Here is a 288,358-nt window from a genome sequence, read left to right as displayed (position 1 = left end):
ACGAAAACCAGGCCACCAAACGAGGACTGCGATTCCAAGAATTGCATTTACCGGATACCCTGCGGGTGCGGAGGATCATCTATCGGTGAAACTAAGAGGCCATTAAAAGTTCGCATTGCCGAGCATAAAAAACAGACACAACGAGGAGGAACCAGCGAATCCGGAATAGAAGAGCACGTTTGGACTTATCAACATAACATCAAATGGACTCAAGCTGAAATCATCCACAAGGAGGAACACTGATTTAGAAGAAACTTCAAAGAAGCAGCATTCAGCTTTTTGCTTAATGAAATTGTTTTTTTCAGCTAATCGTTTTATTTTTCACAGATTCTTTCAGGAATTTCAAATCAATTTATATCATATTAGTTTCATCAGTTCGGACTTCCATTGGAAGTCCGAACTGATGAAATGCACCACGAAACATTGTCAACCACCTTCAAACAAACTACACACAACTTCACGCCAATCAACCCAGTGGCAGTGTAATAGTGAAAAAGTATCTTTCGAATTTCGGAATCCCTCACCTCCAAAATTTCAAGACCCCTTTTGGTTTGATAATGATTCAAATTGCTCCTATTTAATTTCAATTATAGTTGTTCGTAACCTAATAACATTGAATTTAAAATTTTTTCAATGATTTTCTTTGAATTTGCAATTCTTTTTATGTTATTCCACATTAGGAGCTTGATATTATATTTTTCATAATCCACAAATGAAATCATTCGAAATGAGTACCAACATCGACCTGTTACAGCTAATATGATGGAAACAGATGATGAGGTCCTTTTGACTTCCGAAAATTAGTAATTATAGTTCTTGATATCTTCAAAACTCCATTGATGTCAAAATCATTGAAATCGGACGACCGAAAGTGAAAACCAGAAGTGACCTATTTTTGACAGATTCGAAATCTTCCCACCATAAGGAATCCAAATATATCAAATGTATCAGCGAATGTATTTATTTTTGCATGAAACGTAAAGATATGTCAAAAGTGGATAATCAAATTTTAATTTTTTTCTCAACATCTCAATGATTACACATATGCTTCTCATACGTATTTCAAAATTATTTCATCACACCTTATGCCTATTTGACATTTCGCCATGTCGTTCCTCCATTAATTTCAACATCCATACCCCTTCCATGTGCTTTACATCATAATCTGTCTGCGAAGATGTGAACTAGTGCCCTTCTTACAAGACGTTATCTTTGAGTTTCCTGTATGAATTATATACCCCTTCTCCTTTCATTTGATGAGCTGCATGTTGAGATCCAAACATTATTATCGATGATGCGACTCAGTTACAGTTACCTCGTTACCGTCGTCTTTATTTTTTTCTATGTCGATGAATTATACATAAATTCACTTTTCATTTTACGTGACGATCTGATCATTATTACTGAAGTGCCCTTTCGACATGTTGCGGCCATCTTTGTTTAATTTCTCGATACATTCTGCTTTCGTTTCCCTTTCATTCTGCATTTCTTCTCCTTTCATTTGACGTGCTGTACCTGACGATCCAACTATTATTAACGAAGATATGGCTCAGTGCCCTTTTGACATGTTGCGCCATGTCGATGAATTCCGCATTTCTTCTCCTTTCATTTGACATGCTATACGTGACGATTCGATCATTATTAGCGAATATACAACTCAGTGCCCTTCTGACAGTTGCGCAACCTTTTCTTTCTTCGTGATAACTCCTTCATTTTCACAAATCATCACTCATTTTCCACCACGCCACCACTTCCCACGCTGACAACGAAATATTCAAAATTTTAATGTTTCATCACTATTATTATTATTATCCAACCCTTATTTTGAAGTTCAATTTCATCTAATACAATCAACCAACTGATATTTGTTTCCTTCATTCTGATTGACTGACCGACAGCACTCTGTATCATAAGTTAGGCTGAGTATTCCACAACGTTTTGTTCAGGAGCATTGACTTTAGTAACCTCCCTGTGATGCTTCCTTGATTAGCGAAACGCGTTAAATGATAGATGACAGATGACTGTCATATTGAAACACGAAAAAACTGAAAACAAAACGGTAACGAATAAACGCACGCAAAATTTCGAAACGCACGCAAAACGGTCGAAACGCACGCAAAACGGTCGAAACGCACGCAAAACAGTCGAAACGCAAGCAAAATAGTCGAAACGCACGTAAAACGGTCGAAACGCACGTAAAACTGTCGAAACGCACGTAAAACGGTCGAAACGCACGTAAAACGGTTAAAACGTACGTAAAACAGTCGAAATGTACGCAAAACGGTCGAAAAGTATGCAAAACAACGTATTTGAATTGTCATTGTCGAATACTTTCCCATTGTCTCCACTATCAAACGTGAACTGCATAACACGTAACTCCTCGACTTTGGGTGCCATTTCCTTCTTCCCCTGATGATGCCAACTTGATTAACGAAGATACGACTTAGTGTCCTCATGACATAAATCTAATGAAATGAACTTAAATGTTCATGCCAGTTTCGAATATACCTACACGGTAGGTTCAATGGACTGACGCCTATCAGAAAACAACTACTCCCCTGGCTAATGCCACGAAGGACGTTGCATTATATTCGACAGGAACCAGTGCAGGAATCTTCACAGAAAATTTCCTGCATATGCAATTGGCAATACAACTGAAAGAGTCGACCAGCAATTTTGGAATGGGCACACTTGCAGACCGGTTTCGAGCCACTCATCTGAGTGGATAATGAGCCCGAAACCTACTGTGTAGGTATATTCGAAACTGGTGTGAACGTTTGAAATTAATTTCTTCAGAGTTGTTTACTGCCAGTCTTCAAGCATATCCCACTGACTGATAAGAAAATCTGACATATTGGAACGCTAAACTTCTATTAAACCGGCATCTTCGAACGGTAACTCCACAACACATAATTTCTCGACACTTTTGGGTGTCATCACCTCCTTCTCCTGATGATGCTAACTTGGTTAATAAAGATACGACTTAGTGTCCTTCTGACATGTTGGAACGCTAGACTCCTTTTGAACCGACATTTTGTTTTTTCTCAATGCATTTTAAAACGTATATATACATTGTATATATTGTATGTATGTATACATTGTATATACATTGATACCATGTTTTTTTCTGAAATGATGTATTTTGAGACACCCTGTACACATTGAATTGTTAATCTGTCATATTTTTTCCTGAATCTGATTCATTATTAATTATTACTGATGTATCATTTCCGCGCTTCTAATTTACAATTTTTTTCGAGTCGAGCCGTACCTGCTTTCCCTAGCGACGTATAACCTCGATACCATCTCCATCTTTCTTTGCATCAATTACGTCACACGTGGGCTCTGGAAGTCTATTCACACAGAATGGCCGTCTGACAGAGACGAGGCGCGGACACCTTTGTCCCGTCCGTGTGAACTGAGCCTGAGGTCCAAAAAAGTCCAGAATGAACCCGCTCAAATTTGCACGTGTTTTTTCATAAGGAATGACTTAAAACTCTTGCACTAAAGAACAATAACGAAGAAACAGTGTTTCAACGTTCGTTTCCCTCTTCTAATGAGGAACATCTAACAGAAAGGCAGTAAACCGTTTATGAAAGGGACCAGTATCAAAATTTCTTAGACCTAGGACATTTTAAGTGTGATTGAGAGAAAAGTCTGCATGATATAGAGTGAAATATTAATGTCGAATTAATTTGTGTCGATTTTCCTGGTAGAATAAAAAATAATACATTTTTTCGTATGGTATTCCCTTTTTATGTTGAAACCATTTATTGATGAACGTATTTTTCGTAGTGAAATCGTATTTCATCATACGGCTTGTGATCACCAAGTGATCATATTCAAGAGGAAGATATTCCGTTATGATAATAAATCTTCCTCTTGAAGATGATCACTTGGTGATCGAAACATGTGACGAGGTGTTAAAATAACGGTTTGATGTTGGGAAAAAACTCCAGTAATAGTCGTCTTTTGATAGTTTATCGATGGGTTACCGATTATTCTTCGTCTGAAAATACAGACTTTCAGCCGATAAATAATTCAGTATTCAAAATTTCAAAACGATTTACTTTAGATCGTTTACAGTATGACTTATTTGAAGTGTACTATCATTTTGTTATTTATGGTATTTCGCTAACAAAAGTTGACTTTAATAATCGATTTAACTTGAGAAAAAACAATGACCGCCTCCCATTTGTTATTTATCATCTCTACGCGTATTTGAGACGCATCAAAAACTTCACAAAAATATAGCGCGTTGGAAGTCATTTTGAACACTTCAACCGCTTCGAAAAAAACGCATTTTTTTAGTAGATGAACAAACTTGGTTCGAGCTCAAAATTCCATGTATTTCCTTATGGAGCTAAACTTTTTGCAATTTTTAGGTCAAACGGAAGTGGGGAAAACGTGTGACGAAATCGATGCAGGATGGATGGGTATCGGAGAGATTCAAAGAGCGTAAGCCCCCTTGGGACTCCAGCTCATCGCTCAGGCGATGTTGATATTTATAGTAGTTGTTCCGTCGAGACCGAAATTGACTCATTCATTATACTTGACCGCATTTTTTGTTCTACGTAGAATGTTAGGGAAATTGTGACGTCATTATCATGTAAAAGATAGCAAAAAATATACTTAGATTTGGGAAAGAATTGATGTTTCATATAAAGGCGTGTATGTGTGTGTAAGAGTGAGAGACACTTGTGACGTAACCGATGCAAAGAGAGATGGAGATGGTATCGAAGTTATACGTTGCTAGTGCTAGCAGGTGTTATCGGTTGTGAAATTAATCGTTGTTTATGGAGCAATGTAGCGTTGCCGGTTTCAAAATTGAGCATGAAGCGTTAGGAATACGACTCGATAAAAATTGGAAGCTCGAGACTGATATATTAATTATGATGAATAATGAACCAGATTTAAGAAAAAATATGTTACTTTAACACTTCAACGTGTGTTCCTCAATGTGTACAGGGTGTCTCGAAATACATAATTCCAGAATACAGGGCGTTTCAAAATACACCATTTGAGGAAAAAAACATGTCGGTTCAAAAGAAGTCTAGCGTTCCAACATGTCAGAAGGACACTAAGTTGTATCTTTGTTGACCAAGTAAGAATCATCAGAAGAAGGAGAGATGGCACTAGAGGTGTCGAGGAGTTACGTGTTGTGAAGTTAACGTGGGGGGCAATGGGGAAAGCGAAGTATTCGACGGCGGCATTCCAAAATACGTTGTTTTGCATACGTTTCGACCGTTTTACATGCGTTTCGACCGTTTTACATGCGTTTCGACCGTTTTACATGCGTTTCGACCGTTTTACATGCGTTTCAACCGTTTTACATGCGTTTCGACCGTTTTACATGCGTTTCGACCGTTTTACATGCGTTTCGACCGTTTTACATGCGTTTCGACCGTTTTACATGCGTTTCAACCGTTTTGCGTCCGTTTCGACCGTTTCACATGCGTGACTCCTGAACGGAACCTTGTGGAACACTCAGCTTAACTTCTGTTACAGAGTTGTGTCGGTTAGTCAATCAGAATGAAGGAATCAAATATCGGTCGGTTGATTGTGCTAGATGGAATTGAATTGGAGAATGAGGATCGAATAATAATAATAATAATAGTGATAAAACATTGAAACTTCGAAAGTGACGTAGTCAGCATGTGAGGTGGTAGCGTGGTAGAAAATGTGTGATGATTTGTTGAAATGAATGAGTTATTACAAAAAAATGGAGCAAATAATGATCGGATCGTGACGTATAGTATGTCAAATAAATGAAGAAGAAATGTAGAATGTATCGACAAAGAAAAAACAATCATTACGTGTCAGGAAGACACTAAGCCACATCTTCATTAATGATAGTTGAATCTCAACGTGCAGCATATCAATTGAAATGATAAGAAATGTAGAATTTATCAACGAGAGAAAGCAAAGATGGCGGAACATGTCATAAAGGCACTAGGTCACAATTTAGTTCATGATAGTTGAATCTTAACATGCCACACATCAAATGAAATAGAAACGAATGCAGAATGTATCGACAGAGAAAAAACAAATATGGCGCAATATGTTAGGAAGGCACTAAGAAACTTCTTCGTTAAGAATCTCAACATGCATCACATCAAATGAAAGTGAAACGAATGCAGAATTCATCGACAGAAAAAAAAACAAAGATGATGTAATAGTCAGAAAGGCACTAAGCCGTATTTTCGTTGATAAGAGTGTGTTCTCAACGTGCAGCACATCAAATGAAATGAAAACGAATGCAGAATTCATCGACAAAGAAATAACAAAGATGATGCCAGGTGGGCACTGAGCAGTATCTTCGCTAATAATAGTCGCATCGTACTGTGTAATAAATCGAATGAATGGAAAAGGAATGCATAAATAATTGACGAAGGAAAAACAAAGATGGCATGCAATATGTCAAAAGGGCAAGTCACATCTTCCTTAATAAAAGTCGCATCTCATGTGCAGCATATCAAATGAAAGGAGAAATGTTGAATTCATTAACAAAGAAAAACAAAGAGAGCCAAAAGCGCACTAAACCGTATCTTTCTTAATAATAGTCGGATCGTCACATACATTACGTCAAATGAAAGGGAAACGAATGCATAACTAATTGACAAAGAAGATACAAAGATGGCGCAACATTTCAGAAGTGTACTAATCCGCATCTTCGTTAATAATATTTGGATCGCCATGTATAGTACGTCACATGAAAGGGGAACAAATACAGAACTCATCGACAAAGAAGAAACAAAGATGGCGCAACATTTCAGAAGTGCACTAACCCACATCTTTGTTTATAACAGTCTGATTGATATGTACAGCACGTCAAAATAAAAGGAGAAACGAACGCAGAATGTATTGTATCATCAGAGAAAACACAAATGTGGTGCAACATACCAGAAGGGCACTAAGCCACATCTTCGTTAATGATTGTAGAATCTCAACGTGCAGCAAATCAAATGAAGGGGAAAGAAATGCAGAATCCACCGACAAAGAAAAAATCGAAGACGATGCCAAGAGGGCACTGAGTTGTTTCTTGGCTAATAATAGTCGCATCATCACATGTAGCACATCAAATGAAAGGGAATTCATGTGTTTGTTGACCTTCTCTATTCATACTCAGTGATGAAAAAATGAATTTTATTTTCTTTGTTTGATTTCAAAATACGTCATCACTTATACATCCTGCGTGGCGAAATTAGTTAGTTATATCAATCGAAAGAGATACCAGTAACAAGTGCACCGATATTCTATCTGAAAGTAAATGGTTTCAAGTTTCACTTTTTTCTCAGATGTATTTATTCAAATGTTATTCAATTAAAAGTTGGTGAGAGTTGTTGAATTATCATATGATTCCAAAAAATTTTCTCAATATATGTATATTGGACGATTTCAGTCAAATGTTTTTCATATCGTATTTTGTTTGAGAAAGTGTTCGTATACTTTGTAATTCAAAACATGAACTTTTTATTTTTGGTTTTACACAAATTGAATCCGAGTTCGGTCGTGAAGAGGAAGCCAATTAAAAAAAAAACAGATTTACCTGTAAAGACGCCGCAGAGGATATTGGCATCGTGAGATGCAAATTTGGTGAGGTGGTGTTCTTAGATTTAGGCGAGAAAGTGTAATTTTTGTCGTACCGAGTAACAGAGGAATGTTCCTCAGGAAAATACGCTGTTCTGTTGTCTCATTTGGATTTCTACGAAGTTGAGGTTAGTATTGTTTACCATTTTCCCTCCATTTGATATACAAAGAGTTTGTGGTTGTATACAATATTTTTTGTTCGACTCAAAAATTCTTATTCATAGATATGATACGTATAAAGAAGTGCTTTCATACAATATTCTTCCTTCGTTTAGTACATGCAGAATATGGTTTTAAATTTCTTGTTTTGAATGACAGTTGATTTTTATTTTGATTATAAGTGTAGCAATCAATTTATGAAAGACATTACTTCCACGTCTGAATATTATCTTCCTTTGGTGTAAGTTTGTATTGAAGATCGAATCTATTGCAGAACACTATATCAACGTGTGTAGTATCAGTTCAGAGTCATCTCAACAACTACATCCAAAATCGTCTTAGCAACCTTTCCAGAACAAACTTCAAATCTCAGCAGCTTCCACGATACATTAAACGTGTGGAGTATCAGTTCAGAGTCATCTTAACAACAGCAGACAAAACTATCTGAGCAACCTTTTCAGAACCAGTTTCAAATCTCATCAGTTCTTTTTTTCCAGTCTATAGTTGCACATTATGAAACTAGCAGTCATCGACATTCAGGGATTTGTTGTTGAGTAACAATTTCACCGCAAGGAGATTGTTCAAGATCGGTAATTAATGTAATACTTTTCTGCTTTTACCGCCGAAAGCATTCTTCTCTTTCAGCAAAGACGATAGAAAAGGCGTTGTGTTTGTGGAAAAAAACATTCATTGTTTGAAATATTCTTTAGGCTTCGTGGAATATCATCTACTAAATAGCATTCTCAAGGAATATCTACATGATGTTGATATCATTTATGTGCGTGATCATCAGAAGAAAGCCTTCCTGGATGACAGACTGCACTCATTCAGTATATACACAACCGTAGTGAATTTGCAAGACTTTGAAGATTCATGGTGGTGTGTCCCAAAATTGGAGACAAACACTCTGTTCTACATGGATCATTCCCAAGGAAATTCGTTCAGTTGCAGTCTCAATAACTTTAATATTTTATATAAATAACTTTATAATATACTATCAAAATGAATAAAATGCATGTCACACATATCTTTATTTGAAAATGAAAACTTATCTTATACAGGGAAAGTTTTCGAAAATATGCAATAACGAAAAATTATATACGAGGGTTTATAGTGATGAATAAACATAATGTTGAAAGATACAATGTTGGCAAAAAACAACTCACATATATAGGACATTTTGGATATAAAGAAGATGAGTTTGTCTGTCAATTCATATTCTGATTCGTTGGGTCGTTTTCACAAAAGCTGTATTTTATATCTTGAATTTTATTCAGGAAATTATTGTAGATGATTGATATTAGACATTCATTATCAATTACTACATTTAGAAATTCATTTCCTTATACAGACAAATATGTAAAAATCGTCATAAAATAATTCAAATTCATTCAAGTAAATACATGAATTGAAATATGTTTTAACCTCAACTTCGATATTTTGAAACAGAAACACGCAGTATTCACAATTCCATCTTTCATTATTTCAAGTTCATAGTCATCAAAATGAAACTATCTTCAAATAAAGTTGCATTAATGCACATCAATCATTTTGTCGTAGTACGCTGACCTTGAGCATATGAATGTTTATGGATATTGAGAGAGGTCAAGATCTTCAAGAGGTATTGAGAAATTCATTTGATGTTCATTAATCACTCTTCAGAAACAGTTCCAAAACTTTCAGAATACAATGAAAATAATTTTCTTCGTGACTATTCATTCGATATCGAATATCATTACCTCAAACTATATCGAAATCATAACACGTTTGCCGTTGATTTATCAATTTATCACTTCATGTCATAACATTTTGAAAGTGAGTTTCAGTTTGAAGAAGTAATAGCCCACACATGTTGGAAATTTTGTCATAGTGTGGTGCAATTTTTTCGTCAAACTTTGTGGTCATCAACCCCAGAAAATGAGAGATATACTGCAACAAGTCAGCAAAAAGCGGCATTTTGCTATAAAAAATGTTTAAATTTCTTCAGATTTTTCAAATATCTGTAACACCCTGTACACTTCGACGTCATGTTTTTTTCTTCAATGATGTATTTTGAGACTCCTTGTACACACTGAGGCATCGCACGTTGAAATGTGGAATTGTCATGTTTTTTTTTTCTCAAATAATGTATTTTGGCGCAGCCTGTACACTTCGACACTCTGTTTTGTTTTTCTTCATTGATGTATTTTGAGACACCTGGTACACATTGAGGGATCGCACGTAAAACGTTGAACTGTCATGTTTTTTTCTTGAATGCTTTATTTTTCCTACACACGTCATATTTGTTTGCGGCGTATTTTGAAACACCCTGTACACATTGAGGGACTGCACGTAAATCGTTGAACTGTCATGATTTTTTTCTCAAATGCTGTATTTTTCCCACACCAGTCATGTTTTTTTTCTTGACGTATTTTGAGACACCCTGTACACATTGAGGGACCGCTCGTTGAAGTGTTGAAATGTCATCTTTTTTTCCTTGAATGATGAATTTTGTCACACTTTTTACAAATTGGTGCCATGTTTCGAGATTTCTCATTAAATATGTATTCATTGTTTAATTTATTATAGAATTCCTCTCGCGATAGTAACTCGGTATGGGAACTCGATGATGGTAACTAACGTACTGTTTCAACAAAATGCATTGATCAATGAAATTCCAATTTAAAACAAATATTTCATAATTTTGACTTGGGCTTGTAGTACCGAACATTCCGTCTACTACTGCGACAGGTATGTAAACACTAATAAATAACATGTTTATGATTGAAAACACTTAAAGCTATCATTGGAAAACGTGAAAAAATTTATCAGTTGATGTCGTAAGTCATGTTTTGAATCTGACCATCGTTTTGGCCTGGAGATTCAAACACGAAGTGATAAATTGAAGAATCAGCCGCAAACGTGTTATGATGTCGATATATTTTGACACTGAATTACCATCCAAAAAACATTTTTATAATAAACTCAATGATTGTGAAATTGATGATGATGAAAAGTATGCTCATGCTCAACGTGTTTGGCATCAATTTAATATCTAAATTTTGGGTGAATACAGTGATTTATACATGCGAACCGATATATTGATTTTGGCATACGTTTTTGAAAATTTTCGCGAAATTGATTTGAAAACTTATGGGCTGGACCCTATGGGATATTATACTATGCCAGGGTACACGTGAGATTATGTGGGGGTGTAAATTGCAAATTTTGAAAGATGTCGATATGGTTTTGTTTGTGGAAAAAGGTATGAGAGGTGGAATTTCAGTTTGTTGTAATAGATATTCAGAAGGTAACAACAAGTATATGCCAGTATACGATCCAAAGAATCCATCCAAATTTATAATGTATTTCGATGTGAATAATTTATATAGATGGGCAATGTCAGAATGCCTACCATATGGAGGTTTTGAATGGTTAGATACGAACATTGATATCCCTAAAATTCCCGATGACAATCCTAAAGGTTATATTTTACAAGTTGATTTGGAGTACCCCGATGAGCTTCACGATTTATACAAAGATTTTCCATTTTGTCCCGAACATCGAACACCACCAAACTCAAAATGGAAAAAATTGATACCAACCCTTCATAACAAAACCGAATATACTTTACACAATAGAAATTTAAAACAGGCTCTCGACCATGGTTTGAAATTGACGAAAATCCATAAAGTGTTGAAATTCAAGCAGTCTGCATGGCTGCGACCCTACATCGAATTGAATACTCGTTTGAGGACTGCAGCCACTACGTCCTTTGAAAAAAATCAGTTCAAGTTGGCCAATAATGCGATCTTTGGAAAAACGATGGAAAACATCCGACTACATCGAATAGTGAAAATAGTGAAAACAGATTCATCAACTTGCGATATTCTACAACCAGAAAACATCATTTTCCACTGTATTTCAACAAATCATTTTTTTTATATATAATTCAAATATCACGTTTTTTGTAATTCAATTTTTTTTTTATTGTTGTATTTTGAAGGCAGCGGGATTTTGAATAAAGGAAAAAAATATTTTCTGTGTGTTTTATTACGCGGCGGCGAACCACCAGGCTTGTTGAGCGCCAAAAAAGTTAAATATCCAATTTTCTCATCTATTACATAAATCATATACTAGTTTTTGTTTATAATAAAATGAATATTCATGTAAAGCATTAACATACAGACTATCTGAAGATGAGGCCTGACAAAAACCTTCTATAATTTCTTTCAAAGTTAAATTAGTTTTATTTTCACGTAACTATGATTAAGTGATATGGAAAACACCTCGATAATATTCACAAAAGTTTATGGCATCCAGCAAAGCGATACGATTAGACAGCACCCACATATGAGTGTTCAAGACATCGTTGGATCATATTCATCTGCATACCCATCGATTTGTGAATCAAAGAAATTTTCCTTTACTTGTTGTAGAATATCAGTGAGACTTGCCCATTCATAAGTTGTTAAATTGATGGAACGAATAGAGAATTGTTGCACGGGCTAGTCTCTGGATGGACTTGGACCACATCAAATTTCATAAGATGATATAGGGAATGTCATCAATAGCAATTGGTGATCGTTTCGGGCAGCCATTTCGTACTGCTCCGTCTGTTAAACCCAGAGTTTCTATATAATCTTTTCCATCAAAAAATGAATGTTGCCACCTGATGTGTGTAGCAAACCTCCCTACTGCTGATGTTTCGGAATGCTTTCGCTTCCTTTGGAGCTGCGTCCAAACTTGTCGATAGTCATGATGGAAATGCAACACACACCAATAAGATTCTAATAATATGCGTTTTTTCGAAGCGACCAAGATATGGTCGTTTCAACGCATTGCATTTTTGTTGAATTTTCGATACGTTTTTTGTGACGAAAATTAATGTTTTATCGCATCAAATTTTTGACATTTATTTTGACGCGATTTTCGTGTCAATTTTGCATTATTTCTCGTAGCATGTTACAATGTAAATCATATGCACAAAAAACGTTTCATTCGTTGCGATTAAAGTGGCAGAAATGGTCGTTTTATCGCATCGAATTTTTGACATTTTTTTGGTGCGATTTTCATGTCAATTTTGCATTATTCATCGCATCGAATTTCTGGAATGAGATACATGTCATTTCGAATAATTTTTTACTGAATAATGTTGGCTTCTATGAGTTCATTGAATAAAGCTGTAATTTCATTGTCATGTGACGTATTTCCAGCATCTTTCGAAGCTATAAGCAGCTTTGATCTATTGCATAACTCATTTGGAACGTCCCAATACACATACTCGAAGGGCTTGTCATTATATATCCAACGATGAGTGTTGATGGCATTCGTTTGCAGAATACTGGAACCAACAACACGAATTTTCTGCTGGCCATCGCAGGCTACATAATCGAATATAAATATGTAATTTCGTTTAGCCGCCTCTGGACTCTGAATTTCTTCGTTATCTTGAAATGGAAAATAACCGAATCCTATGGTTTTTTTTAATATCTCTCGAAGCAGCTGATACTTGGGTTGATAGAGTGACTTTGAGTACACGTAGATATCTTCAAAATTGGCTCCCTTAGGATGAAATAATATTGAAGATGCTGTGTTGGTTTTTCCACATCCTGTTGGGCCGCATATGATGGTGCGATATGAATTGGGCAAAAACTTGCCGTGTTTATTATGATACTTGACACCATCATCCAAATAGTCCGAAATGTCTATGGGTAATGAACGACCTCCTTGTTCTGATCGATGGTTGGGAGATTCACTTCGAAATGTAACGTGCACATTGACGACATCTATCACTCCTAATGTTGACCTATCGCGGAGAAGGTGTCATCAATACGCTAATCAATAAGCTACCATTCGAATTACACTTGCTACAAGAACGTCTTGCACGAGGTGATCCCGGTATTAATGCATTAGACTCGGCTTGTAAACAGCACGACTTGGCATATTCGCGAAATACGTCTCTCGAAGCTCGAAGCTCTCGAAGAGAGCTTTACCTAAAGACGCGACACTTGGAGAGAGGGCAAGCGATCTCTTCGTCACCGGAGTGATGAAGTTCAAACGCAAATCAGGAATGGGAAGTGTAAAATCATTTCCACGCAGCACTTTGCAAAATGTAATGAAAAATTGGAAGCCTATGACGAATGACGTAAAGAAATCCGCGGCATCGGCTCTGAAGGCAACAAAAATGGCCGTCCACAAAGCTAGAGGAGGATACGCATGCCGACCGAGAGTTATTCCATTCGAAGCATAATTTGGAGGAATTCTACCACTCATACCCATATTTACAGGCCTTTCAGCTTTGGGTTCATTGGCAGGGGGAGCGAGCGCCATCGCAAAAACCGTGATAGATGCAAAAAATGCCAAAAAAAACTCGAAGAAGATCAGCGTCACAATAAAGCTTGGGTTCCGGTTTGTATCTACTCAAAACACCTCGGGGACTTGGTTTATTCCTAAAAAAAATCAACGACAACAATGCAACAAAGGACGAGGTCTTTATTTGAAAAAAAACTCCTTGTGGAACTACCCCATAGAGCATTATATGATTCGGAAATTTAAAAATGTGCCCATCAATTGGAAATACCGCATTTTTGTGGAGTCTTTATGCGTGATACGTTGCCAACTTGTAGTCCTCGGCTGCGAGAATGTGCTATTGTAAATTTGGATTCTCAATTGAATGCAGGCACTCGTTGGGTAGCTTACATTAAAAATGGCAATGCTGTACAATATTTTGATAGTTTCGGTAATCTCAAACCTCCAATGGAATATTGATACGATATTTTGGATGGGGTACAACAATTACATATAACAATGATCGACATCAAAACTTTGATCAGCGTAATTGCGGATATCTACAATTTCTACTTCATGATGCCTGCAAAAATGCCTATAGATGAATCTTTGCGTTGTTTAACCGATGCTCAACTGAAAACTCTATCGATTGATTTTTTGATATTGAAAGCTGAACCTTGGGAATTATTGGATGTCTATCATAAATTACCGAAGGACTGCCAACATCGATTCGCTTTGCAGATTCTTTTACCATGTTTCATCCATTAGTTCACAAAGAGAATGTTATTATTGTAGAAATAAATGATTTAAAATATTGTTGTTTCAATCATTATTTAAAATGTAGAAAATTTATCAGTCATGTCTATGATATTAACTCTAACGAGTCATTCTTCGACACTTTCCATCGATTACAATCCACCCATTCGAATGGATTCCGATTCAGAATACAGTTTAGCTTTGCTCAGTTTCCATTCATACAACAGTATACCAAACATTGAACACGAAATTCTATTATTACGAAAACGATGACAAAACAAAACAAAAAAGTATTGATATCCCTTCTGATTTGTTTGAAGGTGATTGACAATGTTTCGTGATGAGTTTCACTAGTTCGGACTTCCATTGTCTACTATATAAAATGATTTGAAATCCCTGAAACAAGTAAAACAAGTAAAACAAGTAAAACAAGTAAAAATATAGTAGACAATGGAAGTCCGAACTAGTGAAATCCCTTCTGATTCTAAAGAAATTGGTGATATTGAAGCTTTAGTCAGCAAATATATTTTACCTAAAACGTAGGCTAAAGAGTGGAATATTTTGTTTGAAACACTCTATTGATTTCCGACCTGCAAATAGATTGGCTCACATTTTGAGTTTTTTTTCGTCGACCCTTCTCAAGCCCAACTTGCATTACGCATTCGATCAACCTGTCGATATCATCAAAGTACGTACCATGAACATAGATAGCAACATTACGTTTGAAGCTTTCTACAACGACACACCGTCTCATACGATATACAAATGGGGGCGACAGCTGATTAACGGGAAAACAGATTCAAACTTATTACCAAACCCTCCCCGTCAGTGTTCGTCAAGTCCTTCAAACAGCGTCAACAACTGTCAACGAAGAATTCATTATTTTTGGAATCTCTTGGCAATCATGTTGTCCAATCAAGTGTTCAACATTTTCCGAAAACCACAAAATGATGAATCCATACGAAAAGTAGAACCCCGGAGCTACTATCCGTATGTCAAATCTTTTCGCAATAATGACGTCATTGAAATCAACATTAATCAATCCGATGCCTATGATGCTTTGTACGATAGCCTGCTATTCATCAGCGGAAAAGTTTAGAGGATGAAGGGAGATGGTCGGGTAACCTTTGTAAACAATGCTGGTGGTTTCATGTTTCAATCTGCTACCTATGAGCAGAATGGTAAAGAATTGGAAGCAGTTGGTGAAGTTGGAATTGTTAGTACTGCCAGAGGCTTCCTCACCTACCCCGATGAAGATATCAAATACTTGGCAATCTCAGGATGAACATACCCCAAGAGCTTCGGCATCATTCAAACAGCATCTTTAACGTTCAACCTACTCATACCCATTGAACATTTCTTGAATGTTTTCAATGATTATGTTTCCTATGGTAAACACACCATCCGATTAGTACGAGCTGGAGATGATTCAATTGATGATGTTTCAGAATAAATGAGACTGCTGATACAGTAGCATCAAAGACTGAAGTTGAGCTATAAATTGAAAATATCGAACTGAAAGTTGAACGAATATTCCCTCATGATCAAATCAAATTGCAACTTTTAAAAGCTATCCAAGTCGACACTCCTATTCTCATACTGTTCAGAAAATGGGAAGTCCATATGCTGCCTGCTCTCACACAAGGTGCAAAAATGAAATATGGGCCGTCAAGACTTCCTCGTTTCTCGAAAGCCCTCGCTATGTGATTGTATGCTTCCAAAACAACAATGATCCAACGCAATTCAACCATTCAAATATCACCAATATAACGTTAACTCTGAACGGTGAAAATCACCCCAAAGAAAATATGCATCTGAATTTTGGGAAAAATGATTTTTTGCAAGTATATTTTAACTACGCACAATTCGATCTCAGCTACAAAATGACGAATCAACACAACCCTCTCATCAATACCGCAGATTTTACACAAAAATCTCTCTTCGTCATCAATTGTTCCAGAAGAGAGGAAATCATCAAAAGTTCCAGTGTTGATATAAAACTTGAAATCTGAGGCATTCCCACAAAGTACACTAGCCTTCATCATTGTGCACGACACTGTCATCGAGCACCTCCCACTCAGCGAAAATATCAAGAAATGGAACTGAAGATGTGATTTTGCTTCAGTATCAATTGCAAAGTTAAAATGAGAATAGCTTCTGTAGATATTCAAGATTTCATCATAGAGCAGCAATTCCATCCTAAAGAGATATCCATTAGGATTGGAAATAAGTGTAGTAACTTTATATTGCTGCCAAACGAACCATTTTCCTGTTTGAGTAAAGAAGATCGTCGTCCGCCTGTTACCTGTTGCGAAACGTTCATGTATTGAGGTATTCCTCCGGCTTTGTGGAATATAATCAATTGGATACCATCCTCATGGAAAATCTACACGATATCGATATTGTTTATGTGCGAGGACATTAAAAACGTGACTATCTAATTTCGAAATTTCACGAGTTGGATATACCTACAAGCGTTGTGAATTTGGAGGAGTATGACAATACATCGTGGATGGTTCCCACATTCGGCAACAACAACGAAGGTGTCTTACACTGTATGCACCACATTCACAACCGAACAAATATAATTGCAGTCTCCGAAATGCAGATATTTTCTACAAATGGCTTTATAATATATTACCAAAATGAAAATGTAAAATAAATATTTAAAATGTTTCGTTCCTTTCTTTTAGCAAACTTCACCACCTGATAATGATAATGAAACCAAACCCGTTGCACGAAATTCCTTCATAACCTTCAATGCCGCGTGTTTTCGTCCTTCCACTCTCCCCTATTACCACCTAACATTTGCACAACCAAGTCAAATATAATTACAACATCCGAAATGCAGATATTCGATACTTTATAATCAACAACCTAAATGATGGAAAATCCATGCTACATACTTATAATTTTCGTGTTCTTTAGTAGAAATTGTGACCTTAGAATACCGACAACCCCCTGCCATCTTCAATAATAACAAAGTTAGCCTCCTATGCGATCAACACTTCTGCAAATGCTTAATTATGTTTCTTTACATCGAGAGGAATCCATTGATGTCGAAATTATCTAAATCTAACGACCGGAAGTGATCATTTTTTTTGTAGATTTGGAGTCTACACGATACTTCTTTTTCAATTTTTATAAACCGGAAGTGTTGATTTTTCGATGAATCGTACAGAATGTTGCACGCGCCATCTATGTTTTTTCTCCGTCATCTCCTGATGATCCCAACTTGGATGTTTTTTTCTTGCATGTTGGCAGCCATGTTTTTTCTTTAACGCTGTATATTCCACTCAATGTCCGCCACGCTGCACACCCTGTATACTTTAATGCCAGCCATGTTTTTTCTTCAACGCTGAACGCCATGTTTTTTTCTATAACGCTGCAAACACCTTGTATACTTTGACGTCGGCTGTGTTTTTTTTCTTAAATGATGTATTTTGAAACATCCTGTATACACATAGGGAAATCGCGCGTTGAAATATTACAGCTCCGTTAAACTGTCACGTCGTTTTTACTTAAATTATATATTTTGACGCACCCCTGTATACTCCACTCAATGCCCGTAACATTGCCGCCATATTTTGTTCTTCAATCCTGGCAGCCATATTTTTTTCTTTAACATCACACACACCTTGTATTAATATACAAGGTGTATATTAATATACAACAATTCGTTTACATATTATTCCAAGCACGCTCGAATCGTTATCTTTCAAACCGCGATAATGCTGCTCGATTATCTGCCGTACGCGTGACCAACTGAACAAACTGGTCACTTAACAAATTGTTACGCTCTCATTGGCTGGTGTAATAGAATCGACTTTGGTGATCTACTTCTTTCATTTATCGTACGACAAAACGATTAGGCGAAAAATCTCTTCAATTGTTTGTACAAAATGTGTACAAAAGGTGTGTGTGTACAAAAGGTCGCACGTTAAAACGTAGGACCCCGACACGAAAACGAAAAACCCAAAAGTCTTGCTATCGAGGTGTTCAATTTTTGTTTGGCAAAGCCTGAAGCGATGCCAATGGCAGGTTCTGCTCCTATAAAGCTGTTTGCAAACCCTCATTTGCAAGGAAGTCAACAGTCTTATTACCTTCCAGACCAGTATGGCCAGACAAGAGACAATCTGTTAAGTCTTCCTATCGAGGGGAGCTGTTTTTGGCAATTTATACGTTGCTCGGTAGAAGCCACGAGCTTCCAATACCGCTTAACTGTCCGATAAATTTTCAATCAATTGTGTATGAGGTTGGATTCTTCCAATCTCTTCGCATACAATTCAATAGCGTAAATTTCCGCTTGGAATACAGTTGATATCTCTGTCTTAGGTCTGCGACTGAATAAACCTGCAGCATTCCGCTCCATTATCTCTCATACTTACTTTTCATAACCCTCCCCACATTTGTTCTAATTCACAACACACTATCTTCCAAATAAACTCATATCAACCATGTTTTTTTTCGTTTTGGTTGATGTGTTTTGGAACAACACCCTGTATACCCGATTTTGTTTTCATAAGCGCGTCCGACTCGTACAAAACTAAATATGTTTTATCAGCTGAACAGGGATCATAATTCAAATGTAAAAGCAATTCGAAAAGCAATGACCAAAGCCATCACTATCAACAATTCGCAATTACTTTCAATATTTAATGGTGGTGTCGAGGCTAACGATCAAGTCTATCATACCAACGACCTGTGTTCAATTCTTCAACGAAAACTTTTTTTCATGACGTCATGAAACAAAAATGTGTTGGACGAAAAGATGGGCTGATGAAAGCGCGCCACGTGACTGGATGGTCTGTATCTTTGAGGGATACGCCTGGTCGTCTGTCTGCCTAAATTGTTTATGTCCACAGAAAATTCAAAAATCTCCCGCCACGATGTTCCTCAGAACATCGTGGCGGCATCTCAATGCAGAAGCCTGCGTTCTGATTAGCTGGCGAGCTGCGTGACAGGACACCACGTGACAATTTGGTGCACTCTGGTTGACTGAGTGGTCTGTCTGCCTTGTATGGCGAGCTGAGAGGCAACCTGACTGGTGTGATGACGTCTGTCTCGCTGAAACGACATAACTCCTACTTATTACGATAATCGTTTATAAAATATTCAATTTTCCTTTATATAGTTATAAGTTATCAATATGAGGCTATTTTCAATAAGGTATGCGAACCTGTGGTTTACTTACTCCATTTACAATCGCTTGATGCGTGTCGCTAGATCATTACATTTATACATTACGATAATAATTCATGAAATATCCAATTTTCCTTTATATAGTTGTAAGTTATCAATTTGAGGGAATTTTCAATAAGGTATGCGAACCTGTAGTTTACTTACTTGGACTCCATTCACAATCGCTTGAAATCCTGATCCACACAATCTATTGACTGCAAACGCTGGCTTCTCAATGGGGATTCCGCAATGCAATAATACGTGTCTTGGAAGTAAAATGCCATCTGGAGCTACTGACTGAAAGGAGATTTAATGTACCTTATGATTACTGAGAAGTGGAAATTAATGTATTGGATTGATATATTCCAGATTTTTTTGAATATTATGCGTAGGCTCCAATAAAAAAATGTTATGTCTGCGGATTTTTTTATTTTATCCAAATACACACAACTCAAAAATACTACTACTTACTAATTCAGAAATACTTTACTCTAAGTGATAGTTATTTTCTCATTCGTATACAGACATAGTAGGAAACTTCCTGGAGAAAGAAGAAAGCCATCTGTTTAAAATAAACTCTTTACAAAGACGTATAGATCATGCATAGAAGTCACTTTCAGACTCAAACAACGACCTAATCATACATGAACATTGAATACACGAAAAAAAAGTACTTTCGAACCAGCTATCTTCATATGAGCATTAAATTATAGGAAAATTACCTTTTCGTATTCAGTTTGTACATTTGTAATGGAATTGAATAGATATCATTCATAGGAACATTACTCATTAAAATATGTCATCGAGAGCAAATTTGTCACTTCTGAAAAATAATAAAGTTGTAATATTATGAATAAATGAATTTTTGTAATGTTATCCAGAAAAATGTCCTATTCAGAAACTCCGAAGTCCACCATTGAGGATGATAGTGACCCATATATCAGTGAAATGAATACGAAAAAGTGATTTTCTTATAATTCGATGTTCATATAAAGATAGCTGTTTTGAAAGTACTTTTTGCTAAAAATATTCAAAAGTTATTAAAAAAATGAAGGCCAATGAAACTAATGAAATTTTAGGCATATTAAAAATTAACAAAAATAAAAGTTTCTTGTCAGATAATCTACATTGGGCAAATGTAGACATTACAGAGGTTGAATTTGATAATTGTAACACATCAAGGATCATTCTTTAGATTTCAATATCCCGACGAAAAACTGTACTACTAGTCCACTACTTCTGAATATTTGTAAGACAATGTCGCTCGATAAAAACTTTCAACTTTATCTTATCCACATTGATGATCTTTAGCCTCTGCCAGTGATATATGTTTTCCTTTTTTAAATATATCTTACGAAAAAATAATACTAGATAAGAACTGACCTTTCAAACTGAGAAACATATTAGATTGAGATGCTTCAAAAAATGTATATAATTGAAATTAAAATAACTGATTGTTTGAGTTTCTCTAAGATTATATTTGATAGCTATTTCTGACATTGAAATGTCATCATTCTCAGAAGCGGCAGAAGTGAGTTTCAATTAATTTCATTCCCATTTTGAAAAAAAATTCGTGTTCTGAAAAATTCTAGAATTCTAGAAGATTTAATTTCCAAGTCGCTTTGAAGAACACAGAGTAAAATAAATTTCCCACTTGAAAAATACAATTATGGTTCTAGAGTCGATATGAACAAGCTTTGCCTAAACTTCGGTCCCAAGCGGGACAGGCATAAAGTATATGCTCTGCTGTTTCATCATTAATGAAGTAGTCGGATATGCGTCAAATAGCTCAAAGAAACGTTTTTTTTCTTTGAATCCCCACCTTAATGTTCCGTAATGTTTGAGACCGTGGATTCACTCATCCATAATTTCGGCTAGGATATTCTATATTGAACCTCTTTGCATTCGTACCAACTTTTCCAATTATGGATTTTGTTTCGTAATAATTTCCAACCCAAAGTTCTTTGTGATCGATTGTGTGTGTTTTTGTTTCAACTAATGTGAAAACGTTCTACTCCAGGACATCCGCTTTTCTTTTCTGAATGTCTCACTTTAGTAATAATATGGCATTTATTGGCTTGTTTCTGCAATGTCTTCTCTTCACTTCAGGTAATGTCTTCATAGCAGATTTGAACTGTAGTGCAGCTATCATTGCATCTCGTTTTCCTTAGAACTGACGATGGAGGCATGTACTCCTATCTGATCTAAACATTCTTCTGCGACTTGTGGGTGAGCCAAATTAAGCGTTGCCCACGATGACTACACATTAAAAGTTGCAGGTTTTAAGGTTTACTCTTTTATCTGTTAGCTTCTGATTATTCTCTAGTATTCAGTACACGTTACAATGGTGACGAAGTATTTTTTGGAGATCAATGTACGCTAAAGGGGCTATTTGAAAAAAGTTTCCCTAGGAAACAGACATTTCTGGAAATTTTAAAAGCATCACCCTAAAAAGGTACAGAGGGTGAGTATTCAAATAATTTGGGAACAATAGGAGTTCTTTCTTAATCATGTTTAAAATCAGACAGATATCATCATTGCTCATAATGTTATATGTTCATTGAATTTAGTGTTTAGTATTTTTATTTCGCTTTCCCTTCTGATTTTAGCATTTTTGAAAGGGTACACGAGAGGAATAACAGACGCATGCATATTTCACAGTCTGAAAATTCCCTCAAATGCCTAAATTATTTTTAAATAAACATGAATTACTTTTCCCGAAGTGCAAATGAATACAATTTATTTTTTATTTTTTTGTACATCAAAGGATATCAATAGGTACACGAGATTTGCTCAGAAAAGAGGATTTTAACAATAATTTATACTCAAAATGAAATACTGATACTTTTTGAAATAATTTATTGTGAATCTTGCACGGATGGCACTGGCATTAATAAAACATCATGTTGAACGGCAAAAAATGTCTTTTGATGCATAGAAAAGCGTTTCACACAAAATATCAAGAGTTTAGGAAAACTTCGTTCATGGAAAAAAATGTGTATGAATCCCAAGAAAAAAAGTGAATAACTTTAATGAAAACTCTTTACAAAGATATTCAGATCATATACAGAAGTTTGTTTAATAATCAGAATGGAAGCAAAAGTCCATCCGAAACAACTACTTTCAAACAAATTAACATTAAATCAAACAGAAATAATAAAAATAATAATAATAATTCATTCTTGGCTCACTGCGCTTGCTCAGGGCACATGATTCTCGGACCCAATGATCACTTACCCCATGGTGTGGGGAGTGGTCATTGGTTGATAATGTTGGCGCGCCCTCCCGAATGTATCGGAGCTCGGGGGATAGGGCCTGACCAGTGCACACTACGGTGAAAAAAAATAATAATAATTATTATAATAATAAATGGTCTTTATTTTTATCTTGACGGAGTTTAGCTTACGCTATTCTACCACTCAACCACGTTTTTATGTTTGAAAGTGATTGACAATATTTCATGATGAATTTCATAACTTCGGACTTCCATTGTCTGATATTATATAAAAAATTTGAAATCTCTAAAAGAACTAATAAAAAAGGAGAATTAAACAAGAATAGCTGAGAATAACAATTATATTGAGCAAAAAATCCCTGAAATAACAGTTGAATAAAATACAAGTAAAAATAGAAAAATTTAACAAAAAATAGAAAAATTTAAGAAAAAATGCAAAAATAAAAAAATTAAGAGATTCCAAGCCAAGTTACTTCACGACGTTTCGATTGTTAGTATCCACAAATGTCTTCTGGTTGACTGTTTTGAAGGTGATTGGTAATGTTTCATGATGAATTTCATTATTTCGGACTTCCATTATCTGATATTATATAAAATGATTTGAATCCTTCGGTTCATCACCCGAAGACGATTGTGGATACCAACAATCGAAACGTCGTGAAGTAATCTGACTTAAAATCTATTGATTTTTATATTTTTTATTTCTTGTTCAATTGTTCTAACACTATTATTTACTTTCAGGGTTTTTTGCTTAATATAATTGTTTTTTCCAGCTATTCATTTTCAATTCTTCTTTTTCATTAGTTCTTTCAGGGATTTCAAATTCTTTTATATGATATCAGATAATTGAAATCCGAACTAATGAAATTAACTTTTTTCTATTCCGTTTCAAATCCAAATGTTCCTTATAGAATTGAAACATATATTATCAGGAAAGTTTCACAACGTAATATATGAAAGAGTATTGATAAAATTTACAAAAATGTGTAAATCATGCATGGAAGTTATTTTCATATTCACTCATATCTGCTGGAAATATACCCTTTCAAGTTCAACAAGATTCCTAAGGTTGGGATCGAACCAAATAAGCGTATGAATGTCTTTACACATTGTGACATAAGTATAGATTCGTTCATTTCAGTAACATTAAGTCGTAATGTTATGTATGAAATGAGTGTTTCACATTGTGGGTAATGTTGTGCACAAAAGATGCTGATGACGTGATGAGATAAATGTCGCATTCCGAAAATACAGAGTCAGCAATCTGAAAAAATAAAAGATAAATCAATAGGGAATCTGCTGAAGTGCAGTAAAAGGGCAAACTGAAAAGTTCACCTTGAAAAGTTACTACGTAATATAAACTACTGGAAAGCCCAATTAGTCAGTAACTTGACGTAGGTACGCATAAATGTTATCTACAAATTGAAAAAAAATCAATTGAAAAAATTAAATATTGATACTTAGTTTTCTTAAGTGGTTAACGTTTCGGAAAACAATCCTTTTCCGTTTTCGAAACCTGCATTCACTATGGAAATCTCACTTCAAACTGTGATATTTCTAATTTCTTTTGACACAAGTCAGTAACTTTCCAGGTAAACTTTTCAGTTTGCCCGTTTACTATACTTCAGCAGATTCTCTGTTGATTTATTTCTTATCTGTTCCGATTGTGTAACATTATAAACCCAAAAAAACGGTATAAAATATTGAGTCCTCCACAAAAATGCCGATTAAAGGATGATAGTGATCTAAAATTAGTAGTGAAATCTGAAATGGAACATAACAACAATAAAAATAAAAAATAATTTCTGGTTTGAAAGCCATGGATTTTTGGAATTTCTTCCTGACGCGTCGCTGGAGTGAGTGGCTGGCTTCTTCAGAGGTTTATACATTCTTGATTACTATCCGATTGTTATCCAGAATGAGATATTATGAGATTTTAATCGGTTGAACTGTATTGGTGCATTTGATCGCTATAAAACTCTGTAAACGTTGGCTCAATTTATTCATCGCTTTCATGCAATGAAGAAAATAATCCGAAAGAAAAACTGCTCTCATACATGAACATTGCATCTGCGTGTTTTTGACGCGAGTTCCACTGTCTAAATTGGCGTCATCAGGAGATGATATATATATATATATATATATATATATATATATATATATATATATATATATATATATATATATATATATATATATATATATATATATATTAATCTCCATCTCTATAAAATCTATTTAAAATCTGATTTTCCGTCAAAGAGCTGTCGCATCCCTACGAACGACAACCCTCAGAAGTCGAAACTTGTGCGAGCTAAGGATTAACGAGGTCTCACCTTTACGTGTGATTTCTAACACGGGTTGGACGATAGCAAGTGAAAATCGATCATTCAGACTAGGGCTTGAACCACCGACCAACACGGCAGTCAATTCGAGTGAGTGAACAAAGCACCCGCGTCGAACCGCCTGGCCCCCGACCGAGCATCTATCTCTAACGGATAAGCTTACACTTTCACCTAATTTGTGCAGTTTTTTGGTAGTACAACCTCAAATCGAATAAAGTAAAAATGATATTTTCCTACATTGAATATTTTGATATGCTTTCTACCGGGAAACATTATATCAAATAAAGTATTTCAATAAATAAAGGTGGAAACATTGAAATAAGTCGTAACTTCATGTATGAAATTAATGTTTTTTCTTATAATATTATTCACATTTGATACTGAAGAGCTGATAAGATAAATGTCTACGAAACATCAGATGTCTACCAGTGAGGAATAATGTGTTCCATGTAAGTGAAATTTTAGCTCTTTCATTTAGTATATTGTGTAGGAATCCTGTGAATGATATCTGATTCAATTCCATAATGAATTTTTGGAATATAAACTGAGTAGAGAAAAATGTTTTGTATATAATTCACTGTTTATATAAAAGTATTTGTTTCGAAAGTATTTTTCTTTCGTGTAATTCAATGTTTATATGAAAGAAGTTGTTTCGAGTGGGTTTTTTTCCAGCTTGTGCTGAAAGTTAATTATTTGCTTGATCTATACACATTTGTATAGAGTTACTTTTTTGAAATTGATTGCTTTCTTCCTTTCTCTGAAATATTCCCATATTTTTTGTATCACGATGGAGAAGTAGAAAGCCAAAAACTTTTTTTTCCAGAAATCAACCTCTCCTAAAAATATAACCTTTTCAATTTAAACAAGAAAATAAACTGTTGAAATATAAAAATAAATGAGAAACCAAACAGCTCAATATATATTGTTCAGTTTTTTGGTTTTTCCAGATTTCCTAACAGCAGAAAGTTGTCATGTCATGCTTTGATTTATGGAAATATCGTTTCATAAACTATAAACATAGTTACGTGAAGTTTCAGGTTAGTCAACTGAACAGTATCCCTAAATCTTAATCGGAGCTCCATCACAACCCATTAATGAAAACCTCACTAAAATCATTTGAGCAGCACAGAGCACAGACAATAAAAAACAGACAAACGAACAACATTTCATTATCTCAAATCTCTTACGTAATTCTGTGCAAATATGTCACATAGCAGTTGCTTCATTGAGATCAGCGGAAACATTTTTTATATGACGTAATTGGCCGATACTTGATGAAAATCCATAACTAACGTATTCAAAAAATACTTTATTGTGAGATTTTCACTAAACAGTTATACAAAAACGGAACACGTGTTTCGCCATACAACGGCTTCTTCGGGCGTGTCTTTACTGAGTTATGTAAAGACACGTGTTTCGTTTTTATAAAACTGTTTCAACTGTATAGATAACAGTATAACTTTTTTTAATTTATCAAGTTATGAAGCCAGTTTCAATGCCTTGCGGTAGGTACAGCGTAAATAACTGCAAATCGACAATTTTTTCAAAGTATTTTCTAGTTGAAGGTTGAAGCTAAAAATAAATTTCCCCTGCTTTGAACCTATCAATTTCTTATTTTTTTTTAATTGTTCATGGGTGGGTTTGAAACTTTCATAAGTCTTATTTCTGAGTATTATCAAGAATTCAATATTGCCCTCGATATTAATTCAAATATTCATTTAGAATTTGTGATTTTTCATATTCAATGAATTCCTTTCATTTTTTTTTATTGTTTATGGACTGTTTGAAATGGGGCCTTTGTCACTCTTCATAGTTCTCGTGCCACACTTTGCTATTTTCATGTATCGACCTCCATAATTTCAAACGGTTTTCATTTATTTTACAGCTCTTCTCCAAGATATGTTGAGCGGCATCAGAATTTTATGGTTTTCCGCAATCGAATTTTTCCTACATGTCCTGTGAAAAAATAGCTTTCTTAGTTTTACCGCTGTATTTTTGTAATAAATCTCATTTCATATATCCACAGTTCATTTCATATATCCCCGACTTATCATTTTCCAACATTTCGTCTTTAAAGAGCAAGAAGTTTAGAAGGCTACTTTATTAACATTGATTTTCTTGAAAATTCGATCTCATCTATTAGTGTACCTATACTAATTAATATGATAGGACAATAATTCATTTCCGAAAAGACGAAGATTTTTCTCGGTAGGTATCATGTCCTTTTTTACTCAAGAGAAATGTAACAAGTCTATGGACATCAAAGTTTAGTCTTGTCATTTTGTGTTGTGGACGATGGTGTTTGCTGTCAGAAATATATCTCAATATCTGTTGTTGAGAGCTGAAACAAAGTATCAAAAATCGCAATTACAACGTCTACATATCAGATCTAAGATCGTGGAAAGTAATATAACTCTTTTTTTGCTCCTAATTCCAATCTGCTCATGAACAGATTAGCTATAAAAGGGGAGAGTAGGTTTCCTATCGCCCTGCCTGCACGCTGGTTGTAGAAATGGTTGTTGAACTGGATACAACTCTGTTCCTTGCAGTTTTTTGTTATTTGTGAGGAGTTTTTGATTACTTCTCCACTGAGACCATTGATCTCTCAAATATTCAATATTTTTTTGTTTAAATACACTTGGAAACAAAGTGTATCCATCAAAGATACTAAAATCTCTCCATGTCACACATTTCATAAGTACGGGAACGACGGTCGTCGCCATGGGGGGATGGGGGGAGCCTCACCCCTGCTTTTTCGACTTGGGAAAAGTTGGGAAATTTTGGGCCGTGAAGATATTAGTAAAAATAGTAAAAAAATTAATGAAAATTAGAAAAATAAAAAATATAGAAAATAAAAGGAGAGGTAATAAGAAAAGAACCAGGAAAAGGTTGGGATTTCCCAACATGCATAACTTGGAGATCCCATACTTTGAAATTTAATTTCTCCCAAGTAAGAGAACAGTCCTGAAGAGTTTACAAATTTTGAAGTGTCAGTTTTACAAAATTCCCAACTTTTCGCTGTTTTTTCGACTTGGAAAAGTTGTGAAATTTCGGGCCGTGAAAATAGAAAAAATAATAATAGAAAACAATAAGCACAATATTATTCAAGTTTTGTTTCCTTTCATTTGTATTGAATATTCCTATACATGATGGATATGGTGGAAGACTAAGGACCTTGGTCCTATGTAGAATATTTCCCATTTTTATTTTTATAGTTACCAAAATTTATTTTTGTTTGTGCATTTCCTAACGGGCATAAGCATTTAGCCAATCTTTGGATAACTAAGTAAGAAAATCAATATATAATAGTAGTAACTAATCCCTCGGCTTTCATTTTTTCGAAAATTGGGATATTTTGCTGGTGGGGTTGGGAAAATTTGGATTCCCTCCCCCCCCTGGTATTTCTTTTCACTACGGCCGTGACAGAAACTCATTGCGGAGGTAATTGGTCACACCGACATGCCAGATTTGTGAATTTTTATTAGACTGTATATTTTAGAAACTGTAGAATTAGAAACCTGTAAACTTCTGTAAAAAGTCGGTGCGATTAAATTTTTACATTTCTTGAAAGTGTTTTTCACTTCTGAAATGATCTTAGGTAATGAGTTTCCTATACATAGGGACCGTTCTCAATTAAATTATCAATGTCAATGTCAATGTCAATGTGTCTAATGTCACAATCTATTATCTTCGCTTCCATATAGGAAACGTTTTTCTATATCAATCATTTTATAATATTTGTTTCTTTCTTTTTTCACCCGAAATCATGGATGTGTTTCTGAAACTTTACCCTGGTGGGTATAAATAGAGACCAGTTTTTAAGAGAAATTGACGAACTTCATTTTCCGAAACCGTCAATTTTTCGAAGCATGTCAAGAAAAGTGTTGCAGTTCTGGTGTTTAGAACAGTGATTTCAACATTCAATACATTTTACATGACTATTATAATCTATACACGCACATATTCTCATATATGAATTTTTCCTGAAAATTACCCTTCCCCCCCCCCAAAATTCAGAACCCCCCTGCAAAATTCAGATCTGAATCTGCCCTTGGTTGGGATAAGATTAACAATGGGGTGCTATCGTTTTATGTATAGTATAGTATAGACAGTCAAACGCGTCGGACGTCTGTTTCGTAGTTCCTATACCTTCTGAGAAGAGTTTATGGCGTCATAACCGATGCCAGATGTGAAGTGTTGAATGCATAAAAGTGGCAAAGTGACTCTGTTTAAAATCACATTTGTTCATAAATTATCATCCAACAACCGCAAAAGATAGCAGATATTATCTATTTCCAATGATATTTTGCTGGAGGAAATAAAGAAAAACAGGCAAGAAATAAAACTGATTGAAGAAGCAGCGGAGATGAGATATAAATCCAGTTTAGAATCGCAAATAAAAACAAATAGATTTGAATAAAAACGTTTTCGGCTCAAAAATAATACAGTGATAACTGAAACATATTTCACCAGTGGCGTCTCAGATATAACATTTCATTAATTTCATTATTATTGTGTGAGATAAGCTAGGTCTCTTTATAAGTTGATAAGAAAAATGGCTAATTTTGGATGTTGCAAATCAAGACCAGTGCCTGCTTACCTAATTTGTGAAAACTGCCTCAGAGTATTTCACAAGTCATGTATTTTAAAACAAAAAGAGAACTTCAAATTCATCAAAGACTACATAATGAACTGCTGTGACAAACCTAGAGTACTTGAAGAAGAAATTAGTTTTCTAGAACAGACCATAGAAGAACTTACTGAGGAAGCAGAAGCAAAGAACAAGTTCATTGAAAAACAGAGTGAGGAGAAAAATATAATGATGGAAGAAGTACTAAAGGTAAAAAGTGAGCTGAATGAATTGATTAGAAATCAAGAAGAAATTATTGCAGAAGCCAAAGCTCACATAAAACATCTTGAAGGAACTATTTCTTCACTACAAAATAAATCGACTAAATCAGTTGATACTCAGACAAATGTGGTGGGAAAAAGTTCAATCGGCATCCAAGTAATTTTAGAAAAACATACTGCGACCTCCTCTACTCAAACACAAAACAAAAAAATTATGACTCAAGGAGACCAAACACATGACGTCAACAAAAATGCCGATAAAGAAGTGACAAAAAATTTTAAGGACAACTCAACAGATATAGAACAACAATTTAACGAATCATGCGATATACAGGAAGGAACACAAAACATGCATATGCATGAACTGAGAAATAACACTTATGGACAATCAACCGATGAAAAAGAGAAAACCGGGCAAAATACAAATGCTGAAACTGAAAGTATTTTAATTGAGGATCCAGAACAAAAAAATTCGGAAATGAGTTTACTTGAAGAAATGAACAATGTTAGTGCAGTAATACCTGGAGAAATAAATTCCTCCAAGAAAATACTAATACTAGGGGACGAATATGCTACAAACTTTTCTTGTGTCTTGAGGCATTCCACTGGCAGCAAATAGTCAATAAAAGCAATAGTAAAACACGATTATGAACTTTCGCATTTAACAGATAACTTCTTTGCTGACACTTTAAACTATGGCCAATAAGATTATTTTATAATTATATTCAATACTAATAATGTTAGTAATAATAAAAACGTGTACCTTGCTCTAAAACAAATTTTACCACTATACAAAATTACGAATATTTTACTCATTTCTGAACCTCATACACAAATAGACCAAATCATTATTAGAAAGCTGTTGAAGCAAGTGTTCAACTTCAGAAAACATAATTCCAGTATCTCTTCAAGATACTTAATTGATAACTTCGAAGGAAGTAAGTTTACTGTTCTTGAAAATGTAAAACAATTTTTAATTTTTACCAGAAGCAATATTTCTTTAAAAACTATCAATACTTGTAATGTGTAATGACTACTTTGACATCTCTCAGGTATGATGCAGAAGAGAAATCTAACGTTTATTCAAATTCAAATGATTTCATTGAACCTTCTTCTTTTTTAGAGAAACACATATCTCAAATAAAAAGTCTTTAGCTTTTCGCAATATAAATAAATCCAATCTACCTCATTCGTTGAGCTTGATATTATTGAATATTCAATCGGCCAGAAATAAGTATTCTGAATTGTATATTTTATCAGAAAGGTTGCATTTTCCTGGCATCACCCTAATAACGGAACATTGGTTGAATCCAAATGAAAACATGCATCTACCAAATTACAGTGTGGTATCTTTGTTTTGCAGAAATTCACCATACGGGGGAACTATTATTTTGGTTGAGAACTCTCTGTTCAACCAACTGAATTTTGTAAATATGACAAATATTTATTGGAAGAGTTATTCGAGTTCTCCATGTGCATTTGTGATGAATTAAAATTGTTTATACTTTGCATATATAGATCACCTTCGTCTGATCCAAATTTATTACTCAGTGGACTGGAACACATTCTGCATGAAATACCAACCACTGCAAATATTATATTGACAGGAGATCTGAATATGAATTATGAAGACATTAACTCAAAAGACACAATTTCCCTAGTGAGTCTTTTAGAGAGTTACAGTTTGAAGATGCATGTTAACTCATCCACTCACATTAAGCAATATTCAAAATCAACTATTGATTATGTATGTACTAACCTGAATACTGAATCTGTGTTTTGCGAGGTATTACCCTCAGGTTTGTCAGACCACGAAGTCTTCCACTTTAATGTTGAATTGGACTACAACAATGAAAATTGTTCGAAATTTAAATATGGAAGACTGTACTGTGCTACAAATTATAATAGGTTCTACGATTTGGGCCTTTCAATAGACTGGAATCAAATTCTACTATCTCAAGATCCATTTCTAGAATACTATAGCATGTTATTGTTCACATTCAATAATAGATTTCCAATACAAAAAATTAAAATAAAAAATAATTAAAAAAAATGGATAACAAAGGGAATAAGGGTGTCTGCAAGAAATTTTCGTTGCTTACAATACATTAGAACAGTGTTTCTCAAAGTGTGCGCCGCGGCGCTCTGGGGTGCCGTGGAACCTTTACTGGGGCGCCGTGGGCCACGGATGAGTCTCAAGGTACGTTTTACAACATAGATAACTGAGAGTAAAGGTAATACGTCGGTACCTATTAATAAAAATCATCTGAAAATATGATAATATCGGTAATTGCAAAATGTAATCCGTTCAGGCAGCCACCTACCTACTTTTATTAATTAAACATCTAGTGTAGTCTTTACGTTCGGGGCGTCGCGATAACCTTCAAAAAACATAAGGGAGCCGTGAATTCGAAAAGTTTGAGAAACACTGCATTAGAAAGTTCACATCGTCCGCATATTTTTTAAATTATTTCACCTGCTACCGCAGAATGTATAGGAACACCATAAAACTAGCTAAAACACTATTATACAACAGAATAAACAAAGCAAGCAATAAGTCAAGAGAAACATGGAAGATAATTAATGATCTCAGGGGAAAGGGTAGAAAGCAAAAATTGGACACTCCATTATTATCCACCGATTTCAATAACTATTTCTGCATGATAGGAGAAAAATTAACTGAAAATATTCACATTTCGTATGATCCACTTGATAATTCAATTGATATAGCAGATAATTTTATTCTATATTGAAATTGAATTGAAGGGAGTCTTTAGGGAGATAAAAAATAAACACACTTCAGGAATTGACGACATCTTGAATATTTTCGAAAATCTACCAGACGATGCTTTATCAGTACTAGTTGACATAATAAATATCTCATATAGAGGAATTTTTTCAAATTTTCTCAAAATGTCTATTGTTATTCCTCTCCATAAAGGTGGAGATATTGGCATCTCTTCTAACTTCCGACCTATCTCTTTAATAACAACACTTGCAAAGATTATAGAAAAACTAGTCAAGAGAAGACTAGTTGATTTTTTCGAGAGAAACCAGATATTAAACAAATGTCAGTTTGGATTCCAGAGTAGAAAAAACACTCATGATGCCATTTTTTCATTATTGTACAGTCTCTATAATGAAATAAATGATGGAGAGATTGCAGCTGCTGTGTTCTGTGACATATCGAAAGCGTTTGACTGTGTTAGCCATGATACACTGCACACGAAATACACTGATACACGGAAAATAAAATAGTATGGTATAAGAGGTGTAAGTCTCAATTGGTTTGAATCTTATTTATCTGAGCGTAGTCAAATTATTAAAACAACTAATTATTCTGAGGAAGGAAAAATAAACTGTGGAGTTCCACAAGGCTCATTCCTAGGACCACTATTATTTCTTTTGTATATAAATGATCTATTAAAGGAGAGTTTACACTATTCGCTGACGTCACTACTATTTTATGGCATGATCAAAATCCCTCCAAACTTGAAACAGTAATAAATCATGATATTAGCAATATAAAAAGATGGTGTGACGCAAATCTTCTCAGTTTTGATATCTCTAAAATGAGCGTACTTTGCTTCAAATGTTACATCAGCAATTTACAAATTGACAACATCTTTGTTGAGAATAAACCATCAACCAAATTTCTGGTACTATCCATTGACACTGATTTGGAATTTGAAGACCATATCAAGAGTCTCAAATCAAAGTTATCCTCAGGGTCTTACGCTGTGAGGCTGACATCTTATGAGTTGGGATTTGCTGCTGCCAAAGTAACATATCACTCTCTCATAGAATTTCATCTACGATATAAAATTCCTTTTTGGGGTGCTTGTACTCTGACAACATTGCAATCAATTTTAGTTATAGAGAAAAGAGCTGTAGGTTTTCTATGTAAAGCAAAACCACGAGATTCTTGCAGACCACTGTTTAAGGAAAACAAAATCCTCATTGTAATATATATTTTTATTATTGAAACTCATAACAAAACATCAAAATCGATTTTCAATTAACACAAACGCCACTCGACAAAGAAACGACTTTAATTTGACTTCCAAAATATTCCCTCATTAAAGACTCTATAATTTATCAGAGTACTATCAAGATACTTTTTGATTTGACTTGTGGCTGAGTCGTTTTATGTAATTAATATTGAATTCTTTCCAAATAAACTCTTATTGGCTATATTCGTGCAAGTGATGTATTGTGCTATGTAAATACTAATTGTTTTTGTTATTTTTTTGTTCTTTGTACATATGTTCAATAACTACCTGAAATTTTATTCAATTGTAGATAATTTCGTTGGTCAATTAAAATCCACGATGAAGTTCACACATTATGGAGACTCATCTGTAACCTTCGATCCTTTCTGGGATTTGTCACTCCCCATATCACAAAAAACTGGCCAATTTAATTTATCACAGTGCTTGGATTTCTTCACAAGAGAGGAAACTTTGGATGGACATGAAAAACCGACGTATTCAAGTTGCAAGGAAAGAAGAAAATGCACAAAGTCTCTATCGATCCATAAGTTTCCCGTATTTTAGTTATTCATTTTAAAAGATTTTTTCAAACAGAAAGATTTAGAGGCAAGTTAAATGTTGCCATCGAATTTCCTCTAGATGGATTAGACATGAACAATTATGCAGCAAAAAATGTGACTCCTTGTCGTTATAATCTAAATGCACTTTTGAATCACAGTGGATCTACCTACAGCGGACATTATACAGCATTCTGCAGACATCCTTATACTGGCACGTGGCACGAATACAATGATTCACACGTGTCACCAATTTCACCAAAATCGCTTTTGTGAGTGAAGATGCATACATCCTCTTTTATGAAAAGGATGAAACAAGTTCGCACCTTTGAGCGTTTGGAAATGTTATTTTTTTACTGTTGTTTTTGATGTTATAATGAATTAGTTATGTAAGATTTACGTTATATTATATTAACTAAGAAATATTGGTATCAAATTGTTTATGATGGGTATAGACAATGTAGGTATAAATACTCAGATTTCAATGTAATCTTGTTAGTTTTGGAAATGGTGTTATGATCGAAACTAGTCAACCTGCTAATGTACCTATATTATTTTATAGTGTACCTATAGTTTTCGAGAACATTACTGGAATAATTATAACTTGACAAGTAGCAATAGCTACTATGTGTGAATTTGTTTCTCGAATTATTTTAACAAAGCTTTGTCAATAAGATGTTAATCTTCAGACAATAAAGCATATTTTGATTTTGACTTTGTATGATTGCATAAGTACCAGTATGCAGTTGCTTATTGTTTCATACTTACTGGAAGGACATTCCCAATCACGACAGTGTCCACGAATTCAGGTTTCACATTGGCGGCTGCTAGAGCTGCCTTCGAGACAATCGTTTGAAGTTCAGTGATATGAGTTCTTGCTAATTTTCCACCAAAGGTACCAAATGGTGTCCGTTTTGCACCAACAATAAAAATACCTATAAAAGTATCAGTCACTGTAATTTCTAATCATAGTATATTGACAAAAGTTACCTTTAACCAGAGAAGTCATGATTATATACTAATGTGTGCTTTTTCAAATAGGCGCACACTTCGTTACTAGTTACAAAAATGTACCAAAACTCTGTTTGGTGAAAATATGAAAGATAAGCAAGTCTCAAAGTTCAAATGAACTGCGGATCGGAGGTTCGACAGAGAGATAAAGAATCTGAGTTGTTATATTTACTACTCCATGAGCGGCGCTTCTCGGGGTAACTGCTTGCAATACTGAGACAGATTAATGATATATTTTATTGGACACCTGAATGGTTTCATTAAGAACGTTTCACAGTTTATACAGTGTGTAACAACGAAAACTCAACAGAACCGTTTTTGAATATAAAAAGTAAGATTTTTAAAAAAAGCTCGAACACGTCGATTTTCAATTAAAGGGGGACACCTTTCAGACTAATCAGATTTTTTGTAGTACGCACCCCTTCGGAGAGGTGCGTCCGACGACCCTTGTTTAGATAGGGAAATTAGGTCGAGTGGCACCTTGTTTTAAAGGTATATCGAATACCTTTACAACTCTGTTGAAAGAACATTTTTGTAACGAATAGTTTTCGAGATAATTTGAAGTTAAAATTGCCATGTTGATAATACATTAGACAGACCACTCGGTAACTTGTAGGTATGACTAAATAAAAAAAAATCGAGCAGTTCTTCTTATCAGTTTTTTGTTAAATAAAATCCCTTTTTTGAAATCAATACCCACTCCTCTTCTTCCAGTTTTCATTAGTACATCGTTCGATTGTTTTGTTTAAACGGGTCGTGTATGGTTATTTGTTTAAAAATGCCTAACACTACTGCTGAAAGGGTTTCAGTTATTGCTTTATTTTTTGGCAACGACCAAAATGCTAATAGAACATCAATTTTATTTAACGAGCAAAACCCTGGTAAACACCTAAGCAGAAATCACGTTCTGGATTTGGTCACAAAATTCAGGGAGACAGGTTCGGTTTTAAATAAGAAAAGAAATGTTCAGAGACGAGTAGTGAATGACGATAATGCGATTGGAGTGATTGGTCAAGTCATCGCCATTCCCAGGTTAAGTAGGGGAGACCTAGGAGAGTTGTGACAGCTTTGTATCTAGACTATTAGACTATTACAAAACATCATTATAAATAGAGTAAATCAAACAAACATTTTCATTTTGAAAAATAGTATGAAATCATCTTTTATAACATTAAAAAAGAACATACAACATTTCTATATTAAGTAGTTATATCTTACAAGCAATCATGCCATAATTTCGAGATCAATCATAATATAAATCAGTCAAAAATCTTATTTCCATCTGATAAAGAATTATGGCAAATGTATTGCAGCTCGACCATCCTTTGCATTCTAGGCATTGGACCCACTGCTCATTTGATCTGCTGTTTGCATAGGCTACTAGGCAAACCAAGCAAACGTAATTATTGTTTTCTGTCTCTCCTTCGTCATCACCTGTTCCTTTCTGCTTTTTAATCCTCTTGGTTTTATTAGGTTTCTTCTTTTCTGCACTTGAGATATTCCTCTTCACATTTCTCGACTTCCTATCAGCTTCTATAGCAGCTATTTCGTCTTTAGTAGGTGTGTCAGTAAGCACAGTAGATTTGATTTTGCATCTTTTCGGTTGGCTGTGTTTTCTTGGCGGAGCTTTCGGCAAGGGCCTCACTGATTCTGGTTAAAATACATTAGAAACATTGGCAAGAGGAATATGGACTGTAGACGTGGACAATAGGTTCAATGGGTTTAGTATTCAGAACTGTGATATGGGCTGTAGACGTGGAGGCAAGAGGTTAATTGGTATAATTTACAACTGATGAATTTCTTGATGGCATAGTCTCATTTGTAGATGTACCTGGAATGATGGCTCTTGCTTCATCATTATCAACTGTTTCGATGTTGAGATTTGAAGTTGTGATGCTTTCCGCTGGATTGTCCACAATTTCTGAAACAGATTGCTCTAGTTCTGGGTTGGGACGATCAGTGACTTGACTTGGCAGCCAATCGGCTTCTCCAAATATGTCTGTGTTAACTGGCCACGTTCCAGTTGCAGCAAAACCAGCACTGATATTTCTTGCAGTGATTGCTACATTAAATGCAGACTTTGCAATTGATGGTATATCATATATGGTCATGACTTTGCCGGCATTGATTCGCATCCAATTATCACACGCTGTATTGATTGCCAAAAATAGCACGATCCATGGGCTATAGCTTGTGCGTACAATGTGGGGGAAATGTGAGTAAAATTATCCCATTTTCTCTACAAAACTCAATGTTTCTCAGTGATGTATGCGAAGCATGATTATCTAGAAACAACAGAACTCTGTGCTCTTTAGATGGTCTAACGTGATTTTCAAAATGTTCGAGGAAAACATAAAAATCATCCTCTTGCATCCAACCTGATCCGTTAGCTGTTCCGATTGAACCAGTTGGGCCGTCCCTAATAAAATCCTCTTGGAATCGTTTGCGGCGGAATACAAACATGGGTGGTATATAATTACCTATTGCATTCCCAGCTAAAGCCATTGTGACCAAAGTCCCCCTTTCTGCAGATGTCATAGCACTAACCCGTTTTTCTCCTCGTAGTGCTATTATTCTATCGGGCTTCTGGACGGTAGTTATTTCGGTTTCGTCGATATTCCAAATAGCTTTTGCATCAAGTTTATGCTTACTTGAGACGCCTGGGTAGTTATCAAAGAAAATGGCCACATTTGTCTTATTGAAACTGGTAGCGCGAGCCATGCTAGTGGGTTGTGGTAATCTTAAAGATAAATTGGGACGCCGTTTCATAAATAGCTTGAGCCACACTTCTCCAGCTTTTTTATTTTGCCTCCATGTCTCGGGAATTTTTTTATTATATTTTTCGGCTAACTGATATGCGATAACTCTAGTTTCTTTCGTAGTCAGCTCATATTTAGATGCTGCACACGTTAACAAATATCCACTTTATATATTCTCTTCCTCTACTGTAAATATTGTTGGACAGTTGTAACCCATATAAGGAGCCTCACCTACTGGGTTAGCTTGATAAACCTCTTTCTTCTTAATGTATCTGGACAAAGACATGTAGTTTATATTGTAAGAAGACGCAGCATCTCTTAGACTTCTACCTCTTAACTTAACCTCTTCATAAGCCAGGTCGTAGATTTCGACACTTACATTTCCTTTATCAGTCTTTCGTGTATAGTGATTAGGCATTCTGAAATCAAAAGTGGCCATTTAGCATGTGCCATCAAAACTAAGTCAGATAGGAGAGTTGTGACAGACTGTCACAACTGTCATATTTTCTAAATACGATGGAAACACAAAAGCCCAGCCTTATGCTTTGAGACTTGAATAATCATACTACTTATGTATTAAGACATGATATAATTTCAATCAAAATTTCGAGGAAAACTTACTTTTCTTTTTTTTTGCACACAACCGCTCCTCATGCGACGCCATTGGGTACTAAGTCAAGTAATGCATCTCTAAAGCAACAAAGCTGCGTTGTTGGCAACTAGCTAACTATTGTTGGTAAGGGGAAATCGCCTTTGTCACAACTCTCTTCTGTCACAACTCTCCTAGGTCTCCCCTACCAGAGGTTTATCAGGAATAGCCGGAATAAGCCATATGAGCGCATGGAGAATCCTTAGCACCACAAATTCCATCCTTACAAAATTAAACTTGTTCATGAACTCAATGAGTATGATTTTGACCGAAGACAGGAGTTTTGTGGGGGCATGAGTGAGAGATTAATTAAATCCCGTGCTGCTTTATAGCATCTGTTTTTCGGACAAAAGCTGATTTTACTTAAATGGTTGCGTGAACCGTCACAATTGCCGTTATTAGTCGGATGAAAACCCAAGACAATTCGCAGAAATACATACCCAACATCCCCAAAAGTTGAATGTCTGGGCCGGAATATTAGGCAATCACTATATAGGTCCATTTTTCATCGATGGAAATTTAACCGGTGATTCTTTTTTACAACTTCTTGAAGAGGCAATACAACCTCGTATAGTTGAAATAATTGAACAGGATCCAAGATGTCAAGATGAATGTATCCATTTTCAACAAGACGGTGCACCACCCCATTTTGCCCAGCAGGTTCGAAATTTTTTGAATAATCATTTTGAAGGACAATGGATTGGCAGAAGAGGTCCAATTAAATTGCCAGCACGATCATCAGATTTAACACCACTGGACTACTTTCTGTGGTGATATTTAAAGTCTAAAGTTTATGCTACATAGCCAGCCAATTTGGATGAATCACGTCGTAGAATTATTGATGAATGCCGAGCTATAACTCCTGAGATGTTGAATAATGTAAGAGAAAAATTCGAACAAATACTTTAATGTTGCATGGAGCAAAATGGCGCACATTTTAAACATTTACTCTAAATCTCCTATGTGAGTTACCCTTATTAGGTGTTACTTTTTTTGTGTGTGCTTTAAAAACAATTATTGGGATTTATTAACCCTAAAACAGTTTCTTAAACTTTTCTGTGTCATCAGCATTCAAGGAAATCAGCAGGTTGTATTCGTTGTGTAGGTAAGTTTTTAGTATGATTCACTTTTTTATTAGAAGCATAAAACGGCACACCAAAAGACAACCTTCATAAGGAGATGCCACTCAATTCACCTAAAATGTAAGGGTGGTAACCAACCCCATCCCCCAAAAAAATCTCCTCGTAATAAACAAATAATTCTTACTTTTTTACGAAATCAAATGGACACGTATTAGCAGGTTGTCATAAAAAGCAAAAATATTTTTTTTATGAAACTTCTGAACGTAAATTGTACCTTAAAAACAATTTGATTTATTTTAAAAAGAGTTGAACTCAATAAAAATACCTTTAAATCTTCAAATTATCTCGAAAACTAATTGTTACAAAAATTTTCTTTTGACAGTGATGCACCCCTCCGAGGGGGTGCATACTACAAAAAATCTGATTGGTCTGAAAGGTGTCCCTTTTAATTAGAAATCGACGTGTCCGAGCTTTTTTTAAAAATCTTACTTTTTATAACCAAAAACGGCTCTGTTAAGTTTTCGTTGTTACACACTGTATATTAAAATCCTTGAGAAATTTGCCATACTCGGTTACACCTTTCATAGTCATCTTCATTTTCATCAGGATGGAAATTTTTTCCCTTACCCTTTCAACTGAGATTCGTTAGGAGGACGAATGGTTCATAACGTAAGGTGTTTTGGTAGCAACATAAAAGTCAATGACCTCTATGCCTTGTGTATCCCTTCCTGACTAGGGTATTTCATGAACAAACTGTTCATTTCAACAGACGTCGTGGGGCCTTCAGTCAACCGAGCGACGGGGCCTTCTGAATCCAGTCATCTCATCTGCACTTTGCTCTTGATATAATCAATATGATTTGTCCAGGTGAGTCGGCGGTCTACCCAAAGACCTAGGTACTTGACTCGCGTTTGTCATTCGATCTTCCTGCCTGAAATCGTGACCCTTGTGTCTGGAGAAACTTTACGTCTCCCCAAGTCTATCGCCTGAGTTTTTTCTGGATTCACTCGAATCTTCCAGTCAAGGTACCAGCGTTCGAGGTCGTCCAATGCGCGTTGCATATAGACGACAGCCAACTCCCGACCCATGGAAGAAGCGAGGAGAGCCATATCATCGGCGTAAAGGGAAACCTTCACGTGATCGAACCTCGGTAGGTCGCTCTCGTAAATGCTGTACAGTAGTGGAGACAGCACAGCTCCCTGAGGCACTCCAGCTTCGATTTTCCTGACGGGAAACAGGGTTACTTCAACTCAGACCTGAAATGTCCTGCCTTTCAGATAGGACCTAATCCACCGGTTGTAAACTAAGATTAGTCTATGACGACCTCTTCTCAGTTGGAGCTCAACGCCCACGGCTTCCGTTGCACGTAACTGATCAGAGTCAATGCCCAATCGTATGTGAGGAAGATTACGTTTGACAAAAATGCCAACTCCGGCACGTCCAACGCGTTCTCTGTGGTAAAAACGGTAGTTTGGAATACCAAAAAGTTCATTGTGCAGGTGGGTTGCCTGCACCAGTGCAACATCGATGTTTTGTTGTATTAGCTCATTCCCGGGCGTGTGTCAGATGCTCCGGCAGGATGCTTTCCAGGTGTGGGTGTATTTCGGGGGGCATTTGCAGCTACTTTGGTCCTCCTGCGAACCCTGGGGAACTCAGGACAACCACGGTAGTTTGCAGTATGCACACCCTTGCAATTATTGCACTTGTGCGGATCTGCTCGTGGCTTCTTGCACTCACTTGGAAGGTGTCTGCTGGCAGTTCCGTTGGCTATGCCCGAACCGCTGACATCGGTGACACTGCCCTACCAGTGTTTTTTGGTGTTGGGGCTCAACCTTAACTTTAACGTTAAGGAGATCCCGGATGTCATAAATATGCTTCTGATTTTGGTTCACTTGAACCAAAACCAGGGGGAGCGGTGGATTTTCTCGCATCATCCTGGTGACGGATGATGGTTGGAAACCTTTTTCAACCAAGGCGTCCTCGATGTCAGCGGTCTCCAGATGTTCCGGGACTCCTCTGAAGACGGCTCTGATTTGCCTGTCTTCAGGTAAGGTATACGTGTGGTGGGGGATTTTTTTCCTCACCAGTAGTTTGGACATACTCCTGTAGTCCTCGACCGAAGAAGGCTGTACCTTGATGCCGTCAGCTATGTTTACTTTGGTGAAGTTCACCTTATGGAAGGCAGCCAGCTTTGTGAATTGAACCCACTTGTTCTTCTGGCGAACGACAATTGGGGGAGAGCGTGTTTTTCTGGTGCTTTGGGGCACCTCAGGACGCGGAGGGAGAGGGGAGCTAGTTCCCTGATCGTTGGGGGTTTCAACCTGATTTAGATTTTGGGATGGCTGTTTTGGGCTACCCTGTATAGTCGAAATCCATATTTCAGACCTATTGTCGTCAACCAACATTTCATTGTCACCTTCAACGGAAGACTCTGTTGTTGAGAGTTCTGACTTTGCAGTGTTGTTCTTGGCTTCGTCCCGGAGCTTTGACATCTTTTTGGGCTTGTTGCCGGTATTTTTGTGTACTGGAGCAACTGGTTCAGATGGAAGAGGAGGAAACTCTTCTGGGAGGCGACACTTTTTGTTGGCCGGTTCTTGAGGCTTGATCGTATTGTCGTCGTTATTTTTTTCAGACTGAGCAGAGAGGGTGGTGCCGACGGGAGTATCTCTGCAGGATATATTCCGTGATGGACGCTCGAGAAGCTCCTTGGCCCCTGGTAGAGGGCCAGAGGGCTCCCGAACTGCCGCCACGAGGCTGCCCCTTAGCAGCTCAGATAGACTCAGGCCCAGGCGATCAAGCAATAAACCCATGAAAGTAATTACTTCACCCCTATCCCTGGCCATCAGGCTGTCAAACACTTCCTCCATACTGCTGTCGAAAAACTCACACCCTTTGATATCCCAAGGGTAGGCGATGAACAGTTCCGTGAAAGTATAGTTTGAACGCACTCACCAGAAGTCCGGAGGGTCCTTGCGCACTACAAACAACGCACTCACTAATAGGAGATATGTAACTACTGGTGAATGGCTGATCCACCAGAAATAGTCGTATTTGTGGAAAAAACTTCGAAATTATCGCAGTGAAAAATATTCTGTATATCAGTTTGACAGCTAACGTCAGAATTGTTCAGTTGCACCTGTATTACATCGAATGTTTCAGTTGTCAATCAACAACATTGACATAATATCATATTTCAAAACTTATTTGACATCTGTCGAAGAAGTAAAGAAATAAATAATCAAAAAGGAATTACTGCCAATATATTAGAATTTTTCTGTCCATTTCTGAAGACGGAGACAGATTTTAGCCTCCGAAACGTTAAGATAAGTATTGTATTATTTCCTGATAGGCAAAATTGTTAATTACGACAAGTTACTGATAAATAAAAGATTTTTCTTTGTGAAAACTACTTTGATTTTTACGCAGTAACTTATCGGGGTAAACTAAAAAGTTTGCCCTTCTACACTTGTATAAAGTTCTTCATTATAATTTTTATATTTTTCAGATTGTGGAAGGTAACAAATACCCAAAAAAAAGTCGATTAAAACTGATTTTCCTTCACAAAAAAATGAATTTCGTTGAATATAAAGAAGATAATCCACTTTTTGCTTTGTTACGTTTCCTACTTTAAAGTTACAGGAGGACCAACTTTCATTAATACGACTTTGACTCGTTTTTATCTGTAATTCCTATTAAGGAAAAGAAGAAACACTCGATCTTCACAATTTTGATGTTGAGATGCATCATTGAAATCCCTACATTTATTATTTACAAACATCCATCTACTTTTGTATTGAGGTTGAATCCGATTTAGGGGCAAACTCACGTTTATAGGCTCTGCTATATACTTTTCTATTTGTCTGGTCTAAGTTCTGAAATTGGTGAAATATGGGTTTTCTTATATGACCTGTGTCTCATTGGGTGTGATGTCCTTAGGTGTTCAATGAAATTTTCCGTCAGGGATTCCAGAGAAATGAAACTAGTGGCTTCAGATACTCTGACTGGATTAATTTTATTGTCTTCACAAATGGATGGCTCTGAATTTTTATGGTAACAACTATTAAATTTGACTATCAGGCACATGTCAAATCTTGATGAAAACAAACGATTTCAATCAATAAAAATGTTTTTAAGATTATTACTTTTACAAACTTATTAAATTTTACCAGGCTGTCTCCACCGGCAGAAGCAAGCAATATTTTCCAGAACGAAATATGAAAGAAATGAGGAGTTTTCACATCCATACGGCCAACAAAGTTCTGAGAATTTGAAATCGAAGTTAATTTTTCGAAAGACTAACAATCGTTCTAGTATATAAGCAACCAGTCTTACAGACAAAGATAGTAAGGACAATCTGCCTTTCAGAACTATTAAACAATAGGGTTTCTATTCATTCACTGAATAATATTTGAAAGTAAACGAATAAGCAAATACTCCACCTTCAAGTAATACAGGGTCAGATCTATAGAATATTTTGAAAAGATTAAGCTTTCTCGAAACCAACAAATGAAACAAAAGTCTTAAATGTTATTTCTTGTCTGAAAAACCCTGAAAGTATGGACCTGTACAATATTAGCCATCAATAATCAAAATGGTTAGCGATAAGATGATTCAACTCATAGTACATTTGATAAATGTGTGTTTCTCGAAGGGTGAGACTCTAGATTTTTTGAAAACTTGTAGAGCTACACCGTTAAGCCTCGGATATGGTCCACCCCGTAACTTCAAAAACTAAATTGGTCCGATAAATAAGCCGATCACCGTTCGCTCACAGCTCGTGCGAGTGGAGAATTCGTTCCTTGAAAAGAAAAGTAAAAAAGCGAACAGCTGATCTTGGTTTTGATAAACAAGTTCTCTTCTGGTCGTGTGTATCGTACGGAAGCGCAGAAGGGCCACATATTTTTATTATTTGTTTCTTGGAAATTACGACTTTGAATCTCGAATTTTCGACTTTTATCTCGAAATTTCGACTTTAATCTCAAAATTTCGACTTTTATCTCGAAATTTCGACTTTAATCTTGTAATTTCGAAATTACGACTTCAAACACGAAATTTCGACTTTAATCTCGAAATTTCGACTTTAATCTCGAAATTTAAACTTTAATCTGGAAATTTCGACTTTAAACTTATAATTTCGACTTTAATCTCGTAATTCCAAAAGTATTACTTCAAACTCGAAATTAGAGTTTGATATAACAGTGATGAGTAGGTATTTGTAAAATATATTTCACTTTATTTTGATTAGTGATCATTAGTGTTAGCAGAGGTAAATGTGAGCAGTTAAAAGCAACGCGATGAGTTCCAGTGAAATAGTAAGTGATAATTTTCATGTGAGAATGTTTGTGGACAATTTAGTATGGAAGTATCATCTACAAGGAAGGTTGTGCATCTACTCATACCTCTTACAAAACTTTGGGGTAAAATGAGGGATTTATGGCTAACTTGATTAGGAGATTCAGATCGCGCAAGCAGTCTTTACAGTAAACTGTAATCGTAGACCACACAGGGTGTATTTGAATTTATATTTATTTCCAAATTCCACATTCATTTTCATATTGTACTTTTAGGATAACTTAAGAAGTGAGTTAATGAATTTTTTGTGTTTTAAGTGTTATTGACGAATTGACAGTATTAAATCAAAAGATAAATGTCTAAGTTCTGGTGAATTATTAGTTGAAGTTTCAATCCAAACAAAGTTTTGAAGAAATTTCGTGTAATTTCTTGATATTTCAACCCAAGAAATGTTTGCAGATGTTATTATATACTTGACACTGGTTGTTTATCGGAACGAATTCCGCAAAACTCCACTTTTACCGTCATACAGTCACCAATCAGCTACCGCGCATACAGCAGGAAATTCAAATCAGTAGATAAACAAAGAGACCACGAGCGCAAAATCCCATGTATTTTCTTATGGAGCTGAACTTTTTGCAATTTTGCGAATTTTCAGACTCCTGAACGGAACCTTGTGGAACAATCAGCCTGAATCGACAGAGAAAAAACAAAGATGGGGCAACAGGTCAGGAGGGGACTAAGCCACAATTTCGTTAATGATAGTTGGATCTCAACGAGCAGCATATCAAATGAAAGGGAAACGAATGCAGAATTCATCGACAGATAAAAAACAAATTTGAAGCAACATGTCAGAAGGGCACAAAGCCACATTTCCGTTAATAATTGTCGAATCGTCACGTACAGCACGTCAAATGAAAGGGAAAGAAAAGGCAAAATTCATCGACAGAAAAAAAAAAAGAAGCCACATCTTCATTAGTAATATTTGGATTTCAACGTGCAGCACATCAAATGAAAGGGAAACGAATACAGAATCTATCGACAGAGAAAAAACAAAGATGGCGCAACATGTCAGAAGGGCACTAAGTTGTATATTCGCTAATAATAATCACATCATCGCATGTAGCACATCAAATGAAAGGAAAAAAAATGCAGAATTCATCGACAAAGGGAAACAAAGACGATGGAAACAGGACACTACACCGCATCTTCGTTAGTAAGTAATGTTTGGATTTCAACGTGTAGTACATCAAATGAAAGGGTATGAAATTCATAAAGAGAACTCAAAGGTGACATCATGTCAAAAAGGCACTAGTTCACATCTTCGCAGACAGATTATGATGTAGAGCACGTGAAAAGGGCATGGATGTTGAAATTGATAAAGAAAACGTCATGCTGACATGTCAAATAGGCATAAGGTGTGATGAAATGATTTCGAAATTCGTATGAGAAGTATATGTAAAGTTGTAGAGATGTTGAGAAAAAAATATGAAAAGTTGATTATCCACCTTTGACATATTTTTACGTTTTATGCAAAAATAAACACATCCGGCAATGAAAAAATCATCATTTACTGAAACATACCATATATTTGGATTCCTCATGGAAAACACGTCACTTCCGATTTCCACTTCCGGTCATCCGATTTCAATGATTTTGACGAAAAGGAGGATATCTGTTTTCATATATAAATCCACATGACCTAAAGTCTGGCAATTGAAACTCTTCCACACATCCTGGGCTCGTTGATATAGTCTGTGGGGGCAGGGCTTATCTTCTGATTTGTTGTAGACGGCATCAAAGACGTATTCGAACAATTTCGTGCTAGCTGCCTTAGAACTCATAATCTGGACCCTGCCCACTACTACACGCTACCAGGTCTTACGTGGGATGCGATGCTCAAATATACCAAAGTTGAATTGGAACTACTCACAGATCCTGACATGTTTCTATTTGTTGAACGAGGTGGATTAAGTCAAGTTTGTTCGAAGAGAAGAGCTCATGCTAACAATAAATATTTGAACAATTATGACCCTTCAAATCCTGACACATACCTCATGTATTTCGACGTAAACAACCAGTATGGGTGAACGATGTCTCAGTATTTACTATATGATGGGTTTAAGTGGTGCGATACCAATATTGACGTTTCATCAATACTGAGTTGCGAAAAAGGGCTACGAATGAGTTTGATAAAAACTTCTTCAAGCTAATGAACAACGCAGTATTCGGGAAAACGATGGAAGACATTAGAGAAAGAGGCAACATAAAACTTCTCACCAAATGGGCTGGAAGCTACGGAGCCGAGGACTATATTTCTAAGCCAGAGTTCAAAAATTGCATGACATTCAATGAGAATTTGGTGGCAGTCGAACTGAGGAAACCAAATAAACCGATACAAGTAGGACAAGCAATCTTAGACTTGGCAAAGAATACCATATACGATTTCCATTATGGCTATATGCCATCGATTCGGAGATAATTGTGTAATTCTCTACACCGATACAGATAGCCTGATTTATGAAATATGCAATCAGAATCCTTCTGAAATCATACGTCGATAGTTCGGATTACCCGTCCAATAATCAGTTTAACGTTCCTTTGGTGAGTAAAAAGGTTCTCGTGATGATAAAAGATGAGAATAACGCAGTTCCGATAACTGATTACGTAGGCCTTAGATCGAAATTGTATTCAACTAGGGTGTTGGTGACGGAGGATGATCAATAAGAAGCGGCAGCAGTTGATAAATGATGGCTATGATGAAGATGAAATTAATCAAATCATATCATGCTTGGGAGCTACCAAGAAGACAAAGGGGGTCAAATCTTCTGTGGTGAAGAATAAAATTACTTTCGATGATTGGAAAATAATAATAATAATTGGAAAAATATGAGTGTCACCCCAAATATGATTCGATCCGATGAACATCAAGTACATTCCATCGCCCAATGCCCTCAACCCTGAAGATGATAAGCGTTATATAATTCCAGATTTACACAATACGCTTCCTTGGGGTCACTTTTCTATTCCTCATACATCGAATGCTATGAATATAGACGATTAGCCCATGATTATTAGTATATATGTATTTAACTGCAGTTCAGCTGAGAAAATATTCGTATATCATTTTTGAATGTTCAACTAACTATTTTATATTGTCAGTAAATTTGAGGTATATAGATTTAAAAAACTTTAATAGCAGCAAAATATGTTGATACTTGTAAAATGTTATTGTGAATATATTGATGGAATATATTGATATCAATAAATACGTTGTAGTATATTTTTTTGAATTTATGAATAATTTATGAAACATCCGCCTTTGCGGTTCAACTAACCCCTCACTCATAACTAACATGATGCTAATTACAGTCTACGAGCGATTTTCATCTACTCGAAAGGTAAAATATTGCTCCTTCACGTGGTGGCGCTATTACGAATCATTACGATTCAACCAAAGTAGACTGATTTCTCATTTTTACCAATATCCTAAGTGAATAATCTCTGTTCTTCACAGAAAAGGTTTTTTGATCAATTTAATTTCAAATGCTCGACTAAATAAAAATTTTCAATATCTGTGGACGGTTATTTCTTCAAACTGACACGTAATGAGATGAAAATGCGCTTATTTCTACACAATTTTTTATGACACGAAAAACATCAACGAGTGATGGAAATTCCTTTCCAAAAAGATTTATTTATTTACGAAATACAACTTTTAGCTCAAGAGAACGATGTTAACAGTGTGAATGCTAGTTACTGACTGACTTGAATAAAACAAATGAGCAAACAAGTAAATTCTGCAGAGTCAGGAAATAATGCTGAGTTTGCTTCTTCTCTGGTGGCGGCATGATATAATTCCTCCCTTCGCAGATTCAACTTCGGAGGGTTACTGAGGAAGTTGAACGGTTCGCAGTTCTATTTGCGCTTCCAAAGGTTCCTTGGACTTCGATCTGGTCCGTTGCACTCTTTGGTAGATGAAGTAAGCCATGATGACTACCAAAATACAGTATATGATGACAGTCCATGCACTGGGGGTAAATGGAATAAAGTCTGTTCTTAATAGAAGACGGTTTTCAATTATTCTCGACTTGATGTCGTGTAGCTCGTCTAATTCAATTTGGTCCAGATGAAGACTCAGGTTCAGTTTTGTTGCTGAAATTTGCTTGGGTATGTTTACTTCAGGAAATAAAATCGGCTCACTCTGCGTGGCTAAACGAATTTCATTGGAAATGACTTCTTGGAATGTCGTCAATTGGCAACCGTTTGGGATCTCGATTAAGAATGAGCCAATCAGTTTGGTAATTTCTTCTTGTTGATGGCATTTCATTTTAATGGTTTCTTCATTTGGTAGGAGGCCAATCCATTGGTTGGATTCTTCGAGACGTTTGAACATTGATTGGGTTAGGTGGATATCGATTTGCTGGCAGCTGGATGGATCCTTGATGTCTATAAGCTGGATTTCACAAGGGTTGGTTTTTTTGCTTCGAAGAGGTCAGCTTGTTCACAGATGTATAACTGTGGACGGATTTTCATGCAAGCCTCGCTCATGAATGCGTAGTACAATTCATTTTTTAGTAAATATTTATTTCACGGTACTATTGCCTCAAACTGACCTCCTGTATAAATAGAAGTTGAATAAAGATAGTAAAGGTTCAGTTCAGAGGAATAGGTTATTGGCACATGGAGAATATAGGTTATCTTGTTGTTGACTATGTAACAATCAATTTTAATTAATTTTTCAATCAAAGGTATATTTTCTAAACTAATTTCTATCGGTAATTGATTTTTCTTGAACTTAATTTCAAGAGACTCTAGTTCTCTTTTCAGTTCGTTAGTTTTCATTACACTTGAGTGCATGATTCAAATTCTTGCAAAGGATATCGAGTTTTCGATGTCTTGAAGAATTGATTCATTATATCTTGCTAAAGTATTTTGTGTGTTTATATTATTTGTCTCGCATTTTGATTTTGCTGCAGCTGTTTTATTAAATTTTCGTAACGTTCACCGTCATTTGCATCTAAGTTGCCGGTGACAGCTTTAAAATTGACCCTAAGCCATTTATTGAACCTCTTTTAGTTCTGCTTGGATGTGGTAGTATTTCAATAAGCATTTTCTTCAACAAATTTTTAAATTCTCAAATAGTTTGAGGTGTCTTTCGAATAATCTTGCATTATTTCAAATTAAATATTCTAGATTGTATGATTAAGTTTTCAATTTGTTAATTTCAGTTATTATCGGATTCAAATCATAATAATGAATAATCGAATGATAAAATTCTCGTACTTTTGCTGAGCCAAGTTTTACGGGAATCAAGCCAAGATTATTCTCAAGGTTTCGAAGTGTTATTGCTTCTTGGGTCGCGAGAACTCCGGGTAATCTGAAACGATAAACACATGTTTAGTTGTCGAAAGAGTCCATGCCAATCTTTGCTTGATGTGCAGTAGATAAAATTTTTCTGTCTTTATTAACTGATCTAATTTTGCTGGGTTTAGCGAATTTATTAGCATTCTTTTTCCGTACGTGAGTTTTAACAAATATCTTCTGTTTTCGTTTAAATATTTCTGGGGAATCTCTATTTTTATTCAGTTTGGAAATTGTTTGTTGTTTCTTTGAAATAAGGTCGGAATTTATTTTTGAATAAAGTAGTTTCGCACGTTCTTTGTGTTGTTCGACGTAGTCATTCAGAAATATTTGGTTTAGTTTCATGTCAAAAGGTTCGTTACTGGTTGTGTGACCATTGATAACATCAATAGGTTTCAATTTAATTACAGAATGAATGGAGTGATTGTAAGCTAGAATTGCATCATTTTCATTTTTATTGGTGTTTTCAAAAATCCTTTTGTATTGAGAAGGCGAAGATGCTCGGAAATGGTGGAATGAAATCTTTCAATGACTCCATTTGATTGAGGATGATTTGGGGAACAAAAGTGAACTTTAATCTTATGTAAAGCAAGTAGTTCCGTAACTACTGCATTTTTGAATTCAGTTCCGTTATCTAAAATTATTTGTTCAGGAATGCCATGGTATGAAAAGAAGTTAATTGAATTATTCGCAACTTCAGTACCTGAGACAGCGTCAAAAAAGTATGCTTGTGCATATTTTGAGAAACTGTCAATTATTGTAAGAAATTTGGATTTTTCAAAGGTTAAAACATCTATGTGAACAATTTCAAAAGGACCTACCGCAATGGGTGTGACATTCATCTGTGTTTTCACGGGGTTTCTATCATATTTACATCGTTGACACAACTCGCATTCGTTAATAAATGTTTGAATCGAGTTTTTCATATACGGCAGTAATATTTTTTTTTTATTCTTTGAAGTGTTTCATCGATGCCTCTGTGGTTTGATTTTTCTTCATGATAATTTCTGATTGTGTTTTCTATATTCCATTTTTTCGTGACATCTAGAAGTTTCTTATTACACTTTTTTGAATTTAAGTAAAGTACTTCTGAAATATTTGTGTAAGATCAATGAGAAAGGCTCATATAAATTAGGATCTTCGAAAAATAGGTGGTATTGATTATCTGGTACAATATATTCTTTAATAAATGTGACAGTTTCTTGTGCCAAATTATTTTCAGAAAGTTGAACATCAATTCTTCTCTTTTTCTCAAATAATATTGTGATCTTTGGTTTAGCTGGGGAGTGCAAAACTGATGAGATAACGATTTGATTTTGACCATAATTAACAGCGTAATTTACTATTGGGATATTAACGATTAGGTTTTCGCCCGCGTTGGAATGAACAGTATGATTATCGGTTTGTTCGGTTTCTTGAGTATGTTCTAGGGTGGTTTCATTGTCTATCCTTGTACTGTTTTCGTGAGTTTGTTCGATTTCGTTACTATTATTTAATAGGGGAATAGATAGTTCTTCGAATTGGTTTTCAGTGTTGGGTGCCTCTACGTTTACTACGATAGAGATGTTGTCATTGTATTGTAAAGGTTGACCAATTTCTAAGATATCTAAAGACGGTTGGTAGTCTGGGATATGTAGGTTAGTATTAATTGAAGTTTGAGGGTTAAAAGAAACAGATGGGCCTGCTAGACGCTCGGACTCCTGGAGTATGTCATCTAGCTCTTCCCAAAAAGTTCTTGTTTCTATGGTATGTACTTCAACACGTGACAAGGCGTCTGTGTTGGTATTGAGTTTGCCTTTTTTGTATATTATAGAGAAGTTAAACTCTTCTAGTTTGATTCTCCATCTCAGTAGTTTAGAGTTGGGATCCTTTAGTGAAAATAACCATTGTAGTGGTTTGTGGTCCGTTATGAAATTAAATTCACGTCCATACAGGTACGGCCTGAAATATTTTGTGGCCCATACAATGGCTAATAACTCTTTTCCAATGGCGGAGTAATTCTGCTCAGAATCATTTAGGGTTCTTGAGGCGTATACCACAGGTAAATCTATACCTATAGTTCCTTGTGACAAGACGGCACCTAGGGCTACATCAGAGGCGTCGGTTGTCAAGTTAAGAGGTTTTTGCTTGTTTCAAAACAGGAAATAAATTCATTGTTGTGTTCGATTTTAGCACCTTTTGTTAAGCATTTTGTGAAAGGTTTTGTGATTTTCGCGAAATTTTTAATGAAGCGACGGTAATATCCTGAGAAACCAAGGAAACCTTTGATCTGTTCGGTAGTTTTGGGAAGGGGAAAATGTTTTATAGCTCTAATTTTGTCTGGGTTAGGTTCAACACCATCAGGAGTTATTATATGACCTAAGTAGGCAACTTCCTTTCGTAGGAACTCAGATTTGTCAACTTTTATCTTGAAATCAGCATCTCTGAGCCTTTGGAATACGCATCTAAGTCGTTCCAGTGTTCTTGAAGTGAGGTGGAAAATACAATTATATCGTCAAGGTAGGCGAGACATTTTTCGTTTTGGATTCCTCGTAAAATATTATCTATTGCCCTCTCGAAAGTTGCTGGAGCATTCTTTAAACCAAATGGCATCTTGAGGAATTCGTAATGTCCATTTTCCGTGTTAAATGCCGTTTTTTTCCATGTCTTTTTCTTCCATTTCGATCTGGTGGAAACCGTTAGCCAGGTCTAATGTTGGAAATATTGACATTTCCCAACCTTGTCCAAGAGATCATGAATATTAGGAAGGGGATATTTATCGTCAATCGTTTTCTCGTTGAGCTTTCGATAATCGATAACTACCCTACACTTTTGTTGTCCTGAAGCGTCAGCCTTTTTGGGGACGACCCATATGGGTGACGACCATGGAGAATTACTTGATCTAATGATTTTTGAATCGAGCATTTTTTTATTTGATTCTCGATTTCCTGTTTATGAATAAACGGGTATCGATGAGATTTCGAATATATAGGTACTTCGTCTGTCGTTCGTATGTGATGTCTGATCTTGCTTGTGAAAGTCAAGGGAGTTCCTTCTTTATAGAATATATCAGAAAATTCTTCACAAATTTCAAGAATTTTTTATTTTTCTTCTTCGTTCATATGTTCGGTTCTTATCTTTGACAGGTCTGACTTTCGGTTGGTAGATATTTCAAAATTGTTTAAGACAATATTTTGGATTTCATTCCTATCAAATTTTTCGACTGAGAAAGGTTTCGAAAAATCTAACGTTACTGGTTTAACTGTGTTATTTAAAATGGTTGTTGAAGCAAAACTGTTTTTTGCTGTACTGAGGCATTGTTGTATTTGACAATTATGAATTTTATAATGAGGTATTACAATTTCGCCATTAGGAATAGATGTTTCGATTTTTATCACTTGTTCTGATCTCGGCGCCACTGTGACTAAATTAAGTTCGTTACTATTCTGATAAAAAAAGAGTTTTATTTTTGTGTATGGTTGTATGGTGTTATTAAATATCCTTTGTCGAAGTCAATACTAGCTTGTAAAATTTTAAGGTTGTCTAGGCCAATAAGACCGTCAAAACCGTTATCAAATTTAAATAAGAAAAATTTTAAACTTATTGGTTTTGGTAAATTGAATATTTGTGAGGAAGGAAGTTCCGCACTGTACTTGTGAGCAGATTTTTGAAAAACGGTAGATTGTGACAAATCACATATATTTCATTTATTTCCATTTTAACTAGTATCGTTTCGCCATCTGGTGAATTTTCTCGGTAACGTATCCACCGCAGTGAAGGCCGATTCCAGTTGTTTACAGTTTTCTACCGTCCTTAATCATAAGTAGCGATGGCCCTCATGCCCTCCGGGATAGGCAACCAATATTTCATTTTGACGGGTTTTTTGTATTGGCAAAGTATTTCCAGGGTCATGTTTTTTATGAACGACTGTCGAGATTCTTTTTCGTCTCTAGAGACCTGAGTGAGAATGGTTTTTGATGCGCCATATTTGCTCGATTGTTCGAAGATTCTTCTTGTTTGCTCTTTAAAGTGAACTTCGTTCTAAATTACCTTACTGTGGTCCTTGAGGACAAGATTCACCGTCGAGTCCCGTGCCTGTAATTATTTTAGGTGGGTAATGGTTTTTATTACTATAAACGATGTAACACGTGTGTGAAGTTTTTATTAACTACTTTTAACTATTTTATTGAAACATTTGTAATTATTTTAGAACTAAGTCAACAACCAAATAAGTACTCTGAAAATAGATTGTTTCGCACCTTATTCTGTGTCTCATTGGATCAGCAGCAACTCCTTTTCAAAAAACTCTGAGATTGAACCCTTACAAGATACTATAAATGGGTAATTTTTAATTGAATTTGGAAAATATTTATAGGCGATTTCGGCGTCACTGAATCATTTGGTTGAACCGGAATCTGTTATGTTCCTTTATTTCGTTTTCTATCTGACATCGGGAGACAGGTGTCTCATAGAACCCCAGGATCAGACTGACAAGACCTTTTGTTCTCTGTCACTTCTGGACGTCGACCTCTAAAGCTCTGGTTCCATGTGGAGCCGGACCGCGTACTACAGAATCAATCAAAAGTTTGAAGTTGTATTCTGGAAAAAATACGTATGATAATTCACTTGAATTTGAGGAATTGAAAGAAATTATTTGTGGATTCGTATTGACATTTTCCGAGGCTCTTAATGAAAATTTATGTTTTCATTTTCTGGTGGTTCAATGTCTTCGGAAATAAAATGTTCATTATATGATTCAGCTTGATTATCAATGGCAATATTTTGAGCAGTATCAAAATATTCATCGGATTCAAAAGATTGGTCGGGTTCATTAATTTCATCCGTTTCTGTATTAAATAGTTCTTCACTAATCCAATTTCTTGGAGGCTATGGTCTCCTATTTGCAAAAGACGTGGATGGCTGTGCAAAATTAGTGTTTCTTGTGGAAACACTCATTTGTGTTGGTTGAAAACGAGTATTTCGTGTTGATAAACTCATAGGGGAAGGTCTCGGTTGCGGTTTGTTTTGAGGTTTGAAAACATTTTGAGGCGGTTGTTTGAAAACCTGTGCATTTGTTGGAAAATGTTGTGTTTGAGGTTTAGGCCTTTGTTGAATATTAATAGGCTGAAAAGTAAAGTTATTTTGTCTTTGGAAAAAGTTATTTGTAGTGTTAGAATTGAAAGAATGGTTTTGGTTGTGCAAATTTGAGGTATTATTACTATTTGGGATATTCCCTGATCTTTGTTGATTTTGCAACATTTCTATTTGAAAAATTTTGAAAATAGTGAACATTTTCCTCTTGTATTACATATTGTAGTGCTTCACTAAGTGAATTGGGTTTCATACATCTCAGTGTAGTGCTTAAGGGTTCTTTGAGTCCGGATAAAAATGTTTTAGTGCTAAATTTTGATAAAGTTCTCTTTTTAAAGTTTTGGCAACATCTGTTGTTTCATGAACATTTACGTAGTTACACAGCAAATTCAAAATATTCAAACACCTATCATAAAATGATTGAGCGTTTTCGTTATGAGATTGTCTAAACATAACAAGGTCTCTATTTAAACAAACCTCGTCTCTTTGATCTGAGAAATTTCTAGTTAATATTGTTTTCAAATCTTGCCAATTTTTGGCACCTTGAATGTTTACTATAGTCTTTGCATTTCCTTTTAATTTGGAAATGATTGAGTTCAGCAGATAAATGTTTTGAGAATTATCTACATTGGTGTTATCGTAAAAATATGTGATAAGTGATTCACTAATTGATAAAAATCTGTTAAGGTCATTAGGGTTGCCATCAAATTCTGGCAAACAACTTGAATATTCTGCTTTAAATTGAGCCATATTCATATCAGGGAGTTGATTTGGCAAAATATTGAGAAGAGGTGGTCTCAGGATTGTGTTTTGTGTAGGAGTAGGGTTTGAAAATCTTTGTGAGTCAGTTGAAGTTGAGTATTTATATCCAAATTTTCTAATGCATTCAACAGTTGATTGAGCGACATTAAAATTGTACTTACAGCAATATGAGTATGACTTTGAGCATGGTATTCATCTACTTATCCACTGTAAGGGGTTAAGTCTGGATCGGCTATTCTGTCTTCTCCAGGCAGTGTTCCTTGCAGAATTGGGCTATGTTGGTCCCAAAACCCGATGAAAGGTTGTTGACAATGGGTACGGGTCTCCAATAGACTGGGTTATCTGAAGTTTGAGAAGCCCCTCTGTAATCCAAGTCCACAAACTAATCACCAAAATTCAATTTCGAGTTCGATAATCAGTCAATCGTTAACACGAAAACTGCGCGATCGATTCGTCACAATTCTGATTATCCTACCGACTGCGCCAAAAACATCAACGAGTGATGGAAATTCCTTATTAAAAAGATTTATTTATTTACGAAATACAACTTTTAGCTCAAAAGAACGATGTTAACAGTGTGAATGCTAGTTACTGACTGACTTGAATAAAACAAATGAGCAAACAAGTAAATTCTGCAGAGTCAGGAGATAATGCTGAGTTCGCTTCTTCTCTGGTGGCGGCATGATATAATTCACGTAACATTGCAAATCATATGTTTTTTTCACTGTGATTAAAGTGACCAAAATCCTCTAGATTTTTATTCATGCGGTCATCTCTTGTATATAAAACTCCTGTACTAGATATGAATGATTTTTGGAATCAAATAAATGACAATTGTAATGTAATGAGGAATACTCCTGTACTAGATATGGATGATTTTGGAAATCAAGTAAATAACAATTGTAATATCATAAAGGAATACTCCGTGTATTTTTGAACGTGTCAGATAATCAATGACAGATCGACCGTAGTCGTGTGTGTATTTTATTGGACATTTCGCTCATAGTCTTTAGACTCGAAATAGTTTATTATTTACTTCTGGTCTTCACCCCCCCCCCCCCATCAACTATACACAACTTCACGCTAACCTAGCCAGTTTAGTAATGACACTGTGATAGTGAAAATGTGTTTTGTGAATTTGAACCCTTCGCCTCCAAAACTAAAGCCTTCTCACCATAAGGAATCCAAATATACGGTATTTTTTAGTAAACTATGACTTTATCATTACCGAATGTGTTTATTTTTGCATAAAACGTAAAAATATGTCAAAGGTGGGTAATCAAATTTTCATATTTTTTTCTCAACATCTATACATATGCTTCTCATACGAATTTCGAAATTATTTCATCACACCTCATGCCTATTTGACATGTCAGTATGACGTTTTCTTTATCAATTTCAACAGCCATGCCCCTTTCACGTGCTCTACATCATAATCTGTGCTAATGGACATGATGTCATCTTTGAGTTCTCTTTATGAATTCCATACCTCTTCTCCTTTCATTTGATGTGCTACACGTTGAAATCCAAACATTACCAACGAAGATGCGGTGTAGTGCCCTGTTGCCATCGTCTTTGTTTTTTCTTTGTCGATGAATTCTGCATTTCTTTTCCTTTCATTTGATGTGCTACACGCGATGATGAGATTATTATTAGCGAATATACAACTTAGTGCCCTTCTGACATGTTGCGCCATCTTTGTATTTTCTCTGTCGATACATTCTGTATTCGTTTCCCTTTCATTTGATATGCTGCACGTTGAAATCCAAACATTACTAACGAAGATGTGGCTTCATTTTTTTTTCTGTCGATGAATTTTGCTTTTTCTTTCCCTTTCATTTGATGTGCTATACGTGACGATCCGGAAGATGCGGCTTAATGCCCTTTTGACTACGCAATCTATGTTTTTTTTCTCTGTTGGTACTTTCTGCATTCGTTTTCCTTTCATCTGATGTACTACACGTTGAGATTCAACTATCATTAACGAATATGTGGCTTAGTGCCCTGTTGGCATCGTCTTCGATTTTTCTTTGTCGATGAATTCTGCATTCGTTTCCCTTTCATTTGATATGCTACTCGTTGAGATCCGACTATCATTAACGAAATTGTGGCTTAGTGCCCTTCTGACCCCATCTTTGTTTTTTCTCTGTCGATTTAGGCTGATTGTTACACAAGGTTCCGTTCAGGAGTCTGAAAATTCGCAAAATGAATCTTCACATGACAAAGCATGGACTTAAGTCATTTCCTGATGATACTTACTTGGTTAGCGGAACGCGTTAAATGATAAATGGCTGTCATATTGAAATATGAAAAACTCTTACGACAATAACGATGAAACGATAACGAGTAAACGCATGCAAAACGGTCGAAAACGCTTTCCACATTTTCGAATGTTAACTCCACAATACGTAACTCCTCGACACCTTTGGTGCCATCTCCTTCTCCTCCTGATGATGCTAACTTGGTTAACAAAGATATGACTTAGTGTTCTTGTGACATGTTGAAACGCCAGACTTCTGTTAAACTGTCATGTTTTTCATTAAATGATGTATTTTGACGCATTCTGTATACACATTGATATCATATTTTAAACCGACATGGTTTTTTCTTGAATGATGTATTTCGACCCACCCTGTACACTTCGACGCCATGTTTGTTTTCAATGATGTATTCAGAGATACCTTGTACACATTAACAGATCGCACGCTGAAAAGTTACAGCCTCGTGGAACTGTAATGTTTGTAATGATGTATTTTGACGCACCCTGTACACTTCGACGCCATGTTTTTTTATTTAATGATATATTTTGAGACACCTTGTACACACTGAGGAATCGCAGGTTGGGTTGTTATATTTTTTCTTAAATCTGATTCATTATAATTAATATATCACTTTCGTGCTTCCAATTTTCATTGAGTCGTTCACGCTTAATTTTAAAACCGGCAACGCTACATTAGTTCATAAACAACTATTCATTTTACGTCACCTGCTGTGCTAGGAAAGTGAAACCTCAATACCATCTCCCTCACTCTGCCTCGATTACGTCACACGCGTCTCTCGCTCTTACACACACATACACATCTTCATATGAAATATCAATTATTTCCCAAATCTAAGAATATTTTCCTATCTTCAACGTGATAATGACGATTACAACTTCCCTAACATTCTACGGAAATCAAGGATTTCGGTCCCGACAAAACTGACGCTATAAATACCCATCATTCGCAGTTACTTTCAATGTCTTACATTGGTGTAGATGCTAAGGACAATGTCTACCACGCGGACGTCGTGGGTTCGAATCTCATGACTATAAAAAAATTAATTAGAATCACGTGACAAGGGGGCCTGAGGGGCGGAGTCTCAAGGGGGCAGAGAGGTGAGGCCAGAGGGTCGGGGGCGGAGTTCCACGCTTTCCGATACTCATTCCATCCTGCGTCGATGACTTCACACGTTTCCCCCACTCCTGTTTGAACCAAAAATTGCAAAAAGTTTAGCTCCATAAGAAAATACATCTACTGATTTGAATTTCCCCCTTTTGTGCGGTAGCTGATTGGTTGACTGTATGACGGTAAAAGTGGAAAAGTGGAGGTGGTCTGAAGTGAACTTTGAAGGCTGAGGCTCAATTTACACATAATGCACGTCTGATAGAGACAAAGCGCTGACCTTTGCCCCTTCCGTGTGAAGTGGGCCTGAGGTCCAAAAAACGCCAGAATGGACCTTCGCAAATTTGCATGTGTTTTTCCATAAAGAATGAGCCAGAACTCCTGCAGCTATATTACTATCATATTCTTATTGCATCAAGAAAAGTGAATCAACAGCGTGCAAGAAACAGTAAAAAAAATGTATTTTCCACTTATTGATACTGGAAATCAGTTTTATTGCCAATATACAAACAATACTTACCTACTCATTTGAAAAATCAGCTGAATATGTCTATAATCTTCAATTTTCACACAATTTACATACATATAATACAGGTCAAATCATTATGAAGGTGAGAAATAATAATAACTTCCTCATTTTCCCAAAATGTATTTGCAAACTTCCCAAAAAAAACAAATATATAGGTATGATAGAAAGAAAATTTCAGATTTCAGCAATAATACATGAGATAATGAATGTGTAACTATGATATATATAAATGCAGTGTGTCACAAGAAGTATGCAACAAATTAAAAACTCTTTTACTCTGAATGTCACAAAAAAGTTATTTGTGATAGAAGTTCGTGCTTTGCAAGGAATTCCATGAAGGGTGTTAGGGAAAGTTGTGTAGAGGCCTTGGTTTGTCCATTAAACATCATTCTTTTTCAAAAAGTCATTCAGAAGTCTCTCTATTTTTGGAAATACAGAAAATAATCATTGGGAATATTTTAACGTTTCAAAAAAAGAACAAAAATCAAAAGCAATTATCTCTTATATACTATTATGAATTCATAAAACTCATGCAAGCCTATGGGTTCTGCAAATGAGTTGAGATAAATTACAAGGCAAAATTTATTGATTTACAATGGATGTAAGATGGTCAATTGCCTTCCATTGAACATCAGATGTATTGAATAACTTCTTTGGTTCAGAAAGAATGTGATCTATTTATTGTCTGTAAAAGTACCTATATTAAAGTTTATAAGATTTCTGTTGTTATGGTTTTTGAAATTTACAATTCTAGCATAAATTGAACAAAGTTCAATTCAAATATCTTCCATTATTATTATTTTAATTTTCTTTCATTGAGTCATATTTTTTGCTATGATTTCATGTGCAGGTCATCACTGATAGACTAATTTGACACTTGACCCCCATGCCAATTGAAATTTAAAAAAAAGTTGAAGTGCCTCCCCCAGCCATCTATCGAGCAATCACAATGGGTTTTTTTCAAAAAATAGTATCGGTAATAGCCCCCAAACATTTTTTTCATGTTTCTACAGACCGTTCAAAAGTTAAGTTAGTTTTTTATCGATCTGAGATTAAATGCTATTTAATGTCCTTACCAGTGGTAAATTAATTTCCAGTTTCCTTGTGATGGGATTTCTTTTATATTCAGGTTCCCACGAAAAGTAAAATACCGTAAAGTTCAGAGAACACCATGGTTGAATTTCTGCAGACTGTAAGCCTAAAGGAACAATTTCTGAGGCACTGAATTCCAAAGCTTTGCCGTTTATTGTTCGAATGTGACCTTGGAAAGAGATGTGATGAAAATAGTTTATTTTCTTTCAGAATAGAAATACAAAATGTCTTCTGATATGCTTTAATTGCTTACTACAACTTTTAGATTGAGTGTGTAAAAGAGTTTTTTTTTTCAAACCATGTGACCATCAATTATGATACAGGTAGTTTTTTGAAAATATTCAGTTGAATTTTAAAAAATAACATACAGCTGATGAGAGTATCACATCTTAACAGATATTTTCAGATTTTTCGAAATTTGACTCACATTACAACGCCTTGGTCAAAGACGAAACGGACTGGTTTCAGTTTGACGATGGTCGTGTCACGAAGGGTTCTGGCGATGCATTGAATCTATTGGAGCCTCTGGAGACACCCTACATTTTGTTTCATAAGAGAGAGGACATTGGTAGATCAAGATCTTCAGATGATGTGGTGCTGCAGGTTTTTCTGGGTTTTCCTGCAGCTGAAAAAGCAAATGCGCCACTGGAATCAATGAAGTCACCCCGGAGCGCCAATTAATTTTTATTGTTATTTTTATTTTTATCGTTGTTTTGAAAAATTGTATTTTTTGAAAAAAAAAAAAGTTTTCGAGGGCTCTTACATTATGCGCTTTAGCACAGCAGATATTCAATCTAGAGATCAAATATGCCCTCAGTGCCTCTCTTGACAATTCTTCCTTGTGGTGTTCACAACCTACAATATTTTTGGGAGAAAAATTTTACAATTTGCTTAAAATTACTGAAAGGCAATTCCTTTTAAGTCCCCTCTCAAAAATACCTGATATTGTGGCTTCAACATCGTGAAGAAAGCTATTGATTTTTTGTGATGGAAAGGTTAAAAAAAACTCCTGCTCTTGTTTCTTATGAGGGAATTGAATATCTCATTTCCCTTCCCCAATATCGAATCCACACATTCTCCACATTTGGTATTGCTTTTAATTTTTTTTGCCACATATCCACAGAAATAGGCAAAAGCTTCATCAATACCTGAGAAGTCCTCTTCAATTTCAGAGATATCTTCTATTTCAATATAGAATATACATTTTTGCTTTTGTTCTTTCAGATCTCCAATATGAAGAAGGGGTTTCATCATTTCTCCTCCACTAACATTACTTTCCCTGGGCGGTTTTATCAGAGAATAGAGGGACAGGCGGAATATTTGTCCAACTTGAATTGACTCGGGATGAGTATTGCATCCACCTGCAGCTCTCATCATCCCAAAAAAGAATGTTAAAAATGATAACAACAAAGTTGATTGGAATTGTTATGGATTTGTGAACATTATCACCTCCAAATGATCTTCGTTTAATCTGGATGTCATCAAGTATTTGAAACCAAGATGGGGTTAGGAATATTCTCTAGTTGAATACTGCTAGAATTTACCTTTTGGGACAGACTCTAGTGAATCGGGTAGAATACTACAGGATGGACCAGGAAAAACGTTTAGTGGAAGTTCAGGAGTGGTTTCACTGAAAAATAAAAAATATCAAAGTACATATTTTTACTATACAAATGACTATCACAACAGAACTTGTCTAAAATCTAAATTTTTCATGATGATCTTCTACCACGTAGTAACGGCTATATCCATCAATTCACTTGTCTAAATTTTACCTTTTAGATCAATACATGTCATTTAATTAAATTAATAAAACTATATAAATAATCACAATCCTTATTAGATATTTGGCAGAAGTTTTATCGAATATTTTTTGAAAAAACTGATCACAGAACTAAATATAGGGATTCAAGTATTTCGGTTGTTCATGTTTCAAAGAGAGTTTTTTCCACTGGATAATCCAACTGCGAACTGAAAAATAAAACCAGTTATAAAAAAATTAAAATCAATCTTTGAATCTGGGAAAATTTCAGCAATGTTCATAGACAATTTTCAATAGCTCATGTAGAATGATTTTATGACTGACTTCAATGTTTTGGTTGGTTTCCGGGTTTTGCTGTTGTCTTCTTTGGTAAACTTCAATTGTTTTAACTGCAACTATGAGTCACCTTCAGCGGCGTTGACGAAGTTCTTTTCGCGACATATTCATTGAAACTAATTTCAGTATCAACTTTATTCTGTAAGATTACTTCATCAACGCAACTGAATATAACTGTCTCAGTTGCAGTCGAATATTTTTACCGAAAATGACCAGGGAAAAGCCAGGAAACTAACTATTACGAAATTAGGCAGGATGGGTTCATACATTCAATTCGATTTTTGAAATATTATATACAGATTTCAGAATCGAAGTTACACTAAATCATTAGTTTATTTATTCAAAATTACATCTGATATATTTGATTGCCCAGAAATTCTCTCCCTTATAACTTTCAATGTTCCATAGAGGTCCATTAGACAAATAAAGCTATTTATTATACCATATCACTTAACTAATATGGGTATCATTCTCCTATATCTAAAATGTTGAGACATGAAAATAACTAAATTGGGGTTCACCTATAAACAAATGAATAAATTGAGATTCCTGTAAATAAACATGAACAAAAAACTAAAATGGTATTGGTTAAAATTGGTTTTTCCGTTAACCAGCTGTCGTTCCCCTACGAACCGCAGCCCTCAGAAGTCGAAACTTGTGCGAATAAGGATTAACGAAATATAACCTTTCAACGTGCGATTCTTAGCATGTATACCAACATATAACCCTTTGTTCGATAACAACTTTTCTATTAATTTTTTTTAGTTCCTACTGGCATTTCATTAGAACCGTCTCACAAGAAAGATTCTAAAAGATACACCTCTTTCTGATTATGTTCTCAGAAGAGGCTGTTTATAATAATAATACCATATTTATTATTTCCATGTGTAAGCAGTACGTTTAAACAGATATTGACAAATATGAAATATTAGGAAATACAGGGTGGAGTTGATGAAGTTAATTTTCTGTGAATCAGGCATTTGGCACCTTTTTTTTATACACCTTTTATTTATAGAATGATATTAGCACCTATTAGCCCGTATTGAATAATGATGTATTTTCATGATAGATATCAAGGGCAAATATGATGTAAAATATTGAACAAAACAGCAGTTGCGATCATTGGAATGAAAAATAATATTAAATTTTATAACTAAACTCCACACATTCGGACAATTTTTGACATATCCCTTTTTCAACATGATTCAATTAAATAATGATGACATAAATATCTCTTCTCATATTATGTTACCAATAACTTACCGTTATGAGCCTTACGTAAAATTTGTAGAAGGACATTGATATGCTTGAGTTGAACCGAAAACAACAATCTTTTATCTTCCAGAGAAATGAATGGCATAGAGTGTTTGTTTTCAACTGTGAACTTCCGTTAGAGAACCGCCGGTTGAAAAGAACTTTTTTTTAGAGATAGGTAACACTAGAAGGGGTTATTTCATATATGAATAATTTGATATTTATCATTTTGATAACACCAAGTGTTCTCTCTTGATTTGTATGTGATCAAATTTGCTTTTGATATCTTATTCAACGAATACTTTCCAACTACAGAAATTATTAGAAAACTGATTCTGGAAATGGTACATGTTTTCTTGAAATAGGTACGTACAATTAAGTACTTCTCTATAAGAGCACCTTGAAAAAGTATACAAATCTTTGATAGGATTCATATGTAGTGCTGTAGAAACTGAATACTCACATGCATGATGGTACCCTTTTTCTCACCAATGAAATGGATGGGAAAATGCTTTGAGCAAATGAAAGCATCATCAGGCAGATAATTTCCTGACAGCATTCATCCACTATTTTCTCTTGTTTTCATCCTATAAATTACAGATTTTGATCAGGTACAATGCACAAATAAAACCATTCAAATCACCAATTGAGAACAAGGAATTGCTTGGTTTGTTGGTTGCAATGGTTGCTTGGAATTCTATATGCTAACAATTCCTACAAGTATATATTTAAGAGAACATTAGGTTTCTCATCAAACATGAGTAGTCTTTTAACCACCCAATAATTTTTTTTTATACAAGTCCACAGTACAGTACAACAACACCCTCGCGTTCTACAATAATTTTCCACAGGATTTCAAAAACATACAACATTCTGTTAGGATTGGGGAACTATTTGTTTGACATGGAGCCCTACTCAGTCAGTGATTTTCAAACTTAATCTATGATTTAATAATTGTTGATAGGTATAGATTTAATTTTTTATTTGTTTTAAATTTTATGCTGATATTAATTTCATGATATTTCAGATGGATGTTAAATTTTATGTAAGTGTAAACTTACTTACTTCTCATAATAATTCTGTAGAAATGCAATAAATCTATCTGCATACTGTAATATTCATCTGTAGGTACCTATATATGACTCTATGAGTAGACTTTTCTTGCAACTAGGTAATAAGTTGTATTAAAAAAAAAAATTAAAAAAAGCACAAGTGAATGTTTATTTTCAATTTGATATTATGATTAAGAAAGTAGCAGAAGGTGGATTTGAAAGGGTGAAGGATTATTCAAAATATGAAGTTTGTTTTTGGTGTAGGCTGAAACAAACATATACTTTATCCTTGCTGGATTGACAGTAATTATAAAATGTTTCGTTTACCTTTGGCACTGAATACAGATGATTACTCGAATTTTTACATTTTCCACACAAAATACAGAATTGTCCCATTTTACAAAACGTATCCTTATAGGTACACTATATAAAACTATTCCTTATTACTACTGAAAAATGTAACCGAACTAAAATACCAGAGAACTAACGAACGAAAACTATAATAAAAAATACGAACAATGTAAAGATTGGGATGACAAAAAATATCAATTTCAAAATACTAAAACTTGAAAACTCTTTGGAAAGAAAGTTTTTGGCTTTCTACTACTCCATCTTGATACAAAAAAAGGGGAATGAGGGAATTTTCCAAAGAAAGGAAGGAAGTAATCAATTTGAAAATAAGTAACTCTATAGATGGATGTGTAGATCATACAAAGAAGTAACTTTCAGACACAAACTGAAAGAAAGTCCTCCTGAAACAGCTACTTTCATATAAACATTGAATTACACGAAAGAAAAAAAATCTTTCGAAACAAATACTATATGAATACTGAATTATACATAAGATACTTTTCTCTACTCAGTTTGTATTTCAAACATTCGTTGTTCACATGAGTTCTACTTTGAAAGAATGGTAATGAATTGCACTTACATGGAACGCTGTCACCCTCATTGTCATTGTCAAAAATTCTTTTTGACAATTGTCATTGTCAAAAATTCTTTTCGACAATGACAGATCATAATTAATTTGACTGACTCAGCGGGTACTCGAACTATTCAGAATAGCGCCATCTTGGGAAAACTCTCGTAAGTATAGTTAACAGCAACAGGTGGTTTCTTCAAAAAGTTCAAAACAAAATCTAAGCGTTGCCAACACCAGGGTTTCTAGAAATCTTATTTACAGCTCACGTGTTTTGTTTAAAGTCACATTTAAAGTTCTTGCTGGTATTTAATGTATATGATACACTTGTAACAGAATTTATTTGTATCTAGGTATATCTATTGTTAATAATAAAACTTCCTTGAAAATTGAATAACCATGTTTTGTTTATTGCTATTTGGTCAAAAAACACTAGTGTTGAAAATATTTTTAACACGCTACTTTGTAAACATAATATCTTTTAATACTCTTGACAACCATTACAAATGTCGCTTTTAATGACAATTATACAAAACTAATTTTCGTTGTGCTCATTTCGAAGTGTAGCATTAATCTTTCGAGATGGAACAAGTTATAGAAACGATTTTCAATTTTACGAAAGTTCGTAAAAAGCCAAAAGAAGCAGGTCTGGCTATAATATCAACTATTATAGAATACTATGAAATAAGTAGTACCGAACTAGTGGAAGCATATAAATTCTTTGTAATTAGAATGGACTTGAATTTGAGAAACAAAAAACCTCTAATTCATCGTCTTATCGACTCCGACTCTGACATCAGCGATCTGGACAGCGACGATATTATGTCGGGCAAAGAAAGCCAAGCGACAAAGGCCCCAAAAAAGAGGAAAAAAGAGCCAGAAACGGCTCAACAAATCAAACAGTTAAAACCCGGTTTTTCCCAGACTAAATAAAACTACACCCGCCTTATCACAAAAGCCGGGCGTGGCACTGGAAGATCAAATTCAAAAGCCCACTCAGAAAACTGAGTCGGCAAATATAGATGAAACAGAAGTCCCGCCACCTGACTCAATGGAAGTAGGCGACGAAGAACTAGTAACAGACGCTTCGAAAAATTACCGGGCAAAAACACGCAAAAAAGCGGATAAACCTCCACCCATAACCATCCGCGCAAAAGAGAAGTGGAAAGCTTTTTGCTGCGCAAAACATCTCCATATTGTGGGCGGTGAACACAACAGATGGAATTAAAGTCCACCTTAAAAATTCAGATGATTATAGGAGAATTACTCGGATCCTCGATCAAGAGAAAATACCCTACCACACCTATACAATGAAAAGCGGTAGTAGTTTTTCGAAAGTAGTTTTTCGCAGGGTCCCGGAATCCATAGAGTGTGAAGACATTAAGACTGAACTCCAGGGCAAAGGATTTGAGATCCTTTCCGTAGCCCGCCTGAGTAAAGCTAACAAGGTACCAATACCGTTCGTGCTTGTTTTAGTTCCAAGGAGCCAAAACAAAATATATGAGATAACCGAAATTCAAAACGTGCGTATAAGCGCCGAAACACAAAAGCCGAGAAACCGAGCTGGGCAATGTTACAGATGCCAAAAGTTCGGTCACACGCAACGCAACTGTAAAGCCTGCGTTAGATGTGCCAAACTGCACGTGACCCAGGAATGCAACAGACCTAAAAACTCGCCCTTGCGATGCTTTAACTGTAAGGGAGAACACACAGCGGGCTTCCATGGGTGTCTAGAACTCCCTGAAAATAAAAGGGCCTCAGATAGGCCGAACGAAAACAGACAGACCACAAACCCAAGGCCTGTCGGAAGAAACTCAATCAGGAGCGACGTCTCGTATGCGAGGGCCGTCTCATCGTCAGAGAACGCCTGCAGCTCTCCCGAAGGTCTCCCAACGGCCTTAGGGCAGCTGCAGGCGCTTCTAGTGAAGTTTCCAGTACTGCAATCCATGCTTGCCGGAAAATAAAACAAGAAACAGTGCCTAAACGGCCACAAAGCCAAAGAAATACGCTGCGACTTCTACACACAGGGCAAAGAGCCAAAAGAAGACGACAGACGACCATGCAATCCCCTGTCGCCACGCCACAGGAACCCAAGAAAATGTCAAATAGCCGAAAGGATAAGGGGCCTTAGGCCCATAAATCTGACTTAAACAAGATAACGAATAATTATACAAAAAAACATTTTTTTGTAACGCCACCTTCGTTTCGCAAACTTTTTCACTCACAAAATAAAACCACACTTTTAACACTCATATCATAAAAATCCATTCTTTAGGAATTTCTCCATCAGAACGCTGGTGGGAGCTAATAAAATTTTTAATGAATTATCCAATGAAAGGTAATCACTTAATTACAATAAGTTTCTATGAGAAAAGACGATTTAATTTATTATACGTTTGTAGAAATTTGGGGATTGGATCAGGTGTTTTAGGATACCACGTCAAGTCGTTCTGTAAAGACTTATCAATCGTCATTACCAAGATGTAATATTTTTTTCATGAATTCCACTAGAACGACGATCCTTCATTGAATCGATAGCTGGTCTGAAGAATAGATAAGCCAATATAGATTGATATGATGATATGTAGCTGAAAACTTGTGTCGAAATATAACTATCGTGTGGAATCTGCCTTAATAAGCAATTTTTCCTACAATTAGAGCGGTCAAGATGCATCAAGAATCCTTGTTCTTTATGATGTATTTCAATTATATGGATCTCAATATTCCCGAAGATGATACTCTATAACGAAACACGTGTCGCGGTTTTGTAAACGTTCAAGTGGAAATCTCATATAGTGTATTTTCTGAATAAGTTCAGAATAACTTTTTATGAGTGAGTCGGAGTCAAATATCTCCATTCATATTTCCCTCCTAACCTCACTTATATTGTGATGAATGAACCGAAAGTAAATAAAAATTGAAGAAAATGATGAACTGAACTTTGAACCGTGATAACGAAACTTCAGTATCTACTCGTTCATCGGTCACTTGGGGTTTGCTAAAGTGTAGGTTCTTCACGTAATCATCTTATTTGCATCCAAAATTTTGGCTACGCTATATACTCAAAGATGACTTCGATTGTGAAAGGTAAACTTTTTTTAAATAACAATGTTTATTGGTGACTAGATCTCTTATCAGTCATTCATAAAAATTCCTCTTCATACCTAAAGAATTTCACCTAAGTGATGTGAAAAAGGATTATCAGATAATTTGTTCTATTGATGACATATTTATTTTGTAGAAATTCATATTGAACTAACTTTTGTCTGATTTCTAATAAGTTTTTCATTTTTTACCACCGGTTTCGGTTTGTTGAACCATTTCCAAGTGAACTTTATCCTATATTATCAGAAAATATGTTATCTGTCTGTCTGTTGAAATCTGTTTTTCCGTTAACCAGCTGTTGCCCCTTATGAAAGACAACTCTAAAAAGTCGAAACTTGTGCAAGCTGAGGACTAACGAGGTTCTACCTTTCAACGTATGATTCCTAACACGGCTTGGACAAGTGAAAAGTGATCGTCTGGACTTGTGGATCGAACCACCGGTTCGAATATCGGTCAATTGACTGAGTGGTGCTGACTACCCACGTCAACCCACCAGACTACCGTCCTATTCTGGTCAATACTCTCATATAAAATACCTAAGTATGCTGAGTTGAATTTTTTACTTTTCTATTTGAAAATTAATCATAATTATCATAAAATATTTCGGAAAATGCTCTACAAATACAAAATAAAATGTTACACAAATTGTGCATGTATGTTTAAAAACTGTCAAGATATTCCTGAAGGGAATACGTTTCTAAAATGATCAGGGGATCATTAACATATTTTTTCAATTAAGAGTTTTTGAGGTAGTTTATTGAAAAATATAAATGTGTTGAATGAATATGTGTGTCTCCCATAACTTGTGAAAAGGAAAGAACATGATACAATGTGTCTAAGATAATTATGACAAGGGTCTACCTTCCAAGAATCTGCTTTTATTTTTAAGTAGGCATACTTACTACACTTTATGGATATAAATTGCATAATTGTCAGGATAATACTTGCCTTCCTTGAAAATTTCGTACATGGGTGACAAAAGTTTAGTTCAAAAATTACTTTCATAACTATTTTCTGGATAATAAATAAATCAGAGGTGATAATTATTACTTCTTCCCCATTATATCACAAAATTTAAAGGAAGATTCAAAATTCCCAGAATACTTATATGAATTTTTGCAATTTTTCATGATGAAATGTTGGAATTAATGGATTTGTTTAAGTGTTACACTGAAGATGTAAAACCTCCTGTTGAACATGCTATGGGCAATGTTTCAAGTGATGGGCGGAAGGTTATAGGATAAAAAATAATGGATATGTAAACAAAAGGACCAACTTGCCAGTACACGGATAAGTGATACCTTTGAGGGGCAACTAAAGTTGAGCATGCATTGTGTCGGAGACCACATTACTGAGAATATCCAGCTTTTTCTCATGCTGCCTCTCAACATTGAAAAAGTCAAAACTGTCAGGGAAGCGATTGAGGTATTCGTTTCCAAAAACAGATAAGAGGGGATGATTTTATCATAAACATATGCCAGGTCAAAGCGTAGAAGCAAGTACTCTGCGAACCTTCCATTATTCCCATATTGCATTTGAAGTTTTTCCCTACAGCCACAACGGTTGCACAAGATTATCAAGGCTTTAGGGTTTAAATTTGACTTGAAAATTAATTCGATACTGGTTTTGTTAAAAATATAGTCTCCAGAAGAGAAGCAGTAAAAGCCATTCGCCGACATCTACCACGTTGGCACTACGTAATCGATGCCTTCTACATTGGCTACATCCGTGTTACGTGCTATTATCTTCAATCTCATCGACGTTTTGACAAAGTCTCATTTGTCATCATCTGGATATTACTGTTAAGTGTTTGGAAGTCGGTCAACCTTACTCGATCCGCTCCCTACTATACTGGTAAAATGATTCGTGTTTGGAAGTAGACTGTCCTTATACCCTCTACTTTCTACTATATAAATATTGTTGTTGATTTTTACCTGAGTTTCTTGATTAACCTCTTCTTCCCGTAAAGGTTTGAAATGTTAAATCTGAAGTTCTTACAGATAGGAATATGCTGAACTAGTTTCCGGGTTTTGATCTGTGTTATATGCTATTATCTTCAATCTCACCGACATTTCGACAAAGTCTCATTTGTCATCATCTGGATATTACTGTTAAGTATTCGGAAGTGTTCGAGAAAGGTTAATGCAGTCAAGCTGCTGGAAAATAAAGTACTTTTCTTGGTTATTCACATATTGTCTTCAATCGAGGACCGCCTGCCCGGTACTGACGATGCCCAATAGGCTGAAACAGCTGTCTACTGGTGGCTCTTAAATTGAAATCAATATGGGAATGATCAAAATATTGAATTTATTTATTGAATTAGGATTCCCTAATATACAGGTTAGCTAACTTAAAATATAATATAATCAACAAAATTTATATAAATAATACAATTTTATATACATACATAATTTTAACTCAACAAAAAGGAATTTTTCAATTTCCATCATGAATATATTTTAACAGTTCACTATTGACAATCTTTAATGATAGAGTAGATTTAATTGAATCAGGTAAAATCATTGAATTGGACAAATCCTTTAAAAAATAAACTGCTCATACTATTTCTTGTATTTTTTCTCTTTATATGAATGTGACTGTTGTGCCTAGTAGAATGGTGATGAATGTCCTTATTGAAAGTTATTAATGATAGCAAGTATGGTGGGGTCATTTTATTTAATATTTCATAAATGAAAACCATGGAACAATAGAATAATCTTTTGGATACTGAGAGCCATTGTAGAGCAGATAGCATGGAAGAAATTGGTGTATACCTACCTATTACATTTTAAAATTATTCTCATTCCTCGATTTTGTAGTTTTTGCATTTGTTGCACTTTGTTCAAATTAAAAGAGAATAAAATAGATGCATAGTAGTCAAAATGGGGTTGGATTATTGATTTATATACCATAATTTTTGTATCTGTTGATAAGTTATTGGCGATTCTTGAGAAAAAATATAATTTTTTTGCAATCTTTTTTTCAATATATTTGAAGTGGTCGTTGAATGATAAGCAACTATCAAGTTGAAATCCCAAATACTTCACTGATGTTACTATTTCTATACGTTCATCTTCAATTTTTATATTTATGTTGTTTGTATTTCTTTGATTATATTTGAATTTAGTAGTAATTAACATTGCTTTTGTTTTTTTAACGTTAAGTTTCATTTTATTGGTTTTCAGATATTTTTCTACTTTCTCTAGAACTTTATTCATTCTGCCAACAGTTTCTTCTCAATTTACTCCAGTACAGGCAAATAAGTTGATAAACTCACAGTTTGTAAATAATTGAATATCATTTAGATACAGAATGAATAATAGGGGACCAAGCACACTACCTTGTGACACTCCTGTGTGATTTGTTATATATGATGAGAAATAATCGTTCACACGTACTCTCTGTTTCCTATTTGATAAATAATTACTTATCCATTCATATACCATCCGCTCAATCCCATATCTTCTCAGCTTCTGAAGCAAAATACTTCTATCAATCGTTTCAAAGGCCCTTTTAAAATCTAAAAAGACAGCTACAACATATTTACCTTTATCTGTTTCATTAGTAAATTTAGTTAATGATAACTATAGTGCTGTTTCACAAGAATGTTTTTTTTTTCGAAAACCAGATAGATTGCTAAACATGATTTGATTTTTGTCAATAAACTCTAATAATTGATTATATACTGCTATTTCTAAAACTTTCTCTATTGGCGGAAAGGTATTAATAGGTCTAAATTCACTTGCTTTTATAGTGTTTGTAACTCTAGGTATGGATATAATGGTACTTATTTTTAATAATTCGGGCAATTGACCATTCTGGAGTGATGTATTGATTAAATTGAGGATTGCATGACCAGCTGTTTCAAATACTTGCTTTAACATTTTAGAATTCAAGATTTCATGGATAATACATTTATTATTTTTTAATTTTATTTAATATTTTTAATTTATTTTTATAATTAATATAACCTCTTCAATACATTTATTATCTAATGACCCAATTATATCATTCAACTCTCTCAAGGTAATCAATCTGAAGGTGCTGAAGGGCAAATATAAATTATTATCCAAATTGAACCATGGTTCGGAATTCTCAATACCTTGAACTATATGTTAGATGCCGTTTACAAAGTATAGGTTGAAAGTTTCAGCCATGTCAGGTTCACCTTTTTTAGTACTTACTACCCCTTCATCTTCAAATTGGATTAGGTTAGGAAATGTATGATCATTACTATTAACAAGGGTTTTTAAGGTTTTCCACATCAAGTAAGAATTATTCTTGTATCTGTCTATTTTGTTATGATAATACTGAACTTTCTTTATTTTCAATGAGTTAACCACATCGTTTCTCAATTTTTTGAAATTTTCCCATCTAATTATTTTCAAATTTTCATCTCCCACCGTAGTCACAAATATTTTATAGGCTTCATCCCGTTTCTTAATTTTGATAAAAACTTCATTGTCAAACCAAGGAATATTGTTTTTGAACTTACTTATTTGTATGGGAGAAATACTATTGACAATATTTGAACATAAGATTTCTGTATTTTCTTATTGAGTTTTCTTTGTTAGATTGACTAAAGAGGAAATTGACAGAAATAATTGAGTGGTCAGTAATTTTTGGCGTTAAATGAACATTTGAAATTATATTATCGTTATTAGTCAAAACCAAATAATGATTGTGTATCTAGTGTCTTTCTAGTAGGTTCAGTTAATGTTTGATTTATACCATAGGTTGTGAAAATATTCTTGATTTTTTTTGTATAGAAACTTTCTACTAATAAGTTTAAACTAAAATCACCTACCAGAATAAAACGATTGTTAGATGACATAAGCTTCTCGCAAACATCCTAAACATCCTCGAAATCTTCTAAAAAAGTTGCATTAGAACTAGAAGGTGAATGATATAAACATCCGATCAACCAAATTGGAGATTTGAAGTTAATTTTAACAATTTTACACCAGTAGTTCGATTCCAGTATGAACTTCTTATATATATATATATATATATATATATATATATATAAAGAAGCTTCCCATTAGAAAAAGCTTCCCATTAGAAGCGAAAGCTTGGCAAAGTAAAGCAGAGTTTGATTTTTGATTTTTTGACTGAGAGACTCTGTTAATCTATTTTACCATGTATATATATATATATATATATATATATATATATATATATATATATATATATATATATATATATATATAATATATATATATATATATATATATATATATATATATTATATATATATATTTTGATTGATGCAACTAATTTTCCTTTATTTTGAGTATTTCGATATTGAATTCTACAAAAAGGATTTGAAGCTTTATATCTTCTATTAATTATCTGCGAGCGCTTTCGACAGTTGGTAGTACTGTCATCTTCTGGCACTCCTCAAACAGTTTGAGGAGTGCCAGAAGATGTTGCTTGTTATTGGGTAATCTTCATAATACTGCACACGCCCAGGTCGAAGAAGCAGTTGAAGGACAGTCTTTGCTGACTAGTTAATAAGAAAACTTGGACATCCAATTTGGGTGATCAGCAGAACGGAAGTGTACTCTTATAACACAAGTTATTCCAAGATTTCGATAAAATTTATTATCATCTTCAGGGAAAGCTACAAAATTTGTATTTCCACTTCCTATCGTGCAACCCGTCTTAGGAATCGCACGTTAACATGTAAGACCTTGTTAGTCCTTAGCTAGCACACTTTTCGACTTCTGGGAGTTGTCGTTCACAGGTGGGCGAAAGCTGGTTAACGGAAAAATAATTTTACCCACCTACCTACAGATTCAAAGATCTCGCATGAGAGACAAGCATTTGGTGTTTTCACCAGAACTTAGGAATATTCATATTAAAATTCACCCGTTTTCTTGCGTTTGATTTACGCTTTTTATTTCTTAAAAAAATAACGTGAAAATAGTATTTAAATATATCTGCTCCATCCAAAACATCAATTACTCATTGTGCCTCTATTCAACTTGCAATGTTTGTATTTGTTCTGGCCAAAACTTGCAACTGAATTTAAAGCAATTATTCTCAACTGATTGAACTGAAATTTGTGCGCACCTTTATAGAGAACAAAATTCGAGCTGGTAAGCCGTGATCGAATGTAACTTGTAATATCAAACGATTCGTCTGCAACTGCGGCAAACATCTTCAGTGGTATATGCATTGACTGCGAGGACATAGATATGATATTGAAGTCTCAGCGCATGTACCACTGAAGATGTCCACGGCCTAAGAGCCCGGATTTTGTTCTCTTTAATAGTGACACCGGCGTGAAAGCCTGTTTTTATATCGTACACGTTGAGTTTTGACGAACATTTATTTATTTATTTATTTATTCAATGTAAAATGGCTAAGTGACGCGATTTTACATCCAATATGGCTGACTAGTTTTTTATGCAGTTTTTTTTTGCCGAACAAAACACGAAAAATAAAAACACGTCACTCTGAATCTAAATGACGGACTCCTATAATATGAAAATACGATTAAAGGGTTCAAGCAAAAAAAATAATATGGCCGACACAGAAATTTTGAAGAGTTATTACTCAGCAAAGGTTAGGGATAGTTTGGTGACTGATTTATTCAGATACTCTATTTCTTTGTTTAGTAGCTGATATCATCACATAATCCTTCAGATTTTACAAAATGTATGTGATGAAATGGTATTCGATACAGGGGAATTCCTTGAGTTCACAAGAGGAACTTTTTTAAATTGTGGATTTATGAAATAACTTCTGCTGTATCCAAAACATCAATTATTCATTTTGAATCGTTTCTATGTATATGCAGGGTTTACTACAAATTGAATTTCACTTAACATAATTAAAAAAAAACTGATTGGAACTTACAATGATGCATTATAGAAAATCATACCTATTTAAACTACAGGCTCCTGAAGAATGAGTGTGCTCCAAAATAGAGATGGAAAGTGAAAATAATTGTTTGTTCATGAATTGACGAAAAAAAAAATAATTTTTACCATAAAACCTTTTGCTTCCTCCAAAATAACTTTTTTTTGGTGTTATCCAATTTCAATAAGAGGATTCAGTCAGACAGTTTGATATTTTGAGATACTTTGAATTTTACCCAACCTATTTTAAAAAAATCATTAAACTGATTGAAACTTCATATTTCAAACATAGAATGATGATTAAATTGAAAAGGGTATATCTTTATTAGATATTAGATTTTGGGAAAGAAAGGTTTTGGCTTTCTACTTCTTCATCTGTATACAAAATGTAGGAGATGAAGGAAGAAAGCAATCATTTTCAAAAAATTGATTCTATACGAAGATGTGTAGATTATGCAAAGAAGTAACTTTCAGACACAAACTGGAAGAAAAGCCCTCTCAAAAGTTACTTTCATAAGAACCAGGGCCGTCGCTATGGGGGAGTGGGGGAACCTCCCCCCTGCTTTTTTGACTTGGGAAAACGTTGGGAAAAAGTTGGGAAATTTTGGGCCGTGAAGATAGAAAATAATAATAGTGAAAAATGAATGAAAATTAAAAAAATAAAAATCTGAGAAAAAAGGGAGAGGTAATAAGAAAAGGGAAAGAACTGGGAGAAGGTTGGGATTTCAAAACATGCATAACTTGGAGATCCCATACTTTGAAATTCTGAGTTGTTTGAAAACTTCAAAAAAGTTTAATTTCTGAACAGTCCACAAATTTTGAAGTGACAATTTTACAAAATTCCCAACTTTTCGCTGTTTTCTCGACTTGAAAAAGTTGAAAAATTTCGGGCCGTGAAGATAGAAAAAATAACAGAAAACAATAAGCACAATATTATTTAAGTGATGCTTCCTTTCTTTTGTATTGAATATTCCTATACATGGTGGATATGGTGGAAGACCAAGGACCTTGGTCCAAAGTAGAATAATTCCTATTATTATTTTTATAATTACCAAAATTTATTTTTTTTTTTGCATACCCTAACGGGCATAAGCATTCAGCCAATCTTTGGATAGCTAAGTAAGAAAATTGATATATTATAGTAGTAACTGATCCCTCGGCTTAAATTTTTTCGAAAGTTGTGAAATTTTGCTGGCGGGGTTGGGAAAATTTGGATTCCCTCCCCATGGTATTTCTTTTCGCTACGGGCCTGATAAGAACATTGAATTACATGCAAGAAAAATATTTTCGAAACAAATACTTTTATATGAACACTGAATTACACAAAAAAACTTTTCTCTATTCTATTTATATTCTAAACATTCATAATGGAATTAAATTAACTAGTGTGAAGGTGGCCATGTGTTTTCATCCATGTGTTTGGTGAAAGAGAGGCGAGCGCGCTATTCCGCCATAGGTCGTTTCACCGCAACATGGCTAGAAATGGAAATTTTTACATTGATAGACTCATTGCTGGAAATGAACTGATGTGATTGGAAATGATTCAAATGATGATGAAAATCCTTTTTTTTATGAAATGAACCGCATTTTATTGAAATTGTACAAACAACTGATAATAATAGAAGTAGAAAAATAATTCCAAAAGGAAATTCGTTGCTAGAAATATTTTTTCTTTCAAATAATTAAATACACCCCCGACTACCCTTGATTCAATTTTGATTAGAAAAAATCATAACTCCTTGCAGAAACACACATTGCTGGGAGTATTATTTCATGAAACCATCGAATTCAGCGAGCTTGTTAACCCCTGAAGGGCCGCTGATTTAGTCTCGTTTAGTTTAGTTTCATAAAAAAAAATCATAACCCCTTGCAGAAACATATTGCTGGGAATATTTTTTCATGAAACCATCGAATTTGGCATGCTTATTAACCTCAGAAGGGTCGCTGATTTGGTCTCGCGAAAGAACACCCCCAACCACCCTCAATTCACTTTTCATAAAAAAAATCATAAGTCCTTGCAAAAACACATTGCTGGGAGTATTTTTTCATGAAACCATCGAATTTCGCAAGCTTATTAACCACAGAGGGGTCGCTGATTTTGTTTCACGAAAATACACCCCCTTCTACCCCCAATTCAATTTTCATTAAAAAAATCATAAGTCCTTGCAAAAACACATTGCTGGGAATATTTTTCCATGAAATCATGGAATTCAGCAAGCTTGTTAACCACAGAAGGGTCGCTGATTTAGTCTCGCGGAAGAATACCCCCGACTACCCTTAATTCCATTTTTATTAAAAAAAATCATAACTCCTTGCGAAAACACATTGAAAGTTCATTCATAACTACCTATACTCTGTCCATCCAACAAAAGGAGTGCTTCAAAACAGAGTCGCACTTAGGAATGACCAAAATTTTATTTTTTAAGCTGCAGTTTTTTCATGTGTTTTCAGGATGAGTTTAGGGGCAAAAGTTAGCAGCTTCTTCAGACGTATCATTACTTGACATTTTAAAAATGTTTAACATTAAAATACCGTATATATACACATCACCTTAGACGTTAAAATAACTGACCACTCCGACTCTGTGGCGCGAATTCCGCCAGTCGATTACAGTTGATTCTAATTAGCCAGCGTAAGGAGGCGTGTTTATTTCAACCAATAGATTTAGTATTGACGCTTCTATCACGCGTCTATCTTTGTTTTGAATACTCTCCTTGTTGGATGGATATAGTATAGTAACCAAGAAATCCATTCAAGTGCCTATTTACTTCAAGAATTATACTGATAGTGTAACATATGTGTTCATGAATTTTACATGCATCTGATATAATGAAAAAAAAGTTCATTTCTTATCACAAGTTAATAAAAACGGAATTATGTATACTACTATAAAATAATATATTTCACTTCCCTGTAATATCCTATCATTAAAAATATGGTATTTGGTATAAAATATCATATTGTAAAGAATTAGCAACAAATTCGGACGAGGAGAGCAGATAAGTTCTTCTGGAAAAAAATATCTAGAAATCAAATTATAATGTAGTGTGTAAAACTTTCATCAACAATTTTGCATTTTAAAGCAGACTTTTTTTATGTCTATAATAAATAAGTATATCGCTCCACATCCATCGGGGATTGCTTTCAAAAGATATGCATTGTTCTAAATTAGGATAGGTCCTATTCAACTTTATAGTATATGGTTAGATAAAACATAAACATTTGAAACTTGGTATTTTAACCTTTTGGAATAATATGCATTTTTTGAAAACAGGAAAATTCTTAAAACACCTAACACGCACCTACATTCTTCAAAAAAGCAACTTCGTGCCCAGTACACAGCTTCGCGGATGCTAAGTACCCTCCATACCGTTTTCTCTTCCAGGGCTCCTATATCAGCCTGTGAGACCAGAATTGAACGACGAAGAAATGTTAACAACATAAATATGGACTTGGCAACAGTTCTCGAATGGGGATCTAATATTCTGGTAGAATTTAATGCAAACAAGACACAGGCATGTCTTTTCTCTAGAAGGGCTGATCCCACTGTGCAAGCATAATCTTGTCAGGAGTAACCATAGCATTGAAGTCATCCATTTCCATGCTTGTCATTACTATGAGCAATAACCTTTCTTGGGAGGATCACGTAAGGTCCATTGCCAAGAGTGTATCCCAAAAACTTGGTTTTCTGTTTCGTGCCAAGAGCTATTTCACTTCTCGTCAGCTGCTTATGATCTATAAGGCACAGATTCGACCTGTCCTGGACTACTGTTCCCATATCTGAAACTATTGGACTCTGTACAAAAAAGGGCAATCCGTTCGTCGGTGATGCCTCTCTAACGAACTCGCTCACTTCTCTGGAACACCGTAGAAAATTTGCCGATATATCTCTATTTTATAGATATTTTCATGGGCGATGCTCTCGTGAAATATCAACAACCGTTCCTCCTTTAACTGTCTCTTCGAGACTGACCCATAAAGTTCAATCTTCACACCCCTTTGTGGTCACCTTGGAGACCTGCAGAACATCTCTCTTCAAAGACTCGTTAATCCATCGAACAGCGAGGCTTTGGAACTCACTGCCTAGGAAGGTGTTTCCCTAGGCATACAACCTCCAGAAATTTAAGAAGAACACCGATTCTACAATTACAAAAAGAACTATGTAGAAGGAGTAATACATTCAGCACTAAATATGAACACGTACAATATACATATATACAAAAATAGGTTAACTCAATCATCTGAATTTTGTTAACCTCAAGGATAATAATTATGAAGTCGTAGTTAAACCATCCAATTGAGTTTTTGTTTTTCGCATTACGATATTTTATTGGTGAATTTTCCTCAATGGGGTAGAAGGGGGTGTAATTTCGTGAGACAAAATCAGCGACCCTTCTGGGGTTAATAAGCATGCCAAATTGGATGGTTTCATGGAAAAATTTTCCCAGCAATATGTTTCTGCAAGGAGTTATGATTTTTTTAATGAAAATTGAGTTAAGGGTAGAAGGGGGTGTATTTTCGTGAGACCAAATCAGCGACCCCTCTGGGGTTAACAAGCTTGCGAAATTCGATGGTTTCATGAAAAAATACTCCCAGCAATGTGTTTTTGCAAGGACTTATGATTTTTTTTTTATGAAAATTGAATTAAGGGAAGTCGGGGGTTTTCTTTCGCGAGACTAAATCAGCGGCCCTTCAGGGGTTAACAAGCTCGCTGAATTCGATGGTTTCATGAAATAATACTCCCAGCAATGTGTTTCTGCAAGGAGTTATGATTTTTTCTAAAGAAAATTGAATTAATGGTAGTCCGGGGTGTATTTAATTAATTGAAAGAAATAATATTCCTAGCAACGAATTTCCTTTTGGAATTATTTTTCTGCTTCTATTATTATCAGTTGTTTGTACAATTTCAATAAAATGCGGTTCATTTCATAAAAAAAAGGATTTTCACCATCATTTGAATCATTTCCAATCACATCAGTACATTTCCAGCAATGAGTCTATCAATGTAAAAATTTCCATGGCTAGCCATGTGAATAATTGCGGTGAAACGACCTATGGCGGAATAGCGCGCTCGCCTCTCTTTCACCAAACACATGGATGAAAACACACCGGTATTAAATCAGACATCATTCACAGGATGAAAGAGGAAATGAAGGGGGTAAAATTTCACTTATATAATAAAACAATTTCCATATTGCCTCTTCAGCACTAATCTGGTTAACACTTTAAAATGAAGCACTCAATTCATTCATAAAATTTCAATTTGATGTCACGAATGAGTTGAATCTACTCATGTCATCGATGACAGTACGCTAAAACATTCTTTGGCTTATTTGTATAAACTACAGTCATAGGAATCTTGTTTAAATTGAAAGGGTTATATTTTCATGTGAGATTAATTTTTGGGAGAGAAAGGTTTTGGCTTTCTACTTCTCTATCTTCGTACAAAAAATGTAGGCTTCCAGAGAAAAGAAAAAACCACTCAATTTCAAAACTCTATACCAAAATGTTTAGATGATGCAAGGAAGTATCTCTCAGACACAAGCTGCAAGAAAATGCCCTATCTGCAACAGTGGTTGAAAATGATGGACAACACTCATTTCTTTGATTTGAAAAGGGTTATATTTTTAGGAGTGATTAATTTTTGGGAAAGAAAGTTTGGCTTTCTACTACTCCATCTGATACAAAAAAATGGATGAGAGAATCTTCCAAAAAAAGGAAGGAAGTAATCAATTTGAAAATGAGTAACTTTATACATGGATGTGTAGATCATGCAAAGAAGTAACTTTCAGACATAAACTGAAAGAAAGTCCTCCTGAAACAGCTACTTTCATATAAACATTGAATTACACGAAAGAAAAAAATTCTTTCGAAACAAATACTTCTATATGAACACTGAATTATACAGAAGATACTTTTCTCTATTCAGTTTGTATATCGAACATTTGTTGAGGAATAAGAATCAGATATCATTCACATGAGTTCTACTTTGAATGAATGCTAATAAATTGTACTCACATGGAACACTGTCACCCTAACTGGTATACACCGTGTTTCGCCTTAAGACACTTGCCCTAAAGCTCTTCAGTACCAAATTGGATAACATTATAGAAAATACACACACTTCATTCATGAATTACGATTTTGAATGTCACGGAATAAGCTTGATCTGCTTATGTCATCGATGACATCGTAATGACATTCATTCACCTATTTGATTTAATCCCAGCCATGTGGAATCTTATTTGATTTGAAAGGGTTATATTTTTAGGAGTGATTAATTTTTGGGAAAGAAAGTTTTTGGCTTTCTACTACTCCATCTGATACAAAAAAATGGATGAGAGAATCTTCCAAAAAAAGGAAGGAAGTAATCAATTTGAAAATAAGTAACTCTATACATGGATGTGTAGATCATGCAAAAAAGTAACTTTCAGACACAAACTGAAAGAAAGTCCTCCTGAAACAGCTACTTTCATATAAACATTGAATTACAGGAAAGAAACAAAAATTCTTTCGAAACAAATACTTCTATATGAGTTACTTATTTTCAAATTGATTACTTTCTTTCTTTTTTTGGAAGATTCTCTCATCCATTTTTTTGTATCAGATGGAGTAGTAGAAAGCCAAAAACTTTCTTTCCCAAAAACTCATTTCTTATTCTTATTCATTATGGAAAATCGTATCTCGCTTCACTGAATTATAAGTGTGCTCCAAGAGAGACGGCGAGTGAAAATCCTTGTTTATTTGTTGCTTGACAAAAATGGTAATTCTTAATTAAACACGTCTGCTTCATTTGAAATAACTTTTTCTGGTTTGTCAGTGAGAAATAGTTTGACAATTCTTTTACTTGAAATAATATGGTTTCAGTTATTCTGAAAATGTATTAAATAGTTCATTTCGTCAAAATATCTATTCAGATATTTTTGTAGTATTTCTAGCACTTTCAATTTAATTAAAACATAACATGAGATATTATTACATTATTAAGTCTTTTTTAGGCGTTTTCATTGTTGGAGCTAAACGAACCCCATTTGGTACTTTTGGTGGTAAGTTAAGCAAAGTACATATAACTGAACTTCAGACGATAGCATCAAAGGCGGCCTTGACAGCAGCTAATGTGAAACCTGAAATGGTAGACTCTACAATTATTGGAAATGTTTTGACGGTATGGGTAATTCTTAAATACAAAAGTTAGTTTGTTAAAAAGTTGTATTTTTGTTTGTTTTGATTGCTTTTATTAATTTCAGCCCAGTCAACGAATATTTTGTAAAGTGCATGCAATATGCGAGAATTTTTTTATTTAAGACTTCGTTAGTGGTAGTTAGTTGGTAAAATAACTGAGTAGAAATGTTGGGTTTGCTTGACTATCTTTTGAAACTGTTAAGAGGTACAGTGTACAAACAGTTTCGAACATACTAAGAATAACTGGGAGGTGAGCATGAATTGGGAGGGAAGAAAATTATATTTTTGAGTTTTTCGATAATATTTTGAAAACCGTGGACTCCATATAAATATATATTCTAATTGAAAATGAAAGGTAAATAAATCTCCTATCGAAATGTTTATACACATATTATCCAATTTTCCATCGGTTTTCCAGATTAGGTTTTTGAAATTTATAATTTTTGAAAAAAGTTACCTCATTTTGTTGTTTCTTTAATGAATTCGACAATCATGATTGACAATGGAATAGTTGTTTTGGATCAATTCTTGCTTTTTTTAGCAAAGAAATCGGTTCCAGGATTTGAAGAATTATATGCAATATGAATTATGATGAAATTGGCTGATACTTGATCCATAACGTATCAAGGAATACTTCGTTGCGATATTTTCGCTGAACAGTTTACAAAACTGTAAATGTTTCACTATACAATATCTCCCTAAGGAGTGTTCAAATAATAAAGTGTTAGTTAACTAGTTTAGCTGTAAACATGAAACCTGGTCTCTCGACTTTCAACCCATTTGAAGCAGCTTCAAGCAACATGCATTCCAGATATACCACCAATGTGGTTAGGGGAGGAACCTAATGTCAGAGCGGTGAATTAGGTTTGGGGAGGAGGCATGTACTAGTTCCATAACTCTCAGAGTTAAATGCTGCACTTGACCAAATTCTCGAAGATGATTTTCTGTCTATGAAAGGATGTGACGGTTGTTGTAGAGAAGCATCTTATTTAACAAATAACGAAGAGGGCAAAATAAATAATAAAATTTATAATTGTAAATTGAAGATTGTATAATATATTTCATTCCATTGCTGAAAACAAATACTTCGATGACAGTACACCGATTGCTAATTTTTTCTTATCTTAAATTTTTATAATGTTGAACTTACGATTTAGTTGAAAATAAAGTACCAAAATATAGGTATATGACATTGAAGCAAATTTCAAGCTCTATAACTTAGTCTTAGAAAATTTTTCTTAGAAATGGTAGTGAAAGACACTAAGAATTTTAGAATTCAGTGGCACCTACGGCTTGATGACTTCGACAATTGTTCAATTCCTAAAGAGATGATATGAAATCAAAGGATGCAATCTTGCTAGGATCACCCTGGGAAGCTGGCGCCGAAGAAATATCTAGCGATGATCAAGAAAAAATTTACGCTTAACAGTAGGATTTCTGACTGACCACTGTCAACTAAGAATATGGGGCTAGTGGACACACTTCTATGCAGGATGTGTGAACAGAAAGATGAAACCGTCAGGCATGTCCTATGCGAGTGTCCGGAGTTATTGTATTGTGTTTTGTGTGTTCGGCGAGTCTTGGCCTACACCTGCCGATATAAAGATGCCTAGTAGTGATCTGTCCACTTTCGTGGAAAGGACAGGATCGACGATAACTTAGGAGGACAACTCCTTGGGAGGATGTGCAATGGGTCACATGTGTGTGTCACCTTCCTACTCTGCAGATACAGATACTATTGGAATTATGAAATCTGTTAGAAATGTCATCAAGTCCTTGGCAAAACGAACCAAGTGCTTCAAAGAGAATATTGAAAAAAAATTCCCCGAAACACAATGGAAAACCAGCAATGTGCGTACAAACTTTCAAAGATCTTGCCTACACTACCTGTTTCCACATGTACCCCTGAAAGTACTTTCTCTTCTCTAAAACACCTCAAAACTTATTTAAGAAACTCCACAAGCCAGGAACGACTAATCGGTTTGGCGTTAATATCAATCCACCGTAGAATGAACATTGACACCCAGGAGGAAATTAATTTGTTTGCTGCAAAGGAAGCTTGAGAAGTAAATTCGATTTTGTAAAAAGATGTTAATATTTCTGTAATGGTTTTCTTTCTTTCGTTATTTTTATATTTCATGTTTTTCTACTGTTCCACCAAACCAAATTAATTTCGATATTTTTTTACCAAACATGAACTTTCATAAATGCTGATAATCTTGAACTCTCTTGCATTAAAACGATCAAATTTGAAATGGAGTGGAGTGATACTATGAGGATCTTCACTCCGAGTCATAATTTCATTTGCCTCATACAGGGTCTTCAAAAAATGCAGATACTTTGATCTCATGAAAAAATGAGTGGAACTCAATTTTTTCAAATAGAACACCCTGTATATTTCAACATTTTTGAGCTCTACATCCAATTTTAGATTAACTTTGTTCAGATAATAAATACTATTTCTATTTTGAACCGTTTTCGAGATAAACTGTTTCAAATGGAAATTGACATGGTTTCCTTGTTCATCACTCATTTTTGTAAAACAGATTTCGTTGATGTTTCTCAATTAGTCACAGATAATACAATGAAAAAATAATTATTAAAATACTCCTCAACCATCGAATGAAACTTCTCTTCAAACAATAGTTTTATTAACGCTGAAACTCAAACTGAAAATAATAAACCCATAAATTGATGAGTTAATTTAATCGTCAGTGTATTTCAGAATATGTTCAAACATATCTCCACCTCTACTTAAACAAACATGTAATCTCTTCAAAAGATTGTCATGTGTAGCGCTTCTGATCAAGTCTGGAGTCAAACTATTGAAAGCAGTTGTAACTCTCGATTTCATATCTTCTATTGTTGTTATTGGAGTAGAGTAAACCATATTTTTAATGAAACCCCACACGAAATAATCTAATGGATTGCCATCTGGTGTTCTAGGAGGCCAACGAAAAGGTCCATTATTACCAATCCATCTGTCTTCGAAGATTTCGGTTAAGCTTCGCTGACTGAATGAGAATTATGGAATGGAGCACCATCCATTTGGTACCATACACGTTCTCTTCCTGGTCTATTATTTAAAATCATTTGAATTCCATTCCATTCCATTCTTTATGGCACAAAATACATTGAATTAACATCTTTCTTGAAAACCCCTTTGGCGGACAACATGGGGATTTTCTGGCGCCCAATAATAACTGTTGTGTCTATTGAAAACTCCATTTTTTGTGAACTTGGCATCATCTGTCCATATGATATTGTCAAGGAAATGTTCATCCTCTTTCCTCAATTCCACTCTACGAGGTAAATCAGTTTCTTTCAAATGTTGGACACAGTAGAACTTATAGGGATGACATTTATGCTTATTAAGAATTCGACAAATTGTCACGTAGGGTATACCTATCTCCCTTTCAGCCTCGTACAGAGAAGCATTTGGAAATGCATGAAAGTATCCCAAAACTGTTATACCATTGTCATCATCATCCACTTTAGTCTTCTTACGAATGATTTTTGGACGGAAGGTTCCATTCAACCTACAGTTTTTAGTAGTCGATTTATCACATTATTATTCGGCTTCGGAAGTTGTGGATATCTTTCATGAAATAATCGGCATGTTCTACTTGCAATTCTATTGCACTCACCATAAATTATTAATAAATTCAAGAAATCTTCATTACTGTAACCTAATCTTGACATTATTCTATTATAATTGGTAGCTATCACAATCAGTCAAAACGCTAATGAAAGTCTGAAGTTGAATAATTGTTTCATTTATTTTTCCAAAGCACACTATTAAAAAATATTAAGGTGTACTGTTGTACGTTAGAGACCACCTCAATGTATACAAATTGTAACTTTTTCTAAGGTAGGTAGATACCAATTTCGAATTGACTGATCTGAGACAGTTAAAAAAACTGAATCAAAAAGAAATATTACTAAGTATAAAAAAAATGTTGAATATTCAAAATAAGTGATGACTTCAAAAAACCGACCAAGAAAACCACGTCAGTTTCCGTTTGAAACAGTTTATCTCGAAAACTGTTCAAAATAGAAATAGTATTATCTGAACAAAGTTAATCTAAAATTGGATGTAGAGCTCAAAAATGTTGAAATATACAGGGTGATCCATTTGAAAAAATTGAGTTCCACTCATTTTTTCATGAGATCAAATTATCTGCATTTTTTTGAAGACCCTGTATGGGGCAAATGAAAATATGACTCGGAGTGAAGATCCTCATAGTATTATTCCACTCCATTCCAAATTTGATCGTTTTAATGCAAGAGAGTTCAAGATTATCAGCATTTATGAAAGTTCATGTTTGGTAAAAAAAATATCGAAATTAATTTAAATCTTCTAAACGGTAATAGATAGGGATAGGAAAATAGTATATGAATTTGTTGAAAAAGTGATAATGAATCATAATATGATATTATATACGGGGTGTTCCAATTGAAAAATCAAAGAAGCCGCTACTTTATAGAAGAAGCGACAACGCCGCTTCGTCTGAAATATTTTAGGCGTGTAGGTCATATTGATTTATGCATACTGTGAAATTTTCAGGTTGATCCTTTAAATAGTTTGTCAGAAACGGCTAATTAACGCTCATCATGAAAAGCCCTGTATATATATATATATATATATATATATATATATATATATATATATTGAGTGATGCAACTAATTTTCCTTTATTTTCAGTATTTCATTATTAAATTTTACAAAAAGGATTTGAAGCTTTATATCTTCTATTAATTATCTGCAAGCGCTTTCGACAGTTGGTAGTACTATCATCTTCTTGGCCCTCCTCAAACTGAACTTGTTATCCTGTCGTCTGCCTCTTTATACGGTCAGAGCGTCTTAACTCAGGTACTTTAGGTAAGTTTGAAGGTGATTGACAATGTTTCGTGATGAATTTCACTAGTTCGGACTTCCATTGTCTATTATATAAAATGATTTGAAATCCCTGAAACAAGTAAAAAAGAATAATTAAAAAAGAATAGTTGAAAATAACAATTATATTAAGCAACAATAAACCTGAAATGAAATGATAGTAAAATAACCTACAAGTAAAAATATAATAATTGAATAAATAGAAATTAAAGGAATGCAAAAAAGAAAATAATAAAAAAATAAAAAAAGTGTAGAGATTCCAAGTCACGTTAGTTCACGACGTTTCGATTGTTGGTATCTACAATCGTCTTCGGGTGATGACTATAGAAGTAATTATGGAATTACTAGGATGCTGTGTGCGAAACTGTTATTTCCAACTGAAGGACGAATTCTTTACACAAGATGAGGGACTGCCAATGGGATCGCCACTTTCACCAGTCATAGCCAACATATATATGGAGTGGTTTGAAACTCTGGCCATTGAAGAAGCCCACAAGAAACCTCGAGTCTGGTTGAGATATGTTGACGACACCTTCATAATATGGAACCATGGGAATACTGAACTAGACGCCTTTCTGAAACACATCAACAGCGTGAGACCTTCCATCACTTTCACAATGGAGAAGGAAATCCACAATGAATTGCCATTCTTAGACGTTTTGGTGAAGAGGACCGACACTAAGTGGGAAACATCTGTATACCGAAAACCCACTCATACGGGACAGTATCTGAACCACGAATCCAACCACCATCAATCGACAAAAAGAGGAATCATCAAGACTCTATTAGACCGTGCTTTTGGGCTTTGTAATACAAAGGAAGGTCTCGAGAAGGAACTAGACATCATCAAAAGTGATCTTCAGCGGAATGGATACTCCAAAGCGATGGTAGAAAAGACTTTGGCCAAAAGACAGCAGGAGCCTCGCAAGGAAGAGAAGCCGTCACAACCAGTGCTTGCACTTCCCTACATCAGAGGATTATCGGAGAGGATAAGAAGAATTGGTTCCAAGTACAACATTAGAACCTGTTTCAGATCCGGTAACACTATCCGTAGCAGCCTCACGAAAACCAGGCCCCAAACGCGGACTGCGATCCCAAGAATTGCATTTACCGGATACCCTGTGAGTGCGGAAAATCCTATATTGGTGAAACTAAGAGGCCATTGAATATTCGCATTGCCGAGCACAAGAAGCACACACAGCGAGGAGAAACCAGCAAATCAGGAATAGCAGACCATGTTTGGACCCATCAACACAACATCGAGTGGTCCCAAGCTGAGATCTTGCACAGAGAGGAACATTGGTTCAGGAGAAAATTTAAGGAAGCCGCATACATGTTGTCTAACAACGTATTCAGCCAGGCCAGCGTAGATATACGAAACATATGGAAACCCATCATCAAACGAGAAATGACCAACTCCCGCCAAATCGGTCATCTTTCACGAAATCAGTGAAGCGGAAAATGGAAAGTAGAGAAAGTGAAAGTATTTCGACGACCTATAAAATAGTCATCTCTCGGAGGAATCAGTCCAGTCATCACCCGAAGACGATTGTAGATACCAACAAGCCAGTCATCACCCGAAGACGATTGTAGATACCAACAATCGAAACGTCGTGAACTAACGTGACTTGGAATCTCTACACTTTTTTTATTTTTTTATTATTTTCTTTTTTGCATTCCTTTAATTTCTATTTATTCAATTATTATATTTTTACTTGTAGGTTATTTTACTATCATTTCATTTCAGGTTTATTGTTGCTTAATATAATTGTTATTTTCAACTATTCTTTTTTAATTATTCTTTTTTACTTGTTTCAGGGATTTCAAATCATTTTATACTTTAGGTAAATTTGCCTGTATTGGTATTGCATCAGGTACTCTTCTTTGTGTTAGATCTTCTCTAGGAATGTGTATGGTTTTGTTTAATATATTGTATGTGGGGTCTTGTTGTGTTTTGATTTGTACTTGTTCCTCGATAAGTGATTTATGACTGTTAAATTTATGGATGTTCAAGTTTTCCCAAATGTCCATGCGGTTTCCCTTGTTGACATGTTTTATGAGTTTTATGTTCTCTGGTGGGGGAAAATTATGTTTGTTTTGTTATGGCGTGTGTTGCGAGGTTTGATTTATATACTATTGGATTTATGTATGCCTTTTTGTGCTCATTGTACCTTTGGATCAGTTTTTTCTTGGTTTGGTCGATATAGAATTTGTAGCAGTCCGAGCATTGTATACTGTATATCCCGTTTTGGTCTTTGTCTTCTTCTTTTTCATAGTTGTTTATTTTTTGTGTTATCTTCGTGTTCGGCTTGTATGTGATGTTGATGTTCAGTGGTTTGAAGATGTTTGTTAGTTTTTGGTTTGGTGTCTTACGTACGTAAATGCTGTCCATCGTTGTGTTGTTTTGTCTGTTGGGGTGGCTTGATCCTTGTTCTGTATTTTTTTTGTTTGATTCTGTTTTCTAGTTTATCTATTGTCTTTTGGGTGTATCCGTTTTCGTTCGCTATTTGGTATATGACTTTCCTTTCTTTGTTTCGAGCTTCATTGCTGAGTAGTATCCTTAACATTCTATATATGAATGCGTTATATGCAGCCATTTTGTGTGATGGTGGATGGTTTGAACTTGCGGGTATGGTGGAGCTTGTTTGTGTTGGTTTCCTGTATATTGCCATTTGAAATTGTGTTTTGTTGTGGTTATATCCTATGGTTATGTCCAGGTAGTTAAGTTTTGAGTTATGTTCTTCCTCAATGCTGAAACATAGTTTTTGATTTATTTCTTTAATTTCTTTTCTTATTTGTTCTATTTTTATTCCATTGTTTTGTGATATGTACAGTCCATCGTCAACGTATCTGAACCATTCTCCTTTTTCATCATGTGTTTTTATTATTGTTGAGATTTTCTCATCAATGGTTTGCAGGTATATTTCGGATATTATATTTCGGATATAATGCTAGATAGTGAAGATCCCATCGCTAGTGCATCTGTTTGTTTATAAATTTTCCCTTCAGATTCGAAATAATTTTGATTAAGTATTGTATTTAGACTGTGTTCCATTTGGTTAATGTAGGTTTTGTCTATGTTTTGGTGTTTTAGTTTCTCAGATATGATGTTTATACTTTCGTTGACTGGTATGTTTGAGTACATGTTTTTTTATGTCGAACGAGAACAGTTTAGTGTTCGGGCTGACATTTGTCATAGAGATTCTGTCTGTGAGTTCCATTGAATTTTTGATGCTGTGGTCGTTGTTCCTGTTGATTTTGTTTTTCAGTTCGTCGGCTATGATTTTTGAAATTTTGTATGAAGGTGCTTTGGTGAAATTGATAACCGGTCTTATAGGTTTATTTTCCTTATGTATCTTTATCTGTGCGTTGAGTTTTGGTGCTTCTGGGTTGTTGACTGTGTATCTGTTCAATGCTTTGTTGTTAAAGATCTGTTTGTTGGATTTTATTAGGTTATCAATTTGTCTTTCATATTTTGTGGTTGGATCGTGGATCATACTTGGCCAAACCAAGAAAAAACTGATCCAAAGGTACAATGAGCACAAAAAGGCATACATAAATCCAATAGTATATAAATCAAACCTCGCAACGCACGCCATACAAAACAAACATAATTTCCCCCCACCAGAGAACATAAAACTCATAAAACAAATCAACAAGGGAAACCGCATGGACATTTGGGAAAACTTGAACATCCATAAATTTAACAATCATAAATCACTTATCGAGGAACAAGTACAAATCAAAACACAACAAGACCTCACATTCAATATATTAAACAAAACCATACACATTCCTAGAGAAGATCTAACACAAACAAGAGTACCTAATGCAGTACAAATACAGGCAAATTTACCTAAAGTACCTGAAATACCTGAGTTAAGACGCTCTGACCATATAAAGAGGCAGACGACAGGATAACAAGTTCAGTTTGAGGAGGGCCAAGAAGATGACAGTACTACCAACTGTCGAAAACGCTCGCAGATAATCAATGGAAGATATAAAGCTTTTTTCTCTAAAAATGTCCGTATGAGTAAAAATGTATCAGAAAAGTTAAACTCCGTGATAAGTTTGTTATGTATACATGAATTGATGAAAATTAACCGAACTTGTTTTTTAAAATAAAGGGTATATATCTGTCGAAAATAAGCAAAACGTTAACTTCATTAGTTGCATAAAATTTGGCATACGGATATAAAATTGCCGTAGACACAACTTTTTCAAGTAACTTTTACTTTTTGTTAAATTCGATTTAGAAATGCACTTTTTCAATTTTTTTCAAAAAAAAAAGTTGAATTTGACAATCACTGAACGTCAGTGGGTCGCAGTTGGCCGCATCATTTTAAGTTAAATTTAAAGCACAAACAAGTGCCGAAAGTTAAACTTCATTGAAACTTTTCGAAAAAAAAGTTTCCCATATGGTGCGCACTTTAATGGTGACACTGTATATATATATATATATATATATATATACATATATATACATATACATATATATATATATATATATATATATATATATATATATATATATATATATATATATATATATATTGAGTGATGCAACTAATTTTCCTTTATATATATATATATATGTTAACTCGAAGATTCTCACGGATAAAGTATGATGAGCTGTTTTCTCGGGTTTCGCTCCGTGTTCTGTGTAATATATATATATATATATATATATATATATATATATATAAAGCCACAAATTGATCAGTCCTCTGATACACATCGAATCCAGTTTTATTTTCAATAAATTTGGCTGTATCGAAAATCGTAGAGAGACGGGAAAATGCTCTGGAGACGTAATAGTTCTAATTTAGGTTTTTATACATAGGTATACCATTTCATCGGTATACATAAAATATTTTCGAAACCCATGCTGATGTGGAGATAATGTTATAACCAACTAAATAGTTATAATTTGATTGTAAACAACAGTTTTGAATAATTTGGAAATTTTTCGAAAGTTCCAAATTCTGTAATATTGTATGACTAATAAATATCCTCAGTAGATGAAGGGTATAATACTTTCTACCGTTTTTTCAGATCTCAGCTCCAGATGGAATTTTCCTTCCTAGACATGTTGCACTGAAATGTGGAATACCTCTTGAAAAACCAGCTTATATGGTGAACAAGTTGTGTGGTTCAGGTTTTCAGTCAATAGTTAATGGATTGCAAGTAAGTTATTCGCAAGTTAGCATCAATCTTAAAGTATTTCAAGACAAGAAAGACTACCTCATTTTCAAGTTTTCAGTAAATGTTCAAAAATGCATGAAGTTTACTGAGGTTTTTTATATGTATTATAGTCTCTAAAAAATACTTCAAATTGAATTCTAGTTCAGTTTTTATATAATGAACAACTTCCATAATCCGGTCAATCAGACATTGACAACAAGCTTCAAACGCCTGTAATTGTTCAAAACATAGTTAAAAATGAAATTTTAAAATTCTGAATGATTGCGATGCCTGGAAAAAAAATTTATTGGAGGTCAAAGGTCAAAAATCTCGAAAAAAATTGGTTTTTCGCGATTTTCAGGAAAACGGTAAGTTTTATCATAAAATGAATTCAGATAAAAATTGTAAATCATAAAATTCTCTACAAAAAATGTATCATTATTTTTTTTTCTTAGAGACACCGTTTCTGAGATACACGAGTCAAAAAGTTGTAATCGTCATATATGCACACGTTTCCACGCCACCTATGAGGTAGTGTACTTAGCGCGTTTTTTAACGTGTTTCCCCAGTAGGCCTATTCCACATATTTGTCTATTGTGATTCTGTCAAATTGAAAACTTGCATAATAAAATATATTAGGAAGGGTTGGAAATTATAAAAGCGATTGAAATTAAAAAAATGTAAAAATTTATTCATCTGAGTCATAACCTTCAAATACTTCTTCTTGGTCTCCTTCTTCTTCTTGGTCTTCTTCTTCTTCTTGGTCTTCTTCTTCTTCTTGGTCTTCTTCTTCTTGGTCTTCTTCTTCTTGATGTTCATCCTGGGTGTAGGTAAACTGCGTCAAGGGTGATGTATCGCCATGTTTCCTCGTTGGTATCATGAATCCTCCACTATTGGTGATTCAACATTTGAACATGACTGGCCTTGACAATGTGTACATGCCAGAGAACACAACAGTCCAACTTTTTTACAACCACATTTAGCGCTGCATCCATTTTTTCAGTTGCAAAAAATTGTGTTCAGCGCAGGTGTTTTTCCGGCGCAGGTGGGAGTAAAGTCTGAATAGGTTCTAATGTATTGTCGACCAACTTCCAACCTAGTCTTTTGGGTCTAGCTGATAACCAAGCCACACTTGAACTTGGTAATATACCCGGAAAAGATGTTGATGAGCAGCAACTGAGGTTGGAGGAAGACAAGCTAATGGCACCTGTTTCTTATTTTTAGTGTTTTTTACGAAACATGCATATCGATACTTATCTAAGCAGGTGGCTTTTTTCGGAGCTTTGTACATAGAAAGAAGAAACTGAATCCCGTTGGTGATAATTTCTTGTTGAGTCGAATTACTTTTTTTGAAAACTTCAGCACATTGAACTAAATCTTGTTTTTCAAACATTTTAAAGACTGCTTTATCCCTCCTGTGAAATGCAGACGTTGTATCACAGCCAGTTATTACGTGTAAAAATAGTACATGATTTTGACTCTTTGCAAAAGTAGATAAACTTTTTGACGAATATATTTCTGTTTGACTTTGAGCTTTTCCTGGCTTTAGAAAGAAAATAGTTTTTTCAGGTTGAGTTCGAGCAGTAAGAAGTACGAGTAAGTCTACATCTTCACCAATAACAATAGTTGTATTTGTCAAATTAAATTGTTCTATAGCTGTTTCAATGATCAGTACATCGGGCATCGTTATTAGCCTGTTTAACCAATATATTTTCGCCAATAAACTTATCCTTCAACATTGAAATGAACCGATATTTGTTTTGAGTATTTGCAATAAATTTCTGTTGACTGGTAGGAACTGTCATAAGTTCATCAAATAGAATATCTGAAAATGAAGATGTTGCTAAAGTTCGACGACGTTGTTCTGCAGCTTTAATATTTCTCGTGCAATCATCATAGCCATCAAATACGACCGTAATTCTGGCACCAAAATGTCTACGTACATACAGAACGTAATTATCTAAAATAATGCTAAATGTTTCTTCACCATTCCACACAACACGATGTAGTAAGTATCCACCGTCAATGATGTATGTCGTATTAGTATTGTTAATTTCAATATTGACCTGTTGGAAACGATCGTAAATGGCAGACTTCTGTGTTTGACGCATCCCGAGGTCATCAAACAATGATAAAGGGTAGGGAGCCAATTCATATTCAAAATATTTCTCAATTTCATCTTGAAATGTTGCAGTAATACTCATGCGCTGGAACAATAATACAGGGTCAACAGGTACTTTTTCTTCGTGAACTTTTATAGTACTACTTATCGCTAAAATAGAAAAATATTTTTACTTGAATTACAACTTCAGAGATGTATATACGTGGCATACTTATGCATATAATGACGATTACAACTTTTACAACTTTTTGACTCGTCGTATCTCAGAAACGGTGACTCTAAAAAAGTATTGATACATTTTTTGTAGAGAATTTTATGATCTACAATATAATCTCAGGTTATTTTATGATAAAACTTACCGTTTTCCTGAAAATCTCGAAAAACCCATTTTTTTCGAGATTTTTGACCTTTGACCTCGAATAATTTTTTTTCCAGGCATCGAAATCATTCGAAATTTTAAAATCTTATTTTTAACTATGTTTTGAACAATTTCACACATTTGCAGCTTGTTGTAAATGTATGTACCTTCACTCTTATTTTTTAGTCTAATTTGACCGGACTATCCAGAAAAATGTAGCATGATGAATTTTCTTCTCACTATTTTATTATTTTTTCAATCACTACTGTACGATATATAATTTGGGGATGTCAAATTAAATTTCAAGTTTCATCTCAATCCTACATCGATACTCCTTGTGACATCTCAAAAATGAGGGCGTTATCAACATGTCACCATTATTGTAAAAATTATCATTTGTCAGGTGTACACTCTAAGTTTGATGGGCTGTACTTTATTTACTTATAATTATTTCGTTCTTCTTGGTAACTAAGGAAATTTCTGAAAGAGTAGATACTTCCTAGATGAAAAGACGATGGACATTCACGACCAACCTGGAAAATAAAACCGAATACTCAGTTATGGTGTTTATATGAATCCATTCTGCGATTGAGGCAAAGTTTCAGATCTGTTCCTAATGTAAATCCTATTCATGAGTTTCAACTTAAAGATCGAACATTTTGCACTACGAACCCAAGTCATCATGGCTCCTGTTTTTTGAGATGCTGTACAAACTGTCCATTGAGTTTGTGCTGTAAACCCTTCTCGAAAGGTAAAATTGAGTACTGGAAAGTATTAGACAGAAATAGTGTCCTGACAGTTTTGTTCATTCAATGGTTAATATAAATTGTTCTACATTTTTCATTTTTTTAGGGTTGTACAGAGTGGGCCAAATTGACACTTTTGAAGGAAAACTGCTGTTTTCAAATTAGATAGTTTTCATCTATCTGTGGCTGTGGTAATGGTAAAAACCGCATATCGATATCTATCATCATTCCTGAGTAACAGCATGTTTTTTGAAATTGTGCATTTTCGAAAAGTTGCTGTAACTTTTTTCTGTAAAAAATTTCTTATTTCTATGAAAACATTTCCAACGCACTTTTTACGTAGAATTCAATGGTGTAAAAAACTTATTTTTTCAAATCAGATATCAATGGTTATTGATGGAAAATTATTTTTTCAATGAGAAACCCTGTATATTCCTGCATATTTTAATTGGCTTAAAATTACCTTTCCAAACATTCAGTACACTTGATGTTTTGCAACAGTCATTTTTGAGATACAGAGCTTTTAGGTTTTTTCATGTAGAACGAACATTTTGATCAAGTAGGCTTTGGACGACGCGGCGATAAAACAGAAAGAAATTGTTCAGTAGTAGCTATAAAATGTTTAGAGAGCTTTTCACAGCAGTAATTAAAACGCATAGTTTCGATAGAACTGATAACGATTTATATTATATTTACTACTAATAAATTAAACTTCAACAATAATAATAATGAATTTTACTGAAGTTTTATCCGTACACCAAACCACCAAACACCACCTCGGCACGTGTTTCGATCACCATGTGATCATCTTCATGAGGAACATTAAACATCCTTTTGAAGATGATCAACTTGGTGATCAAAACACGTGTGGAGGTGTTAAAAATAACGGTTTGGTGTTGGGATAAAACTCCTGTAATATTCATTACTACACCAAACATTACAAATAGTGCATCACAAATAAATAATAATAATGATAAAGAACAAACAATGAAATATATTTTTTCAGAGGTGTTTGAAATGTCTACCAGCTTCTCCTACACACAGGCGACACCTTTTCTGAATGTTTTTTTTTCGAATCAATCAGTTCAATAGGAGTGAGAGAAGCTAAACTTTGCATCCCTGCCACTTCCAATTTGTACTTAGAATTGGTCGGCAATTCAAAAATAAGATCTTTCAACCTTCCCCAGAGGTAAAAGTCCATAGGCTTTAGGTCCGGTGATCTGGCCGGCCAACGGTTGGATCCTTGGTTGGCTATACAATTATTACCAACATTTACAGCCAAAAAATTGTTGACAATTGCAGTGTTTTGAGGAGAAGTTTCGTCTTGTTGAAAATATATTTTTCGGAGCTCTATTAGTGGCAATTCATCAACAATGGGTTCAATATTTTGCCTTAAAATTTCTAAATATATTTCTAAATGTGAGAGTGCCATTATAAATGAACGGGCCGATAATTCTACCCCTGAAAAAATTTGTCCAACTATTAAATCCAAATCTTCCTTGACTTCTATGCTCCACAATAGAATGAGGATTTTGTTGTGCCCAAGTATAAGAATTGTAGCGGTTGAATCTGCTGGCACTGCTCACACAAGCTTTGCCTGTCCAAAAAAAAATTAAGGAAAAATCACGCACTTGGTTACAATTTTCCAGGAACCACTGGCAAAAACACCATGCTGCGTTCAAAATCGCCTGGTTTTAGTTGAACTCTTCTGGTCCTGTATGGCTTGAATTTGTTTTTTCAAAATCCTCCTAATGTTAGGTATTTCTTCCAACTCCTTATCCCTATTTGATTCATATAATTTTGGCCTTTTCTTTTCCAATTGACCACTTTCAATTAGGTAATGTTGCAATCTTGCGAAAATTCCTCTAAAAGGTTGTCTTCTTTCTGGATACCTTTCGTGATACTAATTGCTACCTGCTTCTGCATTTTCTCCAGTTTGTATAAAATGGACTTTTATATTACATTTTTCATAATTCTCATACTTCACTGCGTATGTATTTGAAAATTGAACAAAAACCACTAATTAAATCAAAATCTGACAGCTACCAGAAAAGATTTGCATTCTGTTTTATTGCAGCATCGTTCAAAGCCTACTTGACCAAAATGCCTTTCGAAGTCGACATGAAAAACCCTAAAAGTTCCGTATTTCAAAGATGACTGTAGCAAAACATCAAGTGTGCTACATTTTTGGAAAGGTAATTTTAAGCTCTTTTGAAATATACAGGAATATTCAGGGTGTCTCGTTGAAAAATATAAGTTTTCCATCAATAACTATTGATATCTCATTTCTATCTTCTTTAGGTATATGGCTATGGACTACCGAAACAAAGACTCGAATTTTATTCATGTATGGTCGTTCATTGAACCAAATCTCTGCTGGTGTAACATTCTTTGGTAAAACTTATGTTTTACCAAAGAATGTTATTCGTTAAATAGACTGCAGTTCTGACTGCTTCTCCTCAAAACTTTTTGTCCAAATTAGAATCGAAAATTAAACATCTTGCTCTCTCAATTTGAATACCAAATTCGGCTTTAACTAGGTTTAAATACTCTTCAAACTTTTCCATAACCTCACTTTTTCTGTTCAATAAACAGCACACTGCAAAAAATGAATAGTGATCAATGAAGCTGCTCATGGCTGAATGGCTCATTTAACAATTTTTTTATTTCATAATTTGAAAGTTTATGTTTCACGTACATCTGCAAAAAATTTGAATTTTCACTCTTTATCTTTCCCCTCAAATTATTTGTTGAATGTGGCGTTCACCGAAACGGGGCGTGGTAAAGCTTGACGTCACATCAGTCGACTCGGCGACAAGGGATACTTGCGGATAAGCAAAATACGTGTGCTAAAGCTGTAGAAAGCAAGTTGCGTGTTGTTCACTGCAGTGTGTCAACTGCGTGGATATGAATAATGATAAAAAATAACGTTACAAGTATTGCATCATTCCTAAATGCAAGAATTATTCGGTAACTGTACCAGACAAAATTTTTATTTCACTGTTACGAAAGTTATGACAGCGCGCTATACGGGGGCCGACTTTTTATCTGCTAAGGGGACGCATTTTTGTTGCGAAGATCAGTTTAATGGAAGTATGAATGATAATGATTAATAAAAAAATGTACTTTACTCTGAGCACTGTTTTGAATTTTAGGTTGAAACAGACTTAGAAAATTACATGTATATCAAATCTATGAAAGTGGGAAAAATTATATTGAAACCAGGCGTAATTCTGCATATATTTGATTGCCAGATTGACAGACCGACGGCCTATACATCTAAAGCTCCACCGTTTGTTCAAAAAAAAGGAAAAACAAATTTTGTTGAATACTTGTAACAAAATCAAATCATGTCTGATGAAGCAGGTACACAGGAAAATACTTTTGATGTTGGCATTTAAGTTAATAAACAGGTTTTTCGAAGATCAAAAGCTAAACACACCGTAAATATTATATACCACCGAAAAAGAAATCGTTCTAAAGAAATAGAAAATACAGAAAGTATTGGAAAAAATTACTACTAAGTTCCCCCGAGGACAGTGAGAGTTTGAGACATGAGACATGACTTCTGTTGATACATCATCAGATTCTACTTCATCTGGAATATTAGTTGAAAACTGGAATTCGAAAAACAATATTGTGCGAAGATCTATTTACGTCATAAACAAAAATCCGAAATTATGTCTTGGAATCCCAAGGTACTCTATATTTATTATAGAACTTTTGTGTCAAAAATGCCAGTTATCCAGAATTGATATATACATTACTTTGAAGAAAATTGAATTGAATTGACGATAGCAGCGATTCATAATCTCCAACAACAGGCCCGCATTTTCAATTGCTCTTGCTCAGTTTTTAATTGAGATATAAACCGGAAAATTTTGTGGGATACGTGGGAGATGATTTATTTTTATAATATATAATTTTTAATAAAAAACTAAATTATCCTGAATGAGCCTATTACTAATTATACGAACACTATCTCAAACAAACGAGGACATGAAAAACATTTGACTGGAAATATCCAATATATATTGAGAAACATTTTGGAAATTTAATGATAATTCAACAACTGTCACCAATTTTCAATTAAATTACATTTGAATAAATTTATCTGAGAAAAAAGTCAAACTTAAAAACACTTTCAAACAGAATCGGTGTATTCGTCACTGGTATCATTTTCAACTGATACAACTAACTCATTTCGCCACGCAGAATGTATTTATAGTAAAATATTTTAAAATGAAACAAAGAATATAAATGTCTTTGTTTCTTCGTTTTGAAGCTTATTGTCGGATGCCGATTCAGCATCCACATTGATCTATGCCATCTTGGGTATGAATAGAGGAGGTCAACATCAACAAACAACATATAACACATGAATTCTGCTTTCTTTTCCCTTTTGTTTGATGTGCTACATGTGATGATGCGACTATCATTAACCAAGATGCAACTTATTGCCCTCTTGGCAACGTTTTTGTTTTTTTCTTTGTCAATTAATTCTGCATTTTTTTCCTTTCATTTGATGTTGCACGTTGAGATTCAACTATCATTAACAAAGATGTGGCTTAGTGGCCTTCTGACATATAACCTCTATTTATTATATGCGAGCGCTTTCATTTCAATATTAACATATGTCACAAAAAGGATTTGAAGCTTCATAACCTCTATTTATTATACGCGAACGCTTTCGATAGCTGGCTGTGCTATCATCTTCTTGGCTATACTTCTTGAGTATGAATAAATTGTGTGTGTGTTTTTTTTATGTTATCCAAATTAGTACTGAAGAGCCCTAAGGCAAGTGTCTTACGGTAAAACATCGATGTCTATCAGTGAGGATGACAGTATTTCATGTTTCCACCTTTCATTCAGTATACTGTGTGGACATCCTGTGAATGATATCTAATTTAATTCTACAACGAATGTTTGCAATACAAACTGTGTAGTGAAAAGTGTTTTTGTATAATTCACTGTTCATATTATACGGTTCCATAATTAGTCCAAACATTTAAGGATTTTCCAACCTTTAAAGAAGCGGCTTTCACCAATTCAAATTGTTCTGAACTTAGATCTTCTTTTTTTTTGTACCTTGGGAGCTGTCTGACTTGTCCATTTAGTCCAAGTCTCCAGAAAACACTGCAGCCTCTTGGGCTTATTGCGTTTATTCTCCCATCTTCTCATGACACCCATTCCATCAGTCTCGTTCCCTGTAGTTTGTACAGGTTACGTGTTGGATGTTCGTCATATTCTTCTGGTCGCAATTTTGTAAGTCCATATATTGCCTGCCTCCTGTGATTCAGTGCCTCACATTCGCATAAGATGTGTAGAGCTGTTTTTATCCCTTCGTTGCATAATCTGCAGATGAGGTCTTCATTGTACAGCCCAATTTCATTCAGGTGTCCTCTAAACGGACAATGTCCGGTTAGTAACCCTGTAATTATTCTGAGCCGATCCCTAGTATATTGACGTAGTTCTTCGGTTCTTTTCTCGGACGGTTCCCTAATGAAGGTTCTACTGTATTTGTTGCCAGGTACTTTTGTCCAGTACGTATGCTTCTTATTGGTCCATGTCCTAATCCGGTTTCGTACCAATGATTTTGGTACCCCCCAGAGCTGGTTCAGGACCTATATATGAAGTTGATGATCCGCGTCTAGCGCATTCATCGGCTTTATTATTACCTGTGATTCCTGAATGCCCTGGCACCCAGTACAAAGTTAATTTGTTCCTGTTGGCAAGTTCATTCAGTTCTTCATGGCATACTTATGATGCACTGTTTGGAACCTTTGGTGTAGTAATGAATATTACTGGACCTCGACACGTGTTTCGATCACCAAGTGATCATCTTCAAAGAGGAAGTTTTAATCTTCCTCTTCGAAGATGATCACTTAGTGATCGAAACACGTGTCGATGTGTTAAAAATAACGATTTGGTGTTGGGGAAAAAACTCCAGTAATATTCTTCATGGCATTCCCAGACCAGTTTTGATGCCACCTTCGGGTTTGTCAGAGCGCCTAGTGCGCTCTTGCTGTCTGTAAAGCCTTGCACACTGTAAGGTAGCATACACTTCCGCCTGAAAGGCGTATGTGTATAGTCCTAGCGGATAGCTGTAGTTTAGATTTATTAATGAATCGAAGAGGTTTTGTATTAAAGTGTATAATATATTAAAATTCTTGCAAAGCGCTTTCGACTTTTGTCATCATCAGTGCTCACCTGAAAGTAAGTGATCTAGTTGAAAAGGGAATTTAGTGAAATTGAAGTTGTGAAATTTTAAGGTTAAAAAATTTTGGAAAATTGTTTGAGATTACTTACTTGTCAGGCAACAGGAAGTATCATGATAAGTGAATTGTACATTGTAATATTTAAAATTATATAAAATAAAATAGGCTTATAGCCAAAAAATACATTTTTTGGATTCAGGCCATGTGGTTCAGTCAAAGTATTTTATGAAGAAGGACAACTTGAGACAGAATGTGTCAAGTGTCATGTTAAAATAATGGTACCAACTTAAGGAGTGGTCCATTATGGGTTTGATTGAATATGTAGAGGAAAAATATTGAATAAATTATATTAATAAACTGTGATTAATTAATAATTCATAATCCTCTTATGAAGGGGAAGGAAATCTCTATTCAAGTTTACTTGAGTATTTAGACAATGATCATTGTTGGAAAGTTCTTTAGAAATCTCCAACTCTTCAAACAAGTCAAGTCTAAGGAAATTTTTATTATCTATTTTATGTAATATTTTGGAATTTCTATTGGGACTAAAGTTGTGGTTGTGAAATTTTATGTGATGGCCAAAAGCAGATTTATCAGGTTTTTTTATATGTTCATTAATACGAGTGAAAAGAGGTCTACAGGTTCTACCAATGTAAGATGCCGAACAATCAGAACAGTTAAGCTTGTAGACTCCGCTACAGTTCAATTTGTTGATTTTATCTTTAGAATTTACTAAAAAGTTACTTAAGTTGTTTTGAGATTTAAAGGAAATTTTTGTACCAGGTATGGTATTTTCTATAAATTTGGAAATATCAGTACACATATTTTGACCAAAATACGGTAAGGAAAAATATCTCACAGAAGGTGAATTAACCAAGGTGGTGGAGTTAAAGGCCAATCTTCTATCTGATCTGAGTTTAAATTTACTGATTAATTTGTGAATGATATATGGTTGATAACCATTGTTGACAGCAATCTGTTTTAAAGTATTTAATTCTAAATTAAAATTGGAGGGAGATAAGGGAGTGTTCAACAATCTGTTAACATAACAATTGAAGGAAGCCAATTTATGTTGCATGGGGTGAAATGAATTGAAAGGAATGACATGATCAGTCTGGGTTGGTTTTCTGTAAATGGAAAAATCTAATTTGTTGTAAGTTTTTGTTATAGTCAGATCTAAAAAGTTTAATTTATTGTCTTGTTCTATTTCAAGTGTAAATTTGATTTTGGGATGCAAGTTATTTAAGGAGTTAAGGATATCATGTGCTACAATAGAGTTGCCATCTATGAAAACCAAGCAGTCATCAACATATCTGTGCCAACTGAGAATATTATCAATTTTATTAATTATGAATGAATTTTCTAAATTTTCCATGAAAATGTCAGCCAAGAAAGGTGAAAGAGGGTTACCCATTGCTAGGCCATCAGGTTGACTGTAAAATTTATTGTTAAAGACAAAAAAATCTTGGGAAATGCAAAATTTAAGTAAAGTTAATATATCTATTTTGGTGGAGTCTGAAGTTAAGTGTTGAGAAAGCAAGTTAGAAACTAAAGGTAGGGTTTCAGATTTTGGGACAGAAGTGAACAGGTTGCTAACATCAAAGGATATCATGAGGGTGTTAGAATTAGGTTGAAAGTTTTTGATTTTATTAATTAAATCTAAAGTGTTACTTACTGAATTGGCAGGTTTGTAGTTGGTTACATGTTTTATCACTTGTAAGACAAATGTTGACAAGATAGAGACAGGAGTATTGTAAAAGCTTACCACTGGTCTGATTGGAGTACCATCTTTATGTATCTTCGGGAGACCGTATAATCTTGGAATTTGTGGATTGCTAGGGATTAAATTGTGAGTTTTATTGAATTCAAAGAAAAGGTTTTCACAAGTTTTTATATAACTTCGAGTTTTTGAAATAAATTTGTTGATAGGATTTGAATTTAAAGAAATGAAATTGTTGGAGCTTAAAAAGTCTTCAACTTTGTTAACATAGTCAATTTTATCAAGAATTACAAGGCAATTACCTTTGTCTGCTTTTGTTAAAATGAGATTATAATTGGAAATTTTTTTAAGTAATTTATGTAAGGAAATATTCAAATTCCTATGACTAGACTTATTCAAGTATGAAGGAGTTTCTTTGAGAGAAAGTTGATATTTTGTAATAGTAAACTGACAGAAATTTCTAATTTTCTGTTTAATCTTATTATTTTTGGAAAGATTGTCAATCAAGACATCTAGTTCAATGGAAAAGGAAGTGAGATCTTTCTCAGACCGGTCTGAATTCAAAGAGAATTTAAGACCTAAAGATAGAAGAGCTATCTCGTCATCATTGAAAGAAGCACTAGAAAGATTTTTAATACGTTCGTGAAATTTGAATTCTGAAAACTTTTCAACTGAAGGTTGAGAGTTAAGTTGGTTCCTAGTGAGAATAAGGGAGTTGAGTTTCTTACTTACTTTTTTAAATTTTAAATTACTTTGATAAGCCACTTGGTCTGAAATATCATTGAATAAATTTTGTAACAAATGAAAATTATTAGAGATAAGATTGTCATAACAAATTTTCAAGTCCACATTAGTACGGTCTAGTTTGGCATAGTGTTTGCAAACAGCACTTCTGATGATTTTTCTCTCAGTGGAGTGTTTCAATTGAGGTGGTATATTGGTTGGCATTGTGGTTCTGGCAAACTTCGGAATGACATCTTCTCTCAAACAATTATTTAAAAACCATATGTCAATTTGTAATAGACTTCTTCGAATTGATAACTTCCTATAGAAATCAGCTGGGGCTACCATACTGTAGATCAATAAAAGGATTTGGAAAAGCTGAATACACTTATTTCAATTAATGAATCGAAGAGGTTTTGTATTAAAGTGTATAATATATTAAAATTCTTGCAAAGCGCTTTCGACTTTTGTCATCATCAGTGCTCACCTGAAAGTAAGTGATCTAGTTGAAAAGGGAATTTAGTGAAATTGAAGTTGTGAAATTTTAAGGTTAAAAAATTTTGGAAAATTGTTTGAGATTACTTACTTGTCAGGCAACAGGAAGTATCATGATAAGTGAATTGTACATTGTAATATTTAAAATTATATAAAATAAAATAGGCTTATAGCCAAAAAATACATTTTTTGGATTCAGGCCATGTGGTTCAGTCAAAGTATTTTATGAAGAAGGACAACTTGAGACAGAATGTGTCAAGTGTCATGTTAAAATAATGGTACCAACTTAAGGAGTGGTCCATTATGGGTTTGATTGAATATGTAGAGGAAAAATATTGAATAAATTATATTAATAAACTGTGATTAATTAATAATTCATAATCCTCTTATGAAGGGGAAGGAAATCTCTATTCAAGTTTACTTGAGTATTTAGACAATGATCATTGTTGGAAAGTTCTTTAGAAATCTCCAACTCTTCAAACAAGTCAAGTCTAAGGAAATTTTTATTATCTATTTTATGTAATATTTTGGAATTTCTATTGGGACTAAAGTTGTGGTTGTGAAATTTTATGTGATGGCCAAAAGCAGATTTATCAGGTTTTTTTATATGTTCATTAATACGAGTGAAAAGAGGTCTACAGGTTCTACCAATGTAAGATGCCGAACAATCAGAACAGTTAAGCTTGTAGACTCCGCTACAGTTCAATTTGTTGATTTTATCTTTAGAATTTACTAAAAAGTTACTTAAGTTGTTTTGAGATTTAAAGGAAATTTTTGTACCAGGTATGGTATTTTCTATAAATTTGGAAATATCAGTACACATATTTTGACCAAAATACGGTAAGGAAAAATATCTCACAGAAGGTGAATTAACCAAGGTGGTGGAGTTAAAGGCCAATCTTCTATCTGATCTGAGTTTAAATTTACTGATTAATTTGTGAATGATATATGGTTGATAACCATTGTTGACAGCAATCTGTTTTAAAGTATTTAATTCTAAATTAAAATTGGAGGGAGATAAGGGAGTGTTCAACAATCTGTTAACATAACAATTGAAGGAAGCCAATTTATGTTGCATGGGGTGAAATGAATTGAAAGGAATGACATGATCAGTCTGGGTTGGTTTTCTGTAAATGGAAAAATCTAATTTGTTGTAAGTTTTTGTTATAGTCAGATCTAAAAAGTTTAATTTATTGTCTTGTTCTATTTCAAGTGTAAATTTGATTTTGGGATGCAAGTTATTTAAGGAGTTAAGGATATCATGTGGTACAATAGAGTTGCCATCTATGAAAACCAAGCAGTCATCAACATATCTGTGCCAACTGAGAATATTATCAATTTTATTAATTATGAATGAATTTTCTAAATTTTCCATGAAAATGTCAGCCAAGAAAGGTGAAAGAGGGTTACCCATTGCTAGGCCATCAGGTTGACTGTAAAATTTATTGTTAAAGACAAAAAAATCTTGGGAAATGCAAAATTTAAGTAAAGTTAATATATCTATTTTGGTGGAGTCTGAAGTTAAGTGTTGAGAAAGCAAGTTAGAAACTAAAGGTAGGGTTTCAGATTTTGGGACAGAAGTGAACAGGTTGCTAACATCAAAGGATATCATGAGGGTGTTAGAATTAGGTTGAAAGTTTTTGATTTTATTAATTAAATCTAAAGTGTTACTTACTGAATTGGCAGGTTTGTAGTTGGTTACATGTTTTATCACTTGTAAGACAAATGTTGACAAGATAGAGACAGGAGTATTGTAAAAGCTTACCACTGGTCTGATTGGAGTACCATCTTTATGTATCTTCGGGAGACCGTATAATCTTGGAATTTGTGGATTGCTAGGGATTAAATTGTGAGTTTTATTGAATTCAAAGAAAAGGTTTTCACAAGTTTTTATATAACTTCGAGTTTTTGAAATAAATTTGTTGATAGGATTTGAATTTAAAGAAATGAAATTGTTGGAGCTTAAAAAGTCTTCAACTTTGTTAACATAGTCAATTTTATCAAGAATTACAAGGCAATTACCTTTGTCTGCTTTTGTTAAAATGAGATTATAATTGGAAATTTTTTTAAGTAATTTATGTAAGGAAATATTCAAATTCCTATGACTAGACTTATTCAAGTATGAAGGAGTTTCTTTGAGAGAAAGTTGATATTTTGTAATAGTAAACTGACAGAAATTTCTAATTTTCTGTTTAATCTTATTATTTTTGGAAAGATTGTCAATCAAGACATCTAGTTCAATGGAAAAGGAAGTGAGATCTTTCTCAGACCGGTCTGAATTCAAAGAGAATTTAAGACCTAAAGATAGAAGAGCTATCTCGTCATCATTGAAAGAAGCACTAGAAAGATTTTTAATACGTTCGTGAAATTTGAATTCTGAAAACTTTTCAACTGAAGGTTGAGAGTTAAGTTGGTTCCTAGTGAGAATAAGGGAGTTGAGTTTCTTACTTACTTTTTTAAATTTTAAATTACTTTGATAAGCCACTTGGTCTGAAATATCATTGAATAAATTTTGTAACAAATGAAAATTATTAGAGATAAGATTGTCATAACAAATTTTCAAGTCCACATTAGTACGGTCTAGTTTGGCATAGTGTTTGCAAACAGCACTTCTGATGATTTTTCTCTCAGTGGAGTGTTTCAATTGAGGTGGTATATTGGTTGGCATTGTGGTTCTGGCAAACTTCGGAATGACATCTTCTCTCAAACAATTATTTAAAAACCATATGTCAATTTGTAATAGACTTCTTCGAATTGATAACTTCCTATAGAAATCAGCTGGGGCTACCATACTGTAGATCAATAAAAGGATTTGGAAAAGCTGAATACACTTATTTCAATTAATGAATCGAAGAGGTTTTGTATTAAAGTGTATAATATATTAAAATTCTTGCAAAGCGCTTTCGACTTTTGTCATCATCAGTGCTCACCTGAAAGTAAGTGATCTAGTTGAAAAGGGAATTTAGTGAAATTGAAGTTGTGAAATTTTAAGGTTAAAAAATTTTGGAAAATTGTTTGAGATTACTTACTTGTCAGGCAACAGGAAGTATCATGATAAGTGAATTGTACATTGTAATATTTAAAATTATATAAAATAAAATAGGCTTATAGCCAAAAAATACATTTTTTGGATTCAGGCCATGTGGTTCAGTCAAAGTATTTTATGAAGAAGGACAACTTGAGACAGAATGTGTCAAGTGTCATGTTAAAATAATGGTACCAACTTAAGGAGTGGTCCATTATGGGTTTGATTGAATATGTAGAGGAAAAATATTGAATAAATTATATTAATAAACTGTGATTAATTAATAATTCATAATCCTCTTATGAAGGGGAAGGAAATCTCTATTCAAGTTTACTTGAGTATTTAGACAATGATCATTGTTGGAAAGTTCTTTAGAAATCTCCAACTCTTCAAACAAGTCAAGTCTAAGGAAATTTTTATTATCTATTTTATGTAATATTTTGGAATTTCTATTGGGACTAAAGTTGTGGTTGTGAAATTTTATGTGATGGCCAAAAGCAGATTTATCAGGTTTTTTTATATGTTCATTAATACGAGTGAAAAGAGGTCTACAGGTTCTACCAATGTAAGATGCCGAACAATCAGAACAGTTAAGCTTGTAGACTCCGCTACAGTTCAATTTGTTGATTTTATCTTTAGAATTTACTAAAAAGTTACTTAAGTTGTTTTGAGATTTAAAGGAAATTTTTGTACCAGGTATGGTATTTTCTATAAATTTGGAAATATCAGTACACATATTTTGACCAAAATACGGTAAGGAAAAATATCTCACAGAAGGTGAATTAACCAAGGTGGTGGAGTTAAAGGCCAATCTTCTATCTGATCTGAGTTTAAATTTACTGATTAATTTGTGAATGATATATGGTTGATAACCATTGTTGACAGCAATCTGTTTTAAAGTATTTAATTCTAAATTAAAATTGGAGGGAGATAAGGGAGTGTTCAACAATCTGTTAACATAACAATTGAAGGAAGCCAATTTATGTTGCATGGGGTGAAATGAATTGAAAGGAATGACATGATCAGTCTGGGTTGGTTTTCTGTAAATGGAAAAATCTAATTTGTTGTAAGTTTTTGTTATAGTCAGATCTAAAAAGTTTAATTTATTGTCTTGTTCTATTTCAAGTGTAAATTTGATTTTGGGATGCAAGTTATTTAAGGAGTTAAGGATATCATGTGCTACAATAGAGTTGCCATCTATGAAAACCAAGCAGTCATCAACATATCTGTGCCAACTGAGAATATTATCAATTTTATTAATTATGAATGAATTTTCTAAATTTTCCATGAAAATGTCAGCCAAGAAAGGTGAAAGAGGGTTACCCATTGCTAGGCCATCAGGTTGACTGTAAAATTTATTGTTAAAGACAAAAAAATCTTGGGAAATGCAAAATTTAAGTAAAGTTAATATATCTATTTTGGTGGAGTCTGAAGTTAAGTGTTGAGAAAGCAAGTTAGAAACTAAAGGTAGGGTTTCAGATTTTGGGACAGAAGTGAACAGGTTGCTAACATCAAAGGATATCATGAGGGTGTTAGAATTAGGTTGAAAGTTTTTGATTTTATTAATTAAATCTAAAGTGTTACTTACTGAATTGGCAGGTTTGTAGTTGGTTACATGTTTTATCACTTGTAAGACAAATGTTGACAAGATAGAGACAGGAGTATTGTAAAAGCTTACCACTGGTCTGATTGGAGTACCATCTTTATGTATCTTCGGGAGACCGTATAATCTTGGAATTTGTGGATTGCTAGGGATTAAATTGTGAGTTTTATTGAATTCAAAGAAAAGGTTTTCACAAGTTTTTATATAACTTCGAGTTTTTGAAATAAATTTGTTGATAGGATTTGAATTTAAAGAAATGAAATTGTTGGAGCTTAAAAAGTCTTCAACTTTGTTAACATAGTCAATTTTATCAAGAATTACAAGGCAATTACCTTTGTCTGCTTTTGTTAAAATGAGATTATAATTGGAAATTTTTTTAAGTAATTTATGTAAGGAAATATTCAAATTCCTATGACTAGACTTATTCAAGTATGAAGGAGTTTCTTTGAGAGAAAGTTGATATTTTGTAATAGTAAACTGACAGAAATTTCTAATTTTCTGTTTAATCTTATTATTTTTGGAAAGATTGTCAATCAAGACATCTAGTTCAATGGAAAAGGAAGTGAGATCTTTCTCTGGTCTAACCAGTGGTAAGCTTTTACAATACTCCTGTCTCTATCTTGTCAACATTTGTCTTACAAGTGATAAAACATGTAACCAACTACAAACCTGCCAATTCAGTAAGTAACACTTTAGATTTAATTAATAAAATCAAAAACTTTCAACCTAATTCTAACACCCTCATGATATCCTTTGATGTTAGCAACCTGTTCACTTCTGTCCCAAAATCTGAAACCCTACCTTTAGTTTCTAACTTGCTTTCTCAACACTTAACTTCAGACTCCACCAAAATAGATATATTAACTTTACTTAAATTTTGCATTTCCCAAGATTTTTTTGTCTTTAACAATAAATTTTACAGTCAACCTGATGGCCTAGCAATGGGTAACCTCTTTCACCTTTCTTGGCTGACATTTTCATGGAAAATTTAGAAAATTCATTCATAATTAATAAAATTGATAATATTCTCAGTTGGCACAGATATGTTGATGACTGCTTGGTTTTCATAGATGGCAACTCTATTGTAGCACATGATATCCTTAACTCCTTAAATAACTTGCATCCCAAAATCAAATTTACACTTGAAATAGAACAAGACAATAAATTAAACTTTTTAGATCTGACTATAACAAAAACTTACAACAAATTAGATTTTTCCATTTACAGAAAACCAACCCAGACTGATCATGTCATTCCTTTCAATTCATTTCACCCCATGCAACATAAATTGGCTTCCTTCAATTGTTATGTTAACAGATTGTTGAACACTCCCTTATCTCCCTCCAATTTTAATTTAGAATTAAATACTTTAAAACAGATTGCTGTCAACAATGGTTATCAACCATATATCATTCACAAATTAATCAGTAAATTTAAACTCAGATCAGATAGAAGATTGGCCTTTAACTCCACCACCTTGGTTAATTCACCTTCTGTGAGATATTTTTCCTTACCGTATTTTGGTCAAAATATGTGTACTGATATTTCCAAATTTATAGAAAATACCATACCTGGTACAAAAATTTCCTTTAAATCTCAAAACAACTTAAGTAACTTTTTAGTAAATTCTAAAGATAAAATCAACAAATTGAACTGTAGCGGAGTCTACAAGCTTAACTGTTCTGATTGTTCGGCATCTTACATTGGTAGAACCTGTAGACCTCTTTTCACTCGTATTAATGAACATATAAAAAAACCTGATAAATCTGCTTTTGGCCATCACATAAAATTTCACAACCACAACTTTAGTCCCAATAGAAATTCCAAAATATTACATAAAATAGATAATAAAAATTTCCTTAGACTTGACTTGTTTGAAGAGTTGGAGATTTCTAAAGAACTTTCCAACAATGATCATTGTCTAAATACTCAAGTAAACTTGAATAGAGATTTCCTTCCCCTTCATAAGAGGATTATGAATTATTAATTAATCACAGTTTATTAATATAATTTATTCAATATTTTTCCTCTACATATTCAATCAAACCCATAATGGACCACTCCTTAAGTTGGTACCATTATTTTAACATGACACTTGACACATTCTGTCTCAAGTTGTCCTTCTTCATAAAATACTTTGACTGAACCACATGGCCTGAATCCAAAAAATGTATTTTTTGGCTATAAGCCTATTTTATTTTATATAATTTTAAATATTACAATGTACAATTCACTTATCATGATACTTCCTGTTGCCTGACAAGTAAGTAATCTCAAACAATTTTCCAAAATTTTTTAACCTTAAAATTTCACAACTTCAATTTCACTAAATTCCCTTTTCAACTAGATCACTTACTTTCAGGTGAGCACTGATGATGACAAAAGTCGAAAGCGCTTTGCAAGAATTTTAATATATTATACACTTTAATACAAAACCTCTTCGATTCATTAATTGAAATAAGTGTATTCAGCTTTTCCAAATCCTTTTATTGATCTACAGTATGGTAGCCCCAGCTGATTTCTATAGGAAGTTATCAATTCGAAGAAGTCTATTACAAATTGACATATGGTTTTTAAATAATTGTTTGAGAGAAGATGTCATTCCGAAGTTTGCCAGAACCACAATGCCAACCAATATACCACCTCAATTGAAACACTCCACTGAGAGAAAAATCATCAGAAGTGCTGTTTGCAAACACTATGCCAAACTAGACCGTACTAATGTGGACTTGAAAATTTGTTATGACAATCTTATCTCTAATAATTTTCATTTGTTACAAAATTTATTCAATGATATTTCAGACCAAGTGGCTTATCAAAGTAATTTAAAATTTAAAAAAGTAAGTAAGAAACTCAACTCCCTTATTCTCACTAGGAACCAACTTAACTCTCAACCTTCAGTTGAAAAGTTTTCAGAATTCAAATTTCACGAACGTATTAAAAATCTTTCTAGTGCTTCTTTCAATGATGACGAGATAGCTCTTCTATCTTTAGGTCTTAAATTCTCTTTGAATTCAGACCGGTCTGAGAAAGATCTCACTTCCTTTTCCATTGAACTAGATGTCTTGATTGACAATCTTTCCAAAAATAATAAGATTAAACAGAAAATTAGAAATTTCTGTCAGTTTACTATTACAAAATATCAACTTTCTCTCAAAGAAACTCCTTCATACTTGAATAAGTCTAGTCATAGGAATTTGAATATTTCCTTACATAAATTACTTAAAAAAATTTCCAATTATAATCTCATTTTAACAAAAGCAGACAAAGGTAATTGCCTTGTAATTCTTGATAAAATTGACTATGTTAACAAAGTTGAAGACTTTTTAAGCTCCAACAATTTCATTTCTTTAAATTCAAATCCTATCAACAAATTTATTTCAAAAACTCGAAGTTATATAAAAACTTGTGAAAACCTTTTCTTTGAATTCAATAAAACTCACAATTTAATCCCTAGCAATCCACAAATTCCAAGATTATACGGTCTCCCGAAGATACATAAAGATGGTACTCCAATCAGACCAGTGGTAAGCTTTTACAATACTCCTGTCTCTATCTTGTCAACATTTGTCTTACAAGTGATAAAACATGTAACCAACTACAAACCTGCCAATTCAGTAAGTAACACTTTAGATTTAATTAATAAAATCAAAAACTTTCAACCTAATTCTAACACCCTCATGATATCCTTTGATGTTAGCAACCTGTTCACTTCTGTCCCAAAATCTGAAACCCTACCTTTAGTTTCTAACTTGCTTTCTCAACACTTAACTTCAGACTCCACCAAAATAGATATATTAACTTTACTTAAATTTTGCATTTCCCAAGATTTTTTTGTCTTTAACAATAAATTTTACAGTCAACCTGATGGCCTAGCAATGGGTAACCCTCTTTCACCTTTCTTGGCTGACATTTTCATGGAAAATTTAGAAAATTCATTCATAATTAATAAAATTGATAATATTCTCAGTTGGCACAGATATGTTGATGACTGCTTGGTTTTCATAGATGGCAACTCTATTGTAGCACATGATATCCTTAACTCCTTAAATAACTTGCATCCCAAAATCAAATTTACACTTGAAATAGAACAAGACAATAAATTAAACTTTTTAGATCTGACTATAACAAAAACTTACAACAAATTAGATTTTTCCATTTACAGAAAACCAACCCAGACTGATCATGTCATTCCTTTCAATTCATTTCACCCCATGCAACATAAATTGGCTTCCTTCAATTGTTATGTTAACAGATTGTTGAACACTCCCTTATCTCCCTCCAATTTTAATTTAGAATTAAATACTTTAAAACAGATTGCTGTCAACAATGGTTATCAACCATATATCATTCACAAATTAATCAGTAAATTTAAACTCAGATCAGATAGAAGATTGGCCTTTAACTCCACCACCTTGGTTAATTCACCTTCTGTGAGATATTTTTCCTTACCGTATTTTGGTCAAAATATGTGTACTGATATTTCCAAATTTATAGAAAATACCATACCTGGTACAAAAATTTCCTTTAAATCTCAAAACAACTTAAGTAACTTTTTAGTAAATTCTAAAGATAAAATCAACAAATTGAACTGTAGCGGAGTCTACAAGCTTAACTGTTCTGATTGTTCGGCATCTTACATTGGTAGAACCTGTAGACCTCTTTTCACTCGTATTAATGAACATATAAAAAAACCTGATAAATCTGCTTTTGGCCATCACATAAAATTTCACAACCACAACTTTAGTCCCAATAGAAATTCCAAAATATTACATAAAATAGATAATAAAAATTTCCTTAGACTTGACTTGTTTGAAGAGTTGGAGATTTCTAAAGAACTTTCCAACAATGATCATTGTCTAAATACTCAAGTAAACTTGAATAGAGATTTCCTTCCCCTTCATAAGAGGATTATGAATTATTAATTAATCACAGTTTATTAATATAATTTATTCAATATTTTTCCTCTACATATTCAATCAAACCCATAATGGACCACTCCTTAAGTTGGTACCATTATTTTAACATGACACTTGACACATTCTGTCTCAAGTTGTCCTTCTTCATAAAATACTTTGACTGAACCACATGGCCTGAATCCAAAAAATGTATTTTTTGGCTATAAGCCTATTTTATTTTATATAATTTTAAATATTACAATGTACAATTCACTTATCATGATACTTCCTGTTGCCTGACAAGTAAGTAATCTCAAACAATTTTCCAAAATTTTTTAACCTTAAAATTTCACAACTTCAATTTCACTAAATTCCCTTTTCAACTAGATCACTTACTTTCAGGTGAGCACTGATGATGACAAAAGTCGAAAGCGCTTTGCAAGAATTTTAATATATTATACACTTTAATACAAAACCTCTTCGATTCATTAATTGAAATAAGTGTATTCAGCTTTTCCAAATCCTTTTATTGATCTACAGTATGGTAGCCCCAGCTGATTTCTATAGGAAGTTATCAATTCGAAGAAGTCTATTACAAATTGACATATGGTTTTTAAATAATTGTTTGAGAGAAGATGTCATTCCGAAGTTTGCCAGAACCACAATGCCAACCAATATACCACCTCAATTGAAACACTCCACTGAGAGAAAAATCATCAGAAGTGCTGTTTGCAAACACTATGCCAAACTAGACCGTACTAATGTGGACTTGAAAATTTGTTATGACAATCTTATCTCTAATAATTTTCATTTGTTACAAAATTTATTCAATGATATTTCAGACCAAGTGGCTTATCAAAGTAATTTAAAATTTAAAAAAGTAAGTAAGAAACTCAACTCCCTTATTCTCACTAGGAACCAACTTAACTCTCAACCTTCAGTTGAAAAGTTTTCAGAATTCAAATTTCACGAACGTATTAAAAATCTTTCTAGTGCTTCTTTCAATGATGACGAGATAGCTCTTCTATCTTTAGGTCTTAAATTCTCTTTGAATTCAGACCGGTCTGAGAAAGATCTCACTTCCTTTTCCATTGAACTAGATGTCTTGATTGACAATCTTTCCAAAAATAATAAGATTAAACAGAAAATTAGAAATTTCTGTCAGTTTACTATTACAAAATATCAACTTTCTCTCAAAGAAACTCCTTCATACTTGAATAAGTCTAGTCATAGGAATTTGAATATTTCCTTACATAAATTACTTAAAAAAATTTCCAATTATAATCTCATTTTAACAAAAGCAGACAAAGGTAATTGCCTTGTAATTCTTGATAAAATTGACTATGTTAACAAAGTTGAAGACTTTTTAAGCTCCAACAATTTCATTTCTTTAAATTCAAATCCTATCAACAAATTTATTTCAAAAACTCGAAGTTATATAAAAACTTGTGAAAACCTTTTCTTTGAATTCAATAAAACTCACAATTTAATCCCTAGCAATCCACAAATTCCAAGATTATACGGTCTCCCGAAGATACATAAAGATGGTACTCCAATCAGACCAGTGGTAAGCTTTTACAATACTCCTGTCTCTATCTTGTCAACATTTGTCTTACAAGTGATAAAACATGTAACCAACTACAAACCTGCCAATTCAGTAAGTAACACTTTAGATTTAATTAATAAAATCAAAAACTTTCAACCTAATTCTAACACCCTCATGATATCCTTTGATGTTAGCAACCTGTTCACTTCTGTCCCAAAATCTGAAACCCTACCTTTAGTTTCTAACTTGCTTTCTCAACACTTAACTTCAGACTCCACCAAAATAGATATATTAACTTTACTTAAATTTTGCATTTCCCAAGATTTTTTTGTCTTTAACAATAAATTTTACAGTCAACCTGATGGCCTAGCAATGGGTAACCCTCTTTCACCTTTCTTGGCTGACATTTTCATGAAAAATTTAGAAAATTCATTCATAATTAATAAAATTGATAATATTCTCAGTTGGCACAGATATGTTGATGACTGCTTGGTTTTCATAGATGGCAACTCTATTGTAGCACATGATATCCTTAACTCCTTAAATAACTTGCATCCCAAAATCAAATTTACACTTGAAATAGAACAAGACAATAAATTAAACTTTTTAGATCTGACTATAACAAAAACTTACAACAAATTAGATTTTTCCATTTACAGAAAACCAACCCAGACTGATCATGTCATTCCTTTCAATTCATTTCACCCCATGCAACATAAATTGGCTTCCTTCAATTGTTATGTTAACAGATTGTTGAACACTCCCTTATCTCCCTCCAATTTTAATTTAGAATTAAATACTTTAAAACAGATTGCTGTCAACAATGGTTATCAACCATATATCATTCACAAATTAATCAGTAAATTTAAACTCAGATCAGATAGAAGATTGGCCTTTAACTCCACCACCTTGGTTAATTCACCTTCTGTGAGATATTTTTCCTTACCGTATTTTGGTCAAAATATGTGTACTGATATTTCCAAATTTATAGAAAATACCATACCTGGTACAAAAATTTCCTTTAAATCTCAAAACAACTTAAGTAACTTTTTAGTAAATTCTAAAGATAAAATCAACAAATTGAACTGTAGCGGAGTCTACAAGCTTAACTGTTCTGATTGTTCGGCATCTTACATTGGTAGAACCTGTAGACCTCTTTTCACTCGTATTAATGAACATATAAAAAAACCTGATAAATCTGCTTTTGGCCATCACATAAAATTTCACAACCACAACTTTAGTCCCAATAGAAATTCCAAAATATTACATAAAATAGATAATAAAAATTTCCTTAGACTTGACTTGTTTGAAGAGTTGGAGATTTCTAAAGAACTTTCCAACAATGATCATTGTCTAAATACTCAAGTAAACTTGAATAGAGATTTCCTTCCCCTTCATAAGAGGATTATGAATTATTAATTAATCACAGTTTATTAATATAATTTATTCAATATTTTTCCTCTACATATTCAATCAAACCCATAATGGACCACTCCTTAAGTTGGTACCATTATTTTAACATGACACTTGACACATTCTGTCTCAAGTTGTCCTTCTTCATAAAATACTTTGACTGAACCACATGGCCTGAATCCAAAAAATGTATTTTTTGGCTATAAGCCTATTTTATTTTATATAATTTTAAATATTACAATGTACAATTCACTTATCATGATACTTCCTGTTGCCTGACAAGTAAGTAATCTCAAACAATTTTCCAAAATTTTTTAACCTTAAAATTTCACAACTTCAATTTCACTAAATTCCCTTTTCAACTAGATCACTTACTTTCAGGTGAGCACTGATGATGACAAAAGTCGAAAGCGCTTTGCAAGAATTTTAATATATTATACACTTTAATACAAAACCTCTTCGATTCATTAATTGAAATAAGTGTATTCAGCTTTTCCAAATCCTTTTATTGATCTACAGTATGGTAGCCCCAGCTGATTTCTATAGGAAGTTATCAATTCGAAGAAGTCTATTACAAATTGACATATGGTTTTTAAATAATTGTTTGAGAGAAGATGTCATTCCGAAGTTTGCCAGAACCACAATGCCAACCAATATACCACCTCAATTGAAACACTCCACTGAGAGAAAAATCATCAGAAGTGCTGTTTGCAAACACTATGCCAAACTAGACCGTACTAATGTGGACTTGAAAATTTGTTATGACAATCTTATCTCTAATAATTTTCATTTGTTACAAAATTTATTCAATGATATTTCAGACCAAGTGGCTTATCAAAGTAATTTAAAATTTAAAAAAGTAAGTAAGAAACTCAACTCCCTTATTCTCACTAGGAACCAACTTAACTCTCAACCTTCAGTTGAAAAGTTTTCAGAATTCAAATTTCACGAACGTATTAAAAATCTTTCTAGTGCTTCTTTCAATGATGACGAGATAGCTCTTCTATCTTTAGGTCTTAAATTCTCTTTGAATTCAGACCGGTCTGAGAAAGATCTCACTTCCTTTTCCATTGAACTAGATGTCTTGATTGACAATCTTTCCAAAAATAATAAGATTAAACAGAAAATTAGAAATTTCTGTCAGTTTACTATTACAAAATATCAACTTTCTCTCAAAGAAACTCCTTCATACTTGAATAAGTCTAGTCATAGGAATTTGAATATTTCCTTACATAAATTACTTAAAAAAATTTCCAATTATAATCTCATTTTAACAAAAGCAGACAAAGGTAATTGCCTTGTAATTCTTGATAAAATTGACTATGTTAACAAAGTTGAAGACTTTTTAAGCTCCAACAATTTCATTTCTTTAAATTCAAATCCTATCAACAAATTTATTTCAAAAACTCGAAGTTATATAAAAACTTGTGAAAACCTTTTCTTTGAATTCAATAAAACTCACAATTTAATCCCTAGCAATCCACAAATTCCAAGATTATACGGTCTCCCGAAGATACATAAAGATGGTACTCCAATCAGACCAGTGGTAAGCTTTTACAATACTCCTGTCTCTATCTTGTCAACATTTGTCTTACAAGTGATAAAACATGTAACCAACTACAAACCTGCCAATTCAGTAAGTAACACTTTAGATTTAATTAATAAAATCAAAAACTTTCAACCTAATTCTAACACCCTCATGATATCCTTTGATGTTAGCAACCTGTTCACTTCTGTCCCAAAATCTGAAACCCTACCTTTAGTTTCTAACTTGCTTTCTCAACACTTAACTTCAGACTCCACCAAAATAGATATATTAACTTTACTTAAATTTTGCATTTCCCAAGATTTTTTTGTCTTTAACAATAAATTTTACAGTCAACCTGATGGCCTAGCAATGGGTAACCCTCTTTCACCTTTCTTGGCTGACATTTTCATGGAAAATTTAGAAAATTCATTCATAATTAATAAAATTGATAATATTCTCAGTTGGCACAGATATGTTGATGACTGCTTGGTTTTCATAGATGGCAACTCTATTGTAGCACATGATATCCTTAACTCCTTAAATAACTTGCATCCCAAAATCAAATTTACACTTGAAATAGAACAAGACAATAAATTAAACTTTTTAGATCTGACTATAACAAAAACTTACAACAAATTAGATTTTTCCATTTACAGAAAACCAACCCAGACTGATCATGTCATTCCTTTCAATTCATTTCACCCCATGCAACATAAATTGGCTTCCTTCAATTGTTATGTTAACAGATTGTTGAACACTCCCTTATCTCCCTCCAATTTTAATTTAGAATTAAATACTTTAAAACAGATTGCTGTCAACAATGGTTATCAACCATATATCATTCACAAATTAATCAGTAAATTTAAACTCAGATCAGATAGAAGATTGGCCTTTAACTCCACCACCTTGGTTAATTCACCTTCTGTGAGATATTTTTCCTTACCGTATTTTGGTCAAAATATGTGTACTGATATTTCCAAATTTATAGAAAATACCATACCTGGTACAAAAATTTCCTTTAAATCTCAAAACAACTTAAGTAACTTTTTAGTAAATTCTAAAGATAAAATCAACAAATTGAACTGTAGCGGAGTCTACAAGCTTAACTGTTCTGATTGTTCGGCATCTTACATTGGTAGAACCTGTAGACCTCTTTTCACTCGTATTAATGAACATATAAAAAAACCTGATAAATCTGCTTTTGGCCATCACATAAAATTTCACAACCACAACTTTAGTCCCAATAGAAATTCCAAAATATTACATAAAATAGATAATAAAAATTTCCTTAGACTTGACTTGTTTGAAGAGTTGGAGATTTCTAAAGAACTTTCCAACAATGATCATTGTCTAAATACTCAAGTAAACTTGAATAGAGATTTCCTTCCCCTTCATAAGAGGATTATGAATTATTAATTAATCACAGTTTATTAATATAATTTATTCAATATTTTTCCTCTACATATTCAATCAAACCCATAATGGACCACTCCTTAAGTTGGTACCATTATTTTAACATGACACTTGACACATTCTGTCTCAAGTTGTCCTTCTTCATAAAATACTTTGACTGAACCACATGGCCTGAATCCAAAAAATGTATTTTTTGGCTATAAGCCTATTTTATTTTATATAATTTTAAATATTACAATGTACAATTCACTTATCATGATACTTCCTGTTGCCTGACAAGTAAGTAATCTCAAACAATTTTCCAAAATTTTTTAACCTTAAAATTTCACAACTTCAATTTCACTAAATTCCCTTTTCAACTAGATCACTTACTTTCAGGTGAGCACTGATGATGACAAAAGTCGAAAGCGCTTTGCAAGAATTTTAATATATTATACACTTTAATACAAAACCTCTTCGATTCATTAATTGAAATAAGTGTATTCAGCTTTTCCAAATCCGTTTAGATTTATATCCGCTCGGTATATTCTTCCAGCTCCCGTTCCATGTTGGGTCTTCGATCCATCTGTATACCAGGTGTTTTTCCAAACATGTTTTCGGGATGACTAATGTTCTTCTTTCACTCTTCACGGCTTATAATTTTGGCCGTGAAGTTTGTGGTAAAGGTGTACTTCTGTGTCATGTGGTCCATGCACATATTCAATATGTGCTCCTCCACTTGTTCCGAAATTTCTGTTCGGTCCGATCTTTTGTAGTTCGGTAAGTTTTCCAGTCTGAATTGGCCCATCCTGGCCTCCCCCATTATCACAAAGTGTAAAGGAGGTAGATTCAGAAGTGTTTCCAATGCAGCTGTTGGGGTAGTTCTCATTGCTCCCGTCATTCCCAAATATACAAGTCTTTGTACCTTGCCTAGTTTGTTGATGGCGGTCGCCTGCTTCATCTTTGGCCACCAGACCAGAGATGCATATGTTATCATGGGTTTAACCACCATCGTGTATAGCCAATATACCATGTCTGGTTTTAGCCCCCATGTTTTTCCATAGGTGCGTCTGGCGAGCATCAGTGCTACCTCCACTTTCCTCTTTATCCTGTCCAAGTGTTGGTTCCAGGTCAGTTTGGAATCTAGGATTACTCCCAGATATTTAACCTTCCCCGACACTTATATTTCTTCACCTCGAAATTTTAGAGGTCCGAGACCCTCTTTAGTCCTCTTGGTAAATGCTACTATGGTCGATTTGGATGGGCTTATGTTAAGCCCTTCTTCTTCGGTCCATCTTGTTATAATGTTCAGGGCCTGCTGCATGCATCCCTTTACTACATTATTGTATTTACCCTGGACTAAGATGACTAAGTCATCTGCATAGCCCAGTGCTTTATACCTGTCATGTATTCAGTAGAAGCGGCAACACGGCAGTGTTGCCGTGATATAGAGTGTTGTCAATGATGCCCTTATTAGAAACAATTAGTATTTCACAATACCCATTATGGTCCAAGAGACATAATAGCTGGTCCATTACAAGGTTTCATAACAGAGGGGATATAACCCCCCCTGAGGACAGCTCCTTGCTACCCGTGCCACGACTGTTTCCCCCATAATGGTTGTATCTTCCCCTAAGCATGCAGTCTATCCACCTACAACTTGTCTTGTCGATCCCTCTTCTCCTCGACGCCTGGATGATTGATTCTAACGACGTATTATCAAATGCGCCCTCATTGTCCAAGAAAGCAGCTAAAAGTACTTCCTTGTTTTTGTAAGTATATTCTAATTTTTCTGTTTCCCGACAGAGCCGTTTCTGTTGACATACCTGACCTGTATGCATATTGGTCTCGATGTAATGGTCTGATAGCTAGTGATACGTCCCTGATATGCCCGTCAAGTAGTTTTTCTAGCGTTTTCAACGCAAATGACATGAGACTAATTGGTCTCAAAGCCTTCGCCGAGTCCTGTCCGATTTTCCCAGGTTTCGGAATTAAGGTGGCCTCCGATTTTCCCAGGTTTCGGAATGAAGGTGGCCCTGATCAGTCTCCAAGTTTTTGGTATATGTCCCAGTGCTAAGCTTGCCCTGAGAATTATACACAATTTTTTGAAAAGTATTTCCGGCCCCGTTTGAAGCATTACTGGGTATACGCCATCAGGTCCCGGCGACTTATAAGGTTGGAATGAGTTTACAGCCCATTTAATTTTCTCCATATCTATCCCCTTCTTTGTCATTTGCCAGTCGTCCCTGGATGCTCTTTTCGGGGTCTCCAGTTTTGAATTCGCCCAGGACTCCGTTGTTAGATTTGTAATTTCTGACCCGGGAAAGTGTACCCGGAAATGCTCTCTGATAGTCTCTTCTCCGGTTTTTGTATAGTCCCCCGTATTTGTTTTCAGATTATTTATTGAGACCTGAGGTTCCTTCGAGAGTATTTTGTAGAGCCTGGCACATGCTTGGGTCTGTTCTCCACGTATCTCTCTTGGATTTTCTCAGGACTTTGTTATACTCAGTTAGGGACCTTCTGTATTGGTCCCATGAACCTGATTTCCTTGCACATTTGAAGGCTTTTCTAGTTTTTTCTCTCATCCTCGACAGATCTTCATTCCACCAGGGCACATTCCGGTTTGATTTCTGATTTACTATGGAACAATGTTCGTTGTACGTAGAGATAATAGCTCCCTGTAATCGATCTGCTGCCAACTCTAGGTCTATGGAATCTCATGTCAAAATCCATGCGGTCTAAACAGGTTTCCAGGTCCACTGTATAGGCTCCCCAGTTTGTTTTCCGGGGATTTTGATATGTTAGGATCGAGGTCTGAATCCCTCCAATTTCAAAGTTCCATTTCTGAACATAGTTACTTACAAATGTAGCTCCTATTATTACGTCTATCACTTCACTACGTCTCACATTTATGAAAGTAAGTTTATTGCCTATGTTTAAAATGTCCCAAGTTATTTGCCATGATAAATTGTAGTAAGTGCTCACCTCTTTCGTTGGTGTTGGTGCTTCCCCAGGTTACGCGGTGTGCATTGGCATCACAGCCAATTATAAGTTGTAGTCCCTCTGCTTGACAGGCCCTAACCAACTCCTCCACTTCCCTGGTTGTTGGTGGTTCCGGACTGTCGTAAGGAAGGTATGCTGATCCAATGATGATTTCCTCAGGTCCGCCCCCGCTAGCCGTCTTTATTTTGACTGCCGTCAAGTCTTTGGAACACAAATTACTCAACGGCAGTATATTTATTCCTTTATGGATAATTATGCATGTTCCAGAGACCCCAAGTCTCTGAGGTTCTGTTATAAATTAACTCCCCTCTGATGCCCCCCAATCACATTATTTTTCCCCTGTACACCCAGGGTTCTTGTATGAGAGCAATATCAAACCCCGCTATCACTTTGGTAAGGACAGCCGAGGCCCCCCTTACTGTGCTGCAGGTTTGTTTGTATTACTCTCAACATTGCTCTTAAGACCCTTCAGAACCTTGAAGGTGACCATGCCCAGCTTATAGTAAGGCTTTAAACATGTTCCTCTCCAAGGCCCTGAAGGAACTTTCATTCGTGGTGTAGGCCAGGGTTTGTCCTTCCTCTTCCACTTTTCTGCTCAGGAGGATCCAGTTTTCCACTCCCAGGGTAGGATTCTGCTTACTGAGGCGTGTCCTAACTGTAGCCTCCTCGTCTTTTTGGCCCGGAATGAAGGCTAGGACTCTCGGTCTCTTCGGGAGTTCGTTGGCCTCGACCACGGTCAAGTCCGCCCCCTCCCAAAGATTGCCCAAGTTTCCAATGCTTCCTCTGAGTCATTCTTTTGTCCGTTCATTCGCACAGGTTATCCATAGGATCCTTGCGCCGAATGAAGTTTTTTTGAAATGGAGGTTTTCGAGGCTACCAGAGGGAGTATTGTCCAATTCGCGGACAAGTCCCTCCCTGATCAGGTCTGCTTGACCCTGACTCAGGGTGTCGCATGGCGGTGACCGCCTCCATCAGGCCCTAGTACCCTTGCTATAGGTCCCAGTTTCTTTGGAAGCCCTGGGTTTTTTCAGTACCTTTTGTGGGGGAATTTTTACATCCTCTCTATGTTTCTTTTTGCCCTTTCCACAGAAGTTACTTTGGTTTTTTCCGTTTTTCTGCGGTCTTTTGTATTACATGGTTTTTGAATCCATGTTCCCGCAGCTATTTTCCTTGCTTTCATCAGTTTGCGCCTTTGCTCTCCTGATGGCCTTTTCTTCTGCAGTTCGACTTTCGTCAATCCTGCAGTTATGCTTTCGGCGGGGCTGGTGTTTCCCGCCGTTTGACTATGACTTTCAGGTCAGTTTGCACCTCCAGGATAGTCTGATTTTGCGAGGAGTCGCTCGAAGAGTCCTCCTCTGATATTTTGATTTTTCTCGTATCCATCTAAGTCCTACGAGTATGGGGGAAAGGGTTGTCCACATCCATGGTGCCCCCTGTATGGATGTAAGGCTGGATACTTTGGGAGGTCGCCTGGTATCCCAAAGGCTCCGTTAGTGATACCTGATGAGGCTCAGGTACCATTCATCCTTTGGCACGGGTCGCATAACACCTTGGATTAGGCCTGGGTCCTTCTTGATCTGACTGTTCTGTTACGGCCTGGGAGACCGTACCAGCAGCTAAGCTGCCGCCGACATAGCCCGTAACTTCATCACAGTACGCAAGCCCTCCCACCACGACAAGGCGAAGACCCCTCGGGGGGGTAGATCTTCTCTTACAACAAGACCAGTTTGCTTTACAAACCACATTCTTATGAAAGCTACTATAAAATTCAACTATTATTGATCTATGTTTATCTTTCACGAGTTTCCCTACTCTATAGCAACTTTCAATACAGAAATCAGTCAATTTCAAATCCATCCAATGTTTAATTATTTCGACAATGTTCTGCATACAATTCTAATTTTTCTTTTATTTTATATATTCGAAGATTTTTCCTATGTCAATACTGTTTATTTTTTTTATTTTTCATCATTGCTTTAATTGTGTCACTTTGTTTCTTCAGTAAAAAGTGAGGATTTTCAGTTTTCAGTAAATCAATTTCTCCTTCAAATTTTTCTGGTATAATTTTCGAAATCGAGTTGCACAATGTACTAAGGAATACTTCTGAACTGCACACATAGGTTACTATTGATTTGATTGTTGAGAGCAGTTCATCCTCGCCCTTTTTATTAATCTCGTGCTTGCCATTTGATATAATAGAATCAAACTAACTTACTGTACTTCTACAAAAATTTTCACAAACTTCACTTTCTTCTTTTGTCATGTAAATTTGGATTATTTCCCACAAAGATTCTCATAAAATGTATCAATTATCCGCTCTACATACAAACACAACTACTCCATACGGCACATAGCAACATCTTATAGATGAATCAATCACTTTTTTAGATTCATCGGGGTCCCTGTCCTTAAACAACAATAATAAATGACCACCATGGTCATTTATTTGGCTGATTTGGCCGAACTGTTTTATACTCGAAAACATCAATAGGAATGTAATAACCATGTAGTCAATGCATGTGTAATAATTTTTGTTTGTGAGTATTATAGAAGGGCCTATATAATTTTTTAAAACTAAAACAATAAAAAATGTAATTCAGAAGTTTAGTGTTTTTTTTGTCCGATTGTTTGAGAAAGTCAATTCTGAAATCCCCACATAACGTATAAAATTGGCACGATTATAGGCAACTGGACTGGATCAAATACTTAATGAAAGTAGGTATGAATGTCACCATCTGGGGGGGTCTTCAGACTGAAATAATGCAAATTTTTACATTCTCAATTTTAAGATTAATTTAACACAGTTCAATGTAAGATTCAACAGATAAGTTTTCAACAGTTTTTAAGCTTCGGTATGGTTTTGTCTAGCGAAGAAAGTAATCACTATGTAATTAGTGAAATATTTACAATTTAAATGTTGATTTGTGAGTTAATGCTTCGAAATACACAAAAAATCTATGTTGTTGAAGTATAAAAATAATTAATTTAAAATTGTTTTTTTTAAAGCATTCAAAATTCGCATGAAAAACATTGACATAATTAAAAACTTTCTCACTAAGACAATGACTATCTTCTTGATCACACGAACCCAGGATGCCATTGTGTGAGTTACTCTTGGTCAACATCAAAAGTTTGGAGCTACCTGGGAGAGTTGAGGGTATAAAAAATTCCTCGTATCGTGACAACTACTGAGGGTTTGATCAGTTGGCTCTTCAACTTGACTTGATACCAGTCCGTGTTCTGATACATCCGACTGGAGGAGGTGTGGGTAAAGAGTTCCATAATGGCTGGTAGACAAACTTCTATTGCATCGAAACTCATTGCAGGTGTGTTGTCAGGGATATAAAAATTCCTGGTATGACAACTACTGAGGGGTTGATTAGATAACTCTTCAACTGGTGACTGACCATATAAGTTCGTGTTCTGATACATCCGACTGGAAGAACTGTGGGTAAAGAGTTCCATAATGGCTGGTAGACAAACTTTTGTTGCTTCGAAAAATCATTGCAGGTGTGTTGTTTTGGTTTTCAAAATCATTATCATTAGTGTCGTTTTCACTAACAGTGAAATGTTAAATAATATGAGATATTATTGTCCTGCTTAGTAACTTGTTTGTTGAATTCGTAAGAACATTATTTTCCATTGATTCACATTGATTCCATTGATTCACAATGTTGTTACATTTAATTAAATTGTTAAACTTTTTTAAATTCGAACATGTTTCATCAGCTTCAAATTATTATCGTAAATTAATAGATTTCTCTCTCTGTTAGGCTTTAGGAAATCCTGCCATACATGTTTTTAATTATGAAACTCAACCACCTTGTTGGTGGTTGAGTTTCACAGATTTTTGTAGAAATCGCAATGAGTATCATACAGTGTAGTATAGAATAAGTGTTTTTTACTTCTTTGGCTGCTTCACAATTTGTTACTCTTTTCTTCAAATTTTCCGGTCCTCATTTGTGAACTTTTTTGACCGTAATCTTAGCTCAGTCGACCTAGCCGTTTGCAAATGTTTTATGAATACTAACCCGGATGTCTAATTAAGAAAGATTCACTGTGAAGAATTCAGAATTTTGTCAAAGCCACTCAAAATACAATTTCAGTAGGAACTTTGCCATACTTTCATTTCTTAGTGAGCATTGATATGAAGACATTTGATCACTGATTAGTTTTTCCACTCTAGCAATAAAGAATTGTGGAAAGGGTATTTCGACAACATTGAAATGTTTATCCATCCTCTATCCTTTTTGTAATTTTAATTCATTGGTATATAGAAATTTAGTACTGCATTGATAACAGTTTTAGCCTACCTTGACTAATTACACTCCTTTATCAGTAAAAAATCAGTATGTTCCCATATACACAATGAAGTAAAAGTGGGTTAAAAATTATTAACGTGACAATCGACATATAGCAAATAACGGATGAGGTTGAATATCGTAAACCGAGGATTATAACAACCGAATCCGTTATTTGCGTATCGGCTGTGTTCAAGACTTTTCGTAATTCCGCTGAGATTACATTTTGATTAAGAGGAAAGAACAAACTACGTAACTCGTTATTCTACAGAAAAATCCCAACATCGTGTTGTCATGGAACAACTTAACAATATTATGAACGTCAGTTTTTTCTGTTTGCGAGTTCGCTTTAACAACGACTATGGATGAAATTGAAGGAATTGGGGAACAAAATCAAATTTCTTTAGAAATATTGGGAGAATCATGTGCAGGAAGTGCTGATTTACTGCCGAAAATAACTCAAGAGTGATAATTAAAAGAATATGAATATTTTTAAGAGTGGCATAAAAGCAAGAATGTAAACGTGGTTAATGAATAGGTATTATTGCCTATACAAAAGGAAAGTAGAGGTACATAAAGACAATACAGAGTCTGATTTAGGAAACATCAAAATGAGTAGCGACGAAGAATCGATGACAGATGGAGGAAAAGAAAAAAAAACTGGAAAGTTACCAGATATATTCTCTAAAAACAGAAAAATCAACAGAACACCTGAAAGAAAGAAAAAAGAAGAAGACGACAAATTAGAAACTATCATCACAATGATTCAAGAAATGAAAACGGATATGAAAAAGGAACTCAAACAAATAAGGGAAGAACAAAAAGAATATAGAAATGAAATGATAAAAATCAAAACGGACAATGACATACTGAAAATGAAAATAAAAAACTGAAAGAAGAAATTGAAACAATCAATAGCAAACTTGACAAAATAGATAGAGAAACGAGAAGAAATAATGTGGTTATACAAGGACTACCAATCACAACAAATGATGAAGAGGAGTTGAGAGAAGGAATGACTTCATTCATCAAAAATACTATGGACATCGATTTAAAAATAAGAAATGCCAGAAAAATAGGTGATAAAATATGTCTACTACAATTGGAAAACTCAAATGAAAAACAGAAAGTGATGAAAAATAAAAACAAACTCAGCAGGATCAATGAATACAAGGTATATAAAAATGATGATATGTCAAAAGAACAAAGGGAAATAGAAAAAAAGATACGAAATCAAGCTAAAGAAGAAAGAAAAGAAGGAAAACATGTGAAAATTGGATATAGAAAACTAGAGATAGATGGAGAAAAATGGTACTGGAACCTAGAAAGAAACGAACTAGAAAAAGAAAAGAAAACACCAATCAATACAAAAAACTGATAATGAACACAGGAAACATAGATCGAACAAAGAAGAAAACGGCAAGGAATTCGGATTACGATATTAGGAAAAATGAAATGATAACGAGAAGTGGCAATAAAAATAACAAAAAAAATGCATGGTTACTAGGAACGTGGAACACTAGAAGCTTGAATGGAAAAGAAATTGAAATAGTAGAAGAATTTGAAAGGAACAAATTGAAAATACTAGCAATAACCGAAACGAAAAAAAGGGACAGGACAAATACTATTACAGAATGGACACATATTAGTATATAGCGGAGTAGAAATAAAACAAAGGGCATCAGCTGGAGTTGGATTAATAATACATAAAGACTTAACCGAGAAAATTAGAAAATGGGAAGCTATAAATGACAGAATAATAACCATAGAAATAGAAAAACAAAATAAAGGAGTACAATAATAGCAATATAGGGACCAGATGAAAATGAAAGAATAGAAGAAAAAGAAAAATTTTGGGAAAATTTGACAGAAATAACCGAAAATGCAAGAGGAACAATAATAGTTATGGGAGATTTTAATAGCAGAGTGGGAAAACAGGACCATATATGCAAAACAATGTTAGGAAAATATGGAGAACAAACCAGAAATGACAATGGAAAGAGAATGCTTCAATACTGTCAATTACAAAACCTGATCATTACAAATACATTTTACCAACACAAATACATACATAAATTCACAAGAGTACAAGAAAGCAGAGGAGAAAAATCAATAATTGATTACATTCTGGTACAGAAAAACACAGTGATCATTTCCTATTGACAATAAAAATCAAAGGAGACGCAACAGAAAATAAACAAGAAACGGTGACTAAGAAAGGTGAACACATCACGATCAGATCATATAAAATGAGAGACACAACTGTAGCTACTAGATATAAAGATATTACCAACGAAAAACTTGAAAACAAATACAACGACATTAAGAAAGGAGAACTACAAGAAGCGTGGAACATTTTTAGAAATGTTATCATAGAAACAGCTATCAGTACATGTGGCACCTACAAAACAAATAATAATAGAAAACAGACATCATGGTGGAACGATGACATAAAGGAGGCTATAAAAGAAAAAAAAATACAATGGAAGAAATACTTGAACAATAATACAACAGAACAGTATGAAATATATAAAAACCGAAGAAAACAAGTAAAAAGATTAGTTAATAAAGCAAAAGAAATGTCATGGATTGATCGGTAATAAACTAGAAGAAGACAGTAAAAGTAACCAAAAACTATTCTACAAAGCACTAAAATCCATGAGATCAGATAAACCCTTAAAAGACATACAAATCAAGAATTTAAAAGGTGAAATAATTACAAACGAAATAGATATAATGAAGAGATGGAAAGAATATTTCCAGACACTACTAGGACAAGGAAATGAAGGATCAATAGAAACAACAGAAAGGAACCAGTTAAACGAAAGCGAATCATTGATAGAAATGCAAGAATTAGATGAAGTAATTAAAACATTGAAGAATGGGAAAGCACCAGGAGAGGACAAAATAACAGCAGAAATGATGAAAAACTTAGGAGAAACTGGAAGAAAGAGCCTACTAGAAATAATCAATAAGGCATGGAAAAAAGAAACTATATTAGAGGAATGGGGAACAGCTCTAATAACACCGATACATAAAAAAGGAGACTACAAAAATTGCAATAATTATAGAGGGATTACGCTACTGAATACCATAACAGAAATAATAGAAAGAATAATTAACAACAAACTCAGGAATAAAATAGAGTCACAACTCTCAGAACCACAAAGTGGGTTCAGGCCCGGAAGAAGCACACAAGACCACATCTTCACAATAAAACAAATAATAGAAAAGAGAAGATCAGAAAACCAAAATATATATTTGGCATTCATAGACCTAGAAAAATCTTTCAACAAGGTACCAAGAACAGAATTATGGGAGAGTCTGGAAAATAGAAATATCGATGAAAAAACCATAAATATGATTAAAAACATATATAGAAATAATAGAAATTATGTTATCAAGAACAACATGAAATCAGAAGGTTTCAAAACAGAAGAGGGTTTGAGAAAAGGTGGATATCATTGAGCCCAATGCTTTTTAACATTTTTATGGACGACATCATCAAGGAATGTGATAGAAATAGCAAAAAAATGTGCATTGGATACAAAAATATGCAAAGAGTAGAGATAGCTGAGGGAGCATTTGCCGATGACATAATACTGATAGCTGAAAATGAAGAACGATTACAACATAATATAAAACATAATATAAAAATATGGAATAAAACACTGAAGAGAAAACAAATAAGAATAAACAAAGATAAAACCAAGGTGATGACCATAGGAGGCGAAGAAATGAATATAATGATAGATGATAAAAAAATAGAACAAGTAAAAGATTTCAAATATCTAGGCGTAACAATAGACGAAAAAGGAAGACAAGAAGCAGAAATTAACAACAGAATCGAGAAAACCATAAAATTGTACTATACAATAAATAAGAACTTCATCAATAAAAGAAATTTCAAGACAGACAAAACTACAAATATTCAAAACAATATATAGGCCAGTATTAACATATGGATGTGAATCTTGGATATTAACAAAAAAATCAAAAATAGAATACAAGCAACAGAAATGAAATACCAGAGGAGAATTATAGGAGTGACAAGGAGAGATAAGATAAGAAATACACGAATAAGAGAAGAACTAGACATAGAAGACATTATTTCATTTATAGAACAAAAACAATTAGGATGGTGGGGACACATACAGAGAATGCCAAACAATAGACCTGTGAAACAAATCTATGAAGCGAAAACACAAAACAAGAGAAGAAGAGAAGGCCTGAAAAAACATGGAACGACATGATAGGAAAGAGATATATATATATATATATATATATATATATATATATATATGAAATCTGAAGTTTTCACGGATAGGAATATGCTGAACTGGTTTTTCCGGGTATTTGATCCGTGTATGTGATATTATCTCTAATTTCACCGACGTTTCGACAAAATCTCATTTGTCATTATCAAGGTGTGCTGTTACGTGTTCAGAAGTTTGTTGACCTTGCTCAACTCACTTCTTACTATAATGGTAAAATGGTATTCGTTATGTGTTCAGAAATAGAGTAGTCCATAAACCCTCTACTACCTACTATTTAAATGTTGTTGAGTTTTACCTGAGTTCTTCTTCTTCTTAGTTGACCTCATCTCCCCGTTAAGGTATCGAATGTGAAATCTGAAGTTTTCACGGATAGGAATATGCTGAACTGGTTTTTCCGGGTATTTGATCCGTGTATGTGATATTATCTCTAATTTCACCGACGTTTCGACAAAATCTCATTTGTCATTATCAAGGTGTGCTGTTACGTGTTCAGAAGTTTGTTGACCTTGCTCAACTCACTTCTCACTATAATGGTAAAATGGTATTCGTTATGTGTTCAGAAATAGAGTAGTCCATAAACCCTCTACTACCTACTATTTAAATGTTGTTGAGTTTTACCTGAGTTCTTCTTCTTCTTAGTTGACCTCATCTCCCCGTTAAGGTATCGAATGTGAAATCTGAAGTTTTCACGGATAGGAATATGCTGAACTGGTTTTTCCGGGTATTTGATCCGTGTATGTGATATTATCTCTAATTTCACCGACGTTTCGACAAAATCTCATTTGTCATTATCAAGGTGTGCTGTTACGTGTTCAGAAGTTTGTTGACCTTGCTCAACTCACTTCTCACTATAATGGTAAAATGGTATTCGTTATGTGTTCAGAAATAGAGTAGTCCATAAACCCTCTACTACCTACTATTTAAATGTTGTTGAGTTTTACCTGAGTTCTTCTTCTTCTTAGTTGACCTCATCTCCCCGTTAAGGTATCGAATGTGAAATCTGAAGTTTTCACGGATAGGAATATGCTGAACTGGTTTTTCCGGGTATTTGATCCGTGTATGTGATATTATCTCTAATTTCACCGACGTTTCGACAAAATCTCATTTGTCATTATCAAGGTGTGCTGTTACGTGTTCAGAAGTTTGTTGACCTTGCTCAACTCACTTCTTAGTATAATGGTAAAATGGTATTCGTTATGTGTTCAGAAATAGAGTAGTCCATAAACCCTCTACTACCTACTATTTAAATGTTGTTGAGTTTTACCTGAGTTCTTCTTCTTCTTAGTTGACCTCATCTCCCCGTTAAGGTATCGAATATGAAATCTGAAGTTTTCACGGATAGGAATATGCTGAACTGGTTTTTCCGGGTATTTGATCCGTGTATGTGATATTATCTCTAATTTCACCGACGTTTCGACAAAATCTCATTTGTCATTATCAAGGTGTGCTGTTACGTGTTCAGAAGTTTGTTGACCTTGCTCAACTCACTTCTTACTATAATGGTAAAATGGTATTCGTTATGTGTTCAGAAATAGAGTAGTCCATAAACCCTCTACTACCTACTATTTAAATGTTGTTGAGTTTTACCTGAGTTCTTCTTCTTCTTAGTTGACCTCATCTCCCCGTTAAGGTATCGAATATGAAATCTGAAGTTTCCACGGATAGGAATATGCTGAACTGGTTTTTCCGGGTATTTGATCCGTGTATGTGATATTATCTCTAATTTCACCGACGTTTCGACATGAACAAGTGATTTCTTAACGGCTGTTAACATTAACTTTTCAATTGTCATCATATTTTTGTCGCTTTTTTCGTTATGTTTTCGAAATCCAACGACCCCACCACTTATGAAAAAATTATGTTAAGAAATTGCTGAATAATCTATATATAGTTACTCAATACAGCATTCGTACATAAAAAATAATGTACACAAAAAAAATGTCGGACATATGACCAGTAATGCAACGAACATGTTAACAGAGGCAATATTATTTGGAAAGAACTATTCAAAAGTTGAACAATCAGAGTTTATATCACTTTTTTATTATTTTTGGTCCATTAGGATATCCTCACAGGTGTTGGAGAAATCGTTCTAACAGGAGGAGTAGAAAATATGTCAGCATCTCCATATATTGTGAGAAATGTAAGATTTGGTAATATAGCCCTTGGAGCAAGCCCAGTCCTAGAAGATTCGCTTTGGATAGGTCTAACTGACACTTACTGTAAACTACCAATGGCGTTGACAGCAGAAAAACTAGGTGAACAGTATAAACTCACAAAAGATGAAGCTGACGAGTTTTCTTTAAGATCCCAGCAACTATGGAAGTCAGGTAAGCATAGTTCATTAAAAAAAGGTTCGCAAAATAATAGATTTTGTTATATATATATATATATATATATATATATATATATATATATATATATATATATATATGCATATATATACCGGGTGTCCCACATTTTATGTGACAGGCAATATCTGGTTTGTTGAAGGAGATACACAAAAATGTTTCATACAAAAGTTTTAGGAGTTCATGAGAGCTATATTTTGATATAATTTTTAAATATACAGGGTGTTTGGTGTAGGTGCTACAGACCAAAATTCCATTACATATTCAGATGCTACGTTAAATTCTGATATCATTTCATGTTTGGTTTTTGAAATTCGGTTAAGGCATTGTTGAGTTATTGCTTAAAATGTAAAGTCTTGAGAACGACTATTATTTTTTTAAATATCTCATACAAGTATTCTCTCTGCATCAGATCACATGAAAATTAGTCAAAATTTTGGGTGTTCGAAGTAATGGTTTCAATTTTGAGTTGTGGAATTCAGTCAGGAATCATTTTGAATATGAAACAATTGCGAAATTGAAAGAGGTGTATTCGAAAACAAATCTTTAATTAATAACAATGTAAATAATATAACTTGATAAATCATTTCATAAGAATGGTAGGTACCTAGGAATAAGTCATAAAAATTGTTCAAAGTGATGCCCATTAGATATTATACAGGCTTCGAAACGTCGAATCACTTCTCTCGTACAAGTCGCTCTTATAATATCAGGCGTAATATCACTGCACGCTAGTCGAATTTTCATTTTCAGATCATCCACATTCAAGGGGAAGTAGTGAAAACAATATCTTTTAAATAACCCCATAGGAAAAAATCAAGCAGTGATAAATCTGGGGAACGAGCCGGCCACCGAATTGGACCCTTATTACCAATCCATCTATTTGGGTACGTTCTATCCAGATATTCAGTAACAACCTGTGAATTGTGAGGAGGAGCACCATCTTGTTGCCACCAAATTCCTTGTCGTTCTGCTATGGGAATATCTTCCATCAACTGGATCAAATCATTTTCTAGAAAATGTAAATATCGCAATCCATTGAGATTTTCATTGAAAAAGTAAGGTCCTATGATGCGGCCATTGAACAATCCACACCATACATTAATACCCCAAGTAGTTTGAAAATTACTTTCGCGGACCCAGTGGGGATTTTCTTGAGACCAATAATGACTGTTATGTCGATTCACAACTCCATTATTGTGGAATCGCGATTCATCGCTCCACAAAATTTGACTGAATATGTTAGGACTTTCATGTAATATTACCTGAATACAAGCAATGAATTCAAGTCGTCGTTCAAAGTCCGTGGGTTTCAAACCTTGTACCAACTGAATTTTGAATATCGTCTCGTAGAGGTGAGAATAATGGTTTGTATTCAGTAGTAGTCTAGTTCAATTTAATAAAAGATATAGACTGGATTCGTGTACGAGTAAATAAGTTTTTTTGAAACTTTATATTTAAGGAAAAGTGCAATAATTCAACAACGCCGTAACCGAATTTCAAAAACCAAACATGAAATGATATCAGAATTTAACGTAGCATCTGAATATATAATGATATACAGGGCGTTCTATTTTAAAAAATGGAATTTTGGTCTGTAGCACCTACATCAAACACCCTGTATATTTAAAAATTATATCAAAAAATAGCTCTCATGAACTCCTAAAACTTTTGTATGAAACATTTTTGTGTATCTCCTTCAACAAACCAGATACTGCCTGTCACATAAAATGTGGGACACCCGGTATATAGCAGTTATGCTTGAAGAAGCTATTGTATAGCGAAACACGTGTCGCAGTTTTGGTAAAACCCTTATAGTGAAAATCATAGAGTAAACTCTATTTATTAGTTTTTTGAATATGGATTTTCATCAAGTATCGGCCAGTTCTATTCAATAACTGTAGTTGATGATTTGTGGCAAGTTACGGGGCAGTGATAGTTAATTTCTTCTACAGTTGCTCCTGTGAATAAGTGTTTTGCACATGCTGGTCCTCTAATGGAATCGCCTGAGAAGCGTGGTAAATAACAGAGTTTATCGTGGAATGGTTTAAAGTGCTGAAGGCCTGTACCGGATATTTGTCTCAATTGTATAGATTGTTTGAAATTAGAAACTGCTAAAAATACTGTGTCATGAATGATTTTACAAGTTTGGTTATGCCAAGCAAAGGGGGTGATTACTAATTGATATAGTTCCCAAGAATGAAATTGTTGTTAGATTGGTATACGGACATGAATAAAGATATTATCATCAGTGAATGTGCGTCACAAATAGGGAGTTGATAGTATTTTGATATGAAATGAAATAATAGTGAAATAAAATACAAGTAAAAATAGAACAATTAAATAAATAAAAATAAAGAAATGAAAAAAGAAAAAAAAATAAATTAAAAAAAAGTGGAGAGATTCCAAGTCACGTTAGTTCACGACGTTTCGATTGTTAGTATCTACAATCGTCTTCGGGTGATGACTGGACTGATTCCTCCGAGAGATGACTATTTATACGTTCGAGTACTTTCACTTATCCCCGCTTTCCATTTTCCGCTTCACTGGTTCCGTGGGAGATGACCGTTGTGGCGGGAGTTGGCTATTTTTCGCTTGATGATGGGTTTCCATATGTTGCGTATTTCTACGCTGACTTGGCTGAATACGTTGTTGGACAACATGAATGCGGCTTCCTTGAATTTTCTCCTAAACCAATGTTCCTCTCTGTGCAAGATCTCAGCTTGGGACCACTCGATGTTGTGTTGATGGGTCCAAACATGGTCTGCTATTCCTGATTTGCTGGTTTCCCCTCGCTGTGTGTGTTTGTTGTGCTCGGCAATGCGACCATTCAATGTCCTCTTAGTTTCTCCAATATAGGATTTTCCGCACTCACAGGGTATCCGGTAAATGCAATTCTTGGAATCGCAGTCCGCGTTTGTTGGCCTAGTTGTCGTGAGGCTGCTACGGATAGTGTTACCGGATCTGAAGCAGGTTCTGATGTTGTACTTGGAACCAATTCTTCTTATCCTCTCCGATAATCCTCTGATGTAGGGAAGTGCACTGGTTGTGACGGCTTCTCTTCCTTGCGAGGCTCCTGCTATCTTCTAGCCAAAGTCTTTTCTACCATTGCTTTAGAGTAGCCATTCCGTTGAAGATCATTTTTGATTATGTCTAGTTCCTTCTCGAGACCTTCCTTCGTATGACAAAGCCCAAAAGCACGGTCTAATAGAGTCTTGATGATTCCTCTTTTAGTCTATTATGGTGGTTGGATTCGTGGTTCAGATACTGTCCCGTATGAGTGGGTTTTCGGTATACAGATGTTTCCCACTTCGTGGGAAATGATTTCATTTCAGGTTTATTTTGGTTAATATAATTGTTATTTTCATTCATTTTTAATTCTTCTTTTTTAGTTGTTTCAGGGATTTCAAATCAATTTATATAGTAGACAATGGAAGTCCGAACTAGTGAAATTCGTCATATCTTTCATTAGGTTTTGCTTTAACAATTTCATAGGGTCCTGAATATTGTTTACATAATTTGAGTCCACCTCCAAATTGTGTCCTCTTTATAGCCACCAATTCTCCTTTTTTATAAATTCTTGGAGTTTTTCTTCTCAAATTATAAGTTCTTCGATTTACTTGTTGAGCTTTGAGGATTTGTCTTTTACATTCTGTTCTGATATCTTCCCTCTTTTCATTTAACTCTTCTTTCACTGCCTTTTCCAATGGTTCTTTAATCATTACATCTTCCTTACTTTTCATTCTAACGCCCATTAAGACTTCAAAAGGGGTTACGCCAATACTTCTCTGTATAGTTGAATTGAATGCTCTTTGTACCTGATTCACGAATTTGTACCTCTTTCTCGGATCTTCTATACTGAGTTTGGTAAGCACAGAAATTATTGTGCGGTTCACTCTTTCTACCTGTCCGTTACCTCTTGGGACTCCAGCAGTAATCAACAAATGCTGAATACATTCCTCTGCACAATAATCTTCAAATTATTTTGCTGTAAATGCTGTTCCTCTATCTGTTATGATCCTCGATGGATTACCAAATACTTGCTTCTGTCTTTCCAAACACGTAACTGTTTCTTTCGCTGTTATAGATTTACATGCATATAGCCAAGTCAATTTGGAAAAATCATCAACAACTACTAAAATATATTGGTAATTTTAATTAGTGGAAGGCATTGGTCCTAAATGATCTGTGTAATAAGTATGTAAGGGCCCTTCTTGTTTAGATAATGAATGTAACATGCCTTTCTTTTTTCCTTCTTTTCTGTTACCCAATACGCCCGGTACACAATTTCTTATACAATTTTGAATTTTACTCTTTAGATTCAGTATAAAAAATTCCCTTTTTACAACTTCTTCTGTCTTCGATATTGTGAAATGTCCAATTTCATGCGACTTTCTAATCAATTCAGTTTGCATAGATTTCGGTGCTACAGTCAGCTCCTTTCCATTTTCATATTTATGAAGAATACCATTTTTTACGAAAAAATCTTCATACTCTTCTGTAGTTAATATTTTTTTATAGCCATTAAATGATCATCAGTTTCCTGTGCTAATTTCAGTCGCTCCATTATTTCGTCTCCTTCTGTTAATGAATTCGTCATCATCATAATAATTGGATTACGACTTAAGGCATTGACTTGTGACATTCTACTTCCTTTCCGATGTTCAATCTCATAGGAATACTCCTCCAATAATAATCCCCATCTAGCAACTCTTGTGGTAAAGTCTTTTTATTCATCGTTTTATGAAAAGCTGAACAGTCTGTCACAATTTTGAATTTGAAACCAAGCAAGTATATTCGAAATTTTTTAACAGCCTGAATTATCGCCAAAACTTCAAGTTCTTAGCTGGTATATTTCTCTTCAGCTTCTCTTCAGTATACCGAATACGTATTATTTATTATTAGGTATGATCGTTTCCTGCAATTATTCAGAAAAATAGAGAAAATAAAGTGAAAGTGTGTGGCATCAAATTATTCGTAAAAAAATGATTGATGATGAGCCAACCCCTTTCCATTTGAAAAAATCAAGTTAACAGAAAAATTCATATTTGCGACTGTAAAATAATTCTTAAAACGACTGTGAAGTCATTCAAAAAGTCGTAGCCGATTTACACGATCCATGGCATTCTAGATCAAAAAATAAAAATTGAGGTGAAAATGATTTTATTTGTCAAATATTGACAAGTGAAGGATTTGTTCAGAATATTACAACCAAGATCTGGCAACATTTACTGCCTTATATTGGTATGCGAATGTTTTGCGTTATCGAACAACTGCATCACCCTTATGTATGTAGGTATATTTCTGACCCTTGCCACATGTTGGATTTTAGATATTTTCAAGTGGTGTGAACAATAAAATAACATTTGTGCGATTCAGGGAGAGTAAAATTGCATACAGTACACGAAGGTTGTGTTGTAATAATATAAGAAAGTGAACAATAAATACAGACAGCAAACACTGGAGTCTTTCTTGTTTAGATTAATTGGAATTCGAATTCAAAGGGATAAACCCCAACAGTATTGTTGGATTTAGAATGTCATTCTTGATTAAAATAAGTAAAAATATATAGGATTTCTCATTTGAAAATCGAAAGTTGGGGTCATTTCCAGTCAAACCGGAAGTACGACAAAGCAAGTAAATATGTCAAAAAATGTGAATTGAACTATAATACACAACCCCCAAATTTCGTTTTTCTATCTCCAATAATTAAAAAGTTATAGGGGTGAGCCACCTTAGAGAATCACCTGGTATATTGGATTCTTAGTGTTTTCCAATAAGTCGTTGAAATACATTAAAAAGAAGGTTGGAGACAATATGGATCCCTGGGAAGCACGCATTGATGGTGAAAGTATTCGAGAGATATCCATCGACGGCCACTTGTAGGAGACGTTTTTTCAGGAAGCTGAAGAGCTATACAAAAAATGATCCGACAAGCTATAGCGTCGAAGTTTGGCTGGCAAACCCTTATTCCACACACGATCAAAGGCCTTAGAAAAATCAAGCTCAACAGCTCTCGATTCTCCATGTTTCTCGATTGCGTTATTCCAAATATGGGTGATAAAAGGTCGCCAGTTAACCTCTGTTTCCGAAAGCCATATTGATGATCGCTCAAGATAATGAAGCCCCCCAAATATTTGAGGATATGGTGGTTTACGGATTTCTCCTTGATTTTTGATATCACATAGCAAAGCGACTGGTCTATAGTTATTTGGAAGAGTTTTCTTGCTCTTTTTGGGAATAGGCTGAACGCGAGCAATTTTTCAACAAGAATAAAAACCTCTTTCTTGTAAGACAAGTTGAAAATTCTGCAAAATACTAGTGCGAGTTCATTTGCGCACTTCTAAAGTACGATGATAGGCACTTCATCAGGACCAGACGCCTTGTTGATATTAGGCTGTTTCAAAATTCGCCTGACTAGATGATGTCGAAAAGTAGTTTTCGGCATTGTGGATTCTAGTGTGGAAAAAGTGGGTGGTGCCTTTCCCAGAAAATCGACTTTGGAGTGGGACGCAAATTGTTCAACTATTAGATTTGCTTTTTTTATGGCTGTTGTTGGAATCGAACCATCCGCTTGTTTGTGGTGAAATTGTGAATTTTGTAAAGTTCTGACAAACAGCTGTGTACCGACCAGAAGGATCTAGGCTCGTTGGCATTGGCAAGTAGTTTATCTCCAATTATCCGATTGTGAAGTTATTTTCTTTCATTTATCCTAAGTTTGCAGCTGTTGCAAGCATTAACAAACCTAGTTCGGTTTTCGGCACTGGGATGTTTGCGCCACTGCCGAAAAGCGAGATTTTTGGAGGCGACAGCTTGCTCACAATTTTTGTTAAACCAAGGTTTGCTGTTAGAAGGTCGTTTCAGTGAAAAAGAAATGTTTGCTGTTAGAAGGTCGTTTCATTGAAAAAGAAATATATGCGTCCATGGATGATAGAATAACTTCTGTGACTTCAGAAGCACAAGTTGAAGGATCTTTAGAGCTGAAACAAACATCTAGCCCGGGGAAATTTCGGAAATGGTTTTGAAGATCCTCCCTTTCAGCTGATTTGTAATGCTAAATTTTGCGCGCGGCTTAGATTGTTTTCCAACATTTATCGGTAATTCATTCAACACTGAAATGAGTTTGGGGTCAGAAGATCCCAATGGAGACCTTGCGGTGACTGTAAATTTCTGGATTGGTTGTTAGAATAGCATATTCTCCATCACGGTCAGGAATCCTGGTTGGCTCCTTTATAATTTGAGTAAGTCCGATGCTTATTGTAAATGTCTCAGATTCGCGACCTTGTTCGTCGTTGATATTTGAAAACTTGAACTATTCGATATTGTGGACATTGAAGTCACCGAATATGAAAATTTCGGCACTGGGATAATTGATTTGCAGTAAGTCAATGGTGCTTGCAAGTGAAGAGAGTAGTTCCCTATATTGTGTATCGCTAGGTGGTCGACAAACGCAGTATATGAATTTAGTGATCTTCTGTGATATTATTCTCAACCACATAAATCAAAGTTTCGGGATTCTAACATTTTCTCTCGTTGACAAGACAGATCACTTCTGATAAAAATAGATATTCCAAAGTTATTCGATTCCTATCATTCCATCTAAAATAAGCAATAGTCTCATAAGCATTTACGGAGGCATCGTGTAGCTGAATGTCACAAATCTATTCTTGGTGCAATATTTTCTGGGAGGTTTGAAATCAGCTTATGACAGCACACTTGTCTTGGACATTTGGATTTGGATTGTGCATGTGCACATCTTTACCGACAATATGAGGTTGCATATCTCAAGGAGGATCTAGAGGTGATTTCGAATTTAGGGTGAAAGTAATCAGGTTCAATTCAATGCCGCGATTACCCAGGCATCGGTTTTCTTCTGAAAGATAAATGTCTCCGAACCGGATATAATGTCAGGACAGACAATAATTCTACTTTCTGCTTTGATAAGTTTGTTGGGGATTAAAATGGACACCAATATTACTTGGCACAATCATTCCGCTGAAATTGCAAAGGCTTGGAACACTGTTCCGAACCAGAAAACTATACACACTTCAGCAACTTTTGATACTTTATAAAGCTCAGATCAGACCTTCTTTGGAGTATTGTCTCATGTATGGAGCTCCGCCCCTAAGTATACCCTGAAGCTGTTGGATTCCATCCAGAAAAGATCCATCCGCCTGATTGGGTACGAACATCACTTGCAACTTTGATAGTCTGGAACATCGAAGAAAGGTTAGAGATTTGTTTCTCTTTTATAGCTATTTTCACGGGAGGTGTTCAAGTGACTTGGCACATATGACTCCACCACGAGCGGTACATATCAGACATACGCGATGGTCTGTGGCTGCTCATCGTTTTGAGGTTCTACTCAGTACACCTGTTCAAGAACTCTTCTATTTGGAGAACTGCGTTAATGTGGAATAAACTTCCAGAGAACGTTTTTCAAAATGAATTCAATCTCCAGCGATTCAAATCCAACGTTTAACGCTACTTTCGCAGAATCGTCTTATGGATATTCCTGTAGTTCTTGCGTTTTTTCTTTAAAAAATCTCCATCATCCCATCCTAATTGGCTTCCTTACGTACGTGCCTTGTGAAATCATTTCACACTGAATGATGAGGTTCTCAAGAAATCCAAGAGAATACTACAAATTGGTGATAACTCGGTTGTATTTACTGAAGGCGAGGGTTCCATTGAAGATTATGCAGTTGTAAATGGTCGTCGAAAACTGCGTAAACTCGAAAATCCTCTATTTCATCAGTACGGACTTCCATTGTCTAATATAATATGAACTGATTTGAAATTCCTGAAAGAATCTGTAAAAAAATTAAAAAGTTTAACCGAAAAAATAACAATTTTATTAAACAAAAAACTGAAATTACAAAGGAATAACATACAAACAAGCAACACCCAAAAAAAAATTGAAATATTAATACAAGCTGAAAATTAAAAATTAAAAATATTATTAACAAAAAATGAAAAATTGAAAAATTCCAAACCAAGTTTCAATTTTAATTTTTTAATTTTTATTTTTAATTTTTTGTTAATGATATTTTTATTTTTCAGCTTGTATTAGTATTTCATTTTTTTGCTTGTTGCTTGTATGTTATTTCTTTGTAATTTCAATTTTTTGTTTAATAAAATTGTTATTTTTTTGGTTAATTTTTTTAATTTTTCTACAGATTCTTTCAGGGATTTCAAATCAATTTATATTATATTAGACAATGGAAGTCCGAACTGATGAAATATTGTCGAATGGTATTATAATATTTCATTTCCAATCCAATCCTCTGAGTTATCAAAATTAAATCACTCAGTTCATCAAAACCTACTTTATTTTTATTGTCTTTCTTTATACTTTGTTTAATATTCAATCATTAATTTTGGAAATCAATAAACTACGTCGATTATTGCCTACATATTCAAAGTCAGCAATAATTATTTTTGAGAACTGACTGGAGAGTTGGGGATAATCTTCGAGTGGGGTGCAAAGTACGAGGGTGGACTGAAAAGATTCCGACCTCAACATGAAGATTGGAGCACTCGTAAATAAAAGTTAGTGAATTTCGTTGTTCATCTATTGACAGTTAGTCACCAAAGTTTCAGTCATTTTGGACGCGCAGTTATTATGTAACAGTCGTTTGAGTAAGTTGATGTATTTTCATGAAATACACCACGAAACATTGTCAACTACCTTCAAACAAATCGAAAATAATCTATATGTTCAAAAACTTGGCAAGAGTTTATTTTCAATGGGAGCTAAGTGATGTTCGACAATAAACATTTTAAGGTTTTTGTGGAGAAACTCTGGCTGCCTTTGGTGTAAAACGAACAAATCTTTGTTATGAAATAATCTTTGAAAAGACAACACTTGAACAAGTCAACGTAGCTGAAACAAATCAAATTCAGTTATGGCCCGAACGTATGGGTCATGTTAACTTCAAAACGTTGAAAGAAATGGCCGGCCGTGGACTTATTCCAGGTTTGAAAATTTAAAAATCCATATGTATAAACTATACAATTACCTAATACATTCCAAATCCCAATACATCTAGCCAACTTGATTTTCCGTGTACTGAATAACAGGAATAACTATGTATCAGATAAAAATTATCAAATATGTGGTCCTGTGATGGCCACTAAAGAAACACTGTTTGATATAACACTTCCACCAAAAAGTCAGATCCTAGCTTAAACAGATGATATTGTAATCTTAGCTAAAGGGCAGCGCTCCAAGGACATGGAAAATAAAATTGATATATTTTGGTGAAACTAAGAGAATGGATGGAAGAACAAGGACCAGAATTGGCAATATCCAAATGTGAAACCATATATTTCCATCCTGATAAAAATCGAAGGCTCCTATGAATGTAACAATTGCGTCAGAAAAAAACATGAACAAAAAGGGAATAAAATATTTGAGGATAATGCTCACCCAGAACCTGAAATGGGACGTACACATTCAACATGTCAGCAAGAGGGCATTAATTACAAGGAATAAACATCATAAAAAGTTTTTGCAAGACTTGGTGGGGTGCAGATTCCAAAAGTATGCTCATGGCATCAAATGACATTTAGAATTTGGGAGTAAACTTAATATTCAATCACGGACTAAGAACGGAAATAAGTATATACACAAGACATCAAAATCAATGATGTCAGTTTGAGTAAAAAGGACACAAGTATAAGACAGAATATAGCAAGGAATATAATCTAATATATACAGATGCCTCCAAGCAAAACTATAAAGCAGGTATACGCATACACAGAGCAAACATTAATTTTTCAGCGAGAGTAGCTGACCTAGTTCCTATATGCAACGCAGAACTTGTCACACACAGGAATGATGATGTGTATAACTAAGGAATAAAAAAAACTCATTTTAAGTGACTCCAACACAGCATTGGTAACAAGAACTTTGGTGCAAAAACAGATTACATTACGATGAAAATTAAATAAACCAGAGAGTTGGCTGAAATTAATGACATTGAGTTTGAATTTGCGTGGATTCCAAGGCATTCAAACATTGATGGAAATGAGAAAGCTGATGATATAGCAAAGTTTGGCACGATTCCTAATGTTCCACTGAATATCAATTATTTAGATAAACATTCTCTAATACCAATTAATAGAAACAATACCTAGAATGATTTTGAAAAACGAATGGCAAAAGACATACAACTTTAAGGAAAAAATCGAAAAATGACAGTTGGAATCCCCCAAAAAAGCATGGTATATAAAATTCCCAAAAATGTACAGACGGAATATCACACAATAATTAGAATGAAAACAAAACACTGCTCCACCAAAGATCATTTATATAAACTCAATTGTATAGATAATCAATATTGCGAATCTGGGAAAATAGAAACATTGAATCACATATTTTTCAAATGTTTCGAACGCTGTCCCGAACATTTTCATTGAAAACGAAGTCCAAGCCCCATTAACCATTTAAATAGTCTTAAGGAAACTTGATATAAAAATAATAAATTTGATTAGTAAGCATATTGATTATAACAGTATCAAACTATAGAATACTCTCAACAATAATGACCTGAAATAACTACTATCTCCACTTATAACATTTTCACACATCCTTAAATCAATCATAACCATACCCATACGTGTATCCACTAAAAATTACAGCACAAAAGAACTCAAGTAGAAAAAGAAGAATAACACAAATAGCTAGCAAAACAAGAATGTTTTTTTTTCTGATTTGATTCGGGCGTTGCTTAATGAAGATCCATAGCAATTTCATAAACTACACCTTACGATTTGATCTCCACAAACTTTATTGAAAGAAATATATCACGACATGTTTCGCTAACACAGTAGCTTTTTCGTAGTTAATTGAATACTATAAGGTAATTTTCACTCTGATATTTATATACCCTAGGTGATCACAATTGAGACTACCTAAGGTACATCTTCGATTATGATCACCTAAAGCGTATTACATCAATTCTACATCAATAGTAATACTTCATCGGTTTTTAAGTAAACAAGCTCAATAATGGTGATCTATTTAAATCCAGTTGGTCATTCATTAGAATGTTTGAATTTTTAAATTTATTTATTTTCTGTGTGAAATTTCGAAATATGATATGATTTTCTTCTAAAATATGTTTTTTTTCATCATCTTTGCAGATAGGTAAGTCACATATTCACTATCATCAGTAAGAAGTAGTCAAGTAAAACGATGGGCAACACCTGGTTGAAAAAAATAGCACAAATGTATCAAGTTGTCAACGGAAACCATCCGCAAAAATATGATATTAGTCAGACGATATTTGGTTTGAGGTATCAACGAGCACAGAAGCATCTTTAACTTTCTGCAGGACATTCCGCAGTCTAGAAAGTATGGTAGAAGCAACTAGTTGCTATTGATTTCCTGTCACAAAGTGTTACCTGTCCTTGCACTTGGCTACATCGTAGTGATGATTGTATATACACTGTTGATAATCTGCATATTTGATTCAGACAACCAAATGCTATCCATCCCCGACACATAGCTAGACTGCACCGACAAAAGCCAAAAAGTGTACCTATGGGTTTGTCCTAACGTTATGAGTCGTTGTCAACATTTTTTCCTGATTTATAACATCCACTTGATGAATTCCTTTTTTTATAATTAACCCTCTATTCGGTTGCCCCATACATAGAACAGTAAATATCAAAGTTTTTCTGATATAATCCATAAATGTGAAGTTTATTCTTATTGATAACTCCGCCTCTGACAACCTATTACAATGATTGATAGAAAAAATACTGAAACGTCGTGAGTCGATAGTCAGGAACTGCTTTATTTTTTTTTACCTTGTTATATGCCACTTGGAACGACTTTTCCAGTGAATTAGATAATTCTCAATCTCCTTCATTTTGTAGCACAAGACGAAGGTAGGTTCAAAGAAGAAATTACTCCTGTTCCTATCAAGGAAAAAAAGCAGAGCATAAATTTTGAAATTGATGAACATCCAAGACCTCAAACAACTATCGACGGTTTGAAAAAATTACCTACATTATTCAAACAAAATGGATTGGTAACAGCAGGATCTGCATCTGTAAGCCTGCCAAATATTTAGCATTTCACATTTGTGTTCAACTTTTCTTTTTCAAGGGGATATGTGATGGTGCTGCTGCTGTGATATTGGCTAGTGAAGCTGCATTATCAAAAAATAACCTGAAACCTATGGCTAGAGTGGTAGGTTATTCTGTTGTAGGCGTAGATCCATCTATAATGGGCATTGGTCCTGCACCAGCTATCAAAAATCTCCTTAAAGCTACAGGAAAAACATTAAATGATATTGACTTGGTTGAGGTGAGTTTTGTTTCTATATTTATTAGCCTATTATAATCACCCTATTTTATAAGCTTCATTATTCAACCAAAAAATAATTAAATTATCATTAGGCAAGATTTACTTTTGTCGTCCCTTCCATGACTTTCCCTAACAAATCTCCTGAAAGAAATTGAGCCACAGAAAAAAGATATTCAAGAAAGAGATGATTTCATAAATAAAAATCATCGAGAGATTTTGAAAATGAGGTCCCAAGTGCTCAACAAAACTACATAAGTAGACTTAACAAACATAATGGAATTATTTCTCAGTGAGAAACAATATTCTTAAACTTGTTCAGGAAAATGCAATCCTCCAGAGAGAAATAAAATAAGTATCAGGAAGATCTTATAGAGCTGACAGTTACTAAATAAATCGTGGTGGTAGACTCTCAATGTAGATGGAAATAAGGAGTTGAAACAAAAATAATGTACTGTTATTAGCTGGCACTCATGGAAGACACATGCACAGTATCTATCTACTGAATTTCAAAAGTATTCAGTTCAATCCATCATTAACTCTGGGGTCAGTGATGACAAACTTACAAGAACCAATTTGCGTGACTACTGCATATAAGACATAGTCATGCTATAGCCAAATAATCTGAACTGTTCACTATCAAGCAATTCCTCATTGAAGTCAAAGATAAAAAGACAATAATAATAATAAAATTCTACATGTTCAATGATTCAGTTCATAACCAATATGTCTGTGAGAGTAATATCTCAATTTAAAAAAATATATGTGTACGCTCAATGAACACAAATACAAGTTTCTGAAATGCAATAATTTTTGAATAAGAAACTATGGGTGATATTACCACAGTTCAAGCAAAATAACTAACTTTTATCTTGATATCTCTAATCATGTAACTATACTTTTCAAGAAGAAACAATCTTCAATGATAAAGACTATTGCATCTCCTTATTGTGTTTGAGTATTCAGTCAGTTTATTCTTCAAGATGATCAAAATTCATCAGAAATAATTTTGCTCATATGGAACACTGGCTTGAAGACCAGAATTTTTTAATCTCATTATCGACCAATTGTGATTTAGTACTGTTGACGACGATAAACAATTTGAACACTTAATTGTATTCAGTAAAAAATGCAATGTGTATGTGATTTGCAAACAGGGTGGGGCACCCCATACGACATGGTCGCTGTAAACCAATTCATTAATTTTTTCGGGAATTTCTCCATTTCATTATATGTATATTGATTAAGACTGTAGAAGGGTGGCTCAAAAAAGTGTGACATGTCAAAGTTGTATTTTTTAAATAGAACACCCTGATTTTGTTACACCTTTGAATATGCTTTCTTATAAGGTACTAAGGTACCTAACTATAACCGTTCTCAAAATAATTTTAGTTAGCGAAACGCGCCGAGAGACTAATTTTGTTCTGGTGTTGGGAAAGTGTTTTCAATAGAAACTGATAATACCCTTGAAAAGTAGAACTTATGACAAGGTGAGTCAAAAAAAGATACATCTTTCTAAATACAATCTCACGTATATTCATATAGGTACAAAGTTTTTATTAGGGGTAAATCAAAAAATAAATATTGATGTTGAAGGAAAAGCATATAACAAATGAATACATAACTTTACAATATGTGCTCAAATAACAATAAATTAATTAAATAAAATTATTCAGAAATGTAATTGATGAAATACCACGGTAGCCGGTCAGTTCGACGTGGGTGCTCTGTTTGCTCACTCAAATCGACCGGTGGTCTATTCTTTTTTCTTCATTCTTTTCTTTAGTCAAAAAACCACCTGCAAATATCCAAATTAATGGATCACACTATTTTCTTTCGGTTATGTTCAATAACCCCTGAATTTGATAATAATAGTCATGATTTTGTTTCAGTTGATAATTTCTATGTATTTTCAATTTATTTCTGGTGAGACTTAGAAGTGGATTTCATTGGAATACCATTTAAAAATGAAGCAAACCTATTACTTTACCGTGAAGTGAAGAGACAATCTATCACAGTTCAATGTACTAAACAATTTCCAAAATGTGTTTTTCTTAAAAAGTTCTTGTGAATGAAAAGATTATTATTACCCGACAAAAGATCCGTCAATGTTGACATAATTTTTGTCAAATTAGGAAAGGAGACTGACCATTACTTGATAAAAATTAAAAACAGTATCGATGAATATAATTAAACAATTTTCACATGTGTCATAGAATATGCCGAATATCACCAGCAGCACACATTTTTCAAAAGATATAATTTTTTAAACAAAATGATGGAAGGGGTTGCAGGGGGTGTATTTTTCCGCGACAAAATCGAGGATCATATTATGATTTTTTTTATCAAAATGATGGAAGGGGTTGCAGGGAGTGTGTTTTTTCGCGACAAAATCGAAGACCAATATTTATCATAGAATACGCCGTATACTTTCGTTTTATGTGAAAATATCCCCAGCAGCACGAATATTTCAAAAGATATGATTTTTTTAATCAAAATATTGGAGGGTGCAGGGGGTGTATTTTTCCGTGACAAGATCGAGGACCATAAAGGTATCATAGAATACGCCGAATACCATCGTTTTATGTGAAAATGTCCCCAGCAGCACAAATTAATCGAAAGATATTAATTTTTTAATCAAAATGAAGGAAGGGGTTGCAGGTGGGGTATTTTTCCGCGACAAAATCGAGAATCATAAAGGTGTCATAGAATATGCCGGATATCATCGTTTTATGTGAAAATATCCCCAGCAGCACAAATTTTTCAAAAGATATGATGGAAAGGGGTTGCAGGGAGTGTAATTTTCCGCGACAACATCGAGGATCATATAGGCATCATAGAATACGCCTTATACTTTCGATATGATTTTTTTAATCAAAATGATGGAAGGGGTTGCGCGACAAAATCGAGGACCATAAATGTGTCATAGAATATGCCGAATACCATAGTTTTATGTGAAAATAACCCCAGCAGCAGAAAATTTTCAAAAGATGATTTTTTTATCAAAATGATGAAAGGGATTGCAGGGAGTGTGTTTTTTCGCGACAAAATCGAGGACCAATATTTATCATAGAATACGCCGTATACTTTCGTTTTATGTGAAAATATCCCCAGCAGCACGAATATTTCAAAAGATATGATTTTTTTAATCAAAATATTGGAGGTTGCAGGGGATGTTCTTTTCCGCGACAAAATCGAGGACAATAAAGGTATCATAGAATACGCCGAATACTTACGTTTTATGTGAAAACAACACCAGCAACACAAATTTTTCAAAAATATATGATTATTTTATCAAAATGATGGAAGGTGTTGCAGGGGTGTATTTTTCCGCGACAAAATTGAGGACCATAAAGGTGTCGAATACCATCGTTTTATGTGAAAATAATCCCAGCAGCACAAAGTTTTTTAAAGATATGATTTTTTCAATCAAAATGATAAAAGGGGTTACAGGGATGTTCTTTTTCGTTCTTTATTGAATTGAAAATTTTTATGGCTGGCCAAGCAATTATTGTTCTAAAAGACAACTTTTCATGGCTAGCTATGAATTTTAACGACCAATGGTGGCTTGGCGCACTCCTTTCCGTTAATGGTAAATTCCCCCAATTCGTATCTGAAATCCATGGTTGCCTTCACATTGGTCCAATCACACTGGAAAATATGAAGGAAAGACTGGCTGCCTTTCGAAGAGTGACGCCTCTGATTAAATCAGAGAGAGAGTGGATATTTGTATTCAACAGGATGGTTGTCATTTCGAGCACCTACTTTGAATTAAATACATTTATGTTTCATATTTTGTTGTGGTTTCAGTTGAATAATGAAAAAAGTTGTATAGTATCATTAAACATAATGAACTACTGTCAGAATATGAATGTAAATCATAACTTCATTTTAGTGAACAGTCAATAAGAATTCTGTGAGCAAATGTCGTTTCAAAGCTACCTTGATACGAATAATTCATTGAAATGAGATTCACTAATTGAAAAACCCAATATCTGACAAACTATTTAGATTAGGTATAGGGAACCCTATACTATACTACAGGGTGTTTCAGAATTCGACGGACAAACTTATACCACGTCATTCCTCTTGCAAAATGATGAAAAATGAGGTAGGACATGTGTGTCCGGACATGTGTGTTCGTCGTAGCTCCCGGACTAAAAGGAATAAATTAATGAAACTCAGCAAATCGATTACGAGCTAGAATGTGCTTCCTCCAGTGGTATGTTTGCTTCAGTATCAGTAGCCAGTGGCGTTCCAGCGGAGTAATAGCTTATATTTCCCCCCTTATTTTTTACGCCACTGACTTTATATCCACAACCGTCTTTTTTTTGAATTCCTTGATCAATTTTACGTAAAAACCAAATCAACATTCATTATGAAAAAACCAGTAGTTTTCGAGAAAAATTGAGTTGAACTGATAGGTGCATTCTCATATGGGAATATTAATAAATCGAGTAAAATAATCGAAATTCCAAAACCGAAATTATTTGAACTCTTTCATCATTCTACCATTCATTGTGTGCTTGAAAAATTATTCACTTCGGCAACATATTGCGGATTTTCTACCATTTTACCAACTTTTTTTGCAGATATGTTGTGAGCCCGCAGACCTACTGAATGGCTTTACCTCGAGATTTATTTTTTAATAAAATGTTCCATCCAAACGATTTTCAAAGACAATTACGAATAGTTGGCAAAACTGAACTCAGAATGTTTTATCGAATTATCTTCTCTCACTGGGTAAAAATCCAAGTTTTATCGATTAACCAAAATACCATTACTTGTTTCAACCTTAGCCATCTACAATGTTTCCTGGGCATATCTATTATAGTTTTGTTAGATAACTGTACCGATATTCTCGAGTTCTTCAGCCACTGGTTGAATAGTTTCAGAATACATTCACGTGACTTATAACAATCTTTGATCCACCGAAGCAATGAGGATTACTTTATTCATTGACAACAATAAATTTGTTAGGGGCTGTGGAAATGAAATGAGATTCGCATGACACTTCCAAGTTAACGTAGCTGTCAGAAAGTGTTTGATTGTGTATTTCGTATAATAAAAATGAATTTTACATTCGAAGAGTTAGCGGACATGCACCTTATTTATGGAAAATCGGGACGAAATGGAAGGTTGGCACAAAGAATGTATCGTGAAAATTTTCCTGGAAGAAATAGAATTCCTAATTGGAAAACGTTCGAAAACGTTGACAGAAGACTCAGGGAAACAGGAAGTTTTTTAATTACCAGAAGGAATGCAGGTATACAGAGAACTGTAAGAAATTATATCACAGAAGAGGAGATATTGAACTATGCTGCTGAACATCCGTCTGAAAGTAGTAGATCTATAGCTAGAGTGCTGCATGTGTCTTCATCATCTGTTTGGAGGACTTTGCATGAACAGCAGTTATACTCATATCGACTGAGAAAAGTTCAGGCACTGAAACCAGAGGACTATCCAGATCGAATTGAATTTTCTCGATGGTTTTTAAGTATGTGGAGAAATAATCCGGAATTTATCAAGCAAGTGTTATACACTGATGAGGCAAAATTCACAAGGGAAGGTATTTTCAATTCTCGCAATAGCCATATTTGGGCCGAGGAAAATCCTTTTGCTATTCATCCTCATGGCCATCAAACAAAATTTTCATTGAATGTTTGGGCAGGAATAGTAGAAAACCGTTTAGTTGGTCCTTATCTTTTACCAGATAATTTGAATGGGGACAATTATAGCACTTTCTTGGGAGAAGTATTGCCTGAATTGTTAGAAGATGTTCCTCTGAATATCCGGAATGGAATGTGGTTTCAGCACGACGGTGCTTCTGTTCATTTTTCGTTAGCTGCTAGAGAGTACCTAAATCGGAAATTCGGTGACAATTGGATTGGTCGAGGTGGACCCCACAAATGGCCTGCCAGATCACCAGATTTGAATCCTGTTGACTATTTTCTTTGGGGTCATATGAAGTCACTGGTTTATGAAACAGAACCAAAAAGCCAAGAAGAATTAGTCGCCCGCATTCAAGCTGCATCGATAACGATTGCCGAAAATTTAGAATCATTTGAAAAAGTGCGATTTTCTATGTTGCGCCGTTGCAGATCGTGTATAAGTGTTGACGGAAAAAATTTCGAACAATTATCCTATTGATTATTCATCAGATGTTCTCATTATTATTCAAAAGCACATTTGAATTTTCAATGTAAATTTCAAAAAGAAATTCGTGTTTATGACTCACTGTTCTAAAATTTCAACAGTATTGTTTCTTATCACATTATCTAAAATATGTGTAGAGAAGGTATATTTTGAACATGATATTTCTACTCAAAGATGAATTATGAGTACCGACATCCAACTAAGAGTTATGTAATTAGCTGTAAATAGACAACTTTCATTTCATCATTTATTTAAAAAACTTCACTTACTGACTAGAGTTAGCGAAGATCTTATCAGATGGTTATTCAAATAAATTGACTTCTTCCAAATACATTTCTTTTTTTCAGGCGTATAATTAGAGTCTACTGGTAAAATTTTGTTTTTCGGCTTCATCTGTGAAAATTTGAAAACACTTTGAGAATGTTTTTCATTTTCTTATTAATGAATATTCTTCAAGATATTTACGATTCTACAAAGAGAAGTGTGATTTCACGAATGGGAAAGACAGGATAATTGTGAACAAAAAATAATTTTACCAAAATCCAGAATAATGGTGTTATTTTAGGATTTATGGAGCCTAACTCAGTCGAGATTCCGAATGATCGCAAATTTTATTTGGGGTCACTTTTTTTCAGATCACAAAGTCACTCGAAGATCTGAGAACAATGAAAACATTTCAAAAATGAAATCTATTGACAAGCACGAAAATAAGCCTCAAGAGTTATGATTTGTCATTACAATATGCTAAACATAACAAAAATTGGTACGATGATAGAAAACCCACAATAATTACCATCACTTGCAAGCGCTAAATTAATGGTAAAATCATAAAAGAGTTCAAATAATTTTGGTTTTGGAATTTCGATTATTTTAATCGATTATTCCCATATAAGAATGCACATATCAGTTCAACTCAATTTTTCTCGAAAACTACTGGTTTTTTCATAGTGAATGTTTATTTGGTTTTTACGTAAAATTGATCAAGGAATTCAAAAAAAAGACGGTTGTGGATATAAAGTCAGTGGCGTAAAAAATAAGGGGGGAAATATAAGCTATTACCCCGCTGGAACGCCACTGGCTACTGATACTGAAGCAAACATACCACTGGAGGAAGCACATTCTAGCTCGTAATCGATTTGCTGAGTTTCATTAATTTATTCCTTTTAGTCCGGGAGCTACGACGAAAAGGGTCTTTTTATTTTGCAACTTCAACGCCCTGTATTTCTGAAACGGCTCATTTCCGGACACACATGTCCTACCTCATTTTTCATCATTTTGCAAGAGGAATGACGTGGTATAAGTTTGTCCGTCGAATTCTGAAACACCCTGTATATATATATATATATATATATATATATATATATATATATATATATATATATATATATATACAGGGTCCTGCAACAGTGGCGCGGTGTTCCATATCTCTATATAGGAAGCAGATAGGAATCTAATTTTCTATAATATTACCTTATTGCTCGAGCTCGACAAAATAAAAATATTGGCGGTCACACAGGGTGTTCGATTTTTTCTGGGCGGATCCCAACTGTGTCTTTTTAAATGGCAACCTATATTTTTTATCGCTTTTTCGGTTTCTTCATAGAAAATAAAATAAACTTTATGTATATCTGCACTTCGAAAATATTGACGGTTTTCGAGATATCTAGCATGACAGGTTTTTTTTCCCAATATTCGTCACTCAGAATATTTGAAATTATAAAGTGGTGCCAAGTCCAGTTGAAATTTTTTTTTGGTCGAATATTCTACATTGGTAACTCTCTCAAACGATATATCTGAAATCGACCTGTGATATACAGGGTATGAAAAACCGCTTGCCAAATATTGTAAATGAAAATTTGCAAAATCTTCCTTAGATTAAATGGAACACCCTGTATATTATTGATCCATAAGAAGCGCCAACGAAACCTCTACAAATTTCATTAAGTATTCCCTATGGATAAGTTCAATAGTTTTTCTTAAATGAGCATTTCTTTCGAAAAATGGTCATTTTTTCAAAGCGAAATCCATTTGACGACTGATAAAAATATACGAAAGATATCTTGTTTCAATTTTGTACATTAGAAGGTGTCCAAACAAATATTTTTTAACGAAATAAATGTATGTACCTATCACTTTTTGCTAAATGGAAAATTATTTTTTCATTGGATGCAGAATTTCACTCATAAATCGTGCAATATCAAACCAAACAAGTTAAAAGAAAGAAACATTATAAATAACTATTTTTTTCATGTTATTATATTCATTCAGAGCTTGAGTTCTAGATATTCAAATTTGTCAACTGGCAAATTACAAAACTACAAAAGGGAGAGTTTAATTAAGGTTGATAATGAAACTTTTATAAAATATGTTCAACATGTCTTCCATTTTCTTGAATGCTGAGCTGAAGTCTATGTTTGAAAGACTGTTCTACCCTGCGCAAGACAGCTGGTGTAATGCTGCGAAAAGCATTCGTTATTCTAAGTCGCATATTTTCGGGAGAAGTTGGTGGCTCAACGTAAACCATATTTTTTATGTATCCCCATAAGAAAAAATCTAGTTTCGTCAAATCTGGTGATCTAGCGGGCCACCGTACAGGCCCATTCCGTCCTATCCATTTATTGGGAAATACTTCATTTAGATGATCTCTCACTTCTGCCGAATAGTGAGCAGGTGCACCATCATGTTGTAACCACATTCTATTGCGGAGGTCAAGAGGAATATCATCTAACAAACCTGGTAAATCATTTCGTAAGAAATTGAGATACATTGCACCATTCATATGTCCCTCAAAAAAGTATGGACCAATTACATATTCTCCAATGATGCCTCCCCAGACATTTATCGACCACCTATGTTGATAATCCACCTGTCTCAATAAGTGAGGATTTTCTGTCGCATAATAATGGTAATTATGTCGATTTACAAATCCATTTTTATGGAATGTCGATTCATCCGACCATAAAATATTATTGAAAAAATATTCGTTTCGACGAATTTTGTTCATGGCCCAATTGCAAAATCTCACTCTTTTCTCGAAATCAGCATACAGTAGTTCTTGATGTAACTGAACGTGGTATGGACGCAAGCGATGTTTCTTCGTCCCAAGACCTTTCGGAAAGATCTTTCATCTGGATGCCTTCTATCTGGATACCGTTGAGAATAAATTCTACTTGCCAATAAACAATTCCTGTCTGATTCACCTAATATGAAAATCATATCAATCAAATCACTTTTTGATAACAACATTCTGATGAAATTATACCGACAGTTCAACTTCACGATTGACTAAAAATTTCAATATTCATTTGCAGCCAAATATTTTGTTCTGTCATTTGCCAGACTACTTGATTTCCAATAAATATTTCATTCGCTGAAAGGTTGTTTTAGACCGAAAGAATATGGCACAAATTCCGAGATTTTTGAAATTATTGTAACTATTCAAGAACGTCCATTTTGTGGTGTAATTCGCAACTTGTTTATCTAGCAACAGGTAATTTTAGGAATGGGCGATATTTTAAGGAAAGGGTATTTTTTGTATATTCTTATCAGTCGTCAAATGGATTTCGCTTTGAAAAAATGACCATTTTTCGAAAGAAATGCTCATTTAAGAAAAACTATTGAACTTAGCCATAGGGAATACTTAATGAAATTTGTAGAGGTTTCGTTGGCGCTTCTTATGGATCAATAATATACAGGGTGTTCCATTTAATATAAGGAAGATTTTGCAAATTTTCATTTACAATATTTGGCAAGCGGTTTTTCATACCCTGTATATCACAGGTCGATTTCAGATATATCGTTTGAGAGAGTTACCAATGTAGAATATTCGACCAAAAAAAAATTTCAACTGGACTTGGCACCACTTTATAATTTCAAATATTCTGAGTGACGAATATTAGAAAAAAAAACCTGTCATGCTAGATATCTCGAAAACCATCAATATTTTCGAAGTGCAGATATACATAAAGTTTATTTTATTTTCTATGAAGAAACCGAAAAAGCGATAAAAAATATAGGTTGCCATTTAAAAAGACACAGTTGGGATCCGCCCAGAAAAAATCGAACACCCTGTGTGACCGCCAATATTTTTATTTTGTCGAGCTCGAGCAATAAGGTAATATTATAGAAAATTAGATTCCTATCTGCTTCCTATATAGAGATATGGAACACCGCGCCACTGTTGCAGGACCCTGTATATATATATATATATATATATATATATATATATATATATATATATATATATATATATATATATATATTTATATATATATATATATATATATATATATATATATATATATATATTTATATATATATATATATATATATATATATATATATATATATATATATTTATATATATATATATATATATATATATATATATATATATATATATATATTTATATATATATATATATATATATATATATATATATATATATATATATATATATATATATATTATGCCATTAGGTGATGTATAATATGAAAACCTGTATAAGTATTCTCCGTTTTTCTGATGAACAATTTTGTTACCACCATATCATCAGCAAAAAGATTTATAAATTTACCGTCTTCAATATATTTTGAAAAAAACATTTTTAATTTTAGTAAACCAGGTATATCACAATATTCCAATTTTTTAGTAAGGGGTTTATATTGATTGATCCAAAAATTCAATTCTGGATAAATGGTTACTCTATATTTATTATGATTGACATCTAATTTGGACTTGTCCGACTGAAAAAAATAGTTTGATTACTTTGTAGAATAAATAATAGAAATTATTTATTTGAATTTTTTTTTTAGATCAATGAAGCTTTTGCAGCTCAAACATTGTCTTGTGCAAAGGAATTGAATTTAGATATAACTAAACTAAATGTGAATGGTGGGGCTATTGCATTAGGTCATCCACTGGCCGCGTCAGGTTCTAGAATCACTGGACATCTTGTTCACGAGTTGAGGTAAGAATATATAATATCTAGGGAAAAAAGGTTTTGGCTTTCTACTTCTCCATCTTGATACAACAAAATGTGAGGATCATTCCGTTTTTTTTTTGTTTCAACATGGAGAAGTATGTGGTTCATATTAGATATGATTTTCAATGAAATCTACAGGTATTTGCCAATTTGTATCAATAATGTCTCCTAGAGAGACGGAAAACTTTGTTCTGGTGGATATAATGAAAAGTGACACGAATAAATCAAAAAAATCAATGGTAGATTCTGGATTAGAATGTGGATTTCAAATATCACAGTTCATCTGAATATAATCCCAATCTAGTCAAGTCTTTTGATTTAATTATGTTCTTATGATGTACTGTTTGGAACCTTTGGTGTAGTAATGAATATTACTGGAGTTTTTTCCCAACACCAAATCGTTATTTTTACATCTCGACACGTGTTTCGATGACCAAGTGATCATCTTCAAGAGGAAGATAAAACTAGAAACTACTCAAAACTAAAGCTACTTATGCTATTCAGGTACATCATACAGGTAGGTAATCAGTAATACCACCCATACAAGTGTACCACCCTAAATTAATTTTACAATTGGCCTTTCTATTATTTTACAATATGTCCTTATGTATGTTTAAATGTTACTACAGCTATTTATAGAACAATTTTCAGCTATATAAAATTAGTTTCACAATATTGCCTATCTAAATATATTTACAATGTGTTTTTTTGTAGTAATCAGTAAACCCAACAATATTATTTCAACAAGCTATATAGTATGCTATTTGTTATTGGTCCGTTATCATTATTCATAATATTATTATGTTTACTTATTTCTACACTCTCATAGGCATCTAGCTGCCTGTTGTTGTTAACTTGTCTAACTAATCTTAAAGAACTGAAGTCTATGGAATGGTTTTGTTGCAAAATATGATGGGCGACTGCTGATTTTTCAGGTCTTCCATATTTTAAGTGTGCTATGTGTTCCTTATATCTCACTTTAATAGATCTTTTTGTCTATCCATAATATTTTGCATCGCAGTCCTTACATTCAATTTCGTAAATTCCAGACTTTTCCGAATTCTCGACTTTGTCTTTTGGACTTCCCAAAAGGCTCTGCAGTGTATAACTTGTTTTAAAAACCACCTTCATACCTAGTTCCTTGAAAATCTTTCCAAAGTTCTTCGTTGCTGATAAAGTCCAAAAATTCGCCAAAGAAAAATGGCTTGATTTAGAAATCGATCATCTGTACACTAACCGTAGTCTCTTAGAATTAGATAGCTATAGTCTATATAAAAAACTAACATACAGACTAGACGAAAATGATTACGTACAATGGAATGACTTTCAGAGAGCAATGTTTCGGATGATTGAATCAAAATATATCAAAAAAAATGTGTTCACTGAATAATAAACTCAAAACCCTCATATCTAAGAATAAACCAAAAGAAACCACTCCGAAAGTCATAAATATTGTTGAAAATCATTCATCACAATCGTCTGATAAGGAAGAGATCAACCTTTTGAACAACGGTTTGAAATTTGGCATCCCGCCTTCCGAGAAAGTTCTTGAGGATATCGTTACTAGTGTTGAAAGTTCGATTCAATATATGCCCGATTCCTCGAAGGGACCAGTTCGAGAAAAGGTCAGGAATCAAATCTCCAAGAACATGATAACAGATAAACGGAAGCATTCAATAAACAACGAGAAAAACCAAAAGAAACTTATCAAGCGATTGAAAGACAAGAACGTTTTTTACTTGAAAGCCGACAAAGGTAACAAAGTAGTAATTCTGGATAAATCGGACTACTACGAAAGGGTCAATACTCTCATTACTAACGGACCGTATACGAAATTGTCCAGGAACCCGTTACCAAAGATGATTGCAGAAGTAAAAGACGTCCTAAAGATATGCGACAACATACTTACCCCTCAACTGAAACGGAAGTTACAAGTTTCCAACCCAACGGTGTCGAAACTATATTGCCTCCCAAAAATGCATAAACCGGGAAAATTAATGCGCCCCATCGTGTCAGCTATTGGAGCTCCTACCTACCAAATAGCGAAGTGGCTCACTAAGGAATTTGAAACCTTGTCTAGTGCGGAACCAGGTTTTAGTATAAAAAACTCTTTAGAGTTCATACAACATTCAAAAAACATGGTTCTGCAAGAAGGTGAGATTTTGGTTTCTTTTGATGTTAGTTCATTATTTCCTAGCGTCCCAATTCCACAGACCTTGCAATACCTCAGCGAATTACTAGAGAAAAATTATTTCAATAACAACGAAATCGATGAATTCGTTTCTCTCACCAATTTGTGTATGAAACAAAATCGTTTCCAGGTAGAAGGTTGCTTTTATGAACAACAGGAAGGAACGGCCATGGAAAATCCCTTGTCCCCTTACCTGGCAGACCTGTTCATGAGCAGATTCGAAATGGAAACTAAAGAAAAGTCAAAGTATTTTCCTAGGATTTGGATAAGGTATGTGGATGATATTTTCGCGGTATTCGATACCAAAAAATCGAATATCGAGGACTTTGTTTCCTTTTTAAATAATAGATGTCCATCAATAAAATTCACTTATGAATTAGAAAATAAGGGACAACTACCATATCTTGACGTTTTGGTAATGAGGAGCAAAGATGGAGGGTTAGAATACGATATATTTAGAAAAGAAACAAGCACGTACAGGTATATTCCTGACAGTTCACATCACTGTGGACAGCACAAACGTGCTGGGTTGAATTTTTTGGTGCATCGTCTTTTGACTTTCCCTCTAACACATGATAGGTTCACAAAAGAAAGACTTACAATACAGGAAATAGCAGCCTCTAACGGTTTCCCGAGGGGTATTGTAGATGACATAATTAGAAAAAAGAAGTTTAGGTTAAGAATGAACGAAATCTCGACTTTCAGAAAGGACAAAAACCAAGATAAATACATCTCAGTTCCATACCACCAATATACGAAGAACTTTGGAAAGATTTTCAAGGAACTAGGTATGAAGGTGGTTTTTAAAACAAGTCATACACTGCAGAGCCTTTTGGGAAGTCCAAAAGACAAATCGAGAATTCGGAAAAGTCTGGAATTTACGAAATTGAATGTAAGGACTGCGATGCAAAATATTATAGAAAGACAAAAAGATATATTAAAGTGAGATATAAGGAACACATAGCACACTTAAAATATGGAAGACCTGAAAAATCAGCAGTCACCCATCATATTTTGCAACAAAACCATTCCATAGACTTCAGTTCTTTAAGATTAGTTAGACAAGTTAACAACAACAGGCAGCTAGATGCCTATGAGAGTGTAGAAATAAGTAAACATAATAATATTATGAATAACGATAATGGACCAATACCAAATAGCATACTATAAAGCTTGTTGAAATAATATTGTTGGGTTTACTGATTACTACAAAAGACACATTGTAAATATATTTAGATAGGCAATATTGTGAAACTAATTTTATATAGCTGAAAATTGTTCTATAAATAGCTGTAACATTTAAACATACATAAGGACATATTCTAAAATAATAGAAAGGCCAATTGTAAAATTAATTTAGGGTGGTACACTTGTATGGGTGGTATTACTGAATACCTACCTGTATGATGTACCTGAATAGCATAAGTAGCTTTAGTTTTGAGTAGTTTCTAGTTTTATCTTCCTCTTGAAGATGATCACTTGGTGATCGAAACACGTGTCGAGGTGTAAAAATAACGATTTGGTGTTGGAAATATTAATTATGTTGTTAGTAATATTTAATTATGTTGATTGAAATCTTCGGTTTTCAACCTTTAATTATTCAATGCAATAGAATACATAACCATATATAGGAATATATACAATATATAGAAATTTATTGTGTATTTCCAAATGTTCTGTCATTTCAAATTGTAAGAAGAATGAGATTATTGGTAATGACTATTGTAATATTAAATAAAACTCTTGTTCACTAACCGACCGCCTAGACAAAACTGAATAATCCCCGTTCCCTTCGGTTACCTTATCAGGGGTTACTCATTCATGTCTCATCGACCCATTTATTGATACGGAATAGTACAACAGAATACTACATCTCTTCCTTGTTTTCATTTCAAATTTCCAAATAACAAATTATCACAATACCAATATAGATTGATGGGGTTATATTTTTAGGAGTGATTAATTTTTTTGGGAAAGAAAGTTTTTGACTTTCTACTACTCCATCTGATACAAAAAAAAGGGATGAGAGAATCTTCCAATGTAGATATAATTAAATACATACAAATTCAAATCAATAGTAGTAGTAACTAACAGCAATAATGATAAACCACATAACCTGGAAATAAAGTACAATAATAAACAATGATAATTTCAGTCACAAGATCTTTTTGATTTCCATAATAATCAGAGATTTGATTCTTTATCATCTGTTAATATTTCCCAATCTCCATTGACCTTTTTCAGGTGTATAACATTCCTTCTTACCTCCTGTCCCGTTTCATCGTTTCTTAGGTGAACATCATTACCTTTTTTATTTACAATAGTATGAAGAGTGGGTGTGAAGTATGGGCAAGTTTTATTTTCCTTCTGCATTTCTTTTACATATACCTTATCTCCTTCTTGAAAGCAATCATCTTTTGGTCTTCTTTTCTTGTCGCTATATTTTTCCCCTTTTCTTATTTTATCTCTGTCCCTCAATTCGTTGTCTATTTTATTTTCAAGGTCCACAATACTTGGAATTTTATCTCTGAATTGTCGACCGAAGAAAAGTTCACCTGAAGTTTTTCCTCTACCCGAGTGGGGAGTGTTGTTGTACATCACTAAATAATTCTGGAGTTCATTCTTCCAATTCTGTTTGAGTGACTGACTTATTTTTATTCTTTTCAAGATATCTCTGTTCTGCCGCTCAACTTCGCCATTTTGTTGTAAGGTATAGTATGAAAAATAATAATTCCATACTGTTGACAAAATTTACGTAGCTCTCGACTCGCAAGCTATTTTCCATTATCGGCGGTGATTGATGACGGGTAGCCAACTCTCGAAAAAATCTCTTGAAGCAGATCTACCGTTTTCCTGGCAGTTATATCTTTAGTGATTTTAATCTCCTTATAGCGACTGTAGTAATCAATGACCACTAGTATGTACTCCTTACTAGGTAACGGTCCAAAATAATCGATAGCTATATCTACCCATGGACTAGACGGTAACTCCCGTCGCTTTATGGGGTTAGGTAACGTCGGTGTCGCTACCATAATACATACAGCCTCTACAAGTTTTTTCCATTTTCTCGGCCTTGCTATCAATCTTGGGCCACCAGACTTTTGTTCTTAGTCTACCTTTCATAGCCGAGATTCCTGGATGACCTTCATGTGCTGCCAGAAGGACATTATGCCTTAACTTTGCTGGCATCACGAGTTTGTTTCCTCTTAATAAAATTCCATCATGATAGCACAGTTCTTGTTGAACTATCTTATATATGTTGACTGATGTATCCCATTGATTTTCGAAGAGTCCTGTTCTAACTTTCGCGAATTCTTCGTCTATCTTTGAATGTTGTCTTATGTCTTTTAATGAAATTGCGACAGGTTGCGACAATTGTATGATCCCGTCGTGACAGATAGTCTCGATAGCGGATCGGCTATGTTTGATTTTCCTGGTTTCCTATTTTGAGGTTATAAGACTGAAGACAAAGTATCCATCTTTTCATACGAATGTTTGGTTTAGATTTAGGGCCAAATATTATCTCCAAGGGTTTGTGATATGCAACTAACTCAAATTATTTTTTCCCGTACAGATATGCCTTGAAGTGCTCGACGGCCCAAACTAATGCTAATGCTTCTTTTTCTGTTTGGCAATACCTTCTTTCAGAGTTAGTCAAGCTTTCATTTCCATATCCTCTTACTCGAGGTCCTCTTTGGTCAAATTGTATCAGTATACATCCCAGAGCCACTGGGCTAGCATCGGCAATAACCTGCGTTTTCTTATTGGGATTATAGTATCCTAATGATTGGATTCTGGACAAGTTATGTTTTATTGTTTGGAATGCCTTCTGTTGTTGATTGTCCCAATGATGTTGACATTCTTCCCCAGTTTCAGCCGCAGGAGATGTCGAAATGATTCAGTCAGTATAGTTTGATTTGGTATCCACTTGCCTATAAAATTAATGAGCCCTAAAAAACTTTGAATTTCTTTCAGAGTTTTTGGTGCTCTAAAGGTTTTTATAACCCCCACATAACTATCAAGTGGTTTGATTCCGTTACATGATAATGTGTGTCGCAAAAATTGAACACTCTTCATTCCGTAAAGGCAGTTTGCCTTATTGAGTAAAACATTGTTATCGCGTAAGGTGTTCAGGTCAATTCTCAGCCTTGAATTGTGTTCACCAACTCGCGTGTTTTACAATATTGGGCAAAATGTCCAGGTATATGGCATTTGCTACATTTTTGCCGTCACGCTGGACATTTTGGATCACTTGCGCTATGATTATGACGGCCACACCTAGTACAAATTTGTTTGGTTTTACCCTTAAATCTAGACGTTAAAGAATTCACCTGATTGCTGTGGCCTGAAGAACTTGGAGAGATTTCGCCAAATCCTCCCAATTCCCAACTGACTATCTCCAGTGATGTAGCTTCATTGATGACTTTTTCTAAATTGATTGCGTCTCTTGCAGCTAATATTGTTTTCCGCAGATCGGTTGAGCTACCTCTTTACACGATTTGATCGATTAGGTTCTCCTCGACGTTTCCAAACTTGCATTTTTCTGCCTGGTTCCTTAGCCTGAGAAGAAATTTTCCAAATCCTTCTTCTTCTTCTTCCTGTTTCATAAGACGAAAAACGTGTCGCTCGTATACTTTACTAATGCTTGGGAGAAAAATACCCATCCAGTTTTGCAATGGAAATCTCGAACGCCTTTGCTTCATCCTCTTGATCAGTAAGGTTTGCTCCTGGTATGTTATAGAATATCTCCTGTAATCCAAACCCACCGGGTTGTAGGAGGTTAGCTCTCTTTTTCAAAAGATCCTTAATTCCAGTAGCTTCAATGTAGATAAGAAAGGCTCTTTTCCATTTCTCCCATCGAATATCTACTGAACGGATGTCACCTTCCACGTCAAATTGGGTCAAGCTAGAAGTGGTTGTTGGATTCATGGTTAATCTACAATAATTCATTCCGGTCAGTGACCCTCAGACATTGTGTCTGTTCGAGTTTTCACTCAGGTCAGTGACCCTCAGACATTGTGTTTGTTCGAGTTTTCACTCAGGTCAGTGACCCTCAGACATTCTGTCTGTTCGAGTTTTCACTCAGGTCAGTGACCCTCAAATATTGTGTCTGTTCGAGTTTTCACTCAAATCAGTGACCCTCAGACATTGTCTCTGTTCGAATTTTCACCCAGGTCAATGACCCTCAGATATACAGCCTTTGAACTTCAAGTCGTTTCCATGTCAGAAATTTGGGAATCATTATAATTCGAATTACTAGCTATTCAGTCCAGTTATGTGACCCTTAGTCACGTAGAAATTTACCCGTTCAGTCGGTGTTCAAAGTATTTAATTTATTACTATTATACTTTTCCGTGAGCAGTTCAATTCAAATTTGGTTTCTATGTACATATTTTTTATTATTTACACCACATTCTGAACTCGGGAAATTCCTCTGTACATTTCTACTTGAATAATTCATTCAATCATTCCTTACCGTTTTTATGATCCTAATTGTTTTTCACTCGTCGCCACTGTAATATTAAATAAAACTCTTGTTTACTAACCGACCGCCTAGACAAAACTGAATAATCCCCGTTCCCTTCGGTTACCTTATCAGGGTTTACTCATTCATGTCTCATCGATCCATTTATTGATACGGAATAGTACAAAAGAATACTGCAACCATAATATCCAAATCACTAATATCATCACAAATTTTTATCACAAAATGATTTTCATGCGACCTTCAGATCTACCGAAGACGCATTGCACTTGACCAACAACAAGTGTCAAGTGGGTATTTGCGGCTACACTCAGTGAAGACGGGAGTGGTTCGTTAAGAATAGGTATTAAAGAAATAATGGGCGCCAGGTAAATTTACCCAGAAATACCCTTAGTTATGTGCCTATATCCCTAATTCACCAAAGGACATGGAAACAACTGGTTCATAAAATAGATTTATTCAGAACCGGTGTACTTTATCAACAACATATGCAAATTAACTGAACTATTCAATATTAACAAGTTCAAAAGTCAACTGAATGGTTTGATGACTTATTCTGAAAAATTCCTATAATAATAATTGAGCGAGAGTAACTGTAGCAGTAGCAATTTATAGCAATATAAGAAAGCAATACGCAACTCTTATTACAAATTATATATACAGTCGTGATACCATGATACTCCATAAACTATATTTCACAGCATCAACACCAATTTCCATAAACGAAGCCAAATTTTAGGTATACATATATACATTTACCCAACGATGAATATAACGTTTCAAGCAATGCGAACATTAATGAATTAAAGGACAAGCAAACCTGGTAAGCGTCAACTAAATCTGTCACTACCTACCAAACACGAGCATAAATCGTGTTGAAAAATATCAGGGCCGAAATTAAAATGCATGCGACATAGTGAGGGCGGCGTCGCGAGAGCTCAAGCGTAGGCGCATAGTATCATAATCAAGAATAAAATGGTAAACATAAAATTTCCCCTTCACATGTATGATAATGAAGCATCAGATAATTTGTATTAAATTTCACCTTTGCAATGAAGCAGATACATAAGCACAATAGCGTTCTATAAATCTTTAAGATAAATGAAATCTAAACTTGCGTCTCTCCCACGGCGTTGAGTACCAGCTTCAAAGTCCTCAGAACTCGGGACACCCTGTAGTATGCTCTGGGTCATAGTGGAAAATCACACCGTGGTGGTGCCTGTTGTGATGGATCACCCAGTTGATGTGTGGATTTCTGCCTCTAGGTTAGGTGCTTCCAATGCTCGGAATCCAGCGAAGCAGGTACGAAAATAAAAATTACCCCAAAAAAACCCTAAAAAAAAGTAGTATATCTCAAAATCTTATATGGTTATTCAAACTCCCAACAGAACGTGATTCTAACACATTTCTGTCAGTCCACAAAACAAACAAGAAAAACAACAACAATTAATTTCTAAAGACGAAAGACTGCAATTTCATTACAGAGAACAAGCTGAGGTGGAGGGTCATGTAAATCTGCCCTACAGTAGTCTCTTTATTGAAACAGAAATGTTACATAAATCTCAACAAATATACAAAGACAAACACAATATATACAAAGATTAACTTACTCTGGCTAAGGGGTTTTATCACTTCCGTGAACTGTAGAGAATTGCCACGTATCACACAATATGGTAACAGCTTTACAGGATCGTGTACACGTTTTACTCTGTCGTCGTACAAAAAAAATACCACTAAAATCCTCTTACGAGATCAGTTCTGGATTGTATTCAAAATAACCAACCCATCAAATACACTATACAGCCTTCAGAACTCTTTAATGGTGAAGTTCGAGATTATCCCAACTAAGGATGATTGGAAAATCATTAAACACCTCGAATTGAACTATTGGTTACTTCACAAGAACACGTTCCAAACGGGAGTGAACACCTTTCGCCCTAATCAAAAATGACAAATCCCTACCTATCACTTCTACACATAGATGGCTCACGCATGTTCTAAATAATAATTTCAAGACAAACTTAACATCCGAACATTACATATATTAGTGTTCTAAATTTCTAAATACTCGTTACTAAGATTATTATATGTACAAATATGTAATCTACTATATTTATCATTTTTTGTTAATAATATTTTTTAATTTTTTTCAGCTTTTATTAATATTTCAATTTTTTTATTTTTTGGTAGTTGCTTGTATGTTATTTTTTGTAATTTACAGTTTTTTATTTAATAAAATTGGTATATTCGGTTAATCTTTTTAATTTTTTAAAATTTTTTTCAGGGATTTCAAATCAATTTATATTATATTAAACAATGGAAGTCCGAACTGATGAAATATTGTCGAATGGTATTATAATATTTCATTTCCAATCCAATCCCCTGAGTTATCAAAATTAAATCACTCAGTTCATCAAAACCTACTTTATTTTTATTGTCTTTCTTTATACTTTGTTTAATATTCAATCATTAATTTTTGAAATCAATAAACTACGTCGATTATTGCCTACATATTCAAAGTCAGCGATAATTATTTTTGAGAACTGACTGGAGAGTTGGGGATAATCTTCGAGTGGGGTGCAAAGTACGAGGGTGGACTGAAAAGATTCCGACCTCAACATGAAGATTGGAGCACTCGTAAATAAAAGTTAGTGAATTTCGTTGTTCATCTATTGACAGTTAGTCACCAAAGTTTCAGTCATTTTGGACGCGCAGTTATTATGTAACAGTCGTTTGAGTAAGTTGATGTATTTTCATGAAAGTGGTCAAAATTGAGTATCGAGCTGTCATTAAATATTTGTTTTTGAAAGACAAATCAAATCAAAGATGAGTTGGATTCTGTGTATGGAGACTCTGCACCATCATTTACCACAGTGAAATTTTAGGCAGCCGAATTTAAACGTGACCGTAAGAGCTTGGGAGATAATTAACGTTCGAGCCGCCCAAAAACTGCAACTACCGACGAAAAAATCGTCAAACTTCACCAAATGGTGCTAGACGACTACCGAATTGAAGTTAGAGAGCTAGCAGATAATGACCATTCCAAAAGAACGTGTTTGTCATATATCAAATCAACATTTAGCCATGTGAAAGCTGTCCGCGCATTGGGTGCCGCGTTTGCTCACGTTAGACCAAAAAAGTGCTCGATGAACATTTCCAACGCTGCTTTAGTGCAGCTTAGGCGCAATTAATCCTAGTTTTGGCGACGATTAATTACTGTAGATGAAACTTGGAGATACCATTTATTATACGCACGAAACAAAAATACAGTACAAATAGTGAACTGCAAAGGGGGAACCGGCGCCAAGAAAAACAAAACTGTTGTTTCAGCTGGGAAAATGATAGCGACTGTTTTTTGGGATAGTCATAGAGTATATTTCAATCGATTATCTTCAAAAATGGAAAAATATTAAAGGTGTATACTACGCATCATTACTTTAGAAGCTGAAGGCAGAACTTGCGGGAAAACGGACACATTTGCAGAAAAAAATCGTGTTTCACCAAGACAACGCACCATCTTAAACATGAGGGGTTGCGATGACGAAAATCCACGAATTACGGTTTGAACTGCTTGACCATCAGCCTTACTCACCAGATCTAGCCCCAAGCGACTTCTTTTAAGACCTTCATCTTAAAATTGCGCTCGGAGAACAGAAATTTTCGTCAAATGAAGAGGCAATCACCTTAGTGAACAGTTATTTTCCAGTATATAAACTGTCGCGTCCTGTTGGGAGCTCATGTATGACAACAGAAAAAGAAACCACTGTATCCCAGTCTCTTTAGTTTTCGGAGACAAACATCGAAAGGTAGTTATTGATGGTGCGATTATGCCTCTCGACCATTCCATCGGATTGTGAGTGAAGAGCAGTTGTTTTTGTCTTCTTTATTCCCAATAGTCATCATTTTCTACCATTATTCCGATTCGAAGTTGCGGCTCCGATCCGAGTGTAGTCTCCGTGTCTGGCAATTACGTTCTGCAATAGGGCTTCTGCCACCGTTTTAGCCACTGGTTTGGGTAAGGCTACTACTTCAGGCCATGTAGAAAAGTAGTTCATCACAACCATGAAGTACTTGTTACCGGATGTGGTCATAGGGCGTGGTCCCAGAATGTCAACTGCGATTCTCTTGAAAGGGCTCCCACTGAGGTACTGCTTCAACTTTCCTCTTTGTCTTGTCTTCGGACCCTTTCTCGAAGAGCGCAGGTCACAGCTTACACTACTCCTCCGCGTCTCGACGGCAATTGACCCAATAGTACCTCTCACGCACTCTCGCTAGAGTTATATTTAATCGGGGTACACGTCTTTGGAAGGATTATCTGGAATTTGTGGATTCTTTCATCCGGGCTTTTCCATTTCCAAGTGAGTAGGTCATCTCGAATGCTCATAGAGTACCAATAAAGCCAGTAGCCCTTTTCCGGCTGGCCGTGCTTGGAAATATATTCCCTTTCCGGTCCTCACTCCTTCGGCTATCCATTCATTCTCGTACAGTTTTCAAGACGGGATCCTCCTTCTGCGCTACGATGATCTCTTGCCTCGTCGTGAAGGTAGTGTCACCCTCAGAGGCTGTTAACGACCGTACCACATCATGGTCAGGTGATTCCTCAAATTGTCCGTCCGTATCCTTGGATAAGGGACCCTTACAGGTTGCTACCCTCCGGGTCAGAGGGAACCTGAAGTGGCGGGAGGTAGGGAAGATTAGATTATCTCCCTATCAGAGATGTCCATAAACGAATCTCTGGCCGCTACCTTATCACGTTTGGTGGGAAGTTCTTCTTCTGGTAGCTGGGTATCCTTTTCCTCCTGGCGTTAGCAAAATTTGCATCCGGATGTCAGGCATGGTCTGATTAGTCTAATCAACAAGTTCAAAAACATGAAAAATAGAGATAAAAGTCCTAAAAATATGAGCGATAGTTCATTCGATTCGGAATCACTTCTAGAAATATGGTTTTGAAGGATTTTCGTGCAGGTAAAAAATTGCAATTGTCATTAACAAAATAAAATTAAAAACAAATGGTATTTAGTTTTTCGTTATTAACGCAAAAAATAATAATATTTAAGCAATTTTGAAAAAAGCTTGTTAAAGAGGAGGAAATTTCCGATAAAAAAAAGTACCGACTCCCGGAACTCTATCGCCATTATTTATAATTTTAATTGGATGTTTAAAATAGGGTTCCGCGCGGCTGTTACGGCATGCGCGCGCTGTCGCTAAAGGGAGTTTATCAAAAGAAATATTTTTTTTTACAACATAAAATGTCATTTTAAAAATTTGAAAAAAATCTAGTATCTTCTTAATATAATATATATATATATATATATATATATATATATATATATATATATATATATACATCCCGATATCAATATGGCATCCATACATTGAATGCGCTGATAGGGCGTCCATCATAATTTGAAGAATTTACCGAATATATTTCATGGTAAGTACTAGAAAACTGATTTCTGTAGGCTGGCATGACATTTTTACCACCATAAAAAAATTGAGTTCACTATTGATTCGATAGTAGAGCGTCCGTCCGTCAAACATTCATAAGAACTCCTCAGTATACACCATCATCAGACATCTGATTGATAATAGGGAGTCCAATAAGTATATTTTCATACATGAAATAGATTATTGGGAATCCTTACAACGTTGCCAATATTTACCGCATTAAATGTAGGCAGCAAGTGGGTTTTAATTTCTTCACATCTGTTTTTCAACAAGCGTTGTGCCAACGACAAATTGCGTATGGATTTCAGGTAGCCGGTATGTATTTCATTTTTACATAGGTACCAAGTGATATTGACTGATCATGAAAAGTTTATTGCATAACGAAATTTTCAATATCATTCGATAATTTTTGTCTTGGTTGGCATATTTCCATTTTAACACTGTATGATATTTAAGCGAGCCGAATATAATGATAGGAGAAGTGAAACCGACACATGCATGGTGTGATTATTGAAAGTTCAACTTTAATTACAAAAAGTTCATTGTATATTTCCATTAGAAAACAGCAAGAATTCAAAGTATTCAAACTAGTTGAAGACGCCAAAATGACAGACGATAGGATAAATAATATGAATTACCAAAGAATGTAAATATTCACGGCCGTAGATGACAGTGTAAAATCTGTTTTCAGCGTTTGCGTGGTTTGCAGGTTTTTATGCCTGACGTTTCGTCTACTACTGCGGTATACATTATCAGAGGCGATGTGGTAACGGTTGCAAAGCCCGAGTTCGTGGTCGAGTTGTTGTTCCCGTTAACTGAGTTATTGAGCATTGAAAAATTTGGTTGTTGAAAATTGGACGTGCCTGAGTGTTTTGTTGAGCACAGTCATATTTACTCAGTGTCATATTTATTCCATTTGGCTGATACACACTACACAGGATAGCCATCTAGAAGGCATCAAGACCTGTCAAGATTCATTTCCGTGTATGGTATACGATTTTTCGAGTCATGCATTTTTCAATATTTCTTTAAGGACTGACCTAAATATTTTTTAATTTTTTCTAGAGTTTTTCGTTTTTAATACGCTTTTATTAGGTCGACCTGTATGTATGTATGTAACTATGTAGTCAAATCTAAGAAAACTAATTTAACCATCTTTTAAAGATCGTAGCGTTATGAAAATTGGCAGTTTTATGTGATTTTGATGACAATATGGTAGGTACTCTGGAGCTGATCTGATGATGGAGCCGGAAGATAGGCACTAGGATTCCATGATGAAATATCGTATCATAGTCGTGTTTGGTCTTGTAATGAACGTGAATCTCTTTTTATCAATGTGCTCCACAAGATCACATTATAAAAGTTCAAAAACATTATATTTTGTTCATTATGATTTTTTTTAGTAACATAACATATTGTTTTAATTTTTCTATATATTTATCATTATATCCTGTTTCTGTATCAAATAAAGACATTCGGTAAGTTGAACAAACTGTTTTAGCGCAATTTGTTTATAAATTGTGTATGACCGTATGGGAATTCAAAAAATTTTTATCTTCATAATATGATATTCAGAAAAAAATACGATTTTTAATTGTTTATGAACGTTTTTTTATATATCTCGAATGTTCAAATGATTATTCGGAGAATGTTTTCTATTTTGAAAATCATAATTGACATTTCTCTACAAATTGACAGAAACATTTTTCATAATTAATTTTATCATTTATTACCAAAACAATTTATTATTAACGCATTCTTAACCGTCAGAGTTAGTATCTGAGTTTGATACGTAGAATGCCTGAATCAGTTTTCGATATACTGGATGGTTAGTATTTTGTTGATCAACAATCATGCCGTACTCGAAGTTGAAATTGTCATCATCCCAACAACATCGGATGCACTCATCACTGTTTTTCTACTGCTTTAAGTTTTACTGCAGTTAGATACCTACTATGCAACTACAATGAACTAGTTTCAGTAATTCTAAACCTGCCAATGATTATGGTGTTTTCATGGGCAAAAACAGAGTCTCTGTTTTTTCTCATCCCCAATCTGTAGCTGTTGAAAGATTGTTAAGCTATGTTTGAACTTGACTAATCTGATCAAGAAGTGCTTTTTTCCGAACTTTCTTCAGCAGTCTCCGAAAATTATGGTTGAGGTGTCATTCGATTCGGAATAGCGTCTAGAAAGTTTTTGAAAACGGACGACTTCCGAAAATGAAAATAGCAAAAGTTATAAACAATTTAGAGAATAATAAAGAATGGATTTAATTTTTTGAAAATATTTCTAAAACTAATTGAGATTTTCAAAATCGAAAATTCGAAAATAGGAAGAAATTTCCTATAAAAAAGTTTCAACTCCCGGAACTGTAGGACCAATATATATAATTTTCCCGAAGCCCTGAAAATGAGCTCGAAATCGGCTGTCTGGCCGCGCGTGAGCCGTGCCTGTTTGGGCCATTTTTACTAAAAAAAATTTCAGCATTTAAAATATATAAATTAAGGAATGAAAGAATTCAGGCATATACTCAAATGATAAATGAACAATAATCTGTCGGTAAAAAATGTTTATTGCAGTTATTCGATTTATTACGCTATTGTTAATTAACAATTTTCTATCGCTCGATCATCAACAAATCAGAAGTTAGATGAACATATTTCTTTAAAATTTTTATCACTCATTGTTTAAAAATTTATTATAAACAAATGCATTGTTTATAACATGATTGAATTTTTTTTGGATCTTAATTTTTGATAAAAATCATGATTTTTTTCAATTGTCTCTTGAAGAAATTTTTACAATGCAAAAAAACGCATTTGTTGAGTAACAATTTTTTTACCACCAATTAATAATATTAAGAAACCAATTTTTTAAAATAATTATTCATCTTGTTTTTAATTCGGAACAAAAACAATTTAATTTTTAAAATTCTCCATTGTGTATTGAATAAACAATTTGTTATAAACAAATGAATGTTTTCATTTCATTTTTGTTCCAGTTGCAATTGATGAATGAAAAAAACCATGCATTTTTTTATTCACTCCATTTTTTATCGAATTTATAACAAAGTTTTGAACAATAAGTGATGAAATAAAAAAAATATTTTTATGTAGCTTCTGATTTGAAAAAAAAATATACTAATAATAATAATCAAAAAAAAATTGTTCTTCGATTATTTAATAAACTTTTTAATTCAAAAATGCAGTAAATGGTTAATAAATAACTGAAAAATAATAATTTTTCAATATTTTGGAAGTAAATCAATTCCTAACCGTTATAATCATAACTCTATGGAAGGAAAAAAATTCCACACTTTTAGTTTGAAAAATATCACACTTGCAATAATGATAATCGAGTGATAAAAAATTGTTAATTAACAATAGCATAATAAATCTAATAATTGCATTAAAAATTTTTTACCGACAGATTACTGTTAATTTATCTTTTGAGTATATGACTGAATTTTTTCATTCCTCAATTTATATATTTTATATGCTATAAATTTTTTTTTGTAAAATTAACCTAAACACGCACGGCCTACACGCGGCTAAACACCCGATTTAGAGCTCTATTTCAGAGCTCCGGGAAAATTATAAATATTGGTCCTACAGTTCCGGTAGTCAGGACTTTTCGATAGGAAATTTCTTCCTCTTTTCGAATTTTTTTTTTCGATTTTGAAAATTCCAATTAGTTTTTGAGATATTTCCAAAAAACTGGACCCATTTTTTATTTTTCACTAAATTGTTTATAACTTTCGCAATTTTCATTTCCGAAAGTCATTCCGAAACATTGGCAAATGTTTCTCTGAAAATAGCTCAGCATTCTTGGATTATTCTTTCCTTCAGTGGCTTTATTGAATCAGATTGCGTCGTCTTTAAAACAACCTATTTTAAGTAAGTGGCCCAGAGGAAAAAATCTAGAGGAGATAGGTCCAGGGATGTGAGAGGCCATTCAGTAGAATCTCTTCTTCCAATACATTGATCAGCATAATTATTATCTAACCATTGAATAACTGGAACTACAAAATAATAAGGTTCCCCATTCTGTTGAAAATGTAATACATTTTCTTTCAAAGATAAATTGCCGTGTATGTCTCTGTGATTCTCTAATTCATGAACTATCCGAGGTTCGATAGATCTTTCTAGCATGTGATCATACATTTCGCCATTTACATTTTCTTCTATATACAGTGTGTAACAACGAAAACCTAACAGAGCCGTTTTTGAATATAAAAAGTAAGATTTTCAAAAAAGCTCGGACACGTCGATTTCTAATTGAAGGGGGACACCTTTCAGACTAATCAGATTTTTTGTAGTACGCACCCCCTCAGAGAGGTGCGTCCGACGACCTTTATTTAGATGGGGAAAGTAGGTCGAGTGGCACCTTGTTTTAAAGGTCTTTCGAATACCTTCACAACTCTGTTAAAAGAAAATTTTTGTAACGATTAGTTTTCGAGATAATTTGAAGTTAAAATTGCCATGTTGATAATACATTAGACAGACCACTCGGTAACTTGTATGCCTAAATAAAAAAAATTTTAAGCAGTTCTTCTTATCAATTTTTTGTTAAATAACAACGTTCGATTGTTTTGTTGAAACGGGTCGTGTATTGTTATTTGTTTAAACATTTCTTTCACTACTGCCGAAAGGGTTTCAGTTATTGCTTCATTTTTTGGCAACGACCAAAATGCTAATAAAACATCAATTTTATTTAACGAGCAAAAACCTGGTAAACACCTAAGCAGAAATCACGTTCTGGATTTGGTCACAAAATTCAGGGAGACAGGTTCGGTTTTAAATGAAAAAAGTGATGTTCAGAGAAGGTTAGTGAATGACGATAATGCGATTGTAGTGTTTGGTCAAGTCATCGCCAATCCCAGGTTAAGTACCAGAGGTTTATCCGCAATGGCAGGAATAAGCCATATGGCTTATTGCATGGAGCATGGAGAATCCTTAAAAACCACAAATACCATCCTTACAAAATTAAACTTGTTCGTGAACTCAATGAGGATGATTTTGACCGAAGACAGGAGTTTTGTGAGGGCATGAGTGAAATATTAATGCAAAATCCCGAACTGCTTTATAACATCTGTTATTCGGACGAAAGCTCATTTTATTCAAATGGTTGCGTGAACCGTTACAATTGCCGTTATTGGTCGGATGAAAACCCAAGACAATACGCAGAAATACATACCCAACATCCCCAAAAGTTGAATATCTGGGCCGGAATATTAGGCAATCATATTATAGGTTCATTTTTCATTGATGGAAATTCAACCGGTGATTCTTATTAACAACTTCTTGAAGAAGCAATTCAACCTTCATAAGTAGGTGCCACTCAATTTACCTAAAATGTAATGGTGGTAACCAACCCCATCCCCCGGAGAAATCTCCTCGTAATAAACAAATAATTCGACATCAAATGGACACGTATTAGCAGGTTGTCATAAAAAGCAAAAATTTATTTTTTTTATGAGAGTTCTGAACGTAACTTGCACCTTAAAAACAATTTGATTTATTTTAAAAAGAGTTGAACTCAATGCAAATACCTTTAAAACTTCAAATTATCTCGAAAACTAATCGTCACAAAAATTTTCTGTTGACAGAGTAGTAAAGGTATTCGAAAGACCTCTAAAACAAGGTGCCACTCTCCTTCCCTATCTATCCCTATCTATTATCGAGACGAATAAAAAAAAATAGAAGAGGCGTAAAATATTCAAGTCTTAATATTAATGCTACGATGGTAAAAATCATGTTTTTGAAAATTTACTAAATTAATAATAGAAAATAAAATTTATTCTGAATGAATTCTTTTATTTGATGAACCAAAACTTACTGCATCGAATGTAGCTTTGAAGAGTACCATTGAAGAGCATATCTTAAGAGCTTTCAGATAATGTATCACAAGTAGGTGGTTGCCTTTCAAAAATATGAAGTTGTGGTGGCTGGGGGCAAGGGTGTGAGAGAAAAAACAAGTTAGTCATCACATCATTTGTTTCTCCCTTTGTATTATGAAAGTTGTTTTCAGCGATTTCTTATATTTTATTTGGTTGCTCAGAGATAGACCTTGTAAGTTTTCAAATTGTCACCCTGTGTATGAAACCGGCGCCGACCTACAAACATACCAAATCAACGATATTTCTAACAAATCATTGAGACTTCCCTCTCGCAAAAACTATTGCATTGTTGTCAGTTATATGGACGCCTCATAATCGCTCACATGTATGAAAAATATACGGCACAAGTATACGCGTACCTCCCGAGCGCCACCAAAATAAAAAAGACTCAACTAGAATATACGCCAATACATATAATTTTGACAATGAAATTGATAAATAGGCGCCCATTTGAAATTTTGTCAGATGGAAGATAGGGAACCTCTGAACTGCCTGGCATGGTGAAACAATTCGGCGTCCATATATGGACGCCTCATTGAAACCGGACGCCCGATTGATAGAAAATTGTAAATGTACGGAAGCTCTATTGATAGTTGGATATATATATATATATATATATATATATATATATATATATATATATATATATATATATATATATATATATATATATATATATACTTCATACGATCCTGCGATAAAAGTTCATAAAAATTTATGAATTTGTTAATTATGATTTTTTATAACTATTGCAAAATGAAATATCTAAAAATTGATCATTTTTTTTTCAATTGATATTTAGCTATGTCTGTTTTCACTAAACAATGGCACTTATTAACATAGGATATGAATTTTTTACGTAATTTGTTTATTAAATTGTTTTAAGCAAATAGAGAAATTCTATTCTATTCTATTCTAGAGATAATTATGATTAACATTTTTTTTCTTAATTTTGATTTTTAATTGTTCAAGATCGATTTTTTTTTTATTTTTCGATTGTTTAAATAATTAGTTAAGAAATAATTTTGCTTTTAAAAATCATAATTTACACTTTTAAATAGTTTGGCAAAAAAAATTATAAAAACAACTATACCGTGTGACACAGACTTATTATACACCTCCCTTTTTTTCTTTATTATTCCACCTATTTTTACGGAGCTATTAATATTGACTATCCTTACAAAGAGGCACTTTTTGACGTAATTTGAGATTTTTTTCAACTTCCGGTTTTTCCGGAAATCTTATCAACGTTTAATTTTCGAATAGAACACCCTATATATTATTACATTTTTGAAATCTACACAATTTTCTGAATCCAATGATACCCCATACTTTATATTTTAAGTGTTAAGACGCTCGGTTAATTTTTCGATCTAGAGAGCCATGAAGTAAGTTAATGAGGTGGCTATGAGTTACAAACAACTTTTGACATTTCTATAAACTGACATTGTTTGTTAGTTACACATTGTTGTAAATCGGATTTGTAACATAAATAAGTTGAAAATGCCACAAGTGCATAACAGAAACGAGAAAGTAGATATGCTATTGATTTATGGAATGTCGGCAATATGCAGTTGCGGCTCACCGGTTATACTCGGAGCGATATCCCGCACGACAATGTCCGGCTAGAAATTATTTCAAGCGTCTTGAAGAGGAGTTCAGACGTGAGCCTGATCATAATGAGGGTAATGAAAATTGTATTATATCTGAAGAAATGGAAATAAATGTCCTCATGAGGTTGGAAATCGATAAAACAGTATCTCTTAGGCAGCTGACTTTTGAGTTGGATATCAGTCGTGAAAGTGTAAGAAGAATTGTGAAAAAACACAAGTGTCGATCTTTCAAATATCAACTTCACCAACATCTGTATGACGCCGATAGTGTGAGAAGGGTGGAATATTGCAGATGGGTTCTACACAATAATGTGCAGCCCAATAATGAGTTTTTGAAAACAATTGTATTCTCAGATGAGTCAAGATTCACCAATCTTGGTTTCTTTAATAGACAGAATACCCGATATGGGGCACAAGAAAATCAGAATTTGTTTTGGCAGGGAAATTTCCAAGAACGTTTTGGAGACAACATCTGGCTGGGAATAGTAAGGGTTAGGATAATTGGCCCCATAATATTTTATGGTCCTTTGAGTGGTGATAGATACCTAGATTTTCTCAGAAATGAAATTGAAGAATATTTAGAAGATTTACCGCTTAATCTGGCAAATCGACTGTTTTTTTTTTCAGCAGGATGGAGCACCTCCCCATAATAGTAGGATAGTGACGGAGTACCTTCGTGATAGATTTGGGGAGCAATGGATTGGAACACATGGTCCTATTAGGTGGCCTGCTAGATCACCCGACTTAACCCCATTGGACTTTTTCATTTGGGGTCACTTGAAAAATATTGTCTACGCAACTTCCCCAACAACCCGCGAGAACCTGGAAGAACCAGTAAGACAAGCCATTCAGAATATAACGCTTCAACAATTGGCCAGTGTGATTCAAAATACCGCGAAACTAGCTCGAAAATGACTGGATGTTGACTGTCTACATTTCGAACAGCTGTTATGATTTATTTGTGTATTTTAAAGAAGTTTTGTTCCTTAAATGAATTACAATATGAGAAAATCTAAGTTTTATTTCATACAATGATGTTGATTCGTTGTGTTGACTTGATTGAAATAATATTAATTCTTTTCAGGTTCATGTCTCTCTAGATCGAAAAATAAACCGAGCGTCTTAACACTTGAAATATCAAGTATAGGGTATCATTGGATTCAGAAAACAGTGTAGATTTCAAAAATGTAATAATATACAGGGTGTTCTATTTGAAAATTGAACGTTGATAAGATTTCCGGAAAAACCAGAAGTTGAGAAAATCTCACATTACGTCAAAAAGTGTCTCTTTGTAAGCATAAATATTAATTATAGTTCCGTAAAAATAGGTGAAAGATTAAAGAAAAAAAGGGGGGTGTACCATAAGCCTGTGTCACACGGTATATAAAAAAGTGCCATAATTTTTTTTATTCATTATATTACTATTTTTTTTATGCCACCTTTTTTATATATAGCTGTTTTTATAATTTTTTTCTGCTTCAGAAAAAAAATGTAAATATTTGTTCGTAACAAATTGTAAAACTAATAATATAATCAATATAATAATAAATAATTTTTTGTTTGCCAAACTATTCAAAAGTGTAAATTATGATTTTTAAAAGCAAAATTATTTCTTAACTAATTATTTAAACAACCGAAATATAAAAAAATCGATTTTAAAGAATTAAAAATTGAAATTAGGAAAAAACATTTTTTTTAATCATAATTATCTATAGACAACAAAATAGCAAAAAAAAAATTATTTGTTTGAAACAATTAAATAAACAAAATACGTAAAAAATTCATATACTATGTTAATAACTGCCGTTGTGAAAACAGACATAGCTAAATATCAATTGAAAAAAAATGTTTAACAACAATTTTTAGATATTTCATTTTGCAATAGTTATAAAAAATCATAATTAACAAACTAATAAATTTTTATGAACTTTCATCGCAGGATCGTATGAAGTATATATATATGAAAAGGGCTCCACGGAGTTTAAAATTTATAGGCCAATTATTTATACCTTTTATCCCATTATTTATGCCAACGGAGATTGGGAAAAAATTTATTAGTTAACAATTGAATAACTTTTTGAAAAATGGTGATAAAACTTTTTTTCTACGGAACTCGATTCATTCAATTGTTAAGAAGATACTAGAATTTTTTCAAATTTTTAAAATGACATTTTATGTTATAAAAAAATTATTTCTTTTGATAAACTCTCTTTAGCGGCAGCGCGCGCATGCCGTAACAGCCCTGCGGAACCCTATTCTCAAAGTCAAATTAAAATTATAAATAATGGAGATAGAGTTTCATGAGTCGGGACTTTTTTATCGAAAATTTCCTTGTCTTTAACAAGCTGTTTTCAAAATTGCTTAAATATTAATATTTTTTGAGTTAATAACGAAAAACTAAATACCATTTTTTTTAAATCTTATTTTGTTAATAACAATTGCAATTTTTCACCTGCACCAAAATCCTTCAAAAACATTTCTCTGAAGGTGATTCCGAATCGAATCGCTCATATTTTCAGGACCTTTATCTCTATTTTTCATGTTTTTGAACTTGTTGATTAGACTAGATGTTGAATTTCAAAATCGTAAGTTTGTAACTTTTCGATCCACCTGGCTATTTGTTCTTCTGGTGTTGAAGAGCCATCGAAGTGCTGAGTGGTCTGACCTGATAAAAAATGTACGGTCATATAAAAAGGAGTGGTAGTGATCCACTGCTTTGACCACTGCGAGGAGTTCTTTTCTAGTAACGCAGTAATTTCTTTCGGACGTTTTGAGGGATTTACTGAAATATCTTATGACGACTTCTTCCTCTTGAAAATGAGAAAGTACTCCTCGTATTCCATGTTGGGATGCATCCGTTGTCCAGTATAAACAAGAGATCTTCCTTTAGGTATGCCAGGATCGGTGCACTAGTCAAATGTCTTTTCAGGGTAGCAAATGCTCGCTGGCAATTTGGAGACCAAACGAAGGGTGTTCTCTTTTCAGTCAAGCTTTGCTTTTCCAAAGTCTTTCACGAAACGCCGGTAATAGCTAGAGTCCAAGGAAACTTCTTACGTTGTGCTTGCTCTTCGGTGTTGGCCATTCTCGCACTGCCTTGATTTTCTCTGGATCTGTTTTTCCTCCTTTTGAAGACACAACGTGTCCCAAGAAATTCACCTTTTCCTGGAAGAGGCAGCACTTCTTGGGATTGATCTACAAATGAGCATTCCGCAGCCTCGTAAAAACACTCCTCAAGTTTGACAGATGTTCGTCAAAACTTTTTTCGGTGACTATATTGTCATCAAGATAGACCAGGGTTGTTTCCAGTTATGTCCTTTCAACACCAACTCTATCAAGCGTTCAAATGTTGCGGGTGCATTGCATAATCCGAATGCCATAAACCTAAACTGGTATAATCCATTGCCACTGGCCACCTGCCAGTATCCGCTTTTCAGATCTAATGTTGAGAACCATCTGCATTCAGCCAAGATGCTCAGGGTGTCATCTATTCTAGGGAGAGGGTAACTCTCCTTTCTGGTGACATCATTAAGCCTCCTGTACTCTACGCAAAATCTCGTTGATCCTTCTTTATTAGTCACTAACACAACAGGTGACGACCCGGGGGCTGTTTTCCTCTATTACTCCTTTCTCCAACATGCCCTTAACAATGGATGAAGCTTCGTCTTGCTTTGCTTGCTTTGGTTGAAGTATGGGCTTGGCATTACCAGTATCGATCCGATGTTGAACTAAATCCGTTCAATCAAATGTGCCCTTCACAAACATATCGTTTTATTCCTCTACGAACCGTGTGGCTTCGAAAAGTTCTTCAGACAGATGTTCCACGTCCTCTTGAAAGTGTCGATGAGTTCTTTTGGAGGTTGTTGAGCACGCTGTAGAGGGACCTCGTATTAGATTCTGGCGATTCTGGCAGATGCCTATTATCTGGTTAGGATAATTCCTGCTTCAGAGCTTTCGGATGGCTCTATTAATACTGTATCCAAGCCATCATGCCCAGCAATTTCCGCTTGAATAATTTTCTCGGTGTTGGGAGAGATTCTGGAATCTTCCATAGTAACCACCTTGCCGCTGTCATAAGGCTGAGAGGGCGCGTCGAGCGCCCTCTCAGCCTTATGAAGATGGCTATTTGAAGGCTGTTTGAAGATGCAAAAGCAAACTATTCGCTGTACAACCCCAAACTATAAATGGTACACTAAACATGAGAGAACGATACTTTGATAATAACACCAATACACCATGCATAACACACGCGAACCTGCCATCTTTGTCCAAATATCGATTTCAACGCAAAGCTGCCAAGCGTTAAGGGGCAGCAGCTTTCACAGAGATTCGACTGTCGCGCGCTACACTTCAATTAACCAATGAGAAAAGTTTACTCCAATACTTCACTTCTCCACATCTCTGTTGTCAGGATTTGTCACTTTGTACTTGAATAATTTCAAATAGGATGAGAATAAAATCTTCAAATATTTTTGTTTTTAATAATATCGAATTATTTGAATACGTCATCATGAAATAATTCAAAATTCCACTAATACACCATATTAGTATTCCAAAATATACCGTGGGGATATATTCTAAGATTATACTATGTGGTATATTCGATCAACTATATTCTTAAAATATTCACGGAAGAACAATCCATTTATATACATTCTATGCACACTCTTTCGGGAATAATCCTGCCATATTCATTCAAGCATATTCTAAGCCATGTATATATTCCATGAATATCTAGTGCTGTGTAGGTATGTACGTCCCATTTTCAAAATGGCTCGAAAGACGGATGTCACCAACTATAGAGAAATATGCATACTATAAGCAATTCCTAAACTTTTGGATAGGTAAGTCAGCAAACTGTTAACGAATGTTTGTAGATCATCAATAACACCAGAGCAGCATAGATTCACAAATTGTAGATCCACATTATCCAACTTAATTTATTACTACATAACTACTACATAACAAAAGAACTCGAGAGGTCTGCATAGGTTGATGTTATCTTTACGGACTTTTCCAAAACCTTCGATTGAGTCTCTCATAATTTATTGATGAATAAACTAGGATGTTAGATTGAATAAGTAGTTATCTGATAGGTTGTTCTCAGTCAGTGAGGTTAAATGAACCTTTTGTAGTAAAATCAGGAGTACCTCAGGGATCCCATTGTGGTCCTCTTGCTGTCTTGCCTTTTCATCAATGACATTAATTCTTAAATTCAGTATTCAAATTTCCTCCTCTTTGCTGATGATCTCAAGATTTTCAGAGTAGTTGAAAATATTTATGATGCTAATCTTTTCCAAAAAGATCCCAATAATATATCAAAATGGTGTAATGCAAATTGTCTTTATATCAATAGAAAGTGTTTCTCAATGGTATTTAGTAGATCACAATCAGCAATTCGATTTGATCACCAATTAAAAAATAATGTGTTTTGGATATAATAAAACAAGAATGTAAAGATTTAAGAATATTATTAGACAACAAGCTTTGTTTTAATAACCATGTGAACTATGTATCCCAAACAGCGCTCAAAATGCTTGGTTTTATTGCCTATACAAGTTTTATATTTCTATCTAGTCAGATATATTGTTGAATACAACACCATAATTTGGAACCCAAGTATATTCATCAATTAGAAAATGTGCAAAGAAAATTTCTGAAAATCATAGCATACAAACTAGGTCTAGTTGTTAGTGAATATAACTACAATTAAATAATGAACTAGTTGAGACTTACCAGTCTAAGTGATCGCAGAATTTTGACATCGTTGGTTTGTTTACCTCTTTACAATAATCTCTGAGATAATCGACTCTCCACAAATTCTCTCTATCATACCATTCAATGTTCCGAATAGTTTTCATACACCCATCTCAAATATATTGAGTGGGAAATTTATGTGGTGAAAATATTGATTTTTTTGCGGGAATCCTAATATTTGTAAAGAAACAAGTAGCTAGATTGTTGTTCAGTTGATATTTATTTATAATTATTGGCAATGTTGCACAAAATTTTTATTTCAATAATGTTATTTTATGTTATTTTGCCTTGGTCAGAGAAGAAACGGACTGGTTTAAGTTTGACGATAGTCGTGTCACGAAGTGTTCTGGCGATGCATTGAATTTATTGGAGCCTCTGGAGACACCCTACATTTTGTTTTATGAGAGAGAGGACATTGTTAGATCAAGATCTTCAGATGATGTGGTGCTGCAGGTTTTTCCGGGTTTTCCTGCAGCTGAAAAAGCAAATGCGCCACTGGAATCAATGAAGTCGCCCCGGAGCGCCAATTAATTTTTATTGTTGTATTTATTTTATTTTTATCGTTAGTGAAACATAATATACATATCTCTGTTTATATATTTTTATTTTGATATTTTTGTAATTTCTTGACTGTATTGGGGTAACCCCTTTATAAATATAAATAAAGCAATGAATAAACAGAATGAAGGCTCAAGGTTATTCATTCTTGTACAGTTGATTTTACATTTATCGCCCCATAAAGCATGGCCGAATGCATGACTGTTGTTTATTTAAAAAAATAATATAATGAAAACCATTAAGGAATTTATCGCCTTTCGTTTAGAGGTCACTTTTCCGAAAATGCAAATCTTTCTATTTTTCCGTTCTAGTGTTTTGTATGGTGTTTGGTTCGGAAAGATCCCAGTCATAAATATTATCTGAATTTATGAAAACCGTACAAGATCGTTTGGAAAATTATCTCCCCCACTTTTCCAAGACTTTCAGGTGCACCCCTTAAAACTCACAGCATAATTCTAAAACTCACTTTCTACTTCATGAAAATCATACATTTTTAAGACGTATCAAATGACTCCTGAAAATTCAGCATTTGCTTTTAGTCTGAGTAGTCTTAAGTTTCAAGACATAACAAATGTAGACCAACATGAAACTTGCAATTCAAGACTGGTGTAAGGATCCACCTCAACAACATCACTTTTATAAACGTATACAAGATTAGATTATAAGTATTTCGTCAAAATTTCAATAAAATACCTGTATGTTCAAAGTTTTACTGGTTTTATGTAAATTCAGCTTAAAACTCGTTGGAATATCATTTGACCGTTTGACTTATAATTTTACCAGAGTTTAGGTACAAACTAATTTAAAATTTAAACGCTGTAAAGGAAATTTCACCAAGAGAGGGGATGAATTCAATTATATTTGGTCACGCAGTATATTTTCCGAAATCTTAAATGTATTATTTCCAAACATTTCAAAAGATTGAGTTTCAAATATTTCTCTTTTAGGTGTAATAAGTCATATTCTTGGTTGAACTCATGCTCCTCTGCTATGGTTTGCCAATGTAGAATTGGCGTTCACATTCATGAAACTTCTCCTGTACTCTTTTATTCTTTAGGAAAATGTTCTCCCCCGTTTGGCCACTATGAAGTTTTTAGCAAAAACCACTAATTTACTTATATACTCCTGATCAATAGGACACTGGAAGTGTATCTTTATTGTTTCTAATGAATTTGCTTGAATTATCATTTGTTTCTTAAGCCAAATTTTTCTTTCTCAAAAAACGAGAGATGTTATTGGTGGGTTCACCAAAATTTGTCAGTGTTCTATGACACTTAATATGCACTTTATTGATTCATTATAACATAAAAATTAACAGTTCAAAAATAACTTTTCAAAACGCTCAAAAGGTACGAACTCCTTTTCATAAAACAGGATATATGCATCTCCACTCACAACCGATTTTTGGTGAAATTGTTGACACATGTGAATCATTGTATTCGTGACACGTGCCAGTATAGGGATGTCTGCATAATGCAGTATAATATATCCGTTGTAAGTAGACCCACTGTGATTCGAAAGTGCATATAGGTTATAACAACAAGGAGTCACATTGTCTGCTGCATAATTGTTCATATCTAATCCATCTAGAGGAAATTCGATGGCAACATTTAACTTTCCTCTAAATCTTTCTGTTAGAAATAATCTTTTAAAATGAATGACTAAAATACGGGGAAACTTATAGATTGATAAAGACTTTGTGCATTTTCTCCTTTCCTCACGTCCATCCAAAGTTTCCTCTCTTGTGAAGAAATCCAAGCATTGTGATAAACTCAATTGGCCAGTTCTTTGTGTTATGGGAAGTGATAAATCCCAGAAAGGATCGAAGGTTACAGATGAGTGTCCACAGTGTGTGCACTGCATGGTAGATTTGAATTGACCATCGAAATTATCTAATATGACTTTTTTTAAGGAGATTGTGTTCACTGCTTTATCAGATGAATCTTCTGACCACAATCTTTGATAACTTCTGCAAAAGCTTCGATTAAAGCACCTTCCATACTAGAAATATTAGTATTGATTTATTTCATGTACTCACCCTTTTTCAAACATTCTTGGTAAATTGCTTTTTCTGTAGTTTTTTGAAAAAAAAAACTGAAGTCAATATCTACCTTGTATCCATAGTTGACAGCAATTTTTTCGGTAAAACCCTGTTTTCTTCAAAAATTTCTTTCTGGCAGTGGAATATTCAATAGTCTGTCAAGTATACTATTTATGCTGATAGAGATTTTGAAAAGGAATTATGCATGATATTATCTGTATGAGATGGTTTGTAGTACAAAAGTGCTAAGAAACTCGTAGATATTTTTCAAGATATGTGATGTAATTGGCCGATTACCATAATATAGTCAAGTAACACTTTATTGTGAGATTTTCACTAAACAGTTTGATAAAACACGTCTTTCACTCTTCCCGATAATGCTGAATTCATATCGTTTAATTTTCAAAATTCACTTCCCAGTATTCCGCCAATTGAAACAATTGAGCTAGTTGAGCGTGTCTTAGAGAGACCATGTCAATTCCGTAATCAAGCAGCAAATTCTAGATCTACTTACTCTTGATCTATCTCAAAATGATTTTTAATTCAGGGCTAATAATGGGAAACCTGTTGAGTCGTTTCCTAGCTGAAATTTTTATAGATATATACCTTTAAAATCAATTTCATAATAATCAGTTGATTAAAAGTTAGTCTGTTTGACAGCTAGACAGTTAAGCAAGTTTGTCCAATTTGTCAATTTCATTCGTCTTTATGATGCACTGTTTGGAACCTTTGGTGTAGTAATGAATATTGCTGGAGTTTTTTCCCAACACCAAATCGTTATTTTTAACACCTCGACACGTGTTTCGATCACCTCTTCCTCTTTGAAGATGATCACTTGGTTATCGAAACACGTGTCGAGGTGTTAAAAATAACGATTTGGTGTTGGGATAAAACTCCAGTGATATTAATTTCATTCGTCTATCAATTGAATTCGCAACTGAAATAGAGGTAAATAATTCAATAAATTTTGAAAAAAAGACAATTTAAACTTTCTATGTTTTTCACCACTTTTATAAGAGTGGTAAAAAACATAAAAAGATTTAATTCTCTTTTCTTCATTATGATCTCCTACCATGAAGTAACGGCTACATCCATCAATTTAACCAATAAATTTTCTAGACCTGACTAGTATTGATAATAAACATGATTTTGTAATTTTTCACAAACTAATATGACATTGTCATACACAATTCTTTGACACATAAAGTATCAGCATAAAGTAGAATCATTCAATAAAATGCTTCACAGGCTATTGAATATCCGGCTGTTAGAAAATAATTTTCAGACTGAACTAAGTTATATCGAACAAATTATTGCCAACAACGATTACTAGGTAGATATTATTGACTCCATTCTTCTCAAAAAAACTACGAAAACAAAACATTCTATAGCAAGTCTGTCGCACTTCCAGGAACGATAATAAGTGTCACAGGATATTGACATACTTTGATCATTCTGTTTTAAATCTGTTTTAAAATCTGTTTTTCCGTTGATCAGCTGCCGCCCCCATACGAACGACAACTCTCAGAACAACTCTCAATAACATAGCTTCTTTTTTTATATATAATAACTTGGACGTGCCTTACAGAACCAATAATAATTAAATAAAGAGGGTTATATTTTTAGGAGTTGTAAATTTTTTGGGAAAGAAAGTTTTTGGCTTTGTACTACTCCATCTTGATACAAAAAATGTTAGAATCTTCCAAAGGAAGAAAGGAAGTAATCAATTTTAAAATGAGTAACTCTATACATGGATGTATAGATCATGCAAAGAAGTAACTTTCATATACAAACTGGAAGAAAACAGCTACTTTCATATAAACATTGAATTACATGAAAGAAAAATTCTTTCAAAACAAAAACTTTCATATGAACACTGAATACAGAAGACACTATTCCTTAGTCAGTTTGTATTCCAAATACTCGTTGTGGAATAAAATCAGGTAACATTCATAGGAATTCTACATTAAATGAATGGTAAAAAATTGCACTTACATGGAACACTGTCATCCTCACTGGTACACATCGATGTCGATGACATCGTAATGTCATTCTTTCACCTATTTGATTAAATCCCAGCCAACAGGAATATTGTTTAAATAGGGAGGGTTATATTTTTAGGGGTGACTAAAATTCCTTTGAATGTTACCTGATTTTATTCCACAACGAATGTTTGGAATACAAACTGAGTAGAGAATAGTGTCTTCTTATAATTCGGTGTTCATATGAAAGTATTTGTTTCGAAAGAATTTTTCTTTCGTGTAATTCAATGTTTATATAAAAGTAGCTGTTTCACGAGGGCTTTTCTTCCAGTTTGTGTCTGAAAGTTACTTCTTTGCATGATCTACACATCCATGCATAGAGTTACTTATTTCAAAATTGATTACTTCCTTCCTTCCTTTGGAAGATTTCTACATTTTTTGTATCAAGATGGAGTAGTAGAAAGCCAAAAACTTCCTCTTCCAAAAAATTTGTCACTCCTAAAAATATAACCCACACTAGTGAAACAATATTTCTGTTGGCTGGGATTTAGTCAAATAGGTGAATGAATGACATTACGATGTCATCGATGACATAAGTAGATAAAACTTATTCCGTGACATAACAAATCATAATTCGTTAATGAATTATGATTTTTTATAGTGCTAGTGTGTAGTGCTATATTTTGAACCATATTCATTATAAATTATAACGCCTTGGTCAAAGAAGAAACGGACTGGTTTAAGTTTGACGATAGTCGTGTCACGAAGTGTTCTAGCGATGCTTTGAATTTATTGGAGCCTCTGGAGACACGCTACATTCTGTTTTATAAGAGAGAGGACATTGTTAGATCAATATCTTCAGATGATGTGGTGCTGCAGGTTTTTCCTTTCCTGCAGCTGATAACGCAAATGCGCCACTGGAATCAATGAAGTCGCCCTGGAGCACCAATTAATTTTTATTGTTGTTTTTATTTTATTTTTATCATTGTTTTAATAAAATTTTCATTTGTATTTGTATGCTGTTGAGTATTTAAAAAACAACTTTTAGTGTAATTATTTTTTATCTCGAAAACCGATAGAGATAGGTATAGGACATTATAAACAAAAAAGTATTATAATAAAATAGCGTTTCCAAAAATGTATGAATATACGGGGTGTTTTATTTAAAAAAAAGTAGCTAGGACTTTTTGATGTTAGTGGTGATGCTGCAATGCTGAAAATATTTTAGTTCAATAGAACAGTTGAAGAAATATAAAATGTGAAATTTTCAGAAAAATCCTGCGTTGTGTTTACCAGAAACGTCTAACCTACCACCGACCATGAATCACGCTGTATATCAGTGGACATTAAAATACCTTCTGAAAAGACTCATTTCAGCTAAGGTATTGTAAAGTTCATTCAAAAAATGTACTATTTCAAAATACTTTGACAAAGTACTTTATTGTAATTTTATGTTTCTGGTTACACTAGATTTATAGCTATTTTTCATTGTTTTCTGTTTTTGTAGGAGAAGAAATGCAAAAATGGGTATTGGATCAGCCTGTATCGGAGGAGGACAAGGAATAGCAATCATGGTAGAAACAGTGTGAATGTACTTTTATATCATCAATTTACAATGTTATCAATGTCATGTTTTTATATTCATTAAGAATGAAATTTTTGCTACAGTAATGAGTGAGTATTTTTCATTCATCACATATTGTTCGATTTAAATTCTTATAAGATATTGATTTTTTGCCGATACTCATAATTACAACGTTAAAAAGAATTGAAATTTTTCAAAAATTCAATATTGTGACAATTCCATAGACAATTCCTACACACTTCTTAGCACCTCAAAATCATGACCATCCTTTATCTCTTCTACTACTTAGGATTCCCCCCAAAGCTGAAGAAGAAACATCCTGAAAGTTCAACTAGCCTTCTATGATAGAATGGGATAGAAATTATTCCTTGTTAAAAAAAATTTCAATTGCTTTACAAAATTCTTATACAATTTTTTCAGAACTCAAGTACTAGGCGAAATATTAAATAAACACAGTATTTTCCCCTTTCTTTGGATTTTTTTCATTAACAATAATTGGGAGTTTAAAATTTCCCCACAGAGTAAAATGCATTTTGTATCAGATAACTATAAAGTTGTCTTGAAAGTGTGGAAACAGCATATGTTTCCAACTGGTTTAACCTTGAGGATATCTTGTCTTTGTTAATCGAGAGTCACATAGGCTAAGCCCTTCTGTGTATATTATAGTCATGAAATATTTTTTTTTGTTTAGCGATTATACTATATATACTATAGCGATTATATTATACTAGCCATGGATATACCATGGCTAGTATGTGAATACAAAAGCAACAAAAAGTTTATGAACAGTTGAGTGAATTTACTCTTTCATAATTCCTTGTTCTTAACGTATTTCAGCAAGGCACCTCAAGTAAAATTTGATTTTATTCGGAAATGCACTCCATACGCAGTATTGGATTGTATAAGTTTATAGTAGGTTATTTTTTGCACATCTAGTATGACTGTTCCATGCAACTGCTTCTTCACAAAACACATTAAGATTTTTTCTATATACCTATACTTTCCATGTTAGATTTAGTACTTGCTAAATCTATTTAATATACTTGCTAATCTATTTATATAAGTCTAGTCATTCATTGTAACAGACTGCCGGCAATATAACCGAAAGACCGTCCATTGGAGCTAACTTGAATTGAAATTTCCCTAGATACAAGCTATCAAAATGGATGTGGAGAAATTAATATTACCATTAGATACCCCTTACTATGTAAAAAAACAGAGGGCAAAAAAAAACACAAACACACTGAATCCATCCCATCCTTGCAGAAAGGTGCCGCCTTGGTGAGTTTCACCATTTACATACCAAGATCCAAGGGGATAGTGTCAGGTTTTTTAATTACTATCGAATGAGATCCGAGACATTTCAATACATTTTAGGTTTTATTTCTTCATCCATTTCAAAATTGTCAAATTTTCGAGAAGTTATATTACCAGAAGAACGCTTAGCGGTAACTTTAAGGATATTTAATAATAACTCGTAAAGTTCGAACAAAAATTTTTATTTCAATGATTTTACAAGATATTTATATTCATTATACTTTGGATATTTCTGAAAATCAACTTCCATGTCATTGAACATTTAACCTATGTTCTGTGAAGTCAGATACATAGCTTTGACTAAATCAATTCGTCGTTGTAAAGGCAGTAAATTACAAAGTTCCGTTTTCTTTTTTTGGAAATTGGGTTAAGTGGGGTTACATAGGAGGTGGGACATCATAACTGTTCGAATTTCATTACGGATTTGTTTTGAAGCACTATCTTCAGTAGTGGTTTCTTAACTACCTGAAGTTGAAGCTTGTATTGGCGTTTCTTTGGTTATATTTTTCCCCGGAGGAACATTGCCATGAAGTTTCCGATGGTTTACCGCACTTTTCAAAAAAATCTGATCAAAGTATGGTCAAGTCGAGTCGCCTGTATCGATCGCTTCGTTTCTAAATTTTTTCTCAAGATTTTTATTATATTTTTTGCGAAATGTATCACGAATCCCTTGCAATTTTTTTCACTTCCTCCACCGGAACATAAAAAAAGAATCATTGACAGAATTGATTTAAAATAAATCAAGGGTAATTAATATTTCAATGTTATTTATATAAAAGTCATCACAAGAAAAATTGAAATAATTTGAAATAGATTGGGTTCAAAGAATTGGAATTAAATGTGCTGTGAAATTATGATTTGGCTACTGGCTCTTTGTTCATAACATTGAGATATTCCTTCAGAATTTCTGATGTGACGGTTGAGAGAATCGTTAAAGAGACATGTGCAATGATTTGGGACATCTACGCTGTACACTTGCACTTTCTGCAAGGAAGACGAGATCAATACTAGAGTTGAGCAGTTTTGGAATAGATGTAAATTCCCTAATTGTGTTGGATGTATAGATGGTAAACATGTGTGCATACATGAAGCATTTCATTCTGGGAGTAACTCCAGGAACTATAAACAGTATTTTTCAATTGTATTGCAAGCAGTTGATGTCCCGAATTATAGATTTTTGGCCATTGCTGTCGGTGCATTAAGTACTTGACGGCACTCAACTCTTCCAGGAATTGATATAACAGTTTCCTACGTGCTCTCAGAGGACGAATCATATCCGTCAAAACCCCACTTGATGGGAATGTACCCTTTAGCCAAACTAGGACAACAAGCGACTTTCAAAATCTCGTCAAGTGGTGGAAGGCACTTTTGATATCATGGTATAGCAAATGGAGGCTATTGTACAAAAGATTTATGTTAACCCTGCTGAGGCAGATACAATTGTTGAGTGCATCTGCTTGTTGCATAACATAACAATCGATAAAGAAGGAGCATCAACAAACTTCACAGCTTTTTCTGACGATCAGCAAATTAGTAATCGATCGGAAAACAGCTTTGCTTCCCTTGGTAGGGGCTATCAATGAAGTATATGATATCAGTTCAAAACATTTTTTTACACACAAGAAGATTTGACATAATGTGAATAATTACAAAACCTCTATTTCAAGTGTACATTTATAGCTCACCAGCTCAAAAATAAAACTACACTTCGAAATGTCCTCATAATTTCATCATTACTTCACGAATTGAAATATTTTTCAAATTTATTCATTTCAATTAAAGAACTAGACAAATTCTCTAAAGATGTGTTGTGAATCCTTGGCAGTTGATCATATGTTGATCATTTTGATATTATCAAATCATTCTGTCCCATTAGTCATAATTAGTCCAACTAGAATTTTGTCATATTTTGATGGTGAAACAAATGCAACCATTTTAGACTATATCATTTCCAATTTTCCGAATATTACAATGCATGAAACTTTCGATAACTTTCGATCCAGTGTTTTAGGATCATTTTACACAATTATTGGAGTAGCCTCAGGATGAAATAATGATACTATCTCAAAGTTTATTATTTTTTTCGATAGAGAAACTATCGATATAGACCGCATTGGAGATGTGAATTTGGTTTTTGAAATTTTTTAGAAATGTTTTCTCTTGATATTTCCTGTCCCAAAAGTTCTTGACGCAAAACACATAAAAATACATTTTTTTTTAAACTCTCTCCTGAAATACGAAACCACCGAAAACCAGTAACTATGAATGACGCACCAAATAAGGATCCCAGAAAAGTAACTATACAACAAAATGTGAACAATTAATTTTCATTCGATCATAATAATTCTGATTCTACAGATGACTACAAAGATGATGACACATTTTCGTTCCTACAACTATTGAAGTGTAATTCAGATGGAACTCATTAGAAATTACAAAAAATTCCTATCTCCTTTCCTTGGCAAAATAATAAATCTCTCCGAAGCAAAAGTAAAATTCGTCATTCAGTAACCAATTATAACATTACCTATCGGGTCAAGGAACGGAATTTAGTTAGGTATTCATTAGTCTGAAAAGATTTAGTCGACAGATTTTCAATCTAGTGTATCAAGAGTCTTGTAAATCAACTTTTGAAAAAATGAAATACTCACAATAACTGTGGGAATTCTATTTAAAATCATGTACGTTCATAAAAGATATTATCCATAAAAAGTTTTCGAAATCTATCTTATAAGCGGTCGCCAGAATGGGCGGGAAGTTTCTACTATAACTTGCAGAAGAATATAAGGGAAGATTCTATTGAAACATTCAAGAAAAGTGTGAAAGCTATGTGTATCGAAATTCTAGGTGTCGAAAGATTCAAACGAATTGTTCTACCCCAGTTCTAACCCCACTAGAAGTGGGCGGGGCTTATGGCTCCAAAACACTAGGAGTGTTACCAATGTCCAGATTCTTCAAAAGCAAATAGAGTATATAAATTGTAAAAGCGAATCAGATTCGAAAGACGGCAGCGGACCAGGTAGGTGGAGCCTGCGCGCGCTCGCCGCGAACATATAAATACGGCGCGTCGCGATCGGCAAAGGACAGTGTTCGACCGCTAACAGTAGAGTCAACTTCCTAAAACCGTTCTTTTAGCTGGCGATTACAAATCCAAGCAGAATTCAGAATAATAAATCTCAGAGGAGATTTATTGGAATTTTGAATTATTATCTCAGAGGAGATTTGTTGGATAATATTTGGTATTACGACGATATAGTTGTTACTGGAAATTAACAAGGACTGGACATGTTCAGAATGTTTGTGGTATAAAGTGTCACGCCTGTGGCAAATATGGGCACAAGGCTTTTCAGTGCAGAATTAAAAAGGAAAACAGGGCTAATTATGCTGAAGGCCATGGCCTGCGTGAATCGAAGGGCGAACACAACATCCGATCGGTCTGTAGAGGAAGCAGTGGCTTTTTGTACTACTTCAGACAGTTTCAATAATGTTCATGTGACAGAATGGCATGCTGACTCTGGTGCTACGCATCACTATATCAACTGCAAAGATGTCTTGGTAAACAAAAGGGAATTCACCGAACCAAGGTTGATTCAACTTGCTGCGGAAGGAAAATGTATGAAGGCTGTGTGTGTTGGTGATATGGAGGCCATTAGTATTGTAGGTCAGAAAAGGGTACCTATTATTATTAAGGATATACTATGTGTTCCTGAGTTACGGGTAAATTTGTTATCAATTTCAACCATAGAAAAGGCAGGTTTTCAAGTTGTATGTAATAATGGTAAAGTTACAATTCAAAAAGATTTTTGCTGAAGGTAACCATATAAACAATTTATATAAATTAGTTTTTGAACATAGTCACTTTGAATATGCAAATTTGGCCTCAAATAATAAAGACAAAGAAATATGGCATCTTAAATATGGACATTTAAATTATGATTCATTGCTAAAAATGAAAAAAATGAATCTAGTTACCGGTCTGAATTTTGCAAATTCAAAGCCTGAAACAAAAATTTGTGATGTTTGTGTAAAAAGTAAACAAAAGTGTTTACCATATCGTTCAAAAGTGGCAAGGGCTAGTAGGGATTTAGAATTAATACACACTGATGTATGTGGACCAATTACCCCTTCTTCTCGTAATGAAAATTCATATTTTGTCACCTTTGTAGATGATTACTCTAGATTTGTGATGGTATTTGTGATAAAACATAAGCATGAAGTATTAGGGTGTATGAAAGAGTATGAAGCTAGGGTTACATCTCTGTTTTGTGGAAAGAAAATTTCGAAAATAAGGTGTGATAATGGTGGTGAATATTGTTCAAAAGGTTTCTTAGATTTTTGTCTTGAGAAATATCTTATACACCGCCTTATACCCCTCAACTCAACAGCGTAGCAGAAAGAATGAATCAAACTCTCATGAACATAGCAGGATCGATGATTATGCAAGCTGATTTAAGTAGAATTTTCTGGGAACATGCTGTGCTAACGGCAGCATATATTACAAATAGAACCCAATCTTGCTTAGTTCAAAATAAAACGCCATTCGAGTTATTTTATAACAAAAAACCATGTGTCACATATGAGGGTATTTGGGTGCATTGCTTACGCTAGGGTCCCTGACTGTTTAAGAAGTAAGTTGGGTGATAAAGGAAAATTGTGTAGGTTTTTGGGTTATACTGAGAATGGTTATCGCTTGTGGCAGGAAGATGAAGGTAAATTAATTCATAATAGAAATGTTGTTTTTGATGAGATAAATTTTATGAATAAGAGTAATAGGTTGTTACTATATGACGATGATAGTGAAAATGATAGTGAAAAAGATGATGAAAATATAGAACAAGATCAGCTTAGAAAAGATATAGAAAAGCTTAAATTGAATGGTAGTGAAAATGAAGAGACTAATGTTGAAACTGAAAGGTTGGGAGAAAGAACAAAAAAGCAAATTAGGTTACCAGCAAGGTTTGATGACTATGAGGTTGATATAAGTTGTTTGGCTTTGATAAGTGAATTTTCTGAGGATCCTAAATCCTATAAAGAGACTAGAGCTAGCTCAAACTGGAATTTCTGGAAAAGAGCTATAGACGATGAACTTAATGCATTAAAAATGAATGATACCTGGGAGTCAGTTGACAGGCCCCAAAACGTGAAAATAATCAGTAATAGGTAGGTGTTTAGGGTTAAGATGGGTGAAGAAAGTAACAGGTTATACAAAGCTCGCTTAGTAGCTAGGGGTTTTGAGCAACATGATTTTGGAGAATTTGGAAAAATACATGCACCAGTTGCAAAATTATCTACCTTGAGAATTTTTACTTTCAATTAGTCACAGTTATGATTTAATTCTTGAACAACTCGATGTCAAGAATGCTTTTTTGCATAGTGCACTCAAAGAGCAGGTATTTATGGGAGTCCCAGAAGGGTTAAATGATTTTGAAGCTGATAATAAGGTATGCTTGTTAAAGAGGGCATTATATGGGCTTAAACAGGCTCCTAAAGTTTGGAATGAGAAATTTAATGACTTTATGTTGAATGTGCAATTTAAGCGATCAAAGTCAGATTACTGTGAGATGTTTCCTACTTTTGTATCTTGACGATATATTGATCGCATGCAATGATTCAAATTTCCTTTCCTATTTAAAACAGAAATTGTCTGAGACTTTTAAAATTAAAAAAAGTATATCTGATAAACTTGATTTTCTAGGTATTAAAATTGTTAAGGATGATGAAAATAAAGTCATTTCAATAGATCAAAGTTCGTCAATTGATAATTTAGTTAGGAAATATAAAGTTGAAAATTGTAAAAATACAAAAACACCTATGGAATATAAGTCAGATTTAACGAGAGTTTCTGATGTTGATGCTAAAACAAATTTGCCATTTAAAGAACTTTTAGGAAGCCTCATCTATATAATGCTTGGAACAAGGCCTGATATATGTTTTAGCATTAGCTATTATGGTCAATTTCAAGACTGTGCTTCTGATGACCACTTTAAACACTTGTTGAGAGTATTGAAATATTTGAAATGCACCAATGATTATAAATTACATTTTAACTCTTTTAATGAGTTTAATTTGCTTGGGTATAGTGATGCCGACTTGGCAAATAATGTTTCTGATCGTAAATCCATTAGTGGTTAATGTTTTAAGCTTAATGATAATATAATCTTATATCTTGGTGTACTAAAAAAACAGCCTTTTGTAACACTTTCTAGTACTGAGTCAGAATTCGTGGCAGTTTGTGCATCATCGTGTGAATTAATTTATATTGAAAACTTGCTTTTGAGTATGGAAGTAAATTTACCATTGCCAGTTATCATCTATGAGGATAATCAAAGTGTCATGAAACTACTCGATAATTTCGAAAATAATAAACGGTGTAAATACATCACATCATTTTGTATTGGACTTAATTAATGATGGCGTTTTGCTTCTAAATTACATATGTACTAATGATCAAATAGCTGATGTGTTTACAAAAGCTTTAGGTAATGTAAAATTTGCAAAATTTGTAAAATTGTTGAATTTGTTTTAATTATCAATTTTGCAATTTTGAGGGGGGGTGTTAATATTATCAAAAAATAATAGCGCCCATCTCTAATACTGCACATCTTTTAATGCCGGTAATGCAGTTTACTGTAAGAATGTTATATGAGTATGTCATTCACTAGCAACCCTGTTTTTGCTGTTAGTTGTAGTAGTTGTCTGATGTCTGTTTTCTAGTTTAAATAAAATTCTTCACAACACATTTTTCTTGCCTATAATTTAGTATAATTAATACTAACTCTAATAAAACCAGGATACAAAGCCGAACGGTCTTTTTCAAGGCCAGCTGCTGCAAACAGAACTTTTTAGTTCTAAGCATTGCCCTTTTCAGGGCTTATTAATAGAATTCGTAACTCGTTACTTCCGGCGTCACGCCGCACCGAGGGACCCACTAGCCGGCCTTCTTGGACGTATTCGACCTACCCAGGCTCGAATACATCGGAGGGTACGCCGACCCAGCATATCTAAGAGACAGTCTACGTGGGCTGGTATCTGGGGGCTTTAAAGCGACCGTGTGCCTCCGGAGGTTGTTCTCTCCCCTCGGGCTAGGGATATAGGTAGGTCAAATTGGGACAGTGTGTCGGCCAAGTGGTTAGGGAGCGTAGGGAACCCTCTGGTCCGGCCTAGTGCCATCGTAGTGGCCAGTTGTACCCCCGCGGCGCCTTTAGATAGCTAGAATCACAGGGTACTGCAAATAATAGATTCGAATACTTTGGTTTTGAAGAAAGGTCTTGCCCTTGGATTTCGCGATGATGCAGGGAACGCGCGATGTCCAGGATTTGGAATCGAACCCAGGAGGCGAGGACGTAAACCAACATAGATCCTCCGATGGCCTAGCACCCACCGGCTCTGGTCTTTATGCGACAAGCGGCCTTGGAGCAGAAGGTCTTTTGCAACTCCACGCCCAGCCGGGTACTTTTTCAGGACAGCTCCAGGTACCGTCTTGGCGACAGGAGTAGGTGGCAGCTCATCATTCAATTGCAGTAGAACACAAAACGAACTTGCCGTAATAGTTAGTTAGCAGCAGTTTAAAGCAGCTTGATGCAAGTACATACCATACTATTGTTGTAAATCATCTCCTGAAGAAAAATAACGCTGGTCGTCGTCAATCGACTGTGACTTCTAGATTATTCTAGGTGTCACGTCGCTTCGAGAATAATGTTATCGTCTTCCTAATATTTCCATTGGTATATATAAACACTAACAACACGCATATCGGTGGAAGTAAAGTTGACAGTGCGGTGCGAAGTGCACTAATAAAGCGATAGACATTTGAATATTAGTTTGAAGTTTTAGTTAGTATTGTCAGTGTAGCAGCGACATAAAGTTAAGTTTTATTGTAAGGTGTAAATTATTATCAAACCTATATTATATTGACTAATATTTTTATTATAATTTTCTCCAAAACCAAACCATTCTTGAAAAAGGTTTTATAAACCCCATCAATTCCTCTGAACCATACTCAGTTGGAGGAAGATGGTTGTCCATCATTCATTCTCCAGGGAGCTAGTGCCCAACCACCACCGTCGATGACTTCCACTCAGAAAATGACGGCGCTTGACGTGAAGTCCTTTTTTAAGGGCCTCAACTCAGACCATGAGGATAAGGAGAATAAACCGCCGCTTATCTCCACCATGGGGCCACCAACATTGTCGGCGACCTCCAACTTGGTGGATTTGGACTCGAGGAGTCGCTGCCGGATATCTCACTGACTCATTACTTGATGGGACTGTCGGATTTGAGAGGATGAACACGCGATGGGTATGACATCTACACCGACTATTTTGTCGTAGATTAGTTTAGATGATAAGTTCTAGAGCCCTAGGAGAAGGAAAAGGGGAAGTGAAAAGGTTAAGAAGCTTCCGAAGAAGACCAAGAAGTCCGGGTCTGTAAGAAAGCCAAAGCCACCGTCCAGGAGGGATGGCAAGCTGAGTTGTATTCGCAAGAAATGTGAAAAGAACTACCAGAACCCATGTTCTGTTTAATAATCAACGTGAATTAGCAAACTAAAACAATGAAACTACCAAGTAATTTGATTTATTAATTACTGACTTCCAATCATACAATTTAACATTGCCCAAATAAGTAGTCGAATATAAAAAAAGGAGTTAAATGTTTTTATCCTAGGAATTCTTTATACATAAGATTCAGAAAAATATAGAACAATCCATATCACAAAAATACTCTAATCGTAAATTGAACAAATATCATTATTATATCTGAGTAATGATCAATGTATTGTCCAAAAACTCCGACACTTTCCATAGCATTATTCAAATGAATAACTCTCAAAATAGTACTTTATTTTTAAATCAGAACAAAATGACACTTCTCATAACCAAACAAAGAACTTTAATAATATGGTATCAACAAATATTATTTTCTTATCGAAAAAAAAAATTATTGATGGAAGTAATGATCGATGTGTATTATTCAAAAATCACTTTTAATCCATCTAACAGCATTATTCAAGTAGGTAACTCATAAAATCAGTCTTCATTTCTGAATATATTCGACAATAATCTACCAAATACTTCTAACTACCTCCCACTCCTACCCCTTCTTCTTCGGATTATATAAAAAAATGTTGCATTTCCAGTACCCTACTGACAACCACTTGCGATAAAGTATGAGTGTGGAATGTACCGACACTGTATCGAGTATGCCACACACCTCGCTGCCTTAAGAGGAATCCATGCCCACTTGAAACGTATTTTACTTATAGTTTCTTAACCAGTTATCCGATTTTCATGCAACTTGCACCGATCGCTTCAAAAAAATATTCCTTAAGTGCTTGACTATTGTTTTTCGAATGTTTGAAAAGAAAAAAAATATCCCAACTAAAAGGTTTTGAAATCATGGAAAATGAGAGTTACCCTCTAGTGAATATAGTTTTTTTGAAATTAAATACATTTTCAAATCATCACATTTCAAATGAAAACTTTGAGAAGTAAAATAGAAAATGCATTTACGGCAACCAGTTCGTGGCGCCCTCTGATCACCCGACAATCTCTTCCCTGATCGCAAATGCAACGGCAAACGGCGTGCAGATTTTTATTTATGGGCTGCAATTCGTTCATTGTGAATTTCTCCTCCATGGTTTTTGAATTCGGAACTTGCTTTTTGGTGTGATTTTGGGAAAGGAAGGCTAGACGCTGCGGAAGGAAAACGATAGTACACAAGTGAGAAAATACGTAGGCGTAGAAACATCGGTAAGAAATCAATAATTATTCAATTAGTTTAATCGCACTATTTTATAAATTTGAGCGATATCATTATGACTCAAGGTTAGTTACATACTGAAAACGATGTTTAGAGCAAATTCATTGGAATGCAACTTCGCATTCAATTTTATTTTTGTATGACAAAAGAAATATTCATGTCCGATTTTATAGTATCTTTGATATAGTGAATTATAATAAAATTATGGATTGTTAATAATAATTACGTTTATCTATAATTCAACGCAATGGTAATAAAATGATTGTTTACCCATTTTTTCTTTCAATTGTAATTGCTATCTTTTGTTAATAAATTTTCTGAAATCAATTTATTACTTGTCAGGTATTCCCAGAGTATTATTTTGAGACCATTATAGATGGTCAGGTAGGTATTACTAGTTAGGTAGGTAACGACTTAGGTAGGTATTACTTTGTATTTTCGACAAATATAAGCCCTGGTTACTTAGAGGTATTGTTTATGTGTGACGTCTCATTTAGCATGTGGCATTCGAAACCCATCGATTCGTAGATTATTATTAGTCAAAAATTTTGAAAGCTTCATATGTAAGTCACTTTCGTTTCCTGTATTAGTGTGAGTTTGTACTTAATTGTGTTTGAATTACGTTCCATAAAATATCTACTCTTAGGTGCTTTTGTGGTCATGGGTCATGATAAAAGAAAGGTTAGGCGCTGCGGAGAGAAAAAGATTGTTCCCAAGTGAGAAAAGACGTAGTCGTAGAAACATCGGAAAGAAATCGGTAATTAAGAGGTAAGTGCTTTTAACTATTCAATTGATAAGTTTCATCTCGCCATTTTGGGAAATTTGAGCGACATCATTTTATATGATTTTAGATTTTATATTCTTATTTTTTATACAATGATATAATGAAATTATCGATTGTTAATAATAATTACGTTTATCCATAATTAACGTTATAAGTATAAAATAAATATAGATCTATTTCCAAACAAGTGATATCGTTGAGACTGTTACACCTTTTTTATTAGGAGTATTTCATATTATATTTTCGACAATGAAATAATTGGTTATTTAGAGGTATAGGCTATGTGTGAATCGGATTCGTAGATTATTATTTGTCAAAAATTGAAAACCTTGTATGTAAGTAACCTGTTGTAGGAGGTTGTAGAAAAATAATTCCTTCGTTGTTTTCTCTAGGAAAAAGTCAACCACAGACAACTCTAATAACAGCGAGGAGTCCATTTCCCCTTTTCCAACTAGATTTGTTCAAGTTTCGGGAAGGTAATCCATTAAAACATGAAACATACCTAGTAGTACTTTTTTGTGAATACGCCAGCATACGAACCAGAAGATCAAATAAACATTTATTTTTCAGTGATGATGTTCGTCCAATGTGTAGTGAAGATGTCTCTGCCGTAGCTTCACCCATTGAAATTGTGGAAACCACTGTCAATACTTCCCAGAGGTAGAAATATATTCGTTCTGATCTTTTTCATATGAACCTACACATTTTTTTTCAGTTTGTATACAGGTGTATCTCTACAGGGGCGACGTTTGGCAGATATTGGATATTTATTAACGCAAATCGCAGAAATATCGAAGCATCCACCATTCGATTGTACATTCAGTGATATGAATTCATGAATATAGAATGGGTTTGAAAACCAAAATCAGTTTTGTATGCAAAATGTGCAATATTGAAAGAACCATTCATCTCATAGAAGAAACCGATGGGGAAATGGACATAAATAGCGTTTTAGCTTTGGCCACAGTTTCAACCGGAAGTGGATACTCTACAATCAACGAGATGCTCTCTGTTTTGAATGTGTACCGTTCATGAGTAACTCTACTTATCAGCAACACCACGAAAATGTAGCTGATATCATTGAAGAGACTGCTTGGAAGGTCATGGAGGAAGCAGGTCAAGAAGAGGCTCGAATAGCTCAAGAACTAGGAGAGGTCGATGAAAGCGGTATTACCGTTGTAGCTGACGGGGTTTGGAGTAAAAGATCATACTCCGTAAATTATAATGCATCTTCAGGCGTAGTAGGTAGTCAGTTGCTGAGTGCACCGAATATATCATTATTATATTCTTATTTTACAGGCCTGTATAATTGGTGCTAGAACGAAAAAAAGTTTATTCCTGGGCGTTAGAAATAAGTTTTGTGCCGTGTGCTCGCGTTCCGCAGTACATGAGAATATTCCTTTACCTGAACACAAATGCTACAAAAATTGGAGTGAATCATCAACCAGTATGGAATCCGATATCATAGTTGAGGGTTTCAAACGGAGCATGCAAATTGATTGGAGATGGTGATAGCAGTGTTCATCAAAAACTACTGGAAGCTCGACCTTATGGAACACTTATGATACAAAAAATTGAGTGTCGCAATCATTTGATGAGGAATTTTTCGAAGAAGATCCGAGAAATTTGTGGTATTAATTTATTTATTCATTCTGACAATAAAATGAAGATAATAATCATAATTCAATTTACAGATAGAAAGCGAAGTAATTACAAGGACAGCTACACATTACTCAGCGTTCCCTGTGTTATTTTGTAATTTGGACTCCGTTGGGAATTTTAGTTATCAAAACGATAAATTGGTTTTCATCCATGTTTTAACTGCCTTCAACAATCATTTAAAAATATTTCTGATTATAAATATTAAAATTATAGGCTGAACACTTTATGTATTAATTCTGTTTTATATTCCATGACCTTATAAAATTGATAGGATTTTTTTTTAGATTATCAAGGACGAATCATTCTGGACGAATAAAATGAAACCAAAGTTGGAAAATTTTCACAACAGTTGACTCCTGTCCGAATTGATAGATCCTAGATACCCGAGGAAATTGGAAATTTGCAATCCACCACGCCAGTAAACATACCATTGAAAAGTCTAGTTCACAAATGCTTTTTGGGTCAAAACTTTTTGCCGGCTCCTAAAAGTATGGTTGAAGTGTCATTCGATTCACAATTTTTTTTTGTTTGATAATATAGGTGCATTTTCGAAACTAGGAGGAATTTTATTACGACCAATGCAGGACAACCTTTGTTGAAGATGAAATGATTCTGGCAATAGCCTCATGATAATAATAGAATAATAAAACATCGTTCACCATTGAAAATATTTAAAAGATTAATTAATCTCCAAACGTAAAACAATTACGCTCCGTCTATGGAGTTTGCCGTGCCCCCTCTGTAGTGTGTGTATTCGAGTCGAAACAACATTAACTTGTCGATTTGCGTAATGAAGATATCCATCAAGATAGAAGGAGGCGTCCCTTGTTCAGTATGTCTGTGATTGTAAAAATAGGACCGCCTACCATATTCTCAGACATTTACCGTTAGATGCAGTTCGAGGGTCCAGTTGCAGGTATGGAGCGCTTTTAATCTGCACGTATGTCCCGTACCTCAGGGTCCTCGTTCAGACGTGCGCTCACCGACCCATCCGAGTTTAAAATGCCAGCCGGCGGACGAAGTGTAAAATGTCTTGATGCAAATATTGAAATGACCTTCAGGGAACAGCCCTGGTAGAGTGTCTAGAGCTCACTGAGACTTTCAGTACTTCCTCTCACCATTGAGTCTCCTTACAGGCTGACCGCTTCGAGGATTGCCAGATTGACCTCTTGTATTGACTTCAATGAGTTTTATCTCTTCGGCAGTTTTTTTTAATGAATTGAGAAAATCGTATTTTTTTTGCTCGAATTGATCGGTAGATAAATCAGGATCAGGGATAGCGTCTGGGCCATAATCCTTATCTGGCAGAGCATATTTCTTCTTAAATTTTGGTAGAAAGTCTTTATTTTTGCGTCTCGTGATTTTCTGAAGTTGGCGTCTCCTTTTCATCTTTTCTACATATCTTTTGGTATAAAATGGAACTTTGTGTTTTTCAACAACATTATAATAGTCCCCATCAGAGTTCAGAGTTGAATGAAATAGCAGCAGCTTTACAACGTGTCGCATACGATCTTTTACGAGAATAGTTTATTCTTTTACCTCCAACAAACTTGCAGATGATGCTGTTGTATTGTTCAGCGATATTGGTATCCAGGTCCGCTATTAAGCTGGCCGCATTGAAAACTAAGCGGTTAATACAAACTTCAATATCGTGCAATAGACCACATGCTCTCATGCTGGGTATATGATCAACTCCTTCTAATCTTGGAGAACACTTGAAATGTGATATCTCCTGACATCTTTCATGCTGTCCAAATACATGTGATGGGACATTCTTGAGATCTTTGCATAGGTTCTCAACTTTTTGGACCAATGAAGTTTTTTCATTAATCCTGAACATCGTAGCAGATTTTATTGAAGTGCGTAGTCTACGGGCATTGCTTTCAACTAGTTTCCTTAGGCCTCGAGGTACTAGCAAATTTTTTGAATTACTTCGCTTTCTATCTGTAAATTGAATTATGATTATTATCTTCATTTTATTGTCAGAATGAATAAATAAATTAATACCACAAATTTCTCGGATCTTCTTCGAAAAATTCCTCATCAAATGATTGCGACACTCAATTTTTTGTATCATAAGTGTTCCATAAGGTCGAGCTTCCAGTAGTTTTTGATGAACACTGCTATCACCATCTCCAATCAATTTGCATGCTCCGTTTGAAACCCTCAACTATGATATCGGATTCCATACTGGTTGATGATTCACTCCAATTTTTGTAGCATTTGTGTTCAGGTAAAGGAATATTCTCATGTACTGCGGAACGCGAGCACACGGCACAAAACTTATTTCTAACGCCCAGGAATAAACTTTTTTTCGTTCTAGCACCAATTATACAGGCCTGTAAAATAAGAATATAATAATGATATATTCGGTGCACTCAGCAACTGACTACCTACTACGCCTGAAGATGCATTATAATTTACGGAGTATGATCTTTTACTCCAAACCCCGTCAGCTACAACGGTAATACCGCTTTCATCGACCTCTCCTAGTTCTTGAGCTATTCGAGCCTCTTCTTGACCTGCTTCCTCCATGACCTTCCAAGCAGTCTCTTCAATGATATCAGCTACATTTTCGTGGTGTTGCTGATAAGTAGAGTTACTCATGAACGGTACACATTCAAAACAGAGAGCATCTCGTTGATTGTAGAGTATCCACTTCCGGTTGAAACTGTGGCCAAAGCTAAAACGCTATTTATGTCCATTTCCCCATCGGTTTCTTCTATGAGATGAATGGTTCTTTCAATATTGCACATTTTGCATACAAAACTGATTTTGGTTTTCAAACCCATTCTATATTCATGAATTCATATCACTGAATGTACAATCGAATGGTGGATGCTTCGATATTTCTGCGATTTGCGTTAATAAATATCCAATATCTGCCAAACGTCGCCCCTGTAGAGATACACCTGTATACAAACTGAAAAAAAATGTGTAGGTTCATATGAAAAAGATCAGAACGAATATATTTCTACCTCTGGGAAGTATTGACAGTGGTTTCCACAATTTCAATGGGTGAAGCTACGGCAGAGATATCTTCACTACACATTGGACGAACATCATCACTGAAAAATAAATGTTTATTTGATCTTCTGGTTCGTATGCTGGCGTATTCACAAAAAAGTACTACTAGGTATGTTTCATGTTTTAATGGATTACCTTCCCGAAACTTGAACAAATCTAGTTGGAAAAGGGGAAATGGACTCCTCGCTGTTATTAGAGTTGTCTGTGGTTGACTTTTTCCTAGAGAAAACAACGAAGTAATTATTTTTCTACAACCTCCTACAACAAATAGATCTATATTTATTTTATACTTATAACGTTGAATTATGGATAAACGTAATTATTATTAACAATCGATAATTTCATTATATCATTGTATAAAAAATAAGAATATAAAATCTAAAATCATATAAAATGATGTCGCTCAAATTTCCCAAAATGGCGAGATGAAACTTATCAATTGAATAGTTAAAAGCACTTACCTCTTAATTAACGATTTCTTTCCGATGTTTCTACGACTACGTCTTTTCTCACTTGGGAACAATCTTTTTCTCTCCGCAGCGCCTAGCCTTTCTTTTATCATGACCCATGACCACAAAAGCACCTAAGAGTAGATATTTTATGGAACGTAATTCAAACACAATTAAGTACAAACTCACACTAATACAGGAAACGAAAGTGACTTACATATGAAGCTTTCAAAATTTTTGACTAATAATAATCTACGAATCGATGGGTTTCGAATGCCACATGCTAAATGAGACGTCACACATAAACAATACCTCTAAGTAACCAGGGCTTATATTTGTCGAAAATACAAAGTAATACCTACCTAAGTCGTTACCTACCTAACTAGTAATACCTACCTGACCATCTATAATGGTCTCAAAATAATACTCTGGGAATACCTGACAAGTAATAAATTGATTTCAGAAAATTTATTAACAAAAGATAGCAATTACAATTGAAAGAAAAAATGGGTAAACAATCATTTTATTACCATTGCGTTGAATTATAGATAAACGTAATTATTATTAACAATCCATAATTTTATTATAATTCACTATATCAAAGATACTATAAAATCGGACATGAATATTCCTTTTGTCATACAAAAATAAAATTGAATGCGAAGTTGAATTCCAATGAATTTGCTCTAAACATCGTTTTCAGTATGTAACTAACCTTGAGTCATAATGATATCGCTCAAATTTATAAAATGGTGCGATTAAACTAATTGAATAATTATTGATTTCTTACCGATGTTTCTACGCCTACGTATTTTCTCACTTGTGTACTATCGTTTTCCTTCCGCAGCGTCTAGCCTTCCTTTCCCAAAATCACACCAAAAAGCAAGTTCCGAATTCAAAAACCATGAAGGAGAAATTCACAATGAACGAATTGCAGTCCATGTTTCAGTATACAATGATTTTTTCATTTTCTTTGTCAATAAATTCCGTTTTTGGATCAAGCTTCTGCAATTGGAATAAACTTTCAATTCCAAGTTTTTTCAGTGATTTCTGTTGAATTTGCAATTCTTCCTATGCTATTTCACATTAGTCGTTGGATATTACATTCGTTACCACATATTTGTTTTTTCTCTGTCGGTATACTCTGTATTCGTTTCCCTTTCTTTTGATGTACTGCACGTTGAGATTCAACTATCATTAACAAAGATTTGGCTTAGTGCCTTCATGACATGTTGCGCCATCTTCGATTTTTCTTCGTCGATGAATTCTGCATTTCTTATCCTTTCATTTGACGTGCTGCACGCGACGATCCGATCATTATTAGCGAATATACAACTTGGAGCCCTTCTGACAGTTGTGCTATTATTTCTTGTAATAACTCATTAATTTCCACAAATTATCACACACGCCACCACCTCCCACGCTGACTACGTCACTTTCATGGTTTTAATGTTTTATCACTATTATTATTATAATTAGACCCACATTCTCCAGTTCAATTTCATCTAGCACAATCAATCGAGCGATATTTGATTTCTCCATTCTGATTAGCTGGCCGACACTACTCTGTAACAGAAGTTAGGTTGAGTGTTTCACAAGGTTCCGTTCAAGAGTCTGAAAATTCGCAAAATGAATCTTCATATGACAAAGCATGGACTTTAGTCATTTCCTGACGATGCTTACTTAGTTAGCGGAACGCGTTAAATAATAAATGACTGTCATATTGAAACACGAAAAACCGTTACGACAATAACGATGAAACGATAACGAATAAACGCACGGAAAACGGTCGAAAACGCACGAAAAACGGTCGAAAACGCACGAAAAACGGTCGAAAACGCACGAAAAACGGTCGCACGTAAAACGGTGGCACGCAACAGTCGAAACTTTTGTGAAACGGTCGCTTTCCCCATTTTCGAATGTTAACTCCACAATACGTAACTCCTCTACACCTTTGGTGCCATCTCCTTCTCCTGATGATGCTAACTTGGTTAACAAAGATACGAGACTTCCGACATGTTGGAACGGTAGACTTCTGTTGAATCGACATGTTTTTTTCTTAAATGATGTATTTTGAAAAAAAGCCCTGTATAAACAATAATATCATATTTTGAACCGACATGTTTTTTTCCTTAAATGATATTATTTGACGCACTCTGTACACTTCGACGTCTATTTGTTTTTCAATGATGTATTTTGAGATACCTTGTAACATTGAAGGATCGCACTTTGAAACGATACAGCCTCATTAATCTGTAATGTTTTTTCTTAAATCTGAAGTACTACTTCAATTTCGCGCTACTTCACTTTCGCGCTTCCAATTTTCATCGAGTCGTTCACGATTAATTTCAAAACCGGCAACGCTACATTGCCCATAAACAACGATTTATTGTACAACCGGCAACACCTGCTTGCGCCAGCAACCGGTAAATCTCGATACCATCTCCATCTCTCTTTGCATCGATTACGTCACACGCGTCTCTCGCTCTTACACACACATACACACATCTTTACATGAAATATTAATTATTTCCCAAATCTAAGTATATTTTCCTATCTCCAATATGATAATGATGATTACAGTCTACGGAAATAAAAAAAAATGCTGTCGAGTATAATGAATGAGTCAATTTCGGTCCCAACAAAACTAACGCTGTAAATACCCAACATTCGCAGTTACCTTCAATATCTTACGTTGGTGTAGAGGCCTAAGGACAATGTCAACCGCGCGGACGATCCAGGTTCGAATCTCCTCATAACTATAAACTTTTTTCAATTAAAATTACGTGACAAGGAGGCCTGAGCGGTGATGAGGAGTCCCAAGGGGGCCGAGGGGTGAGGCGGAGTACCAAGGAGGCCGAGTTCCATGCTTGAATCGCTACGATACTCGTTCCATCCTGCGTCGATGTCACGTAATTTTAATTGAAAAAAGTTTATAGTTATGAGGAGATTCGAACCTGAATCGTCCGCGTGGTAGACATTGTCCTTAGCCTCTACACCAACGTAAGATATTGACTTGACCACATTTTTTTATTCCCGTAGAATGTTAGGGAAGTTGTAATCGTCATTATCATGTTGAAGATAGGAAAATATACTTAGATTTGGGAAATAAATAATATTTCATATAAAGATGTTTCTGTAAGAACGAGAGACGCATGTGACGTAATCGAGGCAAAGCGAGATGGAAATGGTACCGAGGTTTTACGCTGCCAATGCCAGCATGGCAGGTACGGCGTTGCCGGTTGTACAATAAATTGTTTATGGGGCAATGAAGCGTTGCCGGTTTTGAAAATAATCGTGAACGACTCAATGAAAATTGGAAGCGTGAAAGTGATATATTAATAATAATGAATCAGATATAAGAAAAAACATCACAGATTGATGAGGCTGTATCATAAGTGCGATCTCTCAATGTTACAAGGTATCTCAAAATACATCATTGACAACAAACATGGCGTCGAAGTGTACAGGGTGCGTCAAAATACATCATTTAAGAAAAAAAAAACAACAGTTCCACGAGGCTGTAAGTTTTCAACGTGCGATCCCTCAATGTGTACAAGGTATCTCAAAATACATCATTGAAAACAAATATGGCGTCGAAGTGTACAGGGTGCGTCAAAATATATCATTTAAGGAAAAAACATGTCGGTTTAAAAATATGATATCAATGTGTATACAGGGCATTCCAAAATACATCATTTAAGCAAAAAAACCTCTCGGTTTAACAGAAGTCTAACGTTCCAACATGTCAGAAGGACACTTAAGTCTCGTATCTTTGTTAACCAACTTAGCATCATCAGGAGAAGGAGATGACACCAAAGGAGTCAAGGAGTTATGTATTGTGGAGTTAACATTCGAAAATGGGAAAGCGACCGTTTCACAAAAGTTTCGACCGTTTTGCGCACGCAAATCGTGCGTTTTCAACCGTTTTCCGTGCGTTTTCCACCGTTTTCCATGCGTTTTCGATCGTTTGCGTGCGTTTGTTCGTTATGGTTTCATCGTTATTGTCGTAACTGTTTTTCGTGTTTTAATATGACAGTCATTTATGAATCAGTCGAATGAATGAGTTATAATAAAATATGGCGTAACTGTCAGGAAGGCACTAAGTTGTATATTCATTAATAATGATCGGATCGTCGCGTACAGCACGTCAAATGAAAGGATAAGAAATGCCGAATTCATCGACAAACAAAAAGCAAAGATGACGCAACATGTCAGAAAGGCACTAAGCCAAATCTTCGTTAATGATAGTTGAATCTCAACGTGCAGCACATCAAATGGAAGGAAAACGAATACAGAGTGTACCGACAGAAAGAAAAACAAAGATAGTATAAAGAATATAATATCCAACGCCTAATATGAATCAGCATAGAAAGAATTGCAAATTCAACAAATTCACTTCCGGTCGTCCGATTTCGATGATTTCGACATCAATGGATTCGTTTACATGCCATGAAACATAATTAATCATTTTTCGAAGTCAAAAGGGCCTTATAACCTATTTTCATTATACTAGCAGCAACAGACCGATGTGGGTACTCATTTCAAATGATTTCATTTGTAGTATATGAAAAGTATAAAATACAACGTCTAATGTGAAACAGAATAGGAAGAATTGCACATTCAAAGGAAATCATTGAACATACTTGAAATCAAAAGTTGTTGGGTTATGAACAACTACGAGTGTAATCCAATTGCAGAAGTTTGATTCAAAACGCAGAATTTGTTGACAAAATAATGGAAAAATCATCGTATACTGAAACATATGGTATTTTTGGATTCCTTAGGGTGAGAAGGTTTCGAATCCGTCAAAAACAAGTCACTTCCAGATTTCACTTCCGGTCGTCCGATTCTGATGATTTTGACATCAATGTATTCGTTTAGATGTCAAAAAACATAGTTAATCATTTTACGAGGCCAAAAGGACCTCATAACATATTTTCGCTATATTAGTGACACCAGGTCGATGTGAGTACTCATTTCAAATGATTTCATTTGTAGACTATAAAAAATATAATATCGAGCGCCTAATGTGAAACAACACAGGAAGAACTGCAACGAAAATCAATGAAAAAACTTCGGATCGTCTCGTACAGTATGTCAAAGGAAAGAATAAGAATTGCAGAATTTATCGACAAAGAAAAAACAAATATGGTGCAACATGCCAGAAGGGCACTAACCCACATCTTCATTAATGATAGCTGAGTCTCAACGTGCAGCACATCAAATGGAAGGAAAAAAATGCAGAATTCATCGACAGAGAAAAAACAAAGATGGCGCAACATGCCAGAAGAACACTAAGCCACATCTTCGTTAATAATTGTCGAATCGTCACGTACAGCACGTTAAGTGAAAGGAGAAGAAATGCAAAATTCATCGACAGAGAAAAAACAAAGATGGCGCAGTATGTCAGAAGGACACTGAACAATATCTCAGTTAATGATAGTTGGATCTCAACGTGCAGCACATCAATTGAAAGGGAAACGAATGCAGAATTCATCGACAGAGAGAAAAAAAACGGAGACGAGGGCACAAGAGGGCACAAAGTTGTATGCGACTATTATTAAATAGTCGCATCATCACATGTAGCACTCCAAATAAAACGGGAAAAAAAGCAGAATTCATGTTTTTGTTGCGCTATTCATATCCAAGGTGACATGGATCAATGTCAACGCTGAATAGGCATCTAAAAAAGACTCTTTGGTTTTGTTTGTTTCATTTCAGAATATGTCATCACTAATTTTTATATTCATACCCAAGGTGACATTGATCACTGCCAATGCTGAATCTGCATTCGAAGATACGTAGTTCTCAAAACGACGAAACAAAGGCTCTTTATTTGATTTTGAAATATGTCATCACTTATTTTAGTATAAATACGTCATGCATGGCGAAATGAGTTAGTTGCATCCGTTGATAGTGATTACAGTGACAAGTGCACCGATTCTACTTGAAAGTAAGTGTTTTAAGTTTGACATTTACTTTCCAAAATTTTTCTCGACATATATGTTGGACGATTTCAGTCAAATGTTTTTCATATCGTGGTTTGTTTACGAAATTTGAATGCGAGTTCGATCGTGAAGAGGAAGCCAAGTATCAAAGTAGCAGAGTTGCCTGTGGAGATGCCGCAGAGAATATTCACAGCCAAAATCGTGAAAAGTAAATTTGGTGAGGTGGTCTTTTTGGTAGGATACAATATTTTTTGTTCGGCTCAAAAATTCTCACTCATAAGATATAATCCGCATAAAGTAGTATTTTCGTACAATATTTTTTCTTCATTTAGTACGTGCAGAATATGTGTTTTAAATTCGTTATTTTGAATGAAACTTGATTTTTTATTTCCATTATAAGTATAGCAATCACTTTATGAAAGACACTACCTTTTCTATTGACAAAAGTATTTTTTAGTGTATGTTTGTATTGAAAAATCGAATTTATTTCAGAATAATACATCAACGTGTGCAGTATCAGTCAGAGTTATCTTAACAACAACAACAAAAACAGTCAAAACCGTCATAGCAACCTTTCCAGAACGAGTTCCAAATCTCAGCAGTTTCCATTTTTTTCAGTCTATATTGCACATTATGAGGCTAGAATTCGTCGATATTCAGGGATTTATTAGATATACTGCGCCTATTCAACATATACACAACCGTAGTGAATTTGGAAGACTTCGAAGATTCATGGTGGTGTGTTCCAAAATTCAAGAAAAACGCGCCGTTCTGTATGGGCCATTCCAAAGGAAATTTGTTCAGCTGCAGTCTCAATAACGTTGATATTTTATATCATGCAGCACATCAAATGAAAAGGAAATGAATGGAGAAGTCATTGCTGTCAATGACTTCTCCATTCAAAAAAATAAATATGGCGCAACATGTCAGACGAGCACTAAGCCGTATTTTCGTTAATAATATTTAGATCTTCATGTATAGGACGTCACATGAAAAGGAAACGAATTCAGAATTCATCGACAAAGAAAAAACAAAGATTACTTGAGTTTGTGTTATTCGGTCAATGATTATGTTCATCTTCTGAGAAATGCACAATTTCACTCTTATTAAACGTTTCTACATTATTTGTAACAATTTGTGATGAGTATCACAAAAAAGGAAGTTGGCGGAAATTCCTTCATTTGTGTTCGAAGCGTGAATTACGATAAACATCAAGGAATTCGTGTGAAACATGTGAGGTATGTGGGATATATTTATGAGTTTCTGACACTTTCGAAATGAATTCAAGACGAGTAACAGGGAATTTAAAAAAAAAATTGGAAATGTTTTATTTGAGCTTGTTTTATTCTGTGAATGATTTTGTTAATCTCGTGAGAAATGCACAATTTCACTCTTTTCAGAAGTTTCGACATTATTTGTAACAATTTGAGATGAGTATCTGAAAACTGAAGGAAGTTGGTGGAAATTCTTCTTTTGTGTTGCGTGAATTATGAAGAGAATTGAAGAATTCGTGTGAATTATGTCAGAAATGTGTGATAATATTCATGTTTCTACAATTTTCGAAATGAATTCGAGACGAGTAACAGAGAATTGAAAACAATTTGGGAAATTCTGTTTTATTTGAGTTTGTGTTATTCGGAAATGATTTTGTTAATCTTGTGAGAAATGCACAATTTCACTCTTTTCAAACGCTCCTACATTATTTGTAACAATTTGAGATGAGTATTTACTAACTGAAGGAAGTTGGTGGAAATTCCTTAATGTTAGGTTCGAAGCTTGAATTATGGAAAGAGTTGAGGAATTCGTGTGAAACATGTGAGGTATGCATGATATATTTATGAGTTTTTACAATTTTCGAAATGAATTCGAGAAGAGTAATAGAGAATTGAAAAAAATTGGGGAAATTTTGTTTTATTTGAGTTTGTGTTATTCGAAAATGATTTTGGTAATCTTGTGAGAAATGCACAATTTCACTCTTGTGTAAAATATGTGAGAAATTCGTGATATATTTAAGTTTTTACAATTTTCGAATTGAATTCGAGACGAGTAACAGAGAATTGAAAAAAGGAAGTTGGTGGAAATTCCTCTTTTGTGTTGCGTGAGTTATGAGAAGAATTGAAGAATTCTTGTGAATTATGTGAGAAATGTGTGATATATTTATAAGTTTCTACAAATTTCGAAATGAATTCGAGACGAGTAACAGAGAATTGAAAAAGATTTATGAAATTTTGTTTTACTTGAGTTTTTGTTATTCGGTGAATGATTTTGTTAATCTTGTGAGAAATGCACAATTCAACTCTTGTTAATTGTTTCTACATTATTTTTAACAATTTGAGATGATATCTTAAAAAAGAAGGAAGTTGGTGGAAATTCATTAATTTTGAGTTTGAAGCGTGAATTATGGAAAGAATTAAGGAATTCGTGTGAAACGTATGAGGTATGCGTGATATATTTATGAGATTTTACAAATTTCGAAATGAATTCGAGACGAGTAACAGAGAATTGAAAAAAATTTGGGAAATTTTGTTTACTTGAGTTTGAGTTATTCGGTGAATGATTTTGTTAATGTTGTGAGAAATGCACAATTTCACTGTTGTTAAACGTTTTTTTACATTATTTGTGATGAGAATCTCAAAACAGAAGGAAGTTGGTGGAAATTCCCTAATTTTGGGTTTGAAACGTGAATTATGGGAAGAATAGGAATTCGTGTGAATTATGTTGAGAAATGTGTGATATATTCATGTTTCTACAATTTTTGAAATGAATTCGAGACGAGTAACAGAAAATTGGTGGAAATTATTCTTTTTTGTTGCGTGAATTAGTAGATGTATGTTCTGGCGCAAAAGGGAGTGGGGGAAACGTCATCGAAATCGACGCAGGATGGAACGAGTATCGTAGCGATTTAAGCGTGGAACTCCGCCCCTCGGCCCCCTTGGTACTCCACCTAACCTATCGGCCCCCTTGTACTCCACCCAACCTATCAGCTCCCTTAGTACTCTGCCCTCGGCCCCCTTGGGACTCCACATCACCGCTCAGGCCCCCTTGCGACTCTTCCTCATCTCTCTTGTCACGTTCCAAGTTTAAGTTATGAGATTCGAACCTGGATCGTCCGCGCGGTAGACATTGTCCTTAGGCCTCTACACCAACGTAAGATATTGAAGGTAACTGCGAATGTTGGGTATTTACAGCGTTAGTTTTGTCGGGACCGAAATTGACTCATTCATTATACTCGACAGCATTTTTTTTTATTTCCGTAGACTGTAATCATCATTATCATATTGGAGATAGGAAAATATACTTAGATTTGGGAAATAATTAATATTTCATGTAAAGATGTGTGTATGTGTGTGTAAGAGCGAGAGACGCGTGTGACGTAATCGATGCAAAGAGAGATGGAGATGGTATCGAGATTTACCGGTTGCTGGCGCAAGCAGGTGTTGCCGGTTGTACAATAAATCGTTGTTTATGGGGCAATGTAGCGTTGCCGGTTTTGAAATTAATCGTGAACGACTCGATGAAAATTGGAAGCGCGAAAGTGAAGTAGCGCGAAATTGAAGTAGTACTTCAGATTTAAGAAAAAACATTACAGATTAATGAGGCTGTATCGTTTCAAAGTGCGATCCTTCAATGTTACAAGGTATCTCAAAATACATCATTGAAAAACAAATAGACGTCGAAGTGTACAGGGTGCGTCAAATAATATCATTTAAGGAAAAAAACATGTCGGTTTAAAATATGATATTATTGTGTATACAGGGCTTTTTTTCAAAATACATCATTTAAGAAAAAAACATGTCGATTCAACAGAAGTCTAGCGTTCCAACATGTCGGAAGTCTCGTATCTTTGTTAACCAAGTTAGCATCATCAGGAGAAGGAGATGGCACCAAAGGTGTAGAGGAGTTACGTATTGTGGAGTTAACATTCGAAAGTGGGGAAAGCGACCGTTTCACAAAAGTTTCGACTGTTGCGTGCCACCGTTTTACGTGCGACCGTTTTTCGTGCGTTTTCGACCGTTTTCCGTGCGTTTATTCGTTATCGTTTCATCGTTATTGTCGTAACGGTTTTTCGTGTTTCAATATGACAGTCATTTATTATTTAACGCGTTCCGCTAACTAAGTAAGCATCGTCAGGAAATGACTAAAGTCCATGCTTTGTCATATGAAGATTCATTTTGCGAATTTTCAGACTCTTGAACGGAACCTTGTGAAACACTCAACCTAACTTCTGTTACAGAGTAGTGTCGGCCAGCTAATCAGAATGGAGAAATCAAATATCGCTCGATTGATTGTGCTAGATGAAATTGAACTGGAGAATGTGGGTCTAATTATAATAATAATAGTGATAAAACATTAAAACCATGAAAGTGACGTAGTCAGCGTGGGAGGTGGTGGCGTGTGTGATAATTTGTGGAAATTAATGAGTTATTACAAGAAATAATAGCACAACTGTCAGAAGGGCTCCAAGTTGTATATTCGCTAATAATGATCGGATCGTCGCGTGCAGCACGTCAAATGAAAGGATAAGAAATGCAGAATTCATCGACGAAGAAAAATCGAAGATGGCGCAACATGTCATAAAGGCACTAAGCCAAATCTTTGTTAATGATAGTTGAATCTCAACGTGCAGTACATCAAAAGAAAGGGAAACGAATACAGAGTATACCGACAGAGAAAAAACAAATATTTGGTAACGAATGTAATATCCAACGACTAATGTGAAATAGCATAGGAAGAATTGCAAATTCAACAGAAATCACTGAAAAAACTTGGAATTGAAAGTTTATTCCAATTGCAGAAGCTTGATCCAAAAACGGAATTTATTGACAAAGAAAATGAAAAAATCATTGTATACTGAAACATATGGTATTTTTGGATTCCTTAGGGCGAGAAGGTTTCGAATCCATCAAAAAACGATCACTTCCGGTTTCCACTTCTGGTCGTCCGATTCCAATGATTTTGACATCAATGCATTTACCGGATACCCTGTGAGTGCGGAAAATCCTATATTGGTGAAACTAAGAGGCCATTGAATGTTCGCATTGCCGAGCACAAGAAGCACACACAGCGAGGAGAAACCAGCAAATCGGGAATAGCAGACCATGTTTGGACCCATCAACACAACATCGAGTGGTCCCAAGCTGAGATCTTGCACAGAGAGGAACATTGGTTCAGAAGAAAATTTAAGGAAGCCGCATACATGTTGTCCAACAACGTATTCAGCCAGGCCAGCGTAGATATACGAAACATATCGAAAACCATCATTAAACGGAAAATGACCAACTCCCGCCAAATCGGTCATCTCTCACAGAATCAGTGAAGCGGAAAATGGAAAGTAGAGAAAGTGAAAGTATTTCAACGACCTATAAAATAGTCATCTCTCGGAGGAATCAGTCCAGTCATCACCCGAAGACGATTGTAGATACCAACAATCGAAACGTCGTGAACTAACGTGACTTGGAATCTCTACATTTTTTAATTTTTTTGTTATTATTTTCTTTTTGCATTCCTTTAATTTTTATTTATTCAATTATTATATTTTTACTTGTAGGTTATTTCACTATCATTTCATTTTAGGTTTATTGTTGCTTAATATAATTGTTATTTTCAACTATTCTTTTTTAATTATTCTTTTTTACTTGTTTCAGGGATTTCAAATCATTTTATATAGTAGACAATGGAAGTCCGAACTAGTGAAATTCATCACGAAACATTGTCAATCACCTTCAAACATCACATGTAGTATTTCAAATAAAAAGGAAAAAAAAAGCAGAATTCATGTGTTTGTTGCGCTATTCAAATCCAAGGTGACATGGATCAATGTCAACACTGAATAGGGATCTAACAAAGTCTCTTTGATTTTCATTTGTTTCATTTCAGAATATGTCATCAATAATTTTTATATTCATACCCAAGGTGACATTGATCACTGCCAATACCGAATCTGCATCCGGAGATACGCAGTTCTCAAAGCGACGAAACAAAGGCTCTTTGTTTCATTTTAAAATATGTCATCATTTATTTTACTATAAATACGTCATGCATGGCGAAATGAGTTAGTTGCATCAGTGATACTAGTGACAAGTGCACCGATTCTATTCGAAAGTAAGTGTTTTAGGTTTGACTTTTCCTCAGATGAATTCATTCAAATGTAATTCAATTGAAAATTGGTGAGAATTGTTGAATCAGTTGATTGCCAAAATTTTTCTCGATATATATATGTTGGATTTTTTCAGTCAAATTTTTTACATGTCGTGGTTTGTTTGAGATAGTATTCACATATATTGTGAATCAAAACATGAAGCTTTCATTTTTCATTTTTCACAGATCGATTTACAAAAGTTGAATGCAAGTTCGGTCGTGAAGAGAAAGCCAAGTATCAAAGTAACAGATTTGTCTGTGGAGCTGCCGCAGAGTATATTCACTGCCAAAATCGTGAAAGGAAAATTTGGTGGGGCGGTCTTGTTAGATTTGGAAGGTAAAGTATCATTTCTGCCCCACCGAGTGACGGAGGCGTATCGTCCTCACTTAGAAGAATTTTCATCAGGAAAATACGCTATTGTGTTCAAAGGGTTGATGGACATTGGAAAACCGAATCATGTCGTTTCATTTGAAATTGTACGAAATTAAGGTTAGTACTGTTTCCAATTTTTTCTCCATTTAATATGCAAAGAGTTTGTGGCTGTATACAGTATTTTTCTTTCGGCTTTAAAATTCTCATCCATAGATATGATCTGCATAAAGTAGTGTTTCCATACAATATTTTCTCTTCATTTTGTACGTTCAGAATATGTGTTTTTAATTCATTATTTTGAATGAAATTTATTTTTTTTTCATCATAAGTGTAGCAATCACTTCATGAAAGACATTACCCTCTCTGTTGACAAAAGTATTTTTTTAGTGTATGTTTGTACTGAAAATCGAATTTATTTAAGAATGATACATCATCAACGTGTGCAGTATCAGTCAGAGTCATCTCAACAACAACATTCAAAACCGTCGCAGCAACCTTTCCAGAACGAGTTTAAAATCTCATCAGTTTCCATTTTTTTTTTCAGTCTATAGTTGCACATTATGAGGCTAGAATTCGACGATATTCAGAGATTCGTTGGACAGACTGCGTCTATTAAATATATACACAACCGTAGTGAATTTGGAAGACTTTGAAGATTCATGATGGTGTGTTCCAAAATTCAAAAAAAACACGCCGTTCTGTATGGGTCATTCCAAAGAAAATTTGTTCAGCTGCAGTCTCAATAACGTTGATATTTTATATGAATGGTTTTATAATATACTACCAAAATAAATAAAATACACACACATTTTTTTTGAAAATGAAAACTTATCTTATACAGGGAAAGTTGTCAAAAATATGCAATAACAGAAAATTATATATCAGATTTTATAGAGATGAAGAAACATCATATTGAAAGATACAAAGTTGACAAAAACAGGACATTTTAGAAATAAAGAAAATACGTTTGTCTGTCATTTTAAATGACGTGCAGTACATTGACTGAAAGGGAAAAGAATGCAGAATTCATCGACAGAGAAAAAAACAAAGACAACGTAACATGTCAGAAGGGCAATGAGCCGTATTTTCGTTAATAATGATTTGTTCTCAACGTGCAGCACATCAAATGAAAGATACAAAGTTGACAAAAACAGGACATTTTAGAAATAAAGAAAATACGTTTGTCTGTCATTTTAAATGACGTGGAAACGAATACAGAATTCATCGACAGAGAAAAAACAAAGATGGCGCGACATGTCAGAAGTGCACTAACCTGCTTCTTCGTCAATAATATTTGGATCGACATGTATGACACGTCAAATGGAAGGGAAATGAATGCAAAACTCGTCGACAAATAAAAAACAAAGATGGCGTAATATGTCAGAAATGCAAGAACCCGCTTCTTCGTTAATAAATGTCGCATCGTCACGTGCATCATATCAAATAAAAAACAAAAGAGGCAACCAAAAGGGCACTGAACCATATTTTCGTTCTGGTATGCTTTGTTAGGTATCAGATGATGCGTGCAGTTTCGATAATTCCAGCGACATAATTATTCCAAGACATATTGGTGTCCATTTGAACCTCAACAAACTTATTGAAGCAGAAGGTGGAACCACAAAAAATAGGAGATATAGTACACCAAGTCAGTGAAGAGCGGCATTTTCTGCAGGAAAATGTTTGAATTTCTTCAAATTTTCCAAATATCTGTAATAGAAAAACAAAACTCAGCTTCGGAACGCTTTTATCTACTAAATTTAAGTATGTGTCGGTAGTGTGTAACGAAGATTTCCATTAAATTCACTGGTTGCGCCCTCTGGAGGATGTTTGTTGCGATACACCATAGATGGCAATATTTATTGCCATTTCGAATCCGTTTAGTAAGGGGTCTGGAAATTGAAAAAAACGACGTTTTAACGCTTTGTAGACGCGTTTGATGCTCTATGGGTGATTTTTGACCAACACACGTTATCCGTATTTTCATTATTATCCCGATTGTATGAACACCAAACATTCAATATTATCGGGATTGAAGGGAGCTGATAGGTTAGGTGGAGTACCAAGGGGGCCGCAGGATGGAACGAGTATCGTAGCGATTCAAGCGTGAAACTCCGCCCCTCGGCCCCCTTGGCACTCCACATAACCTATCAGCTCCCTTTAATCCCGATAATATTGAATGTTTGGTGGTCATACAATCGGGATAATAATGAAAAATACGGATAACGGGTGTTGGTCAAAAATCACCCATAGAGCATCAAACACGTCTACAAAGCGTTAAAACGCTGTTTTTTTCTATTTCCAGACCCCTTGTATTCAACGGATTCGAAATGATAAATATTGATCGAAAACAATAAATATTGCCATCTATGGTGTATCGCAACAAACATCCTCCAGAGGGCGCAACCAATGAATTTAATGAAAACCTTCGTTACACACTACCGACACATACCTAACTTTAGTAGATAAAAGCGTTCCGCAGCTGAGTTTTGTCTTTTTGTTACAGATATTTGGAAAATTTGAAGAAATTCAAACATTTTTCTGCAGAAAAATGCCGAAAATATGGTTCAGTGCCCTTTTGGTTACCTCTTTTGTTCTTTCTTTGATATGCTGCAAGTGAAGGTGCGACTTTTATTAACGAAGACGCGGGTTCGTGCATTTCTGACATATTGCGCCATCTTTGTTTTTTCTTTGTTGACGAGTTTTGCATTCGTTTCCCTTTCATTTGATGTGTCATACATGACGATCCAAATATTATTAACGAAGAAGCAGGTTAGTGCACTTCTGACATAATGCGACATCTTTGTTTTTCTCTGTTGATGAATTCTGCATTCGTTTCCATTTCATTTGATGTGCTGCACGTTGAGAACGAATCATTTTTAACGAAAATATGGCTCATTGCCCTTCTGACATGTTACGCGTCTTTGTTTTTTTCTCTGTCGATGAATTCTGCATTATTTTCCTTTTCAGTCAATGTATTGCACATTGAGATTCAATTGTCATTAACGGAGATGTGGCTTCGTTCCTTTCTAACATGTTGCGTCATCTTTGTTTTTTCTTTGTCGATACATTCTGCATTCGTTTCTCTTTCATTTGATGTATTGCACGTTAAGATCCAAATATCATGAGTGAAATTGTGACTTAATGTCTTTCTGACATGTTGCGCCATCTTTGTATTCTCTCGTCAATGAATTCTGCATTGTTTATCCTTTCATTTGACGTGCTGTATGCACGTCATCGATCATTATTAGCGAATATACAACTTGGAGCCCTTCTGACAGTTGTGCTATTATTTCTTGTAATAACTCATTAATTTCCACAAATTATCACACACGCCACCACCTCCCACGCTGACTACGTCACTTTCAAAGTTTTGATGTTTTATCACTATTATTATTATTTTTCGATCCACATTCCCCAGTTCAATATCATCTAACACAATTATTCGGCCGATATTTGATTTCTCCATTCTGATTGGCTGACCGACAAGTTGAGTTTTAATGTTTTATCACTATTATTACTATTATTCGACCCACATTCTTCAGTTCAATTTCATCTAACACCATCATTCTACTGATATTTGATTTCTCAAGTCTGATTGGCTGACGACACCACTCTGTAACACAAGTTAGGCTGATTGTTCCTCAAGGTTCGGATCAGGAGTCTGAAAATTCGCAAAACGAACCTTCGTACGACAAAGCGTGGCTTCAGTCATCTCCTGATGATGCTCACTTGGTTAGCGAAACGCATTAAGTGATAAATGACTGTCATATTGAAATATGAAAAAAAAACGACAATAACGACGAAACGATAACGAATAAAGGCACGTAAACTGGTCGAAAACGCACGCAAAACCGTCGCACGCAAAACTGTTGAATACTTCACTTTCCCCAATTTCGAACGTTAACTCTACAATACGACTCAGAATTATTTCTGCCAAATTTCGAGAAAGAAGGGATATGGGGGGTTCCAAACGACGTATTCCAAATATTGATTCACTCTGTATGTATGCGCTTATATTTCGTAGAATTTTCAAGACGATTTTCAGCACACTAAGGTAAAATTTCCAACATGTGTGGGCTATTATTTCTGCAAACTGAAACTCACTTTTCAAATGTAACTGATAAATGAATCGCAAACGTGTTTGATTTCGATATATTTTGAGGTAATAATATTTAATATCGAACGAATAGTGATAAAGAAAATTATTTGCATTGTATTCCGAAATGGACACCGAATGAATTTCTTAATTCCTGTTGATGATCTTGACCTTCCCTAATATTTATAAACATTCATATTATGCTGAAGTTGTAACTTTGCCCCCGGTCACCGTACTACGACAAAATGCTTGATGTGCATTCATGCAACTGTATTTGAAGATAGTTTCATATACCTATATATATATATATATTATCGTATCAATTTTGATGACTATGAACTTGGAATAACGAAAGATGGAATTATGAGTACTGTGTGTTTTTGTTTCAGAATATCGAAGTTGTGGTTAAAATATCTTTCAATTCATGTATTCACTTGAATGGATTTAATTATTTTATGACGATTTTTCATATTTGTCTGTATCGTTACTTTGTTATGTTTATATGTCCAAGAACTCGGAACTCCGATCAATTGAAACTCAGGTTAACTACACATAATAGACTCGTCCGGTATCTATATCAAAGGATGCTATTTTGAATGGGAATTTCGAAAAAACTACAATACGAAATGAATTTCCAAATATCACAATTGAAATTTAATGTCAAATGTCAATCATCTATAATAATATCCTGAATGAAATTCAAGATATAAAATGCCACTTTTTGTTATATCGACTCAACGAATCAGAATTTAAAATGACAGACAAACTTATTTTCTTCATTTCTAAAATGTCCTGTTTTTGTCAACCTTGTATCTTTCAATATAATGTTTCTTCATCTCTATAAAATCTGGTATATAATTTTTGTTATTGCATATTTTTGACAACTTTCCCTGTATAAGTTTTCATTAAAAAAAGAAAGTGTGTGATAAGTATTTTATTTATTTTGGCAGTATTTTATTTATTTTTGGCAGCTGAACAAATTTCTTTTGGAATGACCCATACAGAACGGTGTGTTTTTCTTGAATTTTGGAACACACCACCATGAATCTTCAAAGTCTTCCAAATTCACTACGCTTGTGTATATATTGAATAGACGCAGTCTGTCCAACAAATCCCTGAATATCGACGAATTCTAGCCACAATAGCGTATTTTCCTGATGAAAATTCTTCTAAGTGAGGACGATACGCCTCCGTCACTCGGTGGGGCAGAAATGATACTTTATCTCCCAAATCCAACAAGACCGACTCACCAAGTTTTCCTTTCACGATTTCGGCAGTGAATATCCTCCTTCAATTTTCAATTGAATTACATTTGAATGAATTCATCTGAGGAAAAGTCAAACCTAAAACACTTACTTTCAAATAGAATCGGTGCACTTGTCACTGGTATCACTGATGCAACTAATTCATTTCGCCATGCATGACGTATTTATAGTAAAATAGTGATGACATATTTTAAAATGAAACAAAGAGCCTTTGTTTCGTGGCTTTGAGAACTGCGTTCTCGAGGCATTGGCAGTGATCAATGTCACCTTGGGTATGAATATAAAAATTAGTGATGACATATTCTGAAATGAAACAAAAGAAAATCAAAAAGTCTTTGTTAGATGCCTATTCAACGTTGACATTGATCCATGTCACCTTGGATTTGAATAACGCATCAAACAGATGAATTCTGCTTTTTTTACCCATTTTATTCGAAGTAATACATGTGAATATGCGACTATTATCAGTGAAGATACAACTTTGTGCCCTCTTGGCATCGTCTCCGTTTTTTTCTCTGTCGATGAATTCTGAATTCGTTTCCCTTTCATTTGATGTGCTGCATGTTGAGATCCAACTATCATTAACAAAGATGTTGCTTAGTGTCATTCTGACATACTGCGCCATCTTTGTTTTTTCTCTGTCGATGAATTTTGCATTTCTTTTCCTTTCATTTGACGTGCTGTACGTGACGATTCGACAATTATTAACGAAAATGTGGCTTTGTTCCCTTCTGACATGTTGCGTCAGATTTGCATTTTCTCTGTCGATGAATTCTGCATTCGTTTCTCTTTCATTTGATGTGCTGCACATTAAGATTCAGCTATCATTAATGAATATGTGACTTAGTGCCCTTCTGACATGTTGCACCATATTTGTTTTTTCTTTATAGATGAATTCTGTAATTCTTCTTCTTTCATTTGACATGATGTACGTGACGATCCGAAGTTTTTTCAATGATTCTCTTTGCAATTCTTCGTATGCTGGTTCACATTAGGCGCTCAATATTTATAGTCTACACATTAAATTATTTGAAATGAGTACACACATCGACATGTTGCGACTAGTATAGCGAAAATAGGTTATGAGTTCCTTTTGGAACTCATAATCTATTCATAATCCGATGATATTAAAATCATCGGAATCGGACGACCGGAAGTGAAAACCGGAAGTGACCTGTTTTTGACGAATTCGAAACCTTCAAACCCTAAGGAATCCAAAAATACCATATACGATGATTTTTTCATGTTTTTGTCAACAAATTATGTGTTTTGGATTGAACTTCTGCAATTACATTACACTCGTAGTTGTTCATAACCCAACAACTTTCAATTTCAAATGTGTTCAATGATTTTCTTTAAATGTGCATTTTTTTCTATGCTATTTCACATTGGACGCTGGACGTTATACTTTTCATAATATACAAATGAAATCATTTGAAATGAGTACCCACATCGGTCTATTGCTGCTAGTATAATGAAACTAGGTTATACGGTCCTTTTGACTCCGTAAAATGATTAACTATGTTTTTCGACATCTAAACGAATTCATTGATGTCAAAATCATCGGAATCGGACGACCGGAAGTGGATACCGGAAGTGGTGGTTTTTTTATGGATTCGAAACCTTCTCACCCTAAGGAATTCAAATATATCATATGTTTCAGTATACAATGATTTTTTCATTTTCTTTGTCAATAAATTCCGTTTTTGGATCAAGCTTCTGCAATTGGAATAAACTTATAGTTGTTAATAACCCAACAGTTTTCAATTCCAAAGTTTTTTCAGTGATTTCTGTTGAATTTGCCATCTTTGTTTTTTCTCTGTAGGTATACTCTGTATTCGTTTCCCTTCCATTTGATGTACTGCACGTTGAGATTCAACTATCATTAACAAAGATTTGGCTAGTGCCTTTATGACATGTTGCGTCATCTTCGATTTTTCTGCGTCGATGGATTCTGCATTTCTTATCCTTTCATTTGACCTGCTGTACGCGACGATCCGATCATTATTAGCGAATATATAACTTAGAGCCCTTCTGACAGTTGTGCTATTATTTCTTCTTATTCGACCCACATTCTCTAGTTCAATTTCATCTAGCACAATCAATCGAGCGATATTTGATTTCTCCATTCTGATTAGCTGGCCGACAATACTCTGTAACAGAAGTTAGGTTGAGTGTTCCAAAAGGTTCCGTTCAAGAGTCTGAAAATTCGCAAAATGAATCTTCATATGACAAAGCATGGACTTTAGTCATTTCCTGACGATGCTTACTTGGTTAGCGGAACGCGTTAAATGATAAATGACTGTCATATTGAAACACGAAAAACCGTTACGACAATAACGATGAAACGATAACGAATAAACGCACGGAAAACGGTCGAAAACGCACGAAAAACGGTCGCACGTAAAACGGTGGCACGCAACAGTCGAAACGTTTGTAAAACGGTAGCTTTCCCCATTTTCGAATGTTAACTTCACAATACGTGACTCCTCGACACATTTGATGCCATCTCCTTCTTCTCCTGATGCTGCTAACTTGGTTAACAAAGATACGAGACTTCCGACATGTTGGAACGCTAGACTTCTGTTGAATCGACATGTTTTTTTCTTAAATGATGTATTTTGAAAAAAAGCCCTGTATACACAATAATATCATATTTTAAACCGACATGTTTTTTTCCTTAAATGATATATTTTTACGCACCCTGTACACTTCGACGTCATATTTGTTTGTCGATGATGTATTTTGAGATACCTTGTAACAATGAAGGATCGCACTTTGACACGATACAGCCTCATTAATCTGTAATGTTTTTTCTTAAATCTGAAGTACTACTTCAGTTTCGCGCTACTTCACTTTCGCGCTTCCGATTTTCATCGAGTCGTTCACGATTATTTTCAAAATCGGCAACGCTACATTGCCTCATAATTAACGATTTATTGTATAACCGGCAACACCTGCTTGCGCCAGCAACCGGTAAATCTCGATACCATCTCCATCTCTCTTTGCATCGATTACGTCACACGCGTCTCTCGCTCTTACACACACAACACACATCACAATATGATAATGATGATTACAGTCTACGGAAATAAAAAAAAATGCTGTCGAGTATAATGAATGAGTCAATTTCGGTCCCGAAAAAACTAACGCTGTAAATACCCAACATTCGCAGTTACCTTCAATATCTTACGTTGGTGTAGAGGCTAAGGACAATGTCTACCGCGCGGACGATCCAGGTTCGAATCACATAACTATAAACTTTTTTAATTAAAATCACGTGACTGGAACGTGACAAGGGGGCCGAGGGATGAGGAAGAGTCGCAAGGGGCCTGAGCGGTGATGTGGAGTCCCAAGGGGGCCGAGGGCAGAGTACTAAGGGAGCTGATAGGTTGGGTGGAGTACCAAGGGGGCCGAAGGGCGGAATTCCACGCTTAAATCGCTACGATACTCGTTCCATCCTGCGTCGATTTCGATGATGTTTCCCCCACTCCCGATTGCGCCAGAACATACGTTGTTCATCTACTTGAATTATGAGAAGAAGTGAAGAATTCGTGTGAGTAACAGAGAATTGAAAATAATTTGGGAAATTTTGTTAACTTGAGTTTGTGTTATTCGGTGAATGATTTTGTTAATCTTGTGAGAAATGCACAATTTCACTTTTGATAAACGTTTTTTCTACATTTGTGATGAGTATCTCAAAAAAGGAAGTTGGTGGAAATTCCTTAATTTTGTGTTTGAAGCGTGAATTAAAGGAAGAATCAAGGAATTCGTGTGAAACATGAGAGGTGTGCGTGATATATTTATGAGTTTTTACGAATTCGAGACGAGTAACAGAAAATTGAAAAAAATTTGGGAAATTCTCTTTAATTTGGGTTTGTGTTATTCGGTGAGTGATTTTGTTAATCTTGTGAGAAATGCACAATTTCACCCTTATTAAAAGTTTCTACATTGTTTGTAACAATTTGAGATGACTATTTCATAACTGAAGGAAGTTGGTGGGGAAATTCCTGTTTTGCGTGAATTATGAGAAATAAATTATTCGTGTGAATTATGTGAGATATGTGTGATATATTCACGTTCCTACAATTTTTGAAATGAATTCAAGACGAATAACAGAGAATTGAAAACAATTTGGGAAATTATGTTTTATTTAAGTTTGTGTTATTCGGTGAATGATTTTGTTATTTTTGTGGGAAATGTACAATTTCACTCTTATTAAACGTTTCTACATTATTTGTAATAATTTGTGATGAGTATCTCAAAACTGAAGGAAGTTGGTGGAAATTCCTTTATTTTGCGTTCGAAGCATGAATTATGGAAAGAATTAAGGGATTCGTGTGAAACATGTGAGGTATGCGTGATATATTTCTGAGTTTTTACAATTTTCGAAATGAATTCGAGACGAGTAATAGAGAATTAAAAAAATTTGGGAAATTTTGTTTTATTTGAGTTTGTGTTATTCGGAAATGATTTTCGTAATCTTCTGAAAAATACACAATTTCACTCACACGTTTCTACATTATTTGTAATAATTTGAGAGTATCTCAAAACTGAAGGAAGTTGATGGAAATTCCTTAATTTTGGGTTTGAAGCGTGAATTATGGGAAGAATGAAGGAATTCGTGTGAAAGATTGAGGTATGCGTGATATATCAATTAGTTTCTACAATTTTCGAAATGAATTCGAGACGAGTAACAGAGAATTGAACAAAAATTGGGAAAATTTGTTTTACTTGAGTTTGTGTTATTCGGTGAATGATTTTGTTAATCTTGTGGGAAATGCACAATTTCACTCTTGTTAAACGTTTCTTCTACATTATTGGTAACAAGTTATGAGTATCTCAAAAAAGAAGGAAGTTGATGGAAATTGCTTAATTTTGCGTTTGAAGCGTGAATATGGGAAGAATAAAGGAATTCGTGTGAAACATGTGAGGTATGCGTGATATATTAATGAGTTTTTACAAATGTCGAAATGAATTCGCGACGAGTAACAGAAAATTGAAAAAATTTTGGGAAAATCTCTTTTATTTGGGTTAGTGTTATTCGGTGAATGATTTTGTTAATCTTGTGAGAAATGCACAATTTCACTCTTTTCAAACGTGTCTACATTGTTTGTAACAATTTGTGATGAGTATCTCAAAACTGAGGGAAGTTGGTGGAAATTCCTTAATTTTGTGTTCGAAGCATGAATTATGGAAATAATTAAGGAATTCGTGTGAAACATATAGGTATGCGTGATATATTTATGAGTTTTTACAAATTTCGAAATGAATTCGAGACGAGTAACAGAAAATTGAAAAAAATTTGGGAAATTCTCTTTTATTTGGGTTTGTGTTATTCGGTGAATGATTTCGTTAATCTTGTGAGAAATGCACAATTTCACTCTTTTTAAACGTTTCTACATTATTTGTAACAATTTGTGATGAGTATCTCAAAACTGAAGGAAGTTGGTGGAAATTCCTTAGTTTTGGGTTCGAAGCATAAATTATGGAAAGAATTAAGGAATTCGTGTGTAACATGTGAGGTATGCGTGATATTTTATGAGTTTCTGCAACTTTCGAAATGATTTCAAGACGAATAACAGAGAATTGAAAAAAATTTGGGAAATTCTGTTTTATTCGGTAAATGATTTTGTTAATCTCGTGAGAAATGAACAATTTCACTCGTGTTAAACGTTTGTTTCTACATTATTCGTAACAATTTGAGATGAGTATCTCAAAACTGAAGGAAGTTGATGGATATTTCTGTTTTCTGATTCATGAATTATGGGAAGAATTGATGAATTCCTGTAGATTATGTGAGTTATGCCTGAAACATTTATGAATTTCTACAATTTTCGGAATGAATTGGAGACGAAACAGGGTATTGAAAAAAATTTGGGAAATTATGTTTTATTGAATTTGTGTTATTCGGTGAAAGATTTTGCTAATCTCATGAGAAATGCACATTTCACTCTTGTTGAACGTTTCTACATCATTTGTTACAATTTGTGATGAGTATCTCAATACAAAAGGAAGTTGGTGGAAATTCCGTAATTTTTGGTTCGAAGAGTGAATTATAGGAAGAATTGAGGAAATCGTGTGAAACATGTGATGTATGCGTGTTATATTCATGAGTTTATACATTTGTTGAAATGAATTCGAGACGAGTAACAGAGAATTGAAAAAAAATTGGGAAATTATGTTTTATTGAATTTGTGTTATTCGGTGAATGATTTTGTTAATCTTATGAGAAATGCACAATTTCACTCTTGTTGAACGTTTCTACATTATTTGTAACAATTCGAGATGATTATTTCTAAACTGAAGGAAGTTGATGGATATTTCTGTTTTCTGATTCATGAATTATGGGAAGAATTGAAGAATTCCTGTAGATTATGTGAGGAATGTATATTATATTTATGAGTTTCCACAATTGTTGAAATGAATTCGAGACGAGTAAAAGAAAATAAAAAAAATTGGGAAATTATGTTTTATTGAATTTGTGTTATTCGGTGAATGATTTTGCTAATCTTGTGAGAAATGCACAATTTCACTTCCATTGAACGTTTCTACATTATTTGTGAAGATTTGAGATGATTATCTCAAAACTGAAGGAAGTTGATGGATATTTCTTAGTTTTGTGATACATGAATTATATGTGGAATTTAAGAATTATTGTGAATCATGTGAGAAATGTGTGTTATATTTATGAGTTTCTACTATTTTATAAATGAATTCGACACGAGAAACAGAGAATTGAAAAAAAATTGGGAAATTTTGTTTTACTTGCGTTTGTGTTATTCGGTGAATGATTCTGTAAATATTGTGGGCAATGCACAATTTCACTCTTGTAAAACGTTTCTACATCATTTGTAACAATCTGTGATGAATATCTCAATACTGAAGGAAGTTGATGGAAATTCCTTGATTTTTAGTTTGAAGTGTGAATTATTGAAAGAATTTGAGGAAATCGTGTGAAACATGTGAGGTATGCGTGTTATATTCATGAGTTTCTACTATTGAATAAATGAATTCGAGACGAGTAACTGAGAATTGAAAAAAATTTGGGAAATTATGTTTTATTGAATTTGTGTTATTCGGTGAATGATTTTGCTAATCTTGTGAGAAATGCACAATTTCACTCTTGTTGAACGTTCTACATCATTTGTAACAATTTCTAATGAGTATCTCAAAACAGAAGGAAGTTGGTGGAAATTCCTTAATTTTTGATTCGAAGCGTGAATGATAGGAAGAATTGAGGAGATCGTGTGAAACATGTGAGGTATGCGTGTTATATTTATGAGTTTATACATTTGTTGAAATGAATTCGAGACGAGTTCAGAGAATTGAAAACAATTTTGGAAATTTTGTTTTATTGAGTTTGTTATTCGGTGAATGATTTTGTTAATCTTGTGAGAAATGCACAATTTCACTCTTGTTGAACGTTTCTACATTATTTGTAACAATTTGAGATGAATTTCTAAACTGAAGGAAGTTGATGGATATTTCTCTTTTCTGATTCATGAATTATGGGAAGAATTGAAGAATTCCTATAGATTATGTGAGAAATGTATATTATATTTATGAGTTACCACAATTGTTGAAATGAATTCGAGACGAGTAACAGAGAATAAAAAAAAATTGGGAAATTATGTTTTATTGAATTTGTGTTATTCGGTGAATGATTTTGTGAGAAATGCACCATTTCACTTCTGTTGAACGTTTCTACATTATTTGTAAAAATTTGAGATGATTATCTGAAAACTGAAGGAAGGTGATGGATATTTCTTAGTTTTGTGATACATGAATTATGAGAATGGAAAAATTCCTGTGGATTATTTGAGAAATGTGTGATATATGCATGAGTTTCTACAATTGTTGAAATGAATTCGAGACGAGTTTTTACAATTTATGAAATGAATTCAAAACGAGTAACAGAGAATTGAAAAAAATTTGGGAAATTTTGTGTTATTCGGTAAATGGATTTGTTAATCTGTGAGCAATGCACAATTTCACTCTTGTTGAACGGTTCTACATTATTTGTAACAATTTGAGATGATTATCTCAAAACTGAAGGAAGTTGATGGATATTTTTGTTTTCTGATTCATGAATTATGGCAAGAATTGAAGAATTCCTGTGGATTATGTGTGATATATGCATGAGTTTCTACTATTTTATAAATGAATTCGGGACGAGTAACGGAAAATTGAAAACAAATTTTTGTTTCATTTGAGTTTGTGTTATTCGGTGAATGATTTTGTTAATCTTGTGAGAAACGCACAATTTCACTCTTGTTAAACGGTTCTACATTATTTGTAACAATTTGAGATGATTATCTCAAAACTGAAGGAAGTTGATAGATATTTCTTAGTTTTGTGATACATGAATTATAAGAAGACTTGAACAATTATTGTGAAATATGTGAGAAATGTGTGTTATATTTATGAGTTTCTACAATTGTTGAAATGAATTCGAGACGAGTAACAGAGAGTTGAAAAAAAAATGGGAAATTTTGTTTCATTTGAGTTTGTGTTATTCGGTGAATGATTTAGTTATTCTTATGAGAAATGCACAATTTCACTCTAGTTGAATGCTTCTACATCATCTGTAACAATTTGGGATGATTATCTCAAAACTGAAGGAAGTTGATGGATATTTCTTAGTTTTGTGATACATGAATTATAAGAAGAATTGAAGAATTATTGTGAATTCTGTGAGAAATGTGTGTTAATATTTATGAGTTTCCACAATTGTTGAAATGAATTCGAGACGAGTAACTGAGAATTGAAAAAAATTTGGGAAATTTTGTTTCATTTGGGTTTGTGTTATTCGGTGAATGATTCTGTAAATCTTGTGGGCATTGTAGAATTTCACTCTTGTAAAACGTTTCTACATTATCTGTAACAATTTGAGATGATTATCTCTGAACTGAAGGAAGTTGATGGATATTTCTGTTTTCTGATTCATGAATTATGGGGAGAATTAAAGAATTCCTGTGGATTATGTGAGAAATGAAGGTTATATTTATGAGTTTCTACTATTTTATAAATGAATTCGAGACGAGTAACTGAGAATTGAAATAAATTTGGGAAATTTTGTTTCATTTGAGTTTGTGTTATTCGGTGAATGATTTAGTTATTCTTGTGAGAAATGCACAATTTCTCTCTAGTTGAACGCTACTACATCATTTGTAACAATTTGAGATGATTATCTCAAAACTGAAGGAAGTTGATGGATATTTCTTAATTTTGTGATACATGAATTATAAGAAGAATTGAATAATTATTGTGAATTCTGTGAGAAATGTGTGTTAATATTTATGAGTTTTCACAATTGTTGAAATGAATTCGAGACGAGTAACTGAGAATTGAAAAAAATTTGGGAAATTTTGTTTCATTTGGGTTTGTGTTATTCGGTGAATGATTCTGTAAATCTTGTGGGCATTGCACAATTTCACTCTTGTAAAACGTTTCTGCATTATCTGTAACAATTTGAGATGATTATCTCTAAACTGAAGGAAGTTGATGGATATTTCTGTTTTCTGATTCATGAATTATGGGAAGAATTAAAGAATTCCAGTAGATTATGTGAGAAAAGTATGTTATATTTATGAGTTTCTACTATTTTATAAATGAATTCGAGACGTGTAACAGAGAATTGAAAAAAATTTGGGAAATTTTGTTTCATTTGAGTTTGTGTTATTCGGTGAATGATTTTGTTAATCTTGTGAGAAATGCACAATTCCACTTTAGTTGAACGTTCTACATCATTTGTAACAATTTGTAATGAGTATCTCAAAACAGAAGGAAGTTGGTGGAAATTCCTTAATTTTTGTTCGAAGCGTGAATTATAAGAAGAATTGAAGAATCATTGTAAATTATGTGAGAAATGTGTGTTATATTTATGAGTTTCTACAATTGTTGAAATGAAGTCGAGACGAGTAACAGAGAATTGGAAAAAATTAGGGAAATTTTGTTTCATTTGAGTTTGTGTTATTCGGTGAATGATTTTGTTAATCTTGTGAGAAATGCACAATTTCACTCTTGTTGAACGTTCTACATCATTTGTAACAATTTGTAATGAGTATCTCAAAACAGAAGGAAGTTGGTGAAAATTGCTTAATTTTTGGTTCGAAGCGTGAATTATGGAAAGAATTAAGTAAGTCGTGTGAATCACGTAAGTTATGCGTGAAATATTCATGAGATTCTACAATTTTCGGAATGAATTGGAGACGAGTAACAGGGAATTGAAAAAAAATTGGGAAACTATGTTTTATTGAATTTGTGTTATTTGGTGAATGATTTTGCTAATCTTGTGAGAAATGCACAATTTCACTTCTATTGAACGTTTCTACATTATTTGTAACAATTTGAGATGATTATCTCTAAACTGACGGATGGATATTTCTTAGTTTTGTGATAGGTACATGAATTTTGAGGAGAATGGAAAAATTCCTGTGGATTATTAGAGAAATGTGTGATTATGCATGAGTTTCTACAATTGTTGAAATGAATTCGAAACGAGTAACTGAGAATTGAAAAAAATTTGAAAAATTATGTTTTATTGAATTTGTGTTATTCGGTGAATGATTCAGTTATTCAGTGAATTATAAGGAGAATTGAAGAATTATTGTGAATTCTGTGAGAAATGTGTGTTAATATTTATGAGTTTCCACAATTGTTGAAATGAATTCGAGACGAGTAACTGAGAATTGAAAAAAATTTGGGAAATTTTGTTTCATTTGGGTTTGTGTCATTCGGTGAATGATTCTGTAAATCTTGTGGGCATTGCACAATTTCACTCTTGTAAAACGTTTCTACATTATCTGTAACAATTTGAGATGATTTTCTCTGAACTGAGTAGGAGATTTGAGCCGGTTCTAAGCCTCCCCCCACCACTATGACGTATTAATTGCTTTTTTATTGGTTGTTGTTTGGTGAAGTCAAGGTGATGTGACCTTGAAGGGTGTGTTGTATGGATCGTTCAGAAATTCTTTCCCGGTTCTAATCCTCCCCCCACCAATATGACGTGTTATTTGCTTTTTTTTGTTGTGCAGTGAAGTCAAGGCGTTGTGACCTTGAAGTGTCTGGTGCATGGATCGTTCAGATTTTTTTTTCATATGAGATTTTGTGTGTGTATGTGTGTGTGTGTGTGTGTGTACGTTTACATATATTAGTGGAACACTGTGTATATAAAAAACAGTATTTGTGGCAGACTTCACAATTGTGGTATACTTGCACGCTCATATCACAATTTTTTCGTTGATTTTCGCATAGTTCAGCTGATGACGAGTCTGTCTATACCTACTTCGTAGTTTCAATGTGTAAGATGCCATTAAGACCCTTCATGCATGTTGCTACACACACCAATATTTGTGGAATACCGAAAGTCACTGCTTTGAGCGCCCTCTATATGGGTTATTTCCAGTAAGTTTTTAGAATCTCTGGCTGTAGCTGTGTAAATAATATTCTACCTATTCGTGTATATTAGTGGAGTACCAACTGGATTATTACTTATACATTCGGAGAGAAAAACAATCGATACTTTCTTATTATTATAACAACCATTGTACAAAAAAACGATTCATGAATACTTTATTTGGATTCATTGGTACAGGAAACAGCATGCAAAATTAATTGAGGTGAAACAAAAGAATTCAAAAACTATTTTTCAAAAAGTATGAAAAATCGTGAAAATGATCTTATGTATCAGTAAGAGTTGGGATAGAGATTTAAATACATCAAATCCACTCTTAATGAAAACTGAATGCATATTCATATATGCATATATATATATATATATATATATATATATATATATATATATATATATATATATATATATATATATATATATTTATATATATATATATATATATATAAATATATATATATAAATATATATATATATATATATATATCGTTGTTACACGACGCATGGTCTGTCAGTCATCAGGAGATATATTTTTTCATTTATTCCCAGACTGAGTAATTGATATGATACAAATTTTGCTAAAAATATAATTCCAAATCCAAGATTTCAGGCATTTTCAATCGAAGGAACCAATATATGTCCAAGAGAACTCCGTCAAATTCAGAAAAAGAGATATCAAACTAGTTTTCTATTCACGGACGACAATTTGCCGAGCCAAAATATGTGGGAATCTTGCAGAATACAGATGAACTTGAATTTCACTAGTTCGGACTTCCATTGTCTATCATATAAAATGATTTGAAATCCCTGAAACAAGTAAAAAAGAATAAATTAAAAAAAGAATAGCTGAAAATAACAATTATATTAAGCAACAATAAACCTGAAATGAAATGATAGTGAAATAACCTACAAGTAAAAATATAATAATTGGATAAATAAAAATTAAAGGAATGAAAAAAGAAAATAATAAAAATAAAAAAAGTGTAGAGATTCCAAGTCACGTTAGTTCACGACGTTTCGATTGTTGGTATCTACAATCGTCTTCGGGTGATGACTGGACTGATTCCTCCGAGAGATGAATAATTTATAGGTCGTTGAAATACTTTCACTTTCTCTGCCTTCTATTTTCCGCTTTACTGATTCCGTGAGAGATGACCTTTTTGGCGGGAGTTGGCCATTTTTCGTTTGATGATGGGTTTCCATATGTTTCGTATTTCTACGCTGGCCTGGCTGAATACGTTGTTGGACAACACGTATGCGGCTTCCTTAAATTTTTTCCTAAACCAATGTTCCTCTCTGCGCAAGATCTCAACTTGGGACCACTCGATGTTGTGTTGATGGGTCCAAACATGGTCTGCTATTCCTGATTTGCTGATTTCTCCTCGCTGTGTGTGCTTCTTGTGCTCGGCAATGCGAACATTCAATGGTCTCTTAGTTTCACCAATATAGGATTTTCCGCATTCACAGGGTATCCGGTAAATGCAATTCTTGGAATCGCAGTCTGCGTTTGGGGGCCTGGTTTTCGTGAGGCTGCTACGGATAGTGTTACCGGATCTGAAACAGGTTCTGATGTTGTACTTGGAACCAATTCTTCTTATCCTCTCCGATAATCCTCTGATGTAGGGAAGTGCAAGCACTGGTTGTGACGGCTTCTCTTCCTTGCGAGGCTCCTGCTGTCTTTTAGCCAAAGTCTTTTCTACCATCGCTTTGGAGTATCCATTCCGCTGAAGATCATTTTTGATGATGTCTAGTTCCTTCTCGAGACCTTCCTTTGTATTACAGAGCCCAAAAGCACGGTCTAATAGAGTCTTGATGATTCCTCTTTTTGTCGATTGATGGTGGTTGGATTCGTGGTTCAGATACTGTCCCGTATGAGTGGGTTTTCGGTATGCAGATGTTTCCCACTTAGTGTCGGTCCTCTTCACCAAAACGTCTAAGAATGGCAATTCGTTGTGGATTTCCTCCTCCATTGTGAAAGTGATGGAAGGTCTCACGCTGTTGATGTGTTTCAGGAAGGTGTCTAGTTCAGTCTTCCCATGGTTCCATATTATGAAGGTGTCGTCAACATATCTCAACCAGACTCTAGGTTTCTTGTGGGCTTCTTCAATGGCCAGAGTTTCAAACCACTCCATATATATGTTGGCTATGACTGGTGAAAGTGACGATCCCATTGGCAGTCCCTCATCTTGTGTAAATAATTCGTCCTTCAGTTGGAAATAACAGTTTCGTACACAGCATCCTAGTAATTCCATAATTACTTCTATAGGTAGATTCGTTCTCTCTTTCAGGTTCCCGTCTTCGGATAGCTTTCTCTGTATGATTTGGAGTGCTTCTTCGACCGGAGCGTTGGTGTAAAGGCTTTCCACGTCGAAACTAATTAGTTAATCTTCCTGTGTAACCTCAATTGACCCTAGTAGTTCGACAAAATGCATTGAATTCTTCACAAAGGACGATGTTTTTCCTTGTAATGGTTGTATTAAGGGAAGTAAAAATCTAGACAAGTTTTGAGTAGCCGAATCTCTGGAGCTGATGATCGGTCTAAGCGGAACGTCCTTCTTGTGGATTTTGGGTAGACCATACAAGTGAGGGGGCTTACTGTGGTGCGGTGTTAGCCATGATCTTTCCTTGTCCGAAAAATAGACTTGGTGTTTTTTCAAAATCTGGTACAACTTCCTTTTGATTGATGCAGTAGGGTCCCGTACGATCTTTGTGTATCGTCCCTTCTGCAGAACCTCTTCGATCTTCTGTTCGTAGAGAACGGTATCCATTACCACAGTAGCGTTTTCTTTATCTGCAGGTAGGATCTTGATGTTGTTGTCTCCACGTAGGCCGTTCAGAGCTCTACGTTCTTCCTTGCTGATGTTAGATGTTGGAACTGGTTCTCGATCCAACTGCTCTCTAATTTTCCATCTGAACTCTTCTGCCTCGGTCTGGTCAATAAGGGAACTGGTGGATTCCACTGCAGTAATTATCTCCAAAGTGGGCACAGATGTTGGCGTAATGGCAAAATTCAGGCCTTTCCTCAACAGGTTTTCCTCTATTCCCGTGAGCGGGCGGGAACTCATGTTGATGACGTTGGTGGCTTCATAGTTGTTCTGTTTTTGGTCTGTATTTGGGCATTGTTTCCTTACTAACTCCCCCACTTTCTGTTGTGGGTATTCTCCATGTCTTGGCGGATCTTCAAGCACGTGCTTTCAATCTTGGCAAAGATTGGTCCATGATCTTCTTCCAATGTCTCTCTTCTTATTTCTTTGAATCGTTCTGTGGCATCCTGCAGCAAAGTTGACCTCTTCCAACGGTGATAATTAACAGGACAATTAACAGGACAACTATGAAGCCACCAACGTCATCAACATGAGTTACCGCCCGCTCACGGGAATAGAGGAAACCCTGTTGAGGAAAGGCCTGAATTTTGCCATTACGCCAACATCTGTGCCCACTTTGGAGATAATTACTGCAGTGGAATCCACCAGTTCCCTTATTGACCAGACCGAGGCAGAAGAGTGCAGATGGAAAATTAGAGAGCAGTTGGATCGAGAACCAGTTCCAACATCTAACATCAGCAAGGAAGAACGTAGAGCTCTGAACGGCCTACGTAGAGACAACAACATCAAGATCCTACCTGCAGATAAAGGAAACGCTACTGTGGTAATGGATACCGTTCTCTACGAACAGAAGATCGAAGAGGTTCTGCAGAAGGGACGATACACAAAGATCGTACGGGACCCTACTGCATCAATCGAAAGGAAGTTGTACCAGATTTTGAAAAAACACCAAGTCTATTTTTCGGACAAGGAAAGATCATGGCTAACACCGCACCACAGTAAGCCCCCTCACTTGTATGGTCTACCCAAAATCCACAAGAAGGACGTTTCGCTTAGACCGATCATCAGCTCCAGAGATTCGGCTACTCAAAACTTGTCTAGGTTTTTACTTCCCTTAATACAACCATTACAAGGAAAAACATCGTCCTTTGTGAATAATTCAATGCATTTTGTCGAACTACTAGGGTCAATTGAGGTTACACAGGAAGATCAACTAATTAGTTTCGACGTGGAAAGCCTTTACACCAACGCTCCGGTCGAAGAAGCACTCCAAATCATACAGAGAAAGCTATCCGAAGACGGGAACCTGAAAGAGAGAACGAATCTACCTATAGAAGTAATTATGGAATTACTAGGATGCTGTGTACGAAACTGTTATTTCCAACTGAAGGACGAATTCTTTACACAAGATGAGGGACTGCCAATGGGATCGCCACTTTCACCAGTCATAGCTAACATATATATGGAGTGGTTTGAAACTCTGGCCATTGAAGAAGCCCACAAGAAACCTAGAGTCTGGTTGAGATATGTTGACGACACCTTCATAATATGGAACCATGGGAAAACTGAACTAGACACCTTCCTGAAACACATCAACAGCGTGAGACCTTCCATCACTTCCACAATGGAGGAGGAAATCCACAACGAATTGCCATTCTTAGACGTTTTGGTGAAGAGGACCGACACTAAGTGGGAAACATCTGTATACCGAAAACCCACTCATACGGGACAGTATCTGAACCACGAATCCAACCACCATCAATCGACAAAAAGGGGAATCATCAAGACTCTATTAGACCGTGCTTTTGGGCTCTGTAATACAAAGGAAGGTCTCGAGAAGGAACTAGACATCATCAAAAATGATCTTCAGCGGAATGGATACTCCAAAGCGATGGTAGAAAAGACTTTGGCTAAAAGACAGCAGGAGCCTCGCAAGGAAGAGAAGCCGTCACAACCAGTACTTGCACTTCCCTACATCAGAGGATTATCGGAGAGGATAAGAAGAATTGGTTCCAAGTACAACATCAGAACCTGTTTCAGATCCGGTAACACTATCCGTAGCAGCCTCACGAAAACCAGGCCCCCAAACGCAGACTGCGATTCCAAGAATTGCATTTACCGGATACCCTGTGAGTGCGGAAAATCCTATATTGGTGAAACTAAGAGACCATTGAATGTTCGCATTGCCGAGCACATGAAGCACACACAGCGAGGAGAAACCAGCAAATCAGGAATAGCAGACCATGTTTGGACCCATCAACACAACATCGAGTGGTCCCAAGCTGAGATCTTGCGCAGAGAGGAACATTGGTTCAGGAGAAAATTTAAGGAAGCCGCACACATGTTGTCCAACAACGTATTCAGCCAGGCCAGCGTAGAGATACGAAACATATGGAAACCCATCATCAAAAGAAAAATGGCCAACTCCCGCCAAAACGTCATCTCTCACGGAATCAGTGAAGCGGAAAATAGAAAGCAGAGAAAGTGAAAGTATTTCAACGACCTATAAAATAGTCATCTCTCGGAGGAATCAGTCCAGTCATTACCCGAAGACGATTGTAGATACCAACAATCGAAACGTCGTGAACTAACGTGACTTGGAATCTCTACACTTTTTTTATTTTTATCATTTTCTTTTTTCATTCCTTTAATTTTTATTTATTCAATTATTATATTTTTACTTGTAGGTTATTTCACTATCATTTCATTTCAGGTTTATTGTTGCTTAATATAATTGTTATTTTCAGCTATTCTTTTTTTAATTTATTCTTTTTTACTTGTTTCAGGGATTTCAAATCATTTTATATAATAGACAATGGAAGTCCGAACTAGTGAAATTCATCACGAAACATTGTCAAACACCTTCAAACAAACAGATGAACTTCCTATTAGTTATCAATGGGATAGTCCTTGGTTGCAATAAGATGAATGTGGTTTACTCAACTTCAGAATATATTGTGGTTGATTATTTCAGTAAAACATTTTCAAATTAATAAAGTCCAGTGGCTTGTCCACTTAGATCACCGGATTCAAATCCATTATATATTGATTCAACAAAATGTAACTGTGAATGGAATTGAAATTTATAGTCTTCTACCTAAAATATGGTACAACTCTGGCTGTTGCATTAGATATTTCCGGGACGTTTGATGGCGTATGGCACCAGGGTTTCGTCGCCAAGCTTCCATCTTACGACTTGCCCCACAGTTGTATTCCTAGCTTCCTTTCTGACAAATCACTCCACGTAGAAGTTGATGGAGTTTCATCCGACATTCTATCTATAAATGCAGGCGTCCCGCAGGGATCAATTCCAGTACCAACACTGTTTAATCTTCACAACGACTTGTTGAAAGCTACATCTTGTCCAGTGCACAGCTTTATGAACCATAGTATCCTTCACACTCTTTTTTCACCAAAGAAGAACATGGAAGGAACGTGAACAATTTAATTGTGGACTTGGCAGAAGTTTTAGTATAGATATCCAACAAGTTGGTGAACAAAATAGAAACAAATGTTCATAATGAAACTTTATAATCGATGTTCACAGATTGATAGTTTACAAAACCGCGACATATGTTTCACCAAACAATGGCTTCTTCAAGGCAAAAATATACTAAATTATATCATGAACACAATTCTTGAATTTTAATTTTCTATCCATAAATTACTAGCTTACGATAAATCTAATTACAAATGTGGTGTCCCTGGAATCAGCAAATAATATTTTTAGTTTTCCAATTATTATTTTAACTATCATCTATTCACCAGATAAATAAATTTGTGTGTTGAATAAATTTTTTCTTATACTTATTGGTGAATTATCTGATACTCTCAACCCATAGAATGATATTTGTGGAATATTCCTCACACAAAATACATGTTGTGCTATGATAGTGGAGTATCTAATACACTCATCTCGAAGAATAATATTTATGGTATATTCCTTGCACAAAATACATGTTGTGCTACATTAGTGGAATATCTGATACACACTCACCTCGAAGATTAATATTTGTGGAATATTTCGTACACACCCCAGTCTGATGATATTAGTGGATCCAGGGTGCCACAAATAGTTTTTCAACATTATGTCTTATCCCGGGGAGTTAAGCGAAACAAATTAGTTTTCCATGGTTCTGATTTTTTTTAGCATCACTTCAGCTATATTTCAGAGCTGGCTCCACAAATACCTTTCATGCACGGGATCCACTAATATTATCAAACCTGTATGTGTGTGTAAGAGAATGCACGGTACAGGGTTTCATCATGTGCTTGTTTGTCTATGTACAAACATACGTCTGCATACTTCGAAGATCCTCCAAGTAATGAATGCTCCATCGGTGTGAGGGCACCAAGTTAGTAGTGGAGTGACGTCACAGCAATAACCGTTCAACGGCTAGAGAGCGACATGTTCACTCCACGACGTGTGGCAGAGTAATGCGTATTCATCGGTCTGCTCTCACCTCCCTCGATGTAGTGAAGGATGTGACGTAAGGCATCGCCCCAGACTCGCCATCAATGGTGACACGCAGGCGGGCGAGGACTGTGCTAACGTCTGTCCTCTCCGAGAGGGCAACGACAACTGCTTGTTCGTATCGCTCTCGAAGCAGTGAATGATGTGACGTAACGCATCGCCCTACCCTCGCTATTGATGGTGACACGCAGGCGGGCGAGGACTGTGCAAACGTCTGCCCTCTCCGAGAGCGCAACGACCACTGCTTGCTCGTACCGGCAACTGTTATCGCATCAAATTGGGAGATGGGCTTGGCTGTGACGTCAGGCATCTCTAGTGGATGCATCGATGTGTCCTTACCTACCCTCACTCTCGACGGTGATGCGCAGGCGACGTGGATTATGGTATTTAAGAAGCGGGCGAGTGTTGGTTATGTCAGTTTCCATTGAGTGAGTTAGTGAGAACATATCATAGAAAATGTATTCTTGTGAATGTGGTAAATCTTTCACCCGTAGTGACAACCTTCGTCGTCATCAGCTCCAGAGTTGCCAAGGAGGTCCATCAGTGAAACGAGTGAGATTAGATGACGCTGCAGCACCTATGTACACATGTAATTGTTGTAATGTGATGATTCCATTGACTCAAGTGAATTCTCACAATAGAATTCTACAACATAAGAATAATACATGTGTTCAATTCAGTGATGGTGTTCAAATTATAAAGAGCGCCTTCAAACGTCGGATTGCGACATACAGGGTGCAGAGTTCCATTGTTTCCACCGATTACATGTTATTCTTTAATGAAATCAGGCAGAAAGTTATAGAATTATTGGAATCGGCCATCAGGGTTCACAAAATCATCAAAGTGAATATGGAAGTATTTGGGAGTTATATTCTACAAACACAAGACCTGAAGGAAACCAAATCATTTAATTCACAGAATAGAACAGTTGATCAATCTACTGATTTGAATTCCTTATTTGATGGATTTCGAAATGGGATTATCGCTCAAACTACAGAATTCCAGGAACGTGATTCAGGTAAGCATTTCTACCAAGTTTTAATTGGATGGATTAGTAATTTTGTTTTGTATTTAAGGTTGGACTTGTGAAAAAATCATGTTTTTGGAGTTGAACATTAATAAATACAGCCCGCTCAATGGATGTTCATATGTGAAGCTGCCTGAATGTATCGAGCGTAGGAAGGCCGTGGTTAATGTCCGTAATGAAGATCAGCATTGTTTTGCATGGGCTATCACTTCAGCACTACATCCTGCAATCGATAGAACGTCAGAAGTTTCATCGTATCCACATTTCAGTACAGTCATAGATGTAACAGGTATGAATTTTCCGGTAAAGTTGAAGGATATTGTGAAATTTGAAGACAAGAATGATATTTCAGTTAATGTGTACGGTTTAGAAAGTGAATTCGAGAAGGGTAAAATAATGTATGATATAATTGGACCATTACGTTACTCTCAGAGAAGACTTAGAAGACATGTCAATTTGTTACTTATCACAGATGATTTCGGTAATAATCATTATTGTTGGATCAAAGATCTTTCAAGATTAGTTTCAAGTCAATTATCGGCTTATGAACATAAGAAATATTTTTGTGATGGCTGTTTATTATATTTTTCTAATGAACAATTACTATTACGTACTATTACTCAAGTGATTGTAATCACTTGAGTACTACAACACCATCAACCAATTTCAAAGTCAATAAATATGGGAAAACGGTACCTGAAAATATACTAACTTTTGAAAACTTTGAGAAACAAATGAAGGTACCATTTGTAGTGTATGCCGATTTTGAATCAGTACTGAAGCCGATTCAAACCACTAAACCAAATCCTGAATACTCGTATTCGATCAAGACATTCAAACATGAGCCTTATTCATTTGCTTATTTGATTAAATGTTCATACAATGATGATTTATCAAAATTTGTTTCGTATAGGGGTGTGGATGCAGCCCAGAAATTCGTTAGCAAAATCGAAGATGATTTGAAAAATATTTATGAAAATCATCTCAGGTTTCCTATTTCTATGGATGTACAAACTCCTGAGGAAGAGGAACAGTTTGCTTCTGCCACAAATTGTGGCATTTGTTCCAAACAATTTAATGATGGCGAAGTCAAAGTGAGGGATCATTGTCACCTCACAGGAAAAAAAATGTCACCTGCTGCTCATTCATCTTGTAATTTGAATTTTAAATTGCCAAATTTCATTCCTATAATTTTTCACAATCTCAGTGGATATGATTGTCATTTATTCATAAAGGAATTGTATAAAAACAAAGATAAAGTGGATGTCATCCCACAAACTAATGAGAAATATATATCTTTCACAAAACATCTCTTTACACACTCCTATACGGGTAAAGATGGTAGGGTGAAGAAGAATTATTTGAAAATGAGATTCATTGATAGTTTCAGATTCATGCCTAGTTCTTTGAAGAATTTAGGTGCAAATTTAACATCTGATCAGTGTATCGAGATGCGCAAACATTTCCCACAAATTGAAAATTTCAATTTGATGAGAAAGAAAGGTGTATTTCCCTATAGTTTTGTTGATGACATCGAAAATCTGAATCATCCAAGACTTCCAACCAAAAATCAATTTTATGATAAACTCAATTGTGAACATATATCAGATAATGATTATGGGAGAGCTCAACTTGTTTGGAATTTATTCGAATGTCAGGATTTGGGTGAATACTCTGATTTATATTCAAAGTCAGATGTGTTACTATTATGTGACATTTTTGAAAACTTTAGAAATATATCTGTTGATAAATATAAATTGGATCCGGCACAATACTTCACTGCACCCGGATTATCGTGGGATGCCATGTTGAAATATACTAATATTGAATTGGAATTACTAACTGATATTGATATGGTTCACTTCTTTCAAAAAGGTATTCGTGGTGGAGTGAGTCAATGTAGTTAAAGGAAACATAAAGCAAACAATAAATTTTTACCGGATTATAATCCAAATGAACCATCTTCATTCATTTCATATTTGGATGCAACAAATCTATATGTTCAACGAAAGTCATTTTTTGTGGAGGAAAAAAATCAGTTTTTTATCGATTTTTTTTTGGGTAATGGTTACCTTCCACAATCTGAAAAAATATAAAATTTTATAATGGAGAACTTTATACAAGTGTAGAAGGGCAAACTTTTTAATTTACCCCGATAAGTTACTGCGTAAAAATCAAAGTATTCTTCACAAAGAAAAATCTTCTATTTATCAGTAACTTGTCGTATTTCACAATTTTGCCTATCAAAAAAATATTAAGAAATTATACTTATCTTCTACGTTTCGGAGGCCAAAATCTGCCTCCGTCTTCAGAAATGGATAAAAATTCGAATAAATATGCAGTTTTTCCTTTTTTGAGAGCTTATTTCTTTACTTCTTCGACAGATGTCAAAGAAGTTTTGAAATATGAAATTATGTCAATGTTGTTGATTGACAACTGAAATATTCGATGTAATACAAGGTACTCTCCGATATCAGTTTGTTGCCATTTCGCCACTATCCAAAGTTTTCTTCAAGATGGGTAGCCAAGTACGATCTATTTCTAAGGAGCTATTCGAGATACAATTCTCTCCAGACATGAGAATATACGCTGATTCTTTTAGCTTACGTCTCTTAGAATGAGGCTCATTGGTAATCATTATAATTTTTATATTTTTTCAGATTGTGGAAGGTAACCATTTCCCAAAAAAAAGGTCGATAAAAAATCTATATGGTTATGACCATGCGACATGCTATGGGCATGTCGCAACCATTACCAACAGGTGAATTTTCATGGTTAGCACCTTATGAAATTCTCAATCTTGATATAATGAATGTGGATATTGATAGTCCTTATGGATATGTATTGGAAGTGGATATACATTATCCCCAAGAACTTCATGATAAACATTCCGATTTACCATTCTCAGTTGAACGTTTGATACCTCCATATGCAAAATCGAAAGTTCCCAAATTAATTCCAAATTTAAACGACAAAAGAAAATATATTGTTCACTATAGAAACTTACAGCAAGCTGTCAATCATGGTTTGATAGTGATGAACACACATAGAGTATAGAGGTTTAAGCAATCATGTTGGATGAAACCTTATATAGATTTGAATACTGAAATGCGTAATAGGTCTAATAACAAATCTGAAAAAGATTTCTACAAACTAATGAATAATGCAGTCTATGGAAAAACAATGGAAAACGTAGACAATAGAATTGATGTTAGACTCATTACACATTGGGAAAATATAAAAAGAACTATAGGTGCTAGTTGTCTCATATCGCGACCAAATTTTAAAAAATGCTATATTTTTACAGAAAATTTTGTTGCCATTCAATTGGCTAGAGTAAAAGTTCATTATGATAAACCGCTATATTTAGGATTTTCCATTCTAGAATTATCTAAAACAGTTATGTATGATTTTTTCTATGGATGTATCAAACAACAGTTTGGAGAAGATGCGTCCTTACTCTACACTGATACCGACTCCCTTATTCTCAAAGTAAATACAGACAATTTCTATGAATTTATCAAAAATAATATAAATAAGTTCGATACATCTAATTATAAAATACGAAACCAATTCAATATTCCAGTGATAAAGTCAGTTCTGGGTAATTTCAAAGATGAATTCCCAAATGATCCAATAATCAGCTTTTACGGTACAGGTGCTAAAGCGTATTACGTGAAATCTGTTGATGGTGAACTGAAGAAGGCCAAAGGTGTGAAACGATCTATTATAAAGAATGAATTGACATGTGAAGACTATGAAAAAATCATTGAAGAGGGAGGTATGATATTCAGGAAGATGAACTCGTTCAGAAGCGTATTGCATGATATTTACACTGAATTGAAACATAAAGTCGCCTTATCGTATCATGACGACAAGAGATTCATCATTCCGAATACCACTCGAACTCTTCCATGGGGTCATAGCGAGTTTTATCGAAATGATCCTAATGATAATATTCGTTGGGTGTCTGAAATCGTTCATTCTTTTTCTCAAGAGAGCGCCTTAGACCAACTAATCAATTTGTTGACTGTAGAGATGAATAATTGAATTATAATTCGAAGTATTATTGCTTATTCCTTCAAACCGGAACATTCTTATTTGTGATTATTTGTGATTATTGTACTATGTATTGTATATGTATCACTTTTACCAAGTTACTTAGATGAATAAAAAATGATAAAAATATTATTTGTTTCATTTCTATTTTCCTAACTAATTACTGTAAAGTATATAGCATAATGTAAATGAAAGAAATATCAGTTTGAAAAGAATCATCGTAGAGTGCACAATGTCTAAAACAATCGATAAGTTTGGTAGAAAAAGAAAATTGGGTGGTAATGTCATTCGAGGTCCTCCCGGGATTGGTTTCAAATTAACAAAAGATGGTCATTATGACATGCAAAGAAAAATATTGAAAAATAAAAGCGAACCAATTGACAAGAGTGATTGTGTAACTGTATCATATCTTGAGGGGGAAATTAACGGAACAGAGGAGGTTATACTTCTAGCCCTACAAGCTGCAATACAATCCACAATAGGCAATATTGCTCGCGATGCCCGTCAAGCATTTGACGATAAAATTGCAGAGGCTCGGATAACTTTCACTCGTAAATTTGACAAACTTACAAATGATGTAGACATAAAAATGTCTGACATAACAGCGTCTACAAATAAAAAATTTGATGCTATGTCAAACATAACAGCGACTACAATGAAAAAGTATGATGTACTAGAGAGAGAGTTGAAGTTTTGGAGAAAAGCCATAAAGTCAGGCCATCAGGTAGACTGGGATATCCAGGACTGGACATTGATCCAAATGTTAGAATAATAGAACCAAAACCAACAGATGACGTATTAATTGAACCAACATGGTGAATTTACTCCCGCGTTAGGTTAGATTAGGTTAATACATACTGTAGGTTAGGGTCATACATACGTTAGGTTAGGTTAGGTTAGGTTAATACTTACGATAGGTTAGGTTAGGTTAGATTAGGTTAGGTTAGGATATTACATACTGTAGGTTAGGGTCATACATACATTAGGTTAGGTTAGGTTTCACGGCGCGCTTCGCGCGCCAGCGCGAGCGTAATGGGGCCACCGCGCCGGCGCGCTTCGCGCCACCCCGGGGGGAGGAGGGGGGGGCTGGGGGACCACCGCGCCCGCGAATCGGGGCGTAGGCCGCGCGGAGCGCGGCCCGCTTTCTTTCCACCATTGCTCACCCCGCCCACCATATTCCCACTATTGCGCATGCACGCCCCCACCTCATTCCCTCCACTCCCAACGATGTTGATACCCCGAGGAGCACGTTCCTCTACATTCAGTACGACAACTCCAGTCATCCAGAGCAGTCCAGCCATACTCAACCAGAAGCAGTGTACTATACGACGAGAAACTAAGTTTGAGTAAGTTAACAATGTACTTTAATTTTTTATATCTACTAACTTTGTATTATTTTACATTTTCAGAATGGCATCCAACACTCAGGAATTAAATAACGCTGTGGCATCCATCATGCCTATGACAGAGCAGGAGAAGGCATCCACTTCTCGAGTTAGGTGCAGATCTACCAGCCCTGACTTATTCGAGGGGGAGGAGGAAGTCAGGCCTGTGAAGAAGGTTTGCCAACAACCTGCAGCGAGGCTTGGTCCTATTCCTAAGTACCGAGCTACTTGCAATAGGACTAATCCTTATGCAGGTAGTTGGTCGACCGCTCGTAAGAGCTTAAGGCCCTCCACACCACCCGCATCAATAGTGGAACAACCCAGGGCGCCTTCTCCGGAGGAGCCACCAGTCGTATTGTCCCCATCGGAGGAGGCTCCCATCGTATTCACTCCGTGTTGCCAGCATCGGCGAAAGCGGCACCACCGGTGACGAATCCTGAAGTGTTGGTGCCACAAGTGCGACAGCCTATCGGAGAGGTTAGTGAAATGTTGGACAGTTTTCTACAGAGATGTAAGGAAGCAGAACATGCTTCTCGGTCTAGTGAGGCCGCGTTGGTTAAAAGGAAGCGCGAAATGGCTGAAATTGTTAACCGACGGAGGGAATTAGAAAAAGAAATGGCCGAACTAGATCGGAAGTATGCATCTCTGGAGAAAAAGTGTGAAGCAGATACCTCTTCGATAGAGACTTATAAAAAGTTAGTGACTTTCATAAAAACTTTTCCATAGATTAAGTGTAAGTGTAGTAAGATTAGTTTTAGGTTAGTTAGGAATATTCAATTAAGATAGTTTCAAGTTTATGTTTGTAATTTTAGGAAATAAAAATAAAATAAAAAAAAGAAGTGAAATTAAGGGTGCACATTGTTTTGGTTTGGTACACATTGAACAATGCGATGGTTGGAGCATTTTTCTTCACTTCTTCTTATTATTATTTCCTTTTCTTCTATGCAAATACCTCACATCAATTTTTGTGTTCTCTAATCTCTTGTAAATAATCTCTTGGGAAGAAAATATGTTTCATAATGAAATCAATAAGTATATTTCATATAATTCATATAGTATTTTCAATTTTCTCTTTCATGGAATATAGCTCATGTCATTTTCGAAATTCATTCCCACTAATCCCCTCTCCTCCTCCCCACTCCCTTTCAAAAGTATAAAAGTAGGAATTATCTGTTGGAATATTCAGTTGATCAGCCACCTTCAACATGGAACCTGATTCAACTACTGAGCCGTACAGTGACCCAGCGCATCAACATCCTTACTGGGCTTCTATCCGAGAAGGTTTCGTTACCTCCACGACGGCACCTCACTCGATGAATTATGATAACATAATTTATGATGATCGGATTACAAGTGCTTCACGTTACTGGAACCGATCAAGCGGACCTGTCTGATGGGGATTATCCAGATCCCTATGATTGGCGGAATGATTACGAATGGGATACACAGTCCGGAAACACAGACGACGACGACAGCGATGACGATGATGACGGTGACGCTGACAATGAGTCCGATGATAGTCCTCCACCATCCCCTATCCTGATTGATGAAGTCCTGAATTCAGACGATGATATGTAATCGTTTCCTCGTTTCTCCCATCCTTTCTATTCCTTTCCTTTCCTTCCACGGAGTACACACTTTTTGGTTGGTGTACACGAGGCACTGTGAGGTTGGGGCAGTGTCTTTTTCCCTCTCCCTTATTAGTTTTTTTATAATAATCACTCAGAGTTTCTCATAATAATAATCACTTAGAATTTCAAGAAAATTGTCATTCTTATTGCTTTCGAATTTCAAACACTGAATTGTTCTACATTTACACTTCACCTTCTCCTTTTTTTCCAATATAAATAAAGCATCAATCCCAGTTCTATATCATTCTTCCACAATGTCGAGTGCTGATTCCACCACCGAACCGATGAGTGTACCAGAGTATTCTATGACGAGTACAGGCCCCATCCAGGTACATGAAATAGATTCAACGTTCGATCATTTCAGTACAAATTTTGCACAAATGCTGCAACGTATCTATGATCTACCTGATGATTTCCCGGCACGTATGGAAGAAGGTATGCAAGAGGAAGTAGAGGCAGAGTTAGAGATGGATGTCAATGAGTTAGACGATCTAGAGGATAACGAGCTAGATAATTATGCTAATGATGATGCCATTAGTATATCGTCTGATTCAGATGATTATGAGGATGACATCATCAGTATATCATCAGATACAGATGATTCAGACGATGATACAATCATCATTGTTTCTGATGATGATGAGGAGCGTTAGTCCATACCATTGCATGGATTAATAAAAAAAAACAGCCCTTTTCAGGGCTACAATTAAAGACTGAAACAATAAAAAAAATAGCTCTTTTCAGAGCCATCATTATACTTTCAAACAGAAACAGGTTCATACCATTGTTAACATTAGAGTCTCAAACAAAATGTATGTATGTAAAAGTATTCATCATTATATGCATAGATATTCAATGACTATCAAATTCCAAATTTCGACTTTTCAGTCAAAGTAGTAATTTATTTGTCATATAATGTATAGATATTCAAAGACTAACAAATTTCATTAGTCAAAGTATTCATTTGTAGTATTCATTTGTTATATAATCTATGAATACTAATACAACTAACTACTGTTTGTGTGAATAATGTAGCCCTGAAAAGGGCTGTTGTTTTTTTTTGACCAATAGGTCCAGGATTATTCTGCCACAGATTTCACATTATTGCATATTACGCAAGCTGATACTCTCGTGAAATTCGTAAGCGGTCTTTCACATGCCTCACACCAATATTGACCCATCTCCATCATAGAGACCGTATCGTGGATATTAACGTGTTGATACCAGCCACCGTTATTGTTCCTTATTGAATAAAATCGGAAACAGTACCAACATAACTTTTTTATGCTGCCATCAATCGTTTCGATCTGCACATGCGCATTCATCACGCAATATGAATCGGCAGGATCTTCTAAGGTATTGGTGATGTTGAGCATTCGGTGACCGATTCTCAAAGCGCTATCACCTTCAGATGAGTCTGCTACAACCCCTTCATCTTCACCTTCACCATCCACGACTAGCTCAACGACCATGTCTTCATCTTCATCGCTCTCAGCCTCAATTTCAACTTCGTTGACTTCAAGGTCAATCTCCACTTCATCGACTCCAACACCTTCTTCAACTCCAACACCTTCTTCAAGTATCACTTCCTCTAGCGGAATGTTGACATCCTCATCATCTGTCTCGTCTATCCAATTATTAGTATCAATAGCAGATATTCTGTTTAATGCAGCAACTAATTTTTGAGTATTCATCTTAACGTTTTCTCACAGATGCAGAGTGAATGAATGAACTCTAGGTTTGCAATTCGACTTATATAGGTAGTGGTGGTAGTGCGACTCCCACTTGACTCGTTTAGAGTGGAAGAGAAGGAGAAGTTATCCCACTATCCTTTCACATGATGTTGATTTGTATAAATAGAGATCGTTGGTATAGGAGAGAGCATTCAGAGTTTCTGTAAGTCATCTCTCAATATTTCTAATCGAATTAGTAAAATGCCGTTTCCAAAAGAGTGGAATGAAAAACCAAAAGTGTGTGTCTACCCAATGATGATTGCAGGGGCTATTGTGTGCTACTTTTGCCAAATAAGTAGACCTAAGGATTCAATCAATCCATGTACTGGTATGTGTTGTGATTGTGTGTCGCGGATTCAACTATCGCCTCCTTCTCATCCGCCGAAGCGAACAAAATCGGATTATCGTCAACAACAGTTACAGTGTCTGAAGTGTTCCGAACCTATAATATTTAATAATATAGGTATCTGTAGAAATATTTGTGGTACCTGTGCTGCCGTTCCAGCTCCACTACAACGTTGTTTGCGTTGTGATACATATTCCATGAATTGTTGGAATCATGTATGCAATACATGTAGAAGTACTTGGGATCTGTGTGAGAAGGTTGGTCAACTCTACCCAAATAGGAGAATTCATTTTTTCCAATGTTGGTGTCTGACGCATGAGCAACAAATATTGAGGAATAGAGCCAAAGAACGTTCCACATCCACAGAGACATATTAATATTTTTTATTATCGTTATTGTCCTCTATTATTAATAAATATATATATATTTTGAGTTTATTTGTATTATTTTCTCACATTTAAAAATACATGCATGCAACACAAAGTTTTCCTCTTAAATGACTAAGATTGTTACATGCGTGAATAGTGAAAGAGCGCATGTGCCAGTTGATGAAAGAGCGCATGCGCTAGTTTATTTTCTTCTATAAATGGTGAGGTCTCAGTACCATCATCACCTTTCCTATTCACATTCTATTGCTATCACATATCATTCCTCAGACCTTAAAATCATTATCATGAGCTCTATGCCGCTATTGATTGCTGAAGATGGTTCACCACTTGTTGATATCGATCAGACTGATTTTGAAAATATTCCAGTATTACATTTATCGAGCCAAGACTCGATAAATGATTTTGATATTAACGACTTCGTTAACTTTGCAGATGTGCCGGAACCAAATGGGCAAATTATTATTGAAAATCTTATCGTTTCGCAATTATCATCACTCAAACACTCTTCATCTACCATTCCTCTTGGTGTTGATAAGAAATCTAGAACAATCAAGAGGAAGGTTACTAATGCATCTTCATCGGTTGTCACTGACTTTAAAGAGAAGAAAGAATCCAAAAGTGTTGTGCGACAGAAAAAACCAGCAACGAAAAGTGACAGATCGAAGAGGAAGCCAAAATGTACTCCTAAAGAAATGGAGAGTGATTTGAAAGCTGAACCGCTATCTTCTTTCAGTCCACTCCATCGGTTTGGAAAAATGAAAAGGAAAGCAAAATGCCGTCTTGTAAAGGCACAGATGACTATTGCTGAACTTGAAAAGAGTGAGCTAGCTATTAATGCTAATAATGAAACTCTTGAAGCATTAGATGCCAAGATTGCATTAGCGAAGGTTGAATTGGCTAGAATGTCTAAAGATGCTGATGAACTCCGTTTAAAAATTGGTAAAGATAGTCAATTCCATCAACGTTCGAGAATGCAAGCTCAGGCTGAGCTTGAGGAGTCGACTAAGCTTTATGAGACGGCATTATCAGTAAGAGATAATTGGCAAAAAGAGTTGGATACTGCATTTCAAAGTGACGGCGATTAGTTTTGGGAATGATAATGTGTTTTCAATATCGTGAATTGAAAAATATAAGCGGGAATGGAGTATACAATTAATTTGGTTTGGTATACACAGAACGTTGCGAATGGCTGGGCCATACCTATTGTACGATGAACTTTATTGTTATATCTACTAGTTATAATTGGAAGAATATCAAGCCATTTGTGGTGACCTCTCATCGAAAATTCCTTGTACAGCCATGCCTTTATTGTACGAATCACTCTTTCTGCTATAGCTGCCTTCTTTGTGCTGAATGTTGAATAATGATTGATTTTATATTCTCGCATGAGAGATGAGAAGCTTCTATTGAAAAATTCTTTCCCTTGATCGCTTTGTATATGTTTGGGGGATAATTTGGCTTCCTTCAGTACATATTTCATTGCATTAGTTATTGTACTACCTGTTTTATCTTTAACTGGCACAGTCCACAGATATTTTGAGTAACAATCAATTACTACAAGTATCGGTATCCTTTATTACTTTTTGCATAAGGTTGTAGTTCAGCTAGATCTATTTGCCATAGATCTGCAAAACCTTTGATGATGGTTATTCTTCTACGAAAATTACTTCTTGCAGGTCTATGTAATTCATTAACAACTTGTCGTTTGATATCACTTATTTCATTCGTCATTCTATTTCAATATGATTAAAGAGGAAAAAGTGATAATGTTACTGCACTGAATGATGATGTGACAATGATCATTACTTATAGATATATATTAATATATTATACCTTCTTCACGTAATTCTTCAATTATTGAAATTATTTCATTATCATGTCCGGTATGTCCAGCTGACTTTGAAGCTACCAATAGTCGTAGGCGAGCAACTAACTCTTTCGGTGAATTCTAGTACACATAATTCACAGGTTTAGAATTATATATTTTCTCCATTTTCACTCGTTTGAGTGCTCCACCAATTTTACTTCTACTTCTTATTGGATATTGTCGTGAGTCTAATAGAGGTTTGATAACTTCACGAAATTTTTTAGAATTTGTATTTTTAAAACCATTCTTCAGATGATATTGTTTATATGGAGCATTCGTTATTTTCAATATTTTGGAATATACTTGACGAGTATACATCTCGTGGATTCTTCAAAAAGATCATATATTATCATACAATTCTGGACTACCTGCGCATTCATATTTTTTCACTTTATTAGCATCCCAAAATGAAATGTTTCCATGTTTGAAATGCACCACTAGACTTCCCATTTTCAGCTTTTGTGTAATAGGATCCATACGTACGCCAAATGTTCCATCATATGCTGGATTTCTAGATTTTACATTGGGACGATGATGGTGTTTCGAATAGAGTTGTTCTCATATCGTCTTGAAGTGTGCTCGTGTCACTATTCACAGATGATACACTACCAAAAGATTGTTTTCTTCCTATTGGAGTACTCATGGGATAATTTGAAGTAGATTGAACAGTTCCATGATTTGGTGATAACACTGGTGATTTACAAGTAGCGTTTGATGATAAAACATTCAATGGTTTCATTATGGGCTCATACAATCTTTCAAGTGTCGTACGATTTTCAATATTATCATTCTTGATAGAGTTGAATTTCTGCCTGACAGCTTCTGTTGTCTCTACTAGTTGACGTTTCAAATTCATTTCATTGTTTTTATTTTCAGAATCGTTTTTTGTATTCATAATGCCCTTTTTTAAATTAAAGCTTAATTCGCTGATGAAGTGACCTCTACAATATTCAGTGATCGAATAAGTTTCAAAAACAAGATCATGGGTATATAAAACTATCGAATCCTTTGCGATATCTACCTTCATCTATTTTTCTATCCTTATCAATGACTAGAAATCCATATTGGTCCTCCCAGCATTTAACACACATCAATTGGAATTGTTTGAATGTTACATCGGGTGAAACATGATCTGAATAAATGTGATGTAAATTCGTCTCATCTTGTTTGAACATTATAATGAAATTGGTATTCTCACGCACTAACTGTTTGGGTACCCGTGAATATGTCTGTGCTAGTAAAAACAATCAACATCCTTATGACGTCCCATGCAGAAATATGATCTAATAATATCTTGCTTTTCACATATCACATCATCGAAAATGAAAACAGAATTAGGCTTAGCGTCGGAGGGTTCCACTATTTCTGCATTATTGCTGAATGTATAAAAACCTAATCCTTTTATAGGTTCCAAAAACTTCGCAAGTACTGATATTTAGGTTGATTGAGTGATTTCGAATAGAGATACACATTTATAAATCTCAGTCCTTGTGGATGTGTTAATAGTGATATCATTGCATTCGTCTTTCCACAATTTGAAGGTCCTATAATGAGTCCTCGAACTGATGATGGAAGTAGTGGACCATGTCTGAATACCCTTTGTCCATTCAATCCACACCCAAATTTCTCATCTAGATTATCTACAGCAAACTTTTCTTTCTGTTTTACAATGCGCATCGTGCCGTGGTTGGAGACTATATAAATGTTATTAGCTTATTCATTTCAATGTGTACCGTCAAACGATACAGACGTATTGAAAGTGATCGTAAAATTAAAAGAGGTTGTGGTTTTGTTAATGATTTAATAAACAAACTTCCTTTCGAATTACATCTACCCGGAGGATATCAATACTGTGGACCGGGTACAAAATTGAAACAACGTTTAGCTCGTAACGATCCTGGAATCAATAAATTAGATATTGAATGCAAAAAACACGATATTCAATATTCTAAGCATCCATCCGATCTTGCAGCAAGACATTTAGCCGACAAAGAACTTGAATACAGCGCTTGGGATAGGGTTAAATCGAAGGACGCGAGTATTGGGGAAAGAGCAGCTGCATTACTTGTCACCAACATTATGAAAGCGAAAAGACATATGGGCATGGGTTGTAGTACCAATAAGAAAAAATGTAAGAGGAAACAAAGAGGAAACGGCTTTAATGGAAGCCAATCGTCACAATAAAACCATGGAGGCTGTAGCATTAGGCAAACGCGGAAGTGGAATATATCTCAAACCATACCGTAAAGGTTTAGGACTATATTTGAAACCATACAAAGCCACAAACAAAACAAAAAACTAATTGAACCCCTACCTCAGAGGCCTCTTACTGATCTCGATCTCAGTTATTATGCACAAAAAATGAAAATTCCACATTTTCGTGGTGTTTTTATGCGTGATAGATTACCATCTTCAGGTCCAAAACAAAACGAGACAGCTATTGTTAATTTAGATGGAATAAGTGGACCAGGAACACATTGGGTGGCATATAAAAAATGTGGGAAAGAAGTCACATATTTCGATAGTTTTGGAGATCTACCCCCACCATTGGAATTGACTCGATTCTTTCGAAAATGTTCGAATGTAAAAATCAAATATAACTATGATCGACAACAGAAATTTAATACAGTTCTCTGTGGTCACTTGTGCTTGCAGTTTCTCTCTAAATAATTTTCCAAATAAAAATGGATTCAACACCAAAACTGGATCGGGAGGCTATCAAGGGAATGGGGTTTTCACTTAGAATGTTTTCAAAATATGGTACCTTGAAAAAAATGGATAAAGTGATGCTTGCAAATATGCCTAAGGAAGTGATACTTGCATGTGTTGCACATGAGATTGCATATGTTTGGGAAAAGTTGCCTAAGCATCTGCAAGATGACATCGATATAATGAAACATAGATATTGTTATGAGCACCACCACGATCAAAATTCAGATTCGGATGTTAATGATGGTCCTATACCTCGAAAATCTATGTGTTGTATTTGTAATATAGAGGATTTGAATATTGGTATCAATAAAAATGATACTTATTACAATACAACACCTTCCAAAAAGTGTAAATTGTCTCAAATGTGCTGTTGCTGTGTACAATAATAAATTGAAATATGTTTCAAAATATTCATCAGTCACGTCACGAAAGTTCGAGCTACAAGCTGTCGGGACAAGTGTCTTGAGTGCGGATTTTTTTCCACCAATTGAATTGGATAGGAACAGTCGTTATGGATTAGGACTTTTGGGATTCTATGGATGCAATACAATCAATAATATAACTGAAGCTAATAACTCAGTTAGTTTTAGAATCAGTAATGACAACTCATCGATACCCCAAAAATTGACAATTGAAATTCCATGTGGTGCTTACGAAATAGAAGAGATCAATGCCGTCATACAGAAACATATCATGTTCAGATTGTTTCATGATAAAAAACCAAATGATGTCGATGCAGATGATATTTTCTATCTACACGCCAATAATAATACATTCAAATGTGAAATGCGATCCAAATATGAAATTGATCTGACACATCCAAATTCTATAGCAGAAATGATGGGGTTCTCTCATGGCATATTTCCACCAAATCAGATACATGAATCATCATTACCAATAAACATTACAACTGTGAGACTTATCCGCTTAGATTGCAATATAATATCTGGTTCATATATGTATGGTGAAGAATCCCACATTCTTTTCTCATTCGATATTGATGTTGAACCTGGCTACAATCTTACTAAAGAACCACACAGTATTATATATATGCCTGTCAGTCCAGAAGGTCGTCAATTGATTCACAACATTACAGTGCGTATTTTGTGCGTAAAAAATTTCTGAACGATCCATACACCACACCCTTCAAGGTCACATCACCTTGACTTCACCAAACAACAACCAATAAAAAAGCAATTAATACGTCATAGTGGTGGGGGGACGCTTAGAACCGGCTCAAATCTCCTACTGAACTGAAGGAAGTTGATGGATATTTTTGTTTTCTGATTCATGAATTATATGAAGAATTGAAGAATTCCTGTGAATTATGTGAGAAATGTGTGATATATGCATGAGTTCCTACTATTTTATAAATGAATTCGAGACGTGTAACAGAGAAATGAAAAATATTTGGGAAATTTTGTTTCATTTGAGTTTGTGTTATTCGGTGAATGATTTTGTTAATCTTGTGAGAAATGCACAATTTCACTTTAGTTGAACGTTCTACATCATTTGTAACAATTTGTGATGAGTATCTCAAAACTGAAGGAAGTTGGTGAAAATTCCTTAATTTTTGTTCGAAGCGTGAATTATAAGAAGAATTGAAGAATCAATGTGAATTATTTGAGAAATGTGTGTTATATTTATGAGTTTCTACAATTGTTGAAATGAAGTCGAGACGAGTAACAGAGAATTGGAAAAAATTAGGGAAATTTTGTTTCATTTGAGTTTGTGTTATTCGGTGAATGATTTTGTTAATCTTGTGAGAAATGTACAATTTCACTCTTGTTGAACGTTCTACATCATTTGTAACAATTTGTAATGAGTATCTCAAAACAGAAGGAAGTTGGTGGAAATTCCTTAATTTTTGGTTCGAAGCGTGAATTATGGAAAGAATTGAGTAAGTCGTGTGAATCACGTAAGTTATGCGTGAAATATTCATGAGATTCTACAATTTTCGGAATGAATTGGAGACGAGTAACAGGGAATTGAAAAAAAAATTGGGAAACTATGTTTTATTGAATTTGTGTTATTCGGTGAATGATTTTGCTAATCTTGTGAGAAATGCACAATTTCACTTCTATCGAACGTTTCTACATTATTTGTAACAATTTGAGATGATTATCTCTAAACTGAAGGAAGTTGATGGATATTTCTTAGTTTTGTGATACATGAATTTTGAGGGGAATGGAAAAATTCCTGTGGATTATTAGAGAAATGTGTGATTATGCATGAGTTTCTACAATTGTTGAAATGAATTCGAGACGAGTAACTGAGAATTGAAAAAAATTTGGGAAATTATGTTTTATTGAATTTGTGTTATTCGGTGAATGATTTTGTTAAACTTGTGAGAAATGCACAATTTCACTCTTGTTGAACGTTTCTACATTATTTGCAAAAATTTGAAATGATTATCTCAAAACTGAAGGAAGTTGATGGATATTCCTTAATTTTTGGTTCGAAGCGTGACTGATAGGAAGAATTGAGGAGATCGTGTGAAACATGTAAGGTATGCGTGTTATATTTATGAGTTTATACATTTGTTGAAATGAATTCGAAACGAGTAACAGAGAATTTAAAAAAATTTTGGAAATTTTGTTTTATTGAGTTTGTTATTCGGTGAATGATTTTGTTAATCTTGTGAGAAATGCACAATTTCACTCTTGTTGAACGTTTCTACATTATTTGCAAAAATTTGAGATGATTATCTCAAAACTGAAGGAAGTTGATGGATATTTCTTAGTTTTGTGATACATGAATTATGAGGAGAATGGAAAAATTCCTGTGGATTATGTGAGAAATGTGTGATATATGCATGAGTTTCTACTATTTTATAGATGAATTCGGGACGAGTAACGGAGAATTGAAAACAAAATTGTTTCATTTGAGTTTATGTTATTCGGTAAATGAATTTGTTATCTTGTGAGAAATGCACAATTTCACTCTTGTTAAACGGTTCTACATTATTTGTAACAATTTGAGATGATTATCTGAAAACTGATGTTTCTTAGTTTTGTGATACATGAATTATAAGAAGAATTGAACAATTATTGTGAAATATGTGAGAAATGTGTGTTATATTTATGAGTTTCTACAATTGATGAATTCGAGACGAGTAACAGAGAATTGAAAAAAAATTGGGAAATTTTGTTTCATGATTATCTCTGAACTGACGGAAGTTGATGGATATTTCTGTTTTCTGATTCATGAATTATGGGGAGAATTAAAGAATTCCTTTGGATTATGTGAGAAATGAAGGTTATATTTATGAGTTTCTACTATTTTATAAATGAATTTGAGACGAGTAACAGAGAAATGAAAAAAATTTGGGGAATTTTGTTTCATTTGAATTTGTGTTAATAGGTGAATGATTTTGTTAATCTGTTGAGAAATGCACAATTTTACCCTTGTTAAACGTTTCTACATTATTTGTAACAATTTGAGATGATTATCTCTAAAATGAAGGAAGTTGATGGATATTTCTGTTTTCTGATTCATGAATTATGTGAATAATTGAAAAATTCCTGTAGTTTATGTGGTAAATGTATGTTATATTTATGAGTTTCTACTATTTTATAAATGAATTCGAGACGAGTAACAGAGAATTGAAAAAAATTTGGGAAATTTTGTTTCATTTGAGTTTGTGTTATTCGGTGAATGAATTTGTTAATCTTGTGAAAAATGCACAATTTCACTCTTGTTAAACGTTTCTACATTATTTGTAACAATTTGAGATGATTATCTCAAAATTGAAGGAAGTTGATGAATATTTCTTAGTTTTGTAATACATGAATTATAAGAAGAATTGAAGAATTATTGTGGAGTATGTGAGAAATGTGTGTTATATTTATGAGTTTTTACAATTGTTGAAATGAATTCGAGAGTAGTAACAGAGATTTGAAAAAATTTGCGAAATTTTATTTCATTTGAGTTTGTGTTATTCGGTGAATGATTTAATTAATCTTGTGAGAAATGCACAATTTCACTCTTGTTGAACGTTTCTACATTATTTGTAACAATTTGAGATGATTATCTCAAAACTGAAGGAAGTTGATGGATATTTCATAGTTTTATGATACATGAATTATAAGAAGAATTGAAGAGTTATTGTGAATTGTGTGAGAAATTTATGTTATATTCATGAGTTTCCACAATTGTGGAAATGAATTCGAGACGAGAATTGAAAAAAAATTTGGAAATTTTATTTTATTGAGTTTGTGTTATTTGGTGAATGATTTTGTTAATCTTGTGAGAAATGCACAATTTCCCTCTTGTTGAACGTTTCTACACCATTTGTAACAACTTGTGACGAGTATCTCAAAACTGAAGGACGTTGGTGGAAATTCCTTAATTTTTGGTTTGGAGCGTGAGTTATTGAAAGAATTGAGGAAGTCGTGTGAAACATGTGAGGTATACGTGTTATATATATATATATATATATATATATATATATATATATATATATATATGAGTTTCTACAATTTTTGGAATGAACTCAAGACGAGTAACAGAGTATTGAAAAAAATTTGGAAAAATTTGTTTCATTTTTGTTTGTGTTATTCGGTGAATGATTCTGTAAATCTTGTGAGCAATGCACAATTTCACTCTTGTAAAACGTTTCTATATTATTTATAACAATTTGAGATGATTATCTCTAAACTGAGGAAGTTGTTGGATATTTCTGATTTCTGATTCATGAATTATGTGAAGAACTGAAGAATTCCTGTAGATTATGTACCTTTCTTTTGGGTAATTGTTACCTTCCATAATCTGAAAAAATATAAAAATTATAATGGAGAACTTTATACAAGTGTAGAAGGTCGATAAAAAACTGATATTTTCCTCCACAAAAAATGACTTTCGTTGAATGCTTCTACATTATTTGTAACAATTTGAGATGATTATCTCAAAACTGAAGGAAGTTGATGGATATTTATGTTCTCTGATTCATGAATTGAGTGAAAAATTGAAGAATTCCTGTAGATTATGTGAGAAATGTATGTTATATTTATGAGTTTCTACTATTTTATAAATGAATTCGAGACGAGTAACACAGAATTGAAAAAAATTTGGGAAATTTTGTTTCACTTGAGTTTGTGTTATTCGGTGAATGATATTTTTAATCTTATGAGAAATGCACAATTTCACTCTTGTTGAACGTTTCTACATTATTTGTAAATATTTGAGATGATTATCTCAAAACTGAAGGAAGTTGATGGATATTTCTTAGTTTTGTGATACATGAATTATAAAAAGAATTGTAGAATCATTGTGAATTATGTGAGAAATGTATGTTATATTTATGAGTTTCTACAATTGTTGAAATGAATTCGAGACTAGTAACAAAGAACTGAAAAAAATTTGGGAAATTTTGTTTCATTTGAGTTTGAGTTATTCGGTAAATGGATTTGTTAATTTTGTGAGAAATGCACAATTTAACTTTAGTTGAACGTTTCTACATTATTTGTAACAATTTGAGATGATCATTTCAAAACTGAAGGAAGTTGATGGATATTTCTTAGTTTTGTGTTACATGAGTTATAAGAAGAATTGAAGAATTATTGTGGATTATGTGAGAAATGTGTGTTATATTTATGAGTTTCTACAATTTTATAAATGAATTCGAGGGGAGTAACAGAGAATTGAAAAAAAAAATTGGGAAATTTTGTTTTATTGAGTTTTTTATTCGGTGAATGATTTTGTTGATCTTGTGAGAAATGCACAATTTCACTCTTGTGGAACGTTTCTACATTATTTGTAACAAATTGTGATGAGTATCTCAAAACTGAAGGACGTTGGTGGAAATTCCTTAATTTTTGGTTCAAAGCGTGAATTATAAGAAGAATTGAAGAATCATTGTGAATTATGTGAGAAATGTGTGTTATATTTATGAGTTTCTACAATTGTTGAAATGAGGTCGAGACGAGTAACAGAGAATTGGAAAAAATTAGGGTAATTTTTTTTCATTTGAGTTTGTGTTATTCGGTGAATAATTTTGTTAATCTTGTGAGAAATGCACAATTTCACTTTAGTTGAACGTTCTACATCATTTGTAACGATTTGTGATGAGTATCTCAAAACTGAAGGAAGTTGGTGAAAATTCCTTAATTTTTGTTCGAAGCGTGAATTATAAGAAGAATTGAAGAATCATTGTGAATTATGTGAAAAATGTGTGTTATATTTATGAGTTTCTACAATTGTTGAAATGATGTCGAGACGAGTAACAGAGAATTGGAAAAAATTGGGGAAATTTTGTTTCATTTGAGTTTGTGTTATTCGGTGAATGATTTTGTTAATCTTGTGAGAAATGCACAATTTCACTCTTGTTGAACGTTCTACATCATTTGTAACATTTTTGTAATGAGTATCTCAAAACAGAAGGAAGTTGGTGGAAATTCCTTAATTTTTGGTTCGAAGCGTGAATTATGGAAAGAATTGAGTAAGTCGTGTGAATCACGTAAGTTATGCGTGAAATATTCATGAGATTCTACAATTTTCGGAATAAATTAGAGACGAGTAACAGGGAATTGAAAAAAATTGGGAAACTATGTTTTATTGAATTTGTGTTATTCGGTGAATGATTTCGCTAATCTTGTGAGAAATGCACAATTTCACTTCTATAGAACGTTTCTACATTATTCGTAACAATTTGAGATGATTATCTCTAAACTGAAGGAAGGTGATGGATATTTCTTAATTTTGTGATACATGAATTTTGAGGAGAATGGAAAAATTCCTGTGGATTATTAGAGAAATGTGTGATTATGCATGAGTTTCTACAATTGTTGAAATGAACTCGAGACGAGTAACTGAGAATTGAAAAAAATTTGGGAAATTTTGTTTCATTTGAGTTTGTTATTCGGTGAATGATTTAGTTAATCTTGTGAGAAATGCACAATTTCACTCTAGTTGAACGTTTCTACATCATTTGTAACAATCTATGATGAGTATCTCCAAACTGAAGGAAGTTGATGGAAATTCCTTAATTTTTGGTTCTAAGCGTGAATAATGGGAAGAATTGAGGAAATCGAGTGAAACATGTGATGTATGCGTGTTATATTCATGAGTTTCTACAATTGATGAAATGAATTCGATACGAGTAACTGAGAATTGAAAAAAATTCAGGAAATTTTGTTTTATTTGGGTTTGTGTTATTCGGTGAATGATTCTGTAAATCTGAAAATGAATTTGTCAATTTTGTGAGAAATGCACAATTTCACTTTTTTTAAACGGTTCTACTTTATTTCTGTAACAATTTGAGATGATTATCTCAAAACTGGAGGAAGTTGATGGATATTTTTGTTTTCTGATTCATGAATTATGGGAAGAATTGAAGAATTCCTGTGAATTATGTGAGAAATGAATGTTATATTCATGAGTTTCCACAATTGATGAAATGAATTCGAGACGAGAATTGAAAAAAAGTTTGGAAATTTTATTTTATTGAGTTTGTGTTATTCGATGAATGATTTTGTTAATTTTGTGAGAAATGCACAATTTTCCTCTTGTTGAACGTTTCTACATCATTTGTAACATGAGTATTCATGAGTTTTCTCAATTGTTGAAATGAATTCGAGACGAGTAACTGAGAATTGAAAAAAATTTGGGAAATTTTGTTTTACGTGGGTTTGTGTTATTCGGTGAATGATTCTGTATATCTTGTTAGCAATGCACAATTTCACTCTTGTGAAACGTTTATACATTATTTATAACATTTTGAGATGATTATCTCAAAACTGAAGGAAGTTGTTGGATATTTCTTAGTTTTGTGATACATGAATTATAAGAAGAATTGAAGAATTCCTGTGAATTATGTGAGAAATGAATGTTATATTCATGAGTTTCCACAATTGATGAAATGAATTCGAGACGAGAATTGAAAATAAGTTTGGAAATTTTATTTTATTGAGTTTGTGTTATTCGATGAATGATTTTGTTAATTTTGTGAGAAATGCACAATTTTCCTCTTGTTGAACGTTTCTACATCATTTGTAACATGAGTATTCATGAGTTTTCTCAATTGTTGAAATGAATTCGAGACGAGTAACTGAGAATTGAAAAAAATTTGGGAAATTTTGTTTTACGTGGGTTTGTGTTATTCGGTGAATGATTCTGTATATCTTGTTAGCAATGCACAATTTCACTCTTGTGAAACGTTTATACATTATTTATAACATTTTGAGATGATTATCTCAAAACTGAAGGAAGTTGTTGGATATTTCTTAGTTTTGTGATACATAAATTATAAGAAGAATTGAAGAGTTATTGTGAATTATGTGAGAAATGTATGTTATATTCAGGAGTTTCCACAATTGTGGAAATGAATTCGAGACGGGAATTGAAAAAAATTTGGGAAATTTTATTTTATTGAGTTTGTGTTATTCGGTGAATGATTTTGTTAATCTTGTGAGAAATGCACAATTTCGCTCTTGTTGAACGTTTCTACATCATTTGTAACAATTTGTGACGAGTATCTCAAACTGAAGGACGTTGGTGGAAATTCCTTAATTTTTGGTTTGAAGCGTGAATTATTGGAAGAATTGAGGAAGTCGTGTGAAATATGTGAGGTATAAGTGTTATATATATGAGTTTCTACAATTTTTGGAATGAATTCGAAACGAGTAACAGAGAATTGAAAAAAAATCGGAAAAGTTTGTTTCATTTGAGTTTGTGTTATTCGGTGAATGATTTTGTTAATCTTGTGAGAAATGCACAATTTCACTCTTGTTGAACGTTCCTACATCATCTCTAACAATCTGTGATGAGTATCTCAAAACTGAAGGAAGTTGATGGAAATTCCTTATTTTTTGGTTCTAAGCGTGAATTATAGAAGAATTGAGGAAATCGTGTGAAACATGTGACGTATGCGTGTTAGATTTATGAGTTTCTACAATTAATGAAATGAATTCGAGACGAGTAACTGAGAATTGAAAAAAATTTGGGAAATTTTATTTCATTTGAGTTTGTGTTATTCGGTTAATGAATTTGTTAATCTTGTGAGAAATGCACAATTTCACTCTTGTTAAACGGTTCTACATTATTTGTAACAATTTGAGATGATTATCTCAAAACTGAAGGAAGTTGATGGATATTCTTAGTTTTGTGATACATGAATTATAAGAAGAATTGAAGAATTATTGTGAATTATGTGAGAAATGTGTGTTATATTTATGAGTTTCTACAATTTTTGGAATGAATTCAAGACGAGTAACAGAGAATTGAAAAAAATTTGGAAAATTTTGTTTCATTTGAGTTTGTGTTATTCGGTGAATGAATTTGTTATTCTTGTGAGAAATGCACAATTTCACTCTTGTTGAACGTTTCTACATTATTTCTAACAATTTGAGATGATTATCTCAAAATTGAAGGAAGTTGATTTCAGTTTTCTGATTCATGAATTATAAAAGAATTGAAGAATTCCTTTGAATTATGTGAGAAATTTGTGTTATATTTTTGAATTTCTACAATTGTTGAAATGAATTCGAAACTAGTAACAGAGAATTGAAAAAAATTTGGGAAATTTTGTTTCATTTTAGTTTGTGTTAATCTTGTGAGAAATGCACAATTTCACTCTTGTTAAACGGTTCTACATTATTTGTAACAATTTGAGATGATTATCTCAAAACTGAAAGAAGTTGATGGATATTTCTTAGTTTTGTGATACATGAATTATAAGAAGAATTGAAGAATCATTGAGAAGTATGTGAGAAATGTGTGTTATATTTATGAGTTTCTACTATTTTATAAATGAATTCAACACGAGTAACAGTGAATTGAAAAAAATTTGGGAAATTTTGTTTTATTGAGTTTGTGTTATTCGGTGAATGATTCAGTTAATCTTGTGAGAAATGCACAATTTCACTCTTGTTGAACGTTTTTACATCATTTGTAACAATTTGAGATGAGTATCTCAAACTGAAGGAAGTTGGTGGAAATTCCTTAATTGTTGGTTCTAAGCGTGAATTATTGGAAGAATTGAGGAAATCGTGTGAAACATGTGAGGTAAGCGTGTTATATTTATGAGATTCTACAATCAATGAAATGAATTCGAGACGAGTAACTGAGAATTGAAAAAAATTTTGGAAATTTTGTTTCATTTGGGTTTGTGTAATTCGGTGAATAATTCTGTAAATCTTGTGGGCATTGCACAATTTCACTCTTGTAAAACGTTTCTACATTATTTGTATCAATTTGAGTTGATTATCTCTGAACTGAAGGAAGTTGATGGATATTTCTGTTTTCTGATTCATGATTTATGTGTAGAATTGAAAAATTCCTGTAGATTATGTGGGAAATGTATGTTATATTTATGAGTTTCTACTATTTCATAAATGAATTCGGAACGAGTAACAGAGAATCGAAAAAAAATTGGGAAATTTTGTTTTATTGAGTTTGTGTTATACGGGGAATGATTTTGCTAATATTGTGAGAAATGCACAATTTCACTCTTGTTGAACGTTTCTACATCATTTGTAACAATCTGTGATGAGTATCTCAAAACTGAAGGAAGTTGATGGAAATTCCTTAATTTTTGGTTCTAAGCGTGAATTATTGGAAGAATTAAGGAAATCGTGTGAAACATGTGAGGTATGCGTGTTATATTTATGAGTTTCTACAATTGATGAAATGAATTCGATACGAGTAACTGAGAATTGAAAAAAATTTGGGAAATTTGGTTTTATTGATTTTGTGTTATACGGTGAATTTCTGTAAATCTTGTGGGCAATGCACAATTTCACTCTTGTCGAACGTTTCTGCATCATTTGTAACAATTTGTGATGAGTATCTCAAAACTGAAGGAAGTTGATGGATATTTCTGAGTTTTCTGATACATGAATTATAAAGAAGAATTGAAGAAGTATTGTGAATTATGTGAGAAATCTGTGTTATATTCATGAGTTTCTACAATTAAATAAATGAATTCGAGACGAGTAACTGAGAATTGAAAAAAATTTGGGAAATTTTGTTTTATTTGTGTTTTTGTTATTCGGTGAATGATTCTGTAAATCTTGTGGGCAATGCACAATTTCACTCTTGTAAAACGTTTCTACATTATTTGTAACTATTTGAGATGATTATCTCTGAACTGAAGGAAGTTGACGGATATTTCTGTTTTCTGATTCATGAATTATGGGAAGAATTAAAGAATTCCTGTAGATTATGTGGGAAATATATGTTATATTTATGAGTTTCTACTATTTTATTAATGAATTCGAGACGAGTAACAGAGAATTGCAAAAATTTGGAAAATGTGTGTAGTATTCATGAGTTTCTACAATTGTTGAAATGAATTCGAGACGAGTATTTGAGAATTGAAAAAAAATTGGGAAATTTTGTTTTATTTGGGTTTGTGTTATTCGGTGAATGATTCTGTAAATCTTGTGGGCAATGCACATTTTCACTCTTGTTGAACGTTTCTACATTATTTGTAACAATTTGAGATGATTATCTCTGAACTGAAGGAAGTTGACGGATATTTCTGTTTTCTGATTCATGAATTATGGGAAGAATTAAAGAATTCCTGTAGATTATGTGGGAAATATATGTTATATTTATGAGTTTCTACTATTTTATTAATGAATTCGAGACGAGTAACAGAGAATTGCAAAAATTTGGAAAATGTGTGTAGTATTCATGAGTTTCTACAATTGTTGAAATGAATTCGAGACGAGTATTTGAGAATTGAAAAAAATTTGGGAAATTTTGTTTCATTTGGGTTTGTGTAATTCGGTGAATAATTCTGTAAATCTTGTGGGCATTGCACAATTTCACTCTTGTTGAACGTTTCTACATCATTTGTCAGTCGGTAGCCAAGCGGTTCGGCGTGGGTGCTTTGTTCACTCACTCGAATTGACTGCCGTGTTGGTCGATGGTTCAAGCCCTAGTCTGAACGATCGATCTTCACCTGCTACCGTCCAACCCGTGTTAGGAATCACACGTTAAAAGGTAAGACCTCGTTAATCCTTAGCTCGCACAAGTTTCGACTTCTGAGGGTTGTCGTTCGTAGGGGTGCGACAGCTGGTTAACGGAAAAACAGATTTTAAACAGATTTTAAACAGAAATCTGTGATGAGTATCTCAAAACTGAAGGAAGTTGATGGAAATTCCTTAATTTTTGGTTCTAAGCGTGAATTATTGGAAGAATTAAGGAAATCGTGTGAAACATGTTAGGTATGCGTGTTATATTTATGAGTTTCTACAATTGATGAAATGAATTCGATACGAGTAACTGAGAATTGAAAAAAATTTGGGAAATTTTGTTTTATTGAGTTTGTGTTATACGGTGAATGATTCTGTAAATCTTGTGGGCAATGCACAATTTCACTCTTGTTGAACGTTTCTGCATCATTTGTAACAATTTGTGATGAGTATCTCAAAACTGAAGGAAGTTGATGGATATTTCTGAGTTTTGTGATACATGAATTATAAGAAGAATTGAAGAAGTATTGTGAATTATGTGAGAAGTCTGTGTTATATTCATGAGTTTCTACAATTAAAGAAATGAATTCGAGACTTGTAACTGAGAATTGAAAAAAATTTGGGAAATTTTGTTTTATTTGTGTTTTTGTTATTCGGTGAATGATTCTGTAAATCTTGTGGGCAATGCACAATTTCACTCTTGTAAAACTTTTCTACATTATTTGTAACTATTTGAGATGATTATCTCTGAACTGAAGGAAGTTGATGGATATTTCTGTTTTCTGATTCATGAATTATGGGAAGACTTAAAGAATTCCTGTAGATTATGTGGGAAATATATGTTATATTTATGAGTTTGAGAATTGCAAAAATTTGGGAAATTATGTTTCATTTGAGTTTGTGTTATTCGGTGAATGAATTTGTTAATTTTGTGAGAAATGCACAATTTCACTCTTGTTGAACGTTTCTACATTATTTGTAACATTTTGAGATGATTATACCAAAACTGAAGGAAGTTGATGGATATTTCTGTTTTCTGATTCATGGATTATGGGAAGAATTGAAGAATTCCTGTGAATTATGTGGGAAATGTGTGTAATATTTATGAGTTTCTACAATTGTTGAAATGAATTCGAGACGAGTAACTGAGAATTGAAAAAAATTTGGGAAATTTTGTTTCATTTGGGTTAGTGATATTCGGTGAATGAATTGGTTAATCTTGTGAGAAATGCACAATTTCACTCTTGTTAAGCGTTTCTACATTATTCGTGAGGATTTGAGATGATTATCCCAAAACTGAAGGAAGTTAGTTAATGGATATTTCTGTTTTCTGATTTATGAATTATGGGAAGAATTGTAGAATTCCTTTGAATTATGTGAGGAATGTGTGTTGTATTTATGAGTTTCTACAATTAATGAAATGAATTCGAGACGAGTAACTGAGAATTGAAAAAGAATTTGGGAAATATTGTTTTATTGAGTTTGTGTTATACGGTGAATGATTTTGCTAATCTTGTGAGAAATGCACAATTTCACTCTTGTTAAGCGTTTCTACATTATTTGTGAGGATTTGAGATGATTATCTCAAAACTGAAGGAAGTTAGTAAATGGATATTTCTGTTTTCTGATTTATGAATTATGGGAAGAATTGAAGAATTCCTGTGAATTATGTGAGGAATGTGTGTTATATTTATGAGTTTCTACAATTAATGAAATGAATTCGAAACGAGTAACTGAGAATTGAAAAAGAATTTGGGAAATTTTGTTTTATTGAGTTTGTGTTATACGGTGAATGATTTTGCTAATCTTGTGAGAAATGCACAATTTCACTCTTGTTGAACGTTTCTACATCATTTGTAACAATTTATGATGAGTATCTCAAAACTGAAGGAAGTTGATTTCTGTTTTCTGTGTCATGAATTATGGAAGAATTGAAGAATTCCTGAGAATTATGAGAGAAAAGTGTGTTATATTTTTGAATTTCTACAATTGTTGAAATGAATTCGAGACTAGTAACAGAGAATTGAAAAAAAATTTGGGAAATTTTATTTCATTTGAGTTTGTGTTATTCGGTAAATGAAATTGTTAATCTTGTGAGAAATGCACAAATTCACTCTTGTTGAACGTTTCTACATCATTTGTAACAAACTGTGAAGAGTATCTCAAAACTGAAGGAAGTGATGGAAATTCCTCAATTTTTGGTTCTAAGCGTGAATTATTGAAGAATTGAGGAAATCGTATGAAACATGTGAGGTATGCGTGTTATATTTATGAGTTTCTACAATTGATGATATGATTTCGATACGAGTAACTGAGAATTGAAAAAAATTTGGGAAATTTTGTTTTATTTGGGTTTGTGTTATTCGGTGAATGATTCTGTAAACCTTGTGGGCAATGCACAATTTCACCCTTGTTGAACGTTTCTACATTTTTTGTAACAATTTGAGATGATTATCTCAAAACAGAAGGAAGTTGATGGATATTCTTAGTTTTGTGATACATGAATTATAAGAAGATATGAAGAATTTGAATTGAAGGTGTTATATTTTCAGGAGTAATCAATTTTTTTGGGAAAGAAAGTTTTTGGCTTTCTACTACTCCATCTGATACAAAAAAAAGGGATGAGAAAATCTTCCAAAGAAAGGAAGGAAGTAATCAATTTGAAACTCTATACAAAAAAATTGAAGAATTATTGTGAATTATGTGAGAAATTTATGTTATATTCATGAGTTTCCACAATTGTTGAAATGAATTCGAGACGAGAATTGAAAAAATTTTTTGAAATTTTGTTTTATTGAGTTTGTGTTATTCGGTGAATGATTTTGTTAATCTTGTGAGAAATGCACAATTTCACTCTTGTTGAACGTTTCTACATCATTTGTAACAATTTGTGATGATATCTCAAAACTGAAGGAAGTTGATGGAAATTCCTTAATTTTTGGTTCGTAGCGTGAATTATTGGAAGAATTTGAGGAAATCGTGTGAAACATGTGAGGTATGCGCGTTATATTCATGAGTTTTCTACAATTAATGAAATGAATTCGAGACGAGTAACTGAGAATTGAAAAAAATTTGGGAAATTTTGTTTTATTGATTTTGTGTTATACGGTGAATTTCTGTAAATCTTGTGGGCAATGCACAATTTCACTCTTGTCGAACGTTTCTGCATCATTTGTAACAATTTGTGATGAGTATCTCAAAACTGAAGGAAGTTGATGGATATTTCTGAGTTTTCTGATACATGAATTATAAAGAAGAATTGAAGAAGTATTGTGAATTATGTGAGAAATCTGTGTTATATTCATGAGTTTCTACAATTAAATAAATGAATTCGAGACGAGTAACTGAGAATTGAAAAAAATTTGGGAAATTTTGTTTTATTTGTGTTTTTGTTATTCGGTGAATGATTCTGTAAATCTTGTGGGCAATGCACAATTTCACTCTTGTAAAACGTTTCTACATTATTTGTAACTATTTGAGATGATTATCTCTGAACTGAAGGAAGTTGACGGATATTTCTGTTTTCTGATTCATGAATTATGGGAAGAATTAAAGAATTCCTGTAGATTATGTGGGAAATATATGTTATATTTATGAGTTTCTACTATTTTATTAATGAATTCGAGACGAGTAACAGAGAATTGCAAAAATTTGGAAAATGTGTGTAGTATTCATGAGTTTCTACAATTGTTGAAATGAATTCGAGACGAGTAACTGAGAATTGAAAAAAAATTGGGAAATTTTGTTTTATTTGGGTTTGTGTTATTCGGTGAATGATTCTGTAAATCTTGTGGGCAATGCACATTTTCACTCTTGTTGAACGTTTCTACATTATTTGTAACAATTTGAGAAGATTATTTCAAACCTGAAGGAAGTTGATGGATATTCTTAGTTTAGTGATACATGAATTATAAGAAGAATTGAAGAATCATTATGAAGTATGTGAGAAATGTGTGTTATATTTATGAGTTTCTACTATTTTATAAATGAATTCGACACGAGTAACAGAGGATTGAAAAAACTTTGGGAAATTTTGTTTTATTGAGTTTGTGTTATACGGTGAATGATTTTGCTAATCTTGTGAGAAATGCACAATTTCACTCTTGTTGAACGTTTCTACATCATTTGTAACAATTTGAGATGAGTATCTCAAACTGAAGGAAGTTGGTGGAAATTCCTTAATTGTTGGTTCTAAGCGTGAATTATTGGAAGAATTGAGGCAATCGTGTGAAACATGTGAGGTAAGCGTGTTATATTTATGAGATTCTACAATCAATGAAATGAATTCGAGACGAGTAACTGAGAATTGAAAAAAATTTTGGAAATTTTGTTTCATTTGGGTTTGTGTAATTCGGTGAATAATTCTGTAAATCTTGTGGGCATTGCACAATTTCACTCTTGTTGAACGTTTCTACATCATTTGTCAGTCGGTAGCCAAGCGGTTCGGCGTGGGTGCTTTGTTCACTCACTCGAATTGACTGCCGTGTTGGTCGATGGTTCAAGCCCTAGTCTGAACGATCGATCTTCACTTGCTACCGTCCAACCCGTGTTAGGAATCACACGTTAAAAGGTAAGACCTCGTTAATCCTTAGCTCGCACAAGTTTCGACTTCTGAGGGTTGTCGTTCGTAGGGGTGCGACAGCTGGTTAACGGAAAAACAGATTTTAAACAGATTTTAAACAGAAATCTGTGATGAGTATCTCAAAACTGAAGGAAGTTGATGGAAATTCCTTAATTTTTGGTTCTAAGCGTGAATTATTGGAAGAATTAAGGAAATCGTGTGAAACATGTTAGGTATGCGTGTTATATTTATGAGTTTCTACAATTGATGAAATGAATTCGATACGAGTAACTGAGAATTGAAAAAAATTTGGGAAATTTTGTTTTATTGAGTTTGTGTTATACGGTGAATGATTCTGTAAATCTTGTGGGCAATGCACAATTTCACTCTTGTTGAACGTTTCTGCATCATTTGTAACAATTTGTGATGAGTATCTCAAAACTGAAGGAAGTTGATGGATATTTCTGAGTTTTGTGATACATGAATTATAAGAAGAATTGAAGAAGTATTGTGAATTATGTGAGAAGTCTGTGTTATATTCATGAGTTTCTACAATTAAAGAAATGAATTCGAGACTTGTAACTGAGAATTGAAAAAAATTTGGGAAATTTTGTTTTATTTGTGTTTTTGTTATTCGGTGAATGATTCTGTAAATCTTGTGGGCAATGCACAATTTCACTCTTGTAAAACTTTTCTACATTATTTGTAACTATTTGAGATGATTATCTCTGAACTGAAGGAAGTTGATGGATATTTCTGTTTTCTGATTCATGAATTATGGGAAGAATTAAAGAATTCCTGTAGATTATGTGGGAAATATATGTTATATTTATGAGTTTGAGAATTGCAAAAATTTGGGAAATTATGTTTCATTCGAGTTTGTGTTATTCGGTGAATGAATTTGTTAATTTTGTGAGAAATGCACAATTTCACTCTTGTTGAACGTTTCTACATTATTTGTAACATTTTGAGATGATTATACCAAAACTGAAGGAAGTTGATGGATATTTCTGTTTTCTGATTCATGGATTATGGGAAGAATTGAAGAATTCCTGTGAATTATGTGGGAAATGTGTGTAATATTTATGAGTTTCTACAATTGTTGAAATGAATTCGAGACGAGTAACTGAGAATTGAAAAAAATTTGGGAAATTTTGTTTCATTTGGGTTAGTGATATTCGGTGAATGAATTGGTTAATCTTGTGAGAAATGCACAATTTCACTCTTGTTGAGCGTTTCTACATTATTCGTGAGGATTTGAGATGATTATCCCAAAACTGAAGGAAGTTAGTTAATGGATATTTCTGTTTTCTGATTTATGAATTATGGGAAGAATTGTAGAATTCCTTTGAATTATGTGAGGAATGTGTGTTGTATTTATGAGTTTCTACAATTAATGAAATGAATTCGAGACGAGTAACTGAGAATTGAAAAAGAATTTGGGAAATATTGTTTTATTGAGTTTGTGTTATACGGTGAATGATTTTGCTAATCTTGTGAGAAATGCACAATTTCACTCTTGTTAAGCGTTTCTACATTATTTGTGAGGATTTGAGATGATTATCTCAAAACTGAAGGAAGTTAGTAAATGGATATTTCTGTTTTCTGATTTATGAATTATGGGAAGAATTGAAGAATTCCTGTGAATTATGTGAGGAATGTGTGTTATATTTATGAGTTTCTACAATTAATGAAATGAATTCGAAACGAGTAACTGAGAATTGAAAAAGAATTTGGGAAATTTTGTTTTATTGAGTTTGTGTTATACGGTGAATGATTTTGCTAATCTTGTGAGAAATGCACAATTTCACTCTTGTTGAACGTTTCTACATCATTTGTAACAATTTATGATGAGTATCTCAAAACTGAAGGAAGTTGATTTCTGTTTTCTGTGTCATGAATTATGGAAGAATTGAAGAATTCCTGAGAATTATGAGAGAAAAGTGTGTTATATTTTTGAATTTCTACAATTGTTGAAATGAATTCGAGACTAGTAACAGAGAATTGAAAAAAAATTTGGGAAATTTTATTTCATTTGAGTTTGTGTTATTCGGTAAATGAAATTGTTAATCTTGTGAGAAATGCACAAATTCACTCTTGTTGAACGTTTCTACATCATTTGTAACAAACTGTGAAGAGTATCTCAAAACTGAAGGAAGTGATGGAAATTCCTCAATTTTTGGTTCTAAGCGTGAATTATTGAAGAATTGAGGAAATCGTATGAAACATGTGAGGTATGCGTGTTATATTTATGAGTTTCTACAATTGATGATATGATTTCGATACGAGTAACTGAGAATTGAAAAAAATTTGGGAAATTTTGTTTTATTTGGGTTTGTGTTATTCGGTGAATGATTCTGTAAACCTTGTGGGCAATGCACAATTTCACCCTTGTTGAACGTTTCTACATTTTTTGTAACAATTTGAGATGATTATCTCAAAACAGAAGGAAGTTGATGGATATTCTTAGTTTTGTGATACATGAATTATAAGAAGATATGAAGAATTTGAATTGAAGGTGTTATATTTTCAGGAGTAATCAATTTTTTTGGGAAAGAAAGTTTTTGGCTTTCTACTACTCCATCTGATACAAAAAAAAGGGATGAGAAAATCTTCCAAAGAAAGGAAGGAAGTAATCAATTTGAAACTCTATACAAAAAAATTGAAGAATTATTGTGAATTATGTGAGAAATTTATGTTATATTCATGAGTTTCCACAATTGTTGAAATGAATTCGAGACGAGAATTGAAAAAATTTTTTGAAATTTTGTTTTATTGAGTTTGTGTTATTCGGTGAATGATTTTGTTAATCTTGTGAGAAATGCACAATTTCACTCTTGTTGAACGTTTCTACATCATTTGTAACAATTTGTGATGATATCTCAAAACTGAAGGAAGTTGATGGAAATTCCTTAATTTTTGGTTCGTAGCGTGAATTATTGGAAGAATTTGAGGAAATCGTGTGAAACATGTGAGGTATGCGCGTTATATTCATGAGTTTTCTACAATTAATGAAATGAATTCGAGACGAGTAACTGAGAATTGAAAAAAATTTGGGAAATTGAGATTATCTCAAAACTGAAGGAAGGTGATGGATATTTTTGTTTTCTGATTCATGAATTATAGGAAGATTTCAAGAATTCCTGTAAATTATGTGAGAAATGAATGTTATATTCATGAGTTTCCACAATTGTTGAAATGAATTCGAAACGAGTAACAGAGAATTGAAAAAAATTTGGGAAATTTTGTTTCATTTGAGTTTGTGTTATTCGGTAAATGAATTTGTTAATCTTGTGAGAAATGCACCATTTCACTATTGTTAAACGGTCCTACATTATTTGTAACAATGTGAGATGATTATCTCAAAACTGAAGGAAGTTGACGGATATTTCTTAGTTTTGTGATACATAACGTATTCCAAAAACACTTTATTGTGAGATTTTCACTAAATTGTTTTACAAAAACGCAACACGTGTTTCGCCATACAATGGCTTCATCTGGCGTGTCTTTTAACTAATTCTACACATTCAATACTAAATATATATAGTTTATGGAGTACCTGAAATCAAAGTACCTGTAAACGAATTACCTGAATTTTATGTTCCATTTTCACATTTCAAAAAATATATTCAGTAACGGAAAGTTATTGAGTTCTAATTGATCATTCAGTAAATTACCCGAATTCCTGAATCTATTGATTTCTAAACATTCTAGAAGATTAAGTTACAAATCTGTCGAAAAACTTATGATTAGAATAGTTTTCCAAACTTTGGGCCTGTTTCTCGGTAAGTTTAAACTGAATCAATCGTTGGAGTTTATTCTTTTGTATCAGATATTTTTTATGAATTATATCATTAACTTTTTCACGAGCATCTGTGTCCAAAGTTTGGAATTCTATATAATGCAATGGCTTGCTATCTGTTACCGTTTTCGAAATAAAAATTAATTTCAATTTTTTTCTTCGAAAATCATGACTTCTAAAAATGCCGATATCTTTTAGTTAAGAAGTACTATGATATCAAAATTTGGTTTGGAGTTAGGTGATACTTGGACACTTCCCAAATACCTTCAAAACGATGGAACAAAACTATTCAAACGAAGTTCTTATGAATTTGTTTTAATAAACAAAAATAATTTTTTGGACAGTGTGACAAAATTATCAGCAGAACATGTAGAAAGTTCAATGAAATGTATCCGAATCTACCGCCAATGAACCTCAAGAAATTTATACGAATTCAGAACAATTTCAATATGTTTGGATAAACTTTGAAAAAGCACCAAGAAACTTGAAATTGGAAATATTGATTTGAATAATTATAAAAAAGTAAAACAATCATGTGGAATATTTCAAAATATGTTCGAATCGCTGGCCGTTCACTTCCAAGCACTTTAAAATGCGGGTGTTGACTGCTTTCGTGGTGGCAGATCTGATTTCATTGGGATCCAAATCTTCAAATGTTTGGGCAATCCTTTCTAACAATTCATCTCTCGAACGCACGGGTATTTTGTAAACTTTTTCTTTAAACATTCCCCACAAATTAAAATCTAATGGATTAAGATCGGGTGATCTCGCTGGCCAATTCCATGGTCCCAAGCTCCTCATCCACCGATCGTCAAATAGTCTATCCAGTTCTGCGCTCACTTCTCTTGTGCAATGTGCAGGAGCTCCGTCTAGTTGGTACCAACAGTTTCGATAATCTTCGAGTGGCAGATTATCCACGAAACTGTCTACAGTATTCTCCAAAATATTCAGGTAACTTCTGGATGTTAATGACTCCTCGTATATCACGTACCTCAATTTGTTGTCCATCAACATGCAGAAGACATTAAAACTAAATTTTTCTTGAAATCCGGCTTCTTTTGTGACGTGATTATTTTCACTGGACCAATAATGACGATTTTTTCTATTGAAAATCCCTTCTCTCGAAAATTTCGATTCATCAGTCCAAATAATTTTATTTAAAAAAGTGGATCTTCTTGAATGCGTGTCAACAACATTTCACAAAATTCTACTCTCTGTTGAGGATCTTGAGGCTTCATTGCTTGAATTTTGGTGAATTTATAATCATGCATTTTATGTCTTCGCAAGATTCTTTGAACCGATGAATATCTTATACCCAAATCTTCTTCAGCACTTCTTATCGATGACTCGGGAAATGCGTGAAAATATGCTAAGACATTAATCTGGTTGTCTTCGAAAGTTACGGGACGAGGCAAGTTTCTTGGTGCTTTTAAAGTTGATCCAAATGCATTGAAATTGTTCTGAATTCGTATAAATTTCTTGAGGTTCATTGGCGGTAGATTCGGATACATTTCATTGAACTTTCTACATGTTCTGCTGATAATTTTGTCACACTGTCCAAAAATTATAAACAAATTCATAAGAACTTCGTTTGAATAGTTTTGTTCCATCGTTTTGAAGGTATTTGCAACTTCTGAAGTGACGAAAATGTCGATATTATTAGGAGAATGTCACAACGCTACTGTCAAATAGTAATCATGGCCTGCTTACCAAATACCGAATGGAAATACCATTCTGAAGGGACATTTTCACAAATAAATGTTCATAAGTCCGAAACTTGACTAGTTAGGTATAGGTATGATATGCATAGAAAGAAAGCAAATTTCAGCAGCTTTCCGAATTTTCAATAATATACAGGGTGTTCCATTTGAAATAATCAAATTTCAGCAACTTTTTCAAGCAAACGAAAAAACTGTATTTTTTTACCACCCTGTATTGAAGTAACGGAGATTAGGCTGACGTGTGGGAAGTGTCCAAGTATCACCTAACTCCAAACCAAATTTCGATATCATAGTACTTCTTAACTAAAAGATATCGGCATTTTTAGAAGTCATGATTTTCGAAGAAAAAAATTGAAATTAATTTTTATTTCGAAAACGGTAACCGATAGGTATAGGGAAATATCAAGAAAAGTTGTCGGGCAATTGTTGGAGATTCCAAAAATAATATCATATACAGAGTGTTCCATTTGAAAAATCAAAGTTGCTACTGCTTTCTAATAGAAGCGGCAACACCGCATTGTCGAAAATATTTTAGTTGGCAGAGAATGTCCGAATATGCCCTCCATTAAATTTTCAAAGTGATCCGTTGTCTGGTTCACCAGAAACGTCTAATGTGCCATCCACCGTGAATCAGCCTGTATATAGTTTATGGAGTACCTGAAATCAAAGTACCTGTAAACGAAGTACCTGAATTTTAAGTAGCTGATATTTTACCTGAGTTTCTAACGAATTAAATTACCTGCACTTATGTTCCATTTTCAAATGTGAAAATGGAACATTTGTAACATGAGTATTCATGAGTTTCTTCAATTGTTGAAATGAATTCGAGACGAGTAACTGAGAATTGAAAAAAATTTGGGATATTTTGTTTTATTTGGGTTTGTGTTATTCGGTGAATGATTCCGTAAATCTTGTGAGCAATGCACAATTTCACTCTTGTGAAACGTTTCTACATTATTTGTAAATATTTGAGATGATTATCTCTAAACAGAAGGAAGTTGTTGGATATTTCTGATTTCTTATTCATGAAAAAGGAGAATTGAAGAATTCCTGTAGATTATGTGAGAAATGTATGTTATATTTATGAGTTTCTACTATTTTATAAATGAATTCGAGACTAGTAACTGAGAATTGAAAAAAATTTGGGAAATTTTGTTTCATTTGGGTTTGTGTAATTCGGTGTATGATTCTGTAAATCTTGTGGGCATTGCACAATTTCACTCTTGTAAAACGTTTCTACATTATTTGTATCAATTTGAGATGATTATCTCTGAACTGAAGGGAGTTGATGGATATTTCTGTTTTCTGATTCATGATTTATGTGAAGAATTGAAGAATTCCTGTAGATTATGTGGGAAATGTATGTTATATTTATGAGTTTCTACTATTTTATAAATGAATTCGGAACGAGTTATAGAGAATTGAAAAAATTTGGGAAATTTTGTTTTATTGAGTTTGTGTTATACGGGGAATGATTTTGCTAATCTTGTGAGAAATGCACAATTTCACTCTTGTTGAACGTTTCTACATCATTTGTAATAATCTGTGATGAGTATCTCAAAACTGAAGGAAGTTGATGGAGATTTCTGTTTTCTGATTCATGAATTATGGAAGAATTCCTTTGAATTATGCGAGGAATGTGTGTTATATTTTTGAATTTCTACAATTGTTGAAATGAATTCGAGACTAGTTACAGAGAATTGAAAAAAATTTGGGAAATTTTGTTTCATTTGAGTTTGCGTTATTCGGTAAATGAAATTGTTAATCTTGTGAGAAATGCACAATTTCACTCTTGTTAAACGGTTCTACATTTTTTGTAACAATACTGAACTGAAGGAAGTTGGTGGAAGTTCCTCAATTTTTGGTTCTTAGCGTGAATTATTGAAGAATTGAGGAAATCGTGTGAAACATGTGAGGTATGCGTGTTATATTTATGAGTTTCTACAATTGATGAAATGATTTCGATACGAGTAACTGAGAATTGAAAAAAATTTGGGATATTTTGTTTTATTTGGGTTTGTGTAATTTGGTGAATGATTCTGTGAATCTTGTGGGCATTGCACAATTTCACTCTTGTAAAACGTTTCTACATTATTTGTATCAATTTGAGATGATTATCTCAAAACTGAAGGAAGTTGATGGATATTTCTTAGTTTTGTGATACATGATATATAAGAAGAATTATTGTGAATTCTGTGAGAAATGTGTGTTATATTTATAAGTTTCTACAACTGTTGAAATGAATTCGAGACGAGTAACAGAGAATTGAAAAAAATTTGGGAAATTTTATTTCATTTGAGTTTGTGTTATTCGATGAATGATTTAGTTAATCTTGTGAGAAATGCACAATTTCACTCTTGTTGAACGTTTCTACATTATTTGTAACAATTTGAAATGATTATCTCAAAACTGAAGGAAGTTGATGGATATTTCTTAATTTTGTGATACATGAATTATAAGAAGAATTGAAGAATTATTGATAATTATGTGAGAAATGTGCGTTATATTTATGAGTTTCTACTATTTTATAAATGAATTCAAAACGAGTAACAGAGAATTGAAAAAAATTTGGGAAATTTTGTTTTATTGAGTTTGTGTTATACAGTGAATGATTTTGCTAATCTTGTGACAAATGCACAATTTCACTCTTGTTGAACGTTTCTACATCATTTGTAACAATTTGTGATGAGTATCTCAAACTGAAGGAAGTTGGTGGAAATTCCTCAATTTTTGGTTCGAAGCGTGAATTATTATTGGAAGAATTAAGGAAATCGTGCGTGTTATGAGATTCTACAATTATGAAATGAATTCGAAACGAGTAACTGAGAATTGAAAAAATTTTGGGAAATTTTGTTTCATTTGAGTTTGTGTTATTCGGTGACTGATTTATTAATCTTGTGAGAAATGCACAATTTCACACTTGTTGAACGTTTCTACATCATTTGTAATAATTTGTGATGAGTATCTCAAACTGAAGGAAGTTGGTGGAAATTCCTTAATTTTTGGTTCGAAGCGTGAATCATTATTGGAAGAATTGTGGAAATCATGTGAAATATGTGAGGTATGCGTGTTATATTCATGAGATTCTACAATTAATGAAATGAATTCGAGATGAGTAACTGAGAATTGAAAAAAAAAATGGGAAATTTTGTTTCATTTGGGTTTGTGTTATTCGGTGAATGATTCTGTAAATCTTGTGAGCATTGCACAATTTCACTCTTGTAAAACGTTTCTACATTATTTGTATTAATTTGAGATGATTATCTCTGAACTGAAGGAAGTTGATGGATATTTCTGTTTTCTGATTCATGAATTATGGAGGAATTAAAGAATTCCTGTGGATTATGTGAGGAATGAAGGTTATATTTATGAGTTTCTACTATTTTATAAATGAATTCGAGACGAGTAACAGAGAATTGAAAAAAATTTTGGAAATTTTGTTTCATTTGAGTTTGTGTTATTCGGTGAATGATTTTGTTAATATTTTGAGAAATGCACAATTTCACCCTTGTTATACGTTTCTACATTATTTGTAACAATTTGAGATGAATATCTCTAAAATGAAGGAAGTTGGTGGATGTTTCTTAGTTTTGTGATACATGAATTATAAGAAGAATTGAAAAATTATTGTGAATTCTGTGAGAAATGTGTGTTATATTTATGAGTTTTCACAATTGTTGAAATGAATTCAAGACGTGTAACAGAGAATTGAAAAAAATTTGGGAAATTTTGTTTCATTTGAGTTTGAATGATTCAGTTAATCTTGTGAGAAATGCACAATTTCACTCTTGTTGAACGTTTCTACATTATTTGTAACAATTTGAGATGATTATCTAAAAACTGAAGGTAGTTGATGATTATTTCTTAATTTTGTGATACATGAATTATAAGAAGAATTGAAGAATTATTGTGAATTATGAGAGAAATGTGTGTTATATATATATGAGTTTCTACTATTTTATAAATGAATTCGACACGAGTAACAGAGAATTGAAAAAAATTTGAGAAATTTTGTTTTATTGAGTTTGTGTTATACAGTGAATGATTTTGCTAATCTTGTGACAAATGCACAATTTCACTCTTGTTGAACGTTTCTTCATCATTTGTAACAATTTGTGATGAGTATCTCAAACTGAAGGAAATTGGTGGAAATTCCTCAATTTTTGGTTCGAAGCGTGAATTATTATTGGAAGAATTGAGGAAATCGTGTGAAACATGTGAGGTATGCGTGTTATATTTATGTGTTTCTACAATTGTTGAAATGAATTCGAGACGAGTAACATAGAATTGAAAAAAATTTGGAAAATTTTGTTTCATATGAGTTTGTGTTATTCAATGAATGATTTAGTTAATCTTGTGAGAAATGCACAATTTCACTCTTGCTGAACGTTGCTACATTATTTGTAACAATTTGAGATGATTATCTCAAAACTGAAGGAAGTTGTTGG

At 34.2% G+C, this 288,358-nt stretch overlaps 5 protein-coding genes and 2 pseudogenes across 10 annotated transcripts in view; 3 read left to right on the top strand and 4 right to left on the bottom strand.

The window, feature by feature from the left end:
- Nucleotides 1-36,081, bottom strand: part of LOC111504795 (3-ketoacyl-CoA thiolase, mitochondrial) — a 230,351-nt gene extending 194,270 nt beyond the window's left edge. For 2 of the 5 annotated variants that reach the window (XM_074186079.1, XM_074186077.1), the window contains exons 1-3: nucleotides 35,927-36,081; nucleotides 35,705-35,871; nucleotides 20,122-20,253 (exon numbers count right to left, since the gene is read on the bottom strand). In XM_074186079.1, coding sequence (XP_074042180.1) covers nucleotides 20,122-20,253; nucleotides 35,705-35,871; nucleotides 35,927-35,945 — 318 coding nt within the window. In that variant the 5' untranslated portion in view covers nucleotides 35,946-36,081. The remainder of the gene's footprint in view (nucleotides 1-20,121; nucleotides 20,254-35,704; nucleotides 35,872-35,926) is intronic. The other 3 variants (XM_074186076.1, XM_074186080.1, XM_074186078.1) reach the window with 2 other exon arrangements.
- Nucleotides 36,082-41,698: 5,617 nt separating this feature from the next.
- On the bottom strand, nucleotides 41,699-43,551 carry LOC141487236 (uncharacterized). The gene has a single exon (XM_074186081.1). It carries the CDS (start codon nucleotides 43,302-43,304, stop codon nucleotides 42,171-42,173), a length of 1,134 nt encoding a protein of 377 aa, XP_074042182.1. The 5' UTR covers nucleotides 43,305-43,551; the 3' UTR covers nucleotides 41,699-42,170.
- Nucleotides 43,552-70,167: 26,616 nt separating this feature from the next.
- Nucleotides 70,168-193,309, top strand: LOC111504790 (3-ketoacyl-CoA thiolase, mitochondrial). Of its 2 annotated transcripts, XR_012468280.1 has the most exons (9): nucleotides 70,168-70,342; nucleotides 84,225-84,391; nucleotides 94,361-94,492; nucleotides 135,920-136,187; nucleotides 149,097-149,272; nucleotides 149,329-149,529; nucleotides 160,498-160,652; nucleotides 162,989-163,128; nucleotides 193,146-193,309. XR_012468280.1 is itself a non-coding variant. In XM_074186070.1 (8 exons), exons 1-8 carry the CDS (start codon nucleotides 70,324-70,326, stop codon nucleotides 193,225-193,227), a joined length of 1,200 nt encoding a protein of 399 aa, XP_074042171.1. In that variant the 5' UTR covers nucleotides 70,168-70,323; the 3' UTR covers nucleotides 193,228-193,309. The 2 variants fall into 2 exon arrangements, 1 of the variants encoding a protein (XP_074042171.1); XM_074186070.1 differs by lacking the exon at nucleotides 162,989-163,128.
- Nucleotides 113,578-116,439, top strand: LOC141487232 (uncharacterized). Its single transcript, XM_074186069.1, has 2 exons — nucleotides 113,578-113,762; nucleotides 113,862-116,439. The coding sequence occupies exon 2, from the start codon at nucleotides 114,001-114,003 to the stop codon at nucleotides 116,422-116,424; it is 2,424 nt and encodes an 807-aa protein (XP_074042170.1). The 5' UTR covers nucleotides 113,578-113,762; nucleotides 113,862-114,000; the 3' UTR covers nucleotides 116,425-116,439.
- Nucleotides 193,310-205,237: 11,928 nt separating the features above from the next.
- LOC141487234 (uncharacterized) lies at nucleotides 205,238-207,299 on the top strand (annotated as a pseudogene).
- Nucleotides 207,300-207,900: 601 nt separating this feature from the next.
- LOC141487233 (uncharacterized) lies at nucleotides 207,901-209,549 on the bottom strand (annotated as a pseudogene).
- Nucleotides 209,539-211,152, bottom strand: LOC141487235 (uncharacterized). Its single transcript, XM_074186072.1, has 4 exons — nucleotides 210,234-211,152; nucleotides 209,908-209,991; nucleotides 209,724-209,813; nucleotides 209,539-209,668 (listed from the first exon to the last, which is right to left on the bottom strand). Exons 1-4 carry the CDS (start codon nucleotides 210,332-210,334, stop codon nucleotides 209,545-209,547), a joined length of 399 nt encoding a protein of 132 aa, XP_074042173.1. The 5' UTR covers nucleotides 210,335-211,152; the 3' UTR covers nucleotides 209,539-209,544.
- Nucleotides 211,153-288,358: the final 77,206 nt, after the last annotated feature.

The sequence above is a fragment of the Leptinotarsa decemlineata genome, unplaced genomic scaffold (genome assembly GCF_025532065.1).
Source record: "Leptinotarsa decemlineata unplaced genomic scaffold, Ldec_3_MD MMD2_tig00078422_RagTag_RagTag, whole genome shotgun sequence".
NCBI classification, from domain to species: domain Eukaryota; kingdom Metazoa; phylum Arthropoda; class Insecta; order Coleoptera; family Chrysomelidae; genus Leptinotarsa; species Leptinotarsa decemlineata.
The sequence above is the reverse complement of the archived record's forward strand: the minus strand, read 5'-3'. Positions and strand labels throughout refer to the sequence as shown.

What these genes read in the sequence shown, in the direction of transcription:
- LOC141487236 (XM_074186081.1), bottom strand. Translation starts at nt 43,304, where the DNA reads ATGGAGGAAGTGTTTGACAGCCTGATGGCCAGGGATAGGGGTGAAGTA.
- LOC111504790 (XM_074186070.1), top strand. An exon ending in TTATTGGAAATGTTTTGACG is followed by an intron (nt 84,392 to 94,360) that starts GTATGGGTAATT and finishes CCGTTTTTTCAG; the next exon opens with ATCTCAGCTCCAGATGGAAT. An exon ending in CCAGCAACTATGGAAGTCAG is followed by an intron (nt 136,188 to 149,096) that starts GTAAGCATAGTT and finishes TTCATTTTGTAG; the next exon opens with CACAAGACGAAGGTAGGTTC.
- LOC141487232 (XM_074186069.1), top strand. Translation starts at nt 114,001, where the DNA reads ATGGTAGCCCCAGCTGATTTCTATAGGAAGTTATCAATTCGAAGAAGT.
- LOC141487235 (XM_074186072.1), bottom strand. Translation starts at nt 210,334, where the DNA reads ATGATAAAAGAAAGGCTAGGCGCTGCGGAGAGAAAAAGATTGTTCCCA. An exon ending in AAGAAATCGTTAATTAAGAG is followed by an intron (nt 209,992 to 210,233) that starts GTAAGTGCTTTT and finishes TGTTTTCTCTAG; the next exon opens with GAAAAAGTCAACCACAGACA. An exon ending in ACTGTCAATACTTCCCAGAG is followed by an intron (nt 209,669 to 209,723) that starts GTAGAAATATAT and finishes ATTTTTTTTCAG; the next exon opens with TTTGTATACAGGTGTATCTC.